Source organism: Bubalus bubalis, chromosome 11 (assembly GCF_019923935.1).
Source record: "Bubalus bubalis isolate 160015118507 breed Murrah chromosome 11, NDDB_SH_1, whole genome shotgun sequence".
NCBI lineage: Eukaryota > Metazoa > Chordata > Mammalia > Artiodactyla > Bovidae > Bubalus > Bubalus bubalis.
In genome coordinates this window covers 72,647,674-72,884,596 of record NC_059167.1, presented here as the reverse complement: position 1 = coordinate 72,884,596, position 236,923 = coordinate 72,647,674, and the positions used below count along the sequence as shown (strand labels likewise).

The 236,923-nt window shown below is 39.2% G+C and overlaps 1 protein-coding gene and 1 long non-coding RNA gene across 8 annotated transcripts; one reads left to right on the top strand and one right to left on the bottom strand.

Annotated features, from left to right (window-relative positions):
- Positions 1–4,082: 4,082 nt before the first annotated feature.
- ZNF770 (zinc finger protein 770) lies at positions 4,083–12,000 on the bottom strand. 3 transcript variants are annotated; one of them, XM_006057192.4, is made up of 2 exons: positions 11,882–12,000; positions 4,083–7,450 (listed from the first exon to the last, which is right to left on the bottom strand). In XM_006057192.4, the coding sequence occupies exon 2, from the start codon at positions 7,392–7,394 to the stop codon at positions 5,316–5,318; it is 2,079 nt and encodes a 692-aa protein (XP_006057254.4). In that variant the 5' UTR covers positions 7,395–7,450; positions 11,882–12,000; the 3' UTR covers positions 4,083–5,315. The 3 variants fall into 3 exon arrangements, with proteins under 3 accessions (XP_006057254.4, XP_025151746.3, XP_025151745.3); XM_025295961.3 differs by having other exon boundaries at positions 11,854–11,969; XM_025295960.3 differs by lacking the exon at positions 11,882–12,000 and adding an exon at positions 8,314–8,380.
- Positions 11,949–150,765, top strand: LOC102399988. Of its 5 annotated transcripts, none has more exons than XR_006542910.2 (7): positions 11,949–12,254; positions 12,954–13,023; positions 103,994–104,141; positions 118,839–119,010; positions 125,178–125,301; positions 142,165–142,227; positions 149,725–150,765. It is a non-coding gene; the product is annotated as an uncharacterized LOC102399988 (long non-coding RNA). The 5 variants fall into 5 exon arrangements; XR_003112398.3 differs by having other exon boundaries at positions 142,142–142,227; XR_003112400.3 differs by lacking the exon at positions 142,165–142,227.
- Positions 150,766–236,923: the final 86,158 nt, after the last annotated feature.

The window sequence follows — 236,923 nt, the reverse complement described above, 5'->3', positions numbered from 1 at the left end:
TCTGGCTCTAGGTGAGTGACCACACCATCATGATTATCTGGATTGTGAAGATCTTTTTTGTACAGTTCTTCTGTGTATTCTTGCCACCTTTTCTTAATATCTTCTGCTTCTGTTAGGTCCATACCATTTCTGTCCTTTATCGAGCCCATCTTTGCATGAAATGTTCCCTTGGTATCTCTCATTTTCTTGAAGAGTCTTTCCCATTCTATTGTTTTCCTGTTTCTTTGCACCGACCAGTGAGGGAGGCTTTCTTATCTCTCCTTGCTATCCTTTGGAACTCTGCATTCAAATGCAGGTATATCCTTCCTTTCTCCTTTGCTTTTCACTTCTCTTCTTTTCACAGCTATTTGTAAGTCCTCCTCAGACAGCCATTTTGCTCTTTTGCATTTCATTTTCTTGGGGATGGTCTTGATCCCTGTTTCCTGTACAGTGTTATGAACCTCTGTCCATAGTTCATCAGGCACTCTATCAGATCTAGTCCCTTAAATCTATTTCTCACTTGTACTGTATAATCGTAAGGGATTGGATTTAGGTCATAACTGAATGGTCTAGTGGTTTTCCCCACTTTCTTCAATTTAAGTCTGAATTTGGCAATAAGGATTTCATAATCTGAGCCACAGTCAGCTCCCGGTCTTGTTTTTGCTGACTGTATAGAGCTTTTACATCTTTGGCTGCAAAGAATATAATCAATCTGATTTCGTTGTTGACCATCTGGTGATGTCCATGTGTAGTCTTCTCTTGTGTTGTTGGAAGAGGGTGTTTGCTATGACCAGTGCATTTTCTTAGCCTTTGCCCTGCTTCATTCTGTACTCCAAGGCCAAATTTGCCTGTTTCTCTGGGTGTTTCTTGACTTCCTACTTTGGAATTTCAGTCCCCTATAATGAAAAGGACATCTTTTTTTGGTGTTAGTTCTAAAAGATCTTGTAGGTCTTCATAGAACTTTTCAACTTCAGCTTTTTCAATGTTACTGGTCGAGGCATAGACTTGGATATCCGTGATATTGAATGGTTTGCCTTGGAAATGAACAGAGATCATTCTGTCATTTTTGAGATTGAATCCAAATACTGCAGTTCAGACTCTTGTTGACTGTGATGGCTACTCCATTTCTTCTAAGGGATTCTTACTCACAATAGTAAATATAATGGTCATCTGAGTCAAATTCACTGACTCCAGTCCATTTTAGTTAGCTGATTGCTAAAATGTCGACGTTCACACTTGCCATATCCTATTTGACCACTTCTAATTTGCCTTGATTCATGGACCTAACATTCCAGGTTCCTATGCAATATTGCTGTTTACGGCATTGGACCTTGCTTCTATCACCAGTCACATCCACAACTGGGTGTTGTTTTTGCTTTGGCTCCGTCTCTTCATTCTTTCTGGAGTTATTTCTCCACTGATCTCCAGTAGCATATTGGGCATCTACTGACCTGGGAAGTTCATCTTTCAGTGTCCTATCTTTTTGCCTTTTCAAATTGTTCATGGGGTTTTCAAGGCAAGAATACGGAGGTGGTTTGCTATTCCTTTCTCCAGTGGACCACATCCTTTCAGAAGTCTCGACCATGACCCGTCCGTCCTGGGTGGCTCTACACAGCATGGCTTACAGTTTCACTGAGTTAGACAAAGCTGTGGTCCATGCGATAAGATTGGTTAGTTTTCTGTGATTGTGGTTTCAGTCTGCCTGCCCTCTGATGCCCTCTCTCAGCACCTACCGTCTTACTGGGTTTCTCTGACCTTGGGCGTGGGGTAATCTCCTCAGCTGCTCACCACAGCAGCGCCGCGCAGCCACTGCTCTTATGTAGGTTAAGATGGAATCAGGAATAACAAGAATATGTATTGGAGGAAATAACTTTGTTTCTTCATTACAAATCTGGAGAGGGAGGGCAATGAGGAGGATAAATGGACAAGCATATCATGTGACATGCAAGGGAGTTAACATATCCTTTTGCAAGTGATAAGAAGCTATCAAAGAAACTTACTATGAAGAAGGAAGCAAACAATTAACTATGTTAGAAAGTTCAGTGGAAAAGGTAGATTGGAGTGGGCCCTGGAGTGTTTGCCTATTGGTACCTTGTTTCTATTCTATATGATTCTCCCTTTTAAAAAAAAGTCCAAACTGCATAATTTGACAATTTAAAAATATTCTGAAATTTGAATTTTTCAAGAATCATCATCTTTCATTTCACATACATTTTCTCCCAATAGGCCCCGTGTGTGTGCTCAGTCACATCTGTGACCCCATGAACTATAGCCTTCCAGGCTCCTCTGTCCATGGAATCTTCCACAGAAGGATACTGGAGTGGTTTGTCATTTACTACTCCAGGGGATCTTCCCAACCCAGGGGTCAAACCCATGTCTTTTCCATTTCCTGCATTGGCAGGCAGATTCTTTACCACTGTGCCACCAGGGAAGCCCCTAATAGGCCGTATGACAGTACAAAACAATAATTCCACCAACTCGAACTATCTCAGTAAATAATCATGCTACAGCCTGCTCCTGTCCAAATGAAAATAAATCTACTTTTGTTTAAAGATATTTAAAACTTTATTTTTTTTTCAGAAAACTGAAGTAATTGACTCAACAATACTAACAATTTGAGCATGCAGCAAATCATTTAACATCTAATGTTTCATCTTTTTATCATGATGTATATACAGTTTATTTTCATTCCTATAAAGTTCCCACAAGAAGAGTGCAGTGATAATAAAAGTGTTCCATTACAGGTACTTCAAATAGCACTACAGTACATCTTTGACAAAATTTTTACAATATTCCAACTTTCAATATGAAACAGCTTAAAAAGGCATGGGCCTAAAAAATAAAAAATGTATAGTAGTATCACTTGGGCAAACAAAATCTAATAATCATACAAACACAACACTGTTAGGATTCTGTTTGGGCTGGGAAAGGAGTATATAAATCATTAAGTTCAAATAAAATTACATAAATAGCTTAGGAAAATCCCCAAATAGATACTTTCAGACATATTAAAGAAAAAATCTTGAACTTTTATTCTTGGAAAACATGAACTAGTTGTCCTTTGCTTTTACTTAACAGAAATGTTCTTGTGTAAAGCAAATTCTATAAACCAGCATCTTGCTTGCACTTGAGGAACATTATCTCAGGAAAAAAGAAATTACTCTTTAAAACATGACTCTCCTGTATGTTTGTAAATTGTTGGGATTTTATCTGTACTGTTATGTTTAACCTCTGTGAATTAAACCAAGTTTCTCAAAATTCACTTGTAAAAAACAGCAGACCAACTTTTTCTCCCCACCCCACAAGGACAGTTCTTACAGTAGGATGTAAAATTGTTCACTTGTCCATTTTAATAGAGGGCCTGCAACCAAGTATATCTCAGTATGCTGGATAAATACCCACCCATTCTTTTCACCTTAGAAAGATTATGGCTATTTGCTCTTATTACTAGGAAGTGTCATTCTTAAGGATTTTTAGGTTAGCTTCATGGCAAATAGATATGGAAACAGTGACAGAGTTTATTTTGGGGGGTTCCAAAATCACTGCACATGGTGACTGCAGCCATGAAATTAAAAGACGCTTGCTCCTTGGAAGAAAAGCTATGACCAACCTAGACAGCATATTAAAACGCAGAGACATTACTTTGCCAACAAAAGTCCAACTAGTCAGAGCTACATTTTTTCCAGTAGTCATGTATGGATGTGAGAGTTGGGACTATAAAGAAAGCTGAGTGCTGAAGAATTGATGCTTTTGAACTGTGGTGCTGGAGAAGACTCCTGAGAGTCCCTTGGACTCCAAGGAGATCAAACCAGTCCATCCTAAAGAAAATCAGTCCTGAATATTCTTTGGAAGGACTGATGCTGAAGCTGAAACTCCAATACTTTGGCCACCTGATGCAAAGAACTGACTCACTGGAAAAGACCCTGATGCTGGGAGGGATTGAAGGCAGGAGGAAAAGGGGATGACAGAGGATGAGATGATTAGATGGCATCACCGACTCAACAGACATGAGTTTGAGTAAGCTCCGGGAGTTGGTGACTGACAGGGAAGCCTGGCGTGTTGCAGTCCATAGGGTTGCAAAGAATTGGACATGACTGAGCAACTGAACTGACTGAAGGATTTTTATTTAAAATGGCAAATATGAAGGACAATGTGTGACTATAACTCTTTTACTGTTTGATTAAATATGTCCCAAATCATGACAGAACTGTTTAGAATGACACTCTCAATTCCATAAAGATCTTATTTCTGTACAAGATTACTTTATCAATGAAAATAACAATTCACTAATGATCAAAATAACATTGTTTAGCATTAGAATCTTGCAAAAAACGAATAAAAACTAGATCTAGTCACTGCCATTTGATTAAATTTAACAGATTTAGTTAAGTCATAGAATCACTCAATTAAAGAGGTATTAAAGTAAATGTAAAAGTCGTGTGGAGATGGAATCTACAAGTGAGCCTTAAGTCTACTGGTATCAATTATGAAAAAGCATGTAGATGACTTACATTCATTCCTCTGAAAAGATGACACCGCATTCACATCAACAAAAAGATTATGGCACTCGAACACTATATTTAATGAGTAAACATGGTAAATGTACAGCGGTACATACTAGGCTCTTTCTTCCTTTTAAATTTTGGAGGGAAAAACAGCAGGCTGAGCAAAAAAAACAAAAACAAAAACAAAAAACCACCAATCTCCTGTAGAACAGGAGGTGAAGTTATCAGAGTCCTAAGAATAAATAGCTTGGAAAAGACCAATGAAAATAATGTTATTATCTTCTCATCTACCTTCACTTTTATTGGCTTTACATTTTTCAGCTTGTAAGAAAAAATTTTCCAAGGGAATTTGAACCATAGACCTAAAATCTATGAAATAAATGAAATCTAGTCATGCTATCTGCTGCAGCCAAAAAACCAATTTTTGCCTGTCTTTTGAGTATATATAAAAGGAGATCATATGTCTTAAGGAATAATTCCTTCAAAAATGAGGCTGAATTATTTGTACCATGATGGATTTATAACATTTTCAATACAGCCAAAGTGTATGTTAAAATAAATGCTTGCTTTATGACATCAAATCATATTTTCCCCTCTAAAAATTAATTTGGCTACTCCTAAAACACTGTATTAAATGCCTATGTATCTTACCTCTTAGTATGCAGGACAAGCAACTGCTTATGAAGTAATTCAATCTAATGCAGGCCTTTTGATAAAAATACATTTTAAATGATAACAGGCTAAAGCACAAGGTCACCAGAGACACCACAAACATATCAGTGGTTCTGTCAGTTTCATAACTGAATTTAGGATATCCATTTTCTCTTGTGGTCATTCCTTAAAGTGAGTAAGTTGATGTCTCTTCCAGTGAGGAGCCTGTCTGAATGTTTTGCCACAAACTGAGCATTCAAATGGTTTCTGCCCTGCATGAATTAGATAGTGTCTTTCCAGTTTAGATGGGGATCTAAAGCTTTTAGAACAAACACTGCATTGGTAAAGAAGGCCATCATTCCTCTCGGCACGCCCTGAATAACCACAATGACTATGATGGCCCTGCTCTGGTTCCAGAAGTGTGCTAGAGAGACAGGGCTCCCTGCTCCTGCAGGGGCCACCAAGAATGAAATCCTCTGATTCTGCCTTCACTTTTATTTCTGACATTTGATCTGACTCTGAGACCTTGTATTTTTGAAAACCAAGAGTCTGACATTGTTGGGAAGCACTGTAGCTAACAGTATCACCCTGGTGAAGGAAAAGTTTGTTAAAATTTTCCAATTCCACTTGGCAAAGAGATTTTCTATAGGGAAGCTTATCAATATGAGTTAGTTTATGTCTTTTCAAGTGAGCTGACTGCCTAAAAGATTTCCCACAAACATTACAGCCGAAAGGCCTCTGTCCAGTATGAATTAAATAGTGTCTTTGTAGTTTAGAAACAGAAGGAAACACTTTCTCACATTTGTCACAAGGACACATCTTATGTCCAGTATGTATGTTTCCACTTGGAACTGAAAAGCCACACTGGAGCACTTGACAGTTTTCAAAGAATTCCTCACCCGATGAACCATAGATAGATATGTCTTTTTTATGCACAGGATTATCCATAGTTAACATGTTTTCTGGTGTAAGAATACCTTTTACATTTTTCCCCATATTTTGGCTCTGGCAGTGCTTTTGCCAAGAAAATGGCAAAGTCAATGTTTTCTTTTTATTGCCAACTGTCTTATATGTTCCATGCTTGCCAAGAGAACTCAGACATGTTCTCTGGGTCTGTTCAGGCCTCTGCTCACCAGAAATAAGATCACGGTTTTTCATGAAAGTGTTTTTAAATACTTTTTTATCAGCTCGAAAATTATCTAATTTCTTACCCCCAGCACGTTTAAGCTTAGCCAAGATTTTTTTAACAATGGTTTTATAGTTGTAGCTGCTTTTGAGCTTGCTTGGAATTTTGCCACTTCTGGCAGGAAAACACTTGTGTCCTTTGAGAATCTGCTCTGATTCAAAACATTCTTCACACTCGGGACATTGAAAAGGGACAATATAAACAGAGTGGACATCAAGTTGATTATTCTCTTCAGATTCACCTATATTACCATTTTCAAAGCCATCCTGCTTTGTATTTAATTTATTAGGCAGGGAACATGATTCTGAACTCTTCACCTTTAATGAAAGAGTCTGAAAAGTCTTATTCCTGGTATGGATTTGTTTATGCTTCAGAAGTTTGCTTTGAATCTTAAATCCTTTTTGACAAAAACAACACTGAAAAGGTCTTTCTTCTGAATGTGTGAGTTGGTGGATTTTTAAGTGAGTTGACTGTCGAAAAGACTTACCGCACAGGACACATTTAAAAGGCCTCTGACCAGTATGAATTAGAACATGCCTATCAAGTTTTGATTGTGATGGAAACATCTTGCCACAGATTGTACATGCATGAATATCCTTTTTTTTCTTTGAAGGGCTGTATGTAGGATCAGACTTGGAGCATGGGTGTAATGCCCATCTCTCCTCTGGGGTAAAAGTATGATACATTCCATACACTGGCTTTTCTTGCTTGGCCTCCAACAATCTTCTGACCTGTTTAACATCATTCTGGTATGTTTCATCGTGAAGCTGTTGGTGCTTCACAAATGTCTTCAGATTCTTAAAGTGGCGTTGACAACTACTACATTTAAAAGGCAGATTATGAGTTAGTTGATGTCTTTCCAGGTGAACTAGTTGCCTAAAGGTTTTATGACACACATCACATTCAAATGGCTTCTGACCAGTATGAATGAGATAATGCCTAGCTAATTTTGATGGTGTTTCAAAATGCTTGAAGCAAATATTGCATATATATGGCCTGTTTCTAGGTAGCTTGTTGGCTGCTGCTACACACTGCTGAATCTTTAGCATTTTAAAATTGTTTTCAGCCATCATAGTCTTCTGTGATATACTCTGATGAGCTCCATAGTGTTCTTAAACTCCACAGATGTCTAAAAATTAAAAATAAAAATGTATTAATTAAAAAATTACTTATTCATGTGAAAAGAAATAATTTAAAATGTCCTTTGGCTAAAGATATTAAAGGAAATAGGGAACCTCAAATTTTCCTGTGTTTAACAGTAAGTTAATAACCATTTTAGATACTTTAGAATCATTAAACTAATTTCACACATATAGAGAAATAAGGAGTCTTCAAAAGAAATACTTAAAAATGTATATAATTTTAAGCTGTATTTCTAATTAGTTGAGATAATACATTAAAGAGACTGAGTTGGATTTCTTAACATTAATTAGACCTTTTAATTCCAATTTTCTTAGTTCACTATTAAGTAGATTTGCCATTTTCAAAAATTGGACTAGAAAGGTAAAAACTGTAAGAAATATAATACTAAAAACAAGACAAGACATATCTGCATTCAATTATAACACTCCTTGGATATGATCTGAGAATGGAATGTTTCAGTTATCAAAATTCTTAGCCACATCGTTAGTAATACTTACTCTTTGGACCAACAAAGACAACACAGACAACTGGAAGAAAATGTTCCAGGAAATCTGAATTTTAGTCCTGGATTTGCTACCATATGATCTTGGTGGCAAGGAGAAGGAAATATATAGACTGCTCAGCTCTAAGTCAGGCAAAGTGCCTCCTGGCCTGCCTACCACATCACTGTTGTGAGAATCAATGGAGATGATGCATCTGAAGGTGCTGGAAAACTAAAGCAGTATATAAATGTAAGGTATTATTTAGCTCAACACTAATCAAACTTAAAAACTTAATCTACTTAATATTTTTAGGGTTTCTAACTAAGAGATCGGAGAAGGCGATGGCACCCCACTCCAGTACGCTTGCCTGGAAAATCCCATGGATGGAGGAGCCTGGTAGGCTGCAGTCCATAGGGTCATGAAGAGTCGGACACGACTGAGCGACTTCACTTTCACTTTTCACTTTCATGCATTGGAGAAGGAAATGGCAACCCACTCCAGCGTTCTTGCCTGGAGAATCCCAGGGTCGGGGGAGCCTGGTGGGCTGCCGTCTATGGGGTCGCAGAGTCAGACATGACTGAAGCGACTTAGCAGCAGCAGCAGCAGCAACTAAGAGATAAACACACTAAATGTATAGTTCTTTTTATTCCTCCTTTCCACTTTGTTGTAGAAGTCCTAAAAGACAAGTATAGAGGCAATAAGGTTGACACAGTGGCTACTTACATATTTATCTATGGCTCAGTAATTGCAGGTTGAGTACAATTCACTTTCAGGCAATATAATTAAAAGGTCATTTTGGTCTTAAGAGTTATTAAAAAGATAAACAACACTTTCCCTAATATGCCTCTATGGGACACACGCAAAAGCTTATGAGGAACTTTCACAACCATTTTATACCATATATTGTATCTGAAAAGCCAATTTTCTTCTTATCCTTCTTCTACTAATCCCTTTTCTTTAAATAAGGAAGCCAGAGATTTAAAAAAGGTGTTCTAGCTCTCTCATCCTAAAAGTGAATCTTCTAGTTGAGAAAAGAGAGTTGATAAACCTACAGGAGACTCCCTGTTTTTTTTTGTCAGCTGATTTAGTGAATATCTGAGCTTCCCTGGTGGCTCAGACAGTAAAGAATCTGCCTGCCATGCAGGAGACTTGGGTTTGATCCCTGGGTTGGGAAGATCCCCTGGAGAAGGGAATAGCACCCCACTCCAGTATTCTCGCCTGGAGAATTCCATGGACAGAGGAGCTTGGTGGGCTATAGTCCATGGGGTCACAAAGGGTCTGATATGACCAAGCAACGTTCACTTTCATTTTCAGTGACAATCTGGCATATGTGCTGGGTGCTATTACTGTTTTTGTGTTTAAGATGTCTAGAAAACACCTTAAACACAAAATCTCAAACACACCCACTGTAGTGCTCTTCAGCAATCTGATTTAAAAATAGGAAAAAAATCATTTATTGAGCAAATTATCTTCTACTAGTTTTTTTTAACATAGTGTCCTTCAATCTCCAAGTCACTATCCATTATCGGATTGTGAAATAAATTTAATGGGTCATGATCTGCATCTTTGTTTAATAAAATAGATTAGAAAATATCAGATTGCATAACATATGGTAAGGACAGTGTTTTGTGAAACTTCTATAGGAAGAGACAAACTTTGTGAAACTTGTTCTCTTGCATATTTCTTCACACAGGAGACAGAGGAACCCACAACAAATCAATCACTTTATCCAAAAGTGGCCAAGTAATCCATTAGGTAAGACTGGGGCCCATAGGACAAGACAGGAATTTCTAAGGATTACTAATTTTCTTCAATTAACCCAAATAATCCAAAATATTATCAAAAATTTTAATTAGAAGTCAAAGGTAATATGACACACAAAATAGTCTGACTGCAAGCCACCCTATTAATTTATAAAATACACCCTATAACCCAGATATCCATGTTAGCAACAATCAGCTGTTGATACTATTAGTATGCATTTTCACAATACTGAGTTAGAGAAATTACAGGTGAACAGCCTCCAAATCCCTAAAGTGCTAACATAGCAGCAGTCATGAAGATTACAATTAGGTGAATTGCCCCAAATTTGGCAATTTATTTAATTCCTGTCAAGTAATCAGGTGTTGAGGTGTCAATTAGGACAATGAGCCAAACTGCAAGTAATTATCAAATCTTTATTCACTTATGCAACAGTGCAAGCAAGAGGCTAAAAAAGTACTGGTCACCCAGTGGTCAATTAAACAAAACAGTGCACACAGTCATATCCCAGGGGAGAAGGCTGAAAAAAAAGGCAACTGGCTCTTTATGGACCCGTGAGCCAGGGGATGAGGAAGGAAGGGCTATAAGTAGAAAGATCCTGAGTCAAAATGGAGAAAAGTACCTCAGTCAAGGGTACCCCTTCCACATTCCCTCCCTTTGCAATAAGGGAGGTATTGGTGGAGGCAACTGGGAAGTACCTGGGCCTCAGAATGGAGGTACCTGAACCAGGAATGCAGAAGAATATGAGCATGGCTAGTGGGAGGGAACTGGTGCGTCCTCAACTGCAATTCCCTCCACAAAACTGCAGTGCATTGGCCATGCACAAGTCCACTGTTGCAAGAGCAGCTTCCCCTGATGAGGCCAGCCAGGCAAAGCCACGCAATTGTCTACCGTTGGGCCTGAAAGATCACACGTACTATTTTGGCTTGAAGCCAGGTTCCTCCACTCCTATTGTTTATTTCTTCTTTCCTTTAATAGTTTCTTTGGATCACTGGCAAAAAATGCCACACTAGAACTACACACATGGCAACCATTTCTGATTATAACCGGAACTGACTACCTATAGTTACCGTGCCAAAAAGAGACCATGGATTATCATCTAACACTAGCCCTAAGACTGGATACTATTGTCACTTGCATCCACGCCATGTGGGAAAGCACTGACTGGAAGCTCTATATTGTTAGAATCATTGGTGGCAAGCAGTGACCTCATCTGCTATTTATAAGTGACAGCTCAGGGATCCCCAAGCTCCAAGTGCAGTCCCACCTGTACTTAAGCACATGCACGTTAATTTGCTAGAACTCCAAATCCCACTTCAACTGGATCTTGTGTTCTCAACTGATTTTTATTTTTTTGGTCGATAATATTTTAAAAGACAAACCAACACTGTGTAATTTTTCCTAGGCTCAAGTAAAAATAAAAAACGGCAAATCTCAATGGTTCAACCCCAAGATTATCCTGACAACAGCAAAATACTCTTACAGTTGGAAGACTGAAAAAACTGATCTCAAAAAATTCCAACGAAACTTTAAGGCTGAAAGCCTACTGGCTTTCCCGTCTCAAACAGCACCATTAAAAGGAAGTGAGGACATATAAAAATCATTGAACAAGAAACACAAGAACTGAGAAAAACTTGAGAACTTTCAGTTAGGGAATAATCTTTGGCGACATTTATTACGGCCTTTCCCTCTTTGTAGCTTCTGCTCTACTTCCCTTGGCCCACTCTCTTGCCCTTGAACCATCACCTCTTTCTCCTGGGGTGAAGCGGGAGTGTTGCACAGGACACAGGGCCCTCACAACTGGCCCTCGCCTTAATCGTCCACAACCAGTAAGCACCTAGGAGTCGAACGAGAGTCCAGAGACTGCAAAACCCCACAGCAGGAAAGGCAAGGCAAGGGTGAAAACTGCTTTGGCCACGGTGGGGCGGGGGGAGGGAATGCCACATGTGATACGATTCACTGCACGGGAAAGTATGCTTTTTGCATTTTCCTTTCAGAGATTCCTGCTCCCCAGGAGACGGTCAGGAGCTGGAGAAACGAGAAAATAAAATAAGCTGAGTTCCTGGCTCCCCCGTTCTGAGTCCCCGGGCACCTTGGAGGGACTGAGGCAGGCCCGACCTTTCCCGTGGGTCGCTCCACCTCACACCTGAATTCCTGAAATCTTCCTCACGCACCTGCAGCTGTCACGGGCCCGGGAGCCGCGCATCTCGGGACCAGGAGCCGCAAAGGCAGCGTGCGCACGTCCTCGGGGCCGGCGCGGAGATGGGCTGAGTGCGCAAGCGCAGGATTCGGGAGAGCTTCGGGACACGGTCCGACTGGAAACAGGCTCCCCACCAGCCCTGGGCCGCAAGTCGCTTGGGCTTGCCTGGAAGTCTTACGGTGAAATGCGGCTCCAGGGGTTTCCAACCTCGGCGCTGCTCACCCGGCACTGCAGTTGTAGGGGGAAGAGAACAGAGTTAAGAAGGTGTATTTTCCGTTTCAGTTCAATGCTTGACTAGGAAAACCACATAGCCTTGACTGGTGGGCTCAAGGCTCTACTGGAAGCTGGTGAGCCCGTGTTCAAAGCCCACTCTTCTAGTCCTCTCTAATGCGAGAGAAAAGGGCCGGTGATAACACGCCATGTGTCAGAACTTTCTGTGCCTTCACTGTCCTGGGTACTCTGCACGTCGTCAGACTACAGTATTTCAGGGGTCGGGGACCTGGGCTTCTCTCTCGGCTCTGCTAACGTCCTGCTAGCAGCGGACTCTTTTAGCTTCTTTGAGCATTCCTTCAATGTATTTCGGGTCGTCTGCAATGTACGAAGACCTGTGCTCAGAGTGTTAGTTTCTTCAGATTTGATAGATGAAATAGATGTAAAGTGCTCAATGGAATGCCCGGTGCATAATAAACCCCCAAATAACTATTATCATTTATTAGTTACTATTTTTATTTTAAATACAACAACTTTATGAAGTAAAAGTATCCCATTGTAAAATGAGGAAAATGAGACCGAGACGTTAAGGAGCTGAATTTCTCACAGCTGATAAATGATGGCAGTGGGATTTGAACACAGGTAGTCTTTTTAATTCAGTACTGTCTCCCAAATTGTAGATATCCCAACATTAATGTAGGCACAATTAAGGACTACGTGTTGTAGTGTAGTTGCAAACTAGGGTGGCACATTATTACTAACTAAGATGCTTGAGTATCTATTGAAGATTTTAAGTACAAAAGACGTCAGAGGCGAATTTGTTGTGGCTTTTGCAGGTTCTGATTGTAACTGTCTCAGCTTAAGAGGCGAGGAAATGAGAACAAATAAGAAGTACGTTTTTCACCTGTGAGTATCTTTTTACATTACTTTTCAAGAGCCATTGCAAACGAAAATTGTTATTTCTTTTTTTAAATTTTATTTTATTTTTAAACTTTACATAATTGTATTAGTTTTGCCAAATATCAAAATGAATCCACCACAGGTATACATGTGTTCCCCATCCTGAACCCTCCTCCCTCCTCCCTCCCCATTCCATCCCTCTGGGTTGTCCCAGTGCACCAGCCCCAAGCATCCAGTATCGTGCATCGAACTTCTGATGTTGGTATATGCACTTCTATTTAAAAAAAGAGACATTGGGTCAATGAAAAGTCTCTTTTTTATGTAACACGGGGAAATGGATAATAGGAAAAAGCTTTTGCTTCTCAGGAAGCAACCTTGGAAGAGTCACATTTGGGAAGGTTGAAGCCCTTAACTTCCAACACAAGCAGAGAGGAAGAGCTTTGTGTGTCCTGAGTGCTGATTCCAGGGTGGGGATGTGGATTGTCCAGACTTGCTTGCTTCTGCAGCTTCTCTTGGAAGCTCAGCTCAGTCAAATTAAGGAAACAATTGCATGCATCACCAGCCATAAAAGTCTTTAGGAGAGATCTAAGTATCATGAGAGACTATTACCCGAGGTTGGGGACTAATGAAAGGTGCATTACCTGCAAAAATAGATAGGCCTTTGCACCAAGAACCTGAGAAATATGGAGTGTGGAACACAAGTGGATGGGCTGTTCTCCAAGGTCATATACCTTGTCTCCTCACCTCCCCCATTTACCATGAGAGCTATTTCAGGAAACTTCCATATAAAAAAGGGAGAAATTACTGTCAGTAAGAGTCATCTGGAAGAGTTCATTGAATAGCCGAGATTTGAACAGAGACAAATATGATACGATTATACTCCACAGAAAGTTATTGTAAAATATTGACTACATTCCCAGTGTTGTATATTGCATCCTTGTAACTTACTTATTTTATACCTAGTAGTTTGTACCTCTTATCCCCTTCATCTTTCCACCCCTCCCACCTGTACTACTACTACTACTAAGTCACTTCAGTTGTGTCCGACTCTGTGCGACCCCATAGACAGCAGCCCACCAGGCTCCCCCATCCCTGGGATTCTCCAGGCAAGAACACTGGAGTGGGTTGCCATTGCCTTCTCCAATGCATGAAAGTGAAAAGTGAAAGTGAAGTTGCTCAGTCGTGTCCGACTCTCAGCGACCCCATAGACTGCAGCCTTCCAGGCTCCTCCATCCATGGGATTTTCCAGGCAAGAGTACTGGAGTGGGGTGCCATTGCCTTCTCCGACCTCTGGTAATGACTAATTTGTTCTCTGTTTCTGTCAGTCTGTTTCCGTTATGTTACAATTGTTCATTTATTTTTTGGATTTTACATATCACTGAAGAGATACAGTTTTATTCTCTCCCTGTATGAATTATTTCACTAGGTATTGTTCCCTCCAGGTGCATTCATGTTGTCACAATGACAAAATTTCATTCTTTTATGGCTGAGTAATATTCCATTGTATACATATACCACATCTTCTTTATTCATTCACCTCTTGGTGGATGCTTGGGTTGCTTCCATCTCTTGGCTTTCGTAAACCATGGTGCACTGAACATTGGGTGCAGATGTCCTTTTGAACTGGTATTTTTCAAAGAATTTTTCTAATAAAGATAGCTCTCCCTTTCTAAGACTTGGTGACTACAGTTTCCTCCTCATTTTGTATTTCCTCAAGAAAAATATTTGCAGTCTGTTTATGTTTTGCTACATGATTTCTGAGGGAAGGGTGACTGATGCTGGGGTTGGGGACTGGTCAGTTGGCGTCAGAAGGTATTTTACAGTACAGCGGTATTTTATTTAAATACAGTATTAAATATGGTATTTAATTATGGCATTAAATACCATATTAAATATAGTATTTACTTAAATACAGAGGTATTACTGTACATAGTATAGTGGTATTTTACTTAAAGTAGTTGAACAACCTCCAACTCATAGGCTAGTTCTCAGTCTCCTAAATTGTTGCTGGAAGTTTTCTTCTAAAGCTCCATTGCTGATAACACCTATTGGATTTCTGTGTCTAGTTAGGTGGCACCATCCCACCGCACTCTCTGTAGTTTAAATTCAGTAGCACAGGGGTTCTAGAGTTACCATAAAGCAGGCAGAATTCTCAGTGTAGGACTTTGACCACATTTGTTCACCCTTAAGTCAGGGCTGACTATTGAAGCCTCATGACTTTGGAGACCCCTCCAACTATATTAATACCAGGGTGGAGGCTAACCAAGGAGGGAAGGCAGGGGTGTGGTATCTACCAAGACTTTTTGTTTATGGGGTCAGGAGAGCTTGACAGACTTTTCTCTTGTCTCTGGATCTTAATTTCTGGAGGACAGTTCTAACAAGTGTGCATACTAAGTTGCTCAGTCGTGTCTGACTCTTTGTGATACTATAGATTATAGCCTGCCAGGCTCATCTGTTCACGGGGATTTTCCAGGCAAGAATACTGGAGTGAGTTGCTGTGCCCTCCTCTTCTCACAAGCACATTCCACCAAAAAGTGCCCATGTTCACAAGAACTGGAACATATGGAGGTATTTCTCTTCTTAGTCTCCACCCCAAGGGGTGCTGTGGATATTAAAGCTGTCTTCAGTGGCTGCTAGATAATAATAATAAATAGTCACTCAGTCATGTCCAACTCTTCATAACCCCATGGACCATAACCCGCCAGGCTCCTCTGTCCATGAACCAGGCAAGAATACTGGAGTGGGTTGCTATTCCCTTCTCCAGGGGATCTTCCCAACCAAGGGATGAAACCCGGGTCTCCTGCATTGCAGGCAGATTCTACTGTCTGAGCCACCACGGAAGCAGCAGGGAAGTGGCTGCTAGATTCCAGGGGCAAATATGTGAGATATTACTGATCTCTTGTTTAGGACCTGGCTTCCCAACTGGATAAAAATTCAGTAGTCATGGTTCAGATTTAAGGCCCAGGGATTTTTTTCTTGTGTGTTCTCTAACCCAAAGTGAGGAAGTCACTTATCCCATAGTCAGAGTGCTTTGGAAGTTAGAAACCTGAACTTGAGGGGCTGATGTGTATCTATATGGCTGGATGTGTGCCCTTATTTCTAACCCTGAACATTCCTTCTCTTCTTCCCCTTGGATAACTTCTTTAAGAGCAAGGGGTGGGAAGGGTAGCTCACATTTTTGCAGGAAATTCTGAGCTTCTCCTGTAATGTTTTCCTTTAAAATCCTCCAATAGCAACTTTCTCCAGCAAGCCTGATTGTTCCAGACTGCTTTCCAACAGCAACATGGATGCGTTGTGGCAAGAACCGCTTAAGTTTTAACACAACTGCAAAGGTCATTTCTCCTTTCAGCTCTTAAATTGTCAAAAATCCAACTTACAAATCCAGACAGTTTACCACATTGTCACATATTGTTAGGGGGCTTCCCAGAGGATCAGGGGTAAAGAATTCCTCTGCCAAGCAAGAGACGCAGATTCTGTCCCTGGGTGGGGAAGGTCCCCTGGAGAAGGAAATGGCAACCCACTCCAGTATACTTGACTGGGAATCCTATGGAAGAGGATCCTGGTGGGCTACCATCCATGGGGTCACAAAGAGTCAGACACAACTGAATGACTAAACAACAAAGGTATTGTTAAGCACTCAGCTACCCAGTATACTCCAAGGGATGCATTGGAAGCTTTGCAATCACGTAAATTTCTAATTCTGGATTCTGCAAACTTTCAGTTAATTATTGTCCATATCCCAACTGTCATGCCTGTAATAGTTCAGGGAATGTAAACGTCCTCCTTTCTGCATAACCTGAAAGTGTCTATATTTCTTGTGGCGTGTAGCATTTAGTCAGGGTCCTACTAGGCAGTCCCAGGTTCTGATCTCCGAAGGATCCTGTCTCAGAAGAAGCAGGCATAGTAGGAACCTTTCATTAGCCTTGTGATGAGGTCCATTGTGTTCCCTGAAAAGGTATGTTCAAGTCCTAACCCTGGGAACCTGTGAATGGGACTTTGTTTGGAAATAGGGTCTTTCCAGATGTAATGAATGATTTTGATGTGAAATTATCTTGGGTTTAAGGTAAACCCTAAATCCAGTGATGATTGGCCTTTTAAGAAAAGGAAGGGCACAGAGAGACACACAGACACGCAGAAGAAGGCCATGAAAAGATGAAGACAAGAAAAACCTCCATGTATTTGAGAAGCAGGTGGAAGGCTAGTGGCTCAGGAATGGTGTTCAAGGAGGAAGTAGTGCAAGATGAAATGAGCTTGGAGAATGGTAGGCGTCAGATGTTATGCAGCTTTGTAAACTATGGTCAAGAGTGGTTTTTATTCTAGATGCAGGAGAAAGCATTTGGAAGGCTTTAAGAAGAGAAAATTGTATGATTTGAATTTTTAAGTGATATTTATTGCTGCTATGTTAGAGTCAAGTGAAGGGTTTTGGAGAATATGTATAATGTCACTTTAGCTAATCCTGAGTTAAAGAAAGTGAAAGTGTTCATCTCTCAGTCGTGTCTGACTCTTTGTGACCTCATGGACTGTAGTCCACCAGGCTCCTCTGTCCATGGGATTCTCCAGGCAAGAACACTGGAGTGGGTTGCCATTCCCTTCTCCAGGGGATCTTCCCCACCCAGGGATCAAACCTGGTTCTCCTGCATTCCAGGCAGATTCTTTGCCATCTGAGCCACCAGGATAAGATGTTTCCCAGAATTCCCCTCCCTGAGAGACTCAGGGTTGGTAAGCCTCACAACGAGTATTTTGTGTGCTATTTGGAAGGCAGAAAGGAAGCAGTAGCCTATTGCTTTTACACTTGAAAGGTCAGAGAAGGGCACAAGGCCCCACTGCAATGCACTCACTTTGCTGTAATTTCCTGGCTCACCTTACTGTCCTGGGACAATATCTGGACCACAAATCTGGTCTACATTTCCTTACCTTCCGTGCAGCCAAGTATAGCCATGTGATGATATTCCATTTAATGGAGCTTTGGGGGACATTTTGTATGTAATTTGCTGGGCAAGGACCTTAAAGGAATGGGGCATGCCATTCCTCCTCCCTTCCTCATTCTGGCTGTCTAGAATTTTTATGTGTTGACAATCTCAGTAGTAGGCAGCAGAGAAGGATCCTGGTCCTTTGATGTCATCAAGCCATGCCAGTTCTTGACTTCCTACTTCTTGTCTTTTACAAGAGAGCTAAAGCCTATTTTATTTGATATAAGATTATTATCCACCACTATTTTCTATTTCTATCACATGTAGCCAGTGTTAATCCTAAATAAAGCAGTGTCCATATAATTAACTCCTTTTTTTTTCAAGGACATCTAAATGAATGCCTGCTTGGTGCAAACAATAGGCTAATTAGAACAATTTTTTTTTTCTTAGTCAAGCCTGTGTATATTGTCTATATACACACACAAAATCCCTTTACCAACCCATATTTTGCTTTGCCTTTAAAGTTCTAAAAGAATTATAGATACTTTACTAGAATCTATTATTAAAAGCACCCCTCTTTCTCTAGGGAAGCAACAATTGATCCACATTTTCTTGGCACTAGCTCACATTTCCTAAACCCTTGTTTAAAATTAATCCAAATCATTAAACAACACAGGGAAAAGAATTCTTTTAAAATTACACAATAAAAGCTGCCTGAGAGACTGAAAAAATTAAGTTTACATGTAATCTCAGATAAGGTGACCAAATTTCCAAAATTGGCTAAGACAGTCCTAACTCCCAGATTGCCTGCTGCTCTGGTTTCTGTCTCAGCACACGTCATGTGGTCTAGCCAGATGTCATCCAACTTTAGGACAGGAATTCCTGGGCTCTGTTCAGGAGAGCAAATCACTAAAAATGGGAGTCAGTTTAGCTCAGTCGCTCAGTCATGTCTGACTCTTTGTGACCCCATGGGCTGCAGCATGCTAGGCTTCCCATTCCCAGAGCTTGCTCAAACTTATGCCCATTGAGTCGGTGATGCCATCCAACCATCTTATCCTCTGTTGTCCCCTTCTCCTCCTGCCTTCAGTCTTTCCCAGCATCATGGTCTTTTCCCATGAATCAGTTCTTGGCATCAGGTGGCCAAAGTATTGAAGCTTCAGCATCGGTCCTTCCAGTGAATATTCAGGACTGATTTCCTTTAGGATGGACTGGTGGGATCTCCTTGCTGTCCAAGGGACTCTGAAAATGGGGGTAACAACCTGAAAGTATAAATGGCAAAAAACTAAAGTGTGGTTACAATTTTGGTTAACATTTTTTGGTTGTTTGACAAAGTTTGGAAGCGTTTGTCAGTGCATATTGTTTTGTTTGGTGTCTTTCACACTGTGCATTGTATGACATGTTTCTAGGGTGTGATCAATATTCTTAAAAAGCGATATTGACTACACTAGGCTAGAAAATGTCAGAGTACATTGCACATGCTAAGGGCTAGTATTTTTTAAAAATTTGTGTTTTGTCCATGAGTCTTTGGCACAAGAGGGTGAATAATGGGAAATTTTAATTGTTTATGACTGTGCTCTCCCAGTGTTTCTAGAATCATGCAATAATATTAAGAAATGTTAAGTATTTTGTTCATCATGTGTTTAATGTATGTAACAGTAACAGTACTTGTAAGTCCAGCACCTCCTTCAGTGGGGTTTTCCCTTCAAGCCCCAACTCACATAAGTTTTCCAAGGCTATTCCAGGGACTTTACAAATGTCCAGGACTATTGGATGAGGTGTTGCCTACAGGGCATTGGTCAATGGCTAGTTCACTCCTGACGTTCACTGGAAGTTCACATGGCGTATAAAGACTAAATTGAAGTTAGCCAATTGGACAAGAAGAAAAGGGCATTCCAGGTAGAAGTAGCAGTATATATTAAACAGAAGAAACAGTAAAATGGATGGGTTTACATATCTTATATTATTAAGTCCAGAAAGTTTTAAAAGCTGAAAGCTTTTTCTTAATCCATAGGCAGGAAAACCTGCCTCAATCTGAATGCATTGGTGTGTAGCATTTGTCAGAGATCCATCAGGAAACAGATGGTATTCTCAGATTGGGATCATTGAAAGAGGGTTTAATAAGGAGACTCCCTCAAAGGTGTGGGTGGAGTGCTGGTACAAGAGATGGGAATGTGATAGTGGGATAGCAGAGCTGTGATAATGCCAAGACACACATCCTAGGAGACGAGAGGAGAGAGTGGTTCTTGGAGGCCAGAAGGAAGAGTCATGGGGAGAAGACTGCCTCAGAGCAGCTGCCTCCAGGGGACTGTGCTTCAGGAGAAGGAAACACCCCAGGTTTCCAGATAACTTGCAGGGCTCCCCATTGGCTGTATCTTACTAGAATCCCGGGGCAATGGGGTATGGGCCTGAAGCCCAGATAGGTTAGTTTTCTAGGCACAGAGCAGGTGGAAAAGATCTAGAGGAGCCAAGGGAAATGACTCAGTGGCAAAGCCAGATCCAACTGATTGAGGCCACTTGAGATCTGAATACACTTAATGTGAATATTCTAGGTTTGCTGCAGAAATATTCATGTGTTTGAAGTGAGCTGATGCCTTAGACAATCTGTGGTGTTATGTAACACACACATGCACACACACACACACACACACACACACACACACACACAGAAGCATGGGATTACCTGTTGAAAATATTAAAAAATATGAATTCTGAAACACTTGTGGTCTCCGGGGTTTCTGTTAAGTGAATACTTAACAGAAAACTGTTAAGTAAACTGTAAATAGTAAACTGGAGACATTTCCATATGGATAGATTTTGTATGTTGGGAGTTAGGAGTCAGGAGGAGAATGGAAAAGTGGACTGGAGCTGTGGCAGGAAGAGGCTTTTATGCCAAGCCAAGAGTATGGACTTGGTAAATGGTGGGATCTATAATAAAGACCTTTAAAGGGGGTGACAAGGTTAGGTATGTTCTACAAAGATCTCTCTGGCTATCATGCACAAATTGGATTGGATTTTCCTGGGCAGCAGAGCATGGGATGGCCTGGGTTTGGCATTTCTCTGGTACCTCAGAGTAGAGAAGGAGCAGCAGAGGCAAAGGGTGGTGAAAGGCTGGCTCTTGTGACTCCCACAACTGCACAGATGACACTTGAACCGAACATGGAAGAATCAGAGAAACACCTGCAGGGGACAAGAAGAGGAGACTGTGACAATTTCAAATGTCATGCTCAGCACTGCTTAGTAAGCTGCCTAACGGTCCATCCTAAAGGAAATCAGTCCTGAATATTCATTGGATGGACTGATGCTAAAGCTGAAGCTCCAATACTTTGGCCACCTGATGTGAAGAACTGACTTATTGGAAAAGACCCTGATGCTGGGAAAGATTGAAGGCAGGAGGAGAAGGGGACGACAGAGGATGAGATAGTTGGATGGCATCATTGACTCAACAGACATCAGTTTGAGTAAGCTCCGGGAGTTGGTGATGGACGGGGAAGCTTGGCGTGCTGCAGTCCATGGGTTGCAAAGATTTGGACACGAATGAGTGACTGAACTGAACTGAACAAGACTTTTTGCCAGCACAGCAGATGTAGTTCATTGCTCATCAACCAAGAAAGATACCTTTCCCTTGCTTTTTTACACCATAGGTACTTTTTTTAAGAAGAATGAATAGGGACTCATAGATGTTAAGTGGCAGTAATTACCCAGTGACTCTGTGATAGAATCTGGACTGGTCTTCTAATAACTCTATGCCATGCTGGTTTTATTATACCACAGCACCATCCAATCAGTCTGAGATATGGTGATGGTTCACATAAATGTGTGCTTGAGGTTCTGAAAAAAATATGTAGAAATAAAAGACTAGTGCATTGTTGTTATTTAGTCACTCAGTCATGTCCAACTCTGTGACTCTGTGGACTGCGGCACCTCAGGCTTCCCAGTCCTTCACCATCTCTTGGAGATAGTGTGTTAATTATAGACGTATCAGTCTTTGGAAGGTACAATTTTTTCCTCTTTAAGTTTTTTCCGGGGTCCAGCCCCGGTGGATCCAGGGAATTCGAAGGGGAGATGGCTTCGGCGATCAGGATACGATAGAATTAAAGATATAAAGAGTGGTTAAATAAGGATAGCTCAGTGAGAAAATTCAGTGGAGAAAAGAGGCTGAATAACTTGGTTTATGTGGAAAGCTAATAAAATTCCAAAATAAAGAATTTACGTCACCTACGTAGGCTGCAGGCGTCCTCCCGTTCTCCCGAAGGAGAGGAGACACTAAGGCCTCACTGGTCAGATCTTAGAAGCCCAGGCAAAATTAGTAGGCTTGACGAGCCTCCATGCCCCAGATGGAAATTCAGCCAGAAGGTGAGAGAAAGAACGACGTGGGGAGACCAAGTTTCGGTGAACAAGCCCGCACTTTATTTTCCAAAGTAGTTTTTATACCTTAAGCTGTGCATAGAGGATAATGGGGGAAGGGGTAGAGTTAGCAGTAAGCCAGGCTTTCTTCCTGCAAACTTATTTGCAAAAGTTTAAGTGAATTACATCATCTTCTGGCCAAGAGGCCTGTTAACATTTTAAGATCCTTTCTTCAGAAAACTTATTTTTCTTTAAAGGTGATTATTCTAAAGTCAGGCGCCACCCTCCAAAAGCATTAGATAAAGTTGCATTCCTATAGGGCAAAGGTGTGGTGGGCTATAACAAGAAAAGAATTAACTCAAGGGTCCAAGGTTACAAACATTAAAGCTACTACTTACATTCCTATACACCAATTATATTAATCAATACACTGCCAGGGACACAGTAGGTAAGGGATATGGAAACTTAACAGCAAACATTGGCCCAACAAGTGAAAAACCCTTCACCAATACAATTTCTAATCAATCTTTTAACTGCTCAAAGGAATCTGTATTTAGACAGTTTAGAACATCTCATGCCTCTCACGGTTGGGAGGCTCTGAACAATCACATGTGGCCGGAAGAATCTATCCAGGCAGGCTAGAGGACTTCCAAAGGAGTTTGTAGGTTGAAACACCCTTGGCACGCCCAGGAACTTTATTAACTGGAGCTGTAAGGTAACTCTTTTTCAGAGAGAGGTGGTAGGGGACAGCCCCCCATAAAGTCAGAGGTGTAGGTGAGAGCACAAAGCAGTAAAGTAGGCAGACTCTGGTTTTGGGGGTAGATGCTCGAGAATTTCCAGGGGGATTCCTGAGGCTCGATCCCGCCTTTGCATATGCCGAGCCTCCTTCCTCATGACCTTTGCCACGGGCGGAATTCCTCATGCTGGCTCCTGGCAAGTTTTAATGAAAATAAAAACCAAAACATCTATAACATTAAGCAAAATAAAAGTTTAGTAAAGTTAGCACAGCAATTTATGCATAATTATGGAAGAACGGGTACATAAAGTGATTATATGATGTATCTCATGAGTCACTTTGTCAAACTTATTACACAGCCTATTTATAATTTGATTACTTCTAGTCTTTCTCCAATTGTTGTTTCCATATGCTTGCTTGTGCTTTAATTCATGTGTGTTTTGTGAATCTCACCAACCGCAAGCAAGTGGAAGTCTATACAATAAAAATTTATCTCTTTTTCACCACCACTCATCCCCGCTTCAGCACTTTCTCTGGAGGTAACCTTTCTTAAGAGGCATGTGTACACTTTTTCAGTTTTGTATCCAAACCTGCCTAAATGTTATAGACATACAAAAACAAATGTTATTTCTTGTGTTGTTTTCCCACAGAATGGCATAATACAATGAGAGTGTTCTTAACTTGCCTATTTCACTTGATATGTTACATGTTTCTTCATGTAAATATTAATGATTGCTTTGTGTTCTATTGCAGAAATGTTCTTTTATTTAACCATTCTGCAACTGATGGTAAATAGGCTCTTTTAAAGTTTTTATGATGACAAATAATCCTTCAGATTAGCATCCTTGTACTGCTTCATAGTTGTACTTAAAAGACCTTGTTCTCTAAGGTCCTTGGCCAAAGTATATATTTTATAGGAACTAATAACATATATTTTCTTTTTTTTAATTTATTTTAATTGGAGAATAATTACTTTACAATATTTTGACGGTTTTGTCATACATCAGTATGAATAGGTACTGTAGGTACACATAGGTAAACATGTGTTCCCTCCATCCTGCACCCTCCTCCCACCTCCCTCCCCACCCCGTCCCTCCGGGTTGTCACAGAGCACTGGCTTTGGGTGCCCTGCATCATACATCAAACTCACACTGGTCATCTATTTTACCTATGGCAATGTATGTGTCTCAATGCTTTTCTCTCAGATCGTCCCACCCTCTCCTTCTCCCACTGAGTCCAAAAGTCTGTTCTTTACATCTGTGTCTCCTTTGCTCCCCTGCATGTAGCATTGTCAGTACCATCTTTCTAGATTCCTTATATATGTGTTAATATATTACATTGGTCTTTCTCTTTCTGACTTACTTCACTCTGTATAATAGGCTCTAGGTTCATCCACTTCCTTAGAACTGATTCAAATGCATTCCTTTTTATAGCCGAGTAATATTCCACCATGTATATGTATCACGGCTTCCTTATCCATTCATCTGCCCGGGGACATCTAGGTTGCTTCCATGTCATAGCTGTTGTAAATAGTGCTGCAATGAATATTGAGGTACATGTGTCTTTTTCAATTCTGGTTTCCTCAGGGTATATGCCCAGTAGTGGGATTGCTGGGTCCTATGGTAGTTTTATTCTTAGTTTTTAAAGGAATCTCCATACTGTTCTCCATAGTGATTGTATCAGTTTGCATTCCCACCAACAATGAAAGAGGGTTCTTTTTTCTCTATACCCCCTCTAGCACTTATTGTTTGTAGACGTTTTGATGATGGCATTCTGGCTGGGGTGAGGTGATATCTCGTTGTGGTTTTGATTTGCATTTCTCTAATAATGAGTGATGTTGAGCATTTTGTCATGTGTTTTTCAGCTGTCTGTATGTCTTCTTTGGGGCTTCCCTAATAGTGCAGTTGGTTAAGAATCTGCCTGTAATGCAGGAGACCCTTAGTTGATTCCTGGGTTGGGAAGATCCACTGGAGAAGGGATAGGCTACCCAATCCAGTTTTCTTGGGCTTCTCTTATGGCTCAGCTGGTAAAGAATCCTCCTGCGATGCTTTGGAGAAATGTCTGTTTAGATCTTCTGCCTGCTGTTTGATTCGGTTGTTCATTTTTCTGGTTTTGAGCTGCATGAGCTGCTTATATATTATGAAGATTAATTCTTTGTCAATTGTTTCATTTGTGATTATTTTCTCCCATTCTGAGGGCTGTCTTTTCAACTGGCTTATAGTTTTCTTCATTGTGCAAAAGCTTTTAATTTAAATAGATCCCGTTTGTTTGTTTTGTTATTTCCATTACTCTGGGAGATGGGTCTTAGAGGACCTTGCTGTGATTTATAACAGAGAGTGTTCTGCTTACTACCTTCCTCTAAGAGTTTTATACTTTCTGGTCTTACATTTAGGCCTTTAACTCCTTTTGAGTTAATTTTTGTGTATGGTGTTAGACAGTGTTCTAATTTCATTTTTTTACACATAGTTGACCAGTTTTCCCAGCACCACTTTTTTTTTCCCTTGTCCGAGTATTTTATTTTCAGTTTTATTTATTTATTTTACTTTACAATATTGTATTGGTTTTGCCATACATTGACATGAATCTGCCATGGGTGTACATGTGTTCCCCATCCTGAACCCCCCTTCAACCTCCCTCACCATCCCATCCCTCTGGGTCATCCCAGTGCTCCAGCCCCGAGCATCCTATATCATGCATCGAACCTGGACTGGCGATTCATTTCACATGTGATAATTTACATGTTTCAATGCCATTCTCCCATATCATCCTACCCTCACCCTCTCCTACAGAGTCCAAAAGACTGTTCTATACATCTATGTCTCTTTTGCTGTCTCGCATACAGGGTTATCATTACCATCTTTCTAAATTCCATATATATGTGTTAGTATACTGTATTGGTGTTTTTCTTTCTGGCTTACTTCACTCTGGATAATAGGCTCCAGTTTCATCCACCTCATTAGAACTGATTCAAATGTATGAGTAATGGCTCATTCAAATGGCTGAGTAATATTCCATTGTGTATATGTACCACAGCTTTCTTATCCATTCTTCTGCTGATGGACATCTAGGTTGCTTCCACGTCCTGGCTATTATAAACAGCCAGCACCACTTTTTGAAGAGACTTTTTCTCCATTGTATATTTTTACCTCCCTTGTCAAAGATAAGGTGTCCACGGGTGTGTGGATTTATCTCCGGGCTTTCTGTTTTGTTGCATTGATCTGTATTTCTGTTTTTGTGCCAGTACCATACTGTCTTGATGACTGTAGCTTTGTAGTATTGTCTGAAGTTGGGAAGGTTGATATCTCCAATTCCATTCTTCTTTCTCAAGATTACTTTGGCTGTTTGGGGTCTTTTGTATTTCTATAAAAATTGTGAAATTATTTGTTCTAGTTCTGTGAAAAATACCAGTTTGATAGGAATTGCATTGAATCTATAGATTGCTTTGTATGGTATAATTATTTTCACTATACTGTTTCTTCCAATCCAAGAACACAGGGTATTTCTCTATTTGTGTCATATTTGATTTCTTTCATTAGTGTTTTATAGTTTTTTATATACAGGTCATTTGCCTCTTTAGGTAAATTTATTCCTAAGTATTTTATTGTTTTTGTTGCCATGGTGAATGGGATTGTTTCCTTAATTCCTCTTTTTGATTTTTCATTGTTAATGTATAGGGATGCAAGAGACTTCTGTGTATTAATTTATATCCTGTGACTTTATTATATTCATTGATTAGCTCTGGTAATTTTCTGGTGGCATCCTTAGGGTTTTCTATGTAAAGAATCATACCATCTGTTTTCTTAAACTTTCTCTTGGAAATCATTCATATTAACGCATAAATACAGCAACAAAAAATCATTTTATTGAATTTTAGGCAAATGATAAAAGTGACTAAGAGTTTAGGTCCAGTTCAGATCAGTTCAGTTCAGTCGCTCAGTTGTGTCCGACTCTTTGAGACCCCATGGACTGCAGCATGCCCAGGCCTCCCTGTCCATCACCAACTCCTGGAGTTTACTCAAACTCATGCCCATTGAGTCGGTGATGCCAGCCAACCATCTCATCCTCTGTTGTCCCCTTCTCCCGCCCTCAGTCTTTCCCAGCATTAGTGTCTAATGGCAACCCACTCTAGTACTCTTGCCTGGAAAATCCCTTGGACCGAGGAGCCTGGTAGGCTACAGTCCATGGGGTTGCAAAGAGTCAGACATGACTGAGCAACTTCACTACTAGGGTCTTTTCAGATGAGTCAGTTCTTCGCATCAGGTGGCCAAAAGTACTGGAGTTTCAGCTTCAACATCAGTCCTTCCAGTGAATACTCAGGACTGATTTCCTTTAGGATGGACTGGTTGGATCTCTTCGCAGTCCAAAGGATTCTCAAGAGTCTTCTCCAACACCACAGTTCAAAAGCATTAATTCTTCGGTGCTCAGCTTTCTTTATAGTCCAACTCTCACTTCCATACATGACTATTGGAAAAACTGTAGCCTTGACTAGATGAACCTTTGTTGGCAAAGTAATGTCTCTGCTTTTGAATATGCTGTCTAGGTTGGTCATAACTTTCCTTCCAAGGAATAAGTGTCTTTTAATGTCATGGCTGCAATCACCATCTGCAGTGATTCTGGAGCCCAAAATAATAAAGTCAGCCACTGTTTCCACTGTTTCTCCATATATTTGCCATGAAGTGATGGGACTGGATGCCATGATCTTTGTTTTCTGAATGTTGAGCTTTAATTAGGTCCAGTAGGAACTATTAATATCTTGCTGTTTTCTTCTTCTGCTCACTAATCTCAGTTTCTTATGCAAGGTCATTCTAGAGATTACTCTTAAAATTCTTCTTTGGTGTTTACTTCATCATATCTTTTATCTTAAGAACATTTGAGAGGCACAGACCTGAGGAAGAATCTCCAGATTAAAGAAGGGAAGTTGCTAGAAGTTAAAGTGGTGTTTCCTTACTAGGGAAGTGACATGCTAAAGGGCTGTGGCATCCAGGACCTTTTCTAACTTTCTGCTTCCACCATTGCCTCAAATAATGAGCTCTTGTGAGAGGAGCAGAGAGTGGTGTTTAAGACTTATGTCCTCGTTAGCTGTGGGCCTGGAGCAAATGACTTAACTTCTCTGTGCTGCAATTTCTACCTCAGTGAAAGCAGGGATGGTGATGGTGATGATGATGATATTGCCTGTTCTGTGGGGTTGTTGTGAACACTCAAAGAGTAATATTTGTAAAGCACCTATCAGGCCTGGCCCATAATAACCACTATCCAAGGGTTTGTTGGAGACACACGTTTAATCCCTGGGGTGGGAAGATATCCTGGAGGAGGAAATGGCAGAACACTCCAGTATTCCTGGAAAATCCCATGGACAGAGGAACCTGGTGGGCTACACTCCATGGGGTCACCAAGAGTTGGACATGTCTTAGTGACTGAGCACACACGTGGGTGTTTGTTTGCTAAAATAACACAATCATATGGAGAGTGTGAAGTCTCCTGAAGAAACAACTGTTTGAGAAACTTTCCCAAAGCTCAAGGATAGCTGAAGTTGCTCAGAATGTCATGTGAAAAATCTCCTTTCTCCTCCCTATCAGATCTTCACTTTGGAGGTTTCTCTACTCAGTGTTCACAGAAGCCCTATATTTCAATGATTTATGCTGGATGTCTAAACTCCTAATGAGAAATGATATTTAGGTTTAAAAAAGTAGGTTAAAAATGGACAGATTTTGGGTGTCTGTTTCCTCACAGTTGTTGGCACGTTCTTTGTATTCAACGAAATAGTCTAACAAGAAGAGGAGATTTGCAAAAATGTGTATTATGGAAGAAATTGAGTCAGATTTCAGAAACATAAGTTCAGGAACAAATTGGATTCTCAGGGGTCATGTCTTTCTGAACATAAGAAAGTAATAGAAAACTCACTGACAGTTTATTCTTATAACCCACATTTTCATGTTCTTTTTTCCTTCTATTTTTTGTTTGCTTTTTTTGGCCACACCATGAGGCTTGTGGGGCCTTTAGTTCCCAGACGAGGGATTGAACCCTGGGCTCTGGCAGTGAAGTGCTGAGTCCTAACCACTGGTCCACCAGGGAATTCCCATAACCCACATTTTCAAATTTTACTACTCTAACTATTAGAAGTATAGCCAAGTTTTATTTAATGAAGAGCTGGTTAGCCAGATTTGAGATTTTACAAGTATTCTGTTATTCTTTTCTTCTTATCCTGCCCCTGCAATATCCTGTGTTTTGATCAGTTTCAAAGCATGTGAAGTTAAGTAGGGGATTTGTTTCTCTCATGGTTAAACTTCCAAGTCAAACTGTGTATTTTTTTAATTTCCTCTTCAGCAAGAAGGTACAGAATAAAAGGGTCCCTCCTGGGGGCATCTATAATCTCTGGAATAGTTGACTGTAGCCTTGGACTGAGCACTCTGACCAAATAGTTTTATATTCCTGTCTGATGTGTTATGATTTAGTTTCACAACAGAGTTGAATGTCCTACTTCCTCATAATATCACTTACATGATTTGAGGGCTTGACACCAGCTTTTAACACCAGCTTCAGCATAGAATCTACTTGTAGGATTTTGGAGAGGATTCCTGATACAGGAAGGAGGAGGGAAAATTAACATGCTCGGAGTAACCACTAAAGTACCCATGGAGAGCTGGCATTCGAAGTTTCAGACTTTCGCTAGGAAAGAATAAAAGCACTAGAAAAGAAACTGTAGCAGTTATAACTGTTGCTACCTTATGATAGGTATTGTATGTGTTTGTTTTTTTTATTCTTCACCTTGTTCTAGAAAGTTAAGCATTTATCATATGATTCCTCTAACAGGACAACAGAAAAAAAAAATGGAGATCTTGTTTCTTTTCTTTCTCCTTGGCCTGCAGCATAGGTCTCTGTTTAACTCTGTAATAATTTCTTTTTTAGTTAGAGTTGCTCAGGCAACTACTCTTCACTGTCTATCTTGACCCTGTTTCCTGATGAATGATCTTTTTATTTCTTAGCTAAGTCCTAAAGGTTTTCACATTCTGCAGTTTTCTCTGTTAAATAGCTCTAGACATAACTGCTTATAAAATCATAGGCAGCCATAAAAACCTTAGATTTTTAAAGGAACCTTCAGTTCAGTTCAGTTCAGTTCAGTCACTCAGTCGTGTCCGACTCTTTGCGACCCCATGAATCGCAGCACGCCAGGCCTCCCTGTCCATCATCAACTCCCAGAGTTTACCCAAACTCATGTCCATCGAGTCGGTGATGCCATCCAGCCATCTCATCTTCTGTCGTCCCCTTCTCCTTCTGCCCTCAATCCCTCCCAGCAACAGAGTCTTTTCCAATGAGTCAACTCTTCACATGAAGTGGCCAAAGTATTGGAGTTTCAGCTTCAACATCAGTCCTTCCAGTGAACACCCAGGACTGATTTCCTTTAGGATAGACTGGTTGGATCTCCTTGCAGTCCAAGGGACTCTCAAGAGTCTTCTCCAACACCACAGTTCAAAAGCATCAATTCTTCTGCACTCAGCTTTCTTCACAGTCCAACTCTCACATCCATACATGACCACTGGAAAAACCATAGCCTTGACTAGACGGACCTTTGTTGGCAAAGTAATGTCTCTGCTTTTTAATATGCTATCTAAGTTGGTTATAACTTTCCTTCCAAGGAAACTTAGAGACCATTTAATCCAACCCTCTCATTTTATAGTTAAAGAAATTGAGTCCCTAAGAGGGTAAATAACTTGTTCTGTGTCATCCAGCTACTTTGTAAGCTAGATAGAAATTTCCCAAGCTAATTTTTTTTTTTTTTGGCTTGGGTAGAACTACAGCTAAAGCCATTTTAAAGGCCACATACTTCTCCATCCTTGTCCTTTTGAAATACCATATGTATATAATTAACACCTTCAAATTTATAAAATCAGGACTCCTAATTCTGAAAAACATCGTGATGTGACAGTTAAAGAGATTTGGAATTAACGTACTTTTTAATAGACAATTTTTTGCCACCCTAGTCTCAGGTTTACAAGTTAGTTGAAGGTTGGCTAGGTGAGCCAAAAGAGATTGCTTTACTTTATCTAAGTTTGGTGAGGGAGGAAGTTGAGGGGAAATGAACCAACACAAATAGAGAAAAATAATATCAAGATAGGAATCAGTGAGGCTCAATAACCTATTGCCATTACTATTGATAGCATATGACACTTTGTGGCCACAAGATCATGACTCTAGGTGGACAATATGAAGACCAGTAAGAAATTATAAATTTCCTTTATGTCTGTAACTTGCATCTGTGCTCTCACTGTGTGCTCACATGGCTCAGTCATGTCCAACTCTTTGCCACTCCTCCACGCTTCTCTGTCCATGGGATTGTCCAGGCAAGAATACTGGAGTGGGTTGCCATTTCCTCCTCCATGGGATCTTCCTGATCCAGGGACTAAACCCGTGTCTCTTGAGTCTCCTGCATTGGCAGACAGATTCCTTACCAATGCACCACCTGGCAAACTTGCATCTAGCTGGAGCCAAAGGTGAGCAGTCTGTAGCTTCCCCATTCTCTTCCTACTGTCCCCTCATTCCAGTTAGCACTTCCATCTATATAGCCACAAATAACTCACAGAATCTTTGAAGAACCACTCTTCTTGACTGCCCTGTACCTCTCTTTGCAAGATAATATATCCCACAAGCAGGCACATCTCTAACATTTGTGAGCCTGAGGTGAATGTACAAATGATTATTTCCACACATCCCGAAGCTAAGTCGGCCACCTACCCTTTGTTTGGAGAAGACAATGGCACCCCACTCCAGTACTCTTGCCTGGAAAATCCCATGGACAGAGGAGCCTGGTAGGCTCCAGTCCATGGGGTCGCTAAGAGTCAGGCACGACTGAGCGACTTCACTTTCACTTTTCACTTTCATGCATTGGAGAAGGCAATGGCAACCCACTCCAGTGTTCTTGCCTGGAGAATCCCAGGGACAGAGGAGCCTAGTGGGCTGCCGTCTCTGGGGTCGCACAGAGTCGGACACGACTGAAGCGACTTAGCAGCAGTAGCAGCAGCAGCCCTTTGTTCATACTGACCTCAAAGAAACCTGTGTATAAGTATGCTGACTACACCCTACATATTCAAGCTCTGTCCATAACTCCAAACACAAATTACACGAACGACTATTTTTTGGCTTCACTTTGGGCCATATGGTCCGTCCTTTATTGTTCAGAGAGGAGCAGAAGCCCAAGCAGACCCTGGAAGCAGGGAAGCAGAGATTCATGAGCAGGGAATTCTAAACATTCTGGTTAGGGAGAACTTGGTCTAGAAGAGGATAAGAAGGTTACACATGGTTGAACACCCTTGGGCTCACAGCCCCAACATGGTTCATGTAGCGAGGAGGAGGACCAGAATATGTCTTTCTAAAGTGTGGGACCCAGGAAGGAAGTTCTGGTTGATTGGATCAAGAGCAGTACTGCTAACGAAACACCTTTGGGATAGAGCCCTCCTATAGACATTGTCTTGGGTTGGACCTGTACAGAGAATGGAATCAAAGACTTTTGTTGGCCAGAAAGGAGCTACCTTAAGCAAGACATTTTTTAAACAGGGAGGTCTCAAGAGATTGAAAAAGGCATCTAAGAGAATAAGACTATTCAAAAGTATGTCATGTCAGGGCTGAAAGGAATTGTGAAGATCAGTTAATAAAGACAGACTGAGACTACAAAGAAAGGCAACTTGCTCAGGGTCAGACTGCAAGTTAGTAATAGAGTTCAGCCGAAAACTTGAAACTTCGCTTGCCAGGTTCTCAGGACTGGGTTTTTTCCCACAACCCTGTGCTGAATCCTTTTGATGTCTAACTTTAAGCAACATGGAAGAAGGATGGTCACAGGGTAGCTCTTAAACTATAAGTGGGTCTTTTCAACAGTGTGACAGAGAAGAATGGCAGATACCAATGGTTTCCATTGAAAATCAAAGACCAAGAAGCCTGTGTGTGTGTGTGTGTGTGTGAGAGAGAGAGAGAGAATGAGAGAGAGAGAGAGAGAGAGAGAGAGAGAGAGAGAGAAGCAGAAAATCAGGTAAGAAAGAGAGGGAAAGCACTAAAATACAGGGCCCAATGTCTTGGTGGGGATGTTGAGCATCAGAGAAGCTCTGTCTCTTCCTGTGAGTCAAAACCAGGAAGTGATATCATTGTTAAATAACTCAACTGGGGAAGTTGGTACAATGAGAAAAGGTAGAAATGAAGAAGGAGCTGTAAGATGTTTGAATTAGTCTCTCACTCTTATTTACTCTCCCATTGGGACTCTATTTCAACTTCATTCATACTCTGCTACACTGTTAGTATTGTTTGTTTTAAAAATGAAGGCCAGGAAATAAAATTACTGAAGTGGCAAGTATGGTCTAAGCATTTATTGATAGTGCTAAAATAAATGAATATTTGTGGTCTACGAAAATAAGAATTAAACTGGAGTACAGAATTTGCATTCCAGATGTAGCCTTGCAGCAAGCCATTTAACCTCTGCAAGTTTTCCCAAAGGTGAACTGCAAATAAGAAAGTTAGCTCTTAATATTTAAGACAGAAAAAAAATAGTAGAAGTGAAAGTGAAATCGCTCAGTCGTGTCCAACTCTTTGCGATTCCACGAACCCTCCATCCATGGAATTTCCCAGGCAAGAATACTGGAGTGGGCGGCCATTTCCTTCTCCAGGGGATCTTCCCAACCCGGGGATCAAACCAGGGTCTCCAGCATTGCAAGCAGACAATTTTACTGTCTGAGTCACTGCTGCTGCTGCTGCTAAGTCGCTTCAGTCGTGTCCAACTCTGTGCGACCCCATAGATGGCAGCCCTGGGATTCTCCAGGCAAGAACACTGGAGTGGGTTGCAATTTCCTTCTCTAATGCATGAAAGTGAAAAGTGAAAGTGAAGTCGCTCAGTCGTGTCCGACTCCTAGCGACCCCATGGACTGCAGCCCACCAGGCTTCTCCATCCATGGGATTTTCCAGGCAAGAGTACTGGACAGGGGTGCCATTGCCTTCTCTGTCTGAGCCACCAGGGAAGCCCAAATAGAAACAACCGGGAAATAAAAAAATTATGCAATATTATATGCTACAATATTATCAACATTAAAATGCCAGTTTTGAAAATTTTTAACAATGTACGAAAAATTCACAATATAATGCTGAGAGCAAAAGCATGATTCAGAAAGTATATATATTGAGTTATGCCAGTTTTAAAAAATAGATGATTATAAAATACATCAAATGTTAATTTTATTATCTTTAGATGGTAACTAGAGATGGATTTAATTTTCTGCTTCCTATAGTATTTTCACTACTTTCCAAATTGTGTTTAATGGACATATACTAATACTACCATAAGGAAAATATGTTGTTTTTAATAGAAAGAATTGCTTTAGCCTAATTCATAAGGATGTTGTGAGTAAAATGAAATAACAGGAGCTTAAATTGAATTTTGACAGACATGAGGTAAACAGTCCAAGTATTTATGTTAAAGGAAAATTTTGACCAATGTCTCCATGCATAGCACTTTTTCTTGATAATGAATGGAGGTGCCTGGAAGTAATTGTCCCCATCATCAGAGAGGCACAGGATAGCCACTACCACTTCAGATCTAGTTTTGTATGCTGACCCTGGTATCCAAGAAAGAGTCAAAGAGACCTTGGTCGTTATATAGCAACTTGATCCAGTCATCAGGAGGGATGGCAAACTCTTTGGGAAGGTGTTTGTGCCTGAGGTGGGAAGTGTGTAGACAGACTCTTGTTTTTTCCTGTGGCTTCAATTTCAGCCCTCTTTCTCAGTAGGCAGCAGCCACTATCTCATGTCATTCCCCATAGAAGCTACTGGTAAGTTGGAAGAGGGTTAAAATAGGTTCTTGGGAAATACAGGAAGGCGATAAGCAGGGCTGCAGCTGGGGCTTGGACCAGAATTAGCTTGGCATCCTGGGAAGCTAAGCTAAGGTAAGGTGGGTAACTATTACCATTCATGGACTGTTGTGTCAGGTACTTGCTAGTCATGATTTCATTCAGTCCTCTAAAAATATGAGCTTAGTTAGATTATTTCTTTTTCCTCCTCCTCTTTCTTTTCATTTTAAACTGGAAGCTCAGAGAGGCAGAACATCTCATCCAAGATCGTGTGATCTAATCGTGTGACCTACCTTACCTTATCTTACCTTCCCAGGATGCCAAGTTAATTCTGGTCCCAGCCTCAGCTGCAGCCCTGCTTACTGCCTTCTTATATTTCCCAAGAATCTATTTTAACCCTCTTCCAACTTACCAGCAGCTAATAAGTGCTGGAGCTGGAGTTTGACATCAGGTTTTACTGGCTCTGAAATTTGTGTTTTTTATAGTAAAGTCCAATGAGTCCCAGAACTGTTTAACACCAGATTCACTCAAGGAGAATTTGGAAAATATAGATCCCTAAATCCTATCCCTAGAAATTCTGATGATTTATTAGGTCAGGAATGGGACCAAGGAATCTGTAGTTTAAAAAGCTTTCTTGATTTGCTGGTCAGGGAGGTTTGAGGCCTGCTGTTCCATTCCACGTTGCTGTTTCCATATCAGTCACAAGGCAGGTAGTGTTCTTGTGCCTGGACCTGAAGACTCTGCCCAGTGAGTGAGTGATGCTGGAGGAAATTCATGTGAACTGCACACCCTGCACAAAACCCTCTACCCTTGGCCCCTGTTGATTCTTCAGTTTCATCTGTCTCTCTCATAACATCAGAATTGTGGAAAACCAGCCAATTGGGAAGGGTGCTAAAATGAAACATATAAATGTACCAAGATAGAAGAAATTATTTTTAGTAGAACTCTACTGAAACCTCAACTGTGTTTAAAATTGAAAAGAAAAATAGCCTCTTGTGGTAGTGAATGGGAAGAGAGGATCAGCCCCTCCTCAAGGAGCTTGCTTCAGCAATAGATGGTCATTAAACAACTTCTAAGGAGGACATGTCCTGCTCAGTGCAGATCTTGTATTTGGCTGAGAGGCTTTGTAAGTTTGGGGTCAAAGTGTGTCCATGTTTAGGACCACAGAGGAGTAGCTGAGAGGCCACTAGTGTTCTCCCCACACAAAATCATTGACTTGGCTCAGGCATCTCCATGTTTTGGTCCTGCCCTGTTCTCACTCCACCCGTACATCATCTCCTTTTTCCTCCAAGTCTTTGCACATCTAGTCCCATTGTTTGGAATACTCTTCTGTTCTCTCTCATCCTCTTCCCCATCACTTGTATTAGTCTTATGGGTCTTGTTGTCTCAGCTTAAGCATCCCTTTTTCAAGGAGGCCTCCCAACACAGAGGTTAGAGACTCTTGTACATGTTCCAACAACTCTCCTGTCTAGTACTCTTCACATTTCATTGTTATTGCATACCTAATTGCCTATTCACCCCTAAACTGTGAGTTCAGTGAAGACAGGAGCCTTTTTTGTATTGTCCACTGTTGTATCCTCATAGTTAGTCCAATGTTCATTAAGTATGTGTTGAGGACTGAAGGAGCTGAGAATCTGAGACTAAGTGCATAGTGAGCCCCTCACTTAAAAGAATTCAAGGCTGAGTCAGGACCTGTGATCAAGTCACAGGAATTCTACTGGAAAGAATCCCTAACTTTACTAAAACCCAGCCTTATTCAGATTATGCTGTGAAGAATCCCAGGATGAAAGTCAGGACTACAAGGTTCACACACATGTGTGACTTTTGGCCAGTTGCTTAACCTCTTTATCTTTCAGAGCTTTTCTGAGTAGTGAAGGACAGTCTGGGAAAGTCTTTTGAAAACAATATGAGTTGATAGTAGTACAGACATAGAAGAGATGGGATCATCTTTATTTCATTAAAAAAATAATTTTGGGGGGTATTGTTGATCCACAATGCTATGTTAGCAGGTATATGGCAAAGTAAATCAGTTTTACACATATATATATCCACTCTTTGTAGATTCTTTTCCCATCTAGGCCATTACAGAGTAGACTCCCTGTACTATACAGTAGGTTCTCATTACTTATCTATTTTATATGTAGTAGTGTATGTCAGAGAAGGCAATGGCACCCCACTCCAGTACTCTTGCCTGGAGAGTCCCGTGGATGGAGGAGCCTGGTGGGCCACAGCCCATGGGGTCGCTAAGAGTCGGACACGACTGAGCGACTTCACTTTCACTTTTCCCTTTCATGCATTGGAGGAGGAAATGGCAACCCACTCCGGTGTTCTTGCCTGGAGAATCCCAGGGACGGGAGAGCCTGGTGGGCTGCCGTCTATGGGGTCGCACAGAGTCGGACACGACTGAAGCGACTCAGCAGCAGCGGCAGCAGTGTATGTATGTGACCATCTTTAAAAGGCTGTGGTTGTAAGTAAGCCGTGCTCTGGTTACCGTTTTCCCCACCTCAAGCCGCGTCTGGCGGAGTCAGCACAGTCAGTGCAGTGGCGCCCTCATCAGCTCCCACTCACCACCACCACTATCTGCTTGATTAATACAGTTTGTGTGTTATTGCAAAGGAAACAGGAGGAGGAGAGAGAACCAAGTAAGTGGCAGCATTTACTGGTGTAAAACTGTGGTGGATCTGTCAAAAACACTTTCCAGATTCCTTTTTCTCTAGGGGATAATTTTTCTGCCGATATTTCAAAACTAAATACCCGTACCAGAACTGTCATCTTCAAGGTGATCGTGCTAGAAATCTCCCTTGACTTCTTAACTTGAGAGGTTTTAAATAATAGGTGCTTTAATGAAGTACCATATGGGTAACATGTTAAGACAGGCAGTCAAACGGTGGTGAGAAAGAAAAAAATCAATTATAAAAATAAGTGAAAACATTTCACAATATATAGGTATAGCAAATCATCATGTTGTACACCTTAAACTTACACAATATTAAGTGTCAATTATATCTCAATGAGGTTAGAAAAAAAGAAAGGTAAGGAATTAGAAGTAGGTTTGCCAAATATAGCAAATAAAAATATTCAAGACACTTGTTTTAGTTCTCAATCATGTCTGACTCTTTTGCGACCTTGTGGACTATAGTCTGCCAGGCTTCTCTGTCCATGGGATTTCCCAGACAAGAATACTGGAGTGGGTTGCCATTTCCTTCTCCAGGGGATCGTCTTGACCCAGGGATCAAACCGAGGTCTCCTGAATCGGCAGATGGGTTCTTTACCACTGAGCCACCAAGAAAGCCCTATTTGAGACATATGCTAAAATAAATATTCATTGCTTGTCTGAAATCCATATGTATTTGGGTGTCCTGTATTTTTATCAGGCATCCTTTAATTGAAGGCCTCTCCTTTTTCCCTAGTTCTGTTTTAATTATTCTGTAGTGAAAAAATAAAATGTTCTGTAGCAATATTCATTCTGTAGTTCATTTAGTGTCTTTAAAATTACATTTGCGTTTAAAATAGCCATTGTTTTTCACTCATCTTTTTATATAGGAGATTAGGATTAATTTACCTTTTTAATTATTTTGTGTATTTTTGGGAATCTTCTGTGTTTTAACCTTAAGTCAATAAGAATTTTTATCATTATGTTCCTTTTGTTATATTATAGTTAATACTACCACTATATTATTTGAAGGCAAGTAAAAGAAATCACCACTTTACACAGTGGAAAATGTTGGGTAGGGTACTGCATTTTGTTCATTCTGCTGAGCACTCAGTGGGATTGTTTTCCTATATTATTTTATATTGTATTAAATTATATTGAAATTTCAAATTAAAATTTCAGTTCAGTTCAGTTCAGTCACTAAGTCATGTCCGACTCTTTGTGACCCCATGAGCTGCAACACGCCAGGCCTCCCTGTCCATCACCAACTGCCAGAGTCTACCCAAACCCATGTCCATTGAGTCAGTGATGCCATCCAACCATCTCATCCTCTGTTGTCCCTTCTCCTCCTGCCCTCAATCTTTCCCAGCATCAGGGTCTTTTCAAATGAGAGAAATTTTAGTAATATCTCTAAAAAGATAAAGATCTTTTAAAAAATATTCACAACAATATCATAATCATACCTAAAAAACCCCAGCACTTCTTTAATATAGTATCCAGTATCTAATGAGAGTTCAAAGTAGCCTAATAATAATGTTTCATAAATTTCTTATAGTTATTTTTTTAAAATCAGAAACCAGACCAAAGTAAATCCCTTTGTTGTAATTTGTTGATACTTTTCTCCTTCCTTTTTTCTCCCCTTGCAAGCTGTTTATTGAAGAAAGCTGGTTGTTCAGTTGAGTCTCCTACATTGAGTTTTTTGTTGTATCCCTATGGTATACATTTAACATGACCCTCTGTCTCTGCATTTCCTGTAAACTGATGGTTGAATCCAGACCTTCAGTTTAATTTACATTAAATTTTTTTTGCAAGAATACCTCATACACATAATACCCAGTTGTCTCACTTTTCGTTGAATCACCTCATCAGCTACTTCGTTACCCTGAGTTGTGTTTTTTATGGGAAATATCTTAGGCTGGTTTCCTGGGAAACAGACTCTGAGATGAAGCTTGCATGTCAGAGGCTTAGGAAGCAGAGCACTAGGGAAAAACACCCATTGAGGGAAGCAGGGACCGGCTGGGGGAGGAGTTGAACTCTGATGGAGGATTCACTGAGTCAGTCCCACAGGGAGCTTTGAAGCTGGGGTAGCCCTTGAAAGTGGAGGCTGTACCTTTGTACCCATTCCCATCCTTGCATCGACTAATCATTTTTTGTGGGCTGCCCCAGGGTTGAGGATATAAGCTTGGGTAAGATAGCTCCTTTTATTTAAAGACGGTTCCTGGGAATGCTCCTGGCACTTGAATGAGTGTCTCAGTCCTAAAGAGGGGGATTTGGGTGGTGCTCTGAATTATCCAACACAAAAAGGCAGGTTAACTGCTTGGTTCTTTCTGTTTATTTGCCACTTAGCATTCTCCAAAAGTTACCAATGAGATTTTTTTTTAACATCATAAACTCATGGATTTTAACGTAACATATTTGATGTGTTTGCAGTCCACTGCCGTAATTATTTCTGTTGATTTCCCTCAAGTTAGCTCATGAACCCTTTGACATGACCCCACATAATTTTTGATAACCTCCTTGATTTCTTGATGACAGCTTATCCAGGCTCAACTGGTACAGTTCCTGCCCCAGACCTGTGATTGCTTGTTTCCTCTGTGGAGTCCTGGCTCTTTTAAGGGAGAGTCCTATTTAGAGGCCAGAACCTGGTTGCAGGTGGTGCTCACTGCGACTGGATTGGTTATTGCTTAGTCCTTCTAGTGGTGAGAGCTAGAAGATACACACATTCCTAAAAAAGAGGAATGCATCATGAATTCTTCACTAGTATTTCTAGCTTGAATTTAGGATTTCAGGGCTCTATGGAACTTCTTTGATTTTATGTTAGTATCTCTTTTCTCTTGCTCAGAAATCCTTGTTCTTCAGACTTTAATATGATTACTTACTCATTTTGTCCTTCTCTCTGTATGGCTCCTGAATTATAATACTAATAATGTGATTACTGAGAAAAGTTGAGCACTTTTTTCCCCTTCATCACTAGGTCTGATCTCACCAGGGGTACATAGTCAAATGACTATGTTTTAAAGTCATTTGAAATATATTTTCTCTGCATTGTTGACACGGATTTGATATACAGTTGGGTTCATTTGTATCATTTTGCTTTTAAGTGATAGAAATACCTTTCATATTTTTGATATGACTTTTTTTATTACTACAGAAAACTTTCCCATGATTCCAAAATCAAATCTGTTAAACAATGTGTATTCAGAGAAATTTAGCTTCTATTCATGCTCTTCCCCTGATAAATAAGTATTTCTTCATGGTTTATACTTCCATTTTTTTGTTTTTAATTAAGCAAATACAAAATATATTTGTATCCTCCCTCTGGCAACCCAATCCAGTACTCTTGCCTGGAAAATCCCATGGATGGGTGAAACTGGCGGGCTGCAGTCCATGGGGTCACAAAGAGTTGGACACGACTGAGCCACTTCACTTTCACTTTCTTTATTAGATAGTTTTTTGTTTTTTTTTTGTTTTTTTTTTTACTTTGCTTTCTTTCACCTAACATTGTAGTTTGGAGATCTTTTTATAACAGTACATAGATATAGTCTTCACTCCTTTTTGCAGCTGCATAGTACTCTGTTGTCGGAGAAGGTAATGGCACCCCACTCCAGTACTCTTGCCTGGAAAATCCCATTGACAGAGGAGCCTGGTAGGCTGCAGTCCTCGAGGTCACTAGGAGTCAGACGCGACTGAGCGACTTCACTTTCACTTTTCACTTTCATGCATTGGAGGAGGAAATGGCAACCCACTCCAGTGTTCTTGCCTTGAGAATCCCAGGGACTGGGGAGCCTGGTGCGCTGCCTTCTATGGGGTCGCACAGAGCCGGACACGACTGAAGTGACTTAGCAGCAGCAGTACTCTGTTATATGGATGTTTGCTTTATGTAATCAGTCCATTGGTGGACATTTGGCTTGTTTGCAATCTTTTGCTATTACAAATAATGGTGCGATGAATAGCCTTGTGCATACATCAGTTTTTGTATATTGGAGAGTGTATATTTGGGATAAATTCACAGAAATGAGATTACTGGGTTAAAAGGTAAGTGTATATATGTATTTTTGCTAGTTATTGTCAGATTTCCCCTGAAGAGGGTAGTACCATTTTGTTTTCCAGCTAACAGTATATATGGCTACCTTTCCAAGACGTGTCAGACATTTGGATTTTCATTTGGATTTTTGCCAAAAGCAAAGGTGAGAAATGGTATATCACTGAGGTTTCAATTTGCATTTGTTTTATAGTAAGTGCTTTTGACTATCCCTTTATATGTTTAAAAGTGGTTTGCATTTTATTTCCTGTAAGATGTATGTTCCTATCTCTAGTCCTTTTTTCTTTTAATATGATCATTGGTATGTATCTTCTCAAAAAATAATTTTAGAAACTCTTTATACACTAGAAACTTTAGCTCTGTGTAATATAAGCTGTAGAATTTTACCATTTGTCTGTGATATAAGTTGCAGATTTTTTTCTTAATACATCATTTGACCTTACTTTGTTTGTGATGTATTTTTTTGGCCATAACAAAAAACAACACTCCTGCCTCGCAAAAATACAAACAAACCCACATTATTTAAAATTTGTATGTAATCAAGTTTCTTAATCTTTTCTTTTAATGCTTCTAAATTTGGGGTCATAGTTAAGAAAGATTTCCCTCACTCCTAGTTGTAGAGGAATTTATCCATAGTTTCATCTAGTATTTGTATGGTTTTACTTTTTACATTTAAATCGGATCTGTTCGGATTTTGCTTTTGTGTGAGAAGTGGATCCATTTTATTTTTTCCTCGTATGTTTATCTGGTTATTTCAGTAGGTATCTTTATCCCAAGACTCATTTTTCTTGAACTCAGAAAAATTTTCTCTTTTTTTTTTTCCTTCTCTGCCTGCACTCTGCTCCCTCAACCCTGTCTCTGGGCCTAAAGATGTTGAAATTCCTGGATCCTCTCCCCATATGTCAACTGTCCCTCAATTTTGTTTCATATTTTCTGTTTCTTTGTTTTTCTATTTTAGGTAATAGAAAATTTCATTACGTTTACCTTCCTTATTATTTGTCTGATTTTTAGTACTGTCCAGTTTATTCTTCATAGTGTATTTTTGTTAATGTCCAATTCATTTTTATTTCATGTTAGTTATTTTTAGAACTTGAATTTTTTAATTTCAAAAAATCACATTTCTGATTTTCTAGCACTCTGTTATTATTGTTATTACTCTTTTTTTCATAGCAGGCAGTTCTTGTTTAATAAACTCAATAAAAAGAAATAAAAACTCAAAGAAGGTGATATAACTGAGCACTTATATATCATTTTAACAAATAATGATAAACTTATGAAAAAGTAGCAAAAGAAAAGGGGATTAAGCTTCTAGGGTTGATAGATTAGGGGGAAGTGACTAGAAATATATGGGGAGACCAGTGGGAGATAAAGAGTTATCTTGGTAGGTAGGTTTGTGCAGGTCAGTTCCTCATCTCCATTGATAGGGTATTCTTCTCTTCTCGTACAGGAGGGCACCTTTCTCATGGGAAAATTTAAACTTGCTTTTAGGCAGAAAGGGGCAAGTCAGAGTGCCCTTCCTGCATCTGCTGTTTCCTGCATGTGCCTTCAGATCAAAATAATCAATATGCCAAATTGGCAAATTTTGAGGTGGCAAGTTCTGATCCCCTTCAATATCAAAACCAAAAAGCTGACATCAGTACAATCCATAGAGCTTACTCAAATTTCACCAGATATATGATTGCATATATGTGTGTGTAGCTATGTGCAATTCTGTCACATGTATAGACTTACATTGTGCATGTGTGTGCTAAGTCACTTCAGTTGTGTCTGACTCTTTGTCATCCTATGGACTGCAGCCCACCAGGCTTCTCTGTCCATGGGATTCTCTAGGCAAGAACACTGGAGTGGGCTGCCAGGCCCTCCTCCAGAGGATCTTCCTGACCCAGGGATCAAACTCACGTCTGTTACATCTCCTGCTTTGATAGGTGGGTTCTTTACCACTATCACCGCCTGGGAAAACCTAGACTGACATTACTATCTTCTAATTAGAATTTTTTAAAACATTTTTTGTTGTGTGAATTATCTTTCTACTTTTTGAAAGCTTTAATGAGCTCTTAAAAGTTTGGGTTTTTCTTTTTGAACAAAAACCAGATTCTAGCTTTATGTCTTACGCTTAGCTGAAAGTGGGGAAATAGGAAAAGGAGAAATCCACCCCGCCCTGTTGTTCTGAATGAAGTTTGTAAATTAATAGCCTTGATTAGTGTCTCAAAGCTTAATCTTGATTCCCAAATCAGGCCTGCTTCAGGGCTTCCTAGGAGAGGATTTTTCTTACCTTTTGGTGATTTGGCCTATAGAGTTCCCTATTCTGTTTTCTCTATTGGTCCTACTTTTTTCCTCTAACATTTCTTGAAACTTTGTGCTCTGATGCTGGATCCTTTTTTTTTGTTTTCTAGTCCAATGTGTATTAATAAATAGGAATTTTAATGACAGTGGAAAGAAATGGAGGTAGATAGATGTGCTCAGTCTGCCATTCTGAAACTGATGCTTTATAAAGCTTTCTTAATATAAAAAATCAAATTCTGGTTTTTCCTTACATGAAACATCAGGTTGTTTCCACTTGTTTAATGCCGGAATTTCTTAATTAAGAAATATGTTTAGAAGCCCAAGAGCTTTTTATTGTATCTCACTCACATCTACTTGTTTTCAATTCTACATTTACTTACGGGCTCCAAGGTGCCATGAGCCGTGCTGTTAAGATCCATTGTTGCTGGACTTCTGGCTCAAGTTCTGATCCTAGGCCAGAGAGTTTAACCCAATATTGGCACTAACAATTGAGAAGGGTCTAACCTTGTGGGTATTCTTTTTCCTTAACCCTTATTTGATTGATAGCTATTGCAGAAGTTTGGAGGAGGCATATCTGGACTGCAGCTCAAGTCATGATTCCTGCATTTTCAGAATCAGAGTGCACAGGGAATTTTAAATGTAATCTCAGGTGAGAAGACAGGTTACAGGATAAATGGATGGCATTCAGATAAAGCTGTCTTGCTGGTACTAGAAATACAGGTCTGAGATGAAGGAGAGAATTCAAGAAAATGCCAATGGGTCAGAAGACTCACCAGCTGTTTTCATTCCCTCAGATGACAGGACAAATGTACATGTACTTAAGCTGAAGCCAGAGTACCTTAAAAAGAATTTCCTGGAAGAATGAGGATCAGAATATAGAAGAGAGTTTAATAGCTTTCTCTAGAACTTGGAAAGGTTTGCATCTATATGGGCCATAGATTCTTATCTGGAGGCTGGGTTCAATAGCTAATGGCTTCTACTGTACTTTCCTGCCCTAGGAGTCAGTAATTTAATGTACTTAAGTAGGGATCTCCTGACATTTTTGCATTGAATATCAGAATAAATAGGTAATAGCATATCTATATAACTTGCTAACATGTCATTTAGGCTGCCTGAGGGCTGCAGTAAATTGCTCTGCCACCTTTTTAAGTGAATATACAAATGCTAAGCATCAGTGATAAGATCATCTATGTTTTATTATTATTCCTCCCCTCTGGTGCTAAGAAATGAATTGCTTAGAAGAGGGAAGGGAAGGTTGGCGTAATAACTTGTAATCAGATATCCCACACAGCAAATGTGAACTTCCTATTTCTCTGTTTTAGCTATCTTTTATCCCCAAAAGAACAACTTATCTTTTAATATGGGAAACAACGTATCTTGTAACATGGGAAAGGGCAGTAGTAACCCTTGAATGTAAAATGCCTATAGGAACTAGGTGCAAGCGAGAATAAAATGATGGAATAAACTTATGCTTGGCGGCTTTCTTACCATTCTTTCTAAAAAAAAAAGTTCCACATGACAGTATTAAAAATGATACTGACACAGCGCTTACTATTCTAAACATTTTACTACTCATAATTTAATGCTTACAACAACTCCATGAGGTAGGTTACTGTTATTTTCTGGGTTTTGAAAATGAGGACACTAAAACATGGGTTAAGTGATTAGCCCATGGTCACACAGGGAGTACCAGAGAGTATGCTAAACTGCTCCTAATGAAAGACTGATTTCCTGACTGTATCTGAGTTTGTTCAATACTGTGTTTCTAGGGAAGACTTAATCAGTTTTTGAGAAAACATGGCATTCAGTCCAATTTCAAATTAGGAAGAATCTTTGGCTCAATCCTTTAGTCTCTAAAAGTCCCTCAGAGCCTTTACTTGGATAATTAGTTGTGAACAATATCAATTATATCTAAGTGGACAAATTTAATTACTACAGAAGACCAATTGATTTTTTTAATTATCATTGATTGCTCAGTGGTTATCTCAGTGTAAAGATTGGTACATTCTGAATCTTTAATTTAACTGGTTTATTAAGTAGTCTAAAGGTTGACACCAAAGTAAGAGAGGTGAATTTTCCTCTTGCTCCTTTTTCTTCTGAATGAAGGGTAAGCACCACAGATGCCTAAGATATTCTGAATGAAGGGTAGGCACACAGAAGCTTAAGACAAAACAGCAACAGTTAATGTTAAATTATTTGTAAGTTTTTTTTTTGCATCTTCTCATTTTTCAGTTTAGTGGGTTTGTTGGAGTCAGTGATATCCTAGTTCTCCTAATGGTGAAGATAGAGCTTACCACATTAGCTGGGATACCAGAATACTGATCTTTTTAATCCTTAAGTCAAAAATCACCATCAAGCCAGTTTGGGTCGTAAAGATTATTGGAAATTGATAAGGACTTATAGAGAAAAGGACTCGATTCTACTCTTTTGTCTATGTTACCTTCACTCCTTTCCTTAATACCTGGCCACATGATTTAATTTTTGGGGGTCAGTAGTCTCATCTTTAAAATGAGAATTATTGTATTTGTCTTACTTGTAGCATGAGCCAAGTCTGTGACAGTGCATTAAAAGTATTAAATATATATAAATTCAAGGATCATTAATATTTGGAGATGACCATGGTATTTGTATTGTTTTGCTATAAAAATATTGTCTGATGATAATTGTACCAAGTTATCTATTGCTGCATAAGAAACCACCTCAAAACATATTGGCTTAAAACAACCATTTACTATATTGTTTCTCATCAGACTACAAATCAGCTGAGTGGGAGCTGCTTTTCTGTGCCAGGTTCAGCTGTTCTTGGGCTTGCTTGTGCGTCTGTGCTCAGCTGGTGGGTCAGCAGGAGGCTGGCTGGTCTAGTATGGCCCCAGCTGGGACAGTTTGGCTCTCTTTCCCATGGCCTCTTGTTATTTAGCAGGCCAGGCCAGAATTGTTCTCATGGCAAAGGAAGAGAGCAAGTCAAGGGGTATGCATAATACCACTTAAGATCAGCTAAATATGGCGCCTAATCATTGCCACCACATTGTAGAGGCCAAAGCAAGTTGCAAGACAGCCTAATTCAAGGAGTAAGAGTGTGGGACAAATAAATGTCACATTGTAATGGGAGGAGCTTTATAAGTTTATTGTAAGAAGTGGGAAAACTTGGAGCCATTTTTGTGATCATCTATCATAGTGAGTCAGTTATATGCAATATACACAATTTAAATCCTTGATTTAAAAAAAATCTGTTTTACTATGGCAGTGATTTCTGACATTTTCAATTTTTACATCATTGTATTGTATATCTCTTGTGTGTGTACTTAGTTGCTCAGTCATGTCCAGCTCTTTGGGAGCCCATACTGTATGTAGCCTGCCAGGCTCCTCTGTCCATGGGGATTCTCCAGGTAAGAATACTGGAGTGGATTGCCATGCCCTCCTCCAGGGGATCTTCCCAACCCAGGGATCGAACCCAGGTCTTCCGCATTGCAGGCAGATTCTTTACTGTCTAAGCCACCAGGGAAACCCATATATCTCCTACATTAACACATATATCCATATGTGTTTTTGTGGCTTGCTGCCGTATATAAACCTAAAATAAGACATTTGAAAGCATTTGCAGTTATTGTGACCAACTGTTTACCTGGAAGTCTTATTTATTAACTGTTATTTGCTATATTAGCATTTTGGTAAGGAAATAAAACACACAGAAATGTGAAGTGGAGTCGCGCGGTCATGTCTGACTCTTTGCGACCCCATGGACTATAGCCCACCAGGTTCCTCTGTCCATGGGATTTTCCAGGCAAGAATACTGGAGTGGGTTGCCATTTCATTCTCCAGGAGATCATCCCAACCCAAGAATTGAACCCGGATCTCCCACATTGTAGGCAGACGCTTTACCATCTGAGCCACCAGGGAAGTCCTATGTCGTTAAAATAATTGTGTTTTGCACTCCTAGATTCTCTGTTGCACTGAAATGACTAGTACACTTCATTACTGGTCTTAGAAACAGTCAGATTAAATGAAGATTTTTACCAATATAAATGGAAAATCCAAGTCTCTAGCTCTGCTTTTATGAAAGAAGAATGGGGTTTTGGCTTAATTTTGCTTATGCTAGAATGAGCCCAAGTGACTGTCTGCATTGATTATATTCCCTGAATGTGTGTTTAACTTATGATTTCACTTAGATTTATGCATTTAGTTGCATGATACCAAACATCTAGATTTTTTTTTTTTTTTTCAAAAAAGCCAAATGTGCATCTGTGTGGAGGAATGTTCTGGTTTTGGCATTTACTTGGCATCCTTATATATGCTCTTGAACCAGGTGCACTTCGCCACCAGGACAACTCTGGTTTGGGTCAAAAGAATGTAGTTCTGCTTCAGCTTAATTCTGTGAATAGTAAATATAACTTATCTAAATTGCACATAGGCACTTGGCAATATCCTGTGTAATCTAACATTTCTTTTCTCTATGTTGGCATCAGGTTCTGGAACATTTAAAATATATTGCTGAAATATTTTCTAAATGACTATATTGTAATTTAATATAATATTTGGCAAACACAAGCAAAATACAGTAGCTAATAGCGCAGGCTCATTTTATTTGCATACCATTGTTAACCACTTTCATGTAGTACTTACCAAATGTGTCAGATTATTACTATCTATTTAATGACTTAATGGAGGAGATACATTGTTCTTAAATTCAATTATACCCTTTGCACCTCTGGAATTAAGGTCATGTCAGCATTTCTATTATATAACTGCCTGGGTTTAGCAGTTTTTAACAGAGCTATAAAAATTGGCTTCCAAATCCACTCTTAGTAATAAAGGTCACTGCCTGGGGGAATTTTTTTCTCCAAAATTTAGCATGAATAATTTTATGGTGCATCTCCTTCTTTCTAAAATAATCTTTTAGGAAAAATTCCAATATGATCCTCATATGGAAGAAGAAAAACTTTAATTGTCTCATTGTTTTATAAGACTAGCATGTTTTTTCCTTGCAGAGTATCAGTCATCTCTCAAAAAATCTGACTTTTAATACACTCTTTACTACTTACTGGTTGTGCAACCTCAAGCTGTCACTTGGCCCCTTTGTGCCTCAGTGTAAATTTACTCATTTGTAAAATGGACTATTGACAGTACTTGCCTCATAGAATTGCAATGATGATTCATTTCAATTCAGTTAAGTCACTCAGTTGTGTCCGACTCTTTGCGACCCCATGAACCGCAGCATGCCAGGCCTCCCTGTCCATCACCAACTCCCGGAGTTTACCCAAACTCATGTCCATCGAGTTGGTGATGCCATCCAACCATCTCATCCTCTGTCATCCCCTTCTCCTCCTGCCCTCAGTCTTTCCCAGCATCAGGGCCTTTGCAAATGAGTCAGCTCTTCGCATCAGGTGGCCAAAATATTGGAACTTCAACTTCAACATCAGTCCTACCAATGAATACCCAGGACTGATCTCCTTTAGGATGGACTGGTTGGATCTCCTTGCAGTCCAAGGGACTCTCAAGAGTCTTCTCCAACACCATAGTTCAAAAGCATCAATTCTTCAGCACTCAGCTTTCTTTATAGTCCAACTCTCACATCCATACATGACTACTGGAAAAACCATAGCCTTGACTGGACAGACCTTTGTTGACAAAGTAATATCTCTGCTTTTTAATATGCTATCTAGGTTAGTCATAACTTTCCTTCCAAGGAGTAAGCGTCTTTTAATTTTATGGCTGCAATCACCATCTGCAGTGATTTTGGAGCCCCCCAAAATAAAGTCAGTCACTGTTTAACTTGTTTCCCCATCTATTTGCCATGAAGTGATGGGACCGGATGCCATGATTTTAGTTATCTGAATGTTGAGCTTTAAGCCAAGCATTCTTTGGCATTGCTTTTCTTTAGGATTGGAATGAAAACTGACCTTTTCCAGTCCTGTGGCCACTGCTGAGTTTTCCAAATTTGCTGGCATGTCGAGTGTAGCACTTTCACAGCATCATCTTTTAGGATTTGAAATAGCTTAACTGGAATTCCATCGCCCCCACTAGCTTTGTTCATAGTGATGCTTCCTAAGGGCCACTTGACTTCACATTCCATGATGTCTGGCTCTAGGTGAGTGATCACACCATCATGATTATCTGGGTCATGAATATCTCTTTTGTACATTTTCTCTGTGTATTTTTGCCACCTCCTCTTAATATCTTCTGCTTCTGTTGGGTCCATACCATTTCTGTCCTTTATTGAGCCCATCTTTGCATGAAATGTTCCCTTGGTATCTCTCATTTTCTTGAAGAGATCTCTAGTCTTTCCCATTCTGTTGTTTTCTGCTATTTCTTTGCATTGATCGCTGAGGAACGCTTTCTTATCTCTCCTTGCTATTCTTTGGAACTCTGCATTCAAATGGGTATATCTTTCCTTTTCTCCTTTGCTTTTCACTTGTCTTCTTTTCACAGCTATTTGTAAGGCCTCCTCAGACAGCCATTTTGCTTTTTTGAATGCCTTTTTCTTGAGAATGGTCTTGATCCCTGTTTCCTGTACAATGTCATGAACCTCGGTCCATAGTTCATCAGGCACTCTGTCTATCAGATCTAGTCCCTTAAATCTATTTCTCACTTCCACTGTATAATTATAAGGGATTTGATTTAGGTCATACCCGAATGGTCTAGTGGTTTTCCCCACTTTCTTCAGTTTATGTCTGAATTTGGCAATAAGGATTTCATAATCTAAGCCACAGTCAGCTCCTGGTCTTGTTTTTGCTGACTGTATAGAGCTTCTCCATCTTTGGCTGCAAAGAATATAATCCATCTGATTTCGGTGTTGACCATCTGGTGACGTCCATGTGTAGAGTCTTCTCTTGTGTTGTTGGAAGAGGGTATTTGCTATGACCAGTGCATTTTCTTAGCCTTTGCTCTGCTTCATTCTGTACTCCAAGGCCAAATGTGCCTGTTACTCCAGGTGTTTCTTGACTTCCTACTTTTGCATTCCAGTCCCCTATAATGAAAAGGACATCTTTTCTTGGTGTTAGTTCTAAAAGGTCTTGTAGGTCTTCATAGAACTTTTCAACTTCAGCTTCTTCAATGTTACTGGTCGAGGCATAGACTTGGATATCCGTGATATTGAATGGTTTGCCTTGGAAATGAACAGAGATCATTCTGTCATTTTTGATTGTTGCGATAATGATTAAATGAGATAATATGCTTATGTGTTTGGGACAGTATATATTGATTGCTCAAAAAAAGTTAATTAGTGTTTTTTATTGTTAGGTAAAAGATTTAGTATAAGTCCATTCACCATTAGAGAAACATCTGAAAAGAAAAAGCTACTGAAGTGACTTTGGCATTTACTGAGAGGTGTGGAGATTGCTGGGAGGAATAACAATAACCTCAGATGCAGCTAACACCACCCTTATGGGAAAAAGCAAAGAGGAACTAAAGAGCCTCTTGATGATAGTGAAAGAAGAGAGTGGAAAAGCTGGCTTAAAACTCAACATTCAAAAAGCCAAGATCATGGCATCTGGTCCCATCACTTCATGGCAAATAGATGGGGAAACAATGGAACCAGTGACAGACTTTATTTTCTTGGGCTCCAGAATCACTGCAGATGGTGACTGCAGCCATGAAATTAAAAAAGACTTGCTCCTTGGAATAAAAGGTATGACCAGCCTAGAAAGCATATTAAAAAGCAGATAGATTACTTTGCTGACAAAGGTCCGTCTAGTCAAAGCTATGGTTTTTCCAGTAGTCACGTATGAATGCAAAAGTTGGACTATAAAGTAAGCTGAGCACCAAAGAATTGATGCTTTTGAACCATGATGTTGGAGAAAACTCTTGAGAGTCCCTTGGACAGTAAGGAAATCAAACCAGTGAGTCCTAAAGGAAATCAGTCCTGAATATTTCTTGGCAGGACTGATGCTGAAGATGAAACTCCAATACTTTGGCCATTTGAGGTGAAGAACTGATTCATTGAAAAAGGCCCTGATGCTGGGAAAGATTGAGGGCAGGAAGAGAAGGGGATGACAGAGGATGAGATGGTTGGATGGCATCATCAGCTTGATGGACATAAGTTTGAGTAAGCTCTGGGAGTTGGTGATGGACAGGGATGCCTGGTGTGCTGCAGTCCATGGGGTTGCAAAGAGTCAGACACGACTGGCCGACTGAACTGAACTGAGAGGCATGGAAGAGTCTATGTATTCAATCACTCAGTTGTATCCAACTTACTGGGGCTCCATGGACTGTGTAGCCTGCCAGGTTCTTCTGTCCATGGAATTTAAAAGACAACTTTATAAAATGAAGCAAATTTGTTCAGAGCAAGCATCTAAGTATTGTTCTATTATCCATTTATTTCAAATATGTAATAAAAAACAGCTATAGTTAAAATAGCCTGAAATATTTGTTAGCAAAAACAAGTAAGGTAGATGCCATTCAGAATTCTAGACAATAGACCATTTATGACCTGATTGACCATCAATAAAGAAGTTAGGGATATATGAGATTCCTTTTCAAAATTCAATTAATGGTTGAGAATACTCAGCAGAGTTGATCAGGAATCTCAAAGCTGGTATGATTTCTGAATAAATCTGGTGTATATCAATTGAGTAGAAACTATCAATATCCACTGCACAATGGAGATTACATTGTCCAGTGATACATGTTCCATCAATGCCAATAAGAGATTAGGCCAAATGATGATACAATATTTTAGAAAGTCATTACTATTGTTTTAAAAAATTTCAATCAAATTATCTGTTTTAACCAAACTAGCTAGAGAAGTAGCTGGTATAAATAATCAGCTGCAATTTTTGTTTTCTTAAAATTCTGCTGTATGTATAGTTCATCTGGAAAGGAAAATGCAGTAGTTAGAATAGTACTGTGTACAAGGACGATGGAAATAAATGCTTTAGATCAGAGAGATGTGCAGAAGACTGCCCAGCCCATAGATAGTGTTCACGTGAATGGCATCCCTTGGAGCTGGGCATCCTGACACTACAAATGCAGTTGTAAATGAATCAAGAAGTTAATGGTTAAGCTTAATATTTATTGATCAACAATAAATTCTTTTCAGTCTGCTCAATCGCAGGCACAGTAGAAAATGATACACAGTTTAGTGAATTTAAAGAGAATGAAGACTGTACAAAAGAATGATGAATTGGCTATGAAATCTAAAGATGTTTTTAATGTTACAGTCAGGTTGACTGATACCAGGTGGCTCCAGACTATTCATTGAAGAAAAATATCTAATCATAAGGCAAGGGACAAAGTAATATATGCATATAAACCTTCCCATCCCTTTCCTTATGAAAACCTTTTCATAAAACCTTTTAGCTCTGATTCAGATGATTCTTCTTCTGTGAAGCTTATTCACAGAGGCAAAAATCATACTTTTATGACATCCAGAGTATGTATACATTGTTCTAGTATTTCACTTATTTTATTTCATTATATTATAATAATTTTTGTGTGTGTTAGTTTCTCTATTTATTAATATGGTGCGAGTTCCATGGGACTGTGTCTTTATTTTTGCAGTACTGGGCACATAGCAGGTTGACAGTAAAGGGTTTTGAATGCGTGTGGTTAGTCATATATGAGAACAAGAAATATTCATGGTATCTACCATGCTTATAATTCCAAAGATAAATGGAATAAATTTATGTTTGGAAAAATCCAAAGATAAATGGGCTGACAGACAAAATAAATCTCACAGACCTGATTTCTGTTTACCAAAAAATCTGCTTGTCAGATTAAATTATTTGGAAATCATCCAAACACAAAACTCTTAGGAGATATTGAAAAGTTGGAGAAATCATCTATTACAAATAGAGATATTGAATAGAAATAAGAGCCAATAACAATTTTTAATCTTTGATCAGATCCTTCATCCAAAAGTATGCTAAGAAATCTTGAGGAGCAAGGGAAAAATCTACATTTGAAAAGTCTATCTTTATGCTAATATTTAATTTGAAAATGTGTAACTTTTCTCTTTGTATTTTAATAGGATAAGAGGCAATGAAGAGAGCTAAATTGTTGTAAATTTTACAATTTTCATCTCTGGAACCTTGTCTGGCCACTCTGATAACTGGTCACCTTGCATGTTTCCCCCTTTAGGATGATAAATATACTATAGAGGGACAATTTAAAAAATTAAATCGATATTTGAAAGTGCAAAAAGCACAAAATAAAGAATCAAGCAGTGAAGTGTTATTATTGATATTAGTAAAATCAGTATTTTATTAAACTATCCAAAGCTATTTGAAAAATAAGTTGTTTCCTGAACTAAATCCTTTCTTTGAGTGCAATTTAAATACTTGCCCTTTTCAGTTTGTACATGAAGTGTTTGACTTGTCAAATGAAAATACTTGGTGGTTTTGCCTGCTCAAAAGCTTCACTGCTGTGCTATTGGGCAAGGAACTGGGGCCCTGGAATGATAACTTGCTTCTCCTCTTTGCCAATCATATCATCTTGGACAGTTATTTTACATTAGCCTCAGAGTTCTCATATACAAAATGAGAATAGTCAGGTATTTCCCAAGACTGTTATGGCAATGAAATTACGTGTATTTGTAAGCTGTAAAGTGCTTATAAACTGTAAAGTGCCATGTACATGTTTGTTATAGTTAGGACTTCTTTAACATCAGGAAAATATCATGAATATGGGGAGCCTATTTTTTTTTTTCCAAATGTGCTTCTCTACAACACAAGTAGTACTGAATAGAGATTTTTTTTCCCATTTTCTTCTTAATTTGCCCTCCATTTTTTCTGTGGTAAAATACATGTAACATAAAATTTACTCTTAACATTTTTAAGTGTACAGTTCAGTTGTATTAATGTATTCATACTGTTGTGTAACCATCAGCATCATCCATCTCCAGAACTCTTATCATCTTGCAAAGCTGAAACTTTGTACCCATTAAACAATAATTCCCCATTCCCCCTTCCTGCTTCCTTGTTTTTTGAGATAATTTACAGTTCTAGTACCGCTCCCACAATATTCCTAACACAAAATTCACTGCCAACCAGAAGTTCAAATGGTGGTAATTTCAATTCTGTCTGCTACTTCCATTGTTTTGGTCCTTGTAAGATAAACAGTCAGAAGTGGTTTAAAAAAAAAAAAAAAAAGAAAACTGTAATGTAGACTTTGAATGATAGAAAAAACTTGCAATTCAGCCACAGGTAAAAACAGTTGAATATTTTGAAAACTTTTGGACATAGTGAGTTTTCTAGAAATGTATCCTAAGGAAATAACTAGGGATGTGTGAAAAAAGTTATCTGATTATGGTTAAGAAATGTAAATAGATATTCTAAATCCTCCTCAATTGCATATCAGTTTAAAAATTAATAGTACATATATATATATATAATGAACAGTTTATAACCACCAAATACCTCATAAGAGAATAATACTTAAAATATGGGAGTATGATCATGTTATAATATTGTTAAAAGTTTTAGAAAGTAGTATATATGACATTGTATCAAGTAATTAAAATAATACAGATATATACATATATATTAAAGAAAAGTCTAGTAGGTATACAGCAAAATGTTAATGATAATCTCTGGGTGGTAGAATTATTAGTGATTTTAATTTGTTTTTTGGAGTTTTTTATGTTCCATAAATTTTTCAGTGACCATATATTACTTTTATAACCAAGAACAAAATGTAATTAAATAAAAACTCAAGCACAGGCCACCTCCAAAGCAAACCCAGCAATGAACTCTTAAGTATTTCAGCTATGAACATTTGAGTAATTGGAAATTGGGAGGACCATAAAAAGTAGTCACTTGGGGCTAGTACTTGAATGAAAAACCCAGAGAGCTTGTTTCGAATCATGTCGACTTTCACATTACTAATATAATTAAAGCAAGTAAATCAGTTGGGCAACGTGCCACTCACCCTTCAGACACACGTCACAGCTGTCTGCATGCTCACTATCTTCACCTTGCTCAATCTTTACAGTTTTTAATATGAATATCAATTCCCTTTTTCATAAACCTAACCTATAAATGCCACAACCCCTCTGAGGGATTTCCCTAGGCTTCATTTTAGGCTCCACAAGAAAGGATGTAAAAGAGACCTTTCTTTTGTAAAGTGATTCTATAATTCTGTCCAATATCCATCATTTTCAAGGCCAAGTAATCATATTTAATAGATCCTAAATTACATTCTGTCAGGCAAAGATTCCCTTGATGACATTAACCAGAGCAGAGGACTGACAGTCAGAGGCCCGAAAGGAAGATATTGTTCTACAAAGGGCTTACAAGCTTTTTCTGGCAGGGGTCAACTCCACTAAGTTTGGGGTGGTACAGGATCTGTGCCTCCACCTTAATCCTCAGGCTTCTCCAAGATTCCCACAAACCAGCTCCCGATTTCCTGTCTTAGAGTCACTTTTAAAATTAAATTACTTGGCACGTTTTTTACCCTTTCGTTTGAGGAAATTGCCATCGTGAATTTATTTTTTAAAGTACTCCTCTAGCAAGACAGCCAGATGTGTTAGCATCTATGTACACTATATATCCACTTGAGAAAAACTGGGCGAAAATTGGAGAGGTGCAATCATGCCTGTGCTGTTTAGAGAAATGTAAGGTTGGAGATCATTCTTTGACAGGAAAGATTATAAGGTCATGATGTCAGAACATGAGCATGGGGGCAGATTATTCTTTGAAAATGGAGGAAATCTTTGACCAGGTTTTCATTAAGGGCAAGTTCCCATCACTCCTTCTCTGAGTACCTCTTTGTGTGTGCGTGTGTGCTCAGCTGTGTTCGACCCTTTGAGACCCCATATGGCGGACTGTAGCCCGCCATAATCCTCTTTCCCAGGCAAGAATACAGGAGTGGGTTGCCGTTTCCTACTCCAGGGGATCTTCTTGACTCAGAGATCAAACTCATGTCTCCTGAGTCTCCTGCATTGGCAGGCAGATTCTTTACCGCTGAGCCACCTGGAGTCGTTTTATTTCGTGAGTTTTACATCTCAAAGGTGTTAAAGAATAAGAATCTATTAAAAATAAGCATTTCCCTTGATTAAAGAAATTTTTTGATGCTTCAGTTATTGAAACAGTTCAAGCACAATTCCTTTTTTAAACTGAATTAAATTCAAAATCCAAGTACTGAGCTCTTGCTATTACCTAGCCCATGCTAGAAACTTTATAAACGTTAACTCATTTCATTCTAACAATGACTCTGTACCCTACAGATATATTTATCCCAACTTTAGGGATGATGTCTACAAGTTGACCATCTCTAAAATCTTTGGATGGCTTGGACTCCCAAAGCTTGGGCCACTGTTCATTTTTGATGGTCTGTCTTACCACATAGAATTGGTATTCTTGTTCTGGAAACAGTAATCTTAATTCAGTTGCTCCAATATTTAGACTATATGGATCTTGAAATTCTCACCTAAAGAAAGTGGTAAAGTATTAAAGGAAAGAGTAGGAAGGAGGTGATAATAGTGGTTAGTGTTTAAAAACATTCTAGAACAAGGAGGAGGATGATGAACACATTAGAAAAAGAAAATACTGAACCTTTACCAAGGTACTTTGTTTCACCATTTTGAAGGGCAAAAATGCCTTGCATAAAGGAACCAATTCTGTATGTTTCCTAGCCAGCTTTCTTACTTTTATCCTTCCTTTTTAAAAATTTATTTATTTTTTATTGAAGGATAATTGATTTACAGAATTTTGTTGTTTTTCTGTCAAACCTCAACATGAATCAGCCATAGGTATACATATATCCCCTCCCTTTCGAACTTCCCTCCCATCTCCCTCCCCATCCTACACCTCTAGGTTGACACACAGCCCCTGTTTGAGTTTCCTGAGCCATACAGCAAATTCCCATTGGCAATCTATTTAACACATGGTAGTGTAAGTTTCTATGTTACTCTTTCCATACATCTCACCCTCTCCTCCCCTCTCTCCATGTCCATAAGTCTATTCTCTATGTCTGTTTCACCACTGTTGCCCTGTAAATAAATTCTTCAGTATCATTTTTCTAGATTCCACATATATGCATTCAGTTCAGTCGCTCAGTCATGTCCAACTCTTTGCGACCCCATGAACCGCAGCACGCCAGGCCTCCCTGTCCATCACCAACTCCTGGAGTCCACCCAAACCCATGTCCATTGTGTTGGCGATGCCATCCAACCATCTCATTCTTTGTCATCCCCTTCTCCTCCTGCCCTCAATCTTTCCCAGCATCAGGGTCTTTGCAAATGAGTCAGCTCTCCACATCAGGTGGCCAAAATATTGGAGTTTCAGCTTCAACATCAGTCCCTCCAATGAACACCCAGGACTGGTCTCCTTTAGGATAGACTGGTTGGATCTCCTTGCAGTCCAAGGGACTCTCAAGAGTCTTCTCCAACACCACAGTTCAAAAGCATCAATTCTTCGGCACTCAGCTTTCTTTATAGTTCAACTCTCACATCCATACATGACCACTGGAAAAACCATAGCCTTGACTAGATGGACCTTTGTTGGAAAAGTAATGTCTCTGCTTTTTAATATGCTATCTAGGTTGGTCATAACTTTCCTTCCAAGGAGTAAGCATCTTTTAATTTCATGGCTGCATTCACCATCCACAGTGATTTTGGAGCCCAGAAAAATAAAGTCAGCCACTGTTTCCCCATCTATTTGCCATGAAGTGATGGGACCAGATGCCATGATCTTAGTTATCTGAATGTTGAGCTTTAAGCCAACTTTTTCACTCTCTTCTTTCACTTTCATCAAGAGGCTCTTTAGTTCTTCTTCATTTCTGCCATAAAGGTGGTGTCATCTGCATATCTGAGGTTATTGATATTTCTCCTGGAAATCTTGATTCCAGCTTGTGCTTCCTCCACCCCAGCATTTCTCATGATGTACTCTGCATATAAGTTAAATAAGCAGGGTGACAATACACAGCCTTGACGTACTCCTTTGGAACAAGTCTGTTGTTCCATGTCCAGTTCTAACTGTTGCTTCCTGACCTGTATACAGTTTTCTCAAGAGGCAGGTCAGGTGGTCTGGTATTCCCATCTCTTTCAGAATTTTCCACAGTTTATTGTGATCCACACAGTCAAAGGCTTTGGCATAGTCAATAAAGAAGAAATAGATGTTTTTCTGGAACTCTCTTGCTTTTTCGATGATCCAGCAGATGTTGGCAATTTGATCTCTGGTTCCTCTGCCTTTTCTAAAACCAGCTTGAACATCTGGAAGTTCACGGTTCACATATTGCTGAAGCCTGGCTTGGAGAATTTTGAGCATTACTTTCCTAGCATGTGAGATGAGTGCAATTGTGCGGTAGTTTAAGCATTCTTTGGCATTACCTTTCTTTGGGATTGGAATGAAAACTGACCTTTTCCAGTCCTGTGGCCACTGCTGAGTTTTCCAAATGTGCTGGCATATTGAGTGTAGCACTTTCACAGCATCATCTTCTAGAATATGAAATAGTTCAATTGGAATTCGATTGCCTCCACTAGCTTTGTTCATAGTGATGCTTCCTAAGGCCCACTTGACTTCACATTCCAGGATGTCCGGCTCTAGCTGAGTGGGAGTGATCACGCCTTCATGATTATCTGCATCATGAAGATCTTTTTTGTACAGTTCTTCTGTGTATTCTTGCCATCTCTTCTTAATATCTTCTGCTTCTGTTGGGTCTATACCATTTCCGTCCTTTATTGAGCCCATCTTTGCATGAAATGTTCCCTTGGTATCTCTCATTTTCTTGAAGAGATCCCTAGTCTTTCCCATTCTATTATTTTCCTCTATTTCTTTGCATTGATTACTGAGGAAGGCTTTCTTATCCCTTCTTGCTATTCTCTGGAACTCTGCATTCAAATGGGTATACCTTTCCCATTCGCCTTTGCTTTTCACTTCTCTTCTTTTCACAGCTATTTGTAAGGCCTCCTCAGAAAACCATTTTGCTTTTTGCATTTTTTTTTCTTGAGGATGGTCTTGATCCCTGTCTCCTGTACAATGTCACAAACCTCTGTCCATAGTTCATCAGGCACTCTGTCTATCAGATCTAGTCCCTTAAATCTATTTCTCACTTCCACTGTATAGTCATAAGGGATTTGATTTAGGTCATACCTGAATGGTCTAGTTATTTCCCCACTTTTTTTAAGTCTGAATTTGGCAATAAGGAGTTCATGATCTGAGCCACAGTCAGCTCCCAGTCTTATTTTTGATGACTGTATAGAGCTTCTCCATCTTTGGCTGCAAAGGATATAATCAATCTGATTTCGGTGTTGACCATCTGTTGATGTCCATGTGTAGAGTCTTCTCCTGTGTTGTTGGAAGAGGGTGTTTGCTATGACCAGTGCATTCTCTGGGCAGAACTCTATTAGCCTTTGCCATGCTTCATTCTGTACTCCAAGGCCAAATTTGCCTGTTGCTCCAGGTGTTTCTTGACTTCCTACTTTGGCATTCCAGTCCCCTATAATGAAAAGGACATCTTTTTCGGGGGTTAGTTCTAGCAGGTCTTGTAGGTCTTCATAGAACCGTTCAACTTTAGCTTCTTCAGCATTACTGGTGGGGGCATAGACTTGGATTACCGTGATATTGAATGGTTTGCCTTGGAAACGAACAGAGATCATTCTGTCATTTTTGAGATTGCATCCAAGTACTGCATTTCGGACTCTTTTGTTGACTATGATGCATATATATGCATTAGAATACAATATTTATCTTTCTCTTTCTGACTTACTTCACTCTGTATAATAGGTTCTAGGTTCATCCACCTCATTAGAACTGACTCAAATGTGTTCCTTTTTATGGCTGAGTAATATTCCATTGTGTATGTATATACCCACAACTTCTTTATCCATACATGTGTTGATGGACATCTAGGTTGCTTCCATGTTCTAGCTATTGTAAATAGTGCTGCAATGAACAATGGGATACACGTGTGTCTTTCAATTTTGGATTCCTGAGGGTATATGCCTAGGAGTGGGATTGCTGGGTCATATGGTTGTTTTATTCCTAGTTTTGTAAGGAATCTTCATGGCATCTTCCATAGTGGCTGTTTCAATTTACATTCCCACCAACAGTGCAAAAGACCCCAAAGAGCCAAAGCAGTCTTGAGAAAGAATGGAGCTGGAGGAATCAACCTTCCTAACTTCAGATTATACTCCAAAGCTACAGTCAACAAGACTGTATGGTACTGGCACAGAAACAGAAATATGGACCAATGGAACAAGATAGAAGGCCCAGAAATAAACCCATGCACCCATGGGTACCTTACTTTTGACCAAGGAGGCAAGAATATACAATGGGGCAAAGACAACCTCTTCAATAAATGGTGCTGGGAAAACTGGATAGCTACATGTAAAAGAGTGAAATTAGAACATTTTCTAACACCATGCACAAAGATAAACTCAAAATGGATTAAAGACCTAAATGTAAGACCAGGAACTATAAAACTCTTAGAGGAAAATATAGGCAAAACACTTGATGACATAAATCAAAGCAAGATCCTCTATGACCCACCTCCTAGAGTAATGGAAATAAAAGCAAAAGTAAACAAGTGGGACTTGATTAAATTTAAAATCTTTTGCACAGCAAATGAAACTATAAGCAAGGTGAAAAGACAACCCTGAGAATGGGAGAAAATAATATCCTTCCTTTTTTTAAGTGCTCATATTTTTGTCTTTCCTTTGCTCAGTTCAGTCACTCAGTCATGTCCAACTCTTTGTGACCCCATGGACTGCAGCACACCAGGCTCCCCTGTCCATCACCAACTCCCAGAGCTTGCTCACACTCATATCATATCCATCGAGTCAGTGATGCCATCAAACCATGTCATTCTATGTCATCCCCTTCTCTCACCTTCAGTTTTTCCCAGCACCAGGTTCTTTTCCAATGAGTAAGTTCTTCACATCAAATGGCCAAAGTATTGGAGTTTCATCTTCAGCATCAGTTCTTCCAATGAATATTCAGGACTGATTTCCTTTAGGATGAACTGGTTGGATCTCCTTGCAGTCCAAGGGATTCTCAAGAGTCTTCTCCAACACCACAGTTCAAAAGCATCAGTTATTTTTCTCTAGTTATGGTGAGCAGGGGCTAATCTTTAGTTTTGGTATATGGGTTTCTCATTGCAGTGTCTTCTCTTGTTGCAGAGCACAGGCTCTAGAGCACAGGGGCTCAGTAGGTGCAGTTCCTAGGCTCTAGAGCACAGTTTCAATAGTTGCGGTGCTTGGGCCTAGTTGTTCCGCAGCATGTGGAATCTTCCTGGACCAGAGATTGAACCTAAGTCTCCTGCATTGGCAGGTGGGTTCTTTACCACTGAACCATCAGGGAGGCCCTTTGTTTTAATGTAATAAAACACAGGTGCAAAAACTGAAGGAAGGAACTGGCTGGTTTCCTGATCATTTCTTCCATCTTTTCATCATCATTAACTCCACTCAGTACTCTGTTCTTCTTCCTTTCCAATAAGTCACTTCTTTCTTTTCAATAAATCACTAAAGCTAAGATTTAAAAGTACTTTACCACATCCTGATACACTACAGTAGTTTAATTTTCATATCAGTCTAACCAAGTTGGTTTCTCATCAGCAGAGCTCAGCTGCCACTAACTTTCCCACTGTGTTCAATAAATGGAAATTTTCAGTAAAACCTGTATTATCATTTATCTCCACTGTGGAAATATTAAGCAAGCTGGAATGTAGTGATTTCTTTAATATTTTAAATCATAACACAATTATTAGGATAGTGAATATTTCACAGTTTTCCTGAATGTGAGGTTGGATTTAAAAGGGAGTGATCATTTAAAATCTGACCATCAGGTCTCTAGTAGACATTGGTCCATTTTGATTCATATTGCCTGGACATGTTAATATACTACTTCCCTTCTTCTTACTGCTCTTATGTTAAAGAGTTGGCCCTCTTTGATCTTTAATGGGTTTATTTTAAATGGGTTTCTGTTTTCAACTTCATTGAATGACAATGACAGTTGCCTGTGTTTGTGTCACATTTTATATTTTTCCGAGAACTTTCATAGTGTTATCTATTTAGTTCTTATTAAAACAGCAAACACTTGTTGCACACTGTGAGTAGTGTTGTGGTCCAGCTTTTTGAGAGGCTGGGGGAGTAACTATGAGAGCACATCTTGAGTAATGTGTTATGAGCTTTAATAAATGTATGTATATAGTACTACATGGACGGTGGGTACCTAATTATTAATTCTATTATTCTCTGATAGCATAGCACATTAGCACATTAGATTTTAATTTGATATATTGAATCAATTAGCTTCTCCAACTCAGTTGTAATAGAAAAAACATCTTATTCATCTCTGCATTCCCAGCATCAAACATGATAGCCAATTACTCTTTTATGAATGACTGAATAAAATGAGTATAGGTATATAAAGATACGGACATTCATTCTATAATTATAAATGTGTGTAGCTATATAGATATTTATGTTTATATATACTATATATAAAGTGTATTTAACATAACATATATATGTTTGAATTCAGAATTCCAGGAAAGAGAATGTTTCATGTAATTGTTTCATGTAACAATTGAGAAACAAATTGTTTTCTGGTCAACAGAAGTACTGTCTTTCTGTTACTACAAAGCCAGTACATAATAGGTGGCATGTTAGGTTTTGGGCTTCCTGGTGGCTCAGATGGTAAAGAATCTGCCTGCAATGTGGGAGACCCAGGTTCAGGAAGATCCCCTAGAGAAGGGCATGACAACCCACTCCAGTATTCTTGCCTGGAGAATCTCATGGACAGAGGAGCCTGGGGGGCTACAGTCCGTGGGTTCGCACAGAGTCTAACACGACTGAAGAGACTTGGCACACACGCACTTGTGTGTTTTCAACTCCTTACGTTGATGTAGCTGTGATGGTTAAGGTCAGAGTCTTGAGAAAGAGCAAATTCCCACATTTCCTTTCATTTTAAGAAGTGAGATCCTTCAAGGGTCTCGCTCTTGCTCTTCCTTCCCAACATGACTAAAATTCATGTCTCAGGAGACTATTTTGTCTTCTATCTTCAGTTAGTACATATTTCTGCTTGTTAATTATGTGCCACACACTTGTTTTACATGTATTTTCTTCAACTGCTTGCTTCTTCAGCTTCAGCTGCCTGCTGACTACCACCTTAACTATATTTGATTGCCTATTTGGGGGGTCGGGGGTAAAGAAGAGTTTTTCTGACATGAGGAGGAAAATATCAACTCAGAACTTACCTGTAAGTTGCATAGAAAATACCCAATCAGATCTCTGGCAGGAATTCATTCCTTCCCTCTGTTCTTTGATATATCATATTTGGAGAAATAGTGGGTGTTTTGGAGTTTTACTTAAACACATACTGAATGTAAGATAAGAATACTGTTTATTTTTGTAAAGACTCTCTGTGAAGAAATCTTTTGTTCTATGCCCTTATGTCTAGTTAGGTAGACGAATACATTTCCACACCAACTTTATTTATGGCACATCAATTTAGCTGCAATGGTTGCTTTATTTCTATCCCTCTGGCTCTGGCAGTGGGTTTCTAACCCCACACCTGTGGGCCTTCCTTGTTCAGAAATGGGCATCTAATGTTGGCTTTAATATGGGGCCAGTGAGGAGCCTCATGCCATCTCAGAGTGGATCCTCTTTGTTGGCTGTACTAGAATGAGCGTTAGCTATTTTCCTCTTGTTTTCCTTGGGCTAGGCGCCCTATGGGGACATGATATCAGCTGCCGACTTCATTGACCCCACCAACTGCCTCTAGTGAACACCCTTGCTAACTGCCTGCTCTGTGCCTGCCCGGATAGACACGTGCTCTCTAGTCCTTGGAGTCTACACTGTCTTCCTGTCCTTTCTCCTTTAGCCAAATGTTTTGTTTCAGCCCCATTTCCTAGACTCGTGCATTGTTTCTTAGAACAGTCGTCGTCTGGCCATGATGACCTCCTGTATGGATCTCTAACACCTTCCAGACCCTGAAAGTTTCCATTTTTTTCCTGGTTTGTCCAACTGTCCCGCTCAGTTTTAAGACAGTAATAGAAACCCAGATGTGCTGCTTTGTTAGAAAAAGAGAGGGTTAGCAAGCTTTTTCAGGATCAGCAAAATGATGATTTATTCAAGACCCTTTTAACTGTATTTAGAAAAGCTCCTCTGGACATTTCATTCAGAAGTCATTAAGGCCAGGAATTTAGGATCCTGGGACGAAATCTCAGAAAGATTCCCTACAGCCCTTGTTTATTACCAAACTCTCCCTTCATTGTATACATTCCTTGGCTGATAGCTGAAACTGGGAAAGAGGAGGAAGATAGTCGTAACACTTAACCTCTTGTTTGCTGTTGGCTTGTATACTTTGCTGCTTGCCCTGTGCAGACTAGCACCATCCCTGATATCCTGAGGATGTCAGTCAAAGTCCCAACAGGAAACAAAGGCACATTCAAAGGGGCTTATTAGGGGAGTTTAACAAAGAGGCTATTTATAAGGATGTAGGCAGGTTTAAGGGAAACCAAAAGAGGGTGGTGAAGTATCCCTAGGGAATCTTAGCAAAAGCTAGGAATCTTCACCAGCGATAGGCTTGTAGGGGCAGAGGAGGAAAAAGCTACCAGCAGTCTGAGAGAGCGCTGCACCTAGTCTGGTGGGGGTTCTGGACTTCTCCTGAGGGAAGAAGCCACTGCCAACCCTTGGTCACACAAGGAGGGCCTCTGACCTCACTCTGCTTCCTTTTTCTCCCATCCTCATGTCTCCAACCCATCTTTTTGGAAGCATCTCTTCATTTGCGAATCCAATCAAAAGGCAGAGGGGAAAGGAGCTGGAATGATGCAAAGAGCATAAGTCAAACTCTTAGGGGACAGAGAAGGTTGGGGAGGGCAGAAAGTGTATCTGGAGGGCTGGTGCTGAAGATATCTGGCACACTAAGTCATTGATCTCAGCTGAGGTTGCCTCTTTATTTATTTATTTTTTTAATTTTATTTTATTTTTAAACTTTACAAAATTGTATTAGTTTTGCCAAATATCAAAATGAATCTGCCACCGGTATACATGTGTTCCCCATCCTGAACCCTCCTCCCTCCTCCCTCTCCATACCATCCCTCTGGGTCGTCCCAGTGCACTAGCCCCAAGCATCCAGTATTGTGCATTGAACCTGGACTGGCAACTCGTTTCATACATGATATTTTACATGTTTCAATGCCATTCTCCCAAATCTTCCCACCCTCTCCCTCTCCCACAGAGTCCATAAGACTGTTCTATATATCAGTGTCTCTTTTGCTGTCTCGTACACAGGGTTATTGTTACCCTCTTTCTAAATTCCATATATATGCGTTAGTATACTGTATTGGTATTTTTCTTTCTGGCTTACTTCACTCTGTATAATAGGCTCCAGTTTCATCCACCTCATTAGAACTGATTCAAATGTATTCTTTTTAATTGCTGAGTAATACTCCATTGTGTAGGGTTTCACGTGGTAAGTCGAATATGTTACTGAACTCTCTCTTATAAGCTTATATAGTCATTTCCCCTCTGTGGATAGCTATTTTTATAAGTAGTCAAATAGTATGGTTAGTAGAAGATGCCCTATAGTCTTAGGGTCTCCGTGGGGCTTTGGCTTCCAGATTCGTCCGATAGCTCTTTAGCCTCCCATGTCTTGTGGAGGTTGCTCCCCTGGTAGGCACATTGATGACAAAACTGCGTTTATCTCTGATGCCTTTTTTAATTGTATTCCTTTCAGCAATGGACATTAAACCACAAACCAAACTCCTCTTCTCCTTATCCTAGAGATCAACCTTTTTAATGAGTCATGTCCTGTAATTACAGGAAGTCTTAGAGGGATTTTTCCCTTCTCTTCCCTCCCCTGCTCCCAATTTATGGGAATTTGAATACAGGGTTATTTGGTCTTGGGAGAGAGAAGTAGATTTTCTGGATGGGAACTGAGGTGTTGCTGTGCAGCTTTATGATTAAGCATTACTTCTAGAGATTTTTCCCCACTAGATTCAGATATTCTAGAGATACTGCAGTGAGCTCATATATACTAGATCCAAAAGGGGAAGAGAAATGTACCATGAGCTCTGGATGCAGGCTCTAAAATGGGGATCAGCATTGAAAGCAAAGGCTGTCACTCTTTTTTTAATGCATAAAGTTTAAAAACTCTATGTCAAGAGGGAGTTTTTAGATTTCCCTAAAAGGAGAGGTTTGGAGATGGTGCCCTCTCCTTTACCCTGTGACACAGTTTCTCATCACAGCTGTTCTAAAGGAGCTGTAGCAGATCTGCTTGGTGCTCCTGAAGACACCTGCTTCAGAGGGGAAGCATGAGCGGGTGATCACCCAGTCTCATGCTGAGACACACCTGACGAGCCTCAGAAAGAGTACAATTAAACCACGGAGGGAGGTTAGCACCCGTACCAACCTCTTGACAGAGGCCCTGCAGAGAAATGTTTTGTAGCCTGCTCTCTGCCTCCTTTGGAGAGCTGAGAGCTCACAAAGTGTAAAGTTCTCGCTCCAGGTAAACCTTGGAGTTCTACAGTGTGTGCTAATCAGCAGGTTTCCTACGGCTCTGACAGCGAATGTCTTTTGCACTCTTGGTCTGTGAAGTTTGGTGTTGATTTTTCTTGGGATTAGGGTGACTGACTCATCTTGGTTTACCTGGGATTTTCCTGGATTTAGCACTGGAAGTCTGGTGTACTGGAAATCTCTGTACTCAGTCACCCACATTGGAATCTTACAGTCATGCGGTGTGGAGGGAGGCCTCGACTCAGTTGAAAGTCCAAAAAGTCTGCTTCTCTCTCCCAAGATCAAATAACCCTGTTTTCAGATCCTCCGTAAGTTGAGGGGGTGGTGAGGGACGAGAAGGGAGAGACCTGTCTAAGTCTTCCTCTAATTACAGGACATGTCTCATGAAGAAGGTTGATCTCTAGGGTAAGACAGTGGAGGAGAGGAGTTTGGTCTGTGGTTTGAGGTCCACAACTGAGACTGTGGATGTGACATATCTGAAAGTCAGAGCCCACAGAATCAGGTCTCCACTAGGAGTGTGGCTGCCATATCACATCCTTCTTCACCAGGTCCCCAGGGATCTGTGAAGTGGAAGTACTAATTCCTGTCTAACAGAGCACTTTGGGTGGTTGTGGTTGAGCTGAGGTTCAAGTGCAGTAATGCATGTTAAAGCTTTTAGTAGTTTATAAAGCACTCTGCAGACATAGTTATTTTGGTTACATCATACTTTCTTAATTGATAGTCCCTGACTCTGGGCACAAGTGGACCTCTCAACTTTCTGGGAAAGAAAAGGATCTAATAAATATTATTAACTTAATATGTCTATTAATATTTAATACATTTATTAATAATTTAATGTATTAAAATATATTGTCTCTCCCAGTCCACTGAACATTGTACTAAGTACTTTATATACAACCATTGCTTTTAATCCTAAAAATTCTATGAAATAGTTATTATTATTCCCTGTGGCCCCTAGAATCATGTTCTTCATACAAGAGTCCTGTTCTTTTTTGATGTAGACTCAGGGATAATGAAAGCAGAAGATCCAGTATAAAGTACCTGAGCTGGCTCCCAGAATGGGCCAGCTATTTTGCATATCAGCAGAAAATCCTGTACATCTAGCTGGTCAACCCTTGAAGATCAGGTGATATTCAACCTATCCTCCTACCCTTGGTAGCCCTGCTCAGACCTTGAGGTCTGCAGGTTTAAGATGGCAACAGTGGTAAAGAATCTACCTACTGATGTACGAGATGCAAGAGATGCAGGTTTGATCCCTGGGTTAGGAAGATCCTCTGGAGGAGGGAATGGCAACCCACTCCAGTATTCTTGCATGGAAAACTCCGTGGACAGAGGAATCTGCTGAGGTAACAGTCCATGGGGTCACAAAGAGTTGGACATGACTGAGAGACTGAGCATAGCACAGGGGTTGAGGTGAGCCATTTGGCACAGTCCAGCATTCTGGAAGACACAGGAGTATGGGCTCAACTCTCCTGTAATATGTACATGGGAAGGTTGTATATTTTTCCTTGGTTACTAAAAGAGTTTGCAGATAGTGTCAACAAAATTGTACAGACATGATAAATAATTTTTAAAATACATATTTTATGTATAATCTATCCTTTTATTATATTTTCATTCAATTTTTACTTATGATCAGGTTTAAAACTTTATCCAAGCATGCATCTTTACTTTTCATTGGGCTCATATATTTTTTTAAAATTCAGATGTCAGTTCACTTCTTACCAACTCAGCCTTCACCTATTAAATTCATTTGAGTCTGTAGATTATCCATGATATATCTGATACAACAATTACATCATAATGTTAAACCAGTTTCCACTTATCAGGAGATGTTTTCTCAAGGCCCTTGGAACTGATGTCCAAGGCACCAATTTGCTCATAGAAAGAAACTGAAGGGAGATATTTTACTTGAGGATTGCAGTAAAGTTTGAATTATGTTCTCCAAAGTAGAATTTTCTCTCCATAAGTCAAATCAAAGTACTCAGAACCTTCAAAGAAACTAATTTTCCATTAATTTAAAGACTCTTGTATATACATTTATATATATTTACTACCTTTCAATGAAAATTTGTAGCCACACAAAGCAGTAAAAAAAATATGTTTCTTCCTAAATGATGTTAAAACAACTTCTTAGACAAATGAGTTAAAAGACTGGGCCAAAACTATTTCGAGCTAGTCACAAGGGATGAGACCTTTCAATGTGCTGATTCAAGATTCCCTTTAAGGACTCTGTCAGTGTAAGAAAAGTGAATGGTTAATCATTGTTAAACCAAATACAAGGGAAAAATAATGTCTGGTTAAAGATTATTAGGCTAGCCAGTCAGCTGGGTGGGTAACCCTGGCTTCCCAGAGCTCCTTAATCTTATTTAGCTCTATCAGAAAATTGCTCAAGCATTTTAACAGCAATACCTGTTACATCCCAGAGGAGGCTGTGAATTATATCATGTAAAAAAGTTCTGCCTTAGACCAGGTTTGGGACAATTTTTATTCTCAATGTAAATGTAACTTTTGTATCAAAAGTTCTTATCAGATTTTTGTTCTAAAATAATAATTTTTTCTTAATATTTGATTTAAGGTGGTTAGTCCTTTTGGAATAAAAGTATCAAATATTTCTTACCTTAAAAGAATATTGCAGGATTTAAAAAACATGAAAGAGAAATCTGATGCTTGTGAGGAATAGTAAGATTTCATAATGGATCATCGGTACTAACATAGAGTTTAAATGTGATTTTTTAAAAAAGCCAATAGTGTCTAGATCTGCCTACTAATTAACAGGCAATACGTGGTAAACTAGGGCTTCCCTGGTGGTTCAGTGGTAAAGAATCTCCCTGCCAATGCAGGAGACCCAGGTTTGATCTCTGAGTCAGGAAGATCCCCAGAAGAAGGGAATGGCAACCCACTCCAGTATTTTTGCCTGGGAAATCCCGTGGACAGAGGAGCCTGGTGGTCTACAGTCAGTGGAGTTGCAAAAGAGTCAGATGTGACTGAGCAACTAAACAACAACATGGTAAACTATGCCAGTGAGGAACGGTAATGCCCTTCCCACGGGAAATCCTACGGGACCACAAATGGTTTCTCCAACAAACGAATTGCGAGGCGAGAATGAGGTGGGGGGCGGGAACCTATAAAAACCACTCAAAAGACTTAACAAACCAATCAAAACATGTAGACCTTATATGGATCCAAGTTCAAACAAACTCACTGTAAAATAAAATTATGATATTCATAAGGAAGTTGACAATTTTGATTCTTACTGGAAATTTAATGATATTGCCATTCCCTGGTGGCTCAGACGGTAAAGCATCTGTCTACAATGTGGGAGACCTGGGTTCGATCCCTGGGTCGGGAAGATCCTCTGGAGAAGGAAATGGCAGTCCACTCCAGTACTATTGCCTAGAAAGTCCCATGGACAGAGGAGCTTGGAGGCTACAGTCCACGGGGTCGCTAAGAGTCAGATATGACTGAGCGACTACTCAGAAAGGGGGAACCTATAAAAACCACTCAAAAGACTTAACAAACCAATCAAAACATGTAGACCTTATATGGATCCCAGTTCAAACAAACACACTGTAAAATAAAATTATGATATTCATAAGGAAGTTGACAATTTTGATTCTTACTGGAAATTTAATGATATTAAGGAATTATTGTTAATTCTTAAATGTTGATAATGATATTTAGTTTATATATAAAAAATTAACCTTACAGTTTAGAAATACATGGTGAAAAATTTGCAGTTAAATTTATACCATGTCTAGGATTTACTTCAAAATAATACAAAAAGAATATAAGTGGGTGGGAAGATAGGTGAATACAGTCAGCCTGAGTTAACAGTTGAATACAGTCAGCCTGAATTAACAGTTGTTGTAGCTTAGTAATAAGTACAGAAAGTTCATCATGCGAGTCTGCCTACTTTTTGTGTATGTTAGAATTCTCTTTTCATAGAAAGCCTAAATAAAACCATGCCGGCACGATTGGTTCTCAGAGCTGCTGGTACTTTCATTACTTCTTTGACCAGACTCCTGTTCTAGAGCCCGCAGTCAGTGGAGCTCTGTGCACAAAAATGTAGGCTGGAGGCCATTGATGGCGCTTAGAGTAACATGTGAGGAAGTGGTACCATAATATGGTGTCAGTGAAAGCCTTTCTTTTAGAGCGTAACATAACAGAACAAAGATATTATGGCTAGACGCAAAGAAATGGTTGTCACTCTGAGCATCATAATGAAAGCATAGCACTCGTCACTTAGCCAGAATTTGAAATTTATTGGTTGTGGATAGAGAGAAGGGAGACAACTGAGAAAGAACATAGTCTAAAATCCTGCTGTGGACAGAGCTCTTCTTACTTAGTTTAAAAGGTACCAGGCCTCTGATGGGAAGTAATTAGCATTCCAGTCAAGTGCAGGACTGATGTTACTAAGAGGAGGACCTTGTCTGGAAGGCTGGTTAGCCACCTATCTACTAACAGACAGTGTCAAGCTGACAGTTTTCAACCAGACTTGTATTTATTCATCGTCCTCTTTGTCTTGTTTCTTGCAATTTCTCCCTTCTTCCTCTTTTGCATCCTTCTCTTTCTCTTTTTTCCTTTTCTTTTTCTTCTTTTCCATAAATGTTTCTCCCAAGAGCAAATTCTTTGGTGTGACGTGTAGCAAGCTTAGAATAAAACGCTGATGTTTCTTGTAATTAATTTGATAATTTGCTTTCTTCAGTTTTTTCATCACATGGAAAGAACTAAATTGTTCTTTGGCATATGACGGAAAAAAAAAAAAGGAACCTTGGAGTTTCTAGTCTAGTAGCTCAATGTCGGTAGTTGGAGTCCTGGGAAGGAGGGCAAAGAAAAAGAGCCTGGAGAGAGAAGGACACAACCAGGGAGAAATTCACCTGCCTAACATCCAACCTGACCTTCTTTCCTGAACTGTGTTGTTATTACTGCTCTCCTCTCCAGTCTCAGTAAATGAAATGCTAACCTTGAAGTTACACAGGCCCGCAACCTGGTTTTATCCTTGCTTCCTCTCATTCTTTTACATCTACATTTGGTTCATCAGTAAACCCTGTTGGCAGACCTTCAACACATACCCATAAACTCACCATCACCCTGCTGGGACAACGGTTCCTGCCACCAGTTCTATCCTGGGTAATTCTGATAACTTCCAAATTTGTCATCCAGCTTTCACCATTGCCTCTTTTAGCCTCTTTCCAACCCAGGAGCCAGATGGTCCTTCTAAAATGTAAGTCAGACTTATTCCTCTCCTCCAAAGCCTGCAGCAGCCTCCCAGTTTACTCTGTGTAAAGCAAATGCTGCCATGCTGACCTACTGGCCTGCACAGCCAGCTTCCAACTTCTCTGATGACATGTCATCTTTCCCCACGTGCATTCTCACTGTGCTGCAGCCACACTGGTCTAGCTGTTCCTCCATCAGAGGCTCTACTGCTCCCCTCTTCCTGGGACGTGTTTCCCCCAGAGCAAGGGGTTGGGGTGGGCATGCCTGTCTCCAACTCCTCCTTCAAGACTTTGCTCAATGTAAAGACCTCTCAGTGAAGCCTTCTTGAGTCGCCTGTTTAGAAAATCACTTTCTTCCCAGCACTCTGCTTCCCCTTTATTTCCCCTTGTTCAAATCTCTGAGCATTTATTATTACCAGACACAGTCTATAATGGCTTATTTATTGTGTCTATTATCTGAGTATTTATGCTGGAATGTAAGCTCCATGAAGGCAGAGAATTTTTTTTCTCTTTGGTTTACTGCTAAATCCTGAAAACCCAAGCAAGGCCTAGTCTGTAGTAGGTGCTTAATACATACTTGCTAAATGAATGAATGAATCCCCCACACTAATAAAATCTGGCATTTACAACATTTTTTTTTAATATTTATTTTTTTGGCCGCACCGGGTCCTAGTTGAGGCACACGGGATCTTGGTTGCATCATGCAGGCTCTTTCACTGAGGCACACATTCTGTAGTTACAGCGTGTGTGTTCAGTTGCTCCACGGCATGTGGGATCTTAGTTCCCTGACCAGGGATCACACCTGCATTCCCTGCATTGCAAGGCGGATTCTTAACCACTGGACTGCCAGGGAAGTCCCTGGCATTTACAACATTCTTATGTGAGTAGTGCTTTGTGGGGATGAAGCAGAGTGGCTGAGTGCAGATGACACAGGGTGCTGGTTTCAATGAATGAGATGTTGAGCTCCTGACACCAAGATTTAGGGGGGACAGACATTTCAAGTAATAGATGATGCTAGAACTTGAGCCCGTGCTGCTACTGCTGCTGCTAAGTCGCTTCAGTCGTGTCTGACTCTGTGTGACCCCATAGACGGCAGCCCACCAGGCTCCTCCGTCCCTGAGATTCTCCAGGCAAGAACATTGGAGTGGGTTGCCATTTCCTTCTCCAATGCATGAAAGTGAAAAGTGAAAGGGAAGTTGCTCAGTCGTGTCTGACTCTTCGCGACACCATGGACTGCAGCCCACCAGGCTCCTCGGTCCATGGGATTTTCCAGGCAAGAGTACTGGAGTGGGGTGCCATCACCTTCTCCACTTGAGCCCCTAGGAGGGGCCTTTCTGGTCTTTCTACGGTAGCCTAAATTATCTTATTTGAACCTTTAAACAGAGGCAGTCAAAGATTTGGAAATACTTAGGCACATTTGGTTACTTTAATAAAATTTAAAGTTACATTTTGAGAAAAAAGGTATTTTCTAATACTGGACATTTATACATCTGGTATTTTTGCGATTTGTTGGAAAAAAGGTTTAAATATTTGAAATTAGACATCTGGAAGCTTAAACAGCTTAAAATTAAGGACAAAGCTCTGTTAGAGATCTGCCAGGCATAAAATACAACCTGCGATGTTTAAGCTGTGGGGGTAAGGGTGGAGCTGGACCTGGTGGGGGCAGGCCCTGTGCGTGGACTAATCCTCTGGGGTCCTGGGAGTAGACAGAGCAGGAATGGAGATACTGGTGAGGGAAGTTGGGGAGACTTTGGTGGGAGGTGAGGCAGCCTAGAAAAAGGCTCATTTCTATGTTGGCCCAGCTGCCCTGCAGTGACCAGACTGTCACAGGGCTCCTAGAAGGAAGTTATCTTTTTGGTAGTAAGAAAAAGATAAAAATTTAATTGAGAATGAAAAGCCACTCTAACACATAAGTAGAAACCACCTCTGCCCTACCCTTTCTCCAGCCACTTTTGTTAATCTGTAATGCAGTGGGCCCTCTTGCTGCCTCCCCTTCCAGTCATCTTTCAGCCCACAGATCACTGTCTTTGAGATTGCTCCCTACTTCTACTCCTCCCCAACCCCCACACCCCTTTTAAGGCCTCTCTTGATATTCAAGTTCATTTTTGTCTTATGTAAAAATAGTAAGGCCCACATTTGCCCAAGCTGGCTGGGCTGCTGAATAAACCTAAGAGTGGGTGCAGAAGTCTGAAGAACTGATTGAATATTATTTGTTGGTGTTGGAGAAGGTGGCAGCCACATCAAAGGAAAAGTTGTGGCATGGCTCATGTGGACATAAAGGGAGGGCCTGCATTCCCTGAGGGGTCTCACCCAGATTCCACCCTACCCTGAAGGTACCCAGGGGTCGTTGTGCATCCAGAAGAAGCACTAACACTGTTGAAGGCATTGGCTGGCAAGCTCACCAGAGGCTAAGTGGGACACCTGGCACGTGTGTATCTACATATGTCCGTGTGTATGTCTGGGGAGACTCAGGGCAGCACTGGTCTGAAGCGCAAGTGAGATTTGTAGGAAGGCCACACGGTCTCCAGCAAGGCAAGCATCCCAGCAAGAGTGGAGGTGAGGCTGTTAAGGAGCTAGGGGGCACCACTGCATCTGGCCAAACTTAAAGAGAAACCTAGGTTAAAGAGAGGCTCCCCTGATGTCTCAGCAGGTAAAGAATCCACCTATAATGCAAAAGATGCAGGAGACATGGGTTTCAAGGAAGATCCTCTGGAGGAGGGCTTGGCAACCCACTCTAGTATTCTTGCCTGGAGAATCCCATGGACAGAGGAGACTGGTGGGCTGCAGTCCATAAAGTTGCAAAGAGTCAGACGTAACTGAAGCGACTGAGCACACATGGAAAGAGAAACCCGAGGACAAGCTGCAGGCATTACGAGCACCAGGAACAGCACGACCGCAAGTGAATAGACCGGTGACCAGGACCTGCAGAAGACCGAGGAGCTCGAGGCCCCAGCCCCCTACCACAAAACTGCAAAGTTTAAGAACAACAGCCCAATCTTGTGTGTACTCATGTATTCAGATGCCATCCTGGAGAGGAGCCAGGAAGGGGGATGGAAGACAGAGACATCACTGAGTACCTTTATCTAGAAAGGTGGAGCATTAAACACAGGGACTAAATGGTTTCTTTGGACCAAGGTTTATAGCAGATTGGACCTTAATTATTTTTCTCCTTGTTACTCAGCAGTTGGAAGTTCACATAGTTCATCTATTTATCTAAAACTACCAGTTTTCCTTTTTACCCATCTACTAGAAGAGTGAGTAAGTTACAACCTCATCATACATACATGATTGTCAGTAGCCATGTGTTTGGTCAGTTCATACATTTGAAAGCTTCTGGCTGTAGTGGGAGAGTGGAGAGAGGGTAGGCTCAGACCCCACGTAGACCTAGGTTTGAACCTCTCTCTTCCACCGTGTTTCCTCCCTGTGGGAACCTGGGTGGATTACTTGACACGTATGAGCCGTGCTTGTCTGTGAAGTGGATTTCATACCTCTTACCTCCAAGATCTGTACTGAGATTAGATGGCATCTGAATACAGAGTTTTATCTGTATTCTGATATACAGGGTATATCTGTATTATCTGTATACCTGAATACAGGGTTTATCACATGGTAAATGCTCAACAAATGTCAATTTCTTTTCTCCTCACACTGATTAATTTTCATACTGATAAGCAAATGACAGATTGTTTCCTAGTTGATTTGGTCCAATTAACTCCCAGTAAATTGACCCTAGTTTTTGATGGAATCGTCCAAATTGGCATATTGACACGTTAGTATATGCCATGCTTTATTTTAATCCAGTCCCAACTGTGACCTGTAGATGTCTCTGTGAATCTTCCTCTGTCCCCAGTTAAAGCTAGAGATGCTGAAGACAGCTCAGTCATTTGTGTTAGTGATTATTCAGAAAGCACAGGGGTTGGTGTGTGAGAAGGGACAGCACTGGTCACTTTGCCTGTCTACTAACTTCCTCTGTCCCTCTTCCCCAATCCCCACCCAGGGTGACTTTCCTTAAACTTGACCCTCTGCACCACATCCACTCTCCATCTTGACTGAGGATGTAACTACAGAGGCAAGGGACTCTGGGTTGAACAGCAAAGTTCTTGGTGTCCTTTTGATGTCTCCTCAACTCATCCTCCGGAGAAGAAAATGGCACCCCACTCCAGTACTCTTGCCTGGAAAAATCCCATGGATGGAGTAGCCTGGTGGGTGCAGCCCATGGGGTCGCTAAGAGTTGGCACGACTGAGCGACTTGACTTTCACTTTTCACTTTCATGCATTGGAGAAGGAAATGGCAACCCACTCCTGTGTTCTTGCCTGGAGAATCCCAGGGACGGGGGAGCCTGGTGGGCTGCTGTCTATGGGGTCACACAGAGTCAGACACGACTGAAGCGACTTAGCAGCAACTCATCCTCCACCTCAGCTAGGATGAGAACTCAGGGAAAACACTGCTTAAAGGTGCCAGGTGGGGCATTTTTCACAGGAAGCCATTCTTTCCCATGGCACGAGATTTGACTCACATGATTTGACCTGGGTAACAGGCTGAATTGACTTCCCAGGTGGCTCAGTGGCAAAGAATCCACCTGCCAATGCAGGAGATGCCACAAATGTCAGTTTAATCCCTGGGTTGGGAAGATCCCCTGGAGAAAGAAATGGCACCTCACTCCAGTTTTCTTGCCTGGGAAATTCCATGGACAGAAGAGCCTGGCAGGCTACAATCCAAAGGGTCGCAAAGAGCTGGACACGACTGAAGCAACTGAGTGCAACAAGCTGAGTAAGAGAGTCCTCTATCACGTCTTGTTGTTTGGGACAAAATGTTTAGCAGGTGTCTCTACTAAACCAAGGAACTCAAAGCAGAAGAAATGACCACTGGAAAGATAAGGGAGGAGGATTTAATAAATCATCTGCACAGTATTTTAAGTGACGTTTTTTGCTCCATGAAATTAGGATTCTTTAGAACCCTATAAAATGGATACAAATATAGTTCATGAATCAATGGGCCTGGCCTCTCCTGGGCTGTATTTCATGTTGTGTAAAAGGCTTCTGGGGACTAATGTGAGGCAGGCGGTGGCAGGTGAGCAAGGAAAGGAGAGGATGGATCTCCCATCTGCATTGTTTCCTTTAAGGAGGCTAGAACGAGGATGTTTTAATTTTAGGGCCAGGGTTTTCTTCCTGACAAATGATGGAGACAATTTGAGTGAAATAGAGTTAGTTTTACTTTCTGGATTTCCTCAGCCATGTTTTTTTTTTTTTTTTTGGCTTTCCTTCAGTCTCCTGGAGCTTAGGACCGTCTGGTCTTCTTGAGCAAAGCAGAAGAGATTGTGAGCCAGTCTCTCTCTCCTCAGGCATCGGATGTGTTTGCCCTGCTGTGAGTCTGTGCAGATGCCTGTGGTCACATAGTGATTCACAGAGGCTGAGAGTGAGACAGGGTCTTGATTCTGTTGTCTTTGGTGGAGAATGATCTCATCCCCTTGGAGACAGGAGTAGAAGCTACTAACCCCAGGGAGTTTGCTGGGGCAGGGGTACCTGAAATAAGTTGGGGATGAGAAGAAAAGAAACATAACACTTGAAAACCGAGATGTAGTAGCAGGATGTTAGATCTGGATGCAGCCTTGGAGCCAAAGGAGGGCAGACCTGGAACCAGAGTCACAGCTCTAGGTGGGGTTATCTGGGGCTTGTTCTCTGGAGGGTCTCCTGTGCACGAGACCGTGCATTCTGGTCTGCTCAGCATTCTCCTAGGTCGTGCCTGTTGCCCAAAGCAGTTGTGATAACACCCCTTCTATTCTTAAGAGAGTCCTGATTTGGATGATAAATTCTGTCACCCTAGCTGTTCACCTCACTAGATCTTTCATCAGCATCCCAAAGAGGTTGCTATGCTTGACAGTCCAGTAAAACATACTATACAGAAAGCTTCTTAAGGACCAAGAAACTGGTCTAGAATGAGGCAAGAGTTTTCTTTGAGAGGCTTTGGGCTTCCTGGCTCCTACTATGTGTTCACTTTTAATCGTACCCAAATTTCTTTTGATCCTCTCTTCTTTCTGTCTGGCTAAAAAAGAGTTGTTTTAAAATCATTATTATAGTATAAATTACTTTTTTACTTAAAAACATGCTTACATATTTCTCTATTAATGGACAGGCCGTTCCGTTTCCATTTTGTTGGCAACTGCAAACAATGCATACACACACACACACACACACACACACACATATACTTCTGGTTTGCTGTACTTATTTCTGTTTCCTTATCTGTACATGAAGAAATTATAGGATTGGTGGCAGGATTAAATGAGATAGTGCTTCTAAAAACACTTTATAGTGCCTGGTACAGAGTAAATGTTCAATAAAATTGGTTGTTGTTATTATTTAAATATTTATTGCATAAATTATTTTCTTCTCAGAGAAGCTCATTCCTGGGCTTTCTGACTAGCGAAAATAGTTGCCCCTATGTCCTTTCAAGGTTACAGGCAGTATCATGGCAAGATGCAAAATGTCTTCCTAAAGCATCACTCAGAACCTTACTGAGGGTTCCAAGTGAGGTCCCTAGAGTTCATATGGTCTACAGTCCCCCTCAGTTCCCAGTTTCAAAGTGGATGTGATGATTTATTCATTTCTGCAGGGGCCAAAATGCCACTTGAATGTTGTCATTGAGACACTAGACTTTCCTCTCATCTCTGAAGTATAAAATTCAAAACACCTACAGAAGTGGGGTTGAGAGAGAGGAGGATAAGAAGGGACCTTCAAAAGGCTGTGAAGCAGAATGGGATGGAAAGAGTGGCTGCCACTCCTACAACAGGAGGGTTGTTTGGAGGCACTCCTGTAGAGACCAGAGCGGGAGACGGCAGGGTAAAGGGCTGCCTCAACTTTCATGTTGCGAAATATGTTTTTCAGATGTTCTTTTCAGCCAGAAATTGTCAGTATGATAAAGAGACAGCTGTCGGACTTCAAAAGAATGACCTCCTGCCTTCTAAATATCTCTCTGCAGTCCAGGGCTTCCGAAAGGAGCCATCTCTAGATGAAAACCGATTTTCTCTTTGCTGTTTTTTTTTTTTTTTTTCTTTTTTCCTTAAAAGCTTTGAACAATATGGCAAAAGATAAGAAAGGAGGCTTTTGCTCCAGATGTGCAAGGTTTCCTAGAAGAAAAAAGATCTAAAAAGCTTCTCTACCACCTGTCCTGATAAGTCAAAGAGAGGATTTGACTTCACATGAGAGAGCTTATCAAATAAATACTCTGCTTGTCAGAATTTTCTCTCTAGTTCCCATCCTACAGAGACACATCCTGACAAGCTGTAGAGTTTCTCCACTGACCAAAAGCAAAAAATAACAAGACAAACTAACTCAAAGTAGGTCTGGGTATGACTGAGGCTTTATGGAGCTATTAAAAACTAAAGAGAAAAACTAAAAACTAAAGGGAGATGCTCCAGCAAAGAAGCAGGAAACGTGTCAAGTGATAGAGGCAAAAAAGAGGAAGAACAACTTAAGACTTATTACTCATTTTTAATCTTGTCTACATTCAGAAGATTTACCAAACTTAAAACAAGTAAAAAATGAAAATATTAAGTACAAAGTCTGTTTTTCAAGGCCACAGGAGTGACAGATGGCACTCTTATGGATTGAATGTTTGTCCCCCCAAAATTCATATTCTAAAATCTTAAACCACCAATCTGATTGTATTAGTAGGTGGGGCCTTTGGGAGGTAATGAGATTATTGGGGTGGGACCATCCTGAATGGCATTAGTGCCTTTATAAGAAAAGACTTGAGAGCTTGTGCTCTCTGATCTCTGTGATGGGAGGGCGCTGCAAGGCAACAGCCATCTGCAAACTGGGTGAAGTGAAAGTGAAGTCGCTCAGTCGTGTCCAACTCTTTGCAACCCCATGGACAGTAGCCTGCACCAGGCTCCTCCATCCATGGGATTTTCTAGGCAAGAGTCCTGAAGTGGGTTGCCATCGAACCCAGGTCTCCCGCATTGTAGACAGATGCTTTATCATCTGAGCCACCAAACCAAGGCCAGTGCAGGTCTCATAGGTGAGGGATCCTTCAGGTTTTAAAGAGAGAAGGACTGGGCACAGGATAGTCCAGAAGGTTCATTCTGCCATCAGCAAGATATTCATTAGTGAGGGAAGTTGAGAAGCTTGAATAAAGTGGGGTCACAAAGAGACGGACATGACTGAGTGACTTTCACTTTCACTTCGGTTTTTAGTGTTTTGTTAGATGCTTGACAAATATACCAATGAAGATAAGGGTACTTACAGTTATTCAAAATATTATTAATAGAACATTTCCTCCATGCCAGGCACTAAGTACTGAAGATAAGATAACCCTCATCTTTGTAGTCTGTTTTATCCCCTCCAGGATTCATTCTTTAGAACAGCATTCAGCTTCATTTTTAGAACAGGACTTGTACGACTGAGTTTGTTCTGTTACTTAAGGTGTGAAACATAGCTACTGATCTAGAGGGGCAATGGTTGTGTTCAGGGACCACCCTCCTCCTTCCATCTATCCAGGAATATATCAGTCTTACCCAGTATCCAAAAAAAAGGGCCAAGGTTCCCATTAAGAGTCCTGAATCTAGGGTTCATGATAGAATTTTCCACCTTGAAGGAAAGCTTGAGTCCTAATCAGGCTTCCTCCATCATTGAAATAAAACAAAAATAAAAGAGAGTTATCAAAGTCCATACTAATGATATTATGGAATATAAAATTTACATTAGTCATGTCGTTCTCACTCATGTCCTGTGATGATACATGTAAATTCCAAATAAAAAGCTGTTTCCTACCACTTAAAGTGAGGAAAGGGTAAGAAGTCACACCAAAGCCTATCTAGAAAAATTGGCCTGCTGACTCTTAGGACCCAAAGAGGCCAGAGTGTGACACCTCAGTGTGATATCTCAACATGCTACAAAGACAGTCACACTGATCTCTGAGTGGGGTGCCTGTATATGAATGTGGGGAGAGGAGGGCTGGAGGCTGGGGAGGACCGCCATCATAAATCTTTATCAAATCAGCAGAAAGCAAGCAGCATCCAGGGCCACTTTTCCAACTTCAGCCTATCAACTTAGAGCAGATTTACCTTGTCAGTTTTTCAAGCATATTGTCTAAGATGGTGGCTTGTTTATTTATGTCTTGGATTTATGGATTGACTTTCTTCCTGAAGGCAACTTCAGTTGATACATCCATTTGTTCTTACATATTAAATCACCTTTTTTTTTTTTTTTTGGAGAAAAGAGATTCACAGCAAGTAGCAGGTAGACCCATGTGTTCTTTTTTGTTCTGTATTATGTTTTTCATTTGCCTCTGGGGGTAGATTATTTTCCATTCTCAGCACCTGTGTTTCCTCCTTCGTCTTTCTAGATGCTTGTCTGGGCTGTTTTCCACCTCCCAAACCTTTACACAACTCATAAATTCAGTGTTCTCTGGTCGCAACTTTGAGATCACAAATTAAATGATTTTGTCAGCTCAATAAAAAACAATAAAATAAAAAGGAGGATTAACAAGTACCTGGAAGAAGCTCTATATCTTGGCAAGAAAGATTAGGCTTTCCCCCAAAGGTTCCATGGGATTTAGAGAAGAAACTGGCTGGATTTGTTTCCTCACATATCTTAAATATTAATAATAAGATGGCCAAAGCCATCCTAATTACCTGTGTCTCTATGCATGTTTGTAGGCCTGGAGAGCCATGGTATGGGGACCTTTACTACAGTCATGGGACTCTTCTCAGCTCTGTGGAAATAGCAGCCAGTGATGCTCTTCCTCTGTCATTATTTCCCACTCCTCTTTATAGAAGGCAAACTTTTAGACTTCTGGAACATTCTAGGTTTCTAGACATCTTAGGCTTTCAGAACTTTCTGTGGTTGGGTCACTTGTCTACAAATTAAATAGTATGTGGACTCATGCTTGGGAGAGAATTGGTCTCTGCCTTGCCCGATCCTTAACCTGCATTCTCACTAGTGGTTCAACATGAGATTCTGAGCGGTATGGGAAATGCCAGCAAGGAGCCACCTGCCTTGTGAAAATGTCACCTCCTACTTCTCCTACTCAGGAGGCCTGGACCATCCAGTCTCTGCAAACCTTTAGGCATCAGGCCTTTTATGTCCCTCCTGGAAGGAGGTCCATGCAGGCTGATTCTGAAAATGGGCAAATTCCGTAGAAGATAGAACAAGCAGAAGCTGATTTCTCAATAAAAGGGTGTTGAGTGTCTGGGATATATTTTGTCTTTGTGTCCCTAGCATAGTGCGTGGCATAGACTAGATACTTAGGAACTGTTTGCTGAATGACTTAAATTTGAATGACTGCTTTAAATGGCTTTGTCCATGAAGACAGGTGGTTTTACTGCCTTGCTATACAAAGGTGAAGACAGGATCCTAGGCCTCATTTATCTATCCATCCAGTTGGCAAACACTACCAATCACTTCCTATGTGCCATTTAGCATTTTATCTGAAATTGTTCAGTTCATTTATACTCTCTATCCCCACCCAGCTGGCCCAGAACATAAGCTCTAAGAGAGCAGTGATGTTGCCTGTTTATTGCTGAGGGCCCTTGAGTGGAGCCTGGGGATAGGGAAGGGCCCTCAAACATGACAGCTTGACCTTTCTTCCAGCTAGTATTACACAACTTGCAAATGGCTCCAAATCATTCCATGTACTTAAACCCAGTGGTGGTTGGGGGAAGCGGCTCTTGCATTGGTCTTGGCATCTTCTTCCATCACAGGCCATTTCTTCACCTTGCTCTTACCCCAGTCTGTGTCCCAAGCTGACCCTGCACCCTACACCAGCTCATTGGATTAGAGCGAATATACAGATTTGAAGGGCATGGCAACCCACTCCAGTATTCTTGCCTGGGGAATTCCATGGACAGAGGAGCCTGGCAGGCTACAGTCCATGGGGTCACAAAGAATCATACATGACTTAGTGACCAACACACACACATGCACACGTACATACAGATTCTGGAGATTCTTTCTTATTTTTGCAAAGTTCAATTTTTAAGATATAGAGTCTGGTATTTTTTTCATTTTAGTCTTTTATGTTCTTATCGTATTTCATAAATCCATAAAACGCTGAAGGTCAAAGGTACAACTTTCCTCTGGTGGAAAAATGCTTGACTAATGCCTTTGGCAAAACCGTTTTCTCTGTACCTCTGGGTTAGGATGGGTCTTACAAACCTCCCAGACTTCAGGCTAGAAAAAAATTACTTCTGGGCTGAAGGCTGCCTGCAAGATTTTTCCAGGCCCCTGGAATGTCCTTTACTCTACAGTTGTTTTCTGAATCCCTGTGCTGAACCCGCTTTCCATTACAGGGAGAGAGAAGCTAAGAGAGAAGGATATTTGCATAGAACGCCACAGTTTACAAGCTTTTTCCTATGTTATCTTTTTAAAATCTTTGCTATTAAACTGTGAAATGTGTGTTGTTCCAGTTTTAGAGATGAGGAAATAGCTGCTTAGAGAGTTTAAATAACACACTAACCAGAAATGGAGCTGTCATTCCAGCAGATCATCTCCTGAATATGAACTCTGTGTTTACTACTCCCCAGCTATGTCATAAATGAGTTTCTGAAGTTTGCTAGTTATTTTGTTTCCTGCTTACTTCCCTGTGGTCACTGTGGTTCCCCAAACTTGTTAAGCTGGTTCACGTCTTTAGGTCTCTGTATAATGCTCGGCCCTCTGCCTGGAAGAACTTGGCTTCTTCTTCATTTGTTTAGGTAACTCACATGCGTCTCTCAAATCTGGGCTCAGGGGAGAAGCACAGGTGTAACCAGGGGTCCTGGAGTCACTGTTTGGGCCCAAATCTTGGTGCTACCATTTGTCTTCTGTTAGACTTAGTTGGCGAACTAACCTTTCAGTCCTTTGTTTTTCCATCTATGTGATGGGAAGAATTTTAATGCTTATTTTCAAAGGCTGGCAAAGAAGGAATGCAAATACCACACTGCTTAAAGGATAGTCAGCTTTCTGTTGTTCCCTCCCAATTTAGAATCACGTTACCAGTCTCCCCTGCTTTTCTAGAATTGCCTCTTGATGGTCCTGGGGTTCCCAGTCAATCACCCTCCCCAGAGAGAGGAAAATGAAAGGGGGGAAGAAAGAGAAAAAAGAATTGCATGGAACAAAGAGAGAAAATTATCCGATATAGAGAAGATTTTGCCAGTGGAAGGGAAAGAAGGAATATTAAAATAAATGTATCAATGTTTTTCTGGGAAGGATTAGGGAGAAGAGAGGAGAGAAATAGCTAAAAATGGCACCGCCTGTCCTGGCAGACATGTCCTGGCTCAGAAAGATCTGCTCTGAGTCCAGGAAGCAGCATAGGAGTCTGGAACCCAACTCTGAGGGAGGAGATGGAAAATATGAGAAAAGCTGGCTTGCAAGGAAGGAGGAAGGGTGACAGGAATCATCTTTGTACAAATCCAAGTGGCAATTGGGATGTATTTATGTTTTAAGAAATTATGAGTTTTTTTAAAAGGGCAAGTTTTTATACCACTTTTTTTTTTTTGCTTAGTAACAAGACCGACAAAAGACATGTATTCAGCCAAGATGTCAGTTGTTCAGCTCATTAAAATATTAAGTGAAACACTGATGACAATTATATAGCACTGAGCCTTTTTGTCTGCCAAAGTGTGCCTTTCAATGCATAACAAAGTAGGTAAAAAATTTGTTTTGTTATTTTCTTTTCATCTTAGATTTTTTGATGGAGCTCCTTGTAGTGGGTAAAATGATTGCCCACTGTTTGGTGGGGGTACTTTGAGGATGGGAATGCTGGAGTGACTCAGACGTCTTATGGACGACAAAGAAAATCTGCCTTCACTTCTCTCTGGAATAGCATTCATTCATCCCCAAAGACTTGCTGACCCTCTGCTTTATGCCAGGCTTTGTACTGTGTGTGTGTGCTAAGTTGCTTCAGTCATGTCCGACGCTTTGTGACCTCATGGACTGTAGCCTGTCAGGCTCCTCTGTCCATGGGATTCTCCAGGCAAGAATACTGGAGTGGGTTGCCATGCCCTCCTCCAGGGGATCTTCCCAGCCCAGGGATTGACCCAGTCTCTTATGTCTCCTGCATTGGCAGGCGGGCCACCTGGAAGGCCTTGTGCTATATGTTGGAAATACAATAATGAGCAAGATAGATATTGATGGGTACCATCCTCGTGGTAAGACCTGTGGCTCCTACTCAGCTTTGTTTATTTGGCTAACACCTCATGTTCACAATATCTTTCCTAATCATATAAAATGAACATGTCTTAAGACTTCCCCTGCGAGGTTCTGCTGTGAGAAACAAATAGTGGTAGTCACTGAGATGTTGATGGCAAAGAGGAGTTCATAAGTAGCCTTCCTGTGGGCATTTGTACCTGGAATGTATAAAGGTATACTCCTGGAAATATACAAACCCTTAACACACAGGATTGAATTTCTGCTAATGGGATTTCAAGCATGCACACACTCTTATTTATGTGGTACTCCCATGGGCATACTCATAATTTGAGGGTTATGATGTAGTTAGAGCTAGTATTTATTGAGTGCTTACCAAGTGCCAAGAAGAGTGCTAAACATTTTCAATGAACAAACTCATTTCATCTTTAAATTTTGTTATATATCAAGAGCTGCAAAGGATCTGAAATTGTGCTCTATTTGCAAGCTTTTGGATGCTGGCAGAACACATGTCTCCTGGGTCAGAAACAAAGGACTTTATTACTCACAGTTCAGCTCACAGCATGAGCATCAACGTGTGTGCATAGTTCCTCTAGCCCTGAAGTTATGTGGGAATGCCATCATATAGGGGCTTCCCTGGTGGCTCAGCTGGTAAAGAATCTTCCTGCAATGTAGGAGACCTGGATTTGATCCCTGAGTTGGGAAGATCCCCTAGAGAAGCATATAGTGTGTGGTGTTATAGGAAGGGAACCCTAAGCTTAGGAAACCTGAACCTTTTATAATGGGTGGTAAATAGGCCTACGCTTTGCTCTGAGGAAGACGTCATCTCTGTCTTTCATGGCTGCTTGCTTGGCAAAATGAGAAGTGTGGAACAAAGGGCTGTCAGGGTCTTAACAAGATATGCAGGAGTAAGAGAGACTCATAGAGGACAGTATCCCCCAAATAGATACTATGTATATCTTCACAGTCTACTGAGTAAACTGAGACTGGGGGCAGGGGCAGCCTGTAAGTAACTTGCCTTAGGTCACAAAATTAGCACATGTGTGATTAGCATTTGAGCTAGGCAATCTGATTTCAGAGCACATGCTCCATGAAAGTAGCGTTTTAGTTTGAATCACTGAAAGCTGAATCTGAGACAAGAACTTGGGTGCAGGTAGGTGTATATAGGAGGTATTTGGGCAGGTGCCAAGGACTTACCCTGTCTAGATGGCACTCCTCACCTACTTATTCATTCCCATGCTTGTTTGTTGTTTATTTTTCAAGAAGTTTTATTAAATGATATCTGCAAAATTCTTAAAATCATAAAATAAAAGCATATATAGCATGGATAAAGCTCTATCAGGCAAAAGTGAATAATAGCAATAAATAAAACTAGATACTAATCTGAACAGACTTTCATCAGTACATTTATAAAAAGATTCAGTTGAGAAGGACAGAAGCTGAACTCACTAGGAAGTATTGAGATCTGATGAAGAGATTATGAATATGTGTGTAAATCTTATTTTTCCATGTTTTAAACCACTGTGTCACTGAACTGAATCTGATGCACATACAAACTTGAAAAGGTTGACTGCCTCCACTGCAGAGTTTTGTAAATAGTTATTTTCTATTTCACTATGGTTTTACATTCTCTCATTTTTATAACTTCCCTTAATTATCCAATCTGTATTTATATATCTGTTGGGTAAACCAAACCAGGCATGCAAAAATGATACACTCATTTCCCTGAAGATAACTTTGGCAATAATTATATACTTGTTTAGCAGGTGAATGACCAACTGAGACTGAGCTGACAGTGCTGATTTTGATAATTTTTACTAGAAATATAAATATATGGGAGGCTCCATATGTATCTTCAGAATTCTACTTATTTACATCTTAGAATGCTAAGCAGAGGTTTTAGAGATCAGTTTAGCCTTAACGAAGAGAGACATAGATATTCACACAGCAAATCTAAGTAGCATAACCCAATTTGTTGTCTTATCAAGGTACTTTGTGCTTTACTTTCCAGTTCCACATCTGCTTCTAAACCAAGTGGAAACATTATGAGAGTTAGAATAAAAGAAGACAGCACTGAACTTCAGAGCTGAGATTTGCTACCATTGGGCTGTGCAAGCTTAAGCCAGACACGGTTAGCTTCAGTTTCCTGGTTTATTAAATAGGCCTGGGGTACATGATATATACTTTTCTCCCCAGTATTAATTGGAATTTGATTTTAATACAGTAAATTCTGTTGGGAAGCCAGTACCCAGAATTAAGTTGTGTACTTTTTATAGTTAAGAACAAAAGACTTTGGAGCCAGACAGACTTAAGTTTGAATCCTAGTTCTGTTGATTATATAACTTTAGGCAAATTGCTTAACCTCTTTCATTTTCTATATAATAGAAATAATCATAACTTTCCTTGCCGTCAGTATTTCCACATAAATCTAACAGAAAACCTCCTTTGAGCTCACATTTCTATTGTGCTATAACCATACCACTTCCTTTTCTTTTATTGAAAATCTTCCTAAGGATTGTCTCAGTATTTCTACTTTCCCATCTTCATTTGACCTTACAACAGTGTGACTTCTAATCTCATGACTTCCGCCGATGCTATTTTCACCAAGGTCACTAAGGACTGCCTTCTGGCTACATCTAAAGAACACATCTCAAGTTATCTCCCAGCAAATTCAACATGGACAACCACTGTCCTTCCTGGGACATTCTCTTCCTTTGGCTTCCAGAAATGTGCCTTCTACCTCCGTTTCTTTTCCTTTTCTGTTTCCTATGGGCCTCCTCCTTCCCTGTTTGCCCCTTACAGGTATTATTGTCCCACAGAGTTCTGTTGTAGATTCTGTTTTTCTTTCTCTATAAAATCTTCTGGATATCTTAAGTATTTTCATGTCTTCAAGGACCACCTAGCACATAATGCTGATGACTCCTGAATCTTTATCCGTAGCCCACAGTTCTGAGTTTCAAATTCACATACATAACTACATCTTGATTATTTACACTTGCTTGTCCCTCAGGTATGTTCCCCAACATGTCCAAATAAAACTAATTATCTTTATGTCCACATTAGTTCCCCTATTTTGGTGATGGAATCTCCATCCAGTCAGTGGCTCAAGACAGAAATTTTGGTTACCTTCACTCCCCCATCCCCCAAATATGGGGAATACAACTAAGCAGGTCTAATCTTGAGTATCTCTTGAATCCATCTGTCTTCTTCATCTCCATGACCATTTTCTGACTCAGACCACCATCGTCTCTCATCTCCATCGCTACAACATTCTCCTTATTCATCACATTTATCAGTCTTGCTGCCATTCTCCACACTGCAGCTCAGTCACATCATTTCCCGTATTATAATCTCTCTAGAGGTTTACATTGCCGTCCAACTAACATACAGACTTTCTACAATGACTAACAAGACCCTTTGTGATGTGCGCTCCGCTCACCTCTCCAGCCTCATCTTTCCCTCCTTTTCGTGTTCTGTCCCCTACACACTTGAGGCTCCATTGAAACAGCTTCTTCCAGTTCCTCCAGTTGAGGAGGAACTGTGTATGCTTGTTATTCTCTTAGCTGGAAACTTCTCTCCAAACTCTTCCCTCGTCTATCTGTATCTCCACCTCCAGAAAGCCCTTCTTGGTCTGTGAATCTCCCGCTGGCCGTACTCCCTATGTTCTTCCCTCTGTATTTGCTCTATCATCACACTTGCTACCTTCCTTATACTCACCTGCTTGTTTACCACTATCTCCCATGACACTAACCTCTGTGAAAGCAGAGTCCCTGTCTGTCTCACAGGTATTCCCTGCACTTGGCAGAGCCTGACACATGATGAGAACACAATCCACAAATAAAGTGTCTACTAAAAGAACAAATGTATGGAAATCACACACTAGCGAGTTTAACAAGTGCCACTCTTTAACTGTAATTAATAGTAGACATTAGAATGTTTTTTAAAGTTTTGGGATCACCGTGGGTATGATCTGTTGGCTCCTATCTGTACTCAGGAGCCCTATAGCCTCACAGAGAGAACTCGGTGGTTTTCACGGTGAGAAGAGGGTGGGAGAGGGAGAACAGGATGGTGGGGCTCACTGGTCCCCACCTCGGGACCTTAACATGGCTCACACCGGAGCAGCTAGGATTTGTTTGTTTTATGCACTGGTGTGGTATATTATATCATTATATTTTCTATGGGGAAAAAGCAGGGAAAAATGAAACAATAATAAAAAGTAGCCCTGATATAAGCAAGCTATCAAAACAGGTCTTATAAAGATGGTTCTACAATTAAGTAAGGAAATGAAAATATTTGCTTTAAAAGACATAATGGAGGCAGGTATTTGGTCCTTACAGCATAGTACTAGCATTACCAAGAAAAGGGTTCAGTGCTCTTAAAAATGGTTCTGGGATGATGGGTTGTGTATCTGCTTCAGTTTATGTCTTTTCTTAAATCAATTAGGCTGACTCATACTACCAACTGACATTTATTAATAAGCTAATTAATAAGACTGTGAGACTTTTCTTTATCATTTTGTTCTTTTCTATATCTTTTCTGTGTATTTCTATTGTTTTTCCTTCTCCAGGGAATCTTCCCAACCCAGAGATTGAACCCAGGTCTCCCACATTGCGGGCAGATTCTTTACCAGCTGAGCCACAAGCTGCTGCTGCTAAGTCACTTCAGTCATGTCCGACTCTGTGCGACCCCATAGATGTGAGCCACAAGGGAAGCCCCCAAATACTGGAGTAGGTAGCCTATCCCTTCTCCAGCGGGTCTTCCCAACCCAGGAATCAAACTGGGGTCTCCTGCATTGTAGGGGATTCTTTACCAACTGAGCTATGAGGGAAGTCCCCCCCAAATATGGAACACTTCACAAATTTGCGTGTCATCCTTGCGCAGAGCCATGCTTCCCTGAAAGCTTCCATGGGGTCGCAAAGAGTTGGACATGACTGAGCAACTTTCACTTTCTATTGTTTAGATAACCGTGCCTGAATAAAATAGGACTTTTTGCGGTGTAGACAGGGAAAAACATATATAATCAGACTTAGAAATTAAACCTAGTACTAGTAATTTTCAATCCTAATCTGCTTCCTCTGCCAGTGTGTGGTTAGAGGTTTCATACCTTGCAGTTCCCAGGGGAAATTCTGCATTTCCATGTCCCCACTTTCCTAACATTAGAGATGGCAAGATGTTAGACAAAAACATTGCTATTGGAAGAGAGGCTTAGGAGATAAATCATTCATTCATTCAAAAATATTTATTGAGAGCTTGCTGTGTGACAAGCTCCTATAACATTATCTAGTGCTTGGACATATATCAATGAAAAAAAAGCCAGATAACATCCCTACTATTATAAAGCTTATATTGTGATGGGGGAGAGAGAATCAGAAAATAAGAAAACAAGTAAACAAAATAATTTTGAAAAGTGATGAATTGTATGAAGCCAGAAGAATGATCGTGTGCCATGGATTGACACCCTGGGAAGGTGGGGCTAGATTGGGTTAGATTGGGGCTGCCATAGCCAGGTGGCCTCTGAGCTGAGCTAAGTGGTGAGAAGTAAGCAGCCATATGAGGAAGGAAGAACAGAGCCTTCCAGTAGAAGAGAGCAGTGAGGGCAGATTTCCACCCCATTCCCTTCCCTGTGGGCCTCAAGAAGGCAGCACATGAGGTGCAACCTTCCTCAGGCCATTTCAGGGAGCAGGGCCAAGTGGTTTGCTGACAGGGCCCAGCACAGCCGAAGTAGAAAGGGACATCATGGGGAAATAAGTGGAGAAAGCAATAGGAGAAAAGTCATACAAATTCTTTTATAAGAAGTTTTGTGTTTTGGTAAAAGGTTTGTTTTTTCATTTTAATACTTAAAAACAAAATAATCTTAAAACTAGATATGTGTGTGTACCATGTCCTCAGTCATATCAGACTCTTTGCAAGTCCATGGACTGTAGCCCGCCAGACTCCTCCGTCCATGGGATTTCCCAGGCAGGAGTACTGAAGTGATTTGCCATTTCCTTCTGTGGGGAATCTTTCTGGCCCAGCCATTGAACCCACGTCTCCTGCGTCTCTTGCATTGCAAGATTTTTTTTTTTACCTGCTGAGCCATCAGCGAAGCTTAAAACTAGACAGAAATCCCACGCAAGAAGAAATGCTCCTAAATTGCTACAGTTCAGTTACAGTTCAGTCGCGTCTGACTCTCTGTGACCCCATGGACTGCAGCACACTAGGCCTCCCTGCTGCTGCTGCTGCTAAGTCGCTTCAGTTGTGTCCTACTCTGTGCGACCCCATAGACGGTTGCAGCCTACCAGGCTCCTCTGTCCATGGGATTTTCCAGGCAAAAGTACTGGAGTGGGGTGCCATTGCCTTCTCCGACCTAGGCCTTCTTGTCCATCACCAACTCCCAGTTTACTCATGTCCTAAATTGGTCTGGGCATTTAAGTAGAACCTGTGCTTATCCCATTTGTCCACTAGAGGGAAGCATTGCCTATCAAATGCACTGGAGGTTTAGTTCTGGAAAACCAGTTCCACAGGTACAGTTACTTTCCCATCTCTCTTTCCTGTTCCTCTTCTGTCTTTCCCCATAATCCACCTTTTAACTCCCTGCCATCCACCTATCCGAGGACACGATCTCTGTATTCTGGCTAGGCTTTTTGTTTAGAAGAGAACCTCTGACTCGTTAGGAAGAAATAAAATCTGCACATTTAACCTTTTTGGAAGTGTTTTGACCATATGCCTCACTGTGGACCCTTTCAATGGGGAGCAAGAATCTCAGGGGTCTCCCGGGACTCTGGTTGGCTCATTCTGCCCAGTTCTTCAGGATCAGGCCCATTGCTAGGGGTCATGGGAGTTTAACATTGTTAGGCTAGGGAGCAAAGAGCTTTGTTTCCTCTGTGTGGTGTTGGATTGGCTGTCAGCTGGTAGGTTGGCGGCACCGAACCTGGCCTCCATGGGCATGGGGACCATGCTCACTTCTTTCCCAGCATGCCAAACCCTAGTCATCTGCCTGCAAATTTCATGTTCCGTGTTTTAGCTTTAATTTTAAATTGGGCCTTTTATGAAAAGTGTACACAACAGTGAGTTCAGTAAGAGAAAAGTGGAGGAGAAAGAAATGGCAAATTTTTAGCTGTAGCTACATAGGCAGATTAAATGTAAGATTTTAAAATGGGGTGTAAGGATTATGTACAAATAAATTATGAGAATTTATAATATGGGTTTTGCTTCCTTCCAAAGAAGGATTCAAAGCATCATGCAGCAGAACACATTGCTGTGAACATTGGATAATTATTCATTCAGGGTGTTTTAGTGTTTTCCCTTTTTTTTTTTTTAATTGGAGGCTAATTGCTTTACAGTATTGTAGTGGTTTTTGCCATACATTGACATGAATCAGTCATGGGTACACATGTGTTCCCCATCCTGAACCCCTTCCCACCTCCCTCCCCTTAATGTTTTCCTTTTATGTGCCAGGAACCAGGGGTATACAGCCCATGGGCAGGGCTTTTACGAAGCTTTTATTGTAATTAAATAAAGATATGAATGAGTTCAAAAGTTATATAAGAATGTGTGTGTGTGTGTGTGTATGTGTGTGTGTGTTGGTGTTTCATAGCTGGACTTCATCATCTCCAATACACTTCATTTTATAGATGTAGAAATGATGGCTTGGAAATACCGTGACTGATTCAGGGTGACACAGTTTGTTCATTTGACCACTGAAATTTGCTTTAAGCAAATGGGAAAACATTCTAGGCTCAAACAGTAAAGAATTTGCCTGCAATGCAGGAGACCGGGTTCTATCTCTGGGTCAGGAAGATCCTCTGGAGGAGGGAATGGCTACCCACTGCAGTATTCTTGCCTGGAGAATCCCATGGACAGAGGAGCCTGGTAGGCTACTGTCTATGGGGTCACAAAGAGACATGGCTGAGCAACTAAGCACACACCCACCCCGTTATTTAGCTCTGAGTGCTTGAGAGAAGGGAGAGAGAATGGTTTGGAAAGGGAAATTTCTTTGGCGGGGCCACTAATTTACTGAAGAAGTGATCATATGGATACTTATATCATGGCCTTGGAGGGACATGAAACATTCTTCAAATGACTTAAAAAAAATCAAAAAATCATCAGCTCTTCATGAAGTTATGCCATACAGTGTTGAGTTGTATTTCAGTGAAGGGATTTCTGTTTTAAGCTACTACATACTCCAAAAATGTAACTTTTAAAAATCTAACCTGAAAAAAATAAAAATCTAACCTGACATAATTGAATCTAACTTGATATAGAATGAAACCAAAAGAATCTGGAGGAATATTTGATTCTTTTAAAGCTTGATATTGAGCAGCTGCTCAGCGAATATGATTAGTGAAACTCTTTCCATGAAACCAGACTCCAGCCCCTGACCAGGTTGCCTGATCCAATTGGCTGTCTTTGTTGTTTTGATAGCATGTTTCTGGGCCCAGAAGAGAAGAAGAAGAAGAAGGAAATTTGGAGAAGGAAATGGCAACCCACTCCAGTACTCTTGCCTGGAAAATCCCATGGATGGAGGAGCCTGATAGGCTACAGTCCATGGGGTCGCAAAGAGTCAGACACGACTGAGCGACTTCACTTTCCTTTCCTTTCCTTTCTGGGCCCAAGTTATATGTCTAATTGCCTCAGTATGCACTTTTTGCTTATGTAGACTTATCTTAAGAGAGAGAAATAGGAGGGGACATTCATAAAATAAAGAAACTGGGAGGAGGACTGCATGTGTTGTCTGTCATACTTTTCATTAGAACATAAATTCCTAGAGCTGGAATTCTGTCTTGGAGTTTTGGTTCTGCTGGTAGCGTGCTGTGCTCAATAAAAATCAACCCATCAATCAATAGGACAGAAAATCCTGTCTTACCAGAAATAGTACTTCCTGTTTGTCCCATAGAAAGACAGTACAGAAGCTAAGGAAAATGGCAAAAAAAAAAATCCCCCAAAATATCAAATAAAAATATAATTGAATGAAAACAAATAGATAACAGTGTTCAGGGAAAACTACCGCCCGATTCAGTTTTCCCCCTTGCCGTTGTCCTCACTCTAATGGAGATTTGTCTACATGGGTGGCATCTTGGATGCCCCATTCCCCGCCTAGAAGATGCTGTTCAGAATGGGTCAAGGTGCTCCGTCCATCTTCCTAACAGCTAACCCAGAAGCTACTCACCGCCGCTTCCAGCGGTCTTGCCAGCTGTCTGTCAGCATCACCACCAGCGAAGCAGCTCCTGAGCTCCCCTGGCCCCGCCTCACTTGGTCAGAAAACAAAACCAATTCATCTGGGGAGGGATAAATAGGAAGCTGGCAAGACAGACAGAGCACTATTGACTACAAAGAAGAAAGGGAGGGCTGGTGTGGGGAAAGCAAGTGAGACAGGCAAATTGAGAACGCTTCCTGTCACAAACCCTCTTGAGAATTGATGAAAGCTACCAAGCCTTTCTCCAGAACAAGAACATATGCATATGCATACCCAGTTTTGCATAAAATTCCATGAATCCCCACCTTCTTTAGCCACACACACACACACACACCCCTCTTGTTTTAAAAAGTTAAACTGTAGAAGTTGTTTCCAAATCTTATTAATAATGACGAAATTATGAAAAACTCTTTAATCATGGCAACTGATTTGTATTAAAGAATTTTCTTTTTCCAGTTGTAATCTTGCCTGTACAAGTGTATCTTTCAAATACACTTATTTTTAGAGGCAATTTCTAGAACTCTAAGAATGGCCAAAATGAACAATTGCAAGGGTAAAAATACTTGTTATCAGTGTTTTTCTCATGTCACATAGTACACCTTGTTTGAGTAATTTTGTTTAAAAGAAAAAAGGCTTCATTCTATTACCAAATTCTAGAGGACTAAAATTACCTAATATTTGACTATTTGGGGCTCTTTTAGGAAAACTAAAACTCACAAAAGAGAGTAAGTTTGTTATCCCCCAGTCTCATGCACCCTGTGTCCTGAATGGAGGAGGCCCGTCCTCAAGTCCAATTAAAGACATGCTGACTATACAAATTGCGGACTTGCCTGGTGGCTCAGCGGCAGAGAACCCACCTGCAATGCAGGAGATGCGGGTTCAATCCCTGGGTCGGGCAGACTCCCTGGAGAAGGACATGGCGATCCATTTCAGTATTCTTGCCTGGAGAATTTCACGAACAAGGGATCCTGGTCAGCTATAGTCCACGGGGTCACAAAGAGTTGGACACGACTTAGCGACTAAACAACCACCAGAAACTACAAATTGCACATTCTTCCTCTGTTTCACTGTAGGAACATGAGGCTCATCTTGATCTCTTCTTGAAGGCAGGTCTAGGGTCCTTGGCTTATCTTCCCCCACCGCCCCCCAAATCGTGCAGAATAGACATTTTCACTTGAGGATGGAGCACGGAGGCAGCAGTGCCTGGACTGCCGCTGCTGCTGCTGCTGCGTCGCTTCAGTCATGTCCGACTCTGTGCGACCCCATAGCTGGGAGCCCACTGGGCTTCCCTGTCCCTGGGATTCTCCAGGCAAGAACACTGGAGTGGGTTGCCATTTCCTTCTCCAATGCGTGAAAGTGAAAAGTGAAAGTGAAGTCGCTCAGTCGTGTCCGACTCTAGCGACCCCATGGACTGCAACCCACCAGGCTCCTCCGTCCATGGGATTGTCCAGGCAAGAGTACTGGAGTGGGGTGCCATTGCCTTCTCCTGCCCACAGCCGAAAACACAGAGGACATTCTATCTACCCTCATAGCGCTTGGGAGAGCAGAAGGGGCACAGGTAACAGCTGGCAAAGAGAAAATGTGGGAGGAAGTGAGGGGAAATCAATAAAACAGAGATGAAAAAGTAATGTGCTCTCCACTCCGTAAAGGAAAATCATGATGAAGGCCCAAGTTAACTCCCATAATGCTTTCAGGGATCAGAGAAATGACACTGTCAAAATAGGGCATTAGTTTTCTGAAGCCTACAGGCTGAATTTTATTTATTTAAAGTTAACTCCCATTTTAATACAAAAAAGATAGCATATGCTACATCAGAGGGAGAAAAACTTTTCCTAATGTATCTATTTCTCTTCTGAAGTGCAGGAGCTGTCTTCATATAATGGTTTGTGGTGTTTTCCCGACTGTGTTTGCTTTTCTTTGCATCAGGAAATGCACAATAAACAGACTCAAGCCTGGGTCTGCTTCTCTATGCCAAATGGCAGTCGTCTGATTTTGTGTGTGTTTTTGAATGCATTGTTAGTTTTTAACTAAGATCTATATATGTTGTGTGACTGATGTTTCAAAGCAGGAGAGAAAGAGACATGGATATGAAATCAGTCCTTGGTAAATTGTATTGAAGTGTAACTACAAGCTGTTGAGAGCATTGGGCTGGAGAGGCCTTTGAGGAATTATTCCCTTTTCTCTGGTGACCATTTCATTTCCCTTGGGAGTTCAGTCAGTGGTTGCCCGGAACTGCTCATCCTCTTCATGAGGATGGCCCAACCTGTTGGCTTTTTGGATATTGTTTCCATAACTGTGAGAGTAGATCAAAATTACCATCTTGCTGAATTACTGGTCTTCTCATTGTTCTTCATATACTTTGCTCATTTCTGAACCTAAGTGTTACTCTATGGGTTTAGAAGTCAATCTGAATGTACTAGAGCAGGTAAGAGCATGAACTTGGCAGTCTGGGTTCAACTCCTGGGTCTGCCATTTACTAGCCATGTGATAATTACTTAACATCTCCATGCCTCAGTCTCCTCATCTGAAAATGGGATGATTACCTACCTCACAGGTATGCTAGGAGGAGTAAATAAGTAATGTAAAGAAGTTGGTTAGATCAATACCCACTTACATAGTAATTCTTTATTATAGAGAGCTTCCAATGATGATGATGGTGGTTCTTATTTTTCTAATTACAGCATAGTTTGTTTCCTCTGGGAAACCAGTAACCCCTTCCTGATATTGTTCTGATATAGTTAAATAAGGTTGACCCCACCTGCTTCTGTTCTAAGGGTGGAGACATAACCCAGACCTGGGCAATCTGTGAATTCCACGTAAGGGTGGAGACATAACCCAGATCTGGGCAATCTGTGAATTCCAGCCCCCTAACTACAGAGATTGGCTCAGGGATGGGAAAATTACATAAGTTGATCCAATGAGGGTGAATCCCAGGAGTTTGTTTAGAACTATTGGAAAAGGGACACTGTCTTTTGGGTAGTTAAGAAGCAAGATGTAAGCCTTGCAGCTACTGTGTAGAGTCAGTTCATCTGAGACTGAGTCTAGTGCAGAGGAACACAAAGCCAAGAGATGGAGAGAGAAAGAGAAGCTAATTTAAATCATAGGACCCCCAAGTTTGCAGCCATGCTGGGAATCCCCGAACCACTCCTGCGTAAATCAGTCTGTGTTGGGCTTCACTAACTCTCACTGACTCCTCATATGCCCTCTACCTTGTTCAAACTCAACCCATCCTTTGACATGGTGCCTTCTGGAAGTCTCTGAGTTTCCATGGCACTTACTGTCTGTGCCATCAATTTAGTACTCATTACCCAATTAGAAAGTTTACTTTGGTGGATGTATTTACTGTATCTCTCCAATTCTATGATTTGCTTCCATTGTTACTCTTTGGTGATTTCCATAGCGACTAGCACATCTGCTATTTCACATTTGCCAGATACTTATTGCTTTAATTCCTTTTATCCACTTAGGCCTATCAAAGGTGAACACATAGAAATACATGAAGTAAACCCTAACAACAGTACAGGGTTGTTATGTAGGAAAATTTTGAGAGAGGAGCCCAGCCCCCTGTCACCTGTGATAAGCAGCAGCAATAGAATGTGGCCTTGTTTATAATTGTCCCACCACACTGTAAGCTTCATAAGAGCAAAGACTGGCTTTATTCTTAAATTAATTTTTGTTGAAGTATAGTTGCTTTGTGTTCGTTTCTGCTGTACAGCGAGTGAATCAGCTATACATATACATAATAGTAGTGGTAATCCCTCAGTCACGTCCTACTCTTTGCAACCCCACGGGCTGTAGCCCGCCAGGCTCCTCTGTCCATGGGATTCTCCAGGCAAGAATACTGGAGTGGGTTGTCATTCCCTTCTCTAGAGGATCTTCCCCACCCAGGGATCGAACCCAGGTCTCCTGCATTGCAGACAGGTTCTTTACAGTCTGAGCTACCGGGAAGTCCTCGATATGTATACATACATCCCCTCTTTTTCAGACTTCCTTCTCATTTAGTCACCACAGAGCACTGAATAGAGCTCCCTGTGCCCTCCTCCAAGCAGTGCTTTGTGTTTCTAGTGCCTTGCACGGTCCATGATGCATTCTAGGTGCTCCATAAATACTTGTTGAATGAATGCTGATTTACAGTGCAGAGAACTCTCAGAGCTATTGCCCAGCCCTTACCAACATGTAAGGGAAATAGAGTAAGAAAGAAACTGCTGGTTCTATGTAGCCAGCACCTTCCTCCCATTATTCTAAGCCCCTTCTACAATCACTTTATTTCTTTAAATCATAGGAATAAATAAAGCCATTCCTTAGGATGACAGATGAGGTGTAATGACAATAGCATGTTTGGAATTTCTAAGTCTGTGAAAAGACCAGTATGAATTCCAGACCGAACAAAGAAAAGCTCACCATCATTAGGATAAGTGAGTGAAAGGTATGAAAGCTGAATCACAGATTTAGAAAAAGGCACTGCATTGGAATGCTCAACACATACACAAAGAATTCTGGGTTTTGAGATCTTGCTTATTTTCTTAGGTAACATTATGTGGCATTAGTTCCATAATAGCTCTATGTTTCATAAATTGAATAAAATATAAACCACTCTTCCTTTGAATTTGTTGATCCTTCCCCACAGAAAGTATTCATAAAATACTCATCTCCTTTTGCAACTCAGTATTTTCCATTCACTTGTTATCATCCTAAAATTATTTTTATTATATCAGTGCTCTTCACACAAAAAAATTCATTTGCTCCAACAATGTAGAATCCAAGCTAAACCAGATAGCCAAGACCTTCAGTAATTTGACCCCAACCCACCTTTCTGTGTGTAAACTTTTCCCTATTCCTCCATCCAAGCCTCTGTTCCATTCACCTTTGTCTCTTTCCTCTCCTTGCTTCTCACTTTTATACTTATTAATCTTTCTCTGTCTATTCCAGCATGTGGTTTTATTTTAAGCAGAATCCTTTAACCACTCCAATGAAGATGAACTTTCCTTCCTCGGTTCTTAGAGTATTTATGGTCACTTCTTCCTCTTATCGTCTGAGATTTTTATCATTTCATGTGAGTTTGTCTTCTGTTATTTACTTTGAATCCTTTAACAGCAGAGATCAGACCTTGGACTCCTTTACATTGTGCTTTACATATAATCTGGATTATTTCCATAGTTATTGTAATAACTCAGGTGATATCCTTTCACTATTCATGCTTGGGGAGGTTTTATCCTTTTTCAGTTAGTAGGAGGTAGCAGAGGATGAGATGGTTAGATAGCATCACCTACTCAATGGACATGAATTTGAGCAAACTCTGGGATATAGTGAAGGACAGAGGAGCATGGTGTGCTACAGTCCATGGGGTCACAAAAGAGTCAGAGATGACTTAGTGACTGAACAGCAAGAACAACAAAAAGTGCCAATTGCCATAAAATTCTCAAATTTATTAATATCCCTCATGACCAAAATTAATCAGAATTGCTTTCCAAATTATATTTTTACGAAGAACTTAATCTTTCTCTACCAAGTACTTTATGATTCAATGAAAAAAAAAATTCACCAGGTATCCAGTAGAAAATGGGGATTGGGATGTGCATAAACTAATGAACGGCTATCAAAATATGAAAGGATGAGTATCTTCACTCAAAGAAGTTCGAATTAAAGTCAAATTCCATCTTTCACTTCTGAGACTGATAAAGGTTAAAAAAACTAAAATCGCCAATGAATGATATGGACAAAGGTGTAGAGAAATAAGAATTTACGTATACTGTCCAGAGTAGAAATTTGGTATAGCCTCTTTGGAGGGCTATTTAGGAATACACATGAACATTTAAAATTGCCCCAACCTTAGAGTGAAGAAGTTCACTTTTCGCATTCTCCTTACATATATAATCATATAAATGCATAAACATATCTATGTGTTCACAGATGTTCATTGTGGTATTATGTATAATACCCAGTGCACTTCAGTGGTGGATTAACTCACCGTTGAGTGCCGAGCTGTGGCAGGGCTGGGACTTGAATCCAGGCAAACTGGCTCCATGCTTATAAAGGAAGGGCTTTATTACTGCCAACTGAACTTATTTAGGGCCCTTCTCTTAGGAGCTCAACATCCTCTGTAGACATTGTCTGTTTTTTTTGGCCAGGAGGAAGAGTAGTTAGGAGTAAGTCATAAATATTACTACAGTCATTAAACAAGTCAGCAATAGAGATGAGACTAGAATTCCTATCTTCTTGACTCAACCCATAAAACACTCTGCCATTTCTCATCTCAGTTTTGAGTTGACACACATTTATTTAACTCTGTGACATGTCTGCCAAAAAAAAATGTTCTAATGAATCTTTCAGGGTGTTCTGATAGCTGCTCTGTTTTGAAGTGTATCTGATGAATGATTTATATATTAGATTTATTAAAAACACGTCCATTACTTTGAGGCCTTGGGTGGATATTTAAAGGAAGAATATGGCATATTCAACCCAGCAGTTATGATTTCCCATAAGTAGCTAAGGGATGGCCCACCAGGGGATGTCAGATTAAAAAGACATCTGAGAAGGTGAGTGGATTTGGCCTCTCTAACTCAAGATGCAGAAACAGAACCACCACAGAAAGTAGTCTTGCCTCCATTCCCTATGGCTTAAAACTTCTTATTTCTTTTGCAAAGGCAAGCAACTGATTCTACTCCTGCTTGGTTTGGCTTAACAAGCTCCCATTGCATTTGGACAAAATGCAATTCTAACAGTAGGATGTAAACACCAAAAGTCAGTGTGCCTAATGAATTTAGAAAGAAAAATGATCAAAAGTATAAAGATCTCTCAAAAGAAACACTGGTACACAGATTCATAATTCCTTCTAGGAAGTCAGCTACAGAAGGGGCACTAGAGGACAGAACATAAATGTTCAATTCATTCTCCCTGTCTCTGTTTTTTAATTAAATTTTAGGACATGACAAAAATATTCTAGGGTTTGGGAGAGAAAAAGGTAAAAGGGTTGTTAAGAACACAAGATTTTAAGATTCATCTAAGAAAGCTAGGCTAATATATCAACCTGGATTAGTCTGCCAAAAATATGAAAATACAAAAACATCATAAATTAGTCAGTTGTCCATGGCTATAATCTGTTTGCCTGATGCCAGATGTACGTATGATAGGAAAAACAGTTGGCTTTAGAACAGCTGGAAAATGTTAAGCACTTATATAAGATAACACATTTTTTAAAAAGTATCAAATGGATTGGTATCTTATTAGGGTATGCAGTTTAACAGAAGTGGCTATGATTTAACTCGGACCAATGGTAAATTTTTCCATTTTAGCATTTCAGTGTTCATTTAGGGAACTATAATACCATGTAGTACAAACCCTTTATTAAATCAGTGCCTTCATTATCTGAAATGAAAGTTTTATTCAATCACTGTATTTTGATAGACTAGACTATTGCACCTGAGTAGGAGATAATGGATTGAAGAGAGTGTCCTTGAAGGAGAGGAGCTCAGACCTCCTCTCTTGCACATTCTCAGGAGACAGTTTCCGATGCTATCAAGACTTCAGAAGGCTTGCAGGGACTGCGAGCCAGCCCCATGTGCTATAACAAATCAGTGCATGAACCAGCTAACCATGTAACTGGAGAGAGGAAAGAATGAAATCATTTCTGCTCAAAATCTGTCGATGTCATCTTTTAATCTATTTAGGGTGATCAGCTCAGCTGGCTTTATGGCAACCCAGCCATGTGTACGGTAAGGACTCACTAGAAGCCGCCATCAAAGTTAGTAAATCTGTTTCTGCTCTCTGCAGGCTCTACTTGCTTAGCCTAATCCTTCCATCTCTGTGCTGCCCAGCAATTAGAGAAAGAGCAGGAAGAATTCTGAGTGATGAGAGAGAGGATGAAACAAACGAGGCAGACATGCACGTACACAACACTGATCTGGAAAAAAAATTACTAATAGGTATTTTCACAGCCTGATATACACAAGCCTTTTTTAAAGGCTCCTTTAAAAAATGCTTACGTTCCCATAACTGCCTATAACTTTATGCTGATAGTCTTCTAACACAACTTTGTATTTTGGATGCTCTGATAGCCATCCGCATAGACTAATTTTTTTTAAATTGGAAGTATACTTGATTTATAGTGGTATATTGGTTTCAGGTATATAGCACAGTGATTCAGTTACACATGTATATATGTGTTGTTTTTCAGATTTTTTCCATTATAAGTTATTAAAAGGTATTGATTATAGTTTCCTGTGCTATACAGTAGGTCCTTGTTGTTTATCTATTTTATGTATAGTAGTGTGTATCTGTTAATCCCGGACTCCTAATTTATCCCTCCATCCCCTCTTCTCTTTTGGTAACTATAAGTTTATTTTCTGTGTGAGTAAGTCTCTTTTTGTTTTGTAAATAAGTTCATTTGTATCATTTTTTGGATTCTACATATAAATGATTTCATATACTTGTCTTTTCTGTCTGACTTAGTATAACAATCTCTCAGTCCATCCATGTTCTTGTAAATGGCAATATTTCCCTTTTTTTTATGGCAGAGTAATACCCTATTGTATACATCTACCACATTTCTTGATCCATTCATCTGTTGATGGTCATTTAACTTACATGTCTTGGCTACTGTAAATTGTGCTGCTATGAATATTGGCATGCATGTATCTTTTCTAAATAGATATCTGGATATAGGCCTTGGAGTGAGATTGCAGGATCATATGGTAACTGTTTTTAGTGTTTTTTAAGGAACCTCCATTCTGTTTTCCATAGTGACAGTACCAATTTACATTCCCATCAACAGTGTAGGAGGGTTCCCTTTTCTCCATGCCCTCTCCAGCATTTATTGTTTGTAGACTTTTTGGTGATGGCCATTCTGACTCCAGTGAGGTGATGCCTCACACTATATTTGGATGCATACATTGCTACAAAGATCTCTAGGAAATGCTCTTCAGCGGTAGATCTGGGAAAGTATGAAAAAATACTCACCAATATAACGTGTGTTAAAAGATGGTTCTGCTGCTTTCTGAATATTTACTAGCTATTTCCATTTATTTACACACATAAATTGCATCACCATACTGATGTAAACTGTTAAAAGCTTGATGTAATCTATTAAAAGCCTGAGGAAGTGAAAGGGAGAGAGAAGAATATAGTGGCTTGGTAAGGGTAGCATCAGCAGTCCCTCACCCCCAAAACAATCCTTCCCACAGGGATGATTTCAAATTTTCCCACGCAGAAAAGGAAAAGAATTCTTGATTGGAGAGGAGTTACCGTGTCTTGAACATCTGTATTGTTTCCTCACTTTGCAGCACTTCAGTGAAAAGAGCACAGGGGATAGTGATTCCCCCTCTGAAGTAAGGAGGCCCAACATCAGGCCAGCTCCAAATTGAGGTCATGGTTAGTTTCATCCACTGCAGTTTTCCACTTGAAGCTCAAATGCAGTGCATTGGATCGCAGGTAATTGCTTTTTCTGGGCACAGTGTGAGAATGATTTATGAGAGAGGAGACGGAAATAGGTGAGCCCTCTAACATAGTGTCTTCATACTGCCTGAGAGTCCCCCTGCTTACCCCTGACGAATGTGGAAACAGGAAAGTTCGCAGAATTCTAAAGAGGCTTTAGTCAATGCTCCTCATTTTGGCCTGGAATTAGGACCCTTTGAAAAGTTAGCACTTTTTTTTTACATGAAAGAATCCCTTCATGTCAATGGGTGTTTCATAGGTCCCAGGGTCAGAATGTAGGCTGATACACTAGGTAGTAAGCACCAGTCATCCTTCTTAACTAGGCCAGCATTTGTCCACTTGAAATGGCTAATATATGTACCTTTAGATTCCTTTCTCAAGCTTTTAGTGACTGCAACCTCCCCAAAATATATTTGTTTCCTGTTTTCTCTGTGCTAAAAAAGGGGGTTGTTTTTCTGTTTCCTTATATTGACGTGAGGGCTTGGCGTTTGATAATTTAAACTCTGTAAGAAACCTTGGAATTTGGAACCATTGTCTTTATTCACTCATTAAGGAATAAAGTCCCTTTCCAAAATAAATAGACTTGAGGTCTAGACTGTGGGAGCCGGAAGGAGTAGAGTTAGGCACAGAAACGCTGTGTTTTTGACGAGACTAATGGTGAAAATAGTGCAGAGGTACAGAGAGGCTGCAGCTGTTGCTTGTAAGGATGAATGAGGTAGTGGATACTCTTAGGGCCTGAATTGTGTTTGCCCAGAATCCATATGTCGAAGCCCTAACCTCCAGTACTTTATGTTACTGGATTTGGAGACAAGACCTTGAAAGAGGCTCTGCATTTTGACCCTTAGCAAATGTCAGCATGATAAAGAAGATACTGAAAGAACTAGGGGAGCTTGGGGAAAAGGCAGTTACTTGTGCTTGTTGGGTGTGGTGAGTGGAGGTGGGAGAGAGGAGAGGTGCAGAGTTCTCATAAAAAGAGAGTGGCATTTTGTGAAGCAGATGACACGGGGGCAGAGGTGGAACGGTACCAGGGGCACTCAGACATGAAGGTATACCATGGCGCTGGGAAAAAGCACCCAGTGTGATAGAGGGCAGAAAACACAGGGGAGAATTCTGGGAAGTAAGACCTGAAAAACAGGTCAGCACAGCTTCTGGAGGGCCTTGCATGAAGGGTTTTGGATACTGTCATGTAGACAATAATGAAGGAAAATATATGGTTTTTTAATATCTCAAAAGTTCTTTAGTTTCTGCTGCCCTATGTTTTTCTCACTTTCATTGCATATCTTTAGTCAGACTTCCTTCTCTCCCAGTCCATCAGCCAAACTGCTCCTTAAAAAACATCTTTTATAGAGGCTTAGTGATTTTCCATGGACACCCACCCTTGAAAGGTAATGGATGGCCTTGATGTCCTAGACCCTGTGTAAGTTTTGTCACCAATTTGATGGATTCTGTAGGGCATGTCATTTTTGCAATTTGTTAAGAACTGACAACAATTGTCACAGAGAGCAACCAAAGTATGTTGGGTTTCAAAGAAAACACTGACTAGGTGAGCAAAATGTGATTAAAAGTTAATATATACCCCATCCTCTGGCCTGGGTGTATTCTTTCTCTCTCTCTCTTTGTATCTGAACTAAAATAACATCTATCAATCCTGGAACATGGCCAAACAGTTAAAGTTATGAGATTAATTGGAAATGCATGCCATTTCTTGGAGAAGATTCAGGAAGAATTTTTATCGATTCATGTTTATATATTACAGGCAAAAATGAAAGTTACATTCACTCTTTATTCAAAATAAACCTCACCACTTACATGCAAATAGCTATACAATACCTTTTGACTATGGTGAAGTGAAGTGAAGTGGCTCAGTCGTGTCCAACTCTTTGCGACCCTGTGGACTGTAGCCCACCAGGTTCCTCCCTCCATGGGATTCTCCAGGCAAGAGTACTGGAGTGGGTTGCCATTTCCTTCTCCAGGGGATCTTCCCGACCCAGGGATCGAACCCAGGTCTCCCGCATTGGAGGCAGACGCTTTAACCTCTGAGCCACCAGGGAAGCCTTGACTATGGTAGGGAAGCTAAAGGACACTGCAGAATACATATCTAAACAATTAGGTGATGAGATGGACAAAGCAATGGCAACCCACTCCAGTGTTCTTGCTTGGAGAATCCCAGGGATGGGGGAGCCTGGTGGCTGCCGTCTGTGGTGGTCACACAGAGTCGGACACGACTGAAGTGACTTAGCATAGCCTAGCATGGCATAGGTGATGGGAGAATGTGCTGAATGTCTAAAAAGACAGAAATAGTCTTTTATCACCACATTTTCTGCTCCTGTGTCCTACTTGTAAATTAACAGTAAAGGTACATGTCTCTCTAGCAGTCTCTTCAGCACACCAATAAAAAAGCTTTCATTTTGACCGAGAGTTAGTTTTTGTGTTCTTAGGATTTACTCTTCTAATAAATTTTTTAAATACGTTATATAATTATAATTATATAAAGGCCATTCTTGCAGAAGCAGTATAAATGAAGTGATTAAGAACAAGAGCTCTGGAGTCAGATCCGCCTGGTTAGTGTCCTGGTTCTTCAGTTTGTGGTGAACACGTCCTAGTCATTTTTATCTCTGCACCATAGAGGATCACTGTGAGTGTGAAATGAAATAGTGCAGGTAAAATGCATGCTTAGCACAATAGTGGGTGAAACTAATCAGCTGCTATATAGAAAAGAACATTCTCTGCTAAATACTGGACCTCAAAAGTGAGCTGATAGGGAGACCATATAGAATGCCAAACACAACTGTCATGTACACCTACAGCCTTTCTGGTCAGTGGACAAGAAATGATAATGATGAGGTAACTGGTAAACCATACTACCAGAAAAAAATCAACCAGTGACTCAGAAGAGGCTGACTTTACACGACTCCAGCAGGAAGCTAAAAGTTCAGAGAGTTTGTGTTGCTAGGGAACATTTTTGAAATCTTGAAGGGAAACACATGTTTACATCTAGGTAGAAAGTCATTTGGGGGCTTATTGTTTAACAAAAGGCCTATGAATTGCAGTATTAAAATCCTTAGGACAGCTGTGCCTCCGTGACACAGAGATTTCAGAACGGTGATGAGAACAGTTAGTGTGCAGAGCCTGCTCCTAAGCAAGCTAAGTGCTTGCCGGCAAGCCACGTGGACCACTTCTCCTCAGGGTAAATGCGCCACGGGTACCGGGACCAGTGCAGGTGCCATCTTGTTCATCTCTACCTCTAACAGGGCCTGGAACACTAAAATGCAAACACAGAAAATGGTGAGTTTTCACTACTGACCTTGCACGGAGCAGATGCACAATTGATAGCTGTTGAATGCAGCATTTATCTACCATTTATCTGCCGCTGCAAAGTCAGTTTCTTTGGAGGTGGGACAAGGATAAAGACTCTTGTATTTTGTGGGCCTGACACTCAGCACCCACTGTGTCTGGTTCTGTGGTATGTTTTCCCTGAGGAGTTCTCCATTATCACACCAAGTGGAACCAATGTTAAAATATTTACCAGGTCTCCAACTCGTCTCCTTTTTCATCTTAATAGAAATTCTACCTGTAACATGATTGAAATGAAAATGTCTTCCCCTAGATCTGAAAATGATGTTCAGGTTAAGGTTATTTAAAATTAGAAAGGAATGCAATTCAAAAGAAATATTCAAGAAAAAATATGATGATGATAAAACCAGCAACATCAGAAGGCATTTGCTATTAATTTGGTGATGTTAATCATAGAAGTGAGGCATGAGATATTATGTAATTTTCTTCCAATCACATATTTATAATAAGTATATGTTTTCATTAGTAAATAATAAAAGCATGAGAAGAAAACCAAAATCTTTTCTACTATCATCCAACTTTTTAGTACAATAAAAATTTCTCACATGGCAGAATTTTCTCTCTAAACTGAGAAATTCTCTTGTAACTAAAACTGTCATGAAGTTGCCACATTAGACTAATGACCTTTAGTTATAATTGGAATAATTGAATTTTAAATTGTCAAGAAAACGGAACTGAAATTCATAAAATTTGCCAAGAGAATAGCTCTTTGATATGCATTTGACAATCTGAAAAATATGACAGCTTAAAAAAAGTGAATCTGCTATTGCATTATCCAAGGGCAAAGCAAGCACTTGAATATTCTTTTTAAAAGCATTTCCCCCTCATGATCTCAAGATTAAAAAATTGCTCAGCCACTTTTGTTGAATTTGCAGTACACTTGCTTTAAGTCTTCTTTTGGAGAAACATTTTATCAGTTAAAATTTTTACATGAATCCCATACCCATTGTAAGAATCATTTATAGCTAACTTATTGTAATCACATTTAATGATATATTTACAATGATGCCCAATCTCCAGTCAGAGTATGGAAGAAATAAGCAATTATTCAACTGGGTAAAAATTATAATGCGTAGGAATGAAGTGTTTTAAATTTCTGCGGATTAAAAAGACTATCCATTCTTGAATTTATTCCACATTGAAAACTGTTGACACTTGAGGTGAGTATTGACAGAAGTAAGGCTGATCAATATTGAACCTTAAGGGTCAAAGGACTTCATGTTTGGTGTAATAAGCAACTTAGTTTAAGTATTACAGTATTTCAGTAAAGTAACAATTATTAAGGGTCAGGCAGGGTTTCTATTATAAACTCTAATTCAGGGAGGCTTGGGATGTGTTGTTTCAGAGTCTCTTAAAGGTATATAATAGTATGATTGAAGCAAGATGATAGTTTGGAAATAAACAAAGAGAAAGTGAGTCATTATAGTCAACGTTGAAGAATTAAATTATTTCCATCCTTCAGATTTAAAACCCATCTTTTCTTACCATCTCCATGGACTTTTTATGAGATCTTTAAACCCAGGAAGCTTTAGATGAGAGGTAAATCTCTTTTGAGTTTTTAAGTGGCTTGAAATCTTTACTTTTGAAAATTATCTAGCACATTCAAGTAGGCTGTAAATTATAAGTACAACCAAAGGGAGCTCTGTATCTGTTCAGCCAGATATGGTTCAATGAAATCTCAGAAACACCCTCTACACTTTCCACTTAGTTGTGTGTAGAACATTAGTAACACGTGGAAATCATTATTTTTTACTCAAACGTACTTGATTTGTTGGCCTACTGAATTGCTTAAGGTTTGGTTTTTCAGCAAATCTGTTTATATAACTAAGAAATAGTGTCTTAATTATTTACACTAAAATTTGTGCTGAACACATTGTGACTTAAACTTGGAAAAAGCAAACAATAAAATAAATATAATATATACCAATTCCTTTATAATAATAAAATAATACCAAAATAAATGATTACATAGAAGTGTATATTGCTTGGCCTAAATTTAACAACATGATTTAAAAAAATAATAATTAGGGAATAAATTAACATGAAATAGTTTAAATTAACATGGCAAAGTTTATGATTATGGAATTTGGGTTTGAAAGAAAGGCTGGCTTATCTGAACAGAGAGGCTAAAGTACTAACTCTAGTACTTTCTACCTATACTGAGCTCCATATAAGCACAATTTCTGAATCCTCAAGTACTTCCTAGGCAGACACTAAGTAGTCTGCCCCTTTGTGACCTTTTTTCTAGAATTCAGAATGTATAGATACCTTCAAACAACAGAAGTGGGCATTGATCAGTCAAGGAAGAAGCCATGCGCTTTCAGTTTCCATTACATTAAACAAAATCCTCATTAGTGCTTGGCATCTTCCCAAGCAGACACAATCTAGGTGTCCACTGAGGCCTCACTGTGCAGTTAAGAAGTTTAAAAAGACTTTCTAGACATCAACTAGGGACAATTAAGGAATGGATAAAATGACTCCAAGGTAAGAAGGCTGGAATTACTGGAAATGAACACACATAGAATTCCAACTGTAAACTAGCCAAACTATCTCTATATTTATAAAGGTCAGATTACACGTATAAGGAAAGAAGGACTAAGGAGCCTTCTGCTTACTTCATCATCATTACTCTCCTTTAAGAAACCACGGTATGCTTTACTATGGTAGTATCCAGTCATATTTTAATATTGTTTTATATTGTTAATATTGTTTTAATATTGTTATATAGTTTTAACAAAACCACATCTAGATATATGGTAGCAAAAATAATCTGATGGAAACCTGTCATCACAACATAATTATTCCTATCTTTACTCAATAAGAGAACTAAGTGCTAGTATTACTAAGAGGTCATAATAGTGTAAGTTTGCTCTGAAATCCCTATCCATTAAAACTATGGAAAGTTTTATTGCCAAACAGCCATTCCCAGATCCAAAATAGCTCCTAGAAAATTCTAGAGAGCAACTACTTGCATGCAGGTCAGACTTACAAAAGAATTCCCCCAAGTGTTTTCTTCCCTTCCTCTCTTTCTCCCATCTATCCATCCATCCTTTCATACCACAAGCATTTGTTAAGTACTTGGCTCAGACGGTAAAGTGTCTACCTGCAGTGCGGGAGACCCAGGTTTGATCCCTGGGTTGGGAAGATCCCCTGGAGAAGGAAATGGCAACCCACTCCAATACTCTTGCCTGGAAAATTCCATGGACTGAGGAGCCTGGTGGGCTACAGTCCATGGGATCGCAAAGAGTCAGACACAACTGAGCAACTTCACTTTCTCTTTCACTTTCATCTGCCAGGCACTGTGCCAAGTGCAGGGGCTGCAATAGTGAGTAAGACAGACAAGGCTTTAGGTGGACATGAAGTCACGGGCTAACACATAAGGCAAAAGGTTTTATATGATCTCTGTTACTTTCAGTATTAAAATAACCTTATTTGATAAATCTTCAGGGAAGACCAGTACTTCAAAATTCATTCACGTTACCTGTCCCTCATCTTCTTTAGGGGAATAGGAAGAAAAGCTTTTTATGGCAAAATTTCTCTTAAAGAGACATTTGTCTTTCTACTTTGACTGACACAGTCTAATCTACCAGACAACTGTGGGAGCAAATGTTAAATATAAACTTTTCTCAAAAGGATGCTGTGTTATTTAGCCATGAGGAATATATGAAAGAACACGCAAAAGGAGAGAACATATGCTTCACATGGACCGTGCAAACCTCCTTGAGTTTGCCACAATATACTCCCCGCTTTTTAACTCAAAGATACCGTTCTATCAGTACTTAACACAGATCTTTAAATCCCCGAGCTGATAATGCTTCCCAGCTACAGCTGGATGTATCTGACAAGCAGCATGTAGTAGGAAACCCCACAGGGGATAAGGTCCCTAACAGTCAACTAAGAGTTCAGATCCCCTAAGAGGTGCCCCTGGTGTGCAGAGCACTTAACCCTTCGACCAGTACCAACATGACTATTCACAAATTATTGATGTCCCTAAATCCCTGGCAGATTGCAGACAGTTCTTATATGCACTGAAGCCCAAGCATATGGCCACTAATGGGATGGATTTAAAAAAAACACATATACACATTCATTCTTTGCCACATGAATATAGAGCCACTGAAATGCTAGAAGGTGATTGAACTGGATGGAACAGTGTTAAATACATGCTTAGTCTCATGTTATGGATCATTCCCATTGACATCTATCTGCTTCCTTGGTACAGTTTAATTAAAGCTGTCTGGAACAAGTCTGCTTTCTAAATGATCGCTGAGCAATGAAAAGGTGAAACAGGAGGAGGCTTGAGGCCTTTGTGTGTGTGTGTGTGTGTGTAAAGCATTCAAATGACTGTCTCTGGCTAAGAATAGCAGCAGGGAAGAAATTCGTTTCCAGAATTAGCTAGCCATTAGGCTTTTCTGTAAGAAAAGGCAAGGCTCCTTCTGATGTCATCTCAAAACACCAGAAGTGAAGTTAAGTAATACCAGATCTTAAAAATTCACATGGAGCTATATTCTGGTCCAAAATAGAGATTCTTCACCAGTCCAAGTTCAATGCATGAGACAGGGTGCTCAGGGCTGGTGCACTGGGATGACCCAGAGGGATGGGATGGGGAGAGAGGTGGGAAGGGGGTTCAGGATGGGGAACACATGTACACCCATGGCTGATTCATGTCAATGTATGGCAAAAACCACTACAATATTGTAAAGTAATTAGCCTCCAATTAAAATTTTAAAAAATAGAGATTCTTTTTGTGGCGGGGAGGAGGGTTCTAAAGCAGTAAATATTACAGCAAACTTTTCTTATTTCTAGTTACTTTGCAAAATATAACCCCTAATTTTGCCTAAAATAGTCCTTTTCTTCAGATAGTTTTGTAACTACATGCCAGGAACACCATCTATTTGGGTTTATAGCGTATAGAATACTAGCATGGCAAGTAGACAGCTTCAAAGAATTGTATTCCTTGACCAACCTTCATGTTTCTGGCACTGTTAAGGTTCTAGGGAAACTATAAACAAACACGGATTCAGTAACATAGTTAAGAGATTGAATTTTAAATTAGCTAATTATACCTACTTTTCTATGGTACTTTTCTCCCCTTTGTTATGATTTTATTTAGAATGATATAAATTATATTTGTTCCTTAATACCAGAATTAATTGAGCTTTATAAAAGTGCCCAAAGGACTATGGCATGTTTAAAAATGTCATTCATTGGCTTCTCCTCACAAATCCATCAGTCATGTGGGCTTATCATCTTCATTTAATATTTATTTGGTATCTACTTCATATATGACACTGAGTTATACCCTGTGTTCTTTCTCCCCATCCCTACCCCTAATTACTCTCTCTCTGTCTCTGTCATAGTATGTTCATCCAGGCTGGCAAAAGGTAATAGTAGCACTAAACAGAAAAACACTCCTAAATTCCCTTAGGATGCTCTTCAGGAGTGCAGATTATCCTAGCCCTGATGCATAACAGAAATTAGTCAGGCCTAGAAGATATTATTTTGAAGCAAACAGGTCATAAGTTAAAGCCTATTAATAGGATAACATTTGAGTGCTTAGTGACACTGTGCTGGAAACTCTGGGAGACAGGAGCCAAGCAAAAGCATCCTCAACAAACTTAAACATAGGGAAGATGTACACGGTGAAAGTCACCAAGGAATGATGGTGTCCGATGAGCGAAACTGAAGACTACAGGGCAAGCAAAAGGGCCCAGCTGAATCCAGTTGTCCAGTTGTCCCCATGAAGGCACCAGACATGTGAATGAAGCTGCCTTGAACCCTCCAGACAAGCCAGCTATCAGATAAATTCCAATGAGTAACTCTCATTAATGCTAAATGGAGCAGAACAATTGCCCAGCAGAATCTTGCCCAAATTTCTGATTCATAGAATCATGAGATATAAAACAATGGTGGTTTTTTAAGTCACTATGTTTTGGAGTGTTCTGTTACGCAGGAGTATATAACTAGAATGGAGGCTAGGCAATAAAATGAATGTGTCATGATAAGCCCCCAAGTTAGAGTTATAGTTGTACCTTCCCTGGTGGCTCAGTGGTAAAGAATCCACCTGCCAAGGCAGGAGACGCAGGTTCTATCCCTTGGTCAGGAAGATCCCCTGGAAGAGGACATGGCAACCCGCTCCAGTATTCTTCCCTGGGAAATCCCACGGACAGAGGAGCCTGGTGGGCTACAGTCTATGGGGTCGCAAAAATCAGATATGAGAGCAACTAAACAACAACAGGAAGTAGGAACTGAAGAGAGGCACATGTTTTAGGGAAAAGATCCTAAGTTTTCTTTTGTGTTTATAACAGATTGACAGATTTTTTTCTGTAAAGGACTTTGTGGACTGTATGATCTGTTACTCAACCATGTCACTGTAGGGCAAAAGAAGCCACAGACAATATGTAAATTAATATAGGTAGCTGAGTTTTAATAAGCCTTTACAAAAACAGACTGCTGGCCAAAGTTGGCCATGGGTCATAGATTGCTCATCCCTGGTTTATAATGTCTAAGATACTGAGGAAAATTCAGTTGGCAATATGTTATACATAGATGACACACAGGAATGGGGCTCTGTGACAAGTCAGGGCTGGAGATGTGGATTAGAGAATAGAGAAAATTTTTGAAGACAGCCTAGGATACTACTGTTATAACTTCTTAAGGTTACTTTTATTTTGTTATTTCTTTTAAATGGTATCAGTTAGGATATTTGGTAAACACATTAGTGGACTGAGGGATTACTTGAATCTTTAGGTGGTACCACTGAACCAGGGAGACAGCCAAAGGATAAAATCAAATAGATTTTCAGATATATTAATAGTGGTCCTAGGTCCATTGTCAATGGTTTTCAAATCTGTACAATTTCAAATCAATGTATTTAATGAGTAAATGGACTATTCTAGAACTATTTTTTCTAAGTGTGGCTAATATTCTAATTTTTAATTTATATCACATTCATAATTTATTTGAACAATGATGAGTTTGGAAATACTTCTCGCTCATATTTGAAAACCATCTATAGCATTAATATCCAAGTATTTATATCCCAAACTATCTTGAAAAGTCAGTGGTTATTTTCCATAATTTATGATATATTGAAGGCATTTTATCATGCTGTTTACTGTTATGGGAAAAAAGTGTGACCTTTAAAGGAAAAAAACAAGCAGTTTTTTAAGTTCTCCTGCATATCTGTTAAGTTTATGGATATTTATTTTAGGCTTTATAAAAATTCTATCAGGCAGCTAAACAATTTAGACCCATACAGCATGTAAACTCTATTAAACAAGGGTTCTTTACCTTTTCACCTATTGCCCTACATGTGCTCGGTACAGTGGCACAGCTATTCAGAACAAATCCTAACAGTCTGCCTAAAATCCTTAATGTAACTAATGCAGTCATGCTAGAGGGGGTCTGGTGAATATTCAGAGGGATTTTTATCCATCTAAGGCAAAGAATGGTTTGAACAGTTCTGTTTTTGGCCACAAAAAGAGCAACCTGGTTAAGAGGTGAAGGTTTCTTGTGGCTCCTGCATTTGATAAAGTACAGACCTTGCCACATTCCCTCATAGACCTGTGACCTCAAGCTCTGGCCTTTAGACTTTTTTCCTCCTTGAGAGAGAAATGATTAGTAAGGTCCTTCTGTTAGATATGTTAGCAGTTTCTGCTAAAAAGAGGATTTTAATACGACTGAATTGCAAAGAACACGAGGCAAGGCTTTACTCTAGATACTAAGACAAACCTAGTTTAAGCTGATGCCATAGCTCCTGTGAAGGGCCATTTGTTTAGCTCTATTAGTATTTTCTCTCTCTCTCTTCTTTTCACCTTTGTAGCTTGGTTTCAAACTCTGTCTGGGACACCTGCTCGATGTGAAATGAGATTGGAGGGTCTCAGTCCATTTGTGGCTGGCTGAAATTTTCCATCTTCCTTTCCAGAAAAATGGTCCATAAGGAAATTAAGTGAAGAGTTAGATGTCACACATGGATTCACGTGTAGGTGTACTGGAGGCCTAGATAATCTTCCTGTGTGAAAAGTACAGTATAAATTCAGCACTGGTTCATTGGTTCATCCACTTTGCCTCTCAGCAGCTCTCTAACACCTGAGGTCTCCTGTCTCCTAAAGATGATGCAACTTTAGGGACATCTTTTTACTATTCTAAGCCACTGCATAATTTGAACTGAGATTGTAAAGTGGCTTGAAATTGGCTGTGATTTGCTGCTTCATTTAAACAGGGATGTTTTGTATGAAGGCAGTGTAAGAGGTATATGTTCTGTGCTTTTCACATTATGTAAATAGATCTTAAGTCTCCATAAATAACAATTAAAGAATTTTCATAGTCTATGGGTAAACAGATTACATGCCTTCAGACCATACATTACTCAAGAGAGAAAATAGAACACCGTAAGTTATTACAACCCAAGGCAATATTGCCTTAAGGTGGTATGAATTTTGATTCCAAAAGTCAATAGAGTCTTTTCCATATATATTTAAAGCCACCCAAAATTTCCCTGAACTTACTAAATACACAATTAGTTTCTTGTTACAGATAATTTCTATTGATTCAAATCTGGTTTGTCAGCATGGATTAATCAGAATCGTCAGTGACGAGATCTGTGTGGCTCAAGGGATCAGTTCCTGGGCTACAAGCCTTTCATCCCCAGGTCACTGTTTCCAATACTTAAAGGAGTTTTGAGAGGCCTATTTGACAGCTGGTGTGAAACAAACCAGTACTTTCAACTAAGTCCCTCACACAAATTCATTGTCCCTTATATTCAAAGACATTATCACTTATTGTCTGAGTTACATGTAAAGGTAAGAGATTATTGCATTATCAATAGTGCTAGTTATTATTCATAGATATGTTCACATTTATAATTTCCTATGGTAAACAAAAGTGGTTTCTATCTTCAAGGCTTGCTGTATCTAGGTTCTGAATATTTATTTCTGTAGGACATTTTCCTGCAAATGAAACCAGCTGATCTCTGATTGGTTGCCTCAAACTATCATATATTCTTTCCTTTGTAGAAATGTTTCTTTTCTTGAGATTATATGTGTGTGTCTCCTTTCTTTGTTTGCCTTTCAGGTCTTTTCTGAAGTGTAGGTTATAGTGTTCTTATCTTTTCTCATTAAATAAAAACTCCAGGTCCAGGTCCTGCAGATAGATAGATTCCCTGAATAAATATTATTCTTAGCAGTTTTTGGGTCAGGTGGTTATTCTTCATTTGTCTTTCAGTTCAGTTCAGTTCAGTTCAGTCACTCAGTCATGTCTGACTCTTTGCAACCCCATGAATCGCAGCATGCCAGGCCTCCCTGTCCATCACCAACTCCCGGAGTTCACTCAGACTCATGTCCATCGAGTCAATGATGCCATCCAGCCATCTATCCTCTGTCTTCCCCTTCTCCTCCTGCCCCCGATCCCTCCCAGCATCAGAGTCTTTTCCAATGAGTCAACTCTTTGCATGAGGTGGCCAAAGTACTGGAGTTTCAGCTTTAGCATCATTCCTTCCAAAGAAATCCCAGAGCTGATCTCCTTCAGAATGGACTGGTTGGATCTCCTTACAGTCCAAGGGACTCTCAAGAGTCTTCTCCAACACATTTGTCTTTAGGAACCTTTTAACCCCAACCTGGGCATCCATAGTGATCTGCTGGGTAGCATACAGACCTGGTCTTTGGTTAGCTGATCTCATCACAGCAGGTCAAACATCTGAAGATGCTCTTTCCTTCATCCCCCGTTCTGGCTGAAGCTCCTAATAGCCTTCTTTATTCAAGGTATGTCAGGTAACCTTGTTTTCTAGATCTTTCTAGTTGTAATACCATAGATTTTGTTGCCAGGGTCCAAACACTGTTTGTTTCTTGACTTGGTTGAAAAATTAATAGACTTTTATTACAAAGATACTAGCTATTCTTAGTTAAGAGAGAAAGGAACCTGGGTTACTCAGGAGAAAAGAAAAGAGATTTTAGCAATCCTGGATTGTTTGTGAAGTTTTGTGGCTTGGCTTTTCTAAGGTGTTTTCAATTTCTGGCTCTCCTATGAAATTCTTTGGCTACCTAATGTGAAGAGCCGACTCACTGGAAAAAACCCCGATGCTGGGAAAGATTGAAGGCAGGAGAAGAAGGAGGCAACAGAGAATGAGGTGGTTGGATGGCATCACTGACTCAATGGACATGAGTTTAAGCAAACTCTGGGGGATTGTGAAGGACAGGGAAGCTTGGCATGCTGCAGTTAATGGGGTCTCAAAGAGTCAGACATGACTTAGTGACTGAACAACAACAATGAAACTCTGCTATCTATTTAGGAAGCTAAACATAATGACTGGTACCTGTACTGACTGCTGCACTCTGAATTCAAGTTCATGGTTTTTAATAATGTAAATAATAGGAAGTATCTAGTGCTTTCTGGAAGTATGGAAGAAACAGTATGGTTCACTACTCCTGGGCCATGTATATATAATAAAACCAGCTTGGTAGAATGTCTCAATAATAGGAATCAATAGTAAAGACCAGTTATCCATGTGTCTTTGCTTACTTAATTTCAAGTCTCATTGCTGTGGAACTGGAAGGGAAGGTGTAGGAGGATCTAATTAAACAAAGCAATGTACCTTTAGGGAGTCTAGATGTCAGGGAAGTTGCCAGTTCCAGACTGCTGATTGAAATTGTCCAAATTGATCTGAGTCCTGCCTCATAAAACTGTAGGTGAGGAAGGAAGTAAATGATTTCTGATTTCAAGTAAATGAATGGAGTTGATCTAGCTAGTATTTTTCCTTTTTAGTGTAGGGAGAGCAAGCAGACAGTTACTTTTCATAAAACTTAGTTTAGAATGGAGCTAGTCTGGATTCTCCCTTAGAGAACCTACTCTTTTCCTGGAGATAGACTGTCAATAAGTTTAGTAAAAGCATTGAATTCCTTGGGCTTTATTTTCTTCCCAGTCTTCCCATAATGCCTTGTTTATGTTTTTCAATTACAACATCATACTGAACTACAGCTGTTTACCTGGTTTTCCTTCTCAATGGATAATAAGGGCAGTGCTGCTGCTGCTGCTGCTGCTGCTAAGTCGCTTCGGTCGTGTCTGACTCTGTGCGACCCCATAGATGGCAGCCCACCAGGCTCCCCTGTCCCTGAGATTCTCCAGGCAAGAACACTGGAGTAGGTTGCCATTTCCTTCTCCAATGCATGAAAGTGAAAAGTGAAAGTGAAGTCGCTCAGTCGTGTCTGACTCTTAGTGACCCCATGGACTGCAGCCTACCAGGCTCCTCCATCCATGGGACTTTCCAGGCAAGAGTACTGGAGTGGGGTGCCATTGCCTTCTCCAATGAGGGCAGTAACCATATGTTATTCTTTATACTTTCAGACCAAGGATAGACTGGCACATTACCTGTACTCAGCAAATGTATGACAAAGGAGTGAAGAGGAGAAGCCACAGAGGAACACCGGGTCTTCCACACTTCTTTTTAATCCTACTCTTTCCTTTTTGTGATGATGACTTAGAGATTGAATCATTCTGTATTAATGTAGTATACTTGGTAAGTATGTGGATGCCATGTGCTTAATCTGAATCATAATTCTGACACTTTTTAGCTATGCAACTTTGAGCAAGACTTAAATGTCTTAAATATCTGTAGAATCAGAATAATACATATTTCATGGGGATGGTATAAAGGTTGAATAAGTTAATGTAAAGGGCCTGGCACATAGAAATTGCATTATTATTATAATCACCATCAAAGTGAAAATATGGCCAGTTTGTTGTCGAGTCTAGATTAGAGAAAACATCTGTGGTAGCGGGTAAGAGAGCCAGGATTACTGATGTGCACAAGACTAAAGGATCCATTAACCCATAGTTTTTGTGAATCCTCTGTATGATTTGATTTACTCGGTAGAAATATAGGGCTTCCATATTCTAATTTCCTTTAAAGAAATGTCTGATTATTTAGTCAAGGGGATCCCTTTTTTCCTCCAGGTGGCTAGGAGGCGTCTGTGTGTGTTTGTGTGTGTGTGAGGGGGAGGGTAGGTATGAGTGACTGATTTGAGCTGTTTCAATATCCAGCAATTGTGGAGGCAGAGAGGGAGTGGAGTGTGGGAGAGCAAAAGTGTTAAATGTCAACATTCTGACCAAACCAGAAAATGCTCCAGGATCCCTAGGTGTGGCCTATAGGTGCAAGGGAAAGGAGGCACCTTATGGACAGAAAGTTCTGGAGGAGATATGGTACTAGAAAGAAAGACAAATTAACAGTTTACAAATAGCTGAGAAAAGAAGAGAAGCGAAAGGGAAAGGATAAAGGGAAAGATATACCCACCTGAATGTAGAGTTCCAGAGAATAGCAAGGAGAGATAAGTAAGCCTTCCTCAGTGATCAGTGCAAAGAAATAGAGAAAAGCAAAAGAATGGGAAAGACTAGAGATCTCTTCAAGAAAATTGGAGATACCAAGGGAACATTTCATGCAAAGATGGGCACAATAAAGGACAGAAATGGCAGGGACATTAAGAAGAGGTGGCAAGAATACATGGAAGAACTATACAAAAAAGGTCTTAATGAACTAGATAACCATGATGTGATCACTCACTTGGAGTCAGACATCCTGGAGTGTGAAGTCAAGTGGGCCTTAGGAAGCATCACTGTGAACAAAGCTACTGGAGGTGATGGAATTCCAGCTGAGCTGTCTCAAATCCAAAAGATGATGCTGTGAGAGTGCTGCATTCAATATACCAGCAAATTTGGAAAACTAGGCAGTGGCCACAGGACTGGAAAGGGTCAGTTTTCATTCCAGCCCAAAGAAAAGCAATGCCAAAGAATATTCAAACTACCATACAATTGTGCTCATTTCACTTTCTAGCAAGATAATGCTCAAAATTCTTCAAGCTAGCCTTCAACAGTATAAGAACTAGATGTACAAGCTGGATTTAGAAAAGGCAGAGGAACTAGAGATCAAATTGCCAACATCCACTGGATCATAGAAAAAGCAAGGGAATGCCAGAAAAAAACATCTACTTCTTCTTCATTGACTATGCTAAAGCCTTTGACTGTGTGGATCACAACAAACTGTGGAAAATTCTTCAAGAGATGGGCATACCGGACCATCTTACCTGTCTCCTGAGAAACCTGTATGCAGGTCAAGAAGCAATAGTTAGAACCAGACATGGAACAATGGACTGGTTTCAAATTGGGAAAGGAGTATATCAAGGCTGTATATTGTCACCCTGTTTATTTAACTTATATGCAGAGTACATAATGTGAAATGCTGGGCTGGATGAATCACAAGCTGGAATCAAAATTGCCAGGAGAAATCAACAACCTCAGGTATGCAGATGATATCACTGTAATGGCAGAAAGCAGAGAGGAACTAAAGATGCGGGTGAAAGATAAGAATGAAAAAGCTGGTTTAGTTTCCTTCATTGTGCAAAAGCTTTTATGTTTAATTTGGTCCCATTTGTTTATTTTTGTTTTTATTTGCTTTACTCTAGGAGGTAGGTCTGATCTCCTTCAGAATGGACTGGTTGGATCTCCTTGCAGTCCAGGGGACTCTCAAGAGTCTTCTCCAACACCACAGTTCAAAAGCATCAATTCTTCAGTGCTCAGCTTTCTTCACAGTCCAACTCTCACATCCATATATGACCACTGGAAAAACCTTGACTAGACAGGTTTGAAAAGCCTTGACTAGACAGATGTTTGTTGGCAAAGTAATGTCTCTGCTTTTCAATATGCTATCTACGTTGGTCATAACTTTCCTTCCAAGGAGCAAGCGTCTTTTAATTTCACGGCTGCAGTCACCATCTGCAGTGATTTTGGAGCCCAAAAAAATAAAGTCTGACACTGTTTCCACTGTTTACCCATCTATTTCCCATGAAGTGATGGGACCAGATGCCATGATCTTCGTTTTCTGAATGTTGAGCTTTAAGCCAACTTTTTCACTCTCCACTTTCACTTTCATCAAGAGGCTTCTTAGTTCCTCTTCACTTTCTGCCATAAGTGTGGTGTCATCTGCATATCTGAGGTTATTGATATTTCTCCTGGCAATCTTGATTCCAGCTTGTGCTTCCAGCCCAGCGTTTCTCATGATGTACTCTGCATGTGAAGAGTTGACTCATTGGAAAAGACTGATGCTGGGAGGGATTGGGGGCAGGAGGAGAAGGGGATGACAGAGGATGAGATGGCTAGATGGCATCACTGACTCGATGGATGTGAGTCTGAGTGAACTCTGGGAGTTGGTGATGGACAGGGAGGCCTGGAGTGCTGTGATTCATGGGGTCACAAAGAGTTGGACATGACTGAGTGAGTGAACTGAACTGAACTGAAGAGGTGGGTCATAGAAGATCTTCCTATGATTTATGTCAGAGAGTGTTCTGCCTATGTTTTCCTCTAAGAGTTTTATAGTTTCTGGTCTTACATTTAGGCCTTTAATCCACTTTGAGTTTATTTTTGTGAATGTTATTAGAAAATGTTCTAGTTTCATTCTTTTACAAGTAGTTGATTAGTTTTCCCAGCACCACTTGTTGAAGAGATTGTCTTTCCTCCATTGTATACTTTTGCCTCCTTTGTCAAAGATAAGGAATCCATAGGTGCATGGATTTATCTCTGGACTTTCTATTTTGTTCCATTAATCTATATTTCTGTCTTTGTGCCAGTACCATACTGTCTTGATGACTGTAGCTTTATATGGTATAGTCTCAACCTGGAGTCTATTACACAGAGTGAATTAAATCAGAAAGAGAAAGACAAATACTGTATATTAAGGCACATGTATGGAATTTAGAAAGATAGTGGCGATGATCCTACATGCAGGGCCGCAAAGGAGACACAGATGTAAAGAACAGATTTCTGGACTCAGTGGGACACAGCAAGGGTGGGATGATTTGAGAGAATAGCACTGAAACGTGTACATTACCATATGTAAAATAGATGACCAGTGCGAGTTCAATACATAAAGCACGGCATCCAAAGCCGGTGGCTGGGACAGCCCATAGGGATAGGGTAGCGAGGGAGATGGGAGGGGAGTTCAGTATGGGGGGACACATGTATACCTGTGGCTGATTCATGGTAATGTATGGCAAAAGCTATTACAATATTGTAAAGCGGTTTATCCAATTAAAATGAGTTAATTAAAAAAAGAAACAGCTAGTTTAAAACTCAACATTCAGAAAAATAAGATCATGGCATCTGGTGTCATCACTTCATGGCAAACAGGTGGGGAAAAAGTGGAATCAATGACAGATTTTATTTTCTTGGGCTCCAAAATCACTGCAGATGATAACTGCAGCCACAAAATTAAAAGACGCTTGCTCCTTGGAAGAAAAGCTATGACAAACCTAGACAGCAAGCACATTAAGAGCAGAGACATCAGTTTACCCACAGAGGTCTGTATAGTCAAAGCTATGACTTTGCCAGTAGTCATGTACGGATGTGAGAGTTGGATCATAAAAAAGGCTGAGCACAGAAGAATTAATGCTTTCATATTGTGGTACTGAAGAAGATTCTCTAGAATCCCTTGGACTGCACGGAGATCAAACCTGTCAATCCTAAAGGATATCAACCCTTAATATTCATTGGAAGGACTGATGCTGGAGCTGAAGCTCTAATACTTTGGCCACCTGATGTGAAGAACAAACTCTTTGGAAAAAATCCTGATGCTGGGAAAGATTGAGAGCATGAGGAGAAGAGGGTGACAGAAGGTGAGATGGTTCAATGGTATCATCAACTCAATGGACATGAGTTTGAGTAAACTCCGGGAGATAGTGAAGGATGGAGAAGCCTGGCATGCTGCAGTCCATGGAGTCACAAAGAGCTGGACATGACTTAGCACTTGAACAACAGACAGAAATACCTATTAGAGGAATGGAGGAACACTGCAGTGAGAAAAGTTCTTAGCCTAGTAACTTTTGTACACAGCATCGGAATACTATAGTTTGATAGAAAGTAGCAGTACTGAGTGACTGTAAAATCAGTATAAGAAAAAAAAAATTCTGAAAAGACTTGACAGTCTCTTGAGTCTGTATCACTCTAGAGAAATGCATTCATTTCACATTTAAGTTTCTTTCAGTTATTTTTTTATTGATACTTAATGTCTGTCTGGGCTTCCCTGGTGGCTCAGATGGTAAAGCGTCTGCCTACAGTGAGGAAGACCCGGGTTCGATCCCTGGGTTGGGAAGATCCTCTGCAGAAGGAAATGGCAACCCACTCCAGTACTCTTGCCTGGAAAATCCCATGGATGGAGGAGCGTGGTAGGCTACAGTCTATGGGGTCGCAAAGAGTCGGACACGACTGAGCGATTTCCATATCCATATAATGTCTGTCTATATTATCTTGAGAGATATACCTCTATATTAACCTTAATATCTCTATATTAACCTTGTTGTTGTTCCATTGCATAACCTTAAGTCTCTCTGTATTATATGCAAATACCTTACTTCATTTGCATTCACAACTCTACTAAAATAAACTGATACCTGGAGCTATACAGGTTTTGTTTGTCTTTTGCCATGTCCAGTTCTAAATAAGCAACAAATGAAAGAACCCTACATACCCAGACCTTGATTTGAAAGGTATCTTGAAGATTTACAATATGCTAAACTAGGGAAAAAATTGGGAATAATCAGCACAATACATTTGGCTCTCCATTATCATCAGTTTTTCAGCCTGCCTGTCGATAAAACTTTTTCTTTTTCACAATGGTTTACAACTTAAATAATTTAATACAACAGTTGTTATATTTTTATTGCAGGCTGATAAAACTGGAACCATAAGTCTTTTCTATGCACTATATTACAAAAAAAGTGACACTGGAGAAGGGGAACGGATGATTACTAAAACTGTAATTCAATCGTCAAGTTCTGAAGATGTCATAAAAAAGGTTTCTGCTTTACTTGCACATGGCAGATACTATCAGGATACCTCAAATGAACTCTCTCTGGGTATTCAGTCTCTCCTTTGGCATTATTTTATATACAGTAAAAATAAAAATGGGACTTCACAATGCAAATGCAACTGTGATTCAAACTCAGTAGTTCTTTTGTCAAATAGGATTTTCTTTTATGAAGTTTCATTCTAGAATTAATTTTGATATCAGTGCCTGTCAGGCTGTGGAAATTGAGCTGAACCAAGTGAGTCTATTCCTATTTGAGCTGACATGTAGGAAGCTGTAATTAGGAAAAATGCAGAGTTTGTACTGTGCTATAGAAAATTAAACTCATCATGCCACATATTGTCAAATCTGGTTAAAAGTATAGGTATGATAAATAGCAACATTCTATAAATGCCTAATCATTCATATATTTAAAAATTTACCACTTTTTCACCCGGCCATAATTAGTTGTCAGGAAATAATTTTCAAATTCTAATCATTGCTATAATCTGAAAAGCCTGTAAATTAATAACAGATTCCTATAGTGTTTACTATTAACAGTGTTCTACGAAACTTAGAACTCTAGCATGTAAGGAAATTTATTCCTTATAGAAAAGGATGATAGTTATTTGTACATTCTTGCCGGTTGTTTTTCAGTGGACTTGTCTGTACTGGCTTCAGTGTAAAACCAAGAAGCTTCTAATTCGCCAAACTTCTTAATATGTCCAATGTTCAGTTAATCTGTAGATGATGGTGTGAATGAAATTGAATTTCTGGCTATTAAAAATGACACTTTGCCTCTGTATTAAGGCACTGCCGCAATACTTTACAAAATTCTTTTGCAATCTTCACAGGATAAGAATAAATTAAGTGGAAGAATTGGACTTTCATAGTATGGCTGCTGAAGAATCAACACATATGGTTGGAAGATGGAATTTCCATTGATTCCCCAGCCTGAGAGAGTGCAGGCAGCACCATGTGAGTTTCTGCATTTTGTCTCTCAGCCATTGCAGCCCTGACCCATTCCACGAGGGGTGAAAGGTCACAAGTGCTATGTGAGTGGTGTTTAATTTTCACCACAACTGAGACTGCTAATCACATAACATTAGGGTGAATTATGGTGATTATTGCAGGCTGAACGCAAGAGAGATTAAACAATAACAGCAACACAACCACAGCTGTGATGGTAGTGATGAAAAGGTGGTGCTTTCATGACCCCATGCTAAAGGGTTTGATTGGGATTCTGGAAGCCTCTGGTGAAAGACAGTTTGCCCTCTCCAGGCTAGCTTTTTCCTAAACCACCTCTATATTAAGCAGAGGGACAATAACCCATTTTAACAGTTTCTAGTAATGGAAAGGGCTCAAAACATTCTCCTTCAGAATGCCCAAGTCTCATTAGTCTACAGAGTACACATGCACCCCAGAGTCACTGCTTTCTAGAAAGTCTTCACTTCTTTTAAAGCTGTTAGCTTCTGTACCCTGCATGGATTTTTTTCTTTTAAAAATTTTTGCTAAGTATAGTTGATTTACAATGTTGTGTAAGTTTAAGATGTATAGCAAAGTGAATCAGTTATACATATACATATATCCAATCTTTTTTGAGTTAGTTTTATTTTATAATTTTTATTGGGGTATTGTTGATTTACAATGTTGTGTTAGTTTCAGGTGTACAGCAAAGTGAATCTGTTATATATCTGTTCATTTTTAGATTCTTTACCCATATAGGTCATTACAGGATAATGAGTAGAGTTCCTTGTGCTCTACAGTAGGTCCTTATTTATCTATTTTATATATAGTTATCTAGTTTATATAGAGTAGTGTGTATATGACAATTCCAATCTCCTGATTTATCCCTCCCACCTTCTTTATCCCCTGGTAACCATGTTTGTTTTCTACATCTGTGACTCTGTCTTATGAATAACTTAATTTGTACTATTTTTTTAAGATTCCACATATAAGTGATATCATATATGTCTTTCTTTGTCTGACTTCACTCAGTATGACAATCCCTAGGTCCATTCATGTTGCTGCAAATGGCATTATTTGTTCTTTTAAATAGCTGAATAGTATTCCATTATATACATATGCACCACATCTTCTTTATCCATTCCACTGCCAATGGGTATTTCGGTTGCTTCCACATTCTGGCTTTGTGAATAGTGCTGCAATGAACATGGGGTGCACCCTACATGGATTTTTAATTTGTTTGGTCTCGTTTTTTCTTTTCTACATATGTAGCCCATGTAATGGATTCTATCTTCCTTAGGAAAATTTGAGGAATAATTAAGGAAAAGAGGCTATTACTAGGTGTTTTTAAAATTTAATAAAAATTGCTTAGATGGGAGGCTGCCTTATTCATGAATCTTTGAATAAAGCCAATTGTATCTTCAAATTTACTGGGTTGAATTTTGTTTTCTAACATATACATATTTTTTCAGTGTAAATATTTTACTTACAACCATACCCTAAATGCCATTATGTGAGGATATTGGCTCAGACAGTAAAGAATCTGCCTACAATTCAGGAAACCCAGGTTCAATCCCAGGGTTGGGAAGATCCCCTGGAAAAAGGAATGGCAACCCACTCCAGCATTCTTGCCTGGAGAATTTCACGGACAGAGGCTACAGTCCATAGGGTTGCAAAGAGTCAGACACGACTGAACAACTAACACTTTCACTTTAAAATAAGAAGTCTGTGGGAGAGGGAGAGGGTGGGATGATTTGGGAGAATGGCATTGAAATACGTATAATATCATATATGGAACAAGTCGCTAGTCCAGGTTCCATGCACGACCCAGAGGGATGGTATGGGGAGGGAGGAGGGAGGAGGGTTCAGGATGGGGAACACATGTATACCTGTGGCGGATTCATTTCAATATTTGGCAAAACCAATACAATATTGTAAAGTTTAAAAATAAAATAAAATAAAAGAAGTCAAACACTAGGTACAGAGTGAAGTGAAGAGCAGCTATGACAAACCTAGACAGTGTATTAAAAAACAGAAACATCACTTTGCTAACAAAGGTCTGTTTAGTTACAGCTGTGGTTTTTCTAGTAGTCATGTACAGACGTGAGAGCTGGGCCATGAAAAAGGCTATGCACCAAAGAACTGATGCCTTCAAACTGTGTTGCTAGAGAAGACTCTTGAGAGTCCCTTGGACAGCAAGGAGATCCAACCAGTCAATCCTAAAGGAAATCAACCCTGAATGTTTACTGGAAGGACTGATGCTAAAACTGACGCTCCAGTGCTTTGGCCACCTGATGCAAAGAGTCAACTCATTGGAAAAGACCCTGATGCTAGGAAACATTGAAGGCATAAGCAGAAGGGGGTAACAAAGGATAAGATGGTTAGATGGCATCACCAACTCAATGGACATGAACTTGAGCAAACTCTGGGAGATAGGGGAGGACAGGGAAGCCTGGAGTGCTGCGGTCTATGGGGTTGCAAAGGGCTAGACACAACTTAGCAACTGAACAATGAGAAGAGCAGCTAATGCCTGCAGTTCATTCCTGATGCTTGGATAGTCTGCTTTTCACATATTAGGGCAAAAAAAAAAATCTGTAATGTGTCCATTTCCACCAAGTTGAAATGCCCTGCATCAGGAGTTGTTTTCTTGAACAAAGAGAAGCAGAGACATCTGGAAGCCAGGAATTGGGAAACTGAGTCATCATCAGTTCCAAAGTTTACCTTTAGGGTTGATTCCTGGTTTTAAGGGAACACTTATTAACTTAGTTCTTGAAGTATACAAATGGAGATGTAGGTTGTTTAAAAAAAAATAAAAAATATATATATACACATATATATATGTTGGCTTCAACCATATTTATAAACTAAAGATAGCACACTGATTTTTACCAGAAGTCCAAAAGTAGTCCTGGTTGACAAAATAGATGAAAAGGCAGTACATGTATTCTGTGCAAATAATGCTATAAAGCAAAGAGTCTCATATATTCTAGCTAAGGTAACTGAATAGTTCTTTTTACAGATTTTTTTCTTCTTAAAATATGATGTAATGATCCCATATGGAGGAAATGAAGGTGGCAAAATCTACAAAAAAATCTGAATCATGAAGAAAAATTTCAAAATTCTTTGGCAGAGTTCAATAGAGGCAGCATCAAGTGCTTTTTAAAATACTACGTTGTCAAGCCCAGCTGCTATGAAGTTGGAATGGTTCCCAACTACAGCCTAGATAATTTATCTTATGTAATAGTAGTTCACCTATTCTGGCTGGGTTGATGTTAGCTTGTTGAGGCAGTTCTGGGTCACAAAGTGCTGGAGCAGAAAGTTCATGTTAAACTTTCAGCTGATATGAAGATATTTCTATTGGAAAAATATAAAAATTAGGCAAATGGCTAATTAAATGCATACATCTTTGATTCCTAAACCATAGAGATAATGATAATACTCATCATAATAATAACCAAAACTAACATGATTTACTACAGGCATTGTATTAGGTGTATTGCATGCACTGTCTCATTTATTTGTCATAACATTCAGAGGTTGTCTTTTCTTATTAGCTCTATTTTATACATGAATAAATTGAGGCTTCAGTTCAGTCGCTCAGTCGTGTCCGACTCTTTGCAACTCCATGGACTGTACTGAAGTTAAATAACCAGGCTTTCTGAATTGGGTGAAAATTTGGGCTCTACCAAGTTTCAGAAACATTCTGGGATAAACTGAATCATTCTGCTCTTCTGTGATTATTGGCTCTTAGCAGCACTGTGGCTTTAGAAATCAATATGGTGCATGAGTTCTATAAATGTGCCTCTTAATAAGTTAATAAAACAGAGATATTCTCATTGCCTCTCCATCAAAGTTTCAGGGAAAAATGAGAATATTAAATGCAGTAGGATAGAGAAGATCTGCTCCATTTGCTCTGCAATGATAATCTTTTACAAAAGAGGATTTTTATTAATTCTTTGCCTTCTGGGGATATTATAATTTTCTAGAATATAGAACTGCCTTAAGCACAGTAATTTGCTGAGCTAGACTGAATCTCAAAATGTTTCAAATGAGCTGATAAACAACTGCATAATTAGCCATTATTAGATCAAGTCTGTATGTTACTGATATCCAGATGAACAAACCAATGGATAGGCAAATTATAGATACACTTTTAAAAACTAAGAGCCTGTGTTATATTTTTACATGCTTTGTGACTTGTCCTTTAAAGAATTAAAAACTACATTTCATTTGCCTCTTTTTAAAAGAAGAAATTTAGATTATTCTATCAAGCAAATCCTTAGAGACTTAATCATTAAGCACATATTTCCATGTATGAATAATGAAGGATTTGTGTGTTGAATGCAACTCATGCTTTAAAAGTGAATAGGTGGTGGGATTTTCCTTTTCAATTAAACCTTGTCTCAAACCTATTACCTGCATGGGTAATGTTCGTTCATCCCCCTTTTGAGTTCTGGTTCAATTTCAGAGTACAAAATACATTTGGTCCCGATTATGAAAATAACAGGTTTTACATGCTCAAACCAGAAAAGGAAAAGACAGTAAGTTTTTATGATTAAACACATACACCTTATTCAAGTGGCTAACATCCAGTCCAAAGTATATCCATGTTATAGTTAAACCTCTCTTTTCTCTCAGTTTTCATTTTTCAAGAACTTGACACTGGATCATAAAATGTTGCTCTGGGCTGGAATTCGTCATGCAGGGTTACAGCTTAGGAGTAAGATTTTTTTTTTTTTAAATATTAAAATCAGCTCAGCAGTTTTGAGGATTAGATAAAGAGAAATTGCAGAAAGCAAAACTTTTAAGCTGGTTTAATTAAACATAATTGTAGTTTATGTTCTGAACTCAGGGGCCACAAAGCAAAACAGATAAATGTGTTAGATCACCATTGAACAGAAAGAACTGCAGCAGCAATTCTCCTGAAGAACTCTAAAACTAGCAGGTTGATACTTTGTCTTAAATGGGTTAGGTGTCTTCCTATTTGGGGAGCAGAACAGATAATTTCTTGAGTTTCTTTGCAGATCAATGATTCTGTGATTATTTCTATCAGTATTACAGATCCCAGTAATAAACTGTAAGCTGTTGGCATAAGGCCATGTATGAGCCGAGTTGGAGGATGGATTTGTTGCTAAATTTAGAAAAAGCATTTTGACCTTTGATGATTTTAACAGCCTCCAAAATTTTGATGCCTTTCTTATGCTTCCAGATCACTGATCCTACATTTGATGCCAACTAATAGGTAAAATTTTATTGTTGTTGGGTTTATATTGTGCTCTTATTAAATACAATGATTATCTGTCCATATTTAGTTTTAGCCATTCAGTTCAGTTCAGTCGCTCAGTTGCGTCCGACTCTTTGCGACCCCATGAATTGCAGCACGCCAGGCCTCCCTGTCCATCACAACTCCCAGAGTTCACTCAAACTCACGTCCATCGAGTCAGTGATGCCATCCAGCCATCTCATCCTCTGTTGTCCCCTTCTCCTCCTGTCCCCAATCCCTCCCAGCATCAGAGTCTTTTTCAATGAGTCAACTCTTCACATGAGGTAGCCAAAGTACTGGAGTTTCAGCTTTAGCATCATTCCTTCCAAAGAAATCCCAGGGCTGATTTCCTTCAGAATGGACTGGTTGGATCTCCTTGCAGTCCAAGGGATCTCAAGAGTCGTCTCCAACACCACAGTTCAAAAGCATCAATTCTTCAGTCATGGATTCATATTAATTTACCTATATATTTCTTCAACTAGTCCTTTCATTTTGTAAATTGGCATGGAATGGTTATTTGTGTATTTACACAGTTCTATAAGTAGGGTATTTGTGCCTCAAAGTTAAAGTCGTAAGGCCACCTGGGCTACAAATCCAGTGAGGAGTTCCACTTTGTTTTAAAGGTTTGTCAGCTAAACTCAGTCACAATGAGAAAATAGAATTTTTGGTTCAAAAGATATCAGCATAATTGCTTTGGTGTTTTTTAAAGGCATTAGAAAAGTTTTCAGCTATTTTAGAATGTTCTGACTTTGTCAGGAACATTTTGCTATTGTGTGTTTGATAGGAAATCTTATATGTATATAACTATTTGTACTTAACTCATAAAAATGACATAAGTATTCTCCTAAGTCCAAGATACTTCATTTGGATTTTACTAATGAGCCTGTTAAAGACACTACAACCCTGAAAAGGAAATTATATTTGGTTCAGAATAAATGAAGCTACACACTTATAGATCTGAATTGATTTAAGACTCTGAAGCAAAGAAAGGTAAGCAGATTTCAAATTTGGAGCAATATACATAACAGCCCCAGAATAAGAATATTACATATAATTTGATTATACTATCACAACATGTGATGCTACACATATTTTCAGAGTGAAGTAAATATTATTACAGAAATCTGGCTCATTACTGGGCAGCAGTGTAATGCATAAGTGAAATAGGTTAGGGAAAATGTTTCACGAATTTTATTTTAATTCCTTTCTTTTCCTGCATAATTCATCAATGACATTTTTTAATTAAACTACAGTTTTGCTATTAACAAGAGACACAAAACAGCTTGTCTGACACCTGATCCTTATACAAACTTTGAGATAAAAAACTATTTTCATAAATGTATTAACTTTAGTGGATATTTGAATATTTGAGCTTTTGACCTAAAAGGCTTCTGAAAAGTCTTTGTGATGGGTAACAGCTGTACTCTTACATTAAGACACTCAACAGACCCACTGAAACTACAACCAACAGGGCTGCAATCAAAGGAGGAAAAAAGATCCCCAATCATTTAAGTAAGTTATTTCCTTACAAATGTGGACAGAAAACATTGTAAAATAAACTATCAAAAGTTAATAGACCATGATCATAACTGTAATTTATTTCTGACTTGTATAAGAAAATAAGCAAGAACTACAGGCAAAAGAAAATATGAACCTAAATTCTGATGAACGTGTTTCACAGTAGATAATTCTTCAGCTTTTAAGTTTCTGCTATCAAACCAAGAGTTAATAATTAAGAACAAGAAGCTATAAATCACCAGGAAAAATCATTGGACAGCTCACAGAGAGACAGAGAACACTCATGGCCATAGACATCCTGGTCTAGAAAGAATAGAAGTTTGCAAGATATCTGCACCAGTAAATAAGGACTATTAAAGGGTGGATGCGATTTTTAATTAGTTTACTAAAATCAGTAGTGGGGGCATGTATTATTTAAAATTAAGCTTTACTACCATTATACTAACTGCATTAGTTCTATGAAAATATTTCTGTTGAAGTATGGAGTTTCCTCAAACAGTTAAAGGTTCAATTACCATTGATCTAGCAACTCCACTTCTGGGTGTATACACTAAAGAATTGAAGGCGGAGACAGCTACTTGTACACCAGTATTCATAGCAGCACTCTGCATAATAATCCAAAGGTGAAAGCAACCCAAATATTCATCAATGGATGAATGGATAAACATGTATATAAATTATAAACATATATAAATATATATATAAATTATATATGCAGACAAATTATAAAAACAGCTCATGCAGCTCAAAATCAAAAAACAACCCAATCAAAAAGTGGGCAGAAGACCTAAATAGATATTTCTCCAAAGAAGACATACATATGGCTATGAGACACATGAAAAGATGCTTACTTCACTAATTATTAGAGAAATATAAATAAAAACTACAATGAGGTATCACCTCACACTGGTCAGAATGCTAAGTCATGTCCTCATGTCTGACTTCAGTCATGTCTGACTCTATGCAACCCTATGGATTGGGGCTCATCAGGCTCCTCTGTCCATGGAATTCTCCAGGTAAGAATACCAGAGTGGGTTGACATGCCCTCCTCCAGGTGATCTTCCCGACCCAGAGACCAAACCTGCATCTCTTATGTCTCCTGCATTGGCAGGCTGTTCTTTACCAGTATTGCCACCTGGGGAACCATGGTTATCATAAAAAAATCCATGAGAAATAAATGCTGAAAAATGTGTGGAGAAAAGGGAACCCTCTTACACTGTTGATGGGAATGTAAATTGATACATCTACTATGGACAGGAATATGGAGGTTCCTTGAAAAACTGAAAACAGATATCACATGACCCACCAATCCTACTCCTGGGCATATACCAGAGAAAACCGTCAGAAAGATACAGGCACCTCAACATTCACTGTAGCACTATTTCCAATAGCTGGGATATGGAAGCAACCTAATTGTCCATCAACAGAGGAATGAATAAAAGACATATAGTACATACATACAATGGAATATTAGCTATAAAAGGAGTGAAATTGTGTCATTTGCAATGGTGTAGATGGACCTAGAGACTGCCATGCAGAATGAAATCAGAAAGAGAAATATTCACATATTACCACATATATGTGGAATCTAGAAAAATGGTATAGATGATCTTATTTGCAAAGCAGAAATAGACACACAGACATAGAGAACAGATGACAAGGTAGAAGGAGGGGTGAGATGAACTGGGAGATATATATCTTCCAATATATATTATATACAAATAACTGTGAAGAAATCTGAGCGCCGAAGAATTGATGCTTTTGAACTATGGTGTTGGAGAAGACTCTTGAGACTCCCTTGAACTGCAAGGAGATCCAACCAGTCCATTCTAAAGGAGATCAGTCCTGGGTGTTCTTTGGAAGGAATGATGCTTAAGCTGAAACTCCAATACTTTGGCCACCTCATGCGAAGGGTTGGCTCATTGGAAAAGACTCTGATGCTGGGAGGGATTGGGGGCAGGAGGAGAAGGGGACGACAGAGGATGAGATGGCTGGATGGCATCACCGACTCGATGGACGTGAGTTTGAGTGAACTCTGGGAGTTGGTGATGGACAGGGAGGCCTGGTGTGCTGCAATTCATGGGGTTGCAAAGAGTTGGACACAACTGAGCAACTGAACTGAGTTGAACTGAACACTATATAAATACATAAGTAATGTGAACCTACCGTCTAGCACAGGGAACTCTACTCAGTGCTCTGTGGTGATCTAAATAGGAATGAAATCCAAAAAAGAGGGAGTATATGTATATGCATGGCTGATTCACTTTGCTGTATAGCAGTAACTGACACAGCAGTATAAAGCAATAAATACTGCTTTTAATATACTCAAATAGAAAAAAAGAATAAAAGAATATGGTATATAAATGCAGTGGAATATTACTGAGCCATTACAAGAAGGAAATAATGCCATTTGTAACAACATGGATGGATCTGGAGATTATTATACTAAGTAAAGTAAGTCAGAGAAAGACAAATATCACTTGATAATACTTATATGCAGAATTTTAAAAAATGATACAAATGAATTTACTTATAAAACAGAAACAGACTCACAGACTTCAAAGGCAAACTTACAGTTACCAAAGGGAAAAGGTATGGGGAGGGGTATAAATTGGGAATTTGGAATTGACAACAACAAAGAACTACTCTGTAGCACAGGGAGCTCTGCTCAATACTCTGTAATAATCTAAATGGGAAAAGAACTTGAAAGATTAGATGCATTTATATGTATAACTGAATCACCTTTGCAGTACACCTGGAACTAACACAGCTTTATTAATCAACGATACTCCAATATAAAATAAAAATTCAAAACTTCACAGTGAATAGGCATGTCATAGGCAATCATCCTAAACTGTGAGGTAGACTCATGACTTTTACAATGACATTTGGAGACCTTTGTGAATCCTCAATTTTATATATTGTGGGAATATTTGTTCTGACTTTATTCTGACTTCTGACTTGCTCCCTAGTTACTTTTGCGCTGATAGTTCTTTCTGGTACATAGCCTCCTAACACCCAGGAAATGAATTCAACTTTCATTGACCTTTCTTCCCCCATGGTATGCAGCTACTGTATTGGTTGGGAGATGAAATGGTTTCTCTCTAAAATGATTTTCTTTTGTTCTGTGTAGAGGGTTTTGTGAATTCTTTCATGTTACATGTCTGATCCAGAAACATTATTTCCCCAAATTACTTCCTTCCTTTTTATTTCTGTCAACAGCCTTAGTTAGCATTTGGCCTTCTTTTTTTGAGTCATTTTCTTCATAACTCTTCATGACAGTTACTGTTGAAGAAAAGTGAAAAACAAAGCCGAACAGTAATGAGGTGCTAGATGGTAAGACAGAAATACTGGGCAATCAGGCAGGCTCATTCACTGATTTAAATGATGCATCTTAAAAGTATCTGTGATTCCAGTCCTCACTTTAGAAAAACTACAAATTGCTACTTAAATGAGTTCAGACTTGCAAGGTTCTAAGAAAAGTGTCTCACATGTGGTAAACATTATAATTTTTAGATTAGAAAAATACACATTGTATATCTTTTATATGTCAAAATCAACATATAAAGACCAAAGCTGAAAAATATTAAAGATGAATCTGTTACTGGACAGGCAAGGAGGCGCCACATCACTGAGAGAAGGTTCAAAGTTCTTCCTGACAGGAAATTCAAGGGATAGAGGTGGTGCAGGAGGAGGAAGTCCAACACAAAGGGCAAGACTCTGAGTTCAGGCTTCTGATTGATTCATGAGGTAGATTAACTTTTCTTATGATTAGTATCTTTCAGGTTCCACGGCACCCACACCAAGAAACCTGGTTTCAAACAAGTCTGGTTGAGTTAGTTGTGTAAGAGATGTATAGGGGATGTTGCTAGATTCATTCAATAGATGCCTTAAGCATAGGTACATGCTTGAAACTATTATCTGAGAATGGTAGAAATCATTAACATTCAACCAATGATTGCTGAGGATCTATGCATTTTTTTCAATAAAAATGATAGGGTAACAGAAGATGCTCTAAAAACCATATGAGGGGTTATTTATAGAAGCTTTCCAAGGAGTTTCTGAAATCAGTTCTTTGACAGACATATAATTCAGAAGTTCCCTGGTAAGAGAAACCATGAAATCTTAGGAAGAGTAGAATCTATTAAGTGGACAAAAATTACTTAATTGTAACAGTATTGTGAAGGTCTAGAGCTTTCCCTAAGCTGGAGAGCCACACATAAACTTCTGGTGTTTTGTCTTGTATTGTACAGTAATTTTCACTGTGTGTGTTGACATTCCCTGGCTAGTTCCCAAGCTAGTAGTGCCTGTCTAAAATAGATACTTAGTAAATATTGGGTTGAATGAATAGGTAACAAATGAATTAACTGGCAAGAAAGATGGTGCCAATTTCCTTCTCTTTCAGTTCAGTTCAGTTGCTCAGTCATGTCCAACTCTTTGCGACCCCATGAATTGCAGCACGCCAGGCCTCCCTGTCCATCACCAACTCCCGGAGTTCACCCAAACTCATGTCCATTAAGTTGGTAATGCTATCCAGCCATCTCATCCTCTGTCGTCCCCTTCTCCTCCTGCCCCCAGTCCCTCCCAGCATCAGAGTCTTTTCCAATGAGTCAACTCTTTGCATGAGATAGCCAAAGTATTGGAGTTTCAGCTTTAGCGTCAGTCCTTCCAAAGAACACCTAGGGCTGATCTCCTTCAGAATGGACTGGTTGGATCTCCTTGCAGTTCAAGGGAGTCTCAAGAGTCTTCTCCAACACCATAGTTCAAAAGCATCAATTCTTTGGCGCTTAGCTTTCTTCACAGTCCAACTTTCACATCCATATGTGACCACTGGAAAAACCATAGCCTTGAGTAGACGGACCTTTGTTGGCACAGCAATATCTCTGCTTTTGAATATGCTATCTAGTTTGGTCATAACTTTCCTTCCAAGGAGTAAGCGTCTTTTAATTTCATGGCTGCAATCACCATCTAAATAGTAGGAGCTGACCTCTTTGTTCCTTCCAGACTGGCACCAAAAAACTATTTTTTTTTTTTTTGTGGGTAGTGTGACCCATTTCAGAGTAGGAGGTCTCCTCAGTTAGACAAGCCACAAAATATAAACTGATTTAAACTCAAGATTTTGGGGAAAAGGACACCAAAAGTTGAAAAGGTTAAATAAAAACTTTTATCAGGAAATGTAAGGTATGTCTTATAGAAGGAAGGCTTCTGTGGAAACAGAAAAAGAGTATACTGTTTTGCCAGTAGTTTAATTTATATTTTATGATTATTTGTAATGTATTAATATTATAATATTTTAATTCTTGGGAGGATAAATTAAAAACTATTATCCTTAGGAAAATAATAAGTAAAACTGTAGACATGAAAACATTGCACTTATTAATTTATTTTAAAAATTTTAAGACAGTGAATTAAGACATTATTTTCCCATTAAAGAATGTTTCCATTTTAAGCTTGCCATGTGGTAAGTGAATCTGATAGTTATAACCATTAGAAATTCCTCATCATTCCTGAGTAGGTAATTATTACTTGAAATGGCTCTTTCAGAGTGATTATTATGAAATGTACCTATCATCTGTTGATCTACTGCTTTATTTATTTCATGTTAAAAGACCCTTAGAAACCTTCCTATCACTAATGAACAAATTTTATTTTACAGATTACATCCATTAGTTTCCAAGAATAATTCTGATCTGATTAAAGGATAACCATTTAAGACCACTAATTCACATATTAAATGCTCAAGATTGTACATCGTTAAAGACCTTACATCTCCAAACCCATTATCTTTTTTCTCTTGGTAGAAGACAATAAATGAGAGCCTTAAATAGTGGATGGATCCATCTGTCTAGACCAAAGAAAAAGAGGGCTACAAAAATAAGTATATAGTTTGAGGAATGCTTCCAGAAGAGTATTCAACGATCAATGTAGGTATTATGAAATAACAAAATATTACAAATCTCTTTGAGATGGAGGGAAGCTCATTAAAAAAGAAGACATTTGGGACTGTCCTGGAGGTCTAGTGGTTAAGACTCTGTGCTTTTGCTGCAGGGAGCATGGTAAGATCCATGGCTGGGGAACTGAGATCCTACCTGCCGTACGGTGCAGCCAGAAAACAAAAGTGAAAACAAAACAAAAACCATTCTTGGATGATTATGATCTCAAATGAGTATTTAAGGAAGCAAACATGACAAAATATTTCTTATATCTATGAAGTGTTTCTCAGAAGGATGAAAGTTACTGTAGTTCTCATAATAACTATTTTTATGTCATTGAGATCATAAATAGAATTTATATGTTTGCACAAGGGACAACAAATACTAAAGAAGCAGGCTGACTTTTAGAAAAATTTATGTGTAGATTGCAAACACCCTGAAGCCAGGCACCTAATTCATCTCACTCCCTATCCTCAGAACTTGAAGCTCATCCTGAAGTTCATCAACACATTGATTAAATGTTAATAATACTTGCTGCATGAATAACAAATTAATACAAGTTTTCTAATTTCACTGGAGAATCTTAGTGGAAATCCACAACCTACACATATGCTGGATTCCAAAAGAATTTTGAGGCATATTGGTTGCAACTTAAAATATATTTTCCCACAGAAAAAAACTATTATGGATGGTACAGGGGTTGGCAGGCCAGCCCATGAAAGTCACTTAATCTACAACATAGCAGAAACATTATACATTTGAAATGAACAAGTAGCAGAAAAAAAATACTGCAGCAATAAAACCAAAGATAGAAATAATAAAATTGAATAAAACCTTAAAATTTTCTTGTCTCTCAGTGCTTGGAGAGAAGCAGATTTAAGTATGAGAGAAGAGAGGTATGGAAATTGTCATGGAGAGGCTTATATTCTCAAGAAATTTAGAAGCTAATGGCTTTTTAAAAATTATGTAGAATTCCCCTCCAAAACATAATTCTGCTTATCCATGATAAAAAGTCTTTGAATAACACTGGTTTAACTCTTATCAGCTATGATGAAAGTGCTTTTTAAAATTCAAAAAGAGGATAGTGAAAAGAGGAAAAGAAACAAATGTGAAGAAAAATCAAGTAAACTGAACAGCAACAGCAGAGATGAAAATATTGCAATATGAGTTAATCTAATACTTGCTGTGTTCCAGGTACTGATGATTAAAAAAAAAAAAAGGATCAAACATAGTCCTGGCCCACAAGAAACTTCAAGCTTAGTAAGGTGAATCAAACTATTAAGCCCAACATTTGTGATAAAGACTGTGAAAAAGTCACCAGGCTACGTGGGGTCAAAAAAGAAAAAGATGGCCAGAGCCTCCCAAAGGAGTCCTCAAAGGCTTATGGTGAATGCTGAGCAGGTACTTTACAGGCAGAGGGAGAGAGTAAGAACAATCCAGGTTATGGGAACTGTGTGAACAAATGAGAGTGCGCAGAGTAGGAGGCTTAGAGGGAGAGGAGGATTGCCAAGAGACGGAAGTGAAGGCGTCAGCCAGGTAGGGCTGTGGTCCCCGAGTGAAGTGGCCTGCCTTATTCTACGGATGACTGGAAATCTGAGGAGGGTCAAACGGGAATAATATGATCAAATGGGCATTTTAGAAAGATCATTCTGGAAGCATTGTGGAGGATAGATTGGAGGTATGAAATACTGGTGGCAGGGAAACCTGCTAGAAACTGCCAGAGTGAGCGCTGGGCAGAAATAGCGGGGCTATTTATAAAGAGAGTTTAGGGAGCCATTAGTCTGTTCTCATCTTCATGAGGGCCTCAAATTCAGATGTTTGATGTTGTCTCCTAATGAGGTTATCCACACTGTCACTGAGACTCATTTCCAAGACTGAACTTTTAAAATACGCTACAAATTTTGTAACCTCATTTTAACACATTTAAAATTTTTAACATATGGGGAGTCTCAATAAATGGAAGGAAGCTGAGTCCCTCTCCGTCTCAGAAAAGCCAGCTAACCTGCTGTGTGTGGTTTGTGCACAGTCTTCTTAGAGTAAAGAAGGGAATGGACAGGGAAAAACGTAAGTTGGAAAGTTCTCATAAGCAGCATCAGTTGAGCTTTGTTGTGGGGAGAGGAAAGAGTACATCCCTTTAGTCAAGAGTTGATGTTTGCAAGTTGGTTGTTCATAGCTGGGAAGTGTCTGAACTGCTGCTAAATAATTTTTTCTCTACCCACTTATAATATAGATGGATGTCCTGGCTTTGAAATATTAATAAAAGGTATTATGCTTCTCTAAATTACTTTCCATTTTCCTAACCCAGAAGACTGACTTTGAGAAATGGCCCAGAGCTAATTTTTTTAAAAATTAAATTATCGAAAGTAACTTCTTTATATTTATGTCTCTGGTGCTAAGTCTTTTTAATGCCTTACAGAAAAACATTATAATCTTATGACAAAGAAAATTTAAAATGCATTTTGTAGTTGTTGAATATAATGAATGAAATTTTATTTTAATTTTTCCTTTCTAAACATATTTGACTAGCTATTGTTGAAAGAAGGACCAGACATGGGCAAAATTCAGTTCATTTCAGTCGCTCAGTCATGTCCGACTCTTGTGACCCCATGGACTGCAGCATGCCAGGCCTCCCTGTCCATCACCAACTCCCGGAGTTCACCCACACTCAAGCCCACTGAATCAGTGATGCCATCCAACCATCTTATCCTCTGTCATCCCCGTCTCCTCTTGCCTTCAATCTTTCCAAGCATGAGGTTCTTTTCAAAGCAGCTCTTCGCATCAGGTGGCCAAAGTATTGGAGTTTCTGCTTCAGCATCAGTCCTTCCAATGAATATTCAGGACTGATTTCCTTTAGGATGGACTGGTTGGATCTCCTTGCAGTCCAAGGGACTCTCAAGAGTCTTCTCCAACACCACAGTTCAAAAGCATCAATTCTTGGGTGCTCAGCTTTCTTTATAGTCTAACTCTCACATCCATACATGACTACTGGAAAAACCATAGCTTTGACTAAATGGACCTCTAAATAAATCTAATTTGTGCCTTCTGTGTTCAGTTGTCCTCAACACATAGAAAACATATCTCTCTTCAGAAAGAAAACATTTCTTCCTTCAAGTGTATGCCTAGATCTTTATCCATGTGGGAGAAAGTGATAAAAATGATAGAAGTATGCAGTATTAAGATGAAGGGAGATAATCTTCATATTTAAAGTCAGCCATTTCACAACAAGCCAAGGACACAGAAAAAAGCTCCCTGTCTTTTGAACATTTGACTTGACTTTATGTCCAATGTTCTGAGCCTCTGGATAAGGATCACTTCTTTCCTCCTCCACTGCTTCTGCACTGAACATCCTCGAGGTAGCTCAGGTACTGAGGGGACCAAGCAAAAGAGACCATGGGCTATATGCTGATTAGTGGTTTAAGCCTGAGCCAATTAGTGGTTTAGGTCTGAGGATCTTCAAGGAATTATTTTACTTCCTTCTTTCTGTAGGATCAAGTCAAGTAAGATTCTGATAATTGATATTGAAACATAATTATATCATGCAGAGTTAAGGTTGTACACAGATATTTGACAGAATGCATAAATAACCCCAAGATCCTTCTTTCAATATTTGAATTGGTATTGTTGAGTAGTAATTTTTAGCACACTTTAAAGATTTTAACTATTTCCCTCATCAGTAGTTTCTTGATCTAGAATTTCTGTATGAAAGATGCCCTAGGAATGGTCATCTATGAAGGATAGAACTCCACAAAAGAAATTCTGCTCTTCTTATATTTAAATTTATTCTCTTCGCCAGGTGAAGAGAATAGTCTCTTCACAATCTTTCTAGGATTGTGGGGCAGGGACAGAAATTGTTACTCTCAGGTATGCTGCCTTACTTAGATTATGACTGTTTTTTTTGGCAAGACACATTCATAGCTCCCTTGATAGGAACAATGAAGTAATTAGTTATTGTACCCCACACCTTACTAATGTGTGTCCCAAATTTTGTTGCGTAAACTTTTAAGCAGTGTTTTTTTTTTTTCTCTGCTATTGTTTAAAAGTTGAGATCAACATTACTTATTATTCTAGTTAGAGGAAAACACAGAGAGGTGTTATCTGCAGAGCAATTCACATAAAATCTCCTAATATTTTTGCATAGAATCTCCTCTACTTTTGCTACAGACTCAGAAAATCAGTCTCCACATGGTTGCAGTGAAGTGAGCAGTCTTCTGAGCACAGTTACAGGTATGTCCCAATACTCCTTGTCAGCTGACCTGCCTTCTTTTACTTCTTTCATATTATAGTCATTAATTAGAACCTGCCAAGAGGAACTTGAACATTCTTCAAGTATATATTAAACATCTGTCCATCATCGTGGGAAGGGCTAACTTATTTTTGGGTATTCAACTCACTGGGGATTTTAAATGTCAGGTTACTCAGTACAGAAGTACAGAGGCTAACATGCTGGAAGTAGTTCCCAAGTTTTAAGATTTCTTCTCATTAGTCGCATTCACTGGCCTCAACCCATCTTTACATCAAAAAAATCTGATTCTAAGTATAGATTCTAGATTCTGAAACCTACATTTATGCATAAAACCTGAACTATGGAAAACCAAATAACTTTCTAAAATGTTACTATTTACTGGAGATATTTGCACTCAGATCTTTCCTCTAATTCGATTGCTAGCATTCCTTGTGTTCTAGCAGTGTTCCAGTGTTATGGCTGGGAGGAAGCTAATTTCAAGGATCTTTTGCACGAGGAACTATTTACTGAGACATATGCAGTGCTTTCACTGTGAAATAAACAGGAATAACATGACTTTAATAAGGGTTTTGACAATAAGAAATGAGACTTATTTGTCTCTAGCATTCTCACACTATGGAATGCAGTGGCAATACCTTTGCTATTTCTTACCTTCTGTGGTTTTGGGAACACATAGTTTTCTTAGTTTAGTTTCACATTTCACCTTTACACATGTGCCTTTACTTTGTCTTCCAAAAGGTGAAAAATCGACTACCTTATATGTTTTTAAAATGATGCACAAGTCTCCTATATTTTTACCAATGACAGTGTAATTCTCTGTCTGCCAGGTTGCACACAGTCATTTTGATTCTTTTCCCTACTTCTCAAAATTCTGGCAACTTGTCTTTCACTAATTTCCTCAAATATAGATCCTACTTTAGGTCTTTCATCATCTTACCTCTCTCAAGGCAATAATTCTCAAACTTTAGTTTGTGTGTAAAAAATACACATGAAACTCATAACATTCAGATTCCTGATCCCAGTCTTAGATGACTCAGCAGGTCTCAGGAAAGGCACAGGAAGCTGAATTTTAATAAATCACTTAAATATAATCCATTGCCCAGGTTTTGAGAAATTTTATTCTACATTTTTCTTATCTCTTTTGGGTCTTATAAACCAGGGGTCCCCACACTTCAGTATCTAATGCCTGATGATCTGAGGTGGAGCTGATATAATAATAATAGAAATAAAGTACACAATAAATGTAATTTTCTTGAATCATTCAGAAACCATCTCCCCACCCCCAGTCTGTGGAAAAATTGTCTTCCATGAAACAGGTCCCTGTTTCAAAAAGGTTGGGGACTGCTGTTACAAACCATTGCTAAATAAGATTGCTAATGGTTAGATCTGGAGAAGGCAATGGCAACCCACTCCAGTACTCTTGCCTGGAAAATCCCATGGATGGAGGAGCCTGGTAGGCTGCAGTCCATGGGGTCGCTAAGAGTCATACACGACTGGGTAACTTCACTTTCACTTTTCACTTTCATGCATTGGAGGAGGAAATGGCAACCCACTCCAGTGTTCTTGCCTGGAGAATCCCAGGAACGGGGGAGCCTGGTGGGCTGCCGTCTATGGGGTCGCACAGAGGCGGACATGACTGAAGCGACTTAGCAGCAGCAGTAGCAGCAATGGTTAGATCATGTTCATTCATTCATTTATGCCTTCAACTATTTATTGAGCTGCCAATGTGTGTCAAATACTGTTCTAGGTATTGGGTTTATGGAATTGATAAAACAAACATCATGGAGCTCAGTTTTTGTTTCCCTAAGTTTAAGAAATCCTCTATAAATCATGTTTGAGCCAAACCTTCTGAATCTGATGTTGAAGATCCTAGTTGATTGTGTCTCATAACTATTATTCAACAAAGATGCTTCCCTCTAGACAGGTTGTTCTCTCTCCCTTTTTCTCAGCCTTACTGTCTCCATACCAACTCAACCCACCTCTGGTTGTTGGTTCTCTTACTCTCCATTAGGAATATTGTCCAGTGTTGAGGACAGGGCACAGAGATGGGAAAGATGTTTCATTCATTCACTAAACACATATTCATTGAGAACCAAGCACTGTTGTAGATATGAGAGAATTCAGCAATGAACAAATTAAGCATAGAAAATAAAAAGAAATATCAGATAAATTCCATTCAGGGTATGATGACAGGACCTGGCAGCTACTTTATATTGGGTAAAGAATTTAGTGACATTTAGACTGTGAGATGAAAGACAAAAGTGGCCATGCAAAGTTTAGGAAGAAAAGCACCACAGGCAGAAAAAAAAAGCTAGTGCTAAGGCTGTCAGGTAAAAATGTGAGTAAGAAGATTATAAGGAAGGCCAGTGTGGCTGGTGCACAGTGGAAGATAAAGTGGTAAAGGCTTGGGTCCAAGAGGTTCATATGAGCCAGATGACATAAAGGTGGGGCTGTGATGTGATTTGATTTATGTTTTCACAAAACTCTCTTCAGATGTTGTGTGGGAACTGGATTGTGGAGATGCAGGAGAGACCAAACAGTAGTCCAGCTGAATTATGATGGTTTGCATAGGCAGTGGTACAAGTGAGCAGAAATGAACAAAGTAGGCATATGTTATGGAAGTAGAATCAGGGAGCTTGGTGATGGATTAGATGTGGGGGCTACAAGAGAGGACTCAAGGAAAATTTCTAGGATTTTTTTCACTTGAGTAACTGGCTGTCTGGTCATGTCAGTTGCTGCTCCAGAGAAGACTATGGAGGGAGCAGATTTGGGTGAGAAGGGTGGAAATCAAAAGTCCAAATGGTGAGTGATATGACTGAAAAGTAGGCTACTGTGGCCAGACTGCCAAAGGCTTACAATAAGCTCAGAAATTTGAACTGTTTCTGAATGGTGACTTAGGAACGTAATATGGCATTGGTGTATAGGATGGGCTGAAAAGGGCAGAAATCACATGTCTGCTGTAGGATTTGGGGACTAAGAATGGCGGCGGAGGGGTGGGGGATATGTGAGAGAGTCAAAAACACAAGAATAATTATAAAAGAGCCAAAAAGGGGAAAAGAAATCAAATAAAAAACAGGTAGAAAGCACAAGTGTTTATTTGAAGATGGAAAAAGAGTAAGGAGGGTAGGAATAACTGTAGAATGTGTTTTGGTTGGTAGTTTTGAGAAAGATGCAGAGGGCAGAAAGGAGAAAGTGCCACAAGTTCCTGGGAGAAGGACCAAGCCTGCTCCAAAGAGCGGAGTTCACCAGCTGTGCGTGGGTCTCACACACAAACTGTCTTGAAAGAGAACCTGGGTTGAAAGAAGAGAGATGACTTTGTGATCTACACTTGGTCATTCTATTAGTGGTGAGGGAACACGTGTGTGTTTGTGTGAGAAAAGTAACTTCATCTCTATTTTAGTTAGCACATATCTTTTCACCATAGAAAAAAAATTGGTGATCTTTATTATTATTAGGATCATATAACAGGATATCGGATAAAACTTATATATTTGTAGCATTTTCAGAGCTTGAAATATCGTTTCATAAAATGGGAAGATTTTTCTCACGTTCATGAGTTCTGTTGCCAATGAACAGTGTATCCAAAACGGATGTTTTTAAAGAGGATCTCTGTCACATCAAGAGAGAAAAACTGTTGTTCTTTATGAGAAAATGTTTCCAGTTTGCAATTAATTTTATTTTTCTGATGGAATTTTCTTTCTCCATTATAACAGGCTAGATCAATAAGAACCCTGCATCTATAACTTAGAAAATCAAGACAGGGAAAATCATCAGAGAGAAAGCAAATGATGACAAAAATCGATATGCTTACTTACTTTGTGCTCCCTTATCCTTCATTTTCCACTTGTCTTCACCAAAACCTCACCACTGGAGCTAAATGGATCTCTTGAATAAGATTTTTTTCTAAAAGAAACAAATTTTGGCTCATTTGTGTCAATTTCAAAAGCAGCTGCTTCTTTCCTATATGAGCCATTTTCTGAATAAGTGATTTTTGGGGGGTTGGCAAGCTGAGAGATTTTGCCTTAGTCAATAGTTGGCATTATCATCAAATAGGAGGCAAATTAGTCACTGCAAATGAATTAATATCTTGCAGAACTACAGTTATTTATGCCCTGAGTGATAAACTTGGGAACTGTTAATCAGCACACTGACAGAATTTGTAAATGAGATCAATGCATCACTGTTGGGGATCTTCCAGGAATGATGGAGGACAGGACAGCTGCCAGAAGACTGGATTCATTTATTTGCTTGCTCTTTCCTTCCTCTGTTTACTTTCTTCCCTCCTTAACCTTTCATTCCCCTTTCTCCCTTTCCTTCCTTCCATCTCCCCATACACTGGTGCTCTGTTCTGTGCTAAGAGGTATCTTTAAAGAGACATGACCTTTAACAATCTCGTAGGGAAGAGAAGACATCAGGCATTATTAGAGTGTAATGTATTAAGCACAAAAACAAACGTCTACAAAAATGTTTTAAAGTATGAGAAGGAAGACCCTAACTTGTCCTATAGGGGTTAAGGAAGGGCCTCTCTGAGAAAAATAAATACAAATTTGCCAGGTGGACACGGCAGTGTTTTAGGAAGAAGAATATGCATAAAACCATGGATTTGGGGAAAAATATGATCATCACTATTACAGCAATCACAAAAACAAGTAACGTGTACAATGCCCTTACTATATGGCAGGTATATGGGCAGGTATATGTTATGAGCTTTTCATAAATTAATGTTTTTAATCTTTACAACCACCCCAGTGGGCGTTATTCCATTTTTCTGATGAGAATGCTGCTGCTGCTGCTAAGTCGCTTCAGTCGTGTCCGACTCTTTGCAACCCCATAGACAGCAGCCCACCAGGCTCCCCTGTCCCTGGGATTCTCCAGGCAAGAATACTGGAGTGGGTTGCCATTTCCTTCTCCAATGCATGAAGGTGAAAAGTGAAAGTGAAGTCGCTCAGTCCTGTCTGACTCTGAGCGACCCCATGGACTGCAGCCTACCGGGCTCCTCCGTCCATGGGATTTTCCAGGCAAGAGTACTGGAATGGGGTGCCATCGCCTTCTCTGTCTGATGAGAATAGCAGGTCCCAAATGCTTTAGAAACTTGTCCCAAAGAAAAACTGGTATATTTATGGAGTTGTAACCCCTTCAGTGTGTTGGTGTATGAAGGATATGGTGGAAAATGTCAAGAGATGAGGTTAGAAAGATCTTCAGGAGTGTATGTAATAAACAGTAAGCCATACTGCAGAAAAGGGCTCAGGTTCATTGTTAAGCAGGACAAGTTTGTTCATCTATTCCTCTGTACATCTACACATTTATTTATTTTATATATATATATATATATATATATATATATATATATTATGCAGTACACAAAAATCATGCATAAAATGAGTAAAAATGAGCGTGATAGAAAAGATGAAGGAGAGGATATAATGGAGTTAGGAATAAGGCTCGCTGAGCAGATGTCCATGAACCTTGGCAGACACTGGAGCTATTTTCCATCTCTGTATGAATGTTAAAAAACCAATTGAGGAGAGAAAGCCAAGCTACCCCCTAAGTAAGCTGAAACTATACCCACTGAAAAGGTCAGGGTATTTCAAAAGAATGATTTTGGAACCATTTAATCAGAGGGACAGATGGGTGATAGAGGCCATAATGTTCTATTTCTTATATCATGGTGGATATGATTTTCATTTGAAAAGAGTTTTTTTTTTTTTAAAGGAGATATAACCAGATGTCCCCTTCACCAGAACACAGTCTTAATAAAGTGCTCATGTAATGCCTGTCTTTAATAATTCTACTGCCTGAATATTTGCCAAGATGACTTATTTGTGACATTTATACCAATCCAAATAAATAAATAACTTACTGGTTGGCTTGTTATTTTTAAACACCACCTAACAAATACACTAACTTTGGGTTTAGAATGTTTGACATGTAACCTTTCCTTCTGGCAATGATTAGCTAGTAGGGGCAGTTGCCTATTCAGGCTACTCTGAGTTTGCAAGACTTGAATTGCATCAACCGAATAGTTTCTATTATAAGCGAGTTTTAATTGAGTATATCCAGACATGCTTCTACGGTTGTTTAGAAGCAAGTTCAAGAGAGGGGAACACAAGCTATGAAAATATAAAATGCTGTGTTAAAAGACATCCTGGTTAACACTAACTCTTATGTCAGTAATCTGATGATTTTTGTGTAAATATAGGGATGGTGCGGTGGGGGAGGGGCTTCCCTGGTGGCTCAGTGGTAATGAACCAGCCTGCCAATGTAGGAGATGTGGGTTCAATCTCTGGGTCAGAAAGATCCCCTGGAGAAGGCAGTGGCAACCCACTCCAGTATTCTTGCCTGGGAAATCCCATGGGCAGAGGAGCTGGTGGGCTACAGTGCATGGGGTCACAAAGAGCTGAACACAACTTAGCAACTAAACAACAACAATAGGGATAGGGTGAGGAGAATGGTATATGTTGAGCTCATATTTCTGACCCATAACTAATTCCTGTCCACAGAGGCAAAAGTTAATAAAAGCTTCACATAATCTAAAAATGTCCTTGGTAGATACTGTCATGAGGTGGTCACTGGCAAGATAGTGTGGTAGCCATTTGTAGCACAATAGCTAAGTTTAAAGCCCTGCATAGCTAAGGCTAATAACTGGTCAGGCAAGTGGGTTGTATACGATTTGAGTGAAGAGTCCAGCGGTCTAATAAGTGTACAATTTGGGGAAACATATGTGATCATTTCTGGAAAAGGAACAAATGATAGACTTGCACCAGGATCTTCTATGCCAGAGTCAATAAACACGTAAAACAAGCCATTGAAGAGGAAAGATCTCAGTTCTGAAAAGTCACTGAATAGCTTTGAGGAAAAAATGTCTTAACCAGGGCTTTTATTGGTTTATATTTTCAGTCAGCTATACAGGATAGAGGCCCCAACTGACAAAAAGCTGAGGCAGTTAACCATCTCTTACAGTGGTGTGAACTTAGCCTCCTGCCTATCAGTTGGGCCTCTATAAGTTTTCCCCCACTCATTTCAGACTTGTAACTCTATCTAGAGTTTATCCATATTGTCTAATGAAATCTAAAACATGGCTCTGGCCCTTTTAAGGTTTTCTTGGAACTAAGGTTTTCCTGAGGTAATAAAATATATTAAATATTAAATAAGTCTTAAAAGCTTTAAATTTTACAAAGCCATGGCCTCTTTTTTAGTTTTGTCATTGTAAGCTTCTCGGCAAATCATGTCTAGTTAGGTACTAGAAAAGTGGAATGTGCATTTTCTGTCATTTTATTTTTCAGGTAAAATCGGTTTTCAAATCTGCTAATTGGTAAAAAGATATTACCTTCTCCCTCAAGTTACAGAAACAGAAATTCAGCTGGTCTTTAAGAAATGAAAGACCTTCAGTACAGATTGAAAGCCCTTCAGTTCAATCATATCACACTTTGAGCTACTCTTGTCTCCTTAGGTCCATCATCTGTCCTCATGTCTCACAGGTGTGCAGGACAGTTATGTCCAGGACTAACCGACCAACACACTGGAATGGACCCTGATGCTGGGAAAGACTGAAGGCAGAAGGAGACGAGGGCGACAGAGGATGAGATGGTTGGATGGCATCACTGACTCAGTGGACATGAACTTGGGCAAACTCCAGGAGATAGTGAAGGACAGGGAAGCTGGCGTGTTGCAGTCCATGGGGTTGCAAAGAGTCAGATATGAATTGACAACTGAACAAGAACGACAATCCAGGATAAAAATGGTTACTTCCCACCCAGTTAAAATACCCTTTCTATGGAAGGGTAAGAATCCCAAAAAGTCTGTGGGGATGGCTTTTGGAGTAAAGAAATGAGTAAAATTGTCTCTAGATTTTCCCAATGTGTTGTGATTCAATTTATTAGATAAATGAGTTGTTTGAGGATTTTCATTTAAATTGACAAATTTTGCTCCAAGCATAAATTTCCATAGGGACATGGTCTTCATTCTTTACCAATTTCAGGTTGCCACTAAGGTCTAGAGGAACTAAAGGTATTTTAGCCTCAGAGTGACATATGAGCTGCTTTCAAATATTTGTAGACTGTTATGTGAAAGTAGTATTACACTTTTCATCCAAAGCCTTATGGGTTAAACAAAATCTTAGTAATCATAGTTGTCCATTAGACTGCTTTGGAGATTGTGACCCAGTCCTACCCTAGGGATGTTCAGTAGACGTATGGATGATCATTTGGCATGAAAGTCATGTGTCAGAGATTTCTTGGGCCAGATAATATGAAAGCACTCTCAAAACCTAAAAGTTCTAAGAATCTGTAATCAACATTAGAAAAAAAATTATTAAAAAAAATTTTGGCATGAAATCTAAGGAAGGGCTGTTTGCTGGAGGCAAAATGTATGTCTATGTTTTTTATACTTTTAAGCATTAAAATTGTTGCATTATCTTATCTTTTTTTCAGATAGCTCACTGGAAATAAATATGAAAATAAATATGGAAATTTCCTAAGTGGCTGAATACTAATGAGTTTGTAAATAAATTTAGAATTCTCTTCTGGACACAATTCCTTGGGTGATATAGGATCCTAAATTTATGTTTTACCTTTTTGTTTTGGAAAAGTTAAAACCTCTTAAAAATTGATAGACTAGAATAATGAACCCTATGCACCCATCACCTAGCTGCAAGAATGATTAACCTATAAGGACAGAATAATGGCCCCTGAAAGATGTCCATGTCCTGAAGAAGCCAGGAACTTGTGAATGTGTTAGGTTACGTGGTAAGCAAAAATCATGGTAACAGATGGAATTAAGATTCTCCAAGAGGGAACAGTCTAATCACCTGCATCTTTGTAAGTGCAAGAAGGAGGCAGAGGAGAGAGACCCAAATAGATAGCCATATGAGAAGGTCCTGGCTGACGCTGCTGAATGGCGCTGGAGGAACGGGGTCTTGAGCCAAGAAATGTGGCTGAAAAGGCAAGGAAGCAGATTCTCACCTAGAGCATCCTAATGATTTGCGGGCCTGTTGATGCCTCCATTTTAGCCTAGTGAGACCTCTTGTAGATTTCTTACCTACAGAAATATAAGATAATAAATTCGTGTTGTTTTCAGCTACTAAGTTTTAGGTAAATTTTTTAGCAGCTATAGAAAACACGTTTTTAAAAAAAGAGAGAAAGGCTGTCAAAATATGAAGGAAAAAAATAATCCTTAAGGACAATGTTAAAAAGTTCTTTGTATTTTCAAGTAAAACAAGTATTTAGAAACCTAGCAAAGAAAGACAATGCTTTTATTTGTTGGCTTTGAATACAACAGGAATGGACATAAATCTGAATATCTATAAAAGATATTTAAATATATGTACCAAAGTTAAGTATTTAAATTGCTAATATGATTAGTTTTATTTATCATTTAAATGATTTAAGTTAAACAAAAATGGTGCCATTTTTGTTTAACTACTTATCTCCATTACATAAATTGCAAATTAGATACTCTGACTTACTTGAATATGTTTTATAGTTACTCTTGATGGTTTTCCTTTATATACTATTTATCCAATTACAAAAAAGGCAGATATTAGAGAGATAAAAATGCATTATTTTATAGAAGCAAGTGAAACTGTTTATACTTACTAGGATACGGTACTTTCAATAAAACCAACTAAAATCTATGATCATTTTCTTCCAAATAATTCTCTAAATTCCCATTTATATTCATAGGTTCTTTTTTTTTTCCTAAGCCTGATAAAATATTTAATTTGAGTCCCAAAACCAACCAACGAATCACTCAGCCAACCAAATGACTTACTCTGCAAACAAATATAAGTAAAAACAAAAAAAGCAAAACAAAGAATTTGAAGTTTATAAGCATTTTTGAAAAGTGATGCACGTGGCTTGAATGAACTCTGTCATGTATCTATGTTGTTATCTTGCTAATGTTAAAACAAAGGGCAAAAGATAAATGTCTAGATTTACTGAAGTCATATATCCTAATGGATCATTTATTTCTTTTATGATTAAGTACCTTCCTCTTCAAAGATATTAGCCATATGATTCACAATCTGGAGTGAAGTTTTTACCAAGTGTAATTATTAGAGGCATATTTAACTGTATATTTGAAATGTATAGATTATATTCCTTTTGCAAAGTTGCAGGAGAATTGCTATAATAGCATATATTTGTTTTGAAAGTAAGTTAGAAGCATCCACTAATAATTTTGAGCATATGGCACAAACTTTAACACACAGACATACAGATGCACACCAAACTCCAAAATCTTAGAAAATACATATACTATTTAACATTCCACTTAATATTTAATACATCATCGCACTCTTCCTGGACACTATGGGAAAACTGAAACATACAAAATTAAGGGTAGTCTCTAAAGCTATTGTGGTGTGAAAACTTAGTTAGGCTATGGTGCCCAATTATTTGGTCAAACACCAGTCTAGATGTTGTTATGAAAATAGTTTTTAGATATGATTAATGTTAACAATCAGAAGACTGAATAAAGCAGATTATCCTCCTTAATCCAGGTGGGTCTCATCTAAATAGTTGAAGTCCTTAAGAGCAAAGATGGAGAAAAAAGCAATTCTTTCTCAAGGTTGCAGCATAGAAACACTGCCCAAGTTTCCCACCTGCTGACTTGTGTTGCAGATTTTGGGCTTAAGGCTGCAAACATCAATTCTTATTTGAGTTTCTAGCCTGCTGGCCTGCCTTATTTCTTTTATGATTTTCTTATGCCTTATTGATTTTAGATTTTCTAGCCCCCTAAATTGTATAAGTCAGTTTCATAAAAATCTCTGTCTTTCTGTCTCTATAAATAGGTTGGTGGGTAGGCAGGCAGGCAGATAGATGATAGAAATAAAGAAAGACCCATCTCCTATTGGATCTGTTCCCCTCAAGCGAACCCTGCCTAAATAGCTATTACTGCCCAAACATTTTTCGAATAAGACATTAACCTTAATTACATCTAAAAAAAAAAAGGTAATTCTCCATTCTCATTTTGTGCACCTTTCATTTGCTTTGTTTAAACTGATCCAAAATATTTTATTCCTTTTATCTTAAACTGATAATGAAAATTATAAAAGCTCAAGAGAATTTCTTTCTACCCAATATTCCTGTCCTCTGAGTTGTTTCTTTCTCTACCTCTACCCAGCTCCTCACCCCTTTTTTATCTAGTCCATGAATCATCCCTGACACATATTTCATGTTTCTAAAATGCAAGATCATTGAAGAGCTTTATGAACACTCTCATACAGCTTTTTTTTTAAAAAAAAAATTCGGTTTAAATCTCTTTTCTGTGACTATCAGTAGTATGGTCTGGTTTTAGGTATTCTCTCTGGTGACTGTTTTCTATCAATTTACATTTAGCCAACAGTTAATGTGTGCTTGGATAATAGCTGAAATAAGCTCAGAGACTCTGGGTCTATTATCATAAAGCTGTCTTAAGAAGACTTGTTTTGTCTACCTTAAGACCTTTTATTAGTGTTTAAAATAAAGCTGTGTCTTCATTTTATTCTTTAGATTCAGAGTAACCAATTCTGACCAAAACTCTAAAAAGAATTGGAAATGATCAGTTAATTAAAGCAATGCAATAGTTAGGAAGACTGAGTTCCTTTCTAAGCTGATAAAATATTTCAAAATGCATACAAATATGAGACTTTTCCAAATAAGCATACAGAATTCAAAACTACGACAAAATTAGTCCTCTGCTATTGCATAAGAGGGATGTAGCCTCTGTGCAATTTATGACTCAGATTATCTTCCTAAACAATGTTACCCAAATAAACCTTCCTTGAAATCAATGGTACTGGTATTCAAACATTTTTCCTTTATATGGAGTTAACTGTGTCCTCTATCATCTGACTGGTTCAACTAAAGTCATTTCTCTTAAAGACATCAACAGCTCAAGGAAAAAAAAAAGTTTTCTCTCCGGGCTGGGGGAGGACTTTTGCTTTGCACTTTAAAATGTTTGCTCTGTTCCAAGAAGATATTAGGATCAGTTGACTGACAACAGGAAAAATTTTCCTGGCAGAGAAGGAAGCCAGAGGAGATTCATATGCAGACAAAATTTTAACTATCAGGCTGTTTGTATTCCCATGTCTACTCTAATATGCCAAGCTGGGATAAATCAAATGGACTCTAAAAATGGTAGATAAAAATGTGATTTCACAATAATTCTGGAGTTTTGCAGGATATCCATCTTAAGCATCTTTTTTCAAAGAGTTATTTATTACTGAGTAAAGCTGCATAGCTATTCCAATATAGGCACTACTATATAAAAAAAAAACTTTGAAAACTCTACATTTTTAAAAGTGGTACAAAGATACAACGGTTTTGCTGAAGTGCTAGTGTGAGTTAAAAGAGATTATAGGACCCAGAAAGAGGTGCCTGAAGTCTGAAATGAGGAAACCAGGTCAGATGAAGCAGGGTAGCGCTTGGTGGCAATGTGTCCGTTTTCCAGGTGGCCGTCCCTCTTTGGAGTGGCTGGGCTGAAGGGTCCTTCCTCAGGGTGTGGGGAATGTGTATACGGCTTGTCTCGATTATGAGATCCTCAGGGTAATAATCTCTAAGTGAAGTGGGAATTGGACTCAGCATAAATGCAAAGAGGACGAAGGACACAGGAAAGCAATGCTGGGGTGAGTTCACAAAGCCAATGCTTCAGACACCTCAGGACAGACTTTTCGAGTCGGCATTTCATAGCAACTTCATAATCATTCAGTTTTCTCTGGTTTCTCAAAGAATCTCACAGGATCACAAATGTGATCCTTAGGAGGATTAGCAGAATAAGAGTCTAATCCAGGCCATAATTTATATTGTAAAAATCCCTTAAACAGTGGGGGAGATACTGATTTCTGAGAGTGAAGGCGGGTGGGCACTGGACAGACTCTTCTGTCTTACTGCTAGATCCTCTTGATCCCTCTGTTTCCTTTATTTATTTATTTATTTATTTTCCTTTATTGCCTTTGGGAACCTCACTCCACCTGCCCTGTTTAAGATTTCCATATGGGCTCCCCAGGTGGTGCTAGCGGTAAAGAACTCACCTGCCAATGCAGGATATGTAAGAGGCATGGGCTTGATCCCTGGTTGGGAAAATCCCATGGGGAAGGCATGGCAGTGGACTCTAGTATTCTTGCCTGGAGAATCCCGTGGACAGAGGAACCTGGAGGGCTACAGTCCATAGGGTTGCAAAGAGTCAGGCATGACTCAAATGACTTAGCACGCATGCATTGGATCTTCTAAGCGAACCATCCTCCCTTTGTTAGTGTGAGCCTTGGGCTTTTTTCTTACTATGGTATTTCACAGGCAAAATGAAGGGTGTAAAGGAAAATTCAAATCGAAGGTACCCAAAGTTGATTCATTGACTGCTAAACTTGTCTACATTCTACTTTATATAAACTTAGACTTAATGCATACCTAGTCTAAATATGAATCTTACCACAGCAATACTAGGAGAATGTGATTAAGTCTCACCCTCATTCTTCTTGAAGAAGGCTCATTTTGAGAACCATTGAAGAACTAATTTGACATAAACTGGACCAGAAAACTAATTTAAAAGAAAACCCAACAGCAACAAAAAAACAACATAAAGAAAAAGCCCCAAACACTGATAACTCTAAGAGACTTAATGTAGTTGGAAATCACTTATAGTCTACAGGAGTCTATTTTAAAAGGTGTAAACTATTAAGAAAGACTGGAATCTGTTTTATTAATGATAACTTTATGAAGTTGTTAACCTCTTAAAGATTTTTCAGGTTAGAAATTACCTTAGGGACCATTAATTTTTCATTTTAATTTAAAATATTCTTTTCTTATTTTGGGGGCCATTCCCCCAAAGCCTTAATTTCTATCACCTCTAGTACATACATAGTATTTTGTGGGAGAGCTATCTTTTGTTAGATATCTTTTTCATCTGCCCTTAAGATTAGACTTTTCCTGTCTCCTTTCCTCTCAAAAATCTAACTCAACTTATTTAAAATCAGTGCCAATAAACAGGGATTTTTCATAATTGTTAATCTGGGGCTAGTGCCATACTGATAAACCAAGGGCTTTAGCAATTGAGTTGCTGGCGTAGTTAGAACCTGGCTAAAATTGTTGATATAAATAAAAGAACTGAAGAAAACTTTTTCATAATATCATTTTTAGTGAATTTTGGTTTGTCCTTTTTCTTTTCTTGTTAAGAGCTTTGAATTTTAAGGATTCTCAGGCAAAGATTCACACTGAGATCTAAGTATAGGGAAATAATGCTAACTTTATGGTTAATTACATCTTAATTGCCTTTCTTCTTTAGGTTATTCATTAAAATTATTATTCTGATTTTTTAACAATGTGTTTTTCTGCCATATAAGACACATGTAAAGAATAAAGCAAAAATCATATAATCCCACCTTTGTATAAGGTTAACATTTGGTGAATTTCCTTTCAGCTTTTTGTGTGCATACCTACATTGCCATGTAACTCATCCTAGAGTTCATAGCATGGAGGATCTATGTTTTATATGTTTTACACTTACAGTGAGTTTTGCTTTTTTGCTACCCTCTATATGTAAAACACACTGGCCTGTATTCAGGAAGACCAGCAATTGACATGACTCTCCATTAGAGGAGTTAGAAGGTAGACATGTTGCTTAGAAGGTGATTGGCTGATAGAAGACAAGATGAGTGTTCTGGGGAGCCAGCCCTTATCATGTTCTACACACTGGCAGCCCCTCTAAAGAGCCCAGAACATGCTTCCTCAGAAACATGTGTTCCCTCATCCTATCTGCTGGTTACAAATCCTTTTGGTTTGTCAAAATTCTGCTATTTCTCTTTGCTACAATATAGTCCCAAACATTTAATAATCATTGTCTTTACTGGAACACACAGATGAAAATATCTTCAAGTTCTAAAGTGACCTTAACCAGCAAGTGAAGAACATCTTTATTTCTGCCCTCTGTAAAGGATGGCTGGAGATATGTCTGTCTATATATCCACCTGTCTATCAATGTACTTTTTTGAAGCACAAAATATTCTCCTAAATAGCTTTATTTTTTAAAATAAGGCATGATTTAAAAAATAGGATAAAGAAATATTTTAAATCCTCTTTGCAGTAGTATTTTTGTAATATTTCATAGATGTGTACCCAAATAAAAACAAACAAACAAAAAAATCCAAACACACTTAAAGGGAAACACCAAAATATATAAAGGTTCAATTCAGTTCAGTCGCTCAGTTGTGTCACACTCTTTGCGACCCCATGAATTGCAGCACGCCAGGTGGACTGTGAAGAAGGCTGAGCGCTGAAGAATTGATGCTTTTGAACTGTGGTGTTGGAGAAGACTCTGGAGAGTCCCATGGACTGCAAGGAGATCCAACCAGTCCATTCTGAAGGAGATCAGCCCTGGGATTTCTTTGGAAGGAATGATGCTAAAGCTGAAACTCCAGTACTTTGGCCACCTCATGTGAAGAGTTGACTCACTGGAAAAGACTCTGATGCTGGGAGGGATTGGGGGCAGGAGGAGAAGGGGACAACAGAGGATGAGATGGCTGGATGGCATCACTGACTCAATGGACGTGAATCTGAGTGAACTCCGGGAGTTGGTGATGGACAGGGAGGCCTGGCGTGCTGCGATTCATGGGGTCGCAAAGAGTCAGACACGACTGAGTGACTTATCTGATCTGATCTGAGGCCTCCCTGTCCATCACCAACACCCGGAGTTCACCCAAACCCACATCCATCGAGTCGGTGATGCCATCCAGCCATCTCATCCTCTGTCGTCCCCTTCTCCTCCTGCCCCCAATCCCTCCCAGCATCAGAGTCTTTTCCAATGAGCCAACTCTTCGCATGAGGTGGCCAAAATACTGGAGTTTCAGCTTTAACATACATTCCTTCCAAAGAACACCCAGGACTGATCCCCTTTAGGATGGACTGGTTAGATCTCCTTGCAGTCCAAGGGACTCTCCAGAGTCTTCTCCAACACCACAGTTCAAAAGCATCAGTTCTTCGGTGCTCAGCTTTCTTCACAGTCCAAGTCTCACATCCATACATGACTACTGGAAAAACCATAGCCTTGACTAGATGGACTTTTGTTGGCAAAGGAATGTCTCTGCTTTTGAATATGCTATCTAGGTTGGTCATAACTTTCCTTCCAAGGAGTAAGCATCTTTTAATTTCATGGCTGCAGGTTAGATGAATGTAATGGCTTATAGTTTTGTGTGTGTGAATGTGTGTGCATCTTTTTACCATTCTCTGCCCTTCTATATCATTTCCCCCTTTTCTTCCCCTCTCTTTTCCTCTCTTTCCTAGAATAATCATGTTGATTTGCCATATCCCAGAAGCACCAACTAATGGTTCTACTGAAAGTGAACTTGAAAGACTTTACAATGTTTGTCCTCACAGCATCTCTTGGCATTGCTTTGGTCTGCACATTAGTGGTATATTGAACCTCTAAATTGGCTAGGTTCCTTTGTTTAAAATGGCATTCACTTAGCGAATGTACACCATTATTTTATCATCTAACATGTCACCAAGAAGTTAATCAGACTGTTTTGCTGATCTAGCTTAATGTTAGTCTGTTCATAGATGTCTTGGGGGCTGTTGCTACTAACTCTAGAAAAATTAGGGTGGGGATGATGCTTTTGATTACTTTCTTCCTGAAGGAAACACTGCTTCATAGATATTATATTTTATATATAATGTTATTGAATAAATTAAGCTTTAAAATTAAATGGAGTTGAATAGGGATTGTTATCAACTCAAGCAAATATTTATATGGCAAGAATTTGGTCTAGGTACTTCCCTGGCTGCACAGTGGTTAAGATTCTGCACTCCCAATTCAGGAGGCATGGGTTCCATACCTGGACAAGGAACTAAGATCCTGCATGCTGCAGGCTGTATCCAAAAAAAAAAAAGAATTTGATCTAAATGTTTGACACATATTAACCTATTTCTTCCTCTAATAATTATATGAATGTGTACAGCAAAATCCCTGTTTAATAGATGAGGAAACTGAGGAGCAGGAATGTTTGGATAGGTCATGGAGCTCTTATGGTGCAGAACTGGCATTTCATACCAGGCCATATTAATCCCATATTAATCCCAGTGCCATATTATCCCATATTATCAGCAAATATTTGATCATATTTTTTAAAATATATAGACTATTATACTATGCACAGGAATGTGAAAAAAGGTATTAGTTGTTGCTGTCCTTTGAGGTTTTCAATCTAGTTAGACAGGGCAAACAATATAAAACTATAAACAATACCAGGCAATAGACGCTGTGATAAAGGAATTATTCAGATGAGTTCTCTAGGATTTTGAAGATGGCCAGATCACCAAAGGCAGGAGAAATTTGTAAAGACTTCATATATCTGGACTTTTGAGAGGTTTGGACCAAAGACTGAGATACATTTTATGCTCTATAAAGAAAGTTATTCAAAATATGAATAGCTTAAAAATGCATCTAAAACTCACTAAGACAGATGGTTTGAAATAATTTGAATTATCTGTGAGTAGAGTGAATACTTGATTAAACCCCAGTAGGTGAGTGAGAATTACTATCATAAACAAAGGAATTTAAAACACCGCTATTGCACCATTAATATAGAATTAGAGTGATTAGATAATTCAGAAGATCTTGTCTCGATGCCTTTGAAAGTGGAACATGCAATGCCTTGGGCTGCAGACAATTAGTGCTGCATGTCACAGAAGCTTGGGAGTGACAAGACTGTTTGACAGCCCTGAACAAAGAACCAGTGCCCAGGAGAACAGCAATCTGGAATACTGGCTGGATTTTATACTTCTTTTTGTTTAAAGCAACCAACATTTCAGTGATCTACCGTACTCTAGGGTTACATGGATCTACTGTTACTGTGATGCAGTTGTTTCAGAAGAAATAATAGGTTTAAGTTAAATAACAAGACCAATGGCACTTCCGGATAAAGAAAAATACAGGAACATTTAAATTGTTAGAAATCTTCTACCTCTATTCCTGCCATCTCTTTTAAATTAACAGTAAGATTATTTTTCTTCCTTTTACCTCACATCCTATAAGACTGTACTATAGTTTGCCACTGCATTTTAGCTAATTATAATTTACTCTATATATTTCATATTTTCAGTGAAAATTATGTATCAGTTTCTTAACATTAGCGTCTTTTGTAGAACTCAATTTACATGTAGATTAAATATATCTCATTTTATCTTAATAATCTGGTATTATTATTTTCTCTCCAGTATTTCTACCATCCATCCAGTTATTCAAAATTAGAAACTGGAAGTCATTCTTGATTCTTTCTTCTCCCTTCCCATGTCATTTCTAGTCAACATGTGATCTTGATTATCTCTCTTAAATATCTTATAGTGTGTACAATCATAAAAGCTAAGTATTTCTTTGAACCGAGAGGCCTATGTGGTCCTGCTGAGTCTAGAACCTGGGTTTTCCAATTTCTGGTTCAGCCCTGTCTCTAATCTGCTATGATGCTTTTAGAGAGGGACTTTGTTTTAATTCTAATCTGTCTCAATTTGTAACTATGTAATGAAATATTGTAAACACTAGCTCCTTGCAACACTAGGAAAAAAGGCACAGAAATACCACCTACTATTAGTGTATATAAAAGACTATTAACATTACCTATGACACCAAGCTCTGAATTTATCACTCATGCTTTACTGAAGAACTTCTTACTGAATGTTCACCATGCTTCCATCCTTTTCCTCCTCCCAGAAGAAACCTTGGCATTTCTTCTGCTCAAGTTAATCTCTCTACCTATGTACTATGAATCTTAACTGCTTTGCCTCCTCAGAAGACTTGTTTCGGAAATAATATCCCATCTCTCCTGTATGTAACATCTCCCCCACCCCGCTTGCTTTTCCCTTTCAGCCTATAAATATCCTTAGGTGCCTTCCAACTTAAGAAATGGAGCAAAACAAATAAAACCAATAAAAATCCTCAATTAAGAAAATCATAAGTCTCTTGTCTTTAGTTGAGCTACTTCCAGAGCAGACCTTAGCATGGTCTCTCTTTACTGTCTGGGTACCACACACTCCTCAACCCACAGTAGCTTCTGCATTACCATTGTCATGATTCCCATCACCTTTGTTTTGACAAAGCAAATGAATACTTTCCCACGATTTTTGTAGAATTTGACACAGTGGACTGTTTGTTTATTTAACAGTTACTCAATTCTTTCCATAGATCAGGCATTGTTCTAGGTGCAAAGGAGACACAATTTGGGGGGACAGTTTCCTGGTTTTCCTTCTTCATTGGTGGTCTTTTTTTTAAAAAAAAACCATTTCCTCTGTGGGCTTCTCTTTTGTTTACCCTCTTAGTGTTGCTGTAACACATAATCACTATTGGCTAGACATTACCCACTCCTCCTGTTTGCCTCACATGACTAAATGTTTACATGTGCAGTAAACAGGATACTTTACCCCAGTCTAGTTTCAGGAAGGACTGAAGACTCAGCTGTGCTGGCTGCAGTCAACACACAGCTTCCAAATGACAGTTCTACAAAGTCAGCCTGAGCTGAACGACCTCACCCAAGGTCGTGCTTTTTTTGTAGGACTGGAGCCAATGGCTGAGCAAGGGGGAATGTGAAGATCTGGCTGCTGTGGCCTAAGAGGGTAGTTGCACAAGATGAACCTGGAAATCTTGACACACAAGAAAGCAGGGAAACTATTTAAGACTCTGAAGTCAAGCTAAACAGACTTTCCCTTGCCAAAAATGGGATAATTTGAGTATCAGTAAGAATAAAAATGGCAATAGTTAAAACACATCAGTACCTTAAAACTTAATGAATTCATAGAAATACTGAAGGAGATCCACAAAACCTCATTCGTTATCTTTGGGGAATATTGGAAACAAACTCATTATTCTAAAAATTAGTAAATGGAGCATTTAGCCTTTTCAGTATAAGCTAGACCTGGGTATAACCAAGTGTTTGATGAAGGAAAATTTCTCCTTAGAGATGTAGTCCCTCTAATAATGAATAGAATTAATGATTAATAAATTATATAATTATAATATTGCTTGCTTATCCTTTAGGATCTAGGTAAATTTTGTACAAAACAAAATCTACAGAAATAAGCTCACTTATAAATACTACTGCAAAAATACAAAATATTAGCAAATAGAATCCAACAATTAATTACAGAATCATTTTTATCTTTAGAGGATTTATGTCAGACATGCAAGAATGGTTCTATATTAAGAAGTAGGTTAATATTATTCATCATATTATAACTCCAATGAGAAAATCATGATAATCTCCATAAGACACTCAAAAGACGTTTTACAAAATTAAACTGCTATTTTTTCAAAAGGACCCAATACAAACGGAATCAAGATACTTTATTAACTTAATAAAATGCACATATCTCAGCCCTAAGCCAGCATCTAACCTAATAAAAAAATGCTGGAGATATTTCCTAAAGTCAGACCAAGACAAGGTTATTTGCCATCATACTACTGTTCAGTAACGACCTGGGATATTAGGCAACATAATTGTAGATGAGAAAGTGATTATGTAAGATCATAATAATATTATTAATATGTTAAATTATTGACTTGTATAAGAGAAAGATATAACATTATATATGAGACAGGTGTAAAAATTGTAAATGAGGATGCAGAGCTATACTATTTGCAGATGGTATGACCATATACCTGGAATACCCAAGAAACTTGGCTAAAAAAACTATATACAATAAGATAGTTTAGGAAGATGCTTTATATTAATATACTTTTAAAAAGGCTTCATGATACAAATATCCATTTAGAGGATAAAGTTGAAAAAAACATTACAATGGTATAAAAAAGTGAAATATTTAGAAATAAACACTACAAAAAATGTGAGACATATATGAAGAAACAGTCCTTATTAACACAAAGTACACTTGAAACAAATGTGAAGACGAGTCAGGTACTGAGGGACGCGCAACAACACATACAGGGTAGTTTGCAAATTTAACAACATCCTCACCCTCTAAAAAACACCACCAGGTTTTGTTGTTCTTTCCTCTCCGCACTGGAGAAGGAAATGGCACCCCACTCCAGTACTCTTGCCTGGAAAATCCCATGGACGGAGGAGCCTGGTAGGCTGCAGTCCATGGGGTTGCGAAGAGTCGGACACGACTGAGCGACTTCACTTTCACTTTCCACTTTCATGCATTGGAGGAGGAAATGGCAACCCACTCCAGTGTTCTTGCCTGGAGAATCCCAGGGACGGGGGAGCCTGGTGGGCTGCCGTCTATGGGGTCGCACAGAGTCGGACACCACTGAAGTGACTTAGCAGCAGTAGCAGCAGCCTCTCTGCCCAAACTTAACAAGCTAATTCGAGTCATTTGGGAATTTATGGCAAGTGTAGCCAGAGGAAAATCACTGATGGGGAGATTATATGTATCAAATACTGAAGCAAACTACAAACTTTGAGAATTGTGCCATTCTGGGAATTTAGTTACCTATGGGGATTTAGTATATGGTCAAAGTGGCTTCTCAAATCAGTGGGGGAGAAATGGAAGACAGTAAGTGATAGTGAGGTTCTATAGCAGCAGGTTAAAATCCTCTGTCCATGGGATTTTCCAGGCAAGAATACTGGAGTCGGTTGCCATTTCCTTCTCCAGGAGATCTTCCCGACCCAGGGATTGAACCCAGGTCTCCTGCATTGCAGGCAGATGCTTTACCCTCTAAGCCACCAGGGAAGTCCTTTATATAGCAGCAGTATAGAGAAATATAAAGTTGTATAGTTTACCCTGTTCATCAGAATGAAAGACCAAATGGATCAAATACTTAAATGTAAAATAAAATCAAACATTCTAGGAAAAAAAAACAAGTAAATTCCTTCATAGGCCCCTTCTAAGGGGCCTTCTAAATATTACATTAATGATGTTAGAAGCTAATATTAATATTTCCATAGCATGTACTATGTGCAAGACACTGTCCTAAGAGTTTTACATATATTTACCTATTTATTTATTTATTTTTTAAATTTTATTTTATTTTTAAACTTTACATAATTGTATTAGTTTTGCCAAATATCAAAATGAATCTGCCACAGTTATACATATATTTACCTATTTAGAAAGTGAAAGTTGTTCAGTTGTGTCCCACTCTTTGTGACCCCATGGACTATACAGTCCATGGTATTCTCCAGGCCAGAATGCTGGATTGGGGAGCCTTTACCTTCTCCAGGGGATCTTCCCAACCCTGGAATCAAACCCAGGTCTCCCGCATTGCACGCGGATTCTTTACCAGCTGAGCCACAAGGGAAGCCCAAGAATACTTAGAGTGGGTAGCCTATCCTTTCTCCAGGGGATCTTCCCTACCCAGGAATTGAATCAGAGTCTCCTGCATTTCAGGTAGAGTCTTTACCAACTAAGCTATCAAGGAAGAGCTTTACCTATTTAATCCTTGTAACAACCATTTGAAATAGGTACTCTTATCACTTCCACATGAACATAAACATAAGACAAGGCAGAACACATTATATGTTCCTTGAGAAAGATACAGAATATTTTAGAGATTCAAAAGAGGAAAAGCTATCAGGTTGGGGAAATAAATATGATTTCATGGAAACAGCAGAATTTAAGCTCAGAAAGATGATGTAAGGTGATCAGTAAAACAGTGAAAATACTGTACAAATCCTAATTCAATCAACATGGGGTATTCCAGGAATAACTGCTGGTTAAAGATGGAGGCATAGGAAGATCCCAAACTCACCTCCTTCCATGGACACAGTGAGTCTACAATTACCTACAGAACAAGTCCTCTTTAAAAAAAGTACCTAACGCCTGGCTGAGTGATGACTATACATTGAGCCAATGAGAAGAAAAGCACATCAGTGTGTGTAAGATAGGCTGGGACACAAACTTGCCATAAACCCCACACCTAGTGTGGTGCCCCACAACTGGGAGAGAACTTGAAACTCAGAGCTTCTCCTTGAGGAGCACAGCATTCAAACCCTTCATCAGGCATCTTAACTTCTAGGACATACACTTGAAGAGCCCCCAAAATATCTAACTCTCAGAATCAGCAGCCAAGACTCATAAGACTGTAGTGATCTGAGAAATGCCTCTTAAATGGCTCACATACTCAGGCTCATCCACCCCGTGGCTCAGCTCATAGGCAGCCAACAGCATCCAGATTTATACTAGAGACTCTCCTGCTGATATTAAAGAATTAGCCTGAGGAGCAGGCATCTCTGGAAAAGGTAATGGTACCCCACTCCAGTACTCTTGCCTGGAAAATCTCATGGGCTGCAGTCCATGGGGTCACAAAGAGTCAGACACAACTGAGCAACTTCACTTTCCCTTTTCACTTTCCTGCATTGGAGAAGGAAATGGCAACCCACTCAAGTGTTCTTGCCTGGAGAATCCCAGGGATGGCGGAGCCTGGTGGCCTTCCATCTATGGGGTCGCACTGAAGCAACTTAGCAGCAGCAGGCATCTCATTTAACACAAACATCTCTGAGCCTGAGGGAACACTCTCCGGGGACAGAGACTGATGGGTACAATCTTAGTGTTCTGTCCCTTTCCCTTTCTCCAGAGTACCAGTATCTCCTGGAAGAGAAATTTTACACATAGCTGATGCCCCAATTTTTGTGGCTGCCACCTAGGGCACACTTCATGATTACTTGACTGGAGGCCAGGGAATTGGTTGTATTGGTCCCATGGCACAGTGATAATCAGAGTCACCCAGAAATGAATTCATATCCCTATTGATACCCTAATTTTATGACTGCTGCCAGGGAACCCGTCTATGTCACCTGGCTCTGGTGGCCAGTGGGACTTTCAACCGTGGGACCAATGGGACTGTAACCAAAGGAGAACATGTTCTTAAAAGGCTAACACCTCCAGGGCACAGCAAGAGGCAACACACCTACAAGCCTAGTCTTTCTGTGAAGGAGGCCTATTAACTAATCGTGATTGTGGCCTGAGGGCGGGCTTCTAATTAAAGTTGCATCTTGAGACACACAGCAATCCTTTTCAGAGACCTCAGAGGACAGTTCCATCCTAATGTTCATCCTCTGCCATGCTCTTGAGCACCAGTGTCTCTTGGAGAGGAGCTTTGCATTTGTCTGGTGCCTTGGCCTTTGTGTCTGGTGCCCCCGTTTTTGTAGCTGCTGCCCAATGGACACCCTTTGATTGCCTGGCTTTGGTGACTGAAGAGGCTTTCCTTCCAGGGTTGCTTTGGACTATGGAAGTTTGACAGAAAATTTTTGGCTGGCTATCACCACCAGGGCTATGCACAGACAGCAGACTGAGGTATAGTCCTCAGTCTTTCTGTGAAGGCCCCTTTGCTTATCTTGGAGATTCATCCTGAGGGAGAGGCTTCATATTTAGCACCTTTAGTGACCTAAAAACCTGCTCGCAAGGAATGAGGCTTGTGGACATCATCTTGTTGCTCCCAAGAGCAGTACCATCTTGGCTCTCCCTCTTTATTTCTCCAGCTCATTGGTGTCATCCAGAAAAGAGCTTCTACATTTGTTTGAAGACCTGATTATTGTGACTACTGACCAATGGACACCTCCAGATTGCTTGTCTCTGGTGGCCAGTGGGACTTACAAAGCTGGCAATCCTACAGGTCTGTATATATTTGCAAACCATTAAAATCTGATGTCTAAGGGTCTGGCTTCTGGTCAGCCTGAATATAGGTGCTGAGATCCTCCCTGCTGGGGCACTGACAGGTACTGGCTCATCCTCAGTTACTGGGAGTCGCTGAACACATAGTAGGCTGCTTGGACAAACACAAAGGTTTGAGAAACAATCGAGACTTGAGGCAGGGCTGAATGTCAAGCTTCATCTTCTATAGGCCATTCCTTCAAGACTGGAAGAGGTGGTTGTTTCATCTACTATAGAGATATCAACACAAAGAGTCAGCAAAATTAAGGAGCAGAGGAATATGTTCCAAACAAAAGAGCAACCAAAGAAAAAACTTTAATGAAATGGAGATAATTAATTTACCTGATGAAAAATTCAAAGAAAAGGTCATAAAGATGCTCACTGAACTAGGGAGAAGAATGGATGGACACAGGGAGAACTTCAAAGAGATGGAAAATATCAGGTTGGCCAAAAAGTTTATTTGGTTTTAAGTGAAAATAAAAGATACTTATTCTTTTTCACCAAGAACTTTATTGAACAACGTATTCACTGACTGGATAAACTTTTGGCCAACCCAATATAAGAAAGTATCAAGTAGAAGTCACAGAGCTAAAGAATACAAACTAAAAAAATACACTACATGGGTTCAACAGCAGATGAGATGAAGCAGAGGAACCATCAATCAACTCAAAGACAAGCAATGGAACTCACCCAATCAGAGCAGCAAAAAGAAAAAAAAAAATGAAGATAGCTTGAGGGATTTATGGGACAACATCAAATGGTTTCATATTCGCATCATAGGGCTCCCAGGAGAAGACAGAGAGAAAAGGGCTGAAATTTTATTCTGATTTCATAGAAGAAAATAAATAATGGCTGAAAAGAAGTAATGCCTGAAAACTCCCTGAGAAAGGAAACTGATATACAGATCCAGAAGTACAGAAGGTGCAAATAAGAGGAACCAAAAAAGACCCATGCCAAGGTACATTATAATTAGAATGTCAAAATTTAAAGATTAGGTGAGAATCTTAAAAGCAGTAAGAGAAAAACAACTTGTTACATACAAGAGAACCCCTACATAAGTATATTATCAGATTATTTTTCAGTGGACACTTGCAGGCCAGAAAGGAGTAGCATGATATAATCAAATTGCTTAACGGATAACCTGGCAAAGTTATTATGAGAAATGAAGGAGAGAAAGTTTTCTAAACAGGCAAAAGTTACCTGTTTATACCCACTAAACTAACATTACAAGAAACGTTATAAAGGGACTTCTTTAAGCTGAAAAGAAAGAGCACTAATTAGTAACAAGAACACAATAATAAACTTCACTGGAAAGGTAAGCATATAGTAAAGGTAGTGTATTAATCACTTATAAAGGTATTATAAATTTTGAGAGACAAAAGTAGTAAAAATAACTATGATTACAACAATTAGTTAAGGGACACACAAGATAAAAAGATGTAAAATGTGACATTAAAAACATAGGAATAATGTTGAGCTTTACAATGGTGTCAAACTTCAGTTGTCATCAATTTAAAATAAACTCATATATAAAAGTTGTTATATGTAAGCCTCATGATAACCACAAAGCAAAGACTCATAGCAGATACACAAAAAATAAAGAGAAAGGAATATAGGTATACCACCAGAGAAAGTCAAACCACAAAGAGCAAGCAAAAAAGAAATAGAGAGGAACTATTAAAAAAAAAAAAAGTCAGAAAACAGTAATATGGCAATAAGCAATACCTATCAATGATAACTTTAAATGCAAATGGGATAAATTCTCCAATCAAAAGACAGAGTGGCTGAATGAATAAGACAAAAGACCCATCTATATGCTGCCTACAGTATATACAGACTCACTTTAGAAGTAAGGACACACACAGACAGAAACTGAAGGAATGGAAATAGATTTTAAAACAAAGAAAGTAATAAAAGACAAATAAGGGTATTACATAATGATTATGGGATTCCCTGGTGGCTCAGAAGGTAAAGTTCACCTGCAATTCAAGAGACCCATGTTTGATCCATGCATCTGGAAGATTCCCTGGAGGAGGGAATGGCTACCCACTCCAGTATTCTTGCCTGGAGAATTTCATGGACAGGGGAGCCTGGTGGGCCACAGACCATGGGATCACAGTTAGACATGACTGAGTGACTAACACCAGCACTAAAGGGGTCAATCCAGCAAGAAGTTTTATTTGTAAATATTTATGTACCCAGCAGAGGTGCACCTAAATATAGAGAGCAAATTTTAACAGCCCTAAAGGGATAAATAGCAATACAGTAATAGTAGGGTACTTTAATAACCCACATACATCAATGGATAGATCATCCAGTGACAGAAAGTCAATAAGGGAACATGGGCCTTAAACTACACATTAGTCCAGATGGACTTAACAGATGTTTACCAAACATTCCATTCAAAAGCAACAGAATAGGCTTTCTTCTGAAGTGCACATGAAACATTTTCCAAAGTAGATCATATGTTAGGCCACAAAGCAAATCTTAATAAATTTAAGAGCACTGAAATCATATTAAGCACCTTTTATGACCACAATATTATGAAATTTTAAATTAAAGGCAAAAAAAAAAAAACCCTGGAAAATTTACATGTATGTAGACAGTAAATATCATGCCTCTGAATATCAATGTGTCAAAGATAAAATCAAAAGAGAAATTTAAAAAACTTGAGACAAAAATAGAAATGCAACATACCAAAATATATGGGATACAGCAAAAGTAGTTCTTAAGAGGGAAGTTCTTAAGTGATGTACGCCTACCTCAAGAAACTAGAAAAGCCTCAAATTAACAGCCTAATTTTAAAACTCAAGGCACTAGAAAAGAATAAAATCAAAGCCCAAAGTTAGAAGTAAGTGAAATAAAGATTAGAGAAGAAATAAGTGAAGTAGAGACTAAAAAGATAATATAAAAGATCAATGAAACTAAGAGCTAGTTCTTTGAAAAAACAAACAAATTTACAACTTGTAGCTAGAATTACCAAGAGAGGACTCAAATAAATGAAATCAGAAATGAAAGAAGAGATGCTATATTACTGAAATACAAAAGGTCATAAGAGACTCCTATGAATACCTTAGAAAAATGCAATTCAAGACTGAATCGTGATGCAATAGAAAATCTGAACAAACAAATTATTAATAAGAAAATTGAATTAGGGGAAAAGCAAACAACAAAAAAAAAACTTTTCATAAACAAGTCTAGAACCAGATGGCTGCACTGGTAAATTTTACCAAACATTCAAAAGCTAATACCAATCTTCTCAGACTCTTTCAAAAAAACAGAAAATAAGAGAAGTCTTACAAACTTGTTTTATAAAGCCAGAATTTCCCTGATTACCAAAAGCAGCCAAGTATGCCACACAGAAAAAAGTTACAAGCCAATACCCCCAATGAACACAGATACAAAAAACTTCAACAAAATATTAAGGAAACTGAAGTCAATAATAAGCATTAAAAAAGTACCATAAACCAAGATCAAGTGGGATTTATTCCAGAAATGCAAGGATGTTTCATCATACACAAATCAGTCAATGTGAAACACCACACTGACAAAATGAAAGATAAAAAACATACAATCACCTCAGTAGATGTATAAAAACCTTTTGACAAAAGTCAATACCCATTTATAATAAAACACCAACATAGAAAAGTATAGAGGGATGTATTTCAATATAATAAAGGCCATCTATAACAAAGTCACAAGCTAACATCATACTTAATGGTGAAAAGGTAAAAGCTTTTCCTCTAAGATCAGAAACAAGAGAGAGGTGCATAGTCTCAACATTTTTTTCAACATAGTACTGGAAATCCTAACTAGAGCACCCAGGCAAGAATAAAAAAAGGCATCCATACTGGAAAGAGAAAAAAAAACCTGTCAATCTTTGCTTATGACATATTATATATAGAAAACCCTAAAGACCATCAAAAACTGTTAGAATAAATAAATTCAGTAAAGTTGCAGGATACAAAATATCAATACACAAAAATCTGTTGTGTTTGTATACACCAATAATGAACGATGAGAAAAACAAATTCAGGGAAAATCCCATTTACAATTGTACCGAAAAGAATAGGGATAAATTTAACCAAGAAGGTAAGATACCTGTACATTGAAAACTACATAAATAATGACAGTTATTGAAGAACACACAAATAAATGGAAAGATATCCCTTGCTCATGGATTGGAATAATTCATATTGTTACAATGGCCATTCCACCAAAATCAATCTAGACTCAATGCAATCCCTATCAAATTTCCAGTGGCATTTTTCAGATAGAGAAAAATCCTAAAATTTGTATGGAACCATAAAATACCCCAAATATCCAAAGCAATATTGTTATGGAAGAATAAAGGAAGAGGCATCATATGCCCTGATTTCAAACTGTATTTCAAAGCTATAGTAATTAAAACAGTATGGTATCAGCATAAAAACAGACACATAGCTCAATGGAACACAATAGAGATCCCAGAAGTAAATCCACAAAAAAATGATCAATTTATCACAAAGGAGGCAAGAATATACAAGGGAAAGGACAGTCTCTTCAATTAATAGTGCTGGGAAAATTGGACAGCCACATCAAAAAATGAAACTGGACCACTGTCTTATACCATACACAAAATTAACTAAAATGCATTAAAACCTGGCTCCCTCTCTACTGAGCCCCTCTCTGGCTGAGCCAGAGATCAAGCCCTGAGCCTTTGGAGTGGGAGCACTGACTCCAAGACCCTAGACTACCAGAGAACTAACCCTAGGGGGTATCAAACAGTGAGAACTCACACAAAGGAAACCACTTGAATACAAGACCCAGCATCACCCAACCACCAGTAGCACCCTGTGCAGGACACCTCATCTAGACAACAAACAAAACAAAAATACAAACCCAATCATCAGCAGACAGGATTACCACCTCACTCAGCCTTGCCCATCAGGGGAAAAACAAACAAACAAAAACTCAGCACAAATTTCCCTATACGAAGCTTACACAAATCACTGGACCAAACTTAGGAGGGAAGAAACCAAAAGGAAGAAAGAATTCAACCTTGAAGCCTGGGAAAAGGAGACCTCAAACACAATCAGTTTAAAAAAAAAATAATGAAGAGGCAGAGAAATACTACACAAATGAAGGAACAAACTAGAAACACAGAAGTCCAAATAAATAAAAAAGAAATAGGCAAACTACCTGAAAAAGAATTCAGAATAAGGATAGTAAAGAGGATCAAAAACCTTGAAAACAAAATGGAAAAAATGCAAGAATCATTTAATAAAGACCTAGAAGAATTAAAGAATGAACATGCAGAGACAAACAACTGAAATTAAAAATACTCTAGAAGGAATTAATACCAGAATATCTGAAGCAGAAGAACAAATCAGTGAGCTGGAAGATAAAATTGTGGAAATAACTTCTGAAGAGCAAAATAAAGTAAAAAGAATGAAAAGAACTGGGGATAGTCTCAGAGACCTCTGGGATAATATCAAATGCACCAACATTCAAATTATAGGGGTCCCAGAAGAAGAAGAAGAGCAAAAGAAATGGTATGAGAAAATTTTTGAAGAGATTATAGTGGAAAATTTCCCCAACATGGAAAAGGAACTAGTCAACCAAGTCCAAGAGGCACAGAGTCCCGTATAGGATAAACCCAAGGAGAAACGTGCCAAGCACATACTAATCAAACTAACAAAGACTAAAAGAAAGAATATTAAAAGCAGCAAGGGAGAAGCAACAAGTAACATACAAGGGAAACTCCATATGCTTAACAACTGATCTTTCAGCAGAAACTCTGCAGACCAGAGGGAATGGCAGGATATATTTAAAGTACTGAAAGGGAAAAATCTACAATCAAGATTACAGTGTCTGGCAAGGATCTCATTCAAAATTGATGGAGAAATAAAAAGCTTTTCAGACAAGCAAAAGTTAAGAGAATTCAGTACCACCAAACCAGCTTTACAACAAATATTAGAGGGACGTATATAGTCAAGAAATACAAGGGAAGAAAAAAGATCTACAAAATCAATCCCAAACAATGAAGAAAATGGCAATAAGAACATATATGTCAATAATTACTTTAAATGTAAATGGATTAAAATACTCCAACCAAAAGACACAGACTGGCTGAATGGATATAAAAAAAGAAGACATATTGTCTACAAGAAACCCACTTTTGACCTAAAGACACATATAGATTGAGAGTGAGAGGATGGAAAAATATATTCCATGCAAATGGGAAGCAAAAGAAAGCTGGAGTAGCAATCCTCATATCAGACAAAATAGACCTTAAAATAAAGACTAATAAAGATAAGGAAGGACACTACATAATGATCAAGGGATCAATCCAAGAGGAAGACGTAACAATTGTAAATATCTATGCACCCAACACAGGAGCACCTCAATACATAAGACAAACACTAACAAACATAAAAGGAGAAATTGACAGTGACACAATAATAGTAGAAGACTTTAACACCCCACTCACACCAATGGAGAAGGAAATGGCAACCCACTCCAGTGTTCTTGCCTGGAGAATCCCAGGGATGGGGGAGCCTGGTGGGCTGCTGTCTATGGGGTCACACAGAGTTGGACACAACTGAAGCGACTTAGCAGCACACCAATGGACAGATCATCAAAACAGAAAATTAATAAGGAAACACAAGTCTTAAATGATACATTAGATGAGATGGATCTCATTGATATCTTCAGGACATTCCATCCAAATCCAGAAGCATACACCTCCTACTCAAGTGCACATGGAACATTCTCCAGGATAGACCACATCTTGGGTCACAAATTAAACCTCAGTGAATTTTAAAAAATGGAAATCATATCAAGCATCATTTCTGACCACAACACTATGAGACTAGATATTAATTACAAGAAAAAAAACTGTAAGAAACACAAACATATGTAGATTAAACAACACATTTCTAAATAATCTACAGGTTACTGAAGAAATCAAAAGGGAAATTAAAAAATTTCTAGAAACAAATGACAATGAAAACATGACAACTCAAAACCTATGGGATGCAGCAAAAGCTGTCCTAAAAGGAAATTTTATAGCAATACAATCCTACCTCAAGAAACAAGAAAAACATTGAATAGACAACCTAACTTTACACCTAAAACAACTGGAAAAAGAAGAAGAAGAACAACAAAAAAACCTCCAAAATTAATAGAAGAAAAGAAATCATAAAGATCCACACAGAAATAATTGAAAAAGAAATGAAAGAAACAATAGTGAAGATTAATAAAACTAAAAGTTGGTTCTTTGAGAAGATAAGCAAAATTGAGAAACCTTTAGCCAGACTCATCAAGACAAAAAGAGAGAAGAACCAAATCAACAAAATTAGAAATGAAAAAGGAGAGGTTACAACAGAAAATGCAGAAATACAAAGGATTATTAGAGATATTATGAACAATTATTTGGCAATAAAATTGATAACCTCGAAGAAATGGACAGATTCTTAGAAAAGTTCAATCTTCCAAGACTGAACCAAGAAGAATAGAAATTATGAACAACCCAATTACAAGCATTGAAATTGAAACTGTAGTCAAAAATCTCCTCAAAAACAAAAGCCCAGGACCAGATAGCTCCACAGGAGAATTCTATCAAACATTTGGAGAATAGCTAATGCCCATCCTTCTAAAGATCTTTTAAAAATTTGCAGAGGAAGGAACACTTCCAAACTCATTCTATGAGGCCACCATCACCCTGACACCAAAATCAGACAAAGACAACACAAAAAAAGAAAACTACAGGCCAAACCACTGATGAACATAGATGCAAAAATCCTCAACAAAATTTTAGCAAACAGAATTCAGCAACATATCAAAAAGCTCATACACCATGATCAAGTTGGGTTTATTCCAGGGATGCAAGGATTCTTCAATATATGCAAATCAATCAATGTGATACACCATATTAACAAATTGAAAGATAAAAATCATATGATAATCTCAATAGATGCAGAAAAAGCCTTTGACAAAATTCAGCACCCATTTATGATTAAAATTCTTCAAAAAAAGGGCATAGAAGGAACCTACCTCAACATAGTAAAGGCCATATATGATAAGCATATGCAAGCATCATCCTCAATGGTGAAATACTGAAAACATTCCCCCTAAGATCAGGAACAAGACAAGGGTGGCCACCCTCACCACTACTATTCAACATAGTTCTGGAATAATAGCTATAGCAGTCAGAGAATAAAAAGAAACAAAAGGAATCCAAATCGGAAAAGAAGAAGTAAAGCTCTCACTGTTTGCAGATGACATGATACTCTACATAGAAAACCCTAAAGATAGTATCAGAAAATTATTAGAGCTAATCAGTGAATTTAGCAAAGTTGCAGGATATAAAGTCAATACACAGAAATCACTTGCATTTCTATATACTAACAATGAAAAATCAGAAAAAGAAATTATGGAATCAATCCCATTCACCATTGCAACAAAAAAATTAAATATCTAGGAATAAACTTACCCAAGGAAACAAAAGAAATGTACACAGAAAATTATAAAACACTAATGAAAGAAACCAGATGACATAAACAGATGGAGAGATAGTCCATGTACCTGGGTAGGAAGAATCAATATTGTGAAAATGACTATACTACCAAATGCAATCTACAGATTCAATGCAATCCCTATCAAATTACCAGTGACATTTTTCACAGAACTAGAACAAAAAATTTTTCAATTCATATGGAAACACAAAAGACCCTGAATAGCGGAAGCAGTCTTGAGAACAGAGAAGGCAATGGCACCCCAGTCCAGTACTCTTGCCTGGAAAATCCTGTGGATGGAGGAGCCTGGTAGGCTGCAGTCCATGGGGTCGCGACTGAGTGACTTCACTTTCACTTTTCACTTTCATGCATTGGAGAAGGAAATGGCAACCCACTCCAGTGTTCTTGCCTGGAGAATCCCAGGGACAGGGGAGCCTGGTGGGCTGTCGTCTATGGGGTCGCACAGAGTTGGACACTACTGAAGTGAGCTAGCAGCAGTCTTGAGAAAGAAGAAGGGAGCTGGAGGAATCAATCTTCCTAACTTCAGATTATACTACAAAGCTATAGTCATTGAGACAGTATGGTACTGGCACAAAAAAACAGGAATAGAGACCAATGGAACAAGATAGAAAGCCCAGAAATAAACCCATGCAACTATGGGTACCTTATTTTTGACAAAGGAGGCAAGACTATACAATGGGGAAAAGACAACTTCCTCAATAAATGGTGCTGGGAAAACTGGACAGCTACATGTAAAAGAATGAAATTAGAACACTTTCTAACACCATGCACAAAGATAAACTCAAAATGGATTAAAGACCTAAATATAAGACCAGAAACTATAAAACTCTTAGAGGAAAAAGTAGGCAGAACACTCTATGACATAAATCAAAGCAAGATCCTCTATGACCCAGCTTCTAGAGTAACAGAAATAAAAACAAAAGTAAACAAGTGAGACCTGATTAAACTTAAAAGCTTTTGCACAGCAAGGGAAACTATAAGCAAGGTGAAAAGTCAAACCTCAGAATGGGAGAAAATAATAGCAAATGAAACAACTGACAAAGGATTCATTTCCAAAGTAACAAGCAGCTCATACAACTCAATGCCAGAAAAACAAACAACCCAATCAAAAAGTGGGAAAAGATCTAAACAGACATTTCTCCAAAGAAGACATACAGATGGCTAACAAACACATGAAAAGATGCTCAATATCGCTCTTTATTAGAGAAATGCAAATCAAAACCGCAATGAGATATCATCTCACACCAGTCAGAATGGCCAACATCAAAAAGTCTTCAAACAATAAATGCTGGAGAGGGTGTGGAGAAAAGGGAAGGCTCTTGCACTGTTGGTGGGAATGTAAATTGACACAGCTAGTATGGAAGACGTTGATAGCTGACAGTGAACAATGTCAGATTTGTGATCTCCGAAGAATTTTTAGCTTCGGAACCAGGCTTGCTCACTCAAGAGCTTTTGTGTAGCAGAGTTTTATTAAAGTAAGAAAAGGGACAGAGAAAGCTTCTGACATAGACATCAGAAGTGGGAAATGAGAGAATCAATTCCTAGGCAGGTTGCTAAGAAGTCTGGGGGTCCCCGAGGAGAGAGGCGTCTGGAATTATTATGGAGGAGGAAAGGACAAACATCTTTTTTTTTCCCTCTACATTCCTTAGTCACATAAAATGTTTTTTCTTTAAGCAAGGAACTGATGATTACGTAACAAAACTCAGTTTAAACTCTGTACTAAGGATTATATAACAACAATGTATCCTGCTTGAGGACAGTTTCTCCTTCCTGAAAACCTTCTGGCTAATCCTGTTATCTTAAAACATAAGTTATGGGAGTGGGTCTAGTAAGATCTTTACAACATTGAGACATTCTTTTGATTTATTGTAATAACTAATTAAAAAAGTATATACCTCCCTTGCTAACACTAGCAAGGGGGGTACTCTCCACCCGCTTCTGCTGTCCATGTCAGAAGCTTTCTCTGTCCCTTTTCTTACTTTAATAAAACTCCACTACACAAAAGCTCTTGAGTGATCAAGACTGGTCCCTGGTCCTGAAGCTAAATCTTCTTCTTTGGAGATCATGAATCTGACATTGTTCACTGTTAGGTATCAGCCAGTATGGAGATTTCTTAAAAAACTAGAAAAAAAAAAACCCACCATATGACCCAGCAATCCCACTCCTAGGCATATACCCTGAGGAAACCAAATCTGAAAGAGACACAAGTATCCCATTGTTCATTGCAGCACTATTTACAATAGCTAGAACATGGAAGCAACCTAGATGTCCATCGACAGATGAAGGGATAAAGAAGTTGTGGTACATATACACAATGGAATATTACTCAGCCATAAAAATGAACACATTTGAGTCAGTTTTGATGAGGGAGATACCTATTATACAGAGTGAAGTGAGTCAGAAAAAGAAAGATAAATATTGTATTCTAATGCACATATATGGAATCTAGAAAAATGGTACTGAAGAATTTATTTACAGGGCAATAATGGAGAAACAGACATAGGGAATAGACTTATGGCCATGGGGAGAGGAGAGGAAAGGGTGAGATGTATAGAAAGAGTAACATGGAAACTTACATTACCATATGTAAAATAGATAGCTAATGGGAATTTGCCGTATGGCTCAGGAAACTCAAACAGGGGCTCTGTACCAACCTAGAGGGGTGGGATGGGGAGGGAGATGGGAGTTTCAAAAGGCAGGGGATATATGTATACCTATGGCTGATTCATGTTGAAGTTTGACAGAAAACAACAAAATTCTGTAAAGCAAGTACCCATCAATTAAAAAAAAAACCTGAAGCTAAAACACTTCTAGGAGAAAACATAAGTGGTAAGCTTCATGACAGGTTTTGGCAATGATTTTTTGAATATGGTACCAAAAGCAACAATATCAAATTAGATAAGTGGAGTACTTCAAACTAAAAATCTTCTACACAGCAAAGAAAACCATCAATAAAATGAAAAAGGAACCTACTAAATGGGAGAAAATATTTTCAAATCATATAGCTAATAAGGGGCTAATATCCAAAATATATAAATAATTCATACAGTTCAGTTTAGTCGCTCAGTTGTATCCCTCTCTTTGCAACCCCATGGACTGCAGCACGCCAGGCTTCCCTGTCCATCACCAACTCCCAGACCTTACTCAAACTCATGTCCATCGAGTTGGTGATGCCATCCAATCATCTCATCTTCTATCATCCCCTTCTCCTCCCACCTTCAATCTTTACCAGCATCAGGGCCTTTTCAAATGAGTCAGTTCTTTGCATCAGGTGGCTAAAGTATTGGATTTTCAGCTTCACTCCTTCCAATGACTATTCAGGACTGATTTCCTTTAGGATGGACTGGTTGGATCTCCTTGCAGTCCAAGGGACTCTCAAGGGTCTTTTCCAATACCACAGTTCAAAACCCTCAATTCTTCGGTGCTCAGCTTTCTTTATAGTTCAAGTTTCACATCCATACAGGACTACTGGAAAAACAATAGCTTTGACTAGATGGACCTTTGTTGGCAAAGTAATGTCTCTGCTTTTTAATATGCTGTCTAGGTTTGTCATAACTTTCCTTCCAAGGAGTAAGCATCTTTTAATCTCATGGCTGCAGTCACCATCTGCAGTGATTTTGGAGCCCCCCAAAATAAAATCTCTGTTTCCATTGTTTCCCCATCTATCTGTCATGAAGTGATGGGACCAGATGCCATGATCTTAGTTTTCCGAATGTTCAGTTTTAAGCCAACTTTTCCACTCTCCTCCTTCACTTTCATCAAGAGGCTCTTTAGTTCCTCTTCACTTTCTGCCATAAGTGTGGTGTCATCTGCATATGAGGTTATTGATATTTCTCCCAGCAATCTTGATTCCAGTTTGTGCTTCATCCAGCCCAGTATTTTGCATGATGTACTCTGCATATAAGTGAAATAAGCAAGGTGATAATATACAGCCTTGATGTACTACTTTCCCAATTGGAACCAGTCTGTTGTTCCCTGTCCAGTTCTAACTTGCTTCTTGACCTGAATACATATTTCTCAGGAGGCAGATCAGGTAGTTTGGTATTCCCATCTCTTGAAGAATTTTCCAGTTTGTTGTGATCCACACAGTCAAAGGCTTTGGCATAATCAATAAAGCAGAAGTAGATGTTTTTTGGAACTCTGTTGCTTTTTTGATGATCCAATGGATGTTGGCAATTTGATCTCTGGTTCCTCTGCCTTTTCTAAATCCAGCTTGGAAATCTGGAATTTCATGATTCATGTACTGTTGAAGCCTGGCTTGGAGAATTTTGAGCATTACTTTGCTAGCATGTGAGATGAGTGCAATTGTGCTGTAGTTTGAACATTCTTTGGTATTGCCTTTCTTTGGGATTGGAATGAAAACTGACCTTTTCCAGTCAGCAACAAACAATCCAATTAAAAGCAGGGAGAAGATCTGAATAGACATTTTTTCCAAGGAAGACATACAGATGTCCAAGAAGCACATGAAGATATGCTGTACCTCATTAATCATCAGGGAAATGCTAATCAAAACCACAGTGAGATAGCATCTCACACCCACTAGAATGGTTATTATAAAAAAGACTAGCCATAAACAAGTGTTGGTAATGATATGCAGAAAGATGAACACTTGGGCACTATTGGTGGGAATGTAAATTGACGTAGGTTCTATCCAAAATAGAATGAAGATACCTCAAAACATAAAAAAAAATAAAACCATTATATGATCCAGAATTTCCATGTCTGGGTATTTATTGGAAGAAAACAAGAGGATTAACTTGAAAAGATATGCACCCCATGTTCACTGCGGCATAATTTACAATAGCTAATATACTGAAAGAACCTAAGTTTGCAATGGGCTTCCCTGTTAGCTCAGATGGTAAAGAATCTGCCTGCAATGTGGGAGACCTGGGTTCAATCCCTGGGTTGGGAAGATCCCCTGGAGAAGGGCATGGCAACCCACTCTAATATTCTTGCCTGGAGAATCCCCATGGAGAGAGGAGCCTGCGGTCTGTGGGGTCACAAAGAGTCAGACATGAATGAACGAGTAAAGCACAACATTCCAATGATGGATGAGTGAATAAATTGGGATATATATATATATATATATATATATACACACACACACACACACATGTATATATATGTACATACTTATGTGTCAGTGGAATATTGCTGCTAAGTCACTTCAGTTGTGTCCAACTCGTGCAACCCCATAGATGACAGCCCACCAGGCTCCCCTGTCCCTGGGATTCTCCAGGCAAGAACACTGGAGTGGGTTGCCATTTCCTTCTCCAATGCATGAAAGTGAAAAGTGAAAGTGAAGTCACTCAGTCGCGACCCCATGGACTGCAGCCTACCAGGCTCCTCCATCCACGGGATTTTCCAGGCAAGAGTACTAGACTGGGGTGCCATTGCCTTCTCCAAGTGGAATATTGCTCAACCATAAAAAGAATGAAACCTTGCCATTTGTGACAAATTGTATGGACCTCCAGGGCATTATTCTAAGTGAAATAAGCCATTCAGAAAAAGACAGTGTTGTACTAGATCTTATGTGTGGAATCTAAAAGATATATTTATATATATCAAGATCATAGATACAGAGAACAGATGGTGGTTGCTAGAGGCAGGGGATGGAGCATGAGAGAAATGGCTGAACTGTTTTTGTTTTAGTTTAATTGAATTAAAAAATCAATTTGGGTCACATGTTAGCTTTTTGAGAACTTGAGGTGTAATTCAGGCTTGTTATCTTTTACTTGAATAACTAGTTATTGACTATTTTGGAATAGTCAAATATGATCCAAAGATTTCAGTTTTATAGGGATCTTCAGCTGATGCATTTGAGCAGATGAACTGTATAATAACTGAAAGCCTTAAACATCAGGGAATGTACACAAGAACAAACCTTGCTTTAGTATCCTGCAGTAGACCACAGCTAGGGTCAACTGTTCACAGGCTATCATTGCACTAGAGTTATGCTGAATTATTGCTGGAGTTAGGGTCTTTTCAGTGCCACTACTGCATGGTGAGTACAGAAATATTTTTATTACTTATCTCCATCCGTGTTAACTACACATGTGGTCCAGATGCTTGTTCTGCATCATGGCCCACATAGCTCTTTAATGCAGAATATTCTCAATGGCTTTCTCCGAGAAGAATGAGGATCCAGTTCACTGGAAGTCTTATGACTTTCTAATTTTATATGCTGAACCATTTTACAAAAGGGACCAACAGATTGGAAACTGGAAAGAGTTTTGCAAATAAAGACAATGTGAATGCTATTTTCAATTGTGCTTCATGTCCACCTTTTAAAATCAGATTCCTCTTTCTGAGGTGTCAGAGAAAGAAAATGACAGATCTAGAGCTGTATCTGGAGGATAAAATCAGGAACATATTTCTTATCATATGGTGCAATTTAATAACCACCAACAAAAGGGGGGTTTGAAAATAGCAATAGAGAGGTTCTTTAGCTATTTGAACTAGTGGTACACAATGAAAATTTATATGAACCCATTTAAGAAGCTTATTTGGTTTCCAAACAGTATCTGCCAATGGAGAAGTGCAGAACAACTTCACAGCTGTTATTCATAACAAGCAGTTACAAATATAAGAAAACTATTTGCCCATGGATCATGGGGATTTTGAACAGATATATGTCTGGAAGGCAGAGCTTGTGTTGTAAATTTTATATAAGGCCCTTAGAAATCTTCTTGCAGTAAACATCAGTCAGATTTAGCTGTTACTCCTACCTACATATGCAGATTTGTGGTGAAGAACATGTGTTAGGATTTTTACCTGGAATATCAGTGTATTCACTAAAATAATAGAGATAATAAAGATTCAGATGCTCCTGGAGAGAACTGTGGATATATTGAAAGATGATGATGATGATGATTGTTTTCTATTAAGAATCAGAAACAAAAAAAGAGGTGTATTTCTAGCTCCCAGATGATTTTTGTTTAAATCTTTGAAAACATTCAGAGTATGGAGTCAGTTATTGTATCTTTAAGTTGTATTTTCCAATTGTGCTCTCTCTCTCCTGCTCTGCCAAACCCCTCCCCCCACAAAAAAAGAGAAATAAAAGCAAACATCAGAATATGATGAGAAATGAAGTAAAAAATGAAAGTAACAAGTTTGAGGTACTGAACTTTACCAATAAAGATGAATTTTATATTCAGAGCAGCCAAACTTTGTAGTAATTCATGTGACTTATTTTAGCTTCTTGATCTATGCTATTATTTTAGCTTAAATATTTACAAAACTATGGTCTATAGCAATGTTTAAAAATTTTAATGTGCATTCAAAACACCTAGGAGTTATAATAAAATGATTCTGATTCAGAGGATTCTGATCTGGTACATGGCCTGAGAGTATTTTTTAACAAGTTCCCAGGTATATCTGGTGCTGCTGCCCCTTGAGTTACATTTTGAGTAGAAGATACTTAGATCTGAGAATATTCATTCTTGAAATGTTTCAAGAAAGAGTTCTATAGCTAGCAGACAGGAATCACTGAACCATATATCATTCTCTTGAAGAGTCATAATTGACATTAGTTCCAAATGATATTGATATTAAAAGCTCTGAAAAACCTAAGGGTCTGTAATTAAGAAGAAAACAGGCTTAGCTTTACTCCTGTGAATGTTTACTTAAATGGTAAATATCATAGCATCTCCCCATTTCTGTTTTGTAAATAAGTTCATTTGTATCATTTCTAAAGATCCCCTAAATTTAAATATGTTGCATTTCATTTTTGAGAGGAAGGGGTAAGAAATGATGGGCTTATTGTATTTGGTGGGAAAAGTATCTCTTTTTTCTATTATGTATATTATTTTTTCTGAGATTTAGCTAGGGCAGGGCAGAGAAAAAATGTAACAATACTTAGTATGTTTCTTTCACAACTATAAAAGATATCATGATATAGGGGTTGGCAAGCTATAGCCTTCATGGCCATTTTTTGTATGAAGCTAAGAATGACTTTATATTTAAATGTAAATTTAAATATATTTTATATTAAAATTTTAATATTTCAATTGGTTCTCAAAAACCAAAAGAATATTTCAGTTCAGTTCAGTTCAGTCTCTCAGTTGTGTACGACTCTGCAACCCCATGAATTGCAGCACGTCAGGCCTCCCTGTCCATCACCAACTCCCGGAGGTCACTCAAACTCTTGTCCATCAAGTCAGTGATGCCATCCAACCATCTCATCCTCTGTCGTCCCCTTCTCCTCCTGCACTCAACCCCTCCCAGCATCAGGGTCTTTTCCAATGAGTCAACTCTTCGCATGAGGTGGCCAAAGTACTGGAGTTTCAGCTTCAGCATCATTCCTTCCAAAGAAATCCCAGGGCTGATCTCCTTCAGAATGGACTGGTTGGATCTCCTTGCAGTCCAAGGGACTCTCAAGAGTATTCTCCAACACCACAGTTCAAAAGCATCAATTCTTATGTGCTCAGCTTTCTTCACAGTCCAACTCTCACATCCATACATGACCACTGGAAAAACTATAGCCTTGATTAGATGGACCTTTGTTGGCAAAGTAATGTCTCTGCTTTTGAATATGCTATCTAGATTGGTCATAACTTTCCTTCCAAGGAGTAAGCGTCTTTTAATTTCATGGCTGCAGTCACCATCTGCAGTGATTTTGGAGCCCAAAAACATAAAGTCTGACACTGTTTCCACTGTTTCCCCATCTATTTCCCATGAAGTGATGGGACTAGATGCCATGATCTTCGTTTCCTGAATGTTGAGCTTTAAGCCAACTTTTTCACTCTCCTCTTTCACTTTCATCAAGAAGCTTTTTAGTTCCTCTTCACTTTCTGCCATAAGGGTGGTGTCATCAGCATATCTGAGGTTATTGATATTTCTCCTGGCAATCTTGATTCCAGCTTGTGCTTCTTCCAGCCCAGCGTTTCTCATGATGTACTCTGTGTATAAGTTAAATAAGCAGGGTGACAATATACAGCCTTGATGTACTCCTTTTCCTACTTGGAACCAGTCTGTTGTTCCATGTCCAGTTCTAACAGTTGCTTCCTGACCTGCATATAGGTTTCTCAAGAGGCAGGTCAGGTGGTCTGCTATACCCATCTCTTTCAGAATTTTCCACAGTTTATTGTGATCCACACAGTCAAAGGCTTTGGCATAGTCAATAAAGCAGAAATAGATGTTTTTCTGGAACGCTCTTGCTTTTTTGATGATCCAGCGGATGTTGGCAATTTGATCTCTGGTTCCTCTGCCTTTTCTAAAACCAGCTTGAACATCTGGAATATTTAATGACATACAAAAATTATATGACATTCAAATCTCTGTGTTCATAAGTAAAGTTTTATCAAAACACAGCCCTGTCCATTTGTTAATATGTTGTCTAAGTTGTTGCAACTGTGATTATGGCCTGAAAGTAAAAAGATATTTACTATTTGTTCCTTTACAGAAAAAAGTGCCAATTACTGTCATAGTGGGCCTAAAGAACATATGTTTAAAAAGAGGAAAGAGTAGAGGGTATATGGGTTTTTGATATATCATTTTCCCCTTTCCTCTCAATTGTTAAATTTAGAAAGGATTTATTGTTTGAGAATCCATACAATTAGGCCCTGTGTTTTGTTTAGTAATGTTATTGAACTAAAAAAACACACGTATAACTGGTATCTGTATGTAACTATTTCTCATGGTTAGAACTCAAAGGAATTTATATCAGGAATCCACATTGCTTATATAATTATAACATCTTTCTTAAGAAGGATGGAGTTTGTGAAATGGAAGACCTCTAGTCCTGCAGAGTATCACAGTGGGTTCAGAATGTAAGTTTAACCCAGAAATTTTGGAGGGTGAAAGAGCTCTCTGAAAGAAAGAAAGAAAAATTTGGACAGTCTTGGAGGAAAAGGAGGAGGAGGGAAGGTAGGAGGGAAAGAGAGAGAAATAGGTATGAATGAATGGAAGATTATGAATAACATGAACCTTTCAGAAGGGTCCTCAAAACCTTCCAAAAGTCAGCAAATGACATGAATGCTTGGCAGGGGATTTTATTGTGAAAAGCTGGAAAGGATGGAGCTTCTTATCTGGGGTGATATCAGATCAGATCAGATCACATCAGTCACTCAGTCGTGTCCGACTCTTTGCGACCCCATGAATCGCAGCACGCCAGGCCTCTGTGTCCATCACCAACTCCCGGAGCTCACTGAGACTTACGTCCATCGAGTCAGTGATGCCATCCAGCCATCTCATCCTCTGTCATCCCCTTCTCCTCCTGCCCCCAATCCCTCCCAGCATCAGAGTCTTTTCCAATGAGTCAGCTCTTCGCATGAGGTGGCCAAAGTACTGGAGTTTCAGCTTTAGCATCATTCCTTCCAAAAAACACACAGGGCTGATCCCCTTCAGAAAGGACTGGTTGGATCTCCTTGCAGTCCAAGGGACTCTCAAGAGTATTCTCCAACACCACAGTTCAAAAGCATCAATTCTTTGGTGCTCAGCTTTCTTCTCAGTCCAACTCTCACATCCATACATGACCACAGGAAAAACCATAGCCTTGACTAGACGAACCTTTGTTGGCAAAGGAATGTCTCTGCTTTTGAATATGCTATCTAGGTTGGTCATAACTTTCCTTCCAAGGAGTAAGAGTCTTTTAATTTCATGGCTGCAGTCACTATCTGCAGTGATTTTGGAGCCCCCCAAAATAAAGTATGACACTGTTTCCCCATCTATTTCCCATGAAGTGATGGGACTGGTTGCCATGATCTTCGTTTTCTGAATGTTGAGCTTTAAGCCAACTTTTTCACTCTCCAATTTCACTTTCATCAAGAGGCTCTTTAGTTCCTTTTCACTTTCTGCCATAAGGGTGGTGTCATCTGCATATCTGAGGTTATTGATATTTCTCCCAAAGCTAAGAATGACTTTATATTTAAGCTTTATATTTAAATGTAAATTGAAATAAATTTTATATTAAATTTTTAATATTTCAGGAATAGCTGGGACCCAAGAGATGAAGGGAGACCAGGGAATTGGCAGGAAAGTTTGGGAAGGCACTAGGATTCAAGAGCTGCATAACTGAATTTTTCAAGACAGTCTCACCTAGATCTCTAGAGGAAGGAAAACACAGCTACTATCTGACCTGTACAATCAATCAGTATCTGCTGAATGATGATCTTGCACAGGTTACTTATCTTTGTTGAGTCTCTTTCTTCTACTGTTAAATGGGGGCAAGAATACTTACTTGTGAGGCTTAAATGAGACCATTCATAGGAGGCTTGTAGCCCTGTATCTGGCACTTAGTAGGGTCTCAACTACTGGTTAATATTGTTTCCATTACTCTTATGTCATCATTCTTATCATAGTGTCATGCACATTATAGGCGTTCAAACAGTATTTGTTGCACATAAAATAAAAAACTTTTCTCTCCATGACAAATGGTAACCCACTGTGAAACAACATATACCTTTTAAAAAGTGCTGCGCTTTTACATTTTGATTATGACCGAAAGGAACACCAGTAAGACAAATTGCCTGAACTGTTATGAAATTAGGATTATTATAGTGGTAAGTTCCTTTTACTTACACTAGCCTTAACATTGTCAAACCTATGAGGCCCCAGAGACAAATTGGCCCTCCACTGTTGTAAGATATCATGCAGAAATGTCACAGACCATTGATGACTATAATCAGACACACACAAATTTGATTGAGACAAAGAGGCAAAGAAGATATTGGGAAAAAAATCTATTCATTTAAGCAAAATGTGAATAAAGGACCCACATGAGGAAAATGTTCCTTTCTCCTCAGAGTATTTTAGAAAACTGAATATTCTACAACTGGCTATTTTTTCCTTTACATTTGAAGGTGTGAAAAGATCAAAAAGGAAAATAGACTTTTAGCTCTGGCCTGTCTGTGACCTTCAGCAGAGGTTAATTGAGATGGAAAAGAAAAAGTCGCAGCTCTTCTCCTGCACAATTATAGCACATGTTCCCAACCCTTTTTGGATCATTATAAAGTATTAGAGCTAACCATAAAAATGGACTGGATTTATGAAACTCCTCATAACTCACATAAGAGCCAAAGAACTATAAAAGTTTGAATCCAGATTTTCCTTTACCTTGTGTGTGTGCAGTGTGGGTTCTCAAGTGTGTTCACTTACATTATCTCATTTGATTCTTATAACAATTCTATGGGCCAGGCGGGCGTAACTGCCCCCCATGTTATAGAGAAGCATATTGAAACTGAGAGATTAAGGGTTTCATCTACCCTTACATGGTTAGAAAGTGCTGAGATGGGTTGGGGTCTTTCAACTCTTGGTCCACTGCCCTTTCTACTGCATTTCCTGGACTTGGTTCATGAAACCCCAGGGTAAAGGGCAAAGGGAGACGACACATGTCCAGGCGTGCATTGCGTTAGCCAAGGGCTTGGCCGTCCTTATGTGAAACACATGCCAAGATGACATTTATCATGTTTGAATGCGCATGTAAAAGTGACACTCTGCTAGAGGGAGACTGGGTCACATTTATGAAAAGGTAACCAGAGATGAAGTTCAATCTTGTTTGAATTGTGTGTTCTTCCATGAGAATGGCACTATTTTATGAGATGCTACTATTATTACCTTGAATCATATATTTGTTTCACTGAAAATAAATTAGACCTGTACCAATTTTTAAATGTTTATATTTCCTGGGCATAGTTTGAAATATTTTACATAAAATTTATCTTGAAAGCTATTATATTACAGAATCATATCTTTGCTAAGGATATGGAGCAAATTTGGTGTTTGACCAAGATTCCTTCCACAGATGATGCTTAAATGGCTTTACCTTCTTTTACCTTTATTGAGATTCACAGTTGAGAAGTTAAGAGAATCTTGAATACTTTATGATTATTGTATTCCCTCTTAGAGAATCCCAGCCCAGATTTAAAGAAAACATTATGTTTTTTTCCTTATATTAAATATGAGATACATGGCCTTTATCAAGTTTCTTTTTTTTTTTTTTTACAATTAAAAAACACAAATTGATTTGGGAATTGTAAACTAAATTTCCTTTTAAAACATCTGCAATGTTAACATTTAAATCCTCTTATCTGAATTAGTATGATATGTGAGAAAAGAGTTGTACCTTCTTTTTAAAGTTTAGACTGCATTACTAAACTTTCTACCTATGTGTGGGGAGGGCTGTAGGGGAAGGGCTATATGAGGAAAGGGGCACTTTTATTTGAGGGAGATTAAAAGGTGGTATCACCGACGCGATGGACATGAGTTTGAGTAGGCTCTGGGAGTAGGTGATGGACAGGGAAGCCTGGCGTGCTGCAGTCCATGGGGTCGCCAAGAGTCAACAGGGCTGAGCAACTGAATTGAACTGATAAAGACTAGGGAATGCAAATTTATTCAGGCTATTTGAGAAAGGCTGTTTACACCTTTGTTTTGACTGGGAGATGTGGATTATCTGCCTTCATCTGATTATTCTCTTTTCCCTTTACTCTAAAAATCCTATTACTATTTGAAGTCTGATGCACAGGAAAGCCCCATTGGGCCATGAAAAAGAGAAATACAGTCTGTAGGTGCTCTGTGGTGAAAATAAATGTTAACCTAAACATTTATGAGGGAGATGTCTATCACAGAATTAGAACTCTCTAAGCCTCCAGCTTAGAAATCATATCCAGTTTACAGAACCTTATTAGGTACATTCCATGGAAGAAAAGCCTTCTTTTAACCATATTTTGTAGATTTAGAAACATTGTCTTCTGTAGTACTTTACAACACAGCTATATTTTTGGTTTGTCAACTGTGCAATAATTCTGGTTAATCAAGATCCAATCTAGTTCAGAAAAGCAGTTTCTATAGGATTAGATAGCACCAAGTCTGAGAAGGGCGAGTACAGATTGTTAGACCTTAAAAATATCTGATGAGGTTTCTGTTATATTCTTTCACATTCTATAAACATTTCAGTTAGTGGTTGCTTTAACTTTTCTGTTTCAGCATATCTTTCAAATTAATGGAGAAAATAAAGGTGATTTCACACACAAAAAACATGTACCCAAGACATCATTACACCCCCATTACAAATTCAAGATGTCACACCATAAATAACTTATTGACTGGTTGTATCTTTAAGATCATAATGTGGGTATCCCTACTTTTGGGGTCAGGAATTTTGATGTTGTTTTCCAAGTTTTATATATATGTATAAAATGTTGCTGTGCATATGTGTGTGAACTATGGCATTTATTATATTCTCAAGGGAAGTTAAGAACCACCAAGAATAAATAAGCAGACAACTGTACCCAAGAGTTATTAAAACAGAAGTTCTTAGACTGTTTAAATACTCCTTTCTCTTCTTTCCTGGCTCCCCTTTCAGCGCTCTCCACTATGCCTAGCGTTGAGGTTCACCCTTGGTCCCATGCTTCTATGCAAGCATAATCAAGTTAATAATGAGAGACATACAGAATGGCTGCTTCTACTGGATGCCCCCACTTTTAAATTCTGAATAAGGCATCCACCTGAATTGTAACTGTCATTCTTGCTTTTGATAAATTAGTTGGACAACTATGAAAGGAACTGAAGTTTTCTTCTTCACTTTCCTTTTTAAGATAAGAGCCTGAAGCAAGCAGTTTTCTGAGTTTTACCTGGACATGAAGCTATAGCAATGCAAGTCATAGGTACTTACAAACAGGAGCCAAAAATCTATCCAATAAGAAGTCTTTTTCAAGTATTCTAGATTTATAATCACTTTGTTTTTCCTATTTAAAAAACTTCACGTTAAGTCTTAGGATCCCTGTGTGCTAAGTTGCTTCAGTAATGTCTGACTTTTCGCGACCCTATGGACTGTAGCCTGCCAGGCTCCTCTGTCCACAGAATTCTCCAGGCAAGAATACTGGAATACGTGGCTATACCCTTCTCCAGGAGATCTTCCAGATCCAGGGATCGAAGCTGGGTCTCTTATGTCTCCTGCATTGGCATTCAGGTAATTTACCACTAGCACCATGTTCTAACAGTCAGAAAGGGAAGGGAATATCTACCTTCCCTGAGCTCTAATTATGACAACTTCCTGTCTTTTGTATTTCTACAGTGTCCAATTCTTTATTTGTGACCCACTTTGCATCCTGGCCCCTCTCTAGAGGGAATTGAAAGGAAGGAAATTAAAAAAAAAAGAGGTGAGACCTAAAGTCCATATTTCAAATGAATGAAGATCTCTGCTTTTATATCTTGGTTAGGCTATATAGCCATCTCTTCTGCCATCTCTTCAAGTTGCTTGATCAGTTTCGAATGCTACCTTCATCATGGTGCTCAGTAAAACTAAATTCACATATAGTTTTCATGGTATTATGGAGTTTCATGCATTCACTTGGTATAATCTGAATAATTTTTAAATAAACTTCTTTGTATGAATAGCATATTTTCCTGGACATTCTTATAACAAGTTGTTTTGAAACTCAAAAGTACCAATGTTAATAACATCCATAATTATTTCTCTACAGCTTATGCTGTTATGTAAGAAAAACTGGTTAAAAAAAATTTAAAAATAGAGTCCTCAACTTGAGTTAAATAAGTGAGAAACAATTATAGTACTTATGTTGGGAAAGCTGTTTTTCAGCTTTTGAGTTTTTTAGTTATGGCATGACTAAGAAAAAAGCTGAATGCCTACATATCAGAATACACAGTGAGTTTTGGTTAGGGAAATTAGTTTTAGCAAAAGACAACTAGAAATAGCTTTAAAAATCCATTTTCTCTTCTATCTTACCCACCTGCTGCTAAGTCACTTCAGTCATGTCTGACTCTGTGGGACCCCAGAGATGACAGCCCACCAGGCTCCCCCGTTCCTGGGATTCTCCAGGCAAGAACACTGGAGTGGGTTGCCATTGCCTTCTCCAATGCATGAAAGTGAAAAGTGAAAGTGAAGTCGCTCAGTTGTGTCCGACTCTAGCGACCCCATGAACTGCAGCCTACCAGGCTCCTCCGTCCATGGGATTTTCCAGGCAAGAGTACTGGAGTGGGGTGCCATTGCCTTCTCCTCTTACCCACCTAACGAAATCTTAATTCTCTTAAAACCCAAATTTCCACCTACTCCTGCTTGAACCAACGAGTAAAGGTGGTTAGGAAAAAACACAGGTGACCTTACATTAAGTAGAGAAATTCTCTTTCTTCTCACCCTAGATTACATTTACTGGTTTTAAATGGGCCTTCAATAATTCTACTACACTTACCTAGTCAGTTTATTCTTCTACTTTCTAAGCTAATAGTTTCACACCCACACTCTATCCTTTTTCTTCCAATTTCTAACACTTGTCTCTCCTCCTCACTTTCAGCTAGTGATCTTACCACTTATTTCAATTCAAAATTGAGAAAATAAGAGACTTACTTCATCTTCCCACTATCAAACCTGACTCCATGTAACCTGACTTTTCTTCCTTTACACTGGGGGACCATGTACCTATGTAAGGCTGACCCCTCCATTTGTATAAGGATCACATTCCCTCTGGACCATTCTAGGACTTCACTCCTACAATTAACCTGCCTTTTTTTGTACCTTAATTTTCTGCTTTTCTACTCCATTATTTCCAATCAGCATAAATTCAGACTATAGTAGTTCTCCTTTAAAAAAAAGAAACAACTCTCTCAACCCCATATCACCTCTAACTATTGTCCTATTTCTTTGCTTTCCCTTGAGTAAAACCTTCAGAAATCTTCTGTGTTTATACTCTGCATATCCATCTCTTCATTTTCTTTTTTCCTCAACCCATTTCATTCAGCATTTTTTTTTCTCCATAGACTCACAGAAACCATTCTTATCAGGATCCCCAGAATTCTCCTAGCAAAATTCAACAGTCATTTCTTAGTTCTCAGCTTACTGGACTTACTAACAGAATTCGACACAGTTGAGCTGTCTTTCTTGAAGCTCATTCTTTCTTTGGTTTCTAGATACCATACATTGCTAGCATTCCTGTTACCTCAGAGAGATTTGTCCTCCTCCGTTTCCTTTGCTGAATACTACAACAAGTTCACCTCCAAAAGGAGCCCCAGTTCTTAGCATTTTCTCTTTGCTTTCAGCTCCCTAGATGTTTCTTCCCTTTTGTGGTTTAAAATCTAAATGCTGATACTTTCTTTATATTTCCAGCCTCATAGTCTCCTTGAGTTTCATACAGATGTACTGCCTGGTCATTTTTACTTAAATCATTGATATATTTGCAGTAGAGAAAAGCACAAAAATGGCCAAAACTGTATTTTCCAGTTAAGGACCAGATTTTCATGTTTCCTCTCCCAAATTAATATGTCAAACCCCTAAGCCCCAAGATAATGCTATTTGCACATAAGCTTTTTGGAGGAAAATTGGGTTAAATGAGGTCATAAGGCTGGGACCCCAACTCTGATGGGATTGGTGCCCTTATAAGAAGAGATAGAAGAGAGCCTGGATTTTCTCTACTATGTAAGAACACGACGAGAAGGCAGCCATCTACCAACAGGAAGAGAATTGTTTCCAGACATCAGAGTGGCAGACACCTTGATCTCAGATTTCACAGCCTCTAGAACCATGAGAGGTGATTTTCTGTTGTTTAAGCTCAGTAGTATATAGTATCTTGTTATGGTAGTCTGTGCTGATTAATACAATTCCCTTTGCCTTCCAACCTGCTTCTCTCCAGTCTATCCCATTTTGATAAGAAGCACCAGTAGGAATCCACTTGTTTAGGCCAGAGAGCCAGGAGGCATCCTTGACTCTTTACCAGTGCCCCACTCCCTCCAACCACCACCACCACCACCACCACCAGACACACCATTCCTCATCCAAATTCACCAACAAATCCTATCAGGTCTTCCTTCAAAATATTTCCTGAATCTTGACCATTTTTTACCACCTCAAGTGCTACTAACCTAGCTCAAGATACTTACATCTTTAGCATAAGCTATTGCAAAATCTCCTAATGGGTCCTCTGCTTCCACTTTCATATCTCCATCCCCTAAACCAACCCAATATTCTCCACACAGCAGGCAGAGACATTGTTTAGAAAGGTTAAATCAGAAAATGTTACTTCTGCCTGAAAACTACTACGGTAACTTAGGATGTTCAGAATGAAATCCAACCTACCTGTTGGATTTTAAAATCATACCTATGTGGACCTTGAAGGTCCTCTGTGATCTTACCACTGTTTGTATCCCTATCCTTACTTCCTTCTAATTTTTTGTTTTCTTAACTCTTACTACATTTGCTTCTTCTAAATCCACCAATCTAGTTCTTGTTCTGGGATCTTTGTGGGAGCTCTTTATTCCCTCTGACATGCTATTCTTCCAGAGTTTTGCAACACTTCCATCCTCACTTCTTTTAGGTCTCTGTTCAAATGGCACAGTTTACAAAAGTTTCACTTGAGCACCGAATCTAAAATAGCTACTACCCTGTCTTCCCTTCTCCCTTGATCTGCTCTATTTACCTCCATTGCACTTACAATAATTTCTTTATCACCTTTTTCTTCCACCAGAATATAAGCTCGATGAGATCAAGGTCTTTTAGTTGTTCTGAGATCAGTTTAGCCCTGAATCCCCAATGCTCAGAAGAGATCCCACTAAAGAATAGACATTCAATAGATGTGCTGAATGAAGTTTCCAAAGATACTGACATTGCTAATTACAAACATTAAAGTTTGAAATCTATTTTCAAAATCTGTTCTTCTTTGAATGAAAAGAAAAAGATCCAAATGGCACAATAGCCAGGACTAGTTTTTTGAAAGACAAGAAAATTCAGAGTGGCAAGTTAGAGTATCAGCAGAGCTCAACAACCATTCTCATAAAAATAATGTGAGAAACTAGGTGTTTAAAACAAAATTACATGTTTTTTTGGATCCTTGAGTGAGAGCAGAGACTGGTTCTACTGCTCACCCACAATCTTCACAGCCCCACATCTTTTGAACTAGAGTGAACACACCTCACTGGAGCTTTGCTGAAGATGGTGCTGAGGTTGCTGATGACTCCAGTAGAGAAGACAGGTGTGCTTCCTTCCCTCCTTTCAGCCTCCCAAGGAGCTCCAGCTTTCCTGACATTTATCTTCCTCCATCCTAAATTCCAAAACGGACATCAGCTCCCAAGAAGATCATGCACCATCTCCAAAATGTAATCAATTTCTCACCAGGCTTTAATATTCTAAAATGAATGCAATATCATCCATGAAATATAAGAGTATGTTTAAAATATTAACCGGAAACAACCAGGACTTTTCACTCAGGTGTGAAAATGTGCTAATGTAAATAGAATAAACTAAAGCACAAATGACACAAATGACTTAATAAGCAGTGGACCTAACGTAATGCTAAGTTATTTATCCATAATCAGTGGATCTAAATGTTATGCAAAGTAATTTATCCAATCACAGTCTTCAACACATCTCTGGGCACTGGCTGGATATAATTGAGAGTAAGAATAAAGAGCAAGGACCAAAATATTAAATCTAAATTAGTCAGCCATTCAAATGAACACACTCTCTGTGGACTGTATTGACCATGAAACTGCACATCACTACCTTCCAATGACATCCAAGGACAAGTGCTCAGAGCAACTAATTCTTTCCATGGTTGCTAGGCTGGCCTTGAGCAGCAAAAGGCAACTGGATTTATTTTATCCTGGCAGCAGCTCAGTGGGAACATAAACTAGCAATGCTAGGGAACAGCAGGTCTACACAGAAAAGGAAGCTCCACTCATACATAAGCTCTCAAATGCCAACTAGGCTTAAACCAGAAGCAATGGAAGTGGTAAACACTAACATTTTCAAAGAACTGTCTAATATTCATGGCAGAATCTATAAAAGGTGACTTTGAATAATCCCTTTCCAGCAAACCTGTAAAAGTTTTATAAAATATGCTGCAAAAATGACTCACAGTAGATGTAATTACTGTGCAACCTTGGAAACTGATGTAAAAAATTCAGCTGCCAGCATGTTAACAGCCACCTAATATATGGGTTGTTTGATTGGACTCTTTGGGCAAAACTGCAAAATTCCTAACCCATTGCTGCTATATATTTTATCAGGGCCAAATTTAGCTACTTTCATTTTTTAAAATGCCACTTTAGACATCACAGTGAATCAAGTCCGTGTTGCTTAATTGCTTGCATACATTACACTCTAATCCATTTCCCCAAACACTAATTTAACTAGTTATTATTTATTTTTATTTTTTGGAACAGCAGCAGAGTTCTGATGCCTGAACTATGAAACTTGCCAAGATCATTGCTTTCTTAACAAAAAACTAAGAATCAGCTGTGAAATTTCCTCCTCGATGCAGTCAGCAATGGTTTCCCAGTTTTAAAATATTAAATGCATTCATCTTAACAATCCAGTATTAAAAAGAGGTTCATTGCCTATACTCTGTTTTCAGAGTATAATGTAGTGGGGTTTATTTGTGCGTGTGGGTGGGGAGAAAAGCCAGGTTTTAGAAGGGTCATATTCAATATTCTCACTCCATGCCTTATACTATCCTTTGGCTTTGGCTGAGGCAATGAGGTATACTGTCAGTTTAAGAGTTAAAAATACCAACCATATATGTTAACTTTTGAAAGATGTCCTCTTAATACAAAATGTTCACTCTAGGCTTTGGTCTTATGGGCTGTCACCTGTGGAAAATTGAATTAAGTGAAATTTTTGAAAAATTGATTCTATACTATTATTACCATAAGTGTTTGCTACTTAAATAATCTTATAATAAATTTTCTAGAAAAGAGCTTGATCCCCCCCCTACTTTATAATGGAATAAATTTACCTGTTCTCTCCCTCCAAACTTACCAGTTTGCTAAGTTTACATACATAACATTTTCTCCTAAGAGAGCCCCATCCCAATTGTGAGGGTTGATGAAGCCAGTCTGAGGATTATAATCCAGGAGACAGTCTTTAGAAAGCTCTGAGAACTTTTCTGAAGAGCTAAGTGGGGAGGGCAATGTATATGAGATTCTGGTGAAAGAGTACGTGCAAATAAGCACACATCTTGGTAGAAGCGTACTGCTATTTATGAAGGACAGGCATTTTAGTTAATGGTTAGTGCTTTTCTGTGTATGGGAAGATACAAGAAACTGGGTTCATAAAATTTTCTCCTGAAAATATTTAACTACCTAAGGGCCAGTTTTGCCATTTCCCCAGAAGACAGATGCCTCATACTGATCTTCACACTGAATTCCTTTGAGCAGTCAGCAACTGCTGTGGCCAATGATGAGTCTTGTGGAAGTGGATGGTGAGCAACATTATGTTATAATTCCCTCCTCTGTTGGACTTAATTTTGGCCAAGATTCGCGAGGCATTTCATGATGACCAACTGGTCCCATAGCATTAGGAATGCTCGTTCCCAAGTCAGGGGACAGTTTCATTGACAAGCGACTCAGTGGGCTATTACAGGACTAGGTTCTGTCAACAGAACAAAGCCTCTGGACGACCTGTCTCACTAGTCTATTATGGTCCAGGAAATAGTTCTCTCTTGTTGCTTCTTCTGTATCTAGAGTTACACTCCTATCATCATTGATCTTATAAAACTATATATTTGGGCAGTCATTTGAAGTTGCTAGTCTCCATTTTTATCTGAGGTTCAGTCACACATTTGTAATGCAAGAAACAATAAAATGGGCAAAATACAAGTAATACAGCTAGTAATATTAATAAGGTCATAAGTAAGTGTTTAAGCTAAGAACCTCCATTAGGTGCAGCTCAGTATTTCTCCAGGCTGTCTGGAGAAACAGACCCAGTCTGTTCCACAACAATTAGTATCTTTACAGGAAATGACATATTGGCATTGTACATGAAGTTCTGCACGAACAAAAGTGAGTGGTAGGTCATCTTGACCCTTTGCAAGATTGAGAAAGGAATGCTACCTTCTGTGAAGTTATATTGCTAGTGCCCGAAAAAAAAAATTGACCTTTACAGTTGAGTAGGTATTTCTGCCATCATGAGGCCTGGTTAATGCATAGTCAGATGAACAACTGTTGGTCTGTCCACTGCAGGTCTGGGAGCCTTGCAGTTGCCCAGACTCAAATCCAAATAAGAGCCCAGAGACAGTGATGGAAACATTGACAGTTTATTTTAAGATTTCCTATCCTTGTCAGAGGCAAAGATCCTAGAGAGACATCTAGGAGGCTTCCATTTATAGGGGAAATTGACCTCAGGTAGTCTCATGAGTTACCAGTGAAGCCAGTGGCTGGGGCAGAGGGCAAGCACATGCTGCTGCTGCTGCTGCTGCTAAGTCGCTTCAGTCGTGTCCGACTCTGTGCGACCCCACCAGGCTCCCCTGTCCCTGGGATTCTTCAGGCAAGAACACTGGAGTGAGTTGCCATTTCCTTCTCCAATGCATGAAAGTGAAAAGTGAAAGTGAAGTCGCTCAGTCGTGTCTGACTCCTAGTGACCCCATGGACTGCAGCCTACCAGGCTCCTCCGTCCATGGGATTTTCCAGGCAAGAGTACTGGAGTGGGATGCCATTGCCTTCTCCAGGGCAAGCACATAGGCAGTTACTAATTAAGCCCTATGATTAATAGGTTTGGATAGTCACGTGAGTGACTCAGGGCCTGGTCAAGCAGGGGATGCACGGAAAGCAAGAGAATAGCCAGCTTGAACGGCCTGACCACACGCTCCACCCCTACTTACCCTCCCTGACTCTTACAATCTTGGTCCACCCCTCTTCCGCCACAGTCAGGTATGTGCAGGTGCACAGAAACCAAATACCACAAATGCACTACAGACACCAACAGCTAAAGAGTATCAAGGCAATTTTTCACAGAAGTCCAGAGGAAGATGACAATGGCATCTCACTGTCAACCTAGCAATCAGATTCATCCTTCAGTGAAGCCACGGTTGTCGCCCAGTCCATGAACAGATTCCCTTTGCTCAGACTATGGACTACAGGCAAGATGTTTAAGAGGGACAGTACAGGAAAATCATGACTATTAAGCAAAATACAAGCAGTAACAGCACTCTGAGATAATACCAGCCCTGCCTGGGGCTTTTGTCCTGGCCTGCAGCACCATCCTGCCTGTCCACCCTCATTCCCCATAGCCAGGGCCAAATAGAGGGCCGAGGCAGTGTAACAACAGACCACAAGATTAATACAACGGTGCCTTTCTCCAGTAGGGGGGCCTCAATTAATTGCCTTAGTAGTCTTAGGTAGGGCTGGGTAAAAGACAGGTGAGGTCCCCTTACAATCCTAACCTCATGGGGAAGTAAACCTGAACCACCGGGGGCTTACCTGCCAGTCACAGGGCTATGTTACATGGAGCTCCTCTGGGTGTAGACGAGCCCTGCGGTCAGGGCAAAAGTGAGTTACTGTCCTGTCCGAGAGTTGGCAACAGTCTTTCGGTGGTCAACAGCTGAGCTTGGATGGTGTTGCCTCTGGGTGAACGTGGTGTAGGCCTTAGGATGTTCAGTTATGGCTCACAGGACATGAGCTAGCCTCCTGGTCTGCAGCTGAGAGGGCAGCATTCCATCTCAATTGTTGTTAAGTAGTCCATTTATCCTTTCCATTAGCCTGGCAGCAGTGGAGTGGTAAGGCAGGTGGACATGCCAGCATTTGTCATTTTTATCGGCCCATTCCAAACTTCCTGGCCAGTAAATTCAGTTCCATGGTTGCTACTCATATCCACGGGGTTCCCATATGTTGCATGCTTTTTTGCCTTGCTTCATGACTCAGGTGGGCCTTCTATAAGGTCTTCCATCTGTTGTAACTCATTGTAGATGTGTATGGCTGTTGTTCCATCACAATGTATTGTTGCTCTGCCTGCTTCCCTAATTGGGACCAGAAGCCCAAGGGTACTCTTATTATTTTGCTCTTGTCACAGGCCCCAGCCAAACCCTTCTGGGTTACAGGCCACGTCCAATTCATAAGCCTGTGCCTGAGTTAAAACCCCTAAAGCCTGTGTCTACAATTGCTTACAGACACAGATTAACTCCCAAAACTTTGTTTCCCATCCTTATTTCCTGACAAGTTGGCATTCACAGAGTTCCCTTGGCCTCATAGCTGGCTTGCCAGTTGTTGGGCTGCACCCCACAGGCCTGCAAGCCCTGGAGTTGTTCAGCTTCAAGACTGTTGAGGGGTCTTAAAATGTCAGAGGCTGAGGGCCTGGAACAATATCCCATGGCATTCAGCAGGTAACAAACAAGACATGGCAGCATCTTCACTGCTCCTGGGAGAGGGAAGCTACCTTTTATAGGGGGAGTGGACCTCAGGTTGGCTCATTAGTCACCAGGGAAACCAGCAACTGGAAGGGGGGAACAGCATGTAGGCAGTTACTAATTAAGCCCCATAATTAAGAGGATTGGATAGTCCTGTGAGTGAAGCAGGGCCTGGTCAAGCAGGGAATGCACAGAGAGCAAGAGAACAACCAACTTGAGTGTCCTGACCATACAGCAATGCACACTAGAGAAGAAAGAGACCCAAATGAGTAAAGAAAAAAAAATTTATGTTAAAATATTTCTTGTCTGGTCTTAAAATATGAATTTTATTTCATGATGAGTAAAAGGGTGTGTGATAAAGAAATGCTTTATAAGATGTCTTCCAGATTAGCATTTAGGACTACTATGATTACCCCCATACAGTCGCGACACAAACTGAGCTCTCAGTCTAACACCTTCATTACATATCCCTGCTTTATTCTAACACTTAAATTGCAAATAGGCAGGGGTTATTAATCTCTGTACCCTTGCTAAAATATTTTGAGTTCTGAGTTTTGTGCAGTTGAAACAATACCTCACCTTATATAGTTCACTCTGGCAGAAAACACCCTTTGACTTACTTATAGGAAATGAAAATTAATTTTGAAGAGAAGAATTTTTTTTTTAAACCATGTAAAATTTGTCAAGGAGGGTAGCATCATTGGGGAACCCTTCAGGTATATCATTAACAATAAATGCTCTCTGTTTCTTACAGCTTCAGGTTTCATAACTACAGGTTTTGAAACTCAAATTATTTTACACATTTCAGTTCTTTATAAATATACTTGTAGATTCTATATTAAATTGAATTTGCCAGCATCAGTTTAACCTCTTCTGAGGATTATTTTACCATGTTCTTGGTAAGGTAAAATAAAACAAATGCTGAGCTCAGAAGTTATTTTAACTGCAAACATAGCTTAAACTTTTAATTAGCTTAGACATGTTTAGTTAAGTCATTGTGATTATTAATTTAAAGACCTAAGTCTACCTAGCCAGCTAATCTTAGTCTAAAATTTTGAACAACCTAAATTGCAACTTTACTTCCAGAAGTGTGTAGAGTGTACAAGATTTAGAAAGTTCTGAATTGTTCAAAAACTCCCAGAGTTCAGTAAAATTCTGTAAGTCTATAAAGTCTAGCTATTATATAACTCATTTCAAATAACTGTGGGTCTTATAGTAACAAAAATAGTCCAATTACTGTCAAAGCATTATTAGAAGGACTTCCATACTGGATTCTGAGCATACACATCAAAATTGATGCCAATGTAAAACATTATTTTACTTTTGAAACCAATAATTAAGGATAATTTTTCCAGCCCCAAATCATTAATCACAGAAATACAACATCTCACTTAGGCTCCTATTAGCATTTTATAGAGTTAAAAAAGATGATAACATTTAATTCCTGGATTTCAGCACTGAAATAAACAGTCACACAAATACACAACAAAACACACACACAAAGATGATAATAATGCTCCAGTAACAAGCGAGAATGCAAAAGAAGCCCTCCCTATGCTTTGTTCAAAGTTCTTTTTAAAAAATGAGGAAATGCTTGAATTTTGCATGTTAAGGATCACAACAAAAAGAATACTGAAAAACAGAATTATAGGACTCTTTCCCCACAGGGGACCCCACTGTAAGCCTGCTACCCTGGACAAGGCACTGGCCAGTCTGCTCTGGTAAGGGAAGCCGGGCATGATGGACGTTGAATATCTTATCACTCTCTGCAGTGAGAAAGAGGAGTTTAGGGGAAGTAAACATTTTGCAAAAGGCAATAGAAGGAAAGGTTCTGGTCAAGGAAGAATGTATTTTCTACTTTTTAGAAGGACTACGGTGGAGAAAGCCATGGCACCCCACTCCAGTACTCCTGCCTGGAAAATCCCATGGACGGAGGAGCCTGGTAGGCTGCAGTCTATGGAGTCGCTAAGAGTCAGACACAACTTCACTTTCACTTTCATGCATTGGGGAAGGAAATGGCAACACACTCCAGTGTTCTTGCCTGGAGAATCCCAGGGACAGGGGAGCCTGGTGGGCTGCCGTCTATGGGGTCGCACAGAGTTGGACACGATTGAAGAGACTTAGCAGCAGCAGGACTATGGAGTTAAAAGAATTAGGAGTGTGAATGAACATGAATTCCCTTTGAGGACTTCTATTTCAGTATATGTCTGGACTAGGAAATTTTATTTACAAAGATCAACAATAAAACTAAATGTATCTTTAAACTATGCTTTCAAATATAGGGGCAAACAGAGGCCTATGTATTAAAGAATGTGCTACAGAGTCAATCCCCAGTTATATCCTTTTTAAAGCCACTAGGAATCTCAGAAGGATAGCGACAAACACAACAGCAACAGTTTGCACTGGTGCAATACTTAACAATGAACAAGAACGCTTTTACATACGTTGCCTCAGTTGATCACTGTCAGCACCCTGTGTGTGGACAAGCTTAGCTGGCATTTCCATTTTATGGAAAAGGACATTGAGGCATTGAAGAAATTCCCAGTTGCTTTCGAAAAGATACTTGGCACTCTTGATTAAAAAATGTTTGACCAAATAAAAAAAGAACCACATTCATGCAGATGGAAAAATCTGTCAACAGTAGTATACTAAAAGTTATATTTTACATTATAGGGTACTTCTTTTGTTTCATAATAGGGCTTTATGTCTGTTGTTTTTGTTTTTATAACGCTTAGGGAGTTTAACAGGCTGGACCATTTATAGCAGAGAGTAATCTCTAACAGTCTTCTTCAAAATTCAAAACACTGCACTACCAACAAGGTTTCCACAAAGGAGTGCAGTCATCTTTTCTGGTCTGCTCTTTCCCTGATAACTTTCTGAACTGCAACAACTGCCGACACAGTGACAGAACCATGGGTAAGGGAAGGTGGTTGGGACTGGCAAGCATAACAGTCCTCTGGGTTGATCTTGCATGCATGCTCAGTTGCTCAGTTGTGTCTGAATCTTTGAGACCCCATGGACTCTAGCTGGCCAGGCTCCTCTGTCGATAGGGTTTTCCAGGCAAGAATACTGGAGTGGGCTGCCATTTCCTCCTCCAGGGGATCTTCCCAACCTAGGGATCAAACCCATGTCTCCTGCATTGGCAGGCGTGTCCTTTACCACTGAGCCCCCTGGGAAGCCCTTCTGGATTGATCACAAGGTACTAACTTTCCCTGTTTTTAGATAACACGCTAAGTTCATCACCAGATGAGCGGATGAGTGGAATTTGACTCTTTGAATCTAGTGCTGGAGATTACCCAGAGGAGTAAAGCCTCTATTATGTTTGCTGACTGATGATGGAATATTTAAAATTCCTCTGAGATAGAAAGGACCTAACAAGGTTTAGTTCAAAACACTTCTTACTGACTTTTTCACTCAATGGACAGTGTTTATTTAATACCTGCAAGGAACTAAAGTTTTGATACTGATAATTCTTAGTTTTCTTTATAATTAAGAATCTTCTTATGACATTCTTTGGACTTACAGTGTTTGACGTCGGAGCATAGGAACTGGCCTTTATTTTCTCCTGGGCTAAATGACACTGTCTTATAAAGGAGACGAGAACATCTCAATCTCGGACTTTATAAAGATGAGTGCCTGACCGGCGCTGTATGAACTTTCAGTATACGGTGTCCTGGAATAAGCGTGTAGTACTATTTCAAGTCCTCTCTCCTGATAATTTAATGCTGCCTCTAAATTTAATGCCTATTGCCTTTTCACCAGAAAGCAGTTTTTACTGATGATGATGATGATGGTCATTAGGGCCTTGGAGACTTTTAAAAGGATCTAAGGATGAATGAATAAATAAAAACCGTGATGACTCATTCTTCACCCTGCACCATTAGTATAACGCATAGCTCAGCACAGTTCCTCTCCCCGCAGAACTGTACTCTTTAAATATATGTTAAATTTCTTGTTCAAACAAAATGAGTATAATTTATTCAAAAAATATCATGATGTTGTGGATTGTCCAATCAAGTAGGCATGCTGCAGAAAGGAAATACATTGAACCAGGTGATTTTTTTTTTTTTCCTCTAAAACGAATCCTTATAGAACAAGCCATCATATTCTGTTTGGCTCTATGTTTGATCTTTCCTTCCTGATGAGACGAGCTTGTTCTTTGCTGTGTTTTCATTGCTTTCTTTGTCTTATGTTTTAAATATATTAAAGAATGTCAAGTTGAATTTCCTTTTAATATTGCTTCAGGTTACATAGGGGAAAATAGGATACCGGGACTTTAGAGTACCATCTTTTACATTATTAAATTAACCCGGATTAATGTTTCATATCATATTCATAAAATGTGCATGTATAGACCCTGCCCTTAAATGCTAACACACAGGTACAAAGAGATATGCCCAGAAGTATTTTTATGAAGGCATATGCAGTAAGTATTTCTCCAAAACTAGAGTTGTCCCAAGGTGGCTCCTGATGGCCATTGTGGTGCATTTTATTTCACAAAGGATTAAACTATGGAAATCTCAAGGCTGCAAAAAAGATTTAGTTATGCTCATTAGGCACTGAATTTATTAGTATAGTCTCTGTTTTTCCCTTTATGAGCCAATTTCAAAGCTATTGTAGGCTTTCTAATGACATGTGGAAGCAGCCACTTCTTTAATTTCCATACACCTATTTCCCCTTCTTGTAGCAGACCCTGGAGTAGTGAAAAGGAAATGGACTCAGAATGCAGATAACGAGGATTCTATACCTTACCATGCCCTAAGGAACCAAATGACCACTCTTGGCATGGTGATCAGAACCACCTGTGACTTGCTCTCTTCCCCATATTATAGAGAAATATTAATACCACAGGATTGTTGTGATGTAATTGTTTTTTACTCTGTTTAGTCTGCAAAAAAAACAATCAACAACAAACTGAAGAAAAGATGTTAGTTAGATATTAGAAACTTTCTTGATTTAGACAGATTCTATACATTAAAATCTGTGCTTAAACAAAAGATAAATGAGCAGGGAATTATTCACCTTACTTAACCCTGTGTACGAGACAGCAAAAGAGACACTGATGTATAGAACAGTCTTATGGACTCTGTGGGAGAGGGAGAGGGTGGGAAGATTTGGAAGAATGGCATTGAAACATGTAAAATATCATGTATGAAATGAGTTGCCAGTCCAGGTTCGATGCACGGTACTGGATGCTTGGGGCTAGTGCACTGGGATGACCCAGAGGGATGGTATGGGGAGGGAGGAGGGAGGAGGGTTCAGGATGGGGAACACATGTATACCTGTGGTGGATTCATTTTGATATTTGGCATAACTAATACAATTTTGTAAAGTTTAAAAATAAAATAAAATTAAAAAAAAAAGAAAGAAATATCTAGATGGGGAACACATGTATACCTGTGGCAGATTCATTTTGATATGTGGCAAAACTAATACAATTATGTAAAGTTTAAAAATAAAATAAAATTAAAAAAAAGAAATATCTGATACAAGAAATAATGCATTTTAAAAGCTAACTTCCATAAAATGTTCAAAACACAATTCAATTTGCAAATAATGAATTCAAATTCACCTACCCCAAGGCCTGAGGTCCAACTGCATTTGAAAACCCACTGAGGTGCTTTGCACACAATTTAAGCTAATACAATAAAGGAATAGTATATCAAATTTGGATTGACCACTCTGAATCAAATTCAGTCACTCTTATTTATATGAGGCTGGTCCAAAGAAAACCAAAACTTCCATGGGTCTGGAAGAGGGAGCACTTCCACAGGCCTAGGAAGAGTGAGAACTTCCCATTGCAATCCAAATTGGAAGTTAACCAGTTGGTCAGATACTAGTTCTGACTCTTGACCATGACTCAATGAGAATAAAGTGCCCTTTGGTTCAGACCTCCTGTTTGAGGTAGCCAGCCACATGGTGAAATATGCCAAGTGCACACTGGTAGTTTCTGTCTCTTAGATGGCTAAATCAAAGCCATAGTAGTAAAATACCTTTGGAACACAAATTGTGGGGCTCCCTTTTGAGTCCGACTTGGTTTTGGGAATGAGACCTTGGCTTGCAGTTTGTAATGTATACAGAGTCATATTCACATTCAGTTCAGTTCAGTTCAGTCGCTCAGTTGTATCCGACTCTTTGTGACCCCATGAATCACAGCACATCAGGCCTCCCTGTCTATCACCAATTCCTGGAGTTCACTCAAACTCATGTCCATCGAGTCAGTGATGCCATCCAGCCATCTCATTCTCTGTCGTGCCCTTCTCCTCCTGCCCCAGTCCCTCCCAGCATCAGGGTCTTTTCCAATGAATCAACTCTTCCCATGAGGTGGCCAAAGTATTGGAGTTTCAGCTTTAGCATCAGTCCTTCCAATGAACACCCAGGACTGATCTCCTTTAGGATGGACTGGTTGGATCTCTTTGCAGTCCAAGGGACTCTCAAGAGTCTTCTCCAACACCACTGTTCAAAAGCATCAATTCTTGGCACTCAGCTTTCTTCACAGTCCAACTCTCACATCCATACATGACCACTGGAAAAACCATAGCCTTGACTAGACGGACCTTTGTTGGCAAAGTAATGTCTCTGCTTTTCAATATGCTATCTAGGTTGGTCATAACTTTCCTTCCAAGGAGTAAGAGTCTTTTAATTTAATGGCTGCAGTCACCATCTGCAGTGCTTTTGGAGCCCAAAAAAATAAAGTCTGACACTGTTTCCACTGTTTCCCCATCTATTTCCCATGAAGTGATGGGACCAGATGCCATGATCTTCGTTTTCTGAATGTTGAGCTTTAAGCCAACTTTTTCACTCTCCTCTTTCACTTTCATCAAGAGGCTTTTTCATTCCTCTTCACTTTCTGCCATAAGGGTGGTGTCATCTGCATATCTGAGGTTATTGATATTTCTCCTGGCAATCTTGATTCCAGCTTGTGCTTCTTCCAGCCCAGCATTTCTCATGATGTACTCTGCATATAAGTTAAATAAGAAGGGTGACAATATACAGCCTTGATGTACTCCTTTTCCTACTTGGAACCAGTCTGTTGTTCCATGTCCAGTTCTAACTGTTGCTTTCTGACCTGCATATAGGTTTCTCAAGAGGCAGGTCAGGTGGTCTGGTATTCCCATCTCTTTCAGAATTTTCCACAGTTTATTGTGATCCACACAGTCAAAGGCTTTGGCATAGTCAATAAAATAGAAATAGATGTTTTTCTGGAACTCTCTTGCTTTTTCAATGATCCAGCAGCTATTGGCAATTGGATCTCTGGTTCCTATGCCTTTTCTAAAACCAGCTTGAACATCAGGAAGTTCATGGTTCACGTATTGCTGAAGCCTGGCTTGGAGAATTTTGAGCATTACATTACTAGTGTGTGAGATGAGTGCAATTGTGCAGTAGTTTGAGCATTCTTTGGCATTGCCTTTCTTTGGGATTGGAATGAAAACTGACCATTTCCAGTCCTGTGGCGATTGATGAGTTTTCCAAATTTGCTGGCATATTGAGTGCAGCACTTTCACAGCATCATCTTTCAGGATTTGAAATAGCTCAACTGGAATTCCATCACCTCCACTAGCTTTGTTTGTAATGATGCTTTCTAAGGCCCATTTGACTTCACATTCCAGGATGTCTGGCTGTAGATGAGTGATCACACCATCGTGATTATCTGGTTCGTGAAGCTCTTTTTTGTACAGTTCTTCTGTGTATTCTTGCCACCTCTTCTTAATATCTTCTGCTTCTGTTTGGGTTAGTCTAAATCCCATGCATGCATGTTTGCTAAGTTGCTTCAGTTGTGTCCGATTCTGTGTAACCCAATGGACTGTAGCCCATCATACTCCTCTGTCCGTGAGATTATCCAGGCAAAAATACTGGAGTGGGTTGCCATGCCCTCCTCCAAGGGATCTTCCCAACTCAGGGATCAAACCTGTGTCTCTTTCATCTCCTGCATTGGCAGGCAGGTTCTTTATGTTGAGTGCCACCTGGGAAGCCTTTAAATCCAATAGGTCATCCCTAAAGTATAGTATTTATGGTATTGTGTACACAAACCTATTCACTAATATGTACGGATAAATGTTTAAAGTGTACAGTATGGTTTGGAATATAACAAAGAGGGTTATATAGAAGAAAAATATCTTTAAAGACTACAATCATTTATAGGACTGTGAGAGGTTAACACAAAAGGCATAAGAGAGCTGAGATCAATAGAGGAAAGAGTGGATTCACATTTCCAATCTTACATTCACCCTCACTAACTAGACTGGCAGTCCAGTAGTCTCCCATGCTACTTATGTTACTCATGTTATTCATCTCTCTTTCTCTCTCAAATTCTCTTTCTGACAAGCATACATGATGTGATTCCAGCATCTGTACTTTCCTTTCATCTTTCTAATAGTTCTGTTACCTACTTGCAGTAAATGGGCATTGACGCTGTCTTTTTTTGGCATTAATGCTGTCTTATTCTAAAACACAGTGGTGTAGGTTGGTTGTCTTCAGAGAGTCTTCTCCTTAGCTTGTACAAACACAGTCATCAGATCTTCTAGAGTTCTGTTTAAATCAGGTGAGGAAATTGGGGGCGGCATCTACCTTAAGGCAATGAAGAAAGGTGAACTAGAAACAGAATTGGAAATCATAGCTTTACATTCAATTTGAAGACCACCAGATATTTTCTTCAAAGCAAAATGCTTCCCTCTAGATGGCTCATCTGCCACCACAATGACATGCCATTCAACAGCAGCATCTTGGAAAGAGAGGGAACTACTGCTACCACCAGGGTGCTACCTGCGTCCCTGGCATTGCCATGACACTCGTGTTCTTCCTAGAAATTAAAAAAAATAAAAGCAGGAGGTTGACATCAGAATAGGTCTGCTATAATTTGGAAACCATATTAGGTTCACATATACACACTTGAGCAAGAATTTAGTAAATTAAATAATTATGTAATAAGTGGAAACAGGTTGAAATACAGGTGACATAAAGTATTATTGTTTACTAGCTCTGAATTAGTTAATTAATAATTTTTGCCCATGATTACAATACCAACTAGGAGCCCTATTATATATGTTTGCATTTTGAGTCTTCATTTTAATGTCTTTGGTGGAATCAAGAGAGAGAAAAGATTAAAAATCATATTATATTCAAACACATATATGGGCCTATACACATTCAGCTCAACTTATAATGTTAGTCCCTGCATGTCATACAACTATAAATGCAAAACTATTGAAGTATATTTACCTGTACAGATAACACTCGACATTAACTCCTTAAGGGAAAAGTACATCATTTGTGGTGCCTTTGTTTATGGTGTCATGCTTTTCATTTATTAGTCACCATTCAGGATAGTTACAATTAAGTCTTAGAAACAGTTTACTCTCTGCTTTCCTTTGTGTTTGAAAAAGACATTTTTCAGGAAAAAGAATTTTTTATATTGAAAAATACAAATTGTGTTGTTGTGAGAAAAGTTGGCTCATAACTACTCCGATAGGTCCTTAGGTTTGTTTTGTTCATTTGCTAGGGATTTGTGCAAGTCTAGATTGGGAGTGTAGGAAAAAGAAAATCGGTACAGAAACCAAGATTACAACAACTTGATACTTTAAACATCTCAGCACGTCCAAAAATAAATGTGCCATCCTCTCTACCAAATACATTTGCCTCATCTTGGGAAATGGCATTTATCCATTCTGTGGCCCGAAGTTGGAGAGCAGAGTCTTGTCCTTGTCTTTTCTGTCTTCTGTAGCTTCTCCCTACTTCATTCGAAGCAGTCACAAGTCTTGTCATTTTTAACTCCTTAAATCACTGAAAATATGCCTATTTATTTCTGTGCCCTTACTTTGATTTTAATTTAGACCACTGTCATTTACATGTTGCTTAGATTTCTGAGACCTAACTGGTCTCACCAATTCCAATCTTCTTCAATCCATCTGTTATACTTCAGCCAGAGTAATCTTTTTCTAAGACACATCGGTTTTTTAAAAGCCCTTTTATGCTTAATATCATTCAGTGGCTTTTGACCTAACGTCAAACTCCTTAGCATGGCTTCTGAGGCCTTTCAGGTCTGGCCCCTGGGTGCTTCAAACAACTGTCTGCCCTACCCCAACTCGTAGCTCGAGCCACGTAGAATTAACAGCAGGTGGTCTTCTTTCTGCTAACTTCAGTTTTGGAATTCTCTGCTCTTCTGATACATAAGGCTCTGTTCCAACTTTCTCTAGTTTAATCACGTCAGTATTCCTGAATGTTAGACCTATGTTTCTCTGGGAAAAGTCTTCCCTGACCTACTCACAGCCTCTTAAACACACTGTGCAAGCCCCAGTCATGTCTATTCAGCATTCAACAAATGTCAGTCAGATGTCTGCTGTGTACCAGGTACTGGTTTAGGTGGTTAGGATATGTTGCTGAACAGAAGTGGATAAAAACCTCTGCCTCCATGGAGCTTGAGGTTATTGTTTTATCATGCTTGTCACAATGTCCAATTAGTAAACATCTGTTTAAAGAAACAAATCAACTGAGGAAACACAAAGCAAAGAAATGCCAATATATTTATCTTAGGTTATTATAATTATTTTGAAGCAGGAAAAACTTTTTTAGAAATAAAAGAATGCAAACCTTTGATATTTTGGGGAAAATCTGCTGAATAGGCATATGAACATGTCTTCAAAATTCTATTGTAATCCTTTCTCCTCCTAAATTTGGTTTCAATCATTGAATCCTTCTATAACCTCTTTTAATTTCTAGGCCAATCTGCTCATTTTCTGACCAATAGAGTCTGTAATGGAAAAATCAGTATTAAAGACAAAAATGCTAGATGGTTTTCTGAAACAGAAAAGATAAGGTGTTTGAACAATAGTATTAAATATATACTTTCCATAGGCTTGAGATTACTTGGAGAAAAGACGTTTCCTCGCCTACCTAAAAGAGCCACACTATTCTTAAACTGTCAGAATTAGAAATAAAAATTTAGAAAACAAGGAAAGGGTTTTTGGTGTACTGAAGTCTCATTGATTTTTTTTTTTTTCTAGGTGAAAAGGAAAACCACAGCAATATTTTTCTTTTGATAAGAATATATCGGATATACTTCAAAAACTCAACAGCCTATTACTTTTGAGATGATCTTAGGGGATTCTAGTGGCTCAGTGGATAGGAGTCTGTCTGCCAATTCAGGAAACATGGGTTCGATCCCCGATCTGGGAAGATCCCACATGCTGTGGAGCAACTAAGCCTGTGGACCACAGCTACCGAGCCCCTACGCTCTATAGCTTGGGAGCTGCAAATACTGAGCCCATTTCCCCTGGAACCTGTGCTTCTGCAGCAAGAAACGCCACTGCAATGAGAATCCTGTGTACCACAACTAAAGAGGAGACCCTGCTTGCCACAACTAGAGAAAAGCCCTGCAGTAATGAAGATCCAGCACAGCCAAAAATAAATAAGTAAATAAAGATTTAAAAAAGACTTTTTTAAAAAGATGATTTTAGGCAGAATAAAAATTTAAGGTGACATATAGTTGAGGCGCTAACACTCAGTATTTAGGTCCCATAATTCCTTTGAAAAACAACTAAGATTAATATGTGATTTTAAAAATGGTCACTGCTTTCTAAACATATGCATCTTTATTTAAACAGGTTTATATTTTCTGTCTCCAAAGTGCGTTATACTTAAAATACTGAGCTATTCTCTTTCAAAGCACTGTTGGTTGTTCCGTTTTTGTAGAGATCACAAGCCCACTTGATATTAGTGACTTCTACTTTCCTTTGCTTTGTGAGTGTGGGTAATAGCCTTTTTGTATACCAATTTGCTTACACTGCAGTCTATGCTGGTAATATTGTACATTGCCTGACCTCTGAATGGAAAAATAATAACAAGTTAAAACAGTCATTTTACCTGAAGTCGATAAGGCCATAACACTCACCCTGCTTTCAATTCACATGCTCAATTTTCATCCACTCACTCTCGACTTTGAGAGGAAGGAATAATGACAGGTTACAGGCACTTTATTTCAAAATTCACTCACAAAGTTATTGACAAGCATTTTTCACAGAAACAGCTCTTCTCTCTGACCCTCGTGAGCTGTTTACATGAAAAATGCTCTTCCTTGTAGATTAATGAGAGTGGAACCTAATTCCATACCAAACATGTAGCAATTGCTTCAGCATCGCTGTTTTTGATATGGGAACAAAAATAGGGATAATTTGCCTCAAATTGCAGTCACTTCAGTCATAATAAAATCTCAGAGAGTACTGTTTGCTTTCAACTTTCATTAGGTAAGCTGGGGCTGTTATTAAGGTACCAACACATAAATGTTATATTAGCACTTAACAGAAGCATAGCATTCTCCTCTAGGAGATAAATTCTACCCTTGTCAATATAATTCCTCACTGAGTGCAGTAAAAGAGTTTGAAAAGATGAAATAGTGAAGCTTTGCACTAGAGGAAAAGAAATACCTTGTTCACTCAAGCTTAAAGGCCATTTTGCTGGCCCAAGGCGCTAGGGTACTGTTTAGAAAATAAGTCTCAGAGAAACTCTCCTAGGTCAAGCCAAACATTGAGACAAACTTTCAGACATGCTCTCTTTGTCCAAGGTTGTTAAATCAGTTACTTTAAATTTCTGAATGCCTTCAAATGGCATTTCAACTCTGTGAAGAAATATAAGAATTTAAGACCAAGATGGATTTCATTTCCAGAGAGCAAATGATAATCATTTTGTGTAAGCCACTGTACACACAAAACCCACATATTTCTTTTCCTTTTGAGTGTAGTAAGTTCTTTCAAAATGTAAGGTATTTTGTATGTCATAGTGGTGGAGCTGTAAAAATTAAATCTGCCTTTATCCTTACTGTTCAGTTCAGTTCAGTTGAATTCAGTCACTCAGTCGTGTCCGACTCTGCAACTCCATGGACTGCAACATGCCAGGCCTCCCTGTCCATCACCAACTCCCAGACTTTACCCAAAGTCATGTCCATTGAGTTGGTGATGCCATCCAGCCATCTCATCCTCTGTCATCCCCTTCTCCTCCTGCCCTCAATCTTTTCCAGCATCAGGGTCTTTTCAAATGAGTCAGCTCTTTGCATCAGGTGGCCAAAGTATTGGAGTTTCAGCTTCAACATCAGTCCTTTCAATGAATACCCAGGACTGATCTCCTTTAAGATGGACTGGTTGGATCTCCTTGCAGTCCAAGGGACTCTCAAGAGTCTTCTCCAACACCACAGTTCAAAAGGATCAATTCTTTGGTGCTCAGCTTTCCTCACAGTCCAACTCTCACATCCATACATGACCACTGGAAAAACCATAGCCTTGACTAGATGGACCTTTATTGGCAAAGTAATGTCTCTGCTCTTTAACATTCTGTCTAGGTTGATCATAACTTTCCTTCAAGGAGCAAGCATCTTTTAATTTCATGGCTGTAGTCACCATCTGCAGTGATTTTGGAGCCCAAAAAAATAAAGTCTGTTACTGTTTCCATTGTTTCCCCATCTATTTGCCATGAAGTGATGGGACCAGATGCCATGATCTTCATTTTCTGAATGTTGAGTCTTAAGCCAGCTTTTTCACTCTCTTCTCTCACTTTAATTAAGAGGCTCTTTAGTTCTTCTTTGCTTTCTGCCGTAAGGGTGGTGTCATTTGTGTATCTGAGGTTATTGATATTTCTTCCGGCAGTCTTGATTTCAGCTTGTGCTTCATCCAGCCTGGCATTTCGCATGATGTACTCTGCATATAAGTTAAATAAGCAGGGTGACAATATACAGCCTTGATGTACTCCTTTTCCTATTTGGAACCAGTCTGTTGTTCAGTGTCCAGTTCTAACTGTTGCTTCCTGACCAGCATACAGATTTCTCAAGAGGCAGGTCAGGTGGTCTGGTATTCCCATCTCTTTCAGAATTTTCCACAGTTTATTGTGATCCACACAGTCAAGTGATTTTTAAAATCCTCTTAAAATAACTGTCTCCAATTCAGGCCTAAAAGTGCTGTCACATTTAGAAAAATAAGGACCATTTAGTCACCTAAAATGAGAAACAAAGGAAGGAGAAGGGCATCTAAAAGCTTGGCTGTTGGTAGGCCCACCTTTGCTGCTGCTAAGTCACTTCAGTTGTGTCTGACTCTGTGGGACCCCATAGACGGCAGCCCACTAGGCTCCTCCATCCATGGGATTTTCCAGGCAAGAGTACTGGAATGGGGTGCCATTGCCTTCTCCAAGGCCCACCTTTGCTATTCATCAATTATGCATTGTAAAGTCTTTAAAGAATTCTATTGTCATTTAGATTGTTTAGCAGCCTTATTTGTACAAAAAGTCTCTTTTAACTACCAAATTCAGACCATAAATGTGAATACTGTCCCTTTGCATTTGTAAGAGATAATTACAGACAGCACATAACACATGATTCTGCCTAAACATGTTGGCGATAAGAACTGACTTAAAATTCTATTCATAGAGTTGAATGTAATTGTACAATATTTGCCAGTTTACATTACCCTTCTACCAATCTGGGAAATCACTGTTATTCAGCCTTTCCCAGAGGTTAATGCATTTCTGTCCACCCCGTCTCATGTCCCTTGCATTCTGGTACTCTTGAAAATGGCTGTAAATGTTTACCGTGTCCAGACACAAGGAGAAAACAAATGTGAAGTACATTTCGGCTGACTCTTCAAAGTCCATGAGTTTAATCAATGTCCATTCATTTGTAACCAAGTTTTAAAATGCTAGTTTTTATATATAATATATACATATGAACAAAACAATGATTTCCTCTTCAAGATCAAATGAAAATAATTTTTAATGCATAAATAAAAAGTAATACATTTTTAAAAATTATAATCCGGGGGCTAAAGCAAAAGCTATTTTATATGCCCATAGCTTTAGATGCTGGCATACATTGTATATGAAAGTTTATTTGACTTTAAGACTAGAGTGGTGTATAAATATATATATATATATATATATATATATATATATACATAATTTTTTTTTAAATTTAGGATTAGAGCCAGCAGCTTCTCAACCATTTCACTGAGTGGAAATTCAAATACACTTTTCAGAGACAGTAGCAGGAGCCACCATCTAATTAAAGCAAATACTCAACTATAAGCTCTTTAATAACAGGGAATACATTTTACATATTTTTGAATCCTCAGTAGGTAGCATGGTGCCTGGTATTTAATGTCTTCAATGAGTGTTTCATGCTAACACTTTTCTGGAGGGCAATTTATAATCAATTTCCCAATGGTCATTCAATCTGACTCAAATTCCAAGTTTAAAGAGTTAATTTAATAAAACAGAGACGAGCAGAAAGAGAAGAGGTATATGGGATGTTTATTGTAGTGCTATATGTAATAGAAAAGTTATTAACAAGCAAAATATCCAACAGTGAAGTAGGGGTCAAAGACATTATAAGATATCAGATAATGAAGTCTTTTGATAGACGACCTATTAAAAACCATGCTTATAAAGAACATTTAATTGTAAAGGAAAATAAAATATATTGTGTGGGAGAAAAATCAAAGACTAGCAGGTAAAGTTTCTTAAAATGCATAGATAATATGTGTGTGCATATATATCTGAGACAAGAAAAAAGTTATCCATTATAAGTAACAACAACACCAACAAATCAACAAGTGCATCTTGCAAACCCGTGCTGACGTATAAAGATGCAGGCGTGCTAAGTCGCTTCAGTTGTGTCGGACCCTGTGCAACCCCATGGACTGTAGCCTGCTAGGATCTCTGTCCATGGGATTCTCCAGGCAAGAATACCAGAGTGGACTTCCATGCCCTCCTCCAGGTGATCTTCCCAACTGGGATGGAACCCACGTCTCTTGCATCTGCATTGGCAGGAGGGTTCTTTACCACTAGTGCTACCTGGAGGGTGTTAAGATGAGCCCTTACTTACTGAGTGGAGAGATCTGTGAGAGGATGCGCAGAGAAGAGGGGCTGAAGCCCAGGACAGGCTGGGCTGTGTGTGGCAGGACTAAGGATGAGCAAGGAACTATGGCAGTTGGCAGTTAATAGCATCGAGGGATGTGGCAGAGAACCCGAATATCTAATGGAGATTCTCTATTGAGTTTTTCTGTGCAAGCTATACTGTTCTTCTCCTCTGCCTCCTCCTGAAAATTTCAGCAAAATATTTACTTTTATCTTGTACTTTGTAAAGGCAGATTTTCTTTGAGGGGTGACAGTCAGGTGCTGAGTCCTGCTGAGAGGCAAACAGCAAGGCTGCCTAAGGGGCCCACCCACATCAGGGTATCTTTATGAAGGAACACGCACCAGGTACAAAATAGTCATTAGCTTTGGGTACAGAAGGGAGAAGGGGATTTTCATTCCCTTCTTTGTACTTTAATGGATTTTTCAAATTTCTGTAATGAATATGCATTACTATTATAATAAAAAAATGTTTTCTTTAAATGTCAAATGGATGGATAAGCAAACAAGTCAATGAATGAACAACTTTAAAAAATGGGAGCTTTGAGAAAGACTTTGAAGTATATTCTCAAATGGAAATTGCTATATTTACAATCAATATAAGAAGCTCCAGTGACTCTTTTCAATTAGGGTTGCCTTTGAAATAAGATACTTGGTTTTACAATAGAATACACACACACACACATATTTTTGTCCAGTGAGTTCTATACAGCCTGATTAGTCAAACAATAAATTTGCTTGCTCTATTTTCTTGAAAAAAGGAAAGATCTTATTTTAGTGAAAAAAAAATACATTAGTTGTGCCCACAATTAAGTAGGCATTAACAGTAATTTTAAAAATTCTATTTCTGTATATTTTTCATTAAAAAAGGGCACGTAGAAAAATAAGCCTGTGCATTTAAGCAACTAATGAATGCAGTTGTGCTGACATTACTGTCCTTCCAACTGTTACCGCCAGTGACTAAGAACAGTGATACTTGCCAGACAACTAAGGCCTGAATTCTGGCTCTGCTACTTACTGGCTGTGTGATCTTAGAATAGTCATTTAACTTTTCAGTGTCCTCAGTTGTGAAATAGGGATAGCATCGATTCCCATCTCAGCATCATTATGAGAATAATATAAGCACATTTAGATTTGTCTAGATGATCACCTTTTATTTGGATACTTCTACATATATTTATGGAGAAGGAAATGGTAACCCAGTCCAGTGTTCTTGCCTGGAGAATCCCAGGGATGGGGGAGCCTGGTGAGCTGCTGTCTATGGGGTCACACAGAGTCGGACACGACAAAAGTGACTTAGCAGCAGCAGCAGCACATATATTTATGACCTGCTGATTACAGTGAACATTTAAAGTACTAGTGGTTAAAGTGGTCATTTGCCTCTAACATATACAAACATTGGAGAAGGAAATCCCAACCCACTCCAGTATTTTTGCCTAGAAAATTCCATGGACAGAGGAGCCTGGCAGAGTTCATGGGGTCACAAAGAGTTGAACACACTGAGTGACTGAGTACATACGCAAACATGGGCACTGAATGTTGCAGTCATTCACTATTATTGCTCTGGACCTTTTGTCAGTTATAAGAACAAAACTGCTTTGTAGTAAAAATTCACCCTTAAAAATATTTTAATAGAATAAAACTTCAGAGTCCTGACATTTAATAAACATAACATTGAGGTTATGATTTGACATCAGGAAATTGCAGTACAGTAATGTACTACTGAGTCTTACACGAACAGGAAGAGAACGTAGGTGGACTTAATGCATGAATGATGCCCTCATGACAGGTAGAGGCCAAGAAGGTTTTACAATGGTACACACAGAGAGGAACAGTGGGAGAAATGAGTCCTTATCTGTCACACTGCGGTATAGCTGTTGTTGGTGACTAGTCACCAAGTTGTGTCCGACTCTTTGCGACCCCTAGACTGCAGTACACCAGGCGTCCCTGTCCCTCACCACCTTCTAGAGTTTACAGCAGTATAGCTATACCAGCCAGAAAAGAAGTCAAACACAGGAGTCAGCAACTATTTGGTCAGGAGATATATTGTCAGTCTTATATTTTAAATATTAATGTGCAGCAGTTCATTAGCAGTGAGTAGAAATAAATATATAATAGGATATCTTTGTTTCTGAAATTTATTAATCTGTGTGAGGATTATTAAAATAATTGTCTTTCTCAATAAAGATGTATATATTTGTGAAAGTTATATAATTTTAAAATTAATTGAAGTCTGTGTCACAATAAAGTGATGCTTTAATCATAGTTGTACTGGTTTTGTAGCTTTATTTTTATTTAACCTGTAAGTTTGCTCTGATTGTATAGTTGATAAAAAGCTATAGGTAAAGGAGGAAAACAACAGAATGGGAAAGACTAGGGATCTCTTCAAGAAAATCAGAGACACCAGGGGAACATTTCATGAAAAGATGGGCTCGATAAAGGACAGAAATGCTAAGGACCTAACAGAAGCAGAAGGTATTAAGAAGAGGTGGCAAGAATACACAGAAGAACTGTACAAAAAAGATCTTCATGACCCAGATAATCACAAAGTTCTGATCACTCACCTAGAGCCAGACATCCTGGAACGTGAAATCATGTGGGCCTTAGAAAGCATCATTACAAACAAAGCTAGTGGAGGTGATGGAATTCCAGTTAAGCTATTTCAAATCCTGAAAGATGATGCTGTGAAAGTGCTGCACTCAATATGCCAGCAAATTTGGAAAACTCAGAAGTGGCCACAGGACTGGAAAAGGTCAGTTTTCATTCCAATCCCAAAGAAAGGCAATGCCAAAGAATGCTCAAACTACTGCGCAATTGCACTCATCTCACACACTAGTAAAGTAATGCTCAAAATTCTCCAAGCCAGGCTTCAGCAATATGTGAACCGTGAACATCCAGATGTTCAAACTGGTTTTAGTAAAGGCAGAGGAACCAGAGATCAAATTGCCAACATCTGCTGGATCATGGAAAAAGCAAGAGAGTTCCAGAAAAACATCTATTTCTGCTTTATTGACTATGCCAAAGCCTTTGACTGTGTGGATCACAATTAACTGTGGAAAATTCTGAAAGAGATGGGAATATCAGACCACCTGACCTGCTTCTTGAGAAACCTATATGCAGGTCAGGAAGCAACAGTTAGAACTGGGCATGGAAAAACAGACTGGTTCCAAATAGGAAAAGGAGTACATCAAGGCTGTATATTGTCACCCTGCTTATTTAACTTGTATGCAGAGTACATCATGAGAAACGCTGGACTGGAAGAAGCATAAGCTGGAATCAAGATTGCTGGGAGAAATATCAATAACCTCGGATATGCAGATGACACCACCCTTATGGCAGAAAGTGAAGAGGAACTAAAAAGCCTCTTGATGAAAGTGAAAGAGGAACTCTTTCACTTTGTGAAAGTGAAAGTTGGTTTAAAGCTCAACATTCAGAAAACGAAGATCATGGCATCTGGTCCCATCACTTCATGGGAAATAGATGGGGAAACAGTGGAAACAGTGTCAGACTTTATTTTTCTGGGCTCCAAAATCACTGCAGATGGTGACTGCAGCCATGAAATTAAAAGACGCTTACTCCTTGGAAGGAAAGTTATGACCAACCTAGATAGCATATTCAAAAGCAGAGACATTACTCTGCCAAAAAAGGTCCATCTAGTCAAGGCTATGGTTTTTCCAGTGGTCATGTATGGATGTGTGATATGGACTGTGAAGAAAGCTGAGCACCGAAGAATTGATGCTTTTGAACTGTGGTGTTGGAGAAGACTCTTGAGAGTCCCTTGGACTGCAAGGATATCCAACCAGTCCATCCTAAAGGAGATCAGTCCTGGGTGTTCATTGGAAGGACTGATGCTGAAGCTGAAACTCCAATACTTTGGCCACCTCATGCGAAGGCTTAACTCATTGGAAAAGACCCTGATGCTTGAGGGATTGGGGGCAGGAGGAAAAGGGGACAACAGAGGATGAGATGGCTGGATGGCATCACCAACTCAGTGTACATGAGTTTGGGTAAACTCCAGGAGTTGGAGATGGACAGGGAGGCCTGGCGTGCTGTGTTTCATGGGGTTGCAAAGAGTTGGACACGACTGAGCGACTGAACTGAACTGAGAGGAGCTCATAGCTAGTTTTATAGTGTTACATGTACAAGTAACACTATAATAAAAAGAATGCAGTCAACAACTGGACATCTGCATGAATTTTTTCTTCAGTTCAGTTCAGCTCATTCACTCAGTCATGTCTGACTCTTTGTGACCCCATGGACTGCAGCACAGCAGGCCTCCCTGTCCATCAGTCTCAGTCTCAGTTCAGTCGCTCAGTCGTGTCCGACTCTTTGCAACCCCGTGGACTGTAGCCTACCAGGCTCCTCTGTCCATGGGATTTTCCAGGCAATAGTCCTGGAGTGGATTGCCATTTCCTTCTCCAGGGGATCTTCCCAACCCAGGGATCGAACCCTGGTCTCCCGCATTGTAGACAGATGCTTTACCATCTGAACCACCCCATCACCAACTCCCATATCTTGCTCAAACTCATGTCCGTTGAGTCGGTGATGCCATCCAACCATCTCATCGTCTGTTGTCCCCTTCTCCCATCTTCAATCTTTCCCAATATCAGGGTCTTTCCAATAAGTCAGTTTTTCGCAACAGGTGGCCAAAGTATTGGACCTTCCATGTCAGCATCAGTTCTTCCAATGAATATTCAGGACTGATTTGCTTTAGTATTGACTGGTTTGATTTCCTTGTAGTCCATGGGACTCTCAAGTGTCTTCTCTAACACCATAGTTCAAAAGCATAAATTCTTCAGCACTCAGCCTTCTTTATGGTCCAGCTCTCATGTCCATTTATGACTCTGGTGACTCTGGTTTGACTGGATGGACATTTGTCAGCAAAGTAATGTCTCTGCTTTTGAATATGCTGTCTAGGTTGGTCATAGCTTTTCTTCCAAGGAGCAAGCATCTTTTAATTTCATGGCTAGAGTCACCATCTGCAGTGATTTTGGAGCCCAAGAAAATAAAGTCTGTCACAGTTTCAATTGTTTCCCCATTTATTTGCCATGAAGTGATGGGACCGGATGCCATGATGTTACTTTTCTGAATGTTGAGCTTTAAGCCAACTTTTTCACTCCCTTTCCCCTTTCATCAAGAGGCTCTTCATTTCCTCTTTGCTTTCTGCCATAAGGGTGGTGTCATCTGCGTATATGAGGTTATTGATATTTCTCCTGGCAATCTTGATTCCAGCTTGTGCTTCATCCAGCCTGGCACTTTCCATGATGTACTCTGCAATAAGTTAAATAAGCAGGGTGACAATATACAGCCTTGACAAACTCCTTTCCCAATTTGCAACCCATCTGTTGTTCCATGTCCGGTTCTAACTGTTGCTTCTTAACATACAGATTTCTCAGGAGGCAGGTAGGGTGGTCTGGTATTCCTATCTCTTGAAGAATTTTCCACAGTTTGTTGTGATCCACACAGTCAAAGGCTTTGGCATAGATAGTAAAGCATTTTTTCTTACTTTGTAGCATTTTAAAGAAAAAGTTTGAGAAATGCTGTAGTAGAGTAACTTGCTTTTTTTTTTTTTTTGCAGAATGTTTCAAACTATGTCATCACCAAAAATAATGTGCAATTTTGGCTGAAAAGCTAATCCATTTGGCTTCTATTCAAGAAGCAGGATAGCTTTGTGAATGATTATTGACAAAGACAATGATCATGGTGAGGTTGATTCTGCAGATCTAGATTACCATCCTGTTCCCCATTGATTGGATGTGCCCTGATTTATATGGACCCATTGCGAATTTTCACCCAGTTAAGATAAATAATGTGCTTTCAAGTTTCCAGTTCTACATCTATAAAATGAACAATACCTATAGGGTTGCCTTAGAAAGTTAAAGTGAGGAACAAAGGAATATTTGAAAGCTGTTTACATAGCAAGAGTCTATGGCTATAAAAATGATTATTATTATTATTTATTGAGAATAATCTCAGGGCCTGCCTATTTATTTTCTGAGTTCTTGTTGCTTTTGCTTGGGTGATCAGGGATAGGTTACAATAGTTGGGCATAGGTATTCATTAGTTCTTGATTATAATAAAGTATTTTTGCTGAAACACAATTGTTTTCAGAGGCTACACATCACTAAAACTTTGGCACTTTTTAGAGGATCAAGGTAGCTTTCAAATAAAAAAACACATCTCTTCGATAAATGTAAAGCATATTGGTGTGGATGCACAATGAAAAACAAAAACTGTTCTTCCTAAAGCTGTAGCCCACATTACAGAAACTGAGAAGCAATGCCAGCCTTACCCCCTGAGCTTCTGCCCTTGAATTGATGTTAAGTAACCACATCACTCATTATAGCCTCTAATCTCCCTCGTTGATACCTTTTAATTTTTAACAGTCCTACTTTACAAATCATATCCTCTTTCATGTGTTCTCTCAGCTAAAGAATTAATTTTGCAAGCAAAATATCTAAACAGTAAGCATAATAAGAATGAAACAGGTTAAAGCTCATTAGCAGCAGGGAGCAGATGTAGGAAAACTCTGCCAGTTCCCCTACATTTCCTTCTCAGCAGGGACTGGGCACCAAGCTGTGACTTAGTTCTATAGCACAATGCTTGGCTGCTGTTTCAGCAATTGTACCTTATTGCTTCAAGTATAATACTAAGAATTCACTTTGATTTTTGATTTTTCTTTGCAATAATAATGTCTAAAAGGACCCCGCAGAGCTAACATGTAAAGTTAAGCATCAAGTGTCAGCTAATCAGGAGATTATAAAATTGTAATTGATAAGAAAATAATGATAGATTATAAAGTCATTTTATCTTTAAAAAAACATTAACTTCTTGACAAACAGAGGCACCAGAATCTGGATGAAATCAGTAATTGCTCAAGTTAAATTTCCTTGAAATATTGTGCAATAGCTAATATTCAGTGTATTACCAGTATGTAACATTTAGTATATATACCAGTCTTACACAATTGGTAAAACATAACCATGTAAGGGCCAAAGCAATACACTGATTATGATATAAACTAAAAGCAAATGACTTTTGCTAGATAAAACACAACCTCAAATTATTAAACTAGGATTTCTTCTTTCATGTGCAACATTCAAATAGAATCATCTTTTAGGAAACAGCAATATCAACGAAATTGAGGTGCCTACAGAGGTGAATATTACCAAGGTTTTATTTAAAAATTTTTCCTAGAGATTAGGATCGTTTCCTGGGGCTAAAAGTAGTACTTAGATGTGCCAAAGCACTGTTGATGCTGATGAACCATCAGCATAAATTCACCTGCTAGATTCTAGATGTCCAGGATAGATGGGACAGGTTGGAACACAATTTATTTAGTAAAATAAACACATGCTATAGAATCCAACTCATGTAATTTCCAACAAATCAAACTGTGACAGATGTAAATGTAACAATTATTAAATTATCTGCATATTCTTACAATTCTGTAAATTATTTTCAAAGCTGATGCTTATGTTTGTTTGCTGTGTTTGTGTAGGTTTAGTTTCTGCAATGGATTCATTCAGCCATCTGATAGACAAGATGCTTCTAGAAGAATGACAATGGTGTTCCAGGAAAGCTACTCCATATCTTTCAAGGAAAGAAAAAGAAAACTAAGAAGTGCAATAACTGGGATAATGGAACTCATATTCTGAGTCTTCTAGGCTACAAAAGTAAATTCATAATCCTTCTTCTGCAAAGTAATAGGATTGGCATCAAAGCCTGAAGCAGATCTAAACCTCCAAGCAAGGTTAATTAAACTTGCTCCATTTCATGGAAACTCAAATGGCAAGATCATGAGGATCATTATAGTATGAAAAGTTGATTTAAAAATAGTTACCTATGCACTAAGGTTGATTGCTCTGAATCACTTGACCCATTTTCCAGGAGAAATGGAGGGAAACTGGGTTTTCTGACAGTCTTCTTTAATGAAAACATTTTTGTCTATCTTTGGATGCAGCTGGATCCCATGAGTTTCAATCAGTTAGATCATGCTTTTGGAAACCTGGATTATTCTTCAAATTCAATAGGTTGTAGGTAACATTTGAAGTCAAGGTAACAAATGCCCAGGAACTGTATGTCCTTAAAGGATACTCAGACAGTAGGTCACTCTATGGTATTAGCATTCTGTGTGCAGTTTCAATAGCTCTAAACATAACTGAGCTCCTTTAGTGATGCCTTTGGCAACCCACTCCAGTGTTCTTGCCTGGAGAATCCCAGGGATGGGGGAGCCTGGTGGGCTGCCATCTCTGGGGTCCTGCAGAGTCAGATACAACTGAAGCGACTTAGCAGCAGCAGCAGCAGCATAGATTGTGCAGGCAGTTTATAAAGTTCTCTATTGGAAGTATGGAACTGCAAATTTATAGGGATTTCTGCTTTAAGGTTTCATTCATTCAGTTCAGTTCAGTCACTCAGTCATGTCCAACTCTTTGTGACCCCATGGACTGCAGCATGCCAGGCCTCCCTGTCCATCACCAACTCCCGGAGTTTACCCAAACCCAAGTCCATTGAGTTGGTGATGCCATCCAACCATCTCATCCTCTGTTGTCTCCTTCTCCTCCTGCCCCCAATCCTTCCCAGCATTAGGGTCTTTTTCAATGAGTCGGCTCTTTGTATCAGGTGTCCAAAGTATTGGAGTTTCACCTTCAACATCAGTCCTTCCAATGAACACTCAGGACTAATCTCCTTTAGGATGGACTGGTTGGAACTCCTTGGAGTCCAAGGGACTCTCAAGAGTTTCCCCAACACCACAGTTCAAAAGCATCAATTCTTCGGCACTCAGCTTTCTTCATAGTCCAACTCTCACATCCATATATGACTACTGGAAAAACCATAGTCTTGACTTTGTTGGCAAAGTAATGTCTCTGCTTTTTAACATGCTGTCTAGGTTGGTTGTAACTTTCCTTCCAGGGAGTAAGCGTCTTTTAATTTCATGGCTACAGTCACCATCTGCAGTGATTTCAGAGCCCCCCAAAATAAAGTCAGCCACTGTTTCCACTGTTTCCCCATCTATTTGCCATGAAGTGATGGTACCGGATGCCATGATCTTTGTTTTATGAATGTTGAGCTTTAAGCCAACTTTTTCACTCTCCTCTTTCACTTACATCAAGCGGCTCTTTAGTTCTTCTTCACGTTCTGCCATAAGGGTGGTGTCATCTGCATATCTGAGGCTATTGATATTTCTTCCAGTAATCTTGATTCCAGCTTGTGCTTCATCTAGCCCAGCCTTCCTCATGATGTACTCTGTAAGGTTTCATTAGATCTTAACCAAGAGTGATAGAATTGAATTGAACGAAGAGATACATATGTAGAAAAACTGACAGAAAATATAACTCTAATGTGGCAGAAAACCCAAACCACAGCAAATCATGAAAAAAAGAAAAACAACAACCTAGCGTCTAATATTCAACAGGTATGTAAACATGAAAAACTGCTGAAACAAACCTTTTGAAATAATTTCATCCCACCTGAATATAAAATGACAAGAAAAGAGTAATAACTACAAAGTTCTTAAAAGCAGCCTGATGACCAGAACTGAAAGGCTGCTCATCAAAACATAAGTCTGCTGACTGGCCTTGTATGAGGAAGAGACAACTGCATGATACGCAACGAATTGGAGTATAACACTCTCACATGTGTTATTTCCAAACAGAGAGGGCAGAGAAATGCTCTAAATTACTACTGAAGCAGAAACTAGAGCAATCTGGATTCCACTGTAGATGACTATGACATTAGGTGACAGAGCAACCTGGTATGTATTAGTAATAGTAATAGTCATAGGGAGAGTAACAGCTACAGGGCATGGAGTTATTGATCTTCAGTAGAAACATTCAGTCTGATTACTACATAGGAAGGCAGAGTTGTAAATAGTAATAAACCTTTCAGGTGGTAGCTGCTACCAAGTACATGACAATTTTTACATGAAGATTTCTGAGTACAGAAAGTATTAAAAAATCATAGAATTATTAAACTGTAGGACTAGACAAAGACATAGTCATCATCACTTTAGTCTTCTCATTTTGTAAAAGGGAAACAGAACTGCAGAAAAGTCTGCCTTGCTCACCAGTCAGAAGCCACATTTCTCTTTGTCTGGCCTAGCCATAAGCTCCATGGGGTCGCTGAGCGACTTCACTTTCACTTTTCACTTTCATGCATTGGAGAAGGAAATGACAACCCACTCCAGTGTTCTTGCCTGGAGAAGCCCGGGGACGGTGGAGCCTGGTGGGCTGCCGTCTATGGGGTCGCACAGAGTCGGACACGACTGAAGCGACTCAGCAGCAGCAGCAGCAGCAGCCATAAACTTTACTCACAGTGCATTTTACGTGCATCAGTTTTAAAAACAGAGGTGGAAACTCTTAAACTGGAAGAAAGCCTATACAATTCCTTAATATTGTCAAGGAAAATCTGAGGAGGGGTCAGTGTGCAAGGTATGAAATCTGTATACTCAATTAAAACCTTCAAGGACTTATGGAATGTATGGCCCTGATGATAGCTTTGAAATCTGAATCCAGTTCTACCACTTTTAGTCTACTACAGAGGCTTATTTTGATCTTGAAGGACCCTCAGAGGTCATCTTGTTCAACCCTTTCATTTCAAGGAGTAGGCTCTCTCTTAACTCACCTCCACAAGAGTAATCCTTTCTCCTCTCTTTTTTAAACACTTCATTAATACTCCATGGAAGGATGCATTTTTTGGGCTGCGAGTTCTTCTCCAGATTTCTACCACTGTCCCTACCAGTTGAGCTGTGCATTTTCAAATGATCAGTTGTTTTTATTCCAAACGTAAATATGCTAATTGTAACTGTTATTGAGTTTTTGCACTTTCTTGTATGTTACATATTCCTATGAAATATGAGTGTTAAACAAAGCAGAGCTGTTTCTACAAAAATTAAGCTGAATATTTTGGATAGGCTTTATAAAAATGAGCTATTATTAATAACACTGTAAGTGCTGCTGAGGCTATGGAACTCATTTTCACTGTTGGTGGGAATGTAAAATGGTGGAGCTGCTGTGGAGAACTATGTGAAGGTTCCACAAAAAGTTAAAAAGAGAAATACCATTGATCCAGAAATTCCACTTTTAAGATAAATACTTTTAAAATAAATACTTTTAAGTATTTAAGATAAATACTTAAAAGTGGGATTTCTGGATCAATGGAAAGATCTGAAAGACCTGAAATCAGAATTTCAAAGACACATTGCATTTTCATTGTCATTGCACCATTTTCACAGTAGCCAAGAGGTAAGAAGAAGAAGGCCAAGTGCCAAAGAATTGATGCCTTCGAACTGTGGTGTTGAAGAAGACTCTTCAGAGTCCCCTGGGCAGCAAGGAGATCCAACCAGTCAACCCTAAAGGAAATCAACCCTGAATATTCACTGGAAAGACTGAAGCTGAGGCGTCAATACTTTGGCCACCTGATGTGAAGAGCAAACTCATTAGAAAAGACCCTGATGCTGGGAAAGACTGAAGGCAAAAGGAAAGGAGAGCAGGAGAGGATGAGATAATTACATAGCATCATCAACTCAGTGGACATGAATCTGAACCAGCTTTGGGAGATAGTGAAGGACAGGGAAGCTTGGCATGCTGCAGTCCATGGGGTTGCAAAGAGTTGGACATGACTTAGCGATTGAACAACAATAAGTAGCAAGAACAATCTTAGTATCCATCAAGGGATTAATGGATAAAGGAAATATGGTACACACATACAATAGAATATTATTAAGTTATAGGAAAGAAAATTCTGTCATATGCTACAATATGGATGAATCCTGGGGACATCAGTTCAGTTCAGTTCAGTTCAGTCGCTCAGTTGTGTCCAACTCTTTATGATCCCACAAACAGCAGCACACCAGGCCTCCCTGTCCATCACCAACTCCCGGAGTTTACCCAAACCCATCTCCATTGAGTTGGTGATGCCATCCAATCATCTTATCTTCTGTCGTCCCCTTCTCCTCCTGACGTCAATCTTTCCCAGCATCAGGGTCTTTTCAAATGAGTCAGCTCTTCGCATCAGGTGGCCAAAGTATTGGAGTTTCAGCTTCAGCATCAGTCCTTCCAATGAACACCCAGGACTGATTTCCTTTAGGATGGACTGGTTTGATGTCCTTGCAGTCCAAGAGACTCTCAAGAGTCTATCATGAGAAGGAAATAAGCCTTTTGCAGAAGGACAAAAACGGCATGATTTCACTTATATGAGGTATCTAAAGTAGTCAAACCAAAGGGAGCAGAGAGTAGAATGGTGGTTGCCAGGCTGGAGAAGTTGCTGTTCAATGGGTACAAAGTTTTAGTCATGCAAACCAAAACAGATGCTAGACATCTAATACAGTGTTGTATTACACATGACTAGCATCTTATGCTGCTGCTGCTAAGTTGCTTCAGTCGTGTCCGACTCTGTGCGACCCCATAGATGGCAGCCCACGAGGCTCTCCATCCCTGGGATTCTCCAGGCAAGAGTACTGGAGTGGGGTGCCATTGCCTTCTCTGAAGCATCTTATAATGAGGTGTAAAAGGCACAAGAAATCTGAACTAAGATTTGGGTTCAAAGCCTGACTCTGTAATATTTACCTCATTAAGTTGCCCAGAAGATTAAATAGTAGGCTACCTGACTCATGGGAGGTGCTCAATAAATATCAGTTTCATCAAATATATCATTGCATTGATTTACCATGACAACTGACAAGTAGGTACTGGGGTCCTTATCTTATAATTACACAGCTAATAATTTAGAAAGCCTGCATATGAACCCAGGTCTGTCTAAAAGCTTGAGCCTTTCCACTACAAGACACTGTTTAATCATGGTGTAATTTTTAGTGGGATTCCAGTCTGAATGATTTAGCCATGTTAAGATGTAAATGTGCTGCCAACAGCTGAATGCATTGATATTAACTGCTGAAAATGAACTGGACGGAATTGCCTAGTGATGTCTATTTATAAGTTTGGGAATAGCTGTCGGATGCAATGATTTAAATTTTATTAGTGTTAAGTGTTTGTGCTGCTGTTTTGGGGGGAGATAGTCAATAATTACTTATGTTCTACTGCTCCTTGGGTCTGGTTTATTATTATTATTGATTTGTTACATTTAATGATTTAAAAAGTAGTCATAATGGCAAAACCAATACAATATTGTAAAGTAAAAAAAATAAATAAAAAAAATAAAGTTCAGGGACAAGTTTTTTTTTCAAAAAAAGAAATTTAAAAGAAAGGAGTGTCAAGGGCACAATTCTACTTTTCATCAGTCACAATTCATGATTTCTGTCCACTCTGATTTTAGAACATTGCTCTGGGATTTGAAAAAGCATTAAAAGCATGGTGTCAATAGCAAAGTACTATTGCTATTACTGTTGTTATTGCTTTGCTTTTCCAATTTGAAGATCATCATGGCTGGAGATGATGGAACAGAATAGAGAGTGAATGGTGATAACCTTTGCTTTCAACTTTTAACTTTGTAGTATGTTTCCCAAGCAGTGAGATGATCATGTCTTTGTTTTTTCACTATACAAGTTGCATTTAAATGATCTGTCTGGATTACATTTTTAGTATTGTCATCAGTTTCAATTCACTATATTTTAGTTTTTCTGTCACTATTCTTATGTTTGCACCACAAAGGTAACTGTCTTGGTGTCCTTTTATTTTTCTCATATTCCTTTAGCTTTTTAGAGCCCATGCCAATGATTTAAGACCCAGAAAACCCCAAATCTAGAGTTATCTTCTAAACTTGGAACTTTGTTTCCTTTTTTTGACTTCTCCATTGCATTTATAAGGCATTGATGATAATTTACAGTATATTATGTTTACAAATTTCTTGAAAGTAACTTTGTAGTATTTTTTCTCAAAAATACCTTCTTCAAAATTTTTGATGAGTTTCAAGATGGATTATCAATCACTTCTGAATGAAGCAAATGACAAGCAAAAACATAAATTCAATATAATAGGCCATACTTCACGGTGTGTCAAAGACATTTTACGTCAAGCTGATCCATACTGTGAGGTGTATCCCTCCATCATGAAACCAACTAAGCCCTCCCTGGAGACAATTCTTTTCTTTTTCTGTGCTTCTCTAATGGCAAGCCTTGCTTTAAGTAGCATCCTCAGAAAGGAGAATTAATTACTATTTTACTTAACTAGTGATTCAAATAGCCACCAGTTTTGAAGGGCTTCTCTGCTTCAGAGATTGTACTTATCATTTGGAAATTCTGTGAACACCTTCATTTCATAGATGATATAATTAAAGATTAGCATGGTTAACTAACTTGCTCAGGAAAGAGGCAGAACAAGGTTATAGATAAAAGTCCATTTCAAGTCAAAGTCTGTATTTGTCCACTAAGGCCCTCCTTAACACTCACTCTTCCCACTGCTAAGATGGATATAACCTCTAATAAAGCTGGTGGGAATAATTTGTATAATTGATTTGTGCCCTGCCTAACTCAACAAAGGATATAAAATGGGAGTGAAACACAATCATGTATTTTGCTATGGTGAAAAGAAAATGGGTTTTAGATTTTACAGACCTAGTTCAAACTCCAAGACTCCTACTTGGTAGCTGGGAGAAGGAGAAATCTATCAATATTTCATAATTAATAAATGGGAATAATACTGCATAACTAATAGTGCTGTGAGAACTATAGGAAGTAACATGTAAACTTCCTGGCTTATGGACTGGTACAATGGAGACCATATGTATCAGCTTCCTCTTCATTCTAACCTGTCCTTTGACCATGACTTAAGATGTTGCTGTGAAAGTGCTGCACTCAATATGCCAGCAAATTTGGAAAACTCAGCAGTGGCCACAGGAATGGAAAAGGTCAGTTTTCATTCCAATCCCAAAGAAAGGCAATGCCAAAGAATGCTCAAACTACTGCACAATTGCACTCATCTCATATGCTAGTAAAGCAATGCTCAAAATTCTCTAAGACAGGCTTCAGCAATGTGTGAACTGTGAACTTCCAGATGTTCAAGCTGGTTTTAGAAAAGGCAGAGGAACCAGAGATCAAATTGCCAACATCCGCTGGATCATCAAAAAAGCAAGAGAGTTCCAGAAAAACATCTATTTCTGCTTTATTGACTATGCCAAAGCCTTTGACTGTGTGGATCACAATAAACTGTGGAAAATTCTGAAAGAGATGGGAATACCAGAGCACCTAATCTGCCTCTTGAGAAACCTGTATGCAGATCAGGAAGCAACAGTTAGAACTGGACATGGAACAACAGACTGGTTCCAAAAAGGAAAAGGAGTACATCGAGGCTGTATTTTCACCCTTCTTATTTAACTTATATGCAGAGTACATCATGAGAAATGCTGGGCTGGAGGAAGCACAAGCTGGAATCAAGATTGCTGGGAGAAATATCAATAATCTCAGATATGCAGATGACACCACCCTTATGGCAGAAAGTGAAGAGGAACTAAAAAGCCTCTTGATGAAAGTGAAAGAGGAGAGTGAAAAAGTTGGCTTAAAGCTCAACATTCAGAAAACTAAGTTCATGGCATCTGGTCCCATCACTTCATGGGAAATAGACGGGGAAACAGTGGAAACAGTGTCAGACTTTATTTTTCTGGGCTCCAAAATCACTGCAGATGGTGACTGCAGCCATGAAATTAAAAGACGCTTACTCCTTGGAAGGAAAGTTATGACCAACCTAGATAGCATATTGAAAAGCAGAGACATTACTTTGCCAACAAAGGTCCGTCTAGTCAAGGCTATGGTTTTTCCAGTGGTCATGTATGGACGTGAGAGTTGGACTGTGAAGAAAGCTGAGCACCGAAGAATTGATGCTTTTGAACTGTGGTATTGGAGAAGACTCTTGAGAGTCCCTTGAACTGCAAGGAGATCCAGCCAGTCCATCCTAAAGGAGATCAGTCCTGGGTGTTCATTGGAAGGACTGATGCTGAAGCTGAAACTCCAATACTTTGGCCACCTCATGGGAAGTGTTGACTCATTGGAAAAGACCCTGATGCTCGGAGGGACTGGGGGCAGGAGAAGGGCACGACAGAGGATGAGATGGCTGGATGGCATCACCAACTCGATGGACATGAGTTTGAGTGAACTCCAGGATTTGGTGATGGACAGGGAGGCCTGGCATGCTGCGATTCATGGGGTCGCAAAGAGTCGGACATGACTGAGTGGCTGAACTGAACTGAAGGGGGTGATCCCATTTGAAAGCAGTCTAGCTCTACTTTTCCCTACTGACAATTAATGTCAAGTTTAGCCATTATTTCCTGACACATATGAACAGTTGTTGGTGATGGACAGGGAGGCCTGGCATGCTGTGATTCACTGGGTTGCAGAGAGTCGGACACGATTGAGAGACTGAACTGAACTGATGAACAGTTGTAAGTCTTGCTTTAAGTTTTAGGAAAGGTCTTTAGTGACCACATCCCTCTTGCTATGTAGTATTGAGTCATGTAACCTGCTTGGGATTAAGCTTGACTATTGGTCTTTATTGGAGAAGACAATGGCACCCCACTCCAGTAGTCTTGCCTGGAAAATCCCATGGGCGGAGGAGCCTTGTGGGCTGCAATCTGTGGGGTTGCAAAGTGTCGGACATGACTGAGTGACTTCATTTTCACTTTTCACTTTCATGCATTGGAAAAGGAAATGGCAACCCACTCCAGCGTTCTTGCCTGGAGAATCCCAAGGACAGGGGAGCCTGGTGGGCTGCTGTCTATGGGGTCGCACAGAGTCGGACACGACTGAAGTGACTAGCAGCATTGGTCTTTATAGGGCTCTTTGGCTGCTCAGTAGTGTCTGACTATTTGCGACCCCATGGACTGTAGCACTCCAGGCCTCCCTGTCCATCACCAACTCCCAGAGCTTGCTCAAACTCATGTCCATTGAGTTGGTGATGCCATCCAACCATCTCATCCTCTGTTGTCCCCTTCTCCTCCTGCCCTCAATCTTTCCCAGCATCAGGATCTTTTCCAATGAATCAGTTCTTTGCATCAGGTAGTCAAAGTATTGAAGCCTCAGCTTCAGCATCAGTCCTTCCAATGAATATTCAGGATTGATTTCCTTTAGGATGGACTGGTTTGATGTCCTTGCAGTCCAAGGGAGTCTCAAGAGTCTTCTCCAACACCACAGTTCAAAAGCATCAATTCTTCAGTGCTCAGTTTTCTTTATAGTCCATCTCTCACATCCACACATGACTACTGGAAAAACCATAGCTTTGACTAAATGTACCTTTGTGGGCAAAGTAATGTCTCTCCTTTTAATATGTTGTCTAGGTTGGTCATAACTTTTCTTCCAATTAGCAAGTGTCTTTTAATTTCGTGACTGCAGTCACCATCTGCAATGATTTTGGAGCCCCCCCAAATAAAGTCAGCCACTGTTTCCACTGTTTCCCCATCTATTTGCCATGATGTGATGTATATTAGGATACAGATAACTAATTGAAAGTTTTGTAAAACTACTGAATTTAAACATTTATAGCAACTCTACACAATGTTTATGCCTCTATAACATTAATATCATTCATTTATTTGATGACAGCATTTATCGAGCCCCTTCTATTTGCCAGGCACCACTACAAGAACCTATATGATGACAAGGAATGAAAATAAGGCAGGCAAGGTATTGTTATCCAGAAACCACCAATCTTGAGGGGGAAGATGAAACAGAGATATAAGTTAATACTGTAGCTCAAAACAATATGTGCTATATTGAATTTATGAAAAATTCTAATAGATCAAAGGGAGTGTTTCACACATTTATAACACTAGATACTTATTTTCCACCTCTATGCCAAGTAACAAGGACAAATGTATGTGTTAAGAAAGTCAATATAATATTTATGATTAATTTCCAAATAGTGAAATATTTACATAAATTAGTATTATTAAAACAAAAATTGGTGGTTTTTAGACCTCTCCTCTTTCTAAGAACAATGCAAAGACAGAGAAGTTGGGATATTAACAAATCTGATTTTGCTAATTGATATCAACTTTACCAAAAAAATACAGGAATTTTTCATTTAATGAAGAGAATCATATCAACAGACATATAAACCTAAGGTGAATCAACAATATTTGGATACTGTTTAACTTCTGCAATTATGGTTTAATAATTTCTCATATATAAGTCTGGGTTCCCTGGTGATTCAGATGGTAAAGAAACTGCCTGCAATGCGGGAGACCGAGGTTCAATCCCTGGGTCAGGAAGATCCCCTGGAGAAGAAAATGGCAACCCACTCCAGTATTCTTGGTTGGAAAATTCCATGGGCAGAGGAGCCTGATGGGCTATATAGTTCATGGGGTCACAAAGTGAGGGACATGACTGAGAGACTTTACTTTTTTCTTTCTTTTATTTTTGGCTTTCATTTATTAATCAAGATGGTCATGGCAGCTATTCTTTGGCAGTAACAAAGATTGCTGCATGGAAAGAACAGGAGGAAAGTGGTTTAAATAAGACTCCTTCAAAGAAGGACCATCATAATACACATTTTTTTTTCAGACTAAGAGATTTTAGAGTTAGAATAATGCATAAAACTTGGGTTTGCAAATCACTAGAGAATTAGCTGGGAGATTTTGAAATGCAGTTGAGGAATTTTTCCACCTCATGGATGATGAAGAAAACATCAAGAAAAGTTAATTAGTCAATGCTAATAAACCAATATGACTGGGTCAATGACACCCACTTGTGAGCAAGACTTCCGAGAAGGGAAGTCAGAAAACAAAAACCACATATTGTGAATATGATAAAACACCAAGAGGGAAGACGAAGCAAACAGACATGATTCAGAGAAACTCTCAGAAAATGGTGTGCCATGTGCTTCCTTCCAAGCCTTATTTTGATGTTTAGTCTTCATCAGGTCTCTAGAATATAATTGACTTTTGCTCAGAGCACCTGGTATGACATGGTTCAAATAAAGACTTGATGCCAATCTAGGAGGATGACAAGAAGACCTTGTTAAAAAGACTCATTTACTTGGTAACAGAGTTTGCTATACCCTTTTTTATGCTGCCCTCTAGGATTCATTTTTATTTATTTCCTCCTAAGTTTCTATATCTTTTATGACAGTCTTCTTATTCATGTTGCCCAGAAACAAAAGAGCCTGGGGTTTCCTGACATTGGTGCTTTTAAGATATGCTCTTTTCCCTAGTTTTAAGCAAAAGTCAAAGGAAAAGATAATATATGAGTACAAGAAGACCTGAAGCTTGACAGAGGATCTCTCTCTTTCTAGAGAGAGAGAAGAGCTCTTCCTCATTAGGGATAAAAGCCCAGAAGCCACAAGTTGACATCAGTCCTTGCAACCCTAGGCTTCTTTATGTCATCAGAGTATACAATAGCCCTATGATGTCTGAAAGAATGAAAACCTCTCATACCCAATAATAGCCTACTTCTCTGTTCATCTTTTTGCTTTAACACAATGCACAGCATTTGTTCATGTAATAAAATATACCATTTCTCTTTGTACCTGCATATATGATTACAAAATTCATTAATTGAAGATCCTGTGAAAAGTGGGTAATAGGTAGCACTTAACTGTATTCCAGGTATTATACTAAGAATTTCCCTTGCATTGTCTCATTTAAACCTCACAGTAATAGTACATTGAAATGCTTTGAATATAACTAGTTTACAAAAAAAGGAAACTGAGGCTTAGAAGAAAAAAGTCAAACAGATATTTGACTTTGATAAAACTCAAACAGATATTGGATAAACAGATATTGAAAGTATTATAGGCATTGAACCCACATTCAAAGCAGAAGATCTGATTCAAGTATGGAAGACAAGGAAACATTTAGATAGCTGGCTAAAATGCTTGTTTATCCTCAAACTGTCCAAGTCTATAGGTTCAGTTACTTATGATGGGTTGTGAGCAGGTCTGATACTTGGCCAATATTTATAGGAAAGTCTCCACAGATAATATGGGTTACTAAAGTATTTTAAAAGTCCTCTACAGGTCCAGTACTCTTGCCTGGAAAATCCCATGGATGGAGGAGCCTGGAAGGCTGCAGTCCATGGGGTCGCTGAGGGTCAGACATGACTGAGCGATTTCACTTTCACTTTTCACTTTTCATGCATTGGAAAAGGAAATGGCAACACACTCCAGTGTTCTTGCCTGGAGAATCCCAGGGATGGGGGAGTCTGGTAGGCTGCCATCTATGGGGTCACACAGAGTCGGACATGACTGATGTGATTTAGCAGCAGCAGCAACAGGTTGGTAAGATCTTCCCAGGTGGCACAAGTGGTGAAGAACCTGCCTGCCAGTACAGGAGACCTAAGAGATGCAGGTTTGATCCCTGGCTCAAGAAGATCCCCTGGAGAAGGAAATGGCACCCCACTCCAGTATTCTTGGCTAGAGAATCCCATGGACAGAGGAGCCTGGTGGGCTATGGTTCATGGGGTTGCTAACAGTTGGACGTGACTAAAGCAACATAGCATGCATAGGTTGGTAAATGTGCCCTGGTCATACTGGCTTCTTACCCAGGATACCCTTGATATAACAGCTAATAGTTAATGCCCAGTTAACTAGGTGCCAGAAACCTATTCTGACTAATTGTGCTCAGTTGCTCAGTCATGTCTGACTCTTTGCAACTTCATGGACTGTAGCCCAGCCACTAGGCACCTCTGTCCATGGGATTTTCCAGGCAAGAACACTGGAGTGGGTTGTTATTTCTTCCTCCAGGGGATCTTCCCCATCCAGAAATTGAATGTGTGTCTCCTGCATTGGCAAGCTCAGACATAAAAAAGAATGAAATTTAGCCATTTGCAGCAACATGGATGGATCTAGAGGGCATTATGATAAGTGAAATAAGTCAAACAGATAAAGACAAATTCTTTATGATATCATTTATATGCGGAATGTAAAAAATATAACAAACTAGTGAGTATAAAAGAAAAGAAGCAGACTCACAGATACAAAAAACAAACTGGTGGTTTCCAGTGGGGAGAGAGGAGGGAGAAGGGGTTAGATAGGAGTAAGGGATTAAGAGGTACAAACTATTAGATATAAAATAAGTTATAAGAATATATTGTACAACATGGGGAATACAGCCAATATTTCATAATAACTATAAACAGAGTTTATCATTATAAGGTGTGAATCACTATATTATAATATATATCAACTATACTTCAATTAAAAAAGAAATTTAATGGGGGAAAGGGAGGGAGGCTTAGGAGGGAAGGGATATATATATATATATATAATTATGATTAATTTGTGTTAATGTATGGAAGATTGTAAAGCAATTTTCCACTAATTAAAAAAATAAAGATTAAATAAAAGAAAACAATTTAAAGTAAGACCGTATAAACAATTCTCAAAAGATTAACAAGAGTACTGTGCTATGCTAAATAGATCATAAAATTATCACAAGTGAAAACTGACTATTGTTCAGAAACTCTGCTACTTGTAGGGAAGAGACAAAAATCCCTAAAGCTTTTTCAATTTGTCATTTTTTGAATCAATATTAATCATTTACTTAAGTGATGGGGGAGTCCTTGGTAGAGATTCTAAGGTTAATAAAAAGGGTAAAGTTCTGAAATTCAGTAAAGTTCCAATGATCACATCAGCTGAAATATTAGCTGGAACAAGTTTTCACCTGGCCTATTGTTTTGGAGGAGTAAGTGGGCAGTAAGGCCCACGTAGGCCAGGAGAAAAAGAAATGACAAGGATGGTTGAGAGTAAGGTATTAGCAGAA

Coding starts and splice junctions, on each gene's coding strand:
- ZNF770 (XM_006057192.4), bottom strand. CDS start 7,394: ATGATGGCTGAAAACAATTTTAAAATGCTAAAGATTCAGCAGTGTGTA.